This window comes from Schistocerca cancellata, chromosome 7, assembly GCF_023864275.1.
Source record: "Schistocerca cancellata isolate TAMUIC-IGC-003103 chromosome 7, iqSchCanc2.1, whole genome shotgun sequence".
NCBI lineage: Eukaryota > Metazoa > Arthropoda > Insecta > Orthoptera > Acrididae > Schistocerca > Schistocerca cancellata.
Window position 1 is genome coordinate 421805800 of NC_064632.1, and position 288358 is coordinate 422094157.

Consider the following 288358-nt stretch of genomic DNA (forward strand, 5'->3'; position numbering starts at 1 on the left):
TATGCAACATTATATATCATTGTCTTATCACCAGAAGTCCTTATCTTATCAGTGACCTTGAAACTGCGATCTTTCTCTCCTTCCCTCCTATTCCCATTCCTCTGAACTAATTAATTAAGTACCCTTTAAGTATGAATTAAAAAACGCCTTCAGTCATCATTAGTCTAGAAAACAATTAGGTAGTACAGCATAATGAAGCTAATGACAAGACTCCACATCTGTTAGAACAGCTGGTAATATACCTCTATAAAATAAAAAACCCAGAATTTACGTTAAATGAACAAATAGATTTCACCAGCCACAATTATTTCAGTAATTTTAAAGACTTATTGCAAAGTTATTCTGTATATGTACATTGTTTAATAATTAGATGTCTGTCACTGCGAATAAATTCACCTTTGATCACATAATGTATAACAACACCTGTGAGGTATTTACAAACGTGTATGCAAATCTGCCTCTTAAGTTAAGTGATATGCATGAACGGGATGGAGAAACGAATCTATGATGGTATTAAAAAGTTAAAAACGCTTTTCTTGGATTATGTGGTAAGTTACACTGTTCATTTTTCCGCTATTTCGCAAATATTTTCCGCATTTGACTTACGAAATTCATAGTCTAACATCGAACCTTTTCATGTCAGGAATATGCATTTTACCTTATCCAAGAGAAAAAATAAATCTTGTATTAAGACAAGTTCCACCTGATGATGGACCCACAGGGTCCTAAATGCATCGTGTGTTTAATAAAACACAAAATTTGTTACTGAAGGCGGTTTTAAATTCGTACTTCCAGTATACTGTATACAGTCACGTTTGAAGCTGCAAAATATTCATAAAATTAAATTACAGAGTAATTAAGTAATTATTATTATAGTTATCTACTTAGAGAAGCTAAATCTGTAAGCTTTAAAATATCCAGCATTGCACTTGCATAAAAAGTATTTTGTTTAACCATTGTTTCACGTTGTTTTGCACTCCATCATTTCCAACAATTTTAGGTGAAACTGTTGGTCACTGCCTCGCACAACTGTGACTGAGGTACCATGCCCGTGTAGTGTTTAATATGACAAATTGGTATGATTTACGTGAGTGTATATCAATACAGTAGGGGTATTCTAGTGTGATCCTGCGGGTGAATGTGTTCTTCCTCTTTCCATTCGCTGCTTGTGTAGTGATACTGTTTAGCTGCTATAATGTATCCTCTTTCCTAGTTGAATACCCATTGTTGCCCAGGTATGTACTTATTACAGAATTCTATTAGTCTATTTCCTCCTCCCCCTCTCCCTGTTCACCTCCTCCTCCTCCTCCTTCTCCCCTTCTCTGTCCTCCACCCCCTCCCTGTCCATATCCTTCTGCTCCTCTCTCTGTCCATCTCCAATGATCTCTTTCTCTCTGTCCAACAGCTTTTCCCCCCTATCTCTGTCCATCTGCTCTTCCCACCTCTATCCATCTGCTCCTTCCCCTCTGTCCATTTCCGCCCCCCCCCCTTTAATCACATATCCTCCACCAATTCTCTTTATCCATTGTAAGTAGGCTGTTTATGTTTTCTTATTGGCAAGGTTACGTAGCGCTCTGTATGAAAATCACTGGCTGTGCTGTGTGCAGTCTGTGGCTAGTTTGCATTGTTGTCTGCCATTGTAGTGTTGGGCAGCGGCAGCTGGATGTGAACAGCGCGTAGCGTTGCGCAGTTGGAGGTGAGCCGCCAGCAGTGGTGGATGTGGGGAGAGAGATGGCGGAGTTTTGAAATGTGTAAGACTGGATGTCAATTATGAATATTAAGGTAAATACATTGTTTGTTCTCTATTAAAGTCTTTCATTTGCTAACTATGCCTATCAGTAGTTAGTCCCTTCAGTAGTTTGAATCTTTTATTTAGCTGGCAGTAGTGGCGCTCGCTGTATTGCGGTAGTTCGAGTAATGAAGATTTTTGTGAGGTAAGTGATTTGTGAAAGGTATAGGTTAATGTTAGTCAGGGCCATTCTTTTGAAGGGATTTTTGAAAGTCAGATTGCGTTGCGCTAAAAATATTGTGTGTCAGTTTAAGCACAGTCTCGTAAACAGTTCTTCCATAGGGGACGTTTCATATGTCGACCCTTAGCCGAGGATACCTCACTGGAATCTTCTGATATTTTCTTGTAGTTTGTGTAATTAGTGTAGATTTTGTTTATTGCTAGTGCGTAATTGTAGAGAGAATCTCCTTTGTAGTTGCAGCCTTTCATTGTTGTACAGTAAAACAGTTGTGGCATGCATGTAGATTTGCATCAAGTATTTCGCAGCTGCGCTTGCAATTAACGAGATATTCTTTTCAGTGCTATGTTAATGTGTTCTCTTATTGTTGCTCTTCAAATTGTGTTTTTCTGTGTTATCGTGTGAAATATTGTGACAATAATGGCGTGTGAAAAACGTAATACTAGGCTCCAAAGTAAACTGAGAAATGACAGTGAAGACGAAAGCAGTGTGTTAGCGCCGCAGAGTAATGAATTAACTAATGTTCAAAGTAGTAATTTGGTAATTGCGCATAGGGAAATGGAGCGGGTTGCAAATAATGGTTTACACAGTGAAACAATTAGTGAACAGGGAAGTATTATCGATCGATCGGTCGGCAACAGCTCGCCTCAGGAATCGGGAATGACAGAACACAATATTGCAAATACTGTAGACTCAGGTTTTGGGTTCTCACCGTTTTCTCAAATGAGTCAAGACACATTTTCCGCTTGTCAAAATGTGAATGTTGCCGGTGCAAATTCACTGCCGAAAAGCACTGAGGAACATGTTTCAGACACCAGTGCATTGTTATTACAATTAATGCAACAAATGGGACAACAGCTTCAAAAGTTAGACACAATGGAACAACACCAGAGACAAACACAGCAACATTTAGACGCAATGGAACAAAATCTTCACACCACGCTTGAAAAAACACGTGAAGATTTGACCACTGAGTTACATAAAATCGAATCGAAATGTCAAAAAGTCTGTAACGACGTAAAAACACAAATTTGTGAGCATTTTCAACCTATTTTTTCGCGTCATCAAAATGCATTACAGAATCACGAAGCAGCCATAAAAGAACTGCAAACTATTGTTCATGAAAATCATGAGACCTTGCAAGCTAAAATGGACTCAGTTGCATCTACCGATTCGGTTACGCAACTTGCAAAAACTCAGAAAAACTTAAAGGACACAGTAGAAAGACACATGGAGGAAATTAGTTCATTATCAGAGAAAGTAGTAGAACTTTCGGATCAGCTAAATAATTTATCTACGAAGGTAGATGATAATCCGAATGACACAAAAATAGTAGTCTTTAATGACACAGAAGAGTGCGAACAAATTAGGAAATTCAAACAAAATCAGAATCAAATTAATACGCAACACCAAAGAGAAATCCGGGAAGTACAAGATCAGCTGACACAGGTAATACAAGAATTACGTATTTCAGAGGACACTCGCGCTCCAATACGGGAAGAGGGACATAGAAATACGGAACAGCCACAAAATAATAACACAGGGCACTTCGGAAATTATGAAAGAAATTGGCAAGGTACACCGAATTTTGAGATGGAACCGCCGACACGACGTAACAATGACCGATATGCTACTCGCCGACACGATGATTTTGACTATAAGCTGTTCATTACTACACGTAAATTCAAAACGTTTAAGAATTCTGCCAACGACATTCATCCACAAGCGTGGCTCCATCAATTCTCTCATTGTTTTCCTCGCAACTGGCCATTGGAGCACAGATTAGAATTTATGTGTGGCTACTTAGAGAATGAACCAGCTGTAAGAATGCGATCGGTCATTCACGATTGTCACAGTGAAGGAGAATTTTACCATGCCTTCCTCTCAGCATATTGGTCTCAAGTTACACAAGACCAAGTAAAACATGGCATCATGATGATGAAACACTTTGAACAATCTGAATTTTCCAGTCTTGTTAAATATTTTGAAGACATGTTGCACAAGAATCAGTACCTGTCAAACCCATACAGCCCCTCAGAACTCATCCGCATTTGCTTAATCAAATTACCTGAACATTTACGGCATATTATTTTGGCAGGACGTTGCAAAGACGACATTGAAGCTTTTCAGGGACTCTTACAAGAATTAGAAATTGACACAGACAGTCACGGGATGCGAAAACAGGAAAACAATCACTACAGGTCACATCCGTCATAATTCCGTGACGACAGAAACAATAAATGGCCACGACAAGCCTATTCTTACAACGTAAATCGTGACCAAAACAGACACCACCCGTATGACAACCACTGGCAGAGTAATAGTTACAGAGAAAGATCGCATTTCCGTAGTAATGAATGTGACAGAGATTACCTTAGAAACAGACAATATGGGAACGAAAACAATTATTATCAAGGGAGACAGTATAACTTCAGACGCAACAGTTCAGCACGCAGTTATGATTCAGGAAGAAATTCTCCACCACATGACCGACAAGAAAGAAATTATGAAATCTACCAACATGACGACAGACGAGATAATCATAACGACAGACCTGAATTTCATCAGAAATGGCGGGACTCAAACAGAGCAGGGCACTTTCGACAACGTGAATTTGTAGAAGCTAGGTCTCCTAATCCCAATAACGACGCGCGCCAACAAAGAAACAGACAATGACTCGCACCGCGGGCAGCCACTTGCGCCCGCTGGCTCAGGGAAAAATGACATTGACGCTAACCTTGAGCAAAATTCCAGTATTCTTTACCGACGTATACCACATGATAATTGCGTCGAAGTTGAAACTCTGAGTAGTATGAAGAGTAAAGGATCGCACCACGTTTCTCATGTAAAACCGTTTATTGACAGATAATCTGGCTTTTAACTTTGTCTTTGCCATTTAACTTTTCACTTTACATTACTAATATGCTTTGTCAGACTTAGAATCTGTTGACATGCAACAATGTTTGAAGTTAAATATCCAGTCAAGAACCAAGAGAACTTATTTAAACAGAAATTACGAATGCATTGTTATTGTGAACAGATGACACAGTGTTATTGTGTGTGTACATTCTTACTTGTTAGTTGCACGATCGCGTAACGACTATGAGGGTCACATACTTGGAACATATACCGGCACTGCTAATGAGATTTTCATGCAACATTTTGGTTTGCTTGAGAGTCGATTCTGGATTTGAGGTGCTTTCTGTGAAATGCCAGATGACACAGTGGTTGGTTTGTGTGACAGCTACACGATTTTATCACGATGCTGCTAATGAGTGACAATTTACAATGTTGCTTTTGCGGTGTATCTGTTTTATATCTGCACAGTTTTTTCTGAATTCTTCTGTAAAGTAAAACATGTTTTAGTAGTAACTTTTGTGCTATAGCTTTTCAGTAGCACAACAATACGTTACAGCACAGCACTTTCTTCATCATGGCAATAAGCGTAATAACTAAGATATCTATACGCAATGCATTTCACTTTTGTTTATCATGAGGCAAGTACATTGGCTTCTGCAGAACTTAGCTTTCGGAGGACGATAACTACGACACTTCCACAGAGATTATCTTACAACAAGACGCACAATTTAGCGCTACAGGACACGTATTTGAGTGATTAATTTTGTACTTAAAATATTTATTTTTAAAGATATTTGAAGTACAATGATACAAAGGTTTTCCATAATACATTTCATTCCATTGTTGTAATCTGTACCACCTGAGGGTATAATTACATTAATCCTCAGGGGGTACACGCTTACTTTGTGTATCATGTGTTTGGCAAGCACAAGGAGCCCTAGCTAGTATGGTATTTGCTTATACAACTTTACACATCGGTATCATATTCCTCTAACACATAAATTACATAGTTATCTGATCATTTAACTGAGAGAGACAAACTTTTTTACTACGGCAGTGACAGATGTTTACGCAATTACACTGTTGGTTAACTTCACACTTATGAAATTGTGTTTGTCTGCAGTGTGTGAACTCTTCATATTTTTCGGACCCATTGTGATATTATGAGAGCTTTGAATGATATATTTGGTATGGGATCACGATTTTTAAAGTACGTTTGAGGCAGATGACACTTTTGTCATGAGCAGAGAATTTTTTTTAATTATTGGAGGAAGCTACGACGATTTTGAGAATTGACTGTGATGTATGATCAGGACTGTCTTTATGGACTGTGAGAAAATTTTAGCTTTTGACTAACATTGTATTAATAAGTGTGTGCATTTGATATTTTTCTTACTGTAATTATGAAAAATTTTTTTAAATCTGTGTTGGCCAGTGCCCAAAACAATTTGTAAAATTTTTTGTGGGGAGCATGGGGGCTATGTAAGTAGGCTGTTTATGTTTTCTTATCGGCAACGTTACGTAGCGCTCTGTATGAAAATCACTGGCTGTGCTGTGTGCAGTCTGTGGCTAGTTTGCATTGTTGTCTGCCATTGTAGTGTTGGGCAGCGGCAGCTGGATGTGAACAGCGCGTAGCGTTGCGCAGTTGGAGGTGAGCCGCCAGCAGTGGTGGATGTGGGGAGAGAGATGGCGGAGTTTTGAAATGTGTAAGACTGGATGTCAATTATGAATATTAAGGTAAATACATTGTTTGTTCTCTATTAAAGTCTTTCATTTGCTAACTATGCCTATCAGTAGTTAGTCCCTTCAGTAGTTTGAATCTTTTATTTAGCTGGCAGTAGTGGCGCTCGCTGTATTGCGGTAGTTCGAGTAATGAAGATTTTTGTGAGGTAAGTGATTTGTGAAAGGTATAGGTTAATGTTAGTCAGGGCCATTCTTTTGTAGGGATTTTTGAAAGTCAGATAGCGTTGCGCTAAAAATATTGTGTGTCAGTTTAAGCACAGTCCTGTACAATTGTTCTAATGGGACTCTACCCATCTCCTGTGCTTCCCTTATCCTGTTCTTCTTCTCCTCTCCCCTCTCTCTGTCTATCTCCTCCTCTTTACTTCCTCCATCCATTTCTGCCTACCCCTTTCTTGTCATTCTTCTCCTACCCTTCTGTCGTCCCATCTCTTCCTCATGCCTGTCTCTGTCCATCACCTCCTCTTTTCTTACTATGTCCATCTCCTCCCCCTCCTCTTCCTTCTCTCTGTTCCCTTCCCCCTTCCCTGTTTCTGTCCAACTCCTCCTCCCCCATACTTGTGCACATCTTCTCCTTCCTCCTCCTTGTCTGTCCATCTCCTCTAACCCCCTTCTTTCCTCCCATTATCACCCCACCCCAATAGGAGGCTGCTGGCTCTTAACCCCTCAGTATTTCTTACCAGTTCGTGACCAAATTCGGTTGAAATCTTTCCAGAGATTTAGGATTAGCTTTTTACTTATGGCACTACCCGCATATTTACGTATCAAAAATATTTCACGAAAATTTAACATATTTCACACGTATTTGTACACATATTTCACCTGTATAGTTAGCGAATTTACAATTTCGTGCAGCTGAATGACTATGAGTCGTATATTCTGAAATGTGTGTCATACGATGACACAACCTTGGAAATACATTCAGTGGTATATATGGCTACTGTCGACGAAATGTATTGCGAATAGAGTTAGTAATATCGAAGAAATAAAGTAAAATGTAATGGACAATGTGGCAATTTTTCACTCGTCTGACTGTTTATGATGTCATGCCTCTTGGACTATGTAGCGTACAATGAAGCATTGTTCTATACACATTCAGTTGCGTTTGTGGATAATACATGTGAAGTGCGTTGCGAACAGAGTTAGTAGTACTGAAGTAATGAATTACAATGTCATGTATTATGCGGAGTTTCTCGCGAATCTCAGTATTTGACATCGTATCTCCTGAACTATGTGTCGTAGGGTTATATATTTCTGTAAGTGCATTCAGTAGCATATGTGGATACGGTCTAATAAATGTGTTGCGAATAGAGTGAGTAGCAAAGATTTAATACATATATGTGTCATGCTTGATGTGGCAGTTTATCACGCATCTCAGAGTTTGTAACGTCATATCTCCTGAGCTATGTGTCGTAGAATGATATAATTTTGCTGTTATATTCAGTGGCATATGTGAATACGGTCTGAAAAATGTGCTGAAATAGAGTTAATAGTATGGAAGTAATAAATTAAAACGTCATGATTAATGCGGCAGTTTTAGTGCTTGAACAGCGAAAATGTAGTAAGCGATAAACCTTTTTCCATCATTTTGTGGGAGCTGTCAGCGAGAAAAAATTCTTAAAGGTTTAAAATTATGTGTAAAGTTTACTGCAAGTCAGTAAGTGATTTCATTTTCAAGTACTGCGTGGATATGAGTTTTCGCCACTCATAGGCTACACTCCTTTCTCATCCCCACCATCACCCTTTTGATAGGCAAGTGGTTCTTACCCATATAGCGATGATTAGTAGACAGTAAGTGATATGTCTTCCAAGTTTGGTTGAAATCGCTCAAGTTGTTTTCGAGGAGATGTGGAACACACATACATACGTTTATTTGGATTTATTCTTGATAGTAAAGTAGTCTCGAGAGACAGGATACATCACACTGCCAATAAGAAAAGGATGATTACGAACCTCTTGGAGAAAATCTTGCAGAGACCTATTTCCTACACAGCAAGGAAATAAAGCTCAAGTGTTATTGAACTCTTTTTGAGTGTTACAAATGGAGGAACTCTTACTAATGAAAGGGAACAGTGTACCAGCACTAAAAATATGGAAGAGATATAGCTCATATTACAGCATTCTCAAGCACTTATCCACGTCGGATATGCAATGTATGCTCAACATTCGAAAAAGAATGTGCAACCCAACAGGTTATCGTTCTTAAACTGAATCTCTCCGGAATAATGTCCACTAATAAAGTGAATAACCCACATACTACGGAAGGTACGCTGGAAAATAATGCCTCCAAAATTTTAATGCGAAAACTCTTAAAGCTTTTTAACTGAAACAAACTTTATTAACATTCCCCAGTGTTATTCTTCACGTCTACATATTTGCAGCTCTCTGCTGCTAGAGAAATCCGAATTGTAGCGTGTGACATGTCGTTGTGTAACTTAATTATCTCGTGCTGTAAACGAATTTCGAATTCGAAGAATTCGTTGACACATGGAGTGTGCTCTCCTTCAGCATGACTGTGCCAGACCATACACGAGCACTACAAAATTTGCAGCGATCCAAAATCTTGGGTTCACTGCCATCGATCATCTTCCATGCATTCCCGACTTGGCCCCATTCTATTATCATCTATTTCCTAAACTTAAATACCACTTTCGAGGACTTCATTTGGTTAGTGATAAAGCTGGGCAACCGGCGGAGAGGTTGTCGTTCCGTCAAGAAAGTCAAACATTCTAAGTTGCAGTATCATCTAACTAGTAGAATAATAATGACATTTGTTTTATTTAAAAAGTTTTGCCCGCATCTCGTGGTCGTGCGGTAGCGTTCTCGCTTCCCACGCCCGGGTTCCCGGGTTCGATTCCCGGCGGGGTCAGGGATTTTCTCTGCCTCGTGATGGCTGGGTGTTGTGTGCTATCCTTAGGTTAGTTAGGTTTAAGTAGTTCTAAGTTCTAGGGGACTTATGACCACAGCAGTTGAGTCCCATAGTGCTCAGAGCCATTTGAACCATTTGAAAAAGCTTTAAGAGTCTGCACATTAAAAATTCGGAAGAATTATTTTCAGTATGCCATCTTAGAATAGTCATACCCTCCAACGTGCTACTCCCCTACTCACACATAATGCTGGAGTGATTGTTCTAACAGACTTCAGGTGGTAGATTGAACATATGGCTGCCATTGAACCAGTATGGCATCAGACGCGGGTTTCAGTTTCAAGTGAATACGCGAATTCAACTGTTTCATCAACAATATCTACGTAGTGTTCTGTATGAAAAAATCTAATGTCAATAATAGAATAATAATACCGATTTTATGCTCCCAGTCTCTTCTCTCACAATCTCCACTGCCTGTTATTGATTCGTATGACACATCCGTTTTCATAACTAGCGACTACCTGTGTTGGTTTACCCCAGAGCTCTGTACTGTCAATAGTACTGTTCAACATTTACATTAGTGAGATACATGTAACGACGCCGTGTGATTGGTGTTTCCATCCGTTTTCCAACTATTTATGTATCTACCGCACGATACAGAACCTCAATTATTGTATAACCCCGCTCGTCTAATCCATAACTAACCTGCAAACATTGATTACACAGAAAGGTTTCAAGATGTCGCCATTCGAACGAGTACGAGTTTATACACCCCATCATCGGTCTACTGCATTTAGTCACTTCAGGCTAGTACTACATGTGCTCCTAGCCCACAGGCAACGTTCTTTCACCACTGAGCCTCTACGTACGCATACAAACCTTGTGATGCATCCTAGCGGGCGTTTGTTGTTCGCACTTCACTAAACGCTGCAGTAAACGAGTTATTTTCCACGTTCCCAAGTGAAGACAGATGATAATGGTTAGTTTCTGCCAACTCGGTGCACTTGCACAGACTTGATTCAGCCTTTCTAAACGATGAAACTGCTGTTTAAACCTTATGTTATCAATGCATCACGGGAAAGTTACTGTTACTCACACCAGACAAATATGACAATCGTCATGGAATATTCGGTACTATTTCCTCTTATTGCCTGCCCTTATATGAAAGACGCAGTTAGTTATTCTATCTGGCTCTAATTTTGCAGCCGTAAATGCTGGAGCACATCTACGTACTTGTTCATCCCATTAGGGGTCGCCTCCTTCGCAAAGCGTGCCGACCACTCCATCCCCTCTAGGTGCGCGTCTACCCACTTTTACTCACATCTCTTTATCACAACGATTAAATTAGCCTTCTTGTTTCACTATTTGATTTACCAAGTCATTGTCAGTGTTGTTGACAATACTGAGATATTTAACTTTTTTTATGGATACTTCTTCTAAATTTTCCTGGCATGGTTCTCAACGTGACAGGCCTACAGCTCCACAACATCATTTTCACATGTAGACATTTCAGTCAATCAGCCTGCAGAACAGAAGTAGTCGCTGCGATTGGTGATTTCCTACTAGCGCTCAGAGAACATCTGTAAAGTACTGCTGTCTGTCGATTCTTTCAGTTTGTTTCGCAGAAGGCACCAGGAAACGACAGCCATTGTTGTTGTTATTGTGGTCTTAACTACTCGCCTTTGAAAACCATCCAGTCCGGCCAAGCTACTACCCTTTAGCCGGATTAGTGAAACCCAGCCCGTTACCTTCAGTCACGAGAATAGCCGCAGTCCCACGGACACGGGCAAACCGGCGTTGCCACTTGTCACTCATAACAGCGGTCAGCACTTGCTGACGGTCGTGCCCGTTAGAACTGCATTAGGCAACTGTCCTTGACTACGGCTTATCTTTATTGCCACTCGTACAGAAATCTGCAAGAAAAAAATAAATAATGAAACGCATTTTTTTCTCTGCTGATTTCGGTTGAAAAATGCAGAATTTGTTGTGGTTCATCATGGAATATTCCCGCTTCGGGCCCTATAGTTTCATAAAGATCAAATAGGTGGCGTTGCTATACGTAGCCTTCAAAATGGCGTCTGTAATGGGGGTGCGTTCCAAGCAGAGTGCTGAGACTGAATTTCTATTGGCTAAAAACCAGAGCTTCGAATTCGTTCATAGGCACTCGCAGAATGTCTACGGGCACCTTGTAGTGAACAAAATCACGGTGAGTCGTTGGGCGAGGCGTCTGTCACCAACTCAACATGGTCACACAACGCTGTACGATATTCGGCGTGCTGGTCGTTATTGTGAAACCCTCAGCGTGTTCGTCGCCGCAAAAATCCAAACGAACTTCTCGTCCTCCATGGCAACGCAAGATCTCACATAAGTCTGCGCAGCTGAGAGGAGCTAACAAAACTCCATTGGACTGCTCTTCCTCATCCACCCTTCAGCTCGGATCTCGCACCTTCAGACTTCCAAGTGTTGGGCCTAATGAAGGATGCACTCCGCGGGTAGCAGTATGTGGATGATGAGGAAATTATTGATGCGGCAAGACGTCGGTTCCAACGTCGACCAGTAGAGTGACACTATGCGGGCATACAAGCCCTCGCAGTATGGTAGCACAAGGCCGAGGAGATTATGTTGAAAAATAGAGTTTTGTAGCCATAAGAGCGACGAATAATGTGGTATATTGGAACCCTAAATATAACCAACCTGCTTCCAGAAATATGCTGTGTTGCATAACTAAAGAGCTCTATCATCATTTCTGGCAGCTAGAACAACGCTAAATATATGTGTGCATATTCACGCAAAATCGTGATGAGCTAACACGCTCCGTACAATGAAAAATTTATTTTGACCGAAAAATAACAATGAAAAAATAAGAAGAAACTAATAAAAATTACGAAAACGAATACTATAATGTTTTACACACACTATAGTATGTATCAGACTGTGAATTCAACAAATAGTAAGCCGTAGAATATTCGTATGCTAAAAGACATTATCGGTAGCCGTAAGGATATGAGAAGGAAGTGTGAGTAACTGCTAAGAAAAAATTACGATCGGAGTAAGCGAACAAGTGCAGTCGCTAAGCGGATAGTCATCATCGCATTAGTATCCGCCTCGGAGAGAGATGCTATTAGGAAACAGCGGATAACTGTAATAAAGAAACAAGCCAGACAAAAGATATTATTAACAAGGTAATCACGTCAGAAAAATGGACGGCAAATTGACAGTAATAACAGTATAAACGGCGGCGAAAGGAGAGGCAACAGAAGATAAATTAACAAAAGATTATTGCCTAGGGAAGCAAAAAGCGTCGTTGAAACCACTGACCGCACTGAGTTGAAAAGACAAGAGAAACAGCACAAATAGATACATTCCGAAATGTACCAAGGAGAGTTGCTATGCGCGATGGTGTTTAAGGAACCAGGTATGTAGCGAACTTAACTTTGGGATATTTTTTACTAACTAACAAACCATCGGAAAAACGAGGGGAACAGGCCATCTGGCCCCCAGATGTCTGAATGGTCCGTATGACATCTGTATGAAATTCATTCACAAAGGAAGATCTCCTAAACTTCGTATCATTTGAATGTTTGTTACGGAACGTTTGTATTTTTATGTATCACGGCTGCTAATGCCGAGACATAACAAGTAAGACTCCGTAGACAACATTTAAAAAAGGACTTCAGGACTTCACCCGCATGTCATACTCGATTTTTTTTTTATTTATTTTTTTTTTCCCACGGTGACCGAATTGGCTTAGGAGCCCGTAGTATCTTTGTCGCTGAGAACCTTGACTGTTGTTTGACGGCTGCGGTATGAGTTTGTGGTTTCGGACTCTATCCCGCGATGGTGAAGGAGCCTCATCTTGAATGAACAATGCTTCTTCTTCCTGACTGGATTCAATAGTCAGCACAGTTATGTCCGGCAATTCGCCGTCTGGTTGTGACGTTAACAGACGTCACAAACCATCGGACCTCTTCTCTTACTAGTTGACATGTCACAGAAGCGAGGTCCTGCTGGTCTTCCATGACTGGCATCGGCACTACGTTCGCAAGTCTGTTTAACGACTTTCTGCTTACATTTTTATGATGCTTTGCCTCGATGTGCTAGCACCACTTGATGAAGTTCGCTGCCATGGGGACATCCTTAACACAAAGTGTCTGATAGATACCCTCTGGTGTGCCCTTCATTAGATGCGTAATTTTGTCGGCTTTCGTCATATTCGCGTTCAGTTGTGTGACGCATCGTCAAACTACGGTGAATGCGATACCCGGTTCCATTCAAAGTCACAATAAATGAAACAATGAGATGCGGCAACGGAGCAGATGTTGCTAACATATTGCGTAAGAGATTTTTGAAATTTATAACTCTGTTCCAATAAAACTGTTGACTGGATGACTAATGATTTACTCATTTATATATTTTCTCCTCGAACGTAATCTGAATTGTTTTCCATTTTTCCAAACGTGGTTCTATGAATCTCAAATGAAACGACCAATTTAAAAGAACGAAAATTATCCTGTATCATTCGTTAAATGTGGAAATTATTTGAACTGGATGTGTAATAAATAAAGCTATAATGAAGCGTGAAAATGAGTTTGGCATATCTTTCCTTCATGTCAAAAAGAGCAGTCTACACGTAAAACAGCTCTCCATCCACAAGCTTTTTTTGTTCATTCCAGTTTTATAGGGTTTCTGAAGACATAAAATCAGTTAAAAGTTATGTAAAATGGATTTTCCAATATAATACTTGCTTAGGAAAATATTTATCTCCGTATAAGATTATTGCATTCTGTCATTTAATTGGCTATGGTCTTAATACATAATATGGTGCTATGGAGGACCCATCGTTTGCTAGTGCCACAAGGATATTGTTTACTAACTCTATGGATGTTACTGGTGCTGTAATGAGCATTTAGCTAAATTTTCATGTTGATGACAAATGGCTTACTTCGTTATGAATTTCACATTGCTGCGATCAAACGGTCATTTCAGTAACACCTTTCCTATAGCATTCATTTGGTTTTTGTGTTCCAGACGTTAGAGATACTATGAGAATTTTTTTCCTTCGTACATCGTTTCTGAGCATGCGCTATTTTTTGCTGTATGCTGATATGATGTTACGCGCGCTGTCGTGGTATGGTCAGAGTTTCATGTATGTAATACTCACATTATTTTGCTGATAAACTGTAGAAAACTGCTTTTACTTTCAGTTAATGTAAAATCAGCGCTGGTAATGTGAACATGTTCGTTCAGTTTTACGTCTCGTAAAAACCACATGGTTCACACAGCGGTGTGTTATAAAATTCATGAATCAGAGTTTGCATTGTTTACACAGAAGAGCCGAAAATTACTTTATCATTCTGCAACATTTCGCTTTGAAAATCTTTCCAAAAATTAGTTACTTTCATTGCCAGGTTCTTTTGACTTTTTAACCAGATGATGTTAAAGTAAGTCTGTCTTTTTTTACGAACGGAATGTGTAAGTGCAGTACTTTGCCATCTCATCTGATGTTGGCAATAAATATCAATGCAGTACAGTACCGTACTACGACCGTGGCTGCTAGGGCTAAAATCAGAAGCAATTAAATGTACGTTCTAACTACGCCGCCAATTATCACGAACACTAGATTTCATTACTGGAATTCACACCATATAAGATGGTAAAAAGTACGTGCTGTAATATTTATCTACCACAGAGTGATATAGTTTAAGTCTTTCACAAATATAGGAATGGAAATTGCTATTTTCCTTAAATAATCCATTAATTATCTTCAAATCCGAAGAAGGTTTGCGGTCTACTCGAATGAAAGCAGAAATTACTTAATAATTAATTTATTACAGAGATCAGATTACATCACACCTTTGATTACGAAGACCAGAACCAGAGTTAGTAAGTAAGCATTTAACCGTACAAAACATTATACCTTACGAGAGTCAACCAAACTGTTTTTAGCACAAAGAGTTAACACACGGTCACAGCTGTACGTTCCATGCCTGTTCGTCATATTGCGGCAAAGATCACAATTACTGCGGACAGCGCATCAGTTTAGAAAACGGACTGAATTTTCTTACCATGTTACAAGAGTCACTACAGTGTGTCAAGGTTTTCGGTAAATCGGTACTTCCAAACTCCGACATATAGTCAGCGTAGAAACGTTAATGCAACGTATTAATATCTCTGCTGTAAATCTTTTTACGTAAAAACAATTTTTAAGTACAATAAAATGTACTCTTCATTATTTCATTCTCCTCGATAGACGTCTAGTTAATTTAATTACCGAAAATGATGAAAAGTCACTCACTTTCGTAAAAAAAGAGTTATTTTGCAATAACACACTATTCATGTAATAACGATATTACAAAAAATCCTTTACACAAATCTGTACATAGGCGAACAGTAAAAATGTACCATGAAAATAAGCTCTAGGACAATTTAAAACCAACTGTTAACTTTATTTTAACTACAATGATATTTCTAATTTTTTAATGTCGTAATAATTTCCTTCGACGACACAGTCGACCGACACCCATCTTCTCGGAATTTGCCGACGCATGCCACCAAGGCATCCAACGACAAGTTCTCCGTTTTGGCTGCAGGTTGCTCTGGACAGACGTCGCTTCGCTGCAGTCTCGCACGGTGAATATGAAATTTAAAACAAACTACCAGAAACAAATTCTTATGTAAAACACAAAATAAAAATTTCGATAAATCATTTCCTTTATTTACCTTGTGTGTCTGAACTTTACCCTTTTGTATCCCGCCTGGAAGGCGGCGCGTGGGTCTGCTCCTGTAATTTGCAAAATATGCCGAAAGAAGGAAGCGAGTAGGAGCAGGAGAGGTAAAGCACTTCGATACTGCGTGTAAAGTAAAAGATGTTTACTATAGGAAAAAACACAAGTTAATACAGGGTTACTTAACCTTGGCTGAGATGAGCATGTAGGTGTACAGCCAAAGTCCAGGTCTACACAAATACAAAGTCTCAATAAGTTCGCCCACTCTGAAGTCAAAGCGATGTTTCCAGGCCGTCTGCTCTTGATGAAAATGGGCAGAAAGCAGAGCGGCGTTCGTTGAGCCCCACAGCGTCGGCTAGCTCTCGTAATGTCAACGTACGAGTGTGCACCTAAGCTGTGGCATCGGAACTGTCGATACCACATACCGGATGAACATTCATCGGGGAAAGTGATATCTATACGGAGAATTAAATCGTTGGTTTAAGTTTAACTGAAAAATTTAAAGCTAATGTGGAACCTGGTAGAATAATTCGCTAAAAACAATAAATATATTTTCAAAATTTTAAAATACAAACAAACTGACTAGATTACAGTATTTTCGAGAGGTGTGCATAAAGTGGCCCGTCACTACCCTCCCCCGGCCCCCATTTGTATTGCTAGAGTTAAGTAAGGTCCGATCGGTCACCACAGTGAAAGTCAAAAATGTTTTATTTGCAACAGTTAGCTAAACATTCCAGCTACTTTTGTACGTAGTCGTCGCTCCGCTTTACAAGGAACCCCTTGAGTTCGAGGTATCATGTTCAGTCTTCAGTAAAACTCATTTTAAAGTGTTGTGCTAACAATTTTGACAGGAAAAATATTCCCTGCTAATGACTCAACATGTGGATCAGGAGGACGACAGAAAATGAGTGTCTGTGAAGTGCAGAGACCAACTTTCTATCGGATGTATGTATTACACTTCACAAAATGGACTCCGTCGTCATTCAAGAAATGTTCAAAACAAACCGTTAATTTGCACTATGTAATGAAAGTTTAGGAAGTTAGACACCAAATCAGCTTGGACGCTGCTCTAGTTCATTTGGGTTAGGCAACGACTTCCACTCTCCATGGGTGGAGTTTGCCTACCTTCACGCGCTACAGCAGCGGCCAGGTTGAAGTGGTGTCAAAGTTTCTGACCGGTTCATTTTTAAAGGTCTCAACAAAGTTGTATGGGTGCCACCGAGTGTGTTGTCGAACTGGTGATGGGGTGGGGGGGGGGCAGGGGGTGGTGTCTTAGAGGGACCCTTTGTAGTTTTATTCACGCACATGTTAATGTTGCGCTTCCACGTGATCACACTACAGGAGAGCGTAAAACAGGAGGATTGAAAGGCATAAGTGTCCTTTGCTGCTTTAGATCACGTTCAAGTACCTTCCAATGGGACTGAACGGTCCGTAGTGGTTGCACCCTGTACACAAAAGCAAAAATAGTGGTCACGCTGCACTCCATAGGGGTGCGATCACGTTCAGTGGGAATGCAGGCTCACAATGACCTTAGAGAAGTAATAAAATGTCGAAGGATGTCATTACTGTCGAACATTGACAAGAACATCTTCCTGTTGCTCATCGCTCTGGTAACTGTCGTTTCCAACGGCGAAACATATATGAATCAACGCCCCAGGGAAAGGGCTGGTTTCATCGATGCCCTATATGCGTCCCTCTGAGGCTTTTCGTTTCAGTTGTGGCCGGTAGTGTGTCTGAAATGTTTTCCTCGGCGACAAATAAGAAAACTGTGGTTTCAGTGCTGGGTATCGTGGTTCTGACCTCCAGCAGGGAGGCGTCTTGTGACACGTCCATAGTGGCGATGGCCAGAAATTACGTGAAAATTGGTGCCAGTGTTACATCATTAACCCATGTTACAGCTCCCATGAACTTCCGAGTAATGGCCTCTTTTTTTTTTTTTTTTTTTTTTCTCTCATCTGTCGACATCTTGCTGTTTGAAGCGTCGCCGAGTACGAGGGTGAGGTCACAGGGCGTCACGCGTCTCAATGTTTATGACCTCACATGTCGGTAGATAACTGTACTTAAATTATATATTTTCCCAGATTCCATTCAGTGGTATATGCGAATATGTCAGCACAATCTGTTGCGAACAGAGTTAATACAGACGTAAGAAATTAAAACGCCATGCCTGATGCGGCAGTTTTACTGCTTGATCAGCGAAAATGTAATACGATGAAAACTTTTTTCGTTTCGCCATTCTGTTCGGGTTTCAGTGAGAAAAAAATTTCGTACAGGTTTATTTCTTAAGTTTGTTGCAAATAATTAAGCGCTCTCATTTTCAAACACTGGATTGATATAATATGAGTGTTTGAGCGCCGTGAGTTACGCTGCATCAAGACGTATACACAGTTCAATCTGTAATACTTGTTTTACTGTGTTACACCTATAGCATAAGATTATATGTCATAATTAGTAGATCACAACAGCGTTTTAAATTTTTAAGTTCGCTCAAGAGCTGCCCTGGAAGCCGTTGGCTAGACAACCTGCAGCTGTGTTTCTAAACCATGAACCGGCATAGCCGTTCAATAATGAGATCACAGACGTTGAACTCACGAATCTTTTCCATAACTGCGCGAAATAACTTTAGAAAAGACGTTCAGAACAATCTCACACGAATTCCTATCGCTGGAACATATTTTAATTGCGTCAGTCTTTCATTCTACATGCGACAAGCTGAAATTTCCTCTATTGCTATAACACGACCAGGAAAGTTACCCACAAAATGTTCCTAATTTTCTGACAGGCGTTCCGTCACAACAGTTCATGAAGCACGTGGGTTATAGAAACATCCTAATACCATTTTAGACCAACCTTCAATGTTTACTCTCACCTGTTTCGCATTCGTAATCTCATAACACCCTTCTTCTTCTCCGGGTGGTAGACTAATTGCTATTAGTTTGATATTAATTTGGAATAAGACATCGAATCCAAAGTGAAAATATTACCCGGAAGAAGTTAGGTGCTATCATAACTTGATAGTTACTGTGCGATTTACTTCGCGCAAATAACGATCGGTAGAAATAAAAAAATTACAAAATACTTCGGAAACTACCTATGAAGTTTTGGTCCTAAATGATGAATTAATTTTTACTCTGTTTGGAAATTAACGTAAATGAACGGTCGCCAGCTCACTTAGTATGAGCGAAATCAATTGAAACTCTTGACTTTGAAATTAAATCACGTTATTATCGTAGCTTGTTGGCAGGCGCGCACAGTCGCAAAGGCACTAACTCGGGCTCATCAAAACACAATGATCACACAGAAAAAATTCAGTCATGGACAGAAGCAAACTTGCAACTATTTCTTAAAATTAATTAGTAGTTCTTTACACTACCAGTTACGTAACAGCTGAACTGCGTTTCTCATCGTAATACTAACTGCTATTAAACTGTTTTGCAAAAGGTAAACTTTTCGAAAAGAATAATTTTAGCATTTCAACTGACTGCTTTACAATAATAACTGGTTTTTAAAATGATTTCCGAGTTCGCTATTTTGACTTATTGTTACGTAAATTACTTCTCACACAAAATTGAACATTTATTGTTAAATATACTACTTTCTCAAATTACTTGTCAGCACTTAATTAACAAGTCCAAAAAACTAACCTTTTGTTACATAAATTACTTCTCACACAAAATTGTCTGAACGTGAAATATTGTTAACTATACTGCTTTGTCAAATTATTTGTTCAAAATGGTTCAAATGGCTTTAAGCACTATAGCACTTAACATCTCAATCATCAGTCCCCTAGACTTAGAACTACTTAAACCGAACTAACCTAAGGACATCACACACATCCATGCCCGAGGCAGGATTCGAATCTGCGACCGTAGCAGCAGCGCGGTTCCGGAATGAAGCGCCCAGAACCGCTCGGCCACAACGGCCGGCGGAATTATTTGTCAATAAACAGGATTTAATTAGCAAGTTCAAAAAAACTAACTTTTCTGTTCATGTTCATTTAAACTATTAACCAATTCGATAATCTTCACCCTTCTTATTATTTACTTTCAGTTAATTAATGACACACCCGGTTAATTATGGATACGGAGAGGATCCTGTCATGAAGTTCTTTCTGAAAAGTACACACTTTAACACACGTAAGTTCCTGAAGTGTTTGCTATCGAACGATTGGCAACTAATACTGGCAAGCCTTTTACAATTCCAAATGATAAGCTGGCCGGGTCTTACTTCATAGGGGTGCGGTCGGAGCGGCGAGGTCCATGATACCAAGACAATGTACACCCATAGGCTCTTCGCGGCAATTAACTTTGAGCCCCAGCGCTCTTCTTAAACACTATTTAACCTTGATGCTTTGCGCTGTGCTCAATTACTTCTCCACATTATGCCTGGCCATACCGTGCGTGGATCTTGGAGTGAAACAAGTCTTGCGTCCTCTGACAGCAGAATTCCTCCTTTGCGTCGCTCGCTACTAACCGACTCTCGTTACCACCTGATAAGACACAGTCCGACTGCCGCGCTCCTGCTCAGCGACAGTACAACAATAACAATAATCTCTTTGGTTTACATAAAGATATTCCCTGACTTGGCCACTGCGTCTATTACAATTCTTTACATTCTCTTTCACTGGTTATTTTGCACACAGGAAATTATTAAAACATATATATCACAATAATATACACAACATATTTATACATTTCACTTAAATGTATATAGTTAACAAATCAGGAGAAAATTTGTATGTGGGCACAACCTCTTTCATTAATTGCATTCTTCTGTTATATACGGCCTCATGCCGGGATCTCTCATTGCTATTATCTGTCTGACATATAGGAAAAAGTTTGAGCTGATGTTTGGAAAAACCCCACACTCTTAGGCCAACTCTGGAATTATACCCTACAAGCGCTGGAAATCTTTACACAGAGCGAAAGTCTACCCATTTGTAAAAAACACAGTTGTCGCAAATGGTATTCCGGAAAAGGTGGTGCTCCTGCCAGCAAGCTAATCAGATCCATCTTTCGCAGGAACTGACTATAGAAATTCCTGCCGTAGTCTCAGTGACAATATATCACCTAATGCTACAGTGGTCTCTCGCGGAACACATGATGCACGTACCCAATATTAGGATAACCCCTTCTCTGCAGCCTCGAAAATTATTTGTTACTACGTTACTAACCTCAGAAAAGAAATACACTAACGTCAAACACAAAAACGTGCAGAAAAACAGTCTACACTAATCACAATCAAAACCTGAATTCCTTTTAGAATTACGTAATATTGTGGTGTGACATGTCTCAAATGATAAGTAACCGCAGAAACGTCGGTAAAATAGACGATGAGAAAAGACTTTTGAGATACAGACGACGAAAAGTCAGAGAACAAATGAAGAAAAAATACTAGTATAAAGAGGAGAGACACTCCATATCCCGAAACCGAATACAACAAATAATGCGAAAAAATAAAGCTTCGAAAAATGTTATAGGAGAAAAAAATAACAATATAAATAATATTAATTCTTATCCTAACACAGATAAAAAATGAAAACAAGATATTTTTAATCTAATAATAATCTTGAATTTTAATAAGTAATTTTCAGGGGAAGTTTCGTTTCTTAAATGCTATACGTCCTCAAAGTAATCGCGTGTTATTTCTGTAAGCAAATTTCGCAGTTTGGTCTACGAATAGAAATAGTTTTACCTTGTAAGTAATCTATTACGTTGAATCTCATCTTGGCTAAGGTTCATCAATTAATCTTTGTATGATGACGGAACATGGTGGTTTAGTAACGGTCGCTTGAGCAAGTAGATGGAAATATTTTTGTCTGCTGGGATAGAAAGTAAGATAATAGAGGGAATTTCTAGTCAAAAGTCTGTGCTTGAAGACAAAAGGTGGATGCAAAGTTCGCTACACGAAAGGGACCATGGGCAACCACGTTGCATAATGTGTGCGTGTAAACCGCCAGGTGTCGCGGCCGGTTACAACAGGTAGGAAGATGAAAGTTCTTGGAGAATTATTCCCCACAGCAAAGGGCTGCCGCCGAAGAGGGTGCGACGCTATTGATCATGTTGATGACAGTCAACATCTTTAAAAATAGTACAAATAGCTGCAACCAACGTGAGTAATGTGTTACTCCTCATTGATTATGTCCATTAGAACATAGTTTCTCTGCAATAACAAAGCTGCAACACAAATGATAACGATAATTTTCGATACAAACTTTCAAAACCCGCAAATCACAGTTCTACAAAAATCACATGTGGGACAATCTGGGAGAATGTCCTGAGAATCCGCTTTAATTGCTGCAAACTCTGAGGGAAATTATGCTGGGATTCTGGGAGAGGAGTTAATAAGTCCCTTAGTGAGTGATGGCGACAGCTGGTGAGAAAGTGGAGGACACTCCACGGCACAAAAGAGTTCCCTACCAACAACGACCGGTCCTGGTCTTTATGTCGTTGCACGACTGTATTTTCGTCCATTAATCGTCATCATCAGAACCATGATTTCATCCTGGAAATAAATATTCTAGGCGCGGGCCACTGAATCGCCAAAGCATGTAATGCTAGTCACGAGCCGGTAATTCTTGTTCATCGTCGCAGAAGCGGGCGGAGAGAACGCACCGTAACACGCAGACTGCGAGGGACAAAAACCCGGTAATCTGGCACAAAAACAGCGACTGAATAGCACTTATTCGGCGAGGATTGCAGCTGTCTCACAGCATTATCAAGTTAAAGTATTTAAAGGCCCGTGACGGATGAGCAGGGGCACTGCCGGAGTGTCGGCCGTGGTGATTACGGTTGCCTCTCGACCAATTGACATAATTTTTTTCTTTCCAATTCTCCCGCCTTCTTCCGACACAGACCGGTATAAAGCTCCATCCATTTCCATAATTGCGGGCGACGTGATCCCCGACATTACGTCTGGCAGGAATGTCTGAGGCCCACCGCAACAAGTGAAAAGTTTCATTTGTTAGCTACCCCTGATGACAGGTTGGCGTGGCCGCCGGCACTCACTAAATAGGCCATGGGCGCTCGACTATTACCTCGAGGTTAAGTCTTTGAAATATTTTGTCATTCCGCATGGTAACATGCAGGGAGGAGCAGGAAGATGAAATTGTTAGTGAAAGGCGCCAAAATTCCTTGCCAAAGACATTCCCAGTCATATTAACACATGTTTCCGACCTTATTTCTTCATTTAACAAGCTTTCTTATGATGGTGGCGTTGAGTTCTTAACTATGTCCCTAAACGTTAATACATGAACAAGGCTCGAGTCTGTTATTTTTCAATGATAATCGCGCTCATTTGTCCCCGTTGTCAAATCGCTGCAATGTTTAATCTGTCTTTATCGTTCGTTACACCCACATTTAATAAACACAACTTTTCCAGTTATTTGCTGGCACATTAAGTGGCACAGTTCAACACTTGGAAATTCTGAGAAAAGCTTTATGGGCATCCAGAGTGGATTAAATCACAGCCGGCCGGGGTGGCCGAGCGGTTCTAGGCGCTACAGTCTGGAACCGCGCGGCCGCTACGGTCGCAGGTTCGAATCCTGCCTCGGGCATGGATGTGTGTTATGTCCTTAGGTTAGCTAGGTTTAAGTAGTTCTAAGTTCTAGAGGGCTGATGACCTCAGAAGTTGAGTCCCATAGTGCTAAGAGCCATTTGAACCATTAAATCACAAACGAAGACACTCGGTGGGGTTTGAATGTATTTTCCAAAAATGATAAATTCTTGAGGTTCAGAGAGAATTAGGGCCACCACACTGACAGACTGGCGCATGTAAGACGCCTCAAGCAAACGCTGCTATACAAACGTTCTGGTAAGCGAAATCAGGGATGACTGTAGGAAAGGAAAGTGATCAGTAATCGGAATACCGGGTCGGCACAGGTATTTTGCTGATTCCCGCAAGGTAACAGAAGAAGAACGAGAAGACGGTTGAATATCCATAACTTGGACTCCTCCATCCGCTCTTAGTCTTCCTTCCTCTCGTCGAATCATATTTTGTGAACACCACGACGATTCTTAGGAACAGGATACAGCGGTTACCTTCCTCATTCTGTGCCCATTATTAATAACTTGAAACTAAAATTTCGTACTAATCTTATTTCTAATAACAATACAATAAGAGTAATTATACTCTCTTTCAAATTCTGTATGTGGCAGGTGTAAAATACAGGGAGCGAAAGGCTATTTACGATTTGTACAGAAACCAGAAGGTAGTTATACGAGTCGAGGGGCACCAAAGGAGAGCGGTGGTTGAGAAGGGAGTGAGACAGAGTTGTGGCCTATCCCCGATGTCATTCACTCTGTATATTGAGCAAGCAGTAAAGGAAACAAAAGAAAAATTTGGAGTAGGAATTAAATCCATGGAGAAGAAATAAAAACTTTGAGGTTTGCAGACGACATTGTAATTCTGTCAGAGACAGCAAAGGACCTGAAAGAGCAGTTGAACAGAATGGATAGAGTCTTGAAAGGAGGATATAAGATGAACATCAACAAAAGCTAGACGAGGATAATGGAATGTAGTCGAATTAAATCAGGTGGTGCTGAGGGAATTAGATTAGGAAATGAGACACGTAAAGTAGTAAATGAGTTTTGCTATTCGGGGAGCAAAATAACTGCTGATGGTCGAAGTAGAGAGAGTATAAAATGGAGACTGGCTATGGCAAGGAAAGCGTTTCTGAAGAAGAGAAATTTGTTAACGTCGAGTATAGACTTAAGTGTCAGGAAGCCGTTTCTGAAAGTTTGTATGGAGTGTAGCCATGTATGGAAGTAAAACATGGGCGATAACCAGTGTAGACAAGAAGAGAATAGAAGCATTCGAAATGTGGTGCTACAGAAGAATGCTGAAGATTAGATGGGTAGACCACGTAACCAAGGTACTGACTAGAATTGGAGAGAAGAGGAGTTTGTGGCACAACTTGAGTAGAAGAAGGGATCGGTTGATAGGCATCAAGGGATCACCAATTTAGTAATTGATGGAAGCGTGGAGCGTAAACATCGTAGAGGGAGACCAGAGATGAATACACCAAGCAAATTTGGAAGGATATAGGTTGCAGTAATTATTCTGAGACGAAGAGGTTTGCACAGGATAAAGTAGCATGGAGAGCGGCATTATACCAGTCCCTGGGCTGAAGACAACAACAACAAGAGTAATTATTATTGTTATTATTATTGATGCTTTGCATAATTATTTATTTAACACAGTTACATCTATCTACCTTCTGTGTTTTACCTGCCTTCTTCTTCTATCTATTTATCCATCTATCTATCTGCTTCTCTACATATACGAATTGAACTCCGCCACGATGATTCTGTCTGTATATTTGAGTTAATCTGAGAAGTTACAGTATGATACGGCTTTCGCGTGCAAATTATAAGAAGTGTGACGAGATAAATCCTCTCGCTATGTGAAAAATATGACATTGCCGTCTACCTGCGAAGGTAGAACTTCTTGGAACCGCAAAAGAAAACAAGGGCCTGGAACCGCGAAAGAAGACAAGCGAAATGAAATGTGCGTGTGGTATTATTGGCCGGGAGACCACATTCGGGATATTCTGCCATCATCTTATTTGATACCACTTCGACGACTCGTGGGTCAGTAATGAAGATGACAATACATACACTTAGTCCCAAGCAGACACAGACAGTAATCGAACGCAGGACCCTTTGATGAAGAGTCAGCTATGCTAACCACAAGAAAGCTAGCAATTTATCTTGAAATCACATTAGCTTGTGCTGCAATCCGCGCCAATGTTACACGGTGAAGGGTGCTTCGTATCAGTACTGTGTGACAAAGCATATTTCACACTATTGCTCCATAGCAATGTTGTGCGGCAGACGGTCCTTTTTATCACTTTTGCGTGGCAGAGAGGGTCTCTTAACAATAATGTGTAGCAAATATTGCTTCACCCCAGTTTTGCAGAGTGCACTTCCCACCGTGTTGTGAGGAGTACGGTGCTCCATACCAAAGTTGCATAGTAGACAGTTTCTTCGAACCGATGTTGTGTGATAGAATGTGCTTCACACCAATGTTTTGCCACAGAGGGCACATGCTACTGATATTGCTAGGTAGAGGATGCTTTGTAGCAATGTTTTGTTGAGAAATGCTGGAAAAGGGCACACGTAAAATGTAGCTTGCGCCAGACTACCACTTGAGTCAGGACCCAGCATGCTGAGGTTGTGCTGACTGTACCATACTCGCAATGCAGTTAGTCGTCTGGCAAGTGGCTCCACCTTAGCTCGCACCATAGACACGAGATTTCATTCTGAATGCCTACTAAGTATTCTAATATAACCGATATCCTGGCGAGAATTCGGGCACATTTAAATTCAAGATGATGAAGGTATGATTTAGCTAGGCTTAGACTTACCGGTGCGTACAGCGACAGAAACAGAGCCTACAATGACAGCCTCTCCCCTCGTCGTCAAAGTGACAGCCATCAGCAGGTACACACGGTTTTTTAAGGTAGAAGCTGGTAGACAGGGTGAGCTTCTGGCCAACAATGTGGAAGAGAAACATAGTATATGGATGTAATGGCAGTGGTAGCCACTTGTTGGAATATGAAGACACTTAAACATTCCTCATTCTGTAGTAATTCGATGGTTCGTCGTTGCACACATACAAACATCCTAACATAATCACGGTACTGAGATACAGCTATTGGAATACTAACATTGTATATTTCGTCGTTACAAGTCGATAGAAAATTAACATTATCTCACTAATTAATGAAAATTACTGCTGCTGAATGTCATATGATATCTTAATAAACAAAGTATGGGATAATAACGTAGCATTACAGCTATCATTCCTCGAGGGCTAACCATTATACCTATTTTATTTACTGGGCTATTACCATTTTTATATCTTTATTACTGAAATGGGTAAGATCATTGAATTTGCCAGTCACGCAGCAAATAAATGTAGCTGAATATTACATTACCATATTGAATTTTTCAAAACTGATAATTGATATCTAAATTATTTAACGAACAGTCAATTTGGCTGGCATTAATAACATGCTGCGTTTGTTCCACACTGGATTTGGACTACTAGAGCCCAAAATAAGTTTTTTTCGGGACACAGTGCTCCACTTGGCCCACTTATCAAGAACCAACGACCCCCACCGTGCAGCACTCATGCTATGCAATTATAACTATAGGCTCCATTGCCCAAACAGCACCATGTGGAGGTGGGGTCTCGTAGATATCTTTTGTACTTTTTCTTTGTATAAATGGTAGATATACTATGATTATAAAGCTATTATACATCATATTAGAAACACGAATTTATAAAAAAATAGTTAAGAAGGTCGATAGAAGAGGATAGGATAGATTGAGTAGCAGAGGTCCCTTCGCATGCGCTGCCCAGTGGGGTGGTCTCAGAATGTGACAACGAGCTAAACCTCCCAAGGTTACTACAAAGATATGGTAACATAGCTGTCTAACTAAATCTAGGTTAGTGTTTTACGAGTTTATTGTGACACTTGGTACAATAAATTACAAATAACTGTAATTTAAAAAGCAGCAAAGCATCCAGAAGCTGCGATGATATCAGTAGACTGAGCATGAGACGACGTTTCAATAGAGAAGACCAAGATCATTTATTTATATTTCCTACATGTGGTCTCATTTTAATACGTGTTAAGCATGAATGCGCTAGCTACTTGATGAATTATTTATGAACTTAAACTCTTATAAATAGTATATAGTGTCTGGAATCATTAGAACCTTAAGATGAGTTGTCACTTGAAACATACATCTACTTTGTATATTTGTTAACAATCAAATAGTGGTCTAGTTATTAGGATTTAAGCAAAACTGCGCAGTAATGGTGAGGAGCGCTTGGTTTCATTGGCATGAGTGGTTTGGAGCTCAAGCATTCTGACTGGTTCTGGGGAAGTAGGAAGAATTCACTTTTGAAAGGCAATCTGTGTGATGACTCCGAAGAGGAGACGTGGTGTAGAGATTTGGGTCACGAGACTTGGTGTGGGTGGACTTGTTTTAGGGCGCCGAGCTCTGGGAGGACGATTCGGATAGGGTAAAGAGTTCTGGTCGTCAAGTGGCTGCAAATATGAGGATTGTCCAGAAAATAAGTTCCAATCGGTCGCTAAATGGAAACCACAGTGAAAATGAGAAACATTTTATTTCCAAGAGTTAGCTACACTTTTCAGATACTAGTCGCCTCTGTACTTTAACTTTGGCTAATACTGAACATTTTCCGAATGATGTATGATTTAGTCTCAGAAAATCTGTTTTATGAACCAGTGATGTTCGGTTAGCCTATAGGATTCTCCTACCACTCACTTCACGCGTTAACGCAAGTTTTACTACACTTGAAAATCATTATCAATTTTGTTGTCTGTTTAAATGCAACTCTGTAGGACCACCATTTTAACACTTTCGATGTTTTATCTGATTGAATTAATCACTACATAAAACTCAAAATTTTTGTTGTTGCCTACATCAATTACTCAATGTAATTCAATCCATTTTGTTTATTATTATTATTTTTTAATACGTTTCAAATTGTGTTACTTACTAATGTGCATTACAAGCCAATGAATGGGTAATTCCACAGCAGGATCACAGTTAAACTACAATATTGTAGTGAAATCTACTGTTGAGCATGAAAGTAGATGTGAATCCTCGACCCTACAATTATATCCAGCCACATTTGTTAATAGAGCCACACGTCGTCCAAGTACTGATCCCCAAGTTAGTCGTTAATTGCTTCTAGCCGGGAATTTGGTTCAAAAGACAACCACAGGTACATCGGAATATGGAACAGGTAACATTTACACGTCCTGAGTACTTTCCTGATGTGTGCTGTTTAAATCGTACAAGTTATATTAAAATGATGATATTCAGTTACCTAACGTTGTTCCCCGAATTTTTATCATCACTCTACACAGCCACCCCATTAACAAAATTACCGCTATCCAGACAAGTCGTTCTGTCGCAGATACGTCGTGCTAGCCAGGTAAAATACGGGTAAGTCGCTGACAAATATGTAAATGAGAATCCACTGTGGTGGATCTGCCTGTATCTTTGGGCTAAACTCAGGAACTACAGTAGAGATTCTGAAACGGTTTCCACTCATAGATTGATAAACGAGAAAGATTTACGTGTATAAATTTATACATATTTCGTGCAAATTGGCTGGATTATGATGAATTAAAGCCTCCAGCCAGTGTGAAAACGATGTTATTGCCATCTAGCAGTTCTGACAACGACTGACACTTTGCAACATACTGAGGCAATTGTACAGGTGCTGTTAGTGATCAAGTACAACAGCACCTCTTACAGACTTGGCTAGTATCTGAATTTATGTTAAAGCACAAATTTCTCTAGATTTTTCTACATTTTTGTTCAACCCCTGTATATCACAGTAGTGTGGTAAAGTTTGTACTGGGGGAGTGTCCACTGTTACCAAATTTATTCAAGATGGTAGATCCTTCCCTCCAACCTTGACCACTGCTGTACATGTGGCAATGTCACACCAATGACATCACCAGATGACAGTATCGGTTTTTCCACCTCCCCACCTCCCTTCCCTCCCCCCCTCCCCCATCCTTCCTTCCCCTTGGAAATTGGTTGGAAAACTCGCTGAGATTGTCCTAAGCTGTTGGTGTGGAAGGATATAGGGTAGTTTATTTTCTTTATTTGGGGCGTTATCCCATTGGAAAATCTTCGTTATTTCATCATTTTGCACATAATATTACATCATATATAATAATAATAATAATAATAATAATATATTCACTATTTATAAAAATGCAATTTGCGTATGTAGGGTACTCTCTTTATTTCATCATCTTTGGAATACTGACACAGTTGATGTCAAAATCAAAGATGGCCAACCTAGAATATTGGCACTTTCCAACTCCTCTCATCCTGTTGGCAGGAAATTCAAAAATTGATATGAAATTCAAAACTCAGGGGGAAAATTCAAATTTTTCCCTCTGGCTATGAAGTGTAAAGCATGGGAGTTGGTGAGGTGTATTTGCCATTGATTGAGCGCTAGAAGCCGGCCGCTGTGGCCGAGCGGCTCTAGGCGCTTCAGTCTGGAACCGCGCTGCTGCTACGGTGGCTGGTTCGAATCCTGCCTTGAACATGGATGTGTGTGATGTCCTTAGGTTAGTTAGGTTTAAGTAGTTCTAAGTTCTAGGGAACTGATAACCTCAGATGTTAAGTCCCATTTGAACCATTTTTTTAGCGCTAGAGAGTAGCTCTAGCCAGTCTTGTTATAAGTGTTGGACGCAGAGAGGATGTTTTTGCTGTTAGTATAGCATTAGAGGGTTGATCCAGCCAGACTAGCCAATAGTCCTATGTGAGAAGGATGGGTAATAATAATGTTAACAGGATAATAAACTATCGCTGAAGTGCATGGGAATAGCCTCCTGCCGATTTACAAGTGAATAGCTGTTGGGCGGGACATAAGCTTGGGTAATAGTATTAGGGCAGCAACACACTGTCCCAGTGTGGCTGTATTCTTCTTTATCGTTATTTCATCTTCCCCAACCCCATATGAACAGGGGGTGGGCTGTCAATAAATACAATTTGCCGCTCTCCATCCACATAAGAGGAAAATTTTAAAAAAGTAATATAAAAGTTAGACATGGCACCTGACGAAAGAAACTTTAGGTACAATAAAGATTATGATGATGATTATTAGTGTTTTAGGGCGCACAACAGCGAGGATATCAGCGCCCGAGGTACAATAAAAAACAGATCGTCAGTTGCATCAGTTAAAATACAAAACGTTGATTCGTGATCAGTTAAAGTATAGACAGAGATGAATGGAAAATGAGATTAAAAACAGATAGACAGTTGTATAAAGTAAAACAGAAAGGTCAAAGTGTGACTGATTAACAAAGATAAAAAAAGATAGATAGATGACTGAAGAAATGAGTGGATGTAGACGGCCAGGGAGAAGGGTATCATGGGAACATAGAATTTAAAAGTAATGTTGTAGTGTATAGGAGAGGGTTTGTGTGGGTGAGTGTTTGGAGGTGGATTCGAGGAAGAGTGGAGAAGGATGTGGTTCTGAACCAAGACTCAGGAAGTGGGTGGAGAAGATTGCAGGGGAAGGGAGCCCTGACTTAGGACGTGGGTGGAGAGGATTAGAGGGTAAGGGAGCCCTCACAAGGGGTGGCTGATAAGGATCTCCCAGATCTGGTAGGACAGGTATATATCAGAGTGCATTTCATAAGTAGGCAAGGGAAAGTAATTAAAATTTTGTTGGGAGAGGATGTGGAGGATGTGGGGTTGTAGTGTTTGGGGATATGGTGGTAGAGGTACGGCAGAGTACCAGGATTAGTGAGCAGGGGGTAAACTAGGGATGGCAGCAGCCGAGTTTACAAGTAATGTAAGATATTTGGAGGTGTTCCAAGATGGAAGAGTAGGCTGGAGAATTTTATAAGTTCATAGAGGATTCATTTGAGGGAGTGTAAGTGGATCCGAAAGGGTAGGAGGAGTGCACAGCACTCAAGGATCTCTAGAGCATGATAAAAAGAGGGAGATTTGGAAGTGCATACCATGTTGACAGAGCACTGAATGGGTCATATTAGGACTTTTTAGATGTGGAGGATTGTAAAAGGGTGCAATCCTCATATTCAGTCAGTTAGTAGTTTTAGTAATTTTAGACTGTTGTGGGCTTTCTGTTGAATAGTTAACAGATGGGAGTTCCATGTTAGTTGGCCATGAAATTTTAGTTGAAGGCATTGTAGTGTGTTAGTTAACTGGATAGGATGGTCGAAAATGGTAAGGTAAAAGTCATAGGGACAGATGCAGTGAAGGGTTTGGCCTATAATTATTCCCTGCGTTTTGGTTGCGTTGATTCTGATGAGCCACTGACTGTAACAGGAGGTGAACTGATTGTGATGGAGCTGGAGGTGTCGCTGAGATTTCTAGCGGTTAGAGTAGAGGGCGAGGAAGGTGGTGTCATCAGCACACTGGAGCAGGTGAACACGAGGATAGGGCTTTCGCATATCAACTGTGCAGAGGACGTACAGGAGAGGCGAGAGAAGAGAACCTTGGGGTACATCTGCAGTGGGATTGAAGATACGGGTGTTGCTGTTGTTGATGGTGACACAAGACAGGTGGTTACAGAGAATGGAAGTGATGAGGCAGACTTAATTTACGGGAAGTGCATAGGTATGGAGCTTAAAGAGGAGCCCAGATTGCTGTACATGGTCATAAGCTTTCTTAAGATCTAGGGAGACAAAAACGGGGGATTTGCGGTTGTTAATTTGGTAGGATAGGAGATGAGTAAGGCACAGGATTTGGTCACTGGAGGAAAATTTTAGACAGAAGCTACACTGATGGACAGGAAAGGGTGGGTGTTGTTGTAGGTGTTTATAGATACATCAGGATACGATGGACTGAAAGACCTTGCTAAACACAGAAATGAGGCTGATTGGATGGTAAGAGGAGGTGTCAGTGGCAGGTTTACTACATTTGAGGAAGAAGAGGGTTTGAAAGTTTTTCCACAGCTCAGGACAGAGACCCATTTGTAGGATTACACTGTGATAGGTGGCTAGGATTGGAAGGAGAGGAGGCATTCTTTCAGATGTCTTTAGGTCATGCAGTTGTGTTGGGGACCTGTATTGTGTTTGTGATGGAGTATCTGTTGAATGTCTTGTGTTGTTATTAGAGTATTGAGTTCTGTGTGTGGAAAGTTATCAAGGTACTGGAAACTAGGAGCGAGGGGCGAAGGAAGTACCAGTACACCTGTCGCGAATAAGGAGTAGCTGAAGCAGGGCTCATCTGGGATGATGATGGTGTCAGAGAGGCAGAGCCCAAAATGACTGGCTTTGCTTAGATTGTCATTGGGAGAATGATTATTGTGCAGGAAGGAGTAGAAGGGAGCAAGGTTGTTGCCAGTAAGGCAGTGAAATGCCTTCCGGTACCTGTAAAGGTTTATGGACAGTGTGGCATTGAGAACTGTGCATCTTTGGCGTTTCTTTGCATTAGCAGATTTCGGATTTGTCATTGCAGTTGTTGGTGGCATGTAAGTTATCTCAGTCATGGGTCTGCAGCAAGGATTCATAAAGGTAACGGGATTCACAGAGGACAAGGAGAGCATAGGAAGAGACTGTGGGGTGGTGTGGATAGATAGGTTTCGTAGGAATGTAGTAAGTCATAGCGTGAAAAATCTGTTGTAGAAAGGTGGCAACATGGTGGATGTCATCGTGGTCTTGGAAGGATAAGCGATGGCTTCCAGGTTTGATACCAATGAATTATCTGTAGGCATCCCTGTTAGTATGGGGCTAGTCCTGGATTTTTTGGGAGAGGCAGAAGGAGTGTATGCACAGGTAGGGTGTGTGGTTTAAGGGATGGTGAGTAGGACAGGGAGATAGTTGCTTCTGATGGGGTCTAGGACTGCTGCAGTAATGCGCCCAAGGAGGTTAGAAGAAATGAGAATAACACTAGGAGTGGAACTGCTTTCATGGGAGGTATGCAGTGGGAGAGGAACTGTATCACGATGGAGGGAGTCAGTAAACCAGTGCCACCACTGGAGTTCAGCATGGGATTGGCTATGGACGTATGTAGAGTGTGTGGCCTCCAGAAAGAGTGAATGTTTTGAAGAACAATCGTCATTAAGCAGATCATATCTTCAGTTGTGCAATGTGGACAGAACGAGTTGTTGGAATGGAGGGGTTGCCAATCAGGTTGATGGGAACTGTCGGCTTAGGTTTGGAAGCTAGAGACTGAGACTTCCACTGGAAGAAGAGTTCCAGTGGGACAAGTTACAGTTATTACATGAGTGAGGGGAAGCAAGGTTAGGACATTGCTTGAGAAAGTGATGGGATCCACAATGGTGGCAGGTAGGACGTTTTATGCAGCTAGTGGTTAGATGGTCATTATTCATTAAGCATCTTTGTCAGTGGTAGCATTGGGGATGGGTTTTAGAAAGTGGTCGACTGTGGATACAGATTCAGTGAAGATGTGGACTTTGAAGGTGGGGCCAGAATTGTCAGATATAAGGAGTGCTCCCCCAAGTTTGAGGTCAGGATGGAAGTTGAGCTCAAGCTCTATCTTCTCCCTCATAGTCTCGGCGTTGATCCCTTTGATCACAGCAGTGAGCATGGGAGGACTGTGAGAACATACTGGTGCTTGGTCTGGGTGGTTGTGGGAAAGGATGCAAGGTCTGTATAAGGACTGAAAGTGACACAGGGGATATTCTGGAGGAGTTCAGAGTGGAATTCTTGATCAGGGGGCTTGATGAGAGTGGAGTCTTTTCTAGAGATAATCTCAGCGATGGATAAGAAAGGGATATATTTTCTGATTTCTCAGAGGAGGATTTGGATTTGAGGGAGTTGGAGTCAGGATGGAAGAAGAGGAAGGTATGAGGTTCTGTACACATAATGGCAGTTGGGATGGCCTGGCAGTTGTCTGTTTAGGTGTTCTTTAGGCATCACGGGAAGGTGCAGAATCAGTGCAGCAGCATTTAGCGATCTTCATGATGGGTGTAGGTAAGAAGGATGTGTTGGGCACAATTGAGTTAACATGTGACAGGAATGTTTGGAAGGGGGTTTGGATGAAGAAGGTACCCAGACCAGGAACATGCTGCAGAACATCTGGTTGAGTCATAGGTGATGCCAGCGGTGGATCCACGTATGGTTGTGGCAGTCTAGTGTTGGTACTGTACTTTATGATGCTGGTTCCCATGCTGGATGTGAAAAGGGTGCTACAGAGGATGGCGTGCCTGGAGAGGAGGGAACTGGGAGAGGGGGATAGGCCTGATCGAAAGTGGAAGCATTCCAAGTGATGGTAGTAGAGGATTGTGAGGAACAGGTGTAAACAAGGGTAGTCTTTGGAGAAGGCATGATGCCAGTGAAATTGCCAGCTGACAGATGGGTGACAAAGTCCATGGCGACTTCATAGGCGGTGGATCTGGCAGCGACAGTGTCAGCAGCGATGGTGACAGTAGTGGCAAGCAGCAGCGACGGCCACAGCGGTGGAACAGCGACGAGACACTGGTGAGGATGGAGACGCCAACAATGACGATGATCTACCAAACAGAGTGACGATGAACAGGCACACACACAGAAAAAGTCTCGAAGACAGAAATAAACTGACGATGAACACACACACACACACAAGGGAGAAGTCTCAAAACGACGTGGATGAACAGAAGCAATGCATAGGGACGTTGCTGGTACTGGTCTTTGGTATAAGGAGAATAGCAGCAGGCGAACTAGAAGTAGTATGTGCATTAGCCGATTGCTACTAGTCAAAGGATGCCAGTGTGGTTATAAATCTTTGCCCCTGCATACAGGACTCCTATGGCAACAGTACTGGGGAATGAAACGCACTTATACCTACTTACGAGTCATATACTAACCAACAGAAACATGGAAAATACATCGTATAATAGTGTTTATGAGTGTCATGCTCATTTTCTTAATTGAACATAGCATCTCAAGACGAAAAACAGACCAGTCACCTGCAGTCTAGTCCACGCTATCTACACAGTGTATCGTGTCCCAAAGAGCTGACAGGTTTTAGCATTTCTTTGTAGCCGCCAGTCACGACAGCCTTAGCTGTGGTTTCTGGCCAGAAATTCAAATCCTACCTCGGGCTTGGATGTGTGTGTTGTTCTTAGCATAAGTTAGTTTAAGTTAATTTCAGTAGTGTGTAAGTCTAGGGACCAATGATCTCAGCAGTTTGGTCCCTTAGGAATTCACACACATTTGAACACTTTTTGTGGCTGAATCATTTACATTGCTGCAACACCATGACACAGGCACGCATAATGTAGAACTACTTCTAGAGTAGGGAGAGATTTGGGACTTAATCCCAGTATTGCCCTTTTTTAACCTAACGGATCATGATATGGTATTCCGTGCAGACCAGAGTATATCCGCAAGGGTAGTACAGATATGCTTAGTGGAAATGATCTATTTAGAAGCAAACCCAATTCTTACACCCTTATCCAGCTATCGCTCATCGAGAGACAATTACCAAAAAGTACAAGCTGGAACAAATCAATGTCAACGTTTCCTGAAGCAATAGAAGTCACCTTACTACCTCTTACACTTTGATCCGAATTGTAGCACCACAGTCCCTAGATCACATACCGATGGGATTTGCGGTCACTCGCCTCCTGGACAGTCACTTCTTAGTGGGTGGATCACACCTTCTGTTAAAAATACAAGCAAATGAATTTTATCCTGGCATATTTTTCTGCTTTAGTTCACCAAATTGTCAGCTCCTAGTGTTTGAATGGTTTGTCTTAAGATTCCGGCAAATGAATTCGAATACGACATATGCAGTCTATTTCAGCCCCCTCCAGACGCTTATTGAAAGACATGTTACTGCAGCCAACGCTTCCAATGGCAGTGCATGGAATTTCTAGTCCTATTAATATGCTACAGATTTAGTTATGTTCAGGTCAAGTGCGAACTCCATCACAGGTCTTCCCACCTGGTGACAACTCCATCACCTATAAACATCCCACATATAGAATAAATACACTGCAAGCCGCTATACAGCGCATGGTGGAAGATACGTTGCAATAGTATTATCAAATACGCTTCTATCCCCATCTCGCATGCTGATCGAGTAGAAAATTTCCTATATACTTCAATACATACCCTAATCCCTTCCTATGTTTCCAGGATAAATACGTCACCTTTCCCAGAGATTTTTTTACCTTACATAATCAAATGTGGTATACCAACCTGTACAATCTGTCAACGGATGCAGTATTCTACGGGGTTAAAAAAAATCATAATTTCATCCATCAGAAGAGTACTATTGTTAAGATCTGTGCTATAGAGTTCCATATGATCCAGGCACATGTGCTTTGTGACATGCACACCCCATTAAGCTATTAGCGACTGGATTCTGTAATGGAGTGTATTTCAGGGAGGAAAAGAAAATCTTACTGCTGTCTATGGACATGCATCACATTAGTTTACTATAAAACAATACAAACTGGCAGTTGAACGTGCTTGGTTTCTTAATGTATGCGCTATAAGTGCACAGAAAGATTACATCAGATATCAGTACCTTAATAGGCTGATATCTATGCACTCTAGAGACACTGTACCATATTCCACAGTCACGAACATAGTGCATGTTAGAAGAAATAGGTATGGACGAAGTGAGAATACAAATATAAAAAAAAGATCTAAATCACAACTGGTTGATGTTGAAATGGACCATCAGCCTGTACTTTTGCAATGGATTTCTGTAGATGACTACTAGTGTGCTGTCATATGCCTTCACCAGCACAATGGTCGGAACTAGGAAACATTGTATAGCAGGCACTGAACTATGTGTGATTATGACAAGAGAAGACCAAGACGTCCCCACAGGCTAAGTGCAGTTAATACCTGCAGAGCAGCATGCATATAGGCTGCTGCATCCAGTAGTAGGACAAAGCTGACATCACCCCACTTTGCATTGTTGCCAAATGTATTCAAGGTGGTGGGTCCAAGATGGCGGCCATAGATGTGGCAATGTCACAATGACATCATGGTGGTAAGTTCAAATTTTGATGGGAAAATAGGTCAGTTGGGCTACCTCCACTAACCTATCCCTCACCCTCACCCCCTCCCCTCATCTCCCCACCCATCCCATCTCAGGACTCTGTGCTCAGCTGCTGGATAGGATGGACATAGCCTTTACTTTGTGTGCATTGCTCCCCTCCCAACGCCACCCACATCTGGAAATTGGCGGGAAAAGGGCTCAGTCTGTGTGTAGCTGCTGGAATTGGATGATGGACATAATTGTTTACTGCGTTCAATGGACGAGAAGTCTGTACTGGAAAAGGAGGAGTATATTAATATCTGAAAACTGTGTTGATAGCATTGATATACGGTGAAGATGAATACAGGCTAAGTTATGCTTCGCAACTCCTATTGATATGTAGATCAGTCGATAAAAGTCAAGCCAAATTTCTAGTGGCAGGACGTTCACCCACTCTGAACTGCAGCGTCTTCCAACGGTTACAGGGACTTCGTCAGTCAAAGTGCCAGGCTACCTGCTGCCAATCTCCGCACCAGCTTACGGCACGGTCAAGCTGTAATTACTAATCACTTCCTGTCACGTTGGAAATACCCATGGTCTGCCACATTCACATCATCGGCGCACGGATACCCTTAGTCATTAAAAACGAGTTATTACATTCTGTGCTGCGGAATATTGTCACATACGTAACTTGAAGATATCACAGGAACTCAACGTACCACTACACAAAGAGAGAGAGAGGGCTTTGCAGATGATGCAAGAATATTTAAACAATTACACATTTCATTCTGAGGAATACCTGCAGCGCTCACTTGAACACGGACGCCAAAAACAGATCGCAGCACATTTGTGAAACCGTCCCAGAGACACTTCGCGCGCATTTGTGTGAAAAACGCTTGCTTTTGAGCACGAACTACTTCAAGGATTACTAAATCCAACTGAATACTTCTGAAAATACACTTCCAAAAAGATTGTTGCACAGTAGCTTGCTTCAATTTTGCGATTTATACCACCACATTTGAACACAGGCTCTAAAAACAGATCATGTAACACTTGTGAAATCGTCCCAGAGACACATAGCGCGCTTTTGTGGGAAATACACTTGAGATGCTTCCGGAGTTATTAAATCCAATTGAATATGTCTCTAAACGCACTTTCAAGAAGATCGCCGCACAGTAGTCTGCGTCAATTTTGCAATGATACCGTCCCACTCAAAAAGTGGACGCTAAATACAGATCGCTGTACACTTGCGACACCTCCCTGAAACACTTCACATGCTTTTGTGGGAAACGGATCCCGAAACCGATATCAGATGCAATATCTGATTTTATACACCAAAACGATGATATTTGGAAGTCGAAATAAACATTTCCGTAACTCTAAATAAGACGCTACCACTTTTCGAGGTTTAGCTGCTTGTTTGAAGGCGCTGCCAGAGAGAGAGAAAACTTTGAAGTCCTATACCTGCTGTGGTGTTCATCACTTTTCTGAAACGGTGGGTGGTCTTAGTTTATATTTGCTGCTGTTGGAGACAGGAATGTTATTTTTTCCTCAATTCTCGAAGCACAGATTGGTTTCTAAGTACAAATGGGAAAATCAAAACAATTACAAAATCGAATTCGAAACACTGTCCTACAGAAGAGAAAAATGATTGGAATTTTCGGTGTCCAACAGCTGCTGGTCTGGAGATGCTTTCAAGACACAGTGGCGGATGAGGGACAGCATCTCGCCAGAGATGGATGGTCTGCTTGAACTTGTCTTTGAACACTTGAACAAAGAAGGCACCACATTACTCTCAGTACTTTCCGTAGATATCTTGCACTACCTTGTTCGAACCAGTCTGTAGAGGCTCTTATGTCCCAGCACAAAGGATGTCTTGTGAATGAATGGAGCGTTCTGATTGGCTCTTACTGAATTTACCAGCCAAACTGCTGCCAGTGTGGGAGCACTGTCCGCCACTTTTTTCTGCAGACAGAGAAATTACGAGACGTTCAATGGCAAAAGTATTTTGTATAGATCGGAAAACACTGTTGCTATGCATTTGCTTCTTTCTTTGTAAGAGGTATTCTCCGTTACTAACGATCATTTTATATATGACTGATGTGAGCTTAGTATAATTTCTAAACAGTGATTGGATGTGAACAGTGGACGCTGCACACCTCTAGAAAGCTATATTGTGCATGTATCATACAGAATCGATGTTTTAAAGAGGTAGTTTTCTCATTTTATAGTTTGTCACCATAGTTTATCGTAGAGAAACATGCAAGGAGAAAGTATGTCAGGCACTGGAAATATATTTCTTATATTAGAATATTAACATCATTGCATTCCACATGACTAATAGGTCGGAAACTCCACCACTCTAACATTATTATAGCCTGTTTTAAGAGCAGAACTGTGTAGCCTTAGGAGCGCATGTGTTTATTTTCTTTCTTTCAGTACCATCTTGGTAGTGACCCCAGACACTAGAACAATACTTTTGAGTTGATAGCGCAGTTGATTTGCATAAAATGTTCAAACTCTGTTCACCTGGAGCTCCGTCATGCATAGAAACCATCCATTTCTTCTTCTTAACTGTCTGCTATTACATCACAACGCTTTCACATATGCTACTACACACTGATAAGGGGTGCTAACCTCCTCGACATGCATGCATCTGGAGAAATCTTGTGCTCTTGATGGTTGCAGAATAGAAGTTACGGACTCGGCTCACTCTATTCCCTCACGAGCGTGCAATGTAGTGGTCTACTGCAGATTAAATTGGGGACAGTGCTGCAGGGAGGGTTAAGTCAAAGACATTGCGAGGAGATCTTTCAGTCTCTAACTTTCTCCCAAGAATGTGAGAATGCCCTATGACTCCCATTCGTACAGAGAAAGATCGTAAATTACGCACTATGATCTAAGTGCTAGAAATATGTAGACCCCTGTCTGGTATATTTTGGTGTATATGTTCGAGAATTAGCAACAACTGGGCATACTACACGGCCATCTATCTAAATTCGTAATGGTACTCCCAAAATATAGGAGGGGCGGTTTAGCATTGATACAGAAGTTGGGAAGCAAACTGTCGTGTCACTGGTCAACATTGTAAAAAATTGGTAAAATTGCTAAAACGGATCGCACTATCAAGTGTGATGATTATTACAGTACATAGACAGTGTCTTTACTATCCCATCCATTCACTGGTACACTATTGATTACCACATAATCATTAATTGAGGTCACTTGTTTGAGACGGAGAAAGAGTCTTGGTGGATGGGCAACACCTTTCCGGAATGGCTAGCACTGAAACAGTGATTGCGTACATGACTGCAAGACGAGGAATCAGGGAATGGGACACTGAGCCATCAGCTCAGCTATTCTTGCACTACGAAAGATGAGTTTAAATGTATAGGCTGTCAGTCACCTTCAGACAGCAGTTTGGAAATGCTACACTACGCTGCAAAACTCTTTCAGTTTTCATATATTGTGGCTGACTTTTAACTAAAATCATACAGTGTGCATGTGTGTGTGTGTGTGTGTGTGTGTGTGTGTGTGTGTGTGTGTGTTGTGGGAGCAGCAGCAACATGATTTACACTGAATGACGTCAAGGTTTCAGTGAGAGACATTGGATCAGTTTAGAACCTGATACAGAACTCGTAGTCGTGGCGAAAAAGCGTGTTACATCAGAAAAAAACAATGTATCATCCAAAAAAAAAACAGGGACCCTCTCTTGCAACTGATAGTCTGTGAGATATGTTACTCCTACAATGTAGGCGATGAAACTTTACACTGGTCTGTGTAAGGGACTTCGATCACTTGTCACCTGCTCCAATGGCTCATTACCTGTATATTTAATAGAATCACCACATATGCTCGATGCTGGCACACGGACGGTATTTGTTTTCGATATACACATCGAGTACTCTGTCGGATGAAGTTAGCAGACCTTTTATAGTTCATAATTCCTTGTGCTCTGTCGGATGGTACAGAATAATGGTGATAGAATGTTTGGGTGATAAAGGTGAATGGACCCTGAGGGATGCAAATCTGCTTCGGACTGCAGTATCTGTATGTAGTTCGGATACGCACTGCAATGCAGTAGCAAAATCCTGGTTCTTCTCCCAGTTTCCGTACTGTCTTTTTATACTACAGTCTCGTGTTGCAGGAGAAAGCTTCGTTTTGCACTGGACTTACACATCGTACACGGTCGGCGGAGCTATGACAACATGTTCCCATTTCCATGGAATGGTCAAAACATGGTCCTTCTGCAGAAGGTGGTAGATATAGGCACTCTCCTTCTTCTGTGCAGTTTCGATTTAAAGTGGAACGTTCACATGTATAAAGCTGCAGGGAAGGTGGGACAGAGTCTGAGGAAGAGTTATAAGATGCATAGGGACTGTCTAAAACCACGTTAGAATTTTAGTGTAGCAGATGGGTTCGAAAAGGGTGAATCGTTTCGAGATATGAGCGTGCAATGAACATAATTCAAAAATGTTCAAATGTGTGAATTCCTAAGCGACCAAACTGCTAAGGTCATCGGTCCCTAGACTTACACACTACTTTAAACTACCTTAAACAAACTTAAGCTAAGGGCAACACACACACACACACACACACACACACACACACACGCCCAAGGGAAGACTCGAACCTCCAGTGGGAGGGCCCGTGCAATTTGTGACATGGCGCCTCTAACCGCACGCCCACTCCATGTGGCGAATATAATTCACTAGTGGCTGTAATCATTAAAAGACTTCTCCATAGGATTCAATGCAGGTATGTGGTTGAATAGAAAGAGTTGATTCTAAATCACAGACAGCATTTCTACTGGAAAGCTTAACACTATACATCTGAAAAGCTGGTGTACGTTCCTTACAACCTCATTCAGCACGCCATCTATTGTTTTATATGACCATTCTCAATCAACCATCGCCTATAAGCCTTTGAGACATGGCATCAGGATTGAACTCGTTACAAATAGTGGAGAAATATTCAGCAGCGGCGTGAGGGAGTTGCAAATACTGGCTTCATACCATGTTCTTTAGCTGAATCACTTTCTAATTCGGTGATTTTATTATGAACTTACACCGCCGTGGATTGTACCTGTACTGTTCTCCATGGAAATTTGAGAAGATTCAGTTTGGAGATCCAACGTTAGTTGCGTTATGGGACTCCTTAGGGACGTGGCTGCCAAGAAGGGGAAGAAAGCCAATGTGCACTCCGTGTGCATACCGGATGGAGTCATTCCAGATGTGGAACGGGTCCTTCTGGATGCCATGAAGGGTACAGGGTGCAGCCAACTGCAGGTGGTGGTGGATGTCGGTACCATTGATGTGTGTCACTTTGGATCAGAAGATATTCTCTCTGGTTTCGAACGGCTAACAGAAGTGGTAAAGGCTGCCAGTTGTTTGCCAGATGAAAGCAGAGCTGACCATTTGCAGCATAGTCGACAGGACCAATTACGGACCTCTGGTATGGAGCCTAGTGAAGGGTCTGAATCAGAGGCTCAGAAGGTCCTGCGACCGTGTAGGCTGCAGATTCATCGACTTGCGCCATAGGGTGGTTGGATTTCGGGTTCCGCTGAATACGTCGGGAGTCAACTACATGCAAGAGGCAGCTACATGGATATCAGAGGCTGTGTGGCGTGGAATGGGTGGTTTTTTAGGTTAGAGGGTCTTAGGAAACCACAAGATGGCCTTCAGTCACAAAGGGTGCAGGCTGAACACATGAAGAACATAGATACAGGAACCATTGGTATAACAGTTGTAAATAGTCATAGCTGTGTTGGTAAAGTATCAGAGCTCCAAGCGCTAATAGAAAGCACTGATGCTCAAATCGTTATAGGCACTGAAAGCCAGCTAAAGCTGCACATAAGTTCAGCTGAAAGTTTTGCGAAGAACCTAACGGTGTTCTGAAAGGATAGGCTAAACACAGTTGGCGGTGGCGTGTTTGTTGCTGTTAGAAGTAGTTTATCTTGTAACGAAATTGATATAGATAATTTCTGTGAGTTAGTATTGTTATTGTTGTTGTGGTCTTCAGTCCTGAGACTGGTTTGATGCAGCTCTCCATGCTACTCTATCCTGTGCAAGCTGCTTCATCTCCCAGTATCTACTGCAACCTACATCCTTCTGAATCTGCTTAGTGTATTCATCTCTTGGTCTCCCTCTACGATTTTTACCCTCCACACTGCCCTCCAATGCTAAATTTGTGATCCCTTGATGCCTCAAAACATGTCCTACCAACCGATCCCTTCTTCTAGTCAAGTTGTGCCACAAACTTCTCTTCTCCCCAATCCTGTTCAATACCTCCTCATTAGTTACGTGATCTACCCACCTTATCTTCAGCATTCTTCTGTAGCACCACATTTCGAAAGCTTCTATTCTCTTCTTGTCCAAACTAGTTATCGTCCATGTTTCACTTCCATACATGGCTACACTCCATACAAATACTTTCAGAAACGACTTCCTGACACTTAAATCTATACTCGATGTTAACAAATTCCTCTTCTTGAGAAACGCTTTCCTTGCCATTGCCAGTCTACATTTTATATCCTCTCTACTTCGACCATCATCGGTTATTTTACTCTCTAAATAGCAAAACTCCTTTACTACTTTAAGTGTCTCATTTCCTAATCTAATTCCCTCAGCATCACCCGACTTAATTTGACTACATTCCATTATCCTCGTTTTGGTTTTGTTGATGTTCATCTTATATCCTCCTTTCAAGACACTGTCAATTCCGTTCAACTGCTCTTCCAAGTCCTTTGCTGTCTCTGACAGAATTACAATGTCATCGGCGAACCTCAAAGTTTTTACTTCTTCTCCGTGAACTTTAATACCTACTCCGAATTTTTCTTTTGTTTCCTTTACTGCTTGCTCAATATACAGATTGAATAACATCGGGGAGAGGCTACAACCCTGTCTTACTCCTTTCCCAACCACTGCTTCCCTTTCATGCCCCTCGACTCTTATAACTGCCATCTGGTTTCTGTACAAACTGTAAATAGCCTTTCGCTCCCTGTATTTTACCCCTACCACCTTCAGAATTTGAAAGAGAGTATTCCAGTTAACATTGTCAAAAGCTTTCTCTAAGTCTACAAATGCTAGAAATGTAGGTTTGCCTTTCCTTAATCTTTCTTCTAAGATAAGTCGTAAGGTCAGTATTGCCTCACGTGTTCCAACATTTCTACGGAATCCAAACTGATCTTCCCCGAGGTCGGCTTCTACCAGTTTTTCCATTCGTCTGTAAAGAATTCGCGTTAGTATTTTGCAGCTGTGACTTATTAAACTGATAGTTCGGTAATTTTCACATCTGTCAACACCTGCTTTCTTTGGGATTGGAATTATTATATTCTTCTTGAAGTCTGAGGGTATTTCGCCTGTCTCATACATCGTGCTCACCAGATGGTAGAGTTTTTTCATGACTGGCTCTCCCGAGGCCATCAGTAGTTCAAATGGAATGTTGTCTACTCCCGGGGCCTTGTTTCGACTCAGGTCTTTCAGTGCTCTGTCAAACTCTTCACGCAGTATCTTATCTCCCATTTCGTCTTCATCTACACCCTCTTCCATTTCCATGATATTGTCCTCAAGTACATCGCCCTTGTATAAACCCTCTATATACTCCTTCCACCTTTCTGCCTTCCCTTCTTTGCTTAGAACTGGGTTTCCATCTGAGCTCTTGATATTCATACAAGTGGTTCTCTTCTCTCCAAAGGTCTCTTTAATTTTCCTGTAGGCAGTATCTATCTTACCCCTAGTGAGATAAGCCTCTACATCCTTACATTTGTCCTCTAGCCATCCCTGCTTAGCCATTTTGCACTTCCTGTCGATTTCATTTTTGAGACGTTTGTATTCCTTTTTGCCTGCTTCATTTACTGCATTTTTATATTTTCTCCTTTCATCAATTAAATTCAATATTTCTTCTGTTACCCAAGGATTTCTATTAGCCCTCGTCTTTTTACCTACTTGATCCTCTGCTGCCTTCACTACTTCATCCCTCAGAGCTACCCATTCTTCTTCTACTGTATTTCTTTCCCCCATTCCTGTCAATTGTTCCCTTATGCTCTCCCTGAAACTCTCTACAACCTCTGGTTCTTTCAGTTTATCCAGGTCCCATCTACTTAAATTCCCACCTTTTTGCAGTTTCTTCAGTTTCAATCTGCAGTTCATAACCAATAGATTGTGGTCAGAATCCACATCTGCCGCAGGAAATGTCTTACAATTTAAAACCTGGTTCCTAAATCTCTGTCTTACCATTATATAATCTATCTGATACCTTTTAGTATCTCCAGGATTCTTCCAGGTATACAACCTTCTTTTATGATTCTTGAACCAAGTGTTGGCTATGATTAAGTTATGCTCTGTGCAAAATTCTACAAGGCGGCTTCCTCTTTCATTCCTTCCCCCCAATCCATATTCACCTACTATGTTTCCTTCTCTCCCTTTTCCTACGCTTGAATTCCAGTCACCCATGACTATTAAATTCTCATCTGCCTTCACTACCTGAATAATTTCTTTTATCTCGTCATACATTTCATCTATTTCTTCATCATCTGCAGAGGTAGTTGGCATATAAACTTGTACTACTGTAGTAGGTGTGGGCTTTGTGTCTATCTTGGCCACAATAATGCGTTCACTATGCTGTTTGTAGTAGCTAACCCGCACTCCTATTTTTTTATTCATTATTAAACCTACTCCTGCATTACCCCTATTTGATTTTGTATTTATAACCCTGTAATCACCTGACCAAAAGTCTTGTTCCTCCTGCCACCGAACTTCACTAATTCCCACTATATCTAACTTTAACCTATCCATTTCCCTTTTTAAATTTTCTAACCTACCTGCCCGATTAAGGGATCTGACATTCCACGCTCCGATCCGTAGAACACCAGTTTTCTTTCTCCTGATAACGACGTCCTCCTGAGTAGTCCCCGCCCGGAGATCCGAATGGGGGACTATTTTACCTCCGGAATATTTTACCCAAGAGGACGCCATCATCATTTAATCATACAGTAGAGCTGCATGTCCTCGGGAAAAATTACGGCCGTAGTTTCCCCTTGCTTTCAGCCGTTCGCAGTACCAGCACAGCAAGGCCGTTTTGGTTAATGTTACAAGGCCAGATCAGTCAATCGTCCAGACTGTTACCCCTGCAACTACTGAAAAGGCTGCTGCCCCTCTTCAGGAACCACATGTTTGTCTGGCCTCTCAACAGATACCCCTCCGTTGTGGTTGCACCTACGGTACGGCCATCTGTATCGCTGAGGCACGCAAGCCTCCCCACCAACGGCAAGGTCTATGGTTCATGGGGGGGGGGAGTTAGTATTGGCAGAGGTAATTGTTGGCAACCAGAATAAAATAATAATTGGATCATTTTACCGACCTCCCAATTCGGATGATACAATTGACGAAAGGGTCAAAGAAAACTGAATTTGATTTCAAGCACGTACCCAACTCATACAATTATAGTTGGTAGTGACTTTAACTTACCCTCGATATGTTGGCGAAAATATATGTTTAATTCCGGAGGTACGCATAAAACATCTGAAATTGTGCTAAACGCATTCTCTGAAATTTATTTCGATCAGTTAGTTCATGTGCCCATGTGAATGGTAAAAGATTGTGAAAACAAACTTGACCTCTTAGCAACAAATGATCATGAGTTAATAACCAGCATCAAAACGGATACAGAGATTAGTGGTTGTCGTAGAGAGACTGAATATTGTAACCCCCAAATCATCCAAAAATAAATGAAAAACATACCTATTCATAAAAGCAGACAAAAAATCACTTGACGCCTGCCTGAGAGACGATCTCCACTCCTTCCAAATTAACAATGTAAGTGGAGACCAGATGTGGATGTGATTTAAAGAAATATCATCGACAGCGATTAAGAGATTTATACCAAATAAATTAACAAACGACGGAGCCGATCCCCGTGGGACACTAAATGGATCAGAACACTGTTGCAGAAACAACGAAAAAGGCATGCCAAATTTAAACGAACACAAAATCTCCAAGACTGGCGATCTTTTACAGAAATTCGAAATTTAGCGACGAGATGTATATAACAGGTTCCACAACGAAACTTTGTCTCGAAACCTGGCAGAAAACCCGAAAAGATTCTGGTTGTATGTAAAGTGTGGACATACTATCGAAGACAGCGCTGCCAAAGCAGAGTTACTAAACACAGTCTTTAGAAATGCCTTCACAAAAGAAGACGAAGTAAATATTCCAGAATTCCAATCAAGAACAGCTGCCAACATGAGTAAAGTAGATGTAGGTATCCTCGGAGATGTGAAGCAATTTAAATCATTTAATAAAAGCAAGTCTTCTCGTCCAGACTGCATGCCAGGTAGGTTCCTTTCAGAGTATGCTGATGCAATAGCTCCATACTTAATAATGATTCACAACCGTTCGCTCGACGAAAGATCCGTACCCAAAACTGGAAAGTTGTACATGTCACACCAATATTCAAGAAAGGTAGTATGAGTAAACCTCTAAATTACAGGCCCATGCCATTAACGTCGATATGCAACAGGATTTCGAAACGTATATTGTGTTCGAACATTATGAATTACCTCGAAGAAAACGTTCTATTGACACACAGTCAACAAGGATTTAGAAAACATCTTTCTTATGAAACACAACTAGCTTTTTACTTGCACGAAGTGTTGAGTGCTATTGACAAGAGATTTCAAATTGACTCCATATTCCTGAGTTTACGGAAGGTTTTCGACACTGAACACGCAAGCGGCTTGTAGTGAAATTGCGTGCTTATTGACCATCGTCTCATTTATATGACTGTACTTGTGATTTCCTATCGAAGAGGTCACAGTTCGTAGTAATTGACGGAAAGTCATCGAGTAAAACAGAAGTGATTTATGGCGTCCCTAAGGTAGTGCTATAGGCCCTTTGCTGTTCCTTATCTATATAAACGATTTGGGGGACATTCTGAGCAGCCATCTTAGGTTGTATGCAGATGGCGCTGTCGTTTATCGACTAATAAAGTTATCAGAAGATCAAAACAAATTGCAAAACGATTTAGAAAACATATCCGTATGGTAAGAAAACTGGCAATTGTCTCTAAATAATGAAAAGTGTGAGGTCAATACATGAGTGATAAAGGAATCCGTTAAACTTCGTTTCCACGATAAACCAGTCAAATCTAAAGGCAGTAAATTCAACTAAATACCTAGGAATTACAACTACGAACGTCTTAAATTAGAAGGAACATACAGAAAATGTTATGGGGAAGGCTAACCAAGGACTGCGTTTTATTGGCAGGACACTTATAAAATGTAACAGATCTACTAAGAAGACTGCCTGCACTACGCTGCTGCACAATGTGGGATCAGATTGACGGAGTACATCGAAAAAGATCAAAGAAGGGCAGCACGTTTTGTATTAACGTAAAACAGTGGAGAGAGTATCACTGAAAGATATGAGATTTGGGTTGGACATCATTAAAACACATGCGTTTTCCGTTACGGAGAAATTTTCTCATGAAATTCCAATCACCAACCTTCTCCTTCGAATGGGAAAATATTTTATTGACGCCAACCTACATAGGAATTCAGAGGTCGTACGAAAGATATAGATGTTCGTTCTTTCCGCGCGCTATATGAGATTGGAATAATAGAGAATTGTGAAGCTGGTTCGATGAACCCTCTGCCACGCACTTAAATGTGATTTTCAGAGTGTCCATGTAGATGTAAATGTAGATGTAGATGTGTGTTTGCGCTGTATCATTATTCCCTCCCAAGTAAATTGACCGGTTGACTGCTTCTGCACATTACCCATCATTATTTGGTTGAGAGAACATCGATTGTAGCGTGTGTTGGGTGCATCTAGATGGTGAAAGACGGGTGGAAGACGCGTTTGCTGGTTCTCTAGACATGAGAAACACCTTAGCTGATTTTGTAAAGCAGAAGGGTGATTTAGAATTTGTTATATCATTGACATAGATATTCGCGAGTAGAAATCTCAGTTCCCTCAATTTTTTTCTAGTTTTCATGTAAAAATCTTTGCAGACGGGATACGTTTCTAGTTGCTCAGTGGTTTGCAGGACGTTCCATCACACTGCACCTCGCTAAAGTTTCGGGTTTCTATATAAATAATTTCCAGTCTTTTATCTTCGGAATTATACAGTGCAAGTGATCAGTAGTAGCCTGCTATGTGCTTGATATCGAGAAGTATCGCGTAAATGGTATGATATTCTGGCAAACCAAGTGAAAGTACATGTGTTTTTGTAACCCAGAGTCTTTATATGGGTGCAGAATGCAGGTATGTCGGGGCAAGAATCAGTAACGTCTTTGTGCTGAGGGGAAGCAGCCCAGCCTTTGTACAACAGTTCGAAGAGTGACCTCGGTCCGCTGAGGGCGGTCTGGTCACGCAATGTGGCAGCTTGTGTGCGGGGGCAGATGACTTGTGACTGCTGCAGTGGATGATCTACCAAGCATGCGGGAAATATCTAGTGTTGCGAGGAGTATATACATTGCACGTGCTTATGGTATCTTCGCGGTATATGTGCAAATGTCTGGTGGTCGATAGCTATATGCAGGTTGCGGAAATGATAATTTTGTGTGGTACAGGATTGTATGTTTACTGCATCAATACGGTATGTAGTGATATAGCCAGACTGGATATCGGTTTCACTCTGAAATATTCAAGGCTTCCTCGACAGTAGCAGAGCAGTGTCATTGAAGAATTGTCTTTTCGTATTTCCTGATCTATAGACCACTTTTGCAGGGCGATCTGTATAAAATAGTTTTGCCACTGAGTTTCGTCATTTGTCTGTCTGCAGAAAAAAGTGGCGGACAGTGCTCCCACACCAGCAGCAGCAGTTTGGATGGTAAATTGAGTAAAAGCCAATGGAAATGGAATTTCCATGTGGCTAGGGGCTCCCGTCAGGTAGGCAGTTCGCCTGGTAAAAGTCTTTCGAGTTGACGCCACTTCGGCGACTTGCATGTCGATGGGGATGAAATGATGATGATAAGGACAACACAACACCCAGAGAAAATCTCCGACCCAGCCGGGATTCGAACCCGGTCCGTTAGGTACGACAGTCCGTCACGCTGACCACTCAGTTAGCAAAGGCGGACAGTAAGAGCTAATCAGAACGCTCCATTCATTTACAAGACGTCCTTTATGCTGGGACATAGGAGCCTCTACAGACTGCTTCGAACCAGATGAGGCAAGGTATCTATGCTGTCCCTCATCCGCCATTGTGCCATTAGAGCATCTCCAGACCCGCAGCTGTTGGATACCCAAAATTCCAACCATTTTTCTCTTCTGCAGGACAGTGCTTCGAATTCTGTTTGTATGATTGTTCTGACTTTCCCACTTGTGCTTAGAAACCAATCTGTGCTTCGAGAATTGAGGAAAAATTAACGTTCCTGACTCCAACAGCAGCAAATATAAACTAAGACCACTCACTGATTCAGAAAAGTGATACTACTATACTACTTAAAAAGTATTTCCTCTCTCTAGAGGCCCCTTCAAACAAGCAGCTAAAACTTGAAAAGTGGTGAGCGTCTTATTTAGTTACAGAAATATTTATTTCGACTCCCAAATATCATCGTTTTGGTGCATAAAATCAGATATTGCAGCTGGTATCGGTTTCGCCATCCGTTTCTCACAATAGCATGTAAAGTGTCTCAGGGAATTCCACAAGCGTACAGCGATCTGTCTTTAGCGTCCATTCGAGTGTGACGGTATCATTGCACAATTGACGCAAACTACTGTGCAGCGATCTTCTTGGAAGTGCGTTTAGAGACATATTCAATTGTATTTAATAACTCCTTTCCCACAAAAACGCGCTAAGTGTCTCTGGGACGGTTTCACAAGTGTTACATGATCTGTTTTTAGAGCCTGTGTTCAAGTGTGGTGGTGGTATACATCGCAAAATTAAAGCAAACTACTGTGCAGCAATCTTTTTGGAAGTGTATTTGCAGACGTATTCAGTTGGATTTAGTAATCCCTGAAGTATTTCGTGCTCAAAAGCAAGTGTTTTTCACACAAATGCGCGTGAAGTGTCTATGGGACGGTTTCATAAATGTTCTGCGATCTGTTTTTGGAGTCCGTGTTCAAGTGTGGCGGTGCCGGTATTCCTCAGAATAAAATGTGTTATTGTTTAAACATTCTTGCATCATCTGCAAAGCCCTCTCTCTCTCTTTGTGTAGTGGTACGTTGTGTTCCTGTGATATCTTCAAGTTACATATGTGTCAATATTCTGCAACACAAGATGTAATAACTCGTGAAGCAGATCGTTTTTAATGACGAAGGGTATCTATGTGCCGATGATGGGAATGGGGGAGACATGGGTATTTCCAACGTCCAGGGAGTGATTAGCAGCTACAGATTGACTGTCCCATAAGCTGGTACGGAGATTGGCGGCAAGTAGCCTGGCAACCTGCCTACCCAAGTCCCTGGAACTGTTGGAAGACACCGCACTCCAGAGTGGGTGAACGTCTTGCCTGTAGCAATTTGGCTGGACTTTTATCGACTAATCTACATTTCAGCATTTATCTGTATGAGTTGTGAAGCGTAACTTAACCCATATTCATCTTTACCAAATATCAATGCTATCGACACAGTCGTCCGACGTTAATATACTCCTTCTCCAGCACAGAAATCTCGTCCATCGAACACAGAAAACAATTATGTCCATTCTCCCATTCCAGCAGCTAGACTCTACTGAGTCCTTTTTCCCACCATTTTTCCCCAGACCACAATCTTGAATTACGTCACAGGAGGGTATAGGGGGAGGGACGACAGCGCCCTCTGGTAGCGGTACTGTGAACTACGTCAGCTGGACTCCGGACCTGATGGTGAACACACTGGATGGAGCTACTGCCTATGGCAACTCAAATTGTCATAAACAATGCATGCAGAATAAGTACTTATGTCCATCTTATCTGGCAGTCCACCACAGACTAAGTCCTTTTCCTGCCAGTTTTCAGATGGGGCAGAGGAAGGGAGGAGAGGGGGCAAGAGGATGGGGTTTGGTTAGTGGAGGTAGCCAAACTGACCTTTTTTCCCGCCAAAATTTGCAGTTGCCACCATGACTTCATTGCAACGTTGCAACATCTATGGCCGCCATCTTGGATCGGCCATCTTGAATAAATTTGGCAATTATGCACAATGGGATGACGTCGGCTTGCTTCTACTACAGCCGCCGAACGAGCTGTCTCAATCTCTCAATCTCCGTACCTCAGAACATTGTATAGCATTGCACCTCAATATCTCCCACTGTGCTCTAGTCTTCCACAGTGATAGTCATTGCCTTGCACCTTAGCTAACTGTGAGGGAACGTTAGTCATTGTATACGGTTGTGATATGGACACGGACGAGATTCAAGAATTAGTACATGTTCTCTGACTGCTGTTAACCACAAAATTCAGTATCACTGAAGTACTCAATAATTTTCCTGTAATAAAGTGTATTTTATCCACGTGTACATTTTGTGTTGTAGTGAGAGGAAACCAACCACCCACCAATCAAACCAGCCTCTCCTCATCCAGTCAGGAACCACAAAACATTACAAGAGAGCACAGACACAACAACTAACTTACGGATTTGGATAATTAGAATGTATATGTGTGACTGCATAACATCTGGAAGAAACGTTTACATTTTTCTCCAAAAACAAGCTGGTTTTTAAGCTCTGATTTAAAACTATGAAAATTGAATGTTCGAGTTTGATACTGTCTAAACGCTAGCAATGCGGACATGCTTTTCAAAAATCACTGTGTGATGTATCTGGTGTGAAAGACCATAGTTTTAATGGATCGTTTGTTGATTACTGAAAGGAGTACGCTACACAGCATCGCTGAGAATAAATTGCCCTGACAATCGTTTCAGACCTCTGTTACACATATCTGATTCCAGTGCACTGTAAGATTACTAGGTATTTTTCCTTCATTGGTAAATTACATTTCGAAAATACAGTGATGTCTATACACATGTATTTGACATGGAAGACTCTAGTTTTGACGGAACATTTCCTAATGGTGGGAGGGAGTACCATACATTGCATCACTATACATAAGGATACAGGGTACTTTTTCGGCTCAATATTATGTAAAATTCAACACCAATTTCTTTCAGGCACTGTTTATAGCGTATATGTTTAACAGATTTTTTTGTTGGTATCAGGTAATGCAGCATGCTCTTAAATAAATTAGAAGTATTTTGAATATTTTTAAACCTGCTAAGGGTTATTAAAAAATTACAAAGGAATTAATGCAATTTTTTTCCAAAAAGCTTCCTCAAATTGAGGTACCATTTAATCCAATGTTATACATTTGAAGGAGACCAAATTTTTACCAGTTATGCATGAGAGGATGGCTGAGGTAATCGACCTATTTAATTCCACCTATTATGTATATTACAAGGATAAAAAATACCACATCTTACATTTTAATTTTTATAATTTTTTCCTTATAAAAATGTTGTTTTTTCTATAATTTAGTTGATTCTGCAATAAAGCTTAGGTCTGTATGGACTATTCCAAGTTACAGGAAAAAGTTGGAGCAATGCTTTATAAACTTTACGAAATATTTGTACCTGAACTCTGAAAAATGCAACTTGCGGGAAATTGCGAATGAAGATATGAGTCCAATTGAACTATGCCTCAAAACATTCCTGAGGCATAGTCTTCATCCTGCAGAATTTCTTCATCTTCAAGCTTCCTCTTGGCATTCCTTTTAGCACTTCCTGCTTCTTTGGTAACTTGAAGAGCGAATCTTTCAGATTCATGCACCCATTGTCTGTCACACGCAAGCAGTTGATCTTCCATATTAGAACCACATCTTATGCCTAAATTTCTCAGGACTTCCAATCTTCCTATCACTCTATCACTGAAACATATCACTGCATCTAGCACACCAACTGTTAATGTATTTAGTCCTACAAAAACATTCTTGTGTAATCTTTCCCATAAACAATGGTTGAAACTTTCATTTGTATTCTGAGTACTCCCATGAAGACATTTACTACGCAAAACAGGTTGACTCAGGTCTCTAAAAATTGGTTTTATTTAATTCATAACAGGATCAGGAAGATAATGAATATGATGGTATATTTGACCACTTTCTTCAACTTTTTGGTAACTACACCAAGAATCTGCTCCTTTAGAGCAAAGTCCGTGAACAGAATGGTCAACTTATGAACGTAGGTGGCCCACACAGCTTTTCTCAATGCTGTAACATCATTCAGAGGTTCAGTTCGTCTATTTTAGTTTCTGTCAATCTGTCTCGGTCAGACAGAGATTTTCGATCAGATAGCAACTTTCCTTTCATTTCTCTTCGTGGGTTCCTCAATCTAGCACCCATCCTCTTTTGCACATGTCCACAACACTCTAGATTTGTTACCAAGGTATCACCATAAACATTGAACTCATTAATTTTATTGAAAGCTTTAGAGTCCCCATCGCCAAGGTACTTAATATATCTAACGTTATAAACGGGCACCAACCTCTGAAATATTTTTACAGCTCCATCACACTCCATACCTCCACTGTAACCATCAAAATTCTTAGAACATTGATGTTCAATACATCCTTCAGTGTTACCATGACAGGTGTGGCAGTACTTACACAAGCACTCAACATCAACAACTTTTCCATTCTCCAGACAAGTAGCACTTACAATACCATTCAAGGAACGATGTCCTCGACATTGCCGTATCCCATCAAGTGCAACAGAAATGTCCCTGGTTCCACTAATATCTACAGTTTCTTCTACTGCACGTTTTGTAGGTGCTTTAGACACAACCGTCAAGGCATCGAAAAGTATTTTTATGTACTTGCTGAACCTATTGGAGGGGGAGGAAGGACCTTCAAACCACAAAACGTTTGAGCAGCCTTTTTTTCCATTTCCTACTGCATGCATTGCATACGCCAACTTCAAATTCACATCATATGAATTATACACAATATTCGAAGTCTTGTCGAGGTAGATTTATTGCAGGATCTACACAGAACAACTAGTTTTGACGCTAAACCCTTCCTGCTACTTTGTTGTTCAATTATTTTCAGACAGCATACACCATCACATTGTTTACATTTCGCCACTTCCTTTATCAAAGGAGATAAAACGCCCACATCAACAACAAGAAATCCACTACAAACAGAATCGTTGTTAACACAAGAATTTGAATCACCAGGAGGCGTGCCATGTGGGAGTTTCTTCCCTGAAGAAATGATACATAGGTTACTTTCAACAGTGTCTTCCTTTGTTTGTGAACTGGTTACCACGGAATTTCCTTTTATTGAATTTCTTGATGCGTGGAATAGTTCGTATTTACTGCACACTAAAGAATATGTACTTCCACAAATATATGTAGCACTTGGGCAACAAACATTCAGTAAAACCTGAACAAACTGCTTCAGCGAAACAAAAGTAAATACTAGCAAAGATAATCATTTACATACACTAGAAATCTGCACTGTTACCCAACATATAAAATATACATTCGTATAATCGCTGGAAACAGAAAGTTCACAGTTCTTTTCGAAATGATACTGGTTTCTGTAACAGGAAGAAAGGGAGCGTGGCGGTATACATGACTGTAACTTTAAAATTTGGTATATATAGGTCATTTTGCATTTGAAACCCTATAATGTATATATCAATGTAATCAGGAAAGACCATAAAATTTAATAAATTCATAAAAAAAATCGATTTCTCCAGCATTCATAAGTAACCTGTACCCTTAAATAGCCCTGACAGACATTTGGAGATTAAGTTATACACATCTCGTTCCATTGCGCCTCTGGATTACTATTTTCTTTTTTTTTATTTGTTTTTCTTCCTAAGCAAACTACATTTCGAAATCAGGAGCGAACGCACATATGTGGCATGGAAGACTGTAGTTTCAGTAGTATATTTCTTAATAGTGGGAGGGAGCACCAAACACAGCATCACTTTACCTAAATAGAGCTGACAGTTGTTTTGTAACTGATTCTGTTGCTTCGCTGCATGGGTTGTATCTTCGTCATAAGCAGATTATATTTCAAAATCAGGATGAAATCTGTATGCACGTACATGGCATGGAAGACCCTAATTTTAATGGAATATTTATTAACGATGGGAGGGAGTACAACACACAGCACCGCTGTCCTACAATAGTCCTGACTGACGCTTGGAAACTACGCAAAAGTATTCTGCAAATAGTGGTTCTTGTAGACTTTCAGTTCTACATTTACTTCAGACAAAGCCTGTTGTAGTAAGTATACCAATTTGCAACTAACATTCGTTGATCTTAGAACGATTCAGAAAGTCGGGAAACCCAGATCTCCATCTCAATGCTCCGTCTATCTTAAGCAAAACAATACCACAGCTCTACTCTCAGTCCACTGCAGCACATACCACTTCCTGCAGAACATGAGTGTCCATAGCACTTTGTTGACTTAGAAATACGTTCTGTGTCGATTCTCAAGCTGTTAATTTTCATTTAGCAACACCAAGCATCCTACTGCTGTCGAAGACAGAAATGCCGAGACAGAATGTGTTGTACTTAGCCGTCAACCGCCCCTTGATATTTATTTCAGCAGCACAGCTTCCGCTACTCTATGTGAATGAGCCTCCCGCCTCTCAATTTCCGCTACAACTCTGAGGTCACTGTTAGCTGCTATCCCGACATTAACACTCATATACCCATTTAGGAATAAATGATACGTACTAGTGAACAGTAGGATCGCTTCAACAGCTCCACACTACATAGTCGTTGTCTACCAATACTGTTATCCTACATCTGTTCGTGTTACGTGACTGAACTGCGAAGCAAAAGCATTTGTGCATGCGCTAGGATCATATAAGTTAGCATACGCCATTAGAATATGTGACGGAAAAAAAATCTCCGAGAAAGACAACGTCTTTTTTCCCGGAAACGTTGGGGTGGGTTACAAAATGTATGCAAGTATAAAGAAACTTTTTACTCGATTAGGGTGTAAGACTGGGATAGAAGGGAAACCGATAATACTGGTGCGATGTACCCTCCACCATGCACAGCACAGTGGCCTGCAGTGTATTTGTTTCAGATGTGGGATATTCGTAAGTGATGAAGTTGTCTGCAAGCAGGCGGGAAGACCTGTAGTAAAGTTGGTACTTGACCTGAACGTAACTAAATCTGTTGCGCATTAATAGGACCAGAAATCCCGTACATTTCATTGGAAGCGTTAACTACAGTAAGATGTCTAGCGGTAAGACTACAGTAAGATGCCTAGCGGTAAGCGCATGTAGCGAGGTGAAATAGGATGCATATGTCGGGTTCGAATTTATTTGCTGAAATCTTAAGGGAAGCAATCCAAACACTAAAAATTGACAAGTCGGTGAGTGAAAGCAGAAGAATGTGTCAGGGTCAAATTTATTTGCAAAAGGGACGGCGAGGGCGTGATCTGCCCACCGAGAAGTGTCCGTGGAGAACTAGACAGCCTTCTCACTAATGGAACAGTGCTGCCCGAAAGTGATTTCGAGAGAATTAGCAGGACTGTGTGACTTGCGGGGGACACCTCGTACTCGACGAAATCATGTGGATTTAAATGTTTTATAGCAAACATTGGAATGTTCGTGAGAATATGGCAGCTACGTGATACTCTGACGAAAGGGGAGTTGAGAGGTGAGCTCTTCCAAGCGTTGTGGTCAAATAAATCACAATGTCTCACATACTTCTCCCGAAGTGACTGCAATGAGAAAATGAGGGGCTAATACGAAGATTGTTACAGAGTGATAATCACCAGCATCAGTTCCGTCTTTTGTTTTCTCGATAAATAGGAGACAACATTCTTCCGCGAGTTTTGCGTGCCTGTAAATGGATGGCCTGACATCTTAATAGATAGACTAACTTTACATCTGTATGCATACTTCGCAAGCCATCGTATGGCGCATAGTGGAGGGTGCCCTGGACCACTAATAGTCATTTCTTCTCCTATTCGAATCGCAAACTGATACAGGGAAAAAGACTATCTCATGTCTGCTAACCAGCGCTAATTTCTCGTGTCTTATCTACGCAAAATGTATGTTGGTGGCAGTAGAATCCTTCTTCAGTCAGCTTCAAATGTCAGCTCTCTAAATTTCCTGAGTAGTGTTCCTCGAGAACATCGCCTTCCATCTAGGGATTCCCGTTTGACTTCTCGAAGCATGTGTCCATTATTTTGGCAACGCTCCTGCAGGGGTGTATCCTGAGGGAAACACTGGTCTGCATACTCATACACGTTTGAGTTGGGGTGCTCAGCACATAAATGTTTTGCTATTGTTCTCAGAACGTTTCGGTTTGCCATAGGGAGGAGGGGAAGCATATTTTTCAACTTTTCGTATTTACCCCAGCGACATTCAAGCGCCCAGTCCTTCTGAAAAGGATAAGACAACATTTGTGAGTCTGCAATCATTAACAGCTGTCCGGCATGTCGAACTGTGGCTTGTCGGCTGGGAACGGCACAGGGCCACCGTGTGGGCAGAGGTTCACAACCCCGTGGCAGCAGTGGCAGCTGTTCGCATGTGATCCAGTGGTAGCAGCGGGAACGGGACGGGGGCGACGCGTGGTGTGGAGAAGAGAGTGAAACTTTCTACTGCACCCATAGACCGACAGATCTCAGTAGGATGTGTTTTGGAGCAGTATACTGGAATTCACTTCCACTAGCATGAAAAAGCAACCGACAGACAGAACATAATTAGCATTGGATATCTTCAGCTATTTGACAACGATTACCACCCATTTTGGTCTCGTATGAAGTGATTACTTAGCATGTGGGAAGCTCCCAGTGACGTCAGAGAAGCGTATGTAAGAGTTACGTGGCGAGTGTAATCTGACTGCAGAGAACAAACTTATTCACTACGCAAAGATACCTCCATAATCAATTTAATTAATTAGTCAATCAGTTTGATATCAGTGGCGTGCTGGCAAGCGGTTAGAAGCGAGGGCGAGGGCAATAATTCGCGAGTTGGAGTTGGAATCAGGCATTTTAACGAAAATTCTGTCTTCCACCTACACAGGAAGAGATGGCCATCGGAATAAAATCAGCTATATCACCGAATTTATAAAGTGCTACAAAGTATTAGCCTGATATTTACAACTCCTCTGTGCTGTTAATTAGCTACCTACCTCCTCTGTAAAGAGGCATTTGGCTATCTTAAGAGAGTTCAAAAGTGAGGAGGCACCCTGTGGCAGAGGTAGAGCACGCTATTAACACGCCGTCATGTGCCAAAGATGAGTTTAATACTCTCGTCATGTGATGCAGGACTTAAAAAAGAGTATATTGATAAAGCTGTAAAGTTTTTTGTAGGTCATTTGAAGAGCTTATTTCAATAGTGGTAGAAGTCCACTACCTCCACTTTTCTGTCTATAATGCTTCTGACATTAATGATCCAAACAAACAGAAAGAAAGGTTCATCTATAGCAAGAAGCCATACGCTTGAATATTTCTGGTATCTCAACTGAAGATTTTTCACCGCTCATTTAACTTTAGGACTCTGTATCTCAGAATGAACACAAATGGACTTGTACCACTATTGAAATAAGCCCTTCACTTCATTGTTGAGGCTTCCGTAGAACCAACCGCAGATCTGAAAAAAGAGATTCAGTAAGTTCTGTCCAATACTGAGAGTTTATGCACCAATTTTCAGAAAAAGTGGCTTACAAAATATGAATCCGAAGCTACCTGTACTCAGAAGTCAGTTCAAGCATCATAAACAGGATCGCCCAATACTTCTGTGGTGAATGGAATAAGTAGCGCCCATCACACGTTGACTAGGCGTCTTCTTTATAAAATTAAATATTCGCTTTTCTGTAAAAAATAGTGAAGTTTTAATCGACACCATTCAAATGATACAATGCACAGCTGATAATAGGTTGGTCTCTTTTGATATTGTGATTCTGTATACAAATGTCCCTATCGATACAGCTATTCCTCTCGTTGACAAGAGCCTACTACAACAGAAGAAAATTAGTACCATACAGACTTTTGAACACATCAGTTTACTGACAGTTGCTTTAAAATATAATTGCATAACATTCGACGGAAAAATGTGTATTCAACCTTACTGCTTGGCATGGGGGAACCCACTCGCTAGTATCTTTCCTGATGTATTCATCAACGCGCTTGAAAACACATTCTTCAATTTCAATTCGGAACTACATCAAAAAATTCGTTTTCAAGTGAGGTATGTTGACGATATTATAACTGCTTTTGACGCTAACCATGGTGGGCTGGAGATGCTTTTGAATGCATTTAACAACTTCCATGAAAAAATTTGCTTCACGAAAGCCGGCCGCTGTGACCGAGCGGTTCTAAGCGCTTCAGTCCGGAACCGCGCTGCTGCTTTGGTCGCAGGTTCGAATCCTGCATCGGGCATGGATGTGTGTGATGTCCTTAGGTTAGTTAGGTTTAAGTAGTTCTAAGTCTAGGGGACTGATGACCTCAAATGTCAAATCCCATAGTGCTTAGAGCCATTTGAACCATTTTTTGCTTCACAAAAAAACTTCAAAATGAAAATGGGGAACTAAATTTTCTTGATTTAACAACTTCTGTAGAAGATATTTATTTCAGTTTCGACTTCTTCTGTAAGGACACTGATTCACACACTATAATAACCGCTGATTTGACGCATCCGAAAGTTCATAAACTAGCGTTTATCATTCCGCCTTACTCCGTCTTGTAATGACTTCCTTATAGCCTGCCAGTCAGCTAAATGAGTTACACGTCATTAAATCGATCGCAGTCAATAACGAGTATGGCCAGGGCATGGTATACTGCATCTTCAGATTGCAGACCTCTCAAAAATGTACGACGTTATGCAACGACCTTTCCTCTCACAATAAGAAATTCATATACATTATCTTCTTAGAAAATGTTTCTTATAGGATTAAACATCTTGTAGCGAATAAATATAACGGTAATGTCTCCTTCTCTACAGAAAACAGTTTCCAGAGAAGACTGCTGCATAGAGTGGAAAATACTGCCGACTCGTTTTCAGATTCAGGTGTCTATAAATTAAACTGCAGCTATTGCCCATGCTATTATATTAGTCAAACAGACAAAACTGTGAGGACAAGATAGATAGAGCATCTGTTAGGAAAGAAAGGAGCAAACATACGTAACTCTACGTATGCTGAGCATCTACTGATTGCCAACCACACACCTACAAGTTTGGAAGACACTGCTATTCTTCACAGAGAAGTCACTGGGCGTAGGATGGTTCTCTGGGAAGAATTAGAGATCTGCAAACATCTAGAGAGGAGAGATGGGTATTTACTAAATTACCAGCTGGAGCTCGCGTGTAAATTTTTCGATTGCTTCACACCCATACTGTTCGCAAAATAATTCTATTACACAATTTTTGTGCATACAGTTTCGATTGCCAGTTTTCTTGTTCTAGATATTGATGCCGACTATTCCTGTTACGTTTCTCATTGTACAGGGACCTATGAATTTTTGCTCTTTACTATCATTCTGTTTAAGAGCGTGTCATGCTCTGGCATTACTACTTTTCATACTATCGTACGATGATGTACTGGAGGTACTTGTAATAACATATTTATGTATGGACATAAATATTTTTGTTAGCTACGTAAGTAGGCTGTTTATGTTTTCTTTATGTAAGTAGGCTGTTTATGTTTTCTTATTGGCAACGTTACGTAGCGCTCTATATGAAAATCACTGGCTGTGCTGTGTGCAGTCTGTGGCTAGTTTGCATTGTTGTCTGCCATTGTAGTGTTGGGCAGCGGCAGCTGGATGTGAACAGCGCGTAGCGTTGCGCAGTTGGAGGTGAGCCGCCAGCAGTGGTGGATGTGGGGAGAGAAATGGCGGAGTTTTGATATTTGTAAGAATGGATGTTATGAACTGCTATATATATTATGGCTATTAAGGTAAATACAATGTTTGTTCTCTATTAAAATCTTTCATTTGCTAACTATGCTTACTAGTAGTTAGTGCCTTCCGTAGTTTGAATCTGTTATTTAGCTGGCAGTAGTGGCACTCGCTGTATTGCAGTAGTTCGAGTAACGGAGATTTTTGGTGAGGTAAGTGATTTGTGAAAGGTATAGATTAATGTTAGTCAGGGCCATTCTTTTGTAGGGATTTTTGAAAGTCAGATTGCGTTGCGCTAAAAAAAATATTGTGTGTCAGTTTAAGCACAGTCGTGTATAATTGTTCTAAGGGGACGTTTCAGCTAATGCACTGATGTTCCTATAAGGGTCTTACGCATACTGTATATTTTATTTTGTATTTGTCTTTTTCAACATACTTCTTCACTCGCATGGTGCATTTCTGTAACTCTTTTACGCTTATTGGCCGTTTATGCTGCCAAGCGTACAAGCACCTCAGGATTTGTTTTCCTGGTATCCATGCTCTCCAATCTCCATCAGTCGGCATGTAGCGTGGAGATGTTAGATGGCTTTACTAACTGATTATTTGCTAATGTGAAGTTTGTAAGTACTACTTTTCCTATGTTGGTATATATCATGATGTTTGTGACATGCCTACATTGTTGTACGTCGCAGTTTCTGTAATACTGGTCCATGATGTTCCACTGAAATTTATGTTGTCGCACTGTATGCAGGTTTCTTGTTCTTCTGTTGAAATCGTGATTAAGGTTAACTGAAAACTACCATTTATTGCAAATGGCTGGCTGTCTTATTCATCTGTTATTAAATAGTTATATTACATTACTGGCCATTGGAATTGCTACACCAAGAAGAAATGCAGATGATAAATGGATGTTCATTGGACAAATATATTAAACTAGAACTGACACAAGATTACATTTTCACGCAATTTGGGTGCATAGATCCTGAGAAATCAGTACCCAGAACAACCAGCTCTGGCCGTAATAACGGCCTTGATACGCCTGGGCATTGAGTCAAACAAAGCTTGGATAGCGTGTACAGGTACAGCTGCCCACGCAGTTTCAATACGATACCACAGTTCATCAAGAGTAGCGAGTGGCGTATAGTGACAAGCCAGTTGCTCGGCCACCATTGACCAGACGTTTTCAATTGGTGAGAGATTTGGAGAATGTGCTGGCCAGGGCAGCAGTCGAACATTTTCTGTATCCAGAAAGGCCCGTTCAGGACCTACAACATGCGGTCGTGCATAATCCTGCTGAAATGTAGGGTTTCACAGGGATCGAATGAAGGGTAGAGCCACGGGTCGTAACACATCTGAAATATAACGTTCACTGTTCAAAGTGCCGTCAATGCGAACAAGAGATGACCGAGACGTGTAACCAATGAACCAATGGCACTCCATACTATCACGCCGGGTGATAAGCCAGTATGGCGATGACGAATACACGCTTCCAATGTGCGTTCACCGCGATGTCGCCAAACACGGATGCGACCATCATGATGCTGTAAAGAGAACTTGGATTCATCCGAAAAAATGACGTTTTGCCATTCGTGCACCCAGGTTCGTCGTTGAGAACACCATCGTAGGCGCTCCTGTCTGTGATGCAGCGTCTAGGGTAACCGCAGCCATGGTCTCCGAGCTGACAGTGCATGTTGCTGCAAACGTCGTCGAACTGTTGGTGCAGATGGTGGTTGTCTTGCAAACGTCCCCATCTGTTGACTCAGGGATCGAGACGTGGCTGCACGACCCGTTACAGCCATGCGGATAAGATGCCTGTCATCTCGACTGCTAGTGATACGAGGCCATTGGGATCCAGCACGGCGTTCCTTATTACCCTCCTGAACCCACCGATACCATGTTCTGCTAACAGTCATTGGATCTCGACCAACGCGAGCAGCAAGGTCGCGATACGATAAACCGCTATCGCGATTGGCTACAATCCGACCTTTATCATAGTCGGAAACGTGATAGTATGTATTTCTCCTACTTACACGAGGCATCATAACAACAGTTCACAAGGCAACGCCGGTCAACTGCTGTTTATGTATGAGAAATCGGTCGGAAACTTTCCTCATGTCAGCACGTTGTAGGTGTCGCCACCGTCGCCAACCGTGTGTGAATGCTCTGAAAAGCTAATCCTATGCATATCACAGCATCTTCTTCCTGTCGGTTAAATTTCGCGTCTTCGTGGTGTAGCAATTTTAATGGCCAGTAGTGTAGTAGGGTAAAGCAGGCGTCGCTCCATATTGCAGGCTACCTACTTCAGGGGCAAGCATACATTCAGGGGCGAACCTATTGTTCTCTTTTGATCCCCAGGTCCTTAACCTATTATTCCGTATAGAGGATTATGACCCCCTGAGGATAATCTGTCTTTCCAAAAAAGGCCCACCCATCCCCCTCGTCCTCTCCTACAAGCACAACTTTGATACCAATCTCATTGACTAATGAATTAAATCGATCAATTAATTAACCACTCCCACTCTGAGAAACCCCTAGCCCTCTATCTCCCCTCCCCCACTTAAAAATTGGCGGGAAAAAGACTCAGTTGATTGGCCATTTGGTGGGAAACCAATTGTAGTGTATGCAGTATTGTGGAATATTTAAACAATTGCGGCACTTTTTCACTCTCGTAGCATAAGGAGACACATAATTACACTGACACATATCGCTCAAACATATCTGAAAAACTTTTCTCCCATCTCGCCTCCTGCGCAGGCTGCCCACACTTGGAGTGCGCCTGAGGGACATGGAGCCGCCAGTGTCAATGTCGGCCACTGCAAACAGCAGTGAGCTAATTCCAGGGAACAAATGCACACTTCCTGTCGGCGTCCTCTACTGTCTCAAATCGTCTATATCCATGAACCAACCTACTGGATAGCATTGCACTTGAGAGATGCCTTCTTTCCAAACCAAATACTTGACTGGGAATTGATCCAGAAATACTGTTGAAATTAATAAATAATTAATTTCTTGTCACATCACCACGATGTAGGAGACATATGGCGGATGCGGTAGCCATTTCACACACACACAGACTGACAATGTCACAAACTAGTAGCAGAGGGATACTGCAGCGTTCTTTCATTTCACCATGGACTGTAAACTGCGCCAGCCTTCCTGGCGCACTTTCTTGCGATGCACGTCACGAACTGTTTTAGGAGTTATTAAATCTGGTGCAGAATATCACATCTTGAAGATGTCATAAATGTTGCTTTAGAAGAAGTGTCACAGGAAATAATGTCGCAGAAGAAGCTGAGTAGCGCAGTTACCGTTGTGTAGTGGTTACTGTGCGAAACTCCTGCATGGCGGGTCGTGAGTTCAAAACTCACTTGAATTGCACAATTTTAATTTCTATATTCGGTTCGAGTACGGTCGAGAAGTAGCGACAAATGTCAAGAATCATTGTACTGGAATGTTCTGTAACTGTATATCCGTATATGTTCTGGCCAGAGGCAGTTCGCTCCGCACTCTTGTATGTTCAAGTGCTGAATAAACCTTCGTTAAGTGAAGTTAGTGTTCGTCATTCATCTAATTACAGCTTCTACGTGACAACAGTAATTAAATCGATAATATAGGCATTTAAACAATTTGCTTCAAACGCACTCGTACTCATAATTTAAAACTACTCAAAACAAAAAAAATATCGACACTTCACAGTACTTTGCCTGTATAAACAATAGTGTTTTGTTTTTGATGAGAAATTTCATTACATAATCCAAACCTACCATTATTTGACGTCAGGACTGGAAGCGGTAATGTATGAAATGACAGTTGGAATTTCAAATTTCGATGTGAGTTTATACCATCACGGTTATGGAGTTCCAGGTCACTGCAGTTCTGGTAAGTGTATTTTCGTTTTTAAAAGTACTGTAGAATTCCTAAGTTGACTGGTTCTCTCAGCAACAGAACGAAGAATGAGGGAGGAAAGGGTCTACCACGTGATAGGATAGTAAAAACAGCAAATACCGCTGCGATACGTCGAGGAACACGATCCATTCATCGCTAGATGCCTGAGATCGCTGAAAACATTCTTACATACCATGTACTCACCTTCTGGAAGTCCACACGCCGTGCACCACGCTGCAGCACAGCGCCAAAGCTCAGAGACTGGAGAAAACTACCGCTGTAAATAAAGTCCATGGCCACAGCTGCGGAAACACGTGTCAGCCAGAGAGAGGCCTGCCAGCGGTGGAGGGTCCTCCCCAGGAGGTTCTGAGTGGTAGGAACACTCGTCACACTGAATCTTCACAAATTTCCACGGAGTATACTTGCAACACACGTAGACCCCAAGACAGCTCAATGCAGATTGAATATTCACTATTAGCTAGTCCAGGGGCAGCAGTGAGCCAAATCATCATAAGCCGCGGCAGACTGGAAGCTTTCTCAGATTCTCCAAACTGTTGTAAAAGGGATGGGCCCGCCCCAGCCCAGAAAACAGGAGTCTGCTGAGATGCTGATTCTGGCCCCGACCTGCTTGCTTGCTGCTATGCCTTCTGCGCTCCAGACTCACAAGAATATTCGAAACCAGGCCCATGTTTATCTATGTAAAGGCAATTAAATATTACAATTGCTGCTGCAGTCTGACACTGAGAACTGTACCGGAAACGTCTCCTGTAGGCTCTGGATATGGACTGGATCTCACCTTGAAATATCAGTATCTATAGAGAATATAATTTTCCAACTAAAATCTCTCTCTTACCGTTACATCTATTGATGTGTTTAAATTTTCCACGTCATATCGATACCTCCCTTACGACCAAAGCTATTTGCTTTGCACATGACGGAAGATAAGCCACAGTAACATTACACTGCTACACATTTCAGACAAGGAGTGAAGTTATCATTTATACGTGTGTAGCACCCGAAAAAATTGTGGTATGCCCACGCTTACATCAGCTACTTGTCTCGAGTTTCTCAGTCCTTGGAAATTATTTGACGTTTAAGTCTTCCATTCAGCGCTTCCAGAAGGTGCTGCACCCTGCCAAGACTCTCTCAAACAAGTGTTGTAAAGTACAGGCATCCGGCGCTAATTGATAACCAACAGTGCAACCGCAGACGAAAGGCTGGAAAGACATCACTAATGCGGGTCAGTGCACTGTAATCAACATTCTAGTCGATAGTGCAACAAAGAAAACGTGAGGTTCTGCTTAGGACAGTCAGTGAGGGGACGTTCTGTGTATCAATTTTGTTACAGCAGTATCGCCCGTCCTGTTTGTACACTACAGCAGATCCAGTTGAACCCTCGCATTGTTATATTGTGCAGATGTTTATGAAATGAATCTGTCAACCATTATGTTTGGGCATATTCCTCAGTGCGTTGAAATCACAATTCACCACATCAAATCTATCCTCCCCTTACCATTAGACATATGTAATTTTTTTACATGAATTACTTCCCACAAACATCTGGTGATATGTGGGAACATACGGCACAGTACTTTCACGTTACAGCAGCATAACATCTATGACTATCATTTATAGATGTAAAAAAAAAATGATACATCCACACTCGCACCAGCCAAACCGCATGATTATCCCCGACATAATATTTGTAGCGGTTAATACTTGAATCATAGGACGGTACGATTTGGTACGCTACTGCATACGCGTATTTCTGTAAAGATGGAGCGAGGAGGCATTCACACTTGGCGTACAGTACAAAAGGGCACCGCTACTGATGATGAGCGTTTCTAACTTTATGAATTTGTCTTCCTCTGTAGGTATAACAACACGTGCCGTGTCCTTGGAACTGCACAATCTACTAGATGTGCTGCTCATAGCTTGTCGGAGGAAAAGGTACTGAGGCGCCTAAAGTAGATTTGCTCTTTACCCTTATCTTTACTCATGTGGGAGGCGAGAAGGCGGGACATGCACAGATACATGCACATACACAGACATACGGAAAACAGAGCAAACGCACTGCAGCTGTAGAATATGTGGAATGAGGTGACTGGATGCATTCGAATACAGCGCTATACTGTGCCAACCGACCAGAAAAATAGTGCATCTGCGCAGGCTGTTGGCAACTGTACTACATTTAGAAATAATTTCATAATACGGTACTAGAAGTGAGGTCATGGTCCCATGGGTAGAAGCGACAGGAAATCGGTAAAATTACAAAAAATGATGGAAAATACGTATAAACTGAGGGGAAATACGTCGAAATTCGGGGAAATTGAGGAAGTACTTGCACATCTTCTGCCTGGTGCGGAACAATTCTTGTACATGGGAACGAGTGTGAGACAGCAAGAGGAATTCGAGGAAATGTTGATATGGAAGCACCGGAAAACAGGGAAACAGTCATTTTTTCGTCAAGGCAACATTCTACTGTATGTCTATTGTTATAATGATGATATACGGGAATTGACTGCTGTCTTTGATGCTTTCCTGGAAAAAAGAGAGCCATCTGCCTCTAAACTTACTTCCATCTGCATTAAGCGATGAGAGAGAGTGGATGGAGTGATCGGTTGCGATCGAGTTGTAACGAGGTAAGATTTCATGGTAGACTGATGCATTCTAGAGAGAGAGGGAGGCGTTGCTGCAGGTCATTTGACCATTTTTCTTTTTTTTTTTCGTTGTTCTGTCGGAATGCATCAATTGAGTGACTAACCTGCGTTCGACTTCTATATAACTGCATCTTCTGCGTGTGACTAAGAGCACTTGTCTACTTCCGATCGTTAACAGCAAATCTCTCGGTCATCAGAGGACTTCCATCCCATGTGTGTTGAAACATGACCATCCTGTTTCGACACATTCCTCTAGATGAACGAAGATTTATGCGACGTACTCCATTCCCCTGCCGCATGGGCGTAAAGTAGAGTCTTCAGTTTCATATCTATGGTGATTCGAAGTCAGCGACAGTGTTTGAGAGGTTCTGCAGTCCCCGTGTATATTGACAGATATCCTGTTTACGGAGTTAGTGGCGGTATGACGTGTAACATCACGCGTCAAACACCGCTCCTATGCGCTGTCTCTTTCTTTGTAAGAGGCATTCTCCGTTACTAACGATCATTTTATATACAACTGTTGCGAGCATATTATAATTTCTGAACCGTGATCAGATGTCAACAGTAGGCGTTATACACCTCTGGAGAGCTATATTATGCATGTATCACGCACAACCGATGTTTTAAGGAAGTAGATTTTTCATTTTACAGTTTATCGAAGAGAAAAGCGCAAGGAGAATGTGTGTCATGCGCTGGAAATATATTTCTTACACTGGGATAGTAATAGTGTTGTATTCCACACGACTAATAGGTCACAAACTGAAACGATCTAACATTATAGCGTGTTTTAAGTGCAGAACCGTGTAGCCTCAGGAGTACATGTGCTTATATCCTCTCTTGCCAATAACTTCTTGGTACTGATCCCAGGCGCTAGAACAATAGTTTAGAATTGATAGCTCAAATGATTTACGTAAAATGCTTCAAACTCCGTCCGCCTAGAGCACCATCACACGTAAAAGCCATCCATCTCTTGTTCTTAACCGTCTATTATATCTTCACAACATTTTCTTGTCTATTGCACACTGATAATGGATGCTACCCTTCTCGACATGCGCGCATCTGGAGATTATCTTGTGCTCCTGGATGGGTGCGAGACAGCAGTTACGAACGCGGTTTATCCTGTTCATTCACGAAGCATGAAATGTAGCGGTCTACTTCTGGCCACCTGCAGATTAAGTCGGTGAAAGTGTTGCAGGGAGCGTTGGCCAATGACACTGCGAAGAGATCTTTCAATCTATAACTTAATTCTAAGAATTCGAGAATTCTCTGTGACTATCAGCCACATAGGTAAAGATGGGCAATCGTAATGGTAAATTACGCACTATGATCTAAGTGCTAGAAATATGTATATCGCTGTCTGGTACACTTTGCTGCATATATTCGAGAAGTAACAACAATTGGCCACACTGCACAGTCATCTATCTACATTCGCAATGGTACTCGCAAAATAGAGGAGGGACGATTTAACGATGATACAGATATTGGTAAGCACACTGCCGTGTCACTGGTCGGGGTTGCAAGAAACTGGTAAAATTGCTAAAATTGATCGCACTATCAACTGTGATATTTAATCCAGTATATCGCTGGCGTTCTTTCCATCCTACACTGGTACACTGTTGATTGCCTCATAATGATTGACTGACACCACGAGATGGAGAAAGAGTCTTCATGGAGGTGCAACACACCCTGGTGATGGCTAGCACCGAAACAGTGGTCGCGTACATGACTGCAATATGAGGAATCAATCGAAACGGAACACCAAGCCATCAGCTATCCTGTCACTGTGAAAGATGAGTTCAAATGTAGAGGTCGTCAGTCACCTTCGGACAGCAGTTTGGAAACGCTCCACAATGCCGCAAAACTCCCCCAGTTCCCTTATGCTGTGACTGTCTTTTATTTCAGTCATCCAGTGTGTGTGTTGTGTGTGTGTGTGTTGTGGGAGTAGCAGTGACATGATTTACCCCGTGTGATGTCCAGTTTTCTGTGAGAGCCAGTCAGTTTAGAACCTGGCACAGACCTCAAAGTTGTGGCGGAAAGAACAAAATGTATGGTGGTGGACAAAACGTGTTACAGGAGAAAAAACAATGTACCAGGCAAAAAAAAATGCTCGATGCCGGCACACAGACAGTATCTGTTTTCGATACATTGGAAGAGAGCGATGAGGTAAAAATCTTATCTAGTTCTTTGTAGGATGAAGTTAAGGAACTTTTGTAAGTAGGCTGTTTATGTTTTCTTTATGTAAGTAGGCTGTTTATGTTTTCTTATTGGCAACGTTACGTAGCGCTCTCTATATGAAAATCACTGGCTGTGCTGTGTGCAGTCTGTGGCTAGTTTGCATTGTTGTCTGCCATTGTAGTGTTGGGCAGCGGCAGCTGGATGTGAACAGCGCGTAGCGTTGCGCAGTTGGAGGTGAGCCGCCAGCAGTGGTGGATGTGGGGAGAGAGATGGCGGAGTTTTGTAATTTGTCATGAACTGCTATATATATTATGACTATTAAGGTAAATACATTGTTTGTTCTCTATTAATATCTTTCATTTGCTAACTATCCCTATCAGTAGTTAGTGCGTTCCGTAGTTTGAATCTTTTATTTAGCTGGCAGTAGTGGCGCTCGCTGTATTGCAGTAGTTCGAGTAATGAAGATTTTTGTGAGGTAAGTGATTTCTGAAAGGTATAGTTTAATGTTACTCAGGGCCATTCTTTTGCAGGGATCTTTGATAGTCAGATTGCGTTGCGCTAAAAATAATGTGTGTCAGTTTAAGCACAGTCTTGTATAAATCGTTCTAAGGGGACGTTTCACTTTTATAGATTGCAGCTTTTCTCTGTTAGATGGTACAGAATAATGATGACGGAATGTTTGGGTGACAGATGTGAATGTGCCCTGAGGGACGCAGATCTCCATTGGACTGTAGTACCTGTACGTAGTTTGGAAGTGCATCGCAATTCAGTAGCAAAATCCTTGTCCTTATTTCAGTTCCTGTATGATGCAGAGTCTTCCTAATTTTGACATAAGAAAGACAACTGTAACTGTTCATACTGTCTTTTATAGTATCTTGTGTTGCAGGAGAAAGGTTCGTTTTGGCGCTGACCTTACACTTCGTAGACCAGTAGTAGGGGGGCAACAAGGACATCAGTTCATTTTGTTAGTGCGGGTTGCCCACATCACAGACAGGTATGCACTCAGGGGCAAACCTATTGTTCTCCTTTGATTAACAGGTACTTAACTTATTGTTCTGCTAAGTGATTTTCCATGTCATCACACTTAAGCTGTTGTTCCACCACCCAATCCCACTGCCCTCCCCCCTCAGGAACGGGGTGCTGCGCCATTTAGTAAGTGTGTGTTGTGCACATCAGGGGCAGGTATGCACTCATGGATGAACGAATTGTTCTCCTTTGACTGACAGGTACTTAACCAATTGTTCTCATTTGATTGACATGTCCTTAGCCTGTTGTAAGGTTAAGTGGTTTTCCATGTCACTGCACTTATCTTACTGCCCCCCCCCCTCCCACTGCCCTCTTCCCTCAGGAAGGGGGTGCTGGGCCATTTTGTTAGTGTGGGTTGCCTACATCAGGTGCAGGTATGCACTCAGGGGCGAACCTATTGTTCTCCTTTGATTGATAGGTACTTAACCTATTATCCTGTTAAGTGGTTGTCCATGTCACTGCCCTTAACCTGTTGTTCTCCCCACCACCTCCCACTCCCCTCCTCCCTCACTGTTAGAGGCACACGTTCAGGTCTGAGTTATTGGAATACACCCCCTTCTCACTCTTATCCATTTGATTACTATTTAATTAAATTGATTCATTAGTTAACTCTCTGGTGCGAAAGTGCCACGCCCCCTGGTGGGAAGTTCAAATTCCATCACGAAAATGCAAGCTCTACTAACCTAAGAAAAAGGAGGGACTAAAGGGCACCAACACTAACCTAAGTCATCCGACTGCCACCTCTTCCTAGGAATTGGCAGCAAAAAGACTCAGTTGATTGGTCATTTGAAGGGAAATCGATTGCTCTGAATGGAATGCTGTTTAAACAATTTAGACAATGTATGGAATATATGGAAAGGGTATATTGTTTATTTATAAAAATTCAGTTTGTGGGGGTTTGATTTCTCTTGCTCATCATTCTCTGCTGTTTGGAAACCTCTAGGTCTTGCAAGAAGCAATTACATGGGGCAAACATGTTGCATAACCTAATGTTTGGCACTGTACTATAACTGTCTTAACCTAATGTTTTGCCCTTTATCAGCACTTAACTTATTGTTCTGTTAAGTGGTTTTCCGTGTCACCCCCATTTCCTTAAACGATTGTACCGCATTTGATGCCAAATTACGATGATGATGATGATGATGTTTAGTTTGTGGGGCGCTCAACTGCGTGGTTATCAGCGCCCGTACAATTTCCCAACCTTTGCTCAGTCCAATTTCGCCACTTTCCTGGATGATGAAATGATGAGGACAACACAAACACTCAGTCATCTCGAGGCAGGCGAAAATCCCTGACCCCGCCGGGAATCGAACCCGGGACCCCGTGCTCGGGAAGCGAGAACGCTACCGCGAGACCACGAGCGGCGGACGCCAAATTACGTAATCAATCTTCTCCTCCCACCATTTTCTGCTACACTTTTCGAATTTCACATGGTTTTCAACGTCATTTCTGGCGCATTCTTCTTTGTCATCCACCCCCATAAACTATTGTAATGCAGTTTACATAAAAATTATTCAAAATAACTTAGTATTCTGCACTTAACCTGCTGTTTCCCCCATGGTACCCACTCACACACACCCTCCCCTTATTGTATTTTATTGTATGTTAACCAGGGGCCTAGAAACGATGGAGAGGCTCCGTCCCCGCCGCAGCCGCAGTGGTCCACAACCTCACGACGACTACCGCAGTCCACTTCACCCCTCTGCCGCCCCACACTGAACCCAGGGTTATTGTGCGGTTTGGCCCCCAGTGGACCCCCAGGCAACGTCTCACACCAGACAAGTGTAGCCCCCATGTTTGCGTGGTAGAGTAATAGTGGTGTACACGTACGTGGAGAACTTGTGTGCGCCGACAGAGTGTAACTGAGGCGGAATAAGGGAAACCAGCCCGCATTCGCCAAGGCAGATGGAAAACCGCGTAAAAACCATCCACAAACTGGACGGTTCACCGGACCTCGACACAAAACAGCCGGGCAGATTCGTGCCGGGGACCGGCGCTCCTTCCCACCCGGAAAGCCGTGCGTTAGACCGCACGGCCAACCGGGTGGGCACCCTCCACTTAACTATTGTACCACTGGCACTACGTTTATATAAAAAATTTATTCAAATTAATTAAATCGATATTCCTCACATGTATGGGGTAGTTTTTTTTTTAATTCACGGTATCCTATTGTTCGTCTGTATAAGAAATTCCTGTCGAAATACGTGTTCACCTATGTACCATTGCTGGCGCGATGACGCATAGCTGCAGTTCCATCCACCAACTAGAGATGTTGCAGTACTTCCCAGGGCACATTCCTCATGGGAACAACCTGTCCATCAGTGAATTTACCCGTCAGCCGCAAAATTATTTTGCACAGATCGCTACATTGCACTGACAGTTAAAACCCGCAAAAAAGTTGTCTACAGATCGTCAAATACATACAAGACTCACGAGAATATTTACCATTCTAACTACAATTAAATATTACGATTGCTGCTGCAGTCTGACACTGGTCGATTTACAGGTAATGTTTCCTCTGGAACGAATCTCAGTATCTATAGTGCACATAATTTTCCACATAAAAAAATCTCTCGCAGTTATCGATGTCCTTAATCTTTACGTCCCTCATGATAGGACACACACTCATTTTCTCTGGTCATGCCACAACATAAGCCATAGTAACATTACACTGCAATATATACACATTTTACACAAACAGTGCAGTTATCTTTTATATCTGTACAGCGCCCGAAAAAATTATTGTATACCTACACTCACACATGCTATATGTCGCCATTCTCCTCAGTCCTAGGAAATTATCTGACAAACTCCTCAAATCAGCGCTCCTAGAAGTTGTTGCCAAGATTCTCTCAAACACGTGTTATGAAGGACAGATGTCTGGAACTGTGTGCGATAATGAATACCGCACCCGCGGACGTAATGCCTTGAAAGACATCACCGACGCCGGTTGGTGTACTGCAATCAAAATCACTACCAATAGAGCAAAAAGGAAAATGCTAGGGTCTACTTAGGGGTGCCAATAAGCGGGCGTATTGTTAAAGCCATATTCCTCATCCTGTTTGTACACTATAGCATGTCCAGTTGAACTCTTGCATTGCTATATTGTGCAGCTATTTACGAAATGAATCTATCACCACTTAAGTTCGAATGTACTTCTCAATGCGTTGAATCACAATTCACCATGTGCAATCTATCCTTCCATTACGAGTAGGCATAAGCAATCTTTTTTTTTTCACGCGAATAGTAGTTTGATTACTTCCGACAAACGTATGTCAGAACGTAAGCCACCGTCCCTTCACACTGAAGTAGCAGCATTATATATTCCTCACAGCACTAGATATTTTCCTGCAGCTGACGATCACAAGTCATTCTCCCCCAACGCTCGATCAGAGCACCCTCAGCGGACCGAAGTCGCTCTAAGAAATGTTTTACAAATTCGGGATCGGTTCCCCTTGGCACAGACACGTTAATGTTTCTGCTCCAAACTTGCTTCCTTGCTTGCTCGCTTTTCTACACACGTCTCCAGACTCGGGGATTACAAGAACACACGTATTTTTGCATGGTTCGCCATAACATTATACCATTTTCGCGGTACTTCTCAATATCAAGCACTAGGCAGCATCCTACCGATCGCTCACGCAACATAATTCTGAAGATATAGACTGGGAATTATTTCTATACAAGCCCGAAACTTTAGCTAGGTGGAGCGTGCTCTACACCACTGACTAACTAGAAACAAACAGACGAAAAATGATATTTCCACCCGCGAATACCGATCTTGGTGATGTAACAGATTCGGAATCATCCCTGTAATTTACAAGGTCAACTAAGGTGTTTCTCATGTCTAGAGAACCGGCAAACGTGTCTTTCACATGCTAGATGCACACCCCACAATCGATCTTCTCTCAACTAAATTAAGGTGTGAAATGTGCAGAAGCAATCACCCAAACAATTTACATGGGAGGAAATAACGGTCCAGCGCAAATGGACCTCCATACACAATCTTCTCAAATTTCCACTTGGTCACGAAAGCTATCCAACACATACTAAGTATTAGTTCGCTATTCGGTCGTCTAAAGGATAGTTCGCTATTCGGTCGTCTAGAGGACAACACGGGTAATTCATCTACATTCCTACACTCCAACAGACATCTCCAGTCTGACAGCTCCTACCGTTAACGGGAAACGTGAATCACCCCCACACAGATCACCAGCGGTGCAGGCCAAGCACGCACAGGTAGAATCAATCATCTTAAGAAATCGGTCACACATATATTTTATACCTGTACTTACAACTAAATGTCACGATTGCGGTCTCAATTGAAAGGCATTTGACAATGAGCGAAGTATCTGAAATACACCCTGCTGAAGGCTGCGGCTCTGGAAATGGAAATACCTGTACCTTCCTTACGACTGGCCATAATAATTTCCTTTACACATTTCGGAACACAAAGATGTACATCATAAGCCTGATGCTCAAATGCGAACATATTACGCACCCATCATTACTACTAAGTATAATACTTGACCAATAAATGATTCCACACGATGCAAAATAATACTGACCGAAATTCAATGATGGGTGGACATGTCTCTTAGGTTTTTCTTGCTGTGTCTTAGAAAGAGAGATGTAATCGGCCAGATGTTAAAAAAACCAGATCGCATCAACTACTGTATGTTACTGTCACAAGCGGTCTTGGGTTCTACAGGTGCACACAAGTATCCATGTTAAATGCTATACCTGCTTTACAAATTGAGGTACGACATTACCTCTGAATGAGGTGGTTTTTTCTGGACAAATACTGTGACTGTCATCGTAGGAATGTGTATTATCAGACCAACAGTAGTTAGTGCCTTCAGTAGTTTGAATCTTTTATTTAGCTGGCAGTAGTGGCGCTCGCCGTATTGCAGTAGTTCGAGTAACGGAGATTTTTGTGAGGTAAGCGATTTGTGAAAGGTACAGGTTAATGTTAGTCAGGGCCATTCTTTTGTAGGGATTTTTGAAAGTCAGATTGCGTTGCGCTAAAAAATATTGTGTGTCAGTTTAAGCACAGTCGTGTATAATTGTTCTAAGGGGACGTTTCATATGTCGACCCTTAGCCTAGGATACCTCACTGGAATCTTCAGATTTTTTTTCTTCTTGTAGTTTGTGTAATTAGTGTAGATTTTGTTTATTGCTAGCGCGTAATTGTAGAGAGAATCTCCTTTGTAGTTGCAGCCTTTCATTCTTGTACAGTAAAACAGTTGTGGCATGCATGTAGATTTGCAAAAGTATTTCGCAGCTGCGCTTGCAATTAACGAGATATTATTTTCAGTGCTATGTTAATGTGTTCCCCTATTTATGCTCTTCAAATTGTGGTTTTCTGTATTGTCGTGTGAAATATTGCGACAATACTGGCGTGTGAAAAACGTAATACTAAGCTCCAAAGTAAACTGAGAAATGACAGTGAAGACGAAAGCAGTGTGTTAGCGCCACCGTGTAATGAATTAACTAATGTTCAACATAGTAATTTGGTAATTGTGCATAGGGAAATGGAGCGGCCGGCAAACAATGGTGTAGGCAGTGAAACAATTAGTGAACAGGGAAGCATTATCGATCGATCGGTCGCCAACAGCTCGCCTCAGGAATCCGAAATGACAGAACACAACATTGCAAATACTGTAGACTTAGGTTTTGGGTCCTCACCGTTTTCTCAAACGAGTCAAGACACATTTTCTGCTTGTCAAAATGTGAATGTTGCCGGTGAAAATGCACTGCCAAAAAGCATAGAGAAACAGATTCCAGACACTAATACATTATTATTGCAATTAATGCAACAAATGGAACAAAATCAGAGACAAATGGGACAAAGGCTTCAAAAGTTAGACACAATGGAACAACACCAGAGACAAACACAGCAACAGTTAGACACAATGGAACAACACCAGAGACAAACACAGCAAAAGTCATAATATATACAGCAGCTCATGACATCCATTTTTACAAATTTCAAAACTCCGCCATCTCTCTCCCCACATCCACCACTGCTGGCGGCTCACCTCTAACTGCGCAACGCTACACGCTGTTCACGTCCAGCTGCCCAACACTACAATGGCAGACAACAATGCAAACTAGCACAGACTGCGCACAGCACAGCCAGTGATTTTCATACAGAGAGCGCTACGTGGCGTTACCAATAAGAAAACATAAACAGCCTACTTACAGGGTGCATGGCAGTTTCCCACCAGAGAGGTAAATTAATTGATCTATTTAAATAAGTAGTCAATGGGACCCATCTTCCCGCCATTTTCTAAGGTTAGTAGAGGTTGCATTGTCCTGATGGAATTCAAACTTCCCACCAGGGGGGGGGGGGGGGTGTTGCACTGCACTTTCCCACCAGAGAGGTAAACTATTTGATCAATTTAATTAAATAGTCAATCAAATTTATAAGAGTGAGAGGGGGGCCTATTCCAATAACTCAGACCTGAAAGTGAGCTTCTAGCAGTGACGGGGAAGGGCAGTGGGTGGGTAGTACAATAGGTTAAGGGTGGTGATGAAGAAAACCACTTAACAGGACAATAGGTTAAGTACCTGTCAATAAAAGGAGAGCAATAGGTTCACCCCTGAGCGAATACCTGCACCTGATGTAGGCAACTCACACTAACAAAATGGCCCATCAGCCCCTTCCTGATGGAGGTTGGGCAGTGGGAAGGGGGGGGGGGGCAATAGGTTAAGTGCAGTGTCATGGAAAACCACTAAACCAAACAATAGGCTAAGGACCTGTCAATCAAATGAGAACAATAGTTTAAGTACCTGTCAATCAGAGGAGAACAATTTGTTCATCCATGAGTGCATACCTGCCCCTGATGTACACGACACACACTTACTAAATGGCCCAGCACCCCCTTCCTGATGGGGGAGTGCAGCGGGATTGGGTGGTGGAACAACAGCTTAAGTGTGATGACATGGAAAATCACTTAGCAGAACAATAAGTTAAGTACCTGTTAATCAAAGGAGAACAATAGGTTTGCCCCTGAGTGCATACCTGTCTGTGATGTGGGCAACCCGCACTAACAAAATGGACTGATGTCCTTGTTGCCCCCCTACTACCATTGGCAGAGCTATGACAATGTGTTCTCATTTCCACTGAGAGGCCAAAGGACAGTCCTGTTGCATTAACTCAGCGCAGCCTGTTTCTACACTGGTTCCAGAAGGTGTTGGATATAGCACTCTCCAATTTCCGTTCAGTTTCGACTCTATCACGCACCTTCCTTCCTACTTCCGAATGTTGCAGAGAGAATCAATTTAGGAAGTCTACAGTACTTTAAAAAGCCCAATGCCGACGTCAAATTCCCGACTGATCAATTTATTGTTTCCGATAGTTTGTTGCGTGCATGCATACGTTCGAGTGTGAGTCTCTCTCCCGACCCGCGGTGACGGGGGCTACGCTGTAGACGGCGGACGGTGCGCACCTCGCGATCACGAGTTTGTGTGATCGTCAGATTTTTTTTCTTTTTTGATCAGGTATGTTTAGTGGAACCGTTGTGGTAGAGGACGGCGTGTACAAGATCTAGGATGTATTTAGCGCTACGATCTATTAGTTACAGAAATTTTCATTTCCTGATTTTCATAATGTTTGCGTGTTATACTCAAACGTTGAAATATGTTTTATTATGAAGAAGGATCGTCGAATGGTGGAAGTGAGTGTTTTAAGAGATCTATTTGACTCCTGTAAATTGTTAAACAGTTAATCTGACAGGGTAGTGCAAATGGATTATTTCACTCTATTTTTTATGTCGAAATTGCGCCAGGTTTCCCTTCGTCTCCAGCTTTAGCCAATAGGTATACAGTATACTGAGGAGAAATGAAAACCTCTTTCTTTGTGTTTGCAGATTTTGATTCACATCGACAAGCAGGGAGTGGTCTCTTGAGCGCTACTGAGACAGGAAGCGAGTCTGGAATTTCCCGATCAACAGTATGCCGCCACTTGATGCTTTGTTTGGGAGCGCGAGATCAAAGAAGGCCGATATCCGCTCCGTGGTCGGTGGTATGTAGTAACGTGATCTGTAATTAGGACATTGTGCTGTTTTGACCTTCGTGGCGGTGCCCTGACGATAGATACATAAGCGGAAGACCCCAAACGGTGGCTAATATATCGTACTTCATTCCGTTCCCTTTGATTACAGTTATGTGTCATGGGGAGCAATGGTGAGAGGTACAGTCACGATTTCTACCCAAATAGGGGAACCCCGTCTCCCACAAACTGATTAAATAAAGAATATGTGTGAATATATTACTGATTTTGATTTGAATTTTTTGTAGTGAGACGGTCTGAGGTCGCATGAAAAGTTGTGCTGGTCTGGCCGGCTACGGTTTTTGCACGCTCGTGGATCCACCCAGAAAAATCCTACGTCCCGTCTGGACAACACTCGAATGTAGTGAGCTGCGGCCACGGGCGTGCGAGTCCTCCAGTTACGACCCTGCCTCATATAGCAAACTACTGTGATAGTGTATTTAACAATATTTTGCATGATCGTCTTCAGAGTTTCGAAGTTGTGTACTTGCGCTCGTTAATTTTAGCGATATTTTCTTTTCTTTTTTTTTCTTCGAGTGTATTTTGCTGTAATGTATTTCCATTCCACATGGACCTGGGCAGATAGTGCTGTGTTTTGTGTGCGAATGTATTTCTTTGAAGCAACATTTGCTAATGTATTTAGGAGTTAAACACTTTACCTTATTTGTTTATGCACGCAAATGTTTCGGGGTAGTGGAGAAAGAAAGAGAGGTTTTACAAGTGTGCCACGAGTCAATGGCTGTATACATCGAAAAAAATGAAGCAAGTTACTATGCAGCGATCTTTTTGAAAGTGCGTTTAGAACCATATTCCACTGGATTTAGTAGCGCCTGAAGCAGCTCGTGCTCAAAGACAAGGGCATTTCTCGCAAAAGCGCGCGAAGTGTCTCAGGAAAGTTTTCACAAGTGTGTCGCGATCTTTCCTTTTAGAATGTGTGTTCAAGTGTTGCGGTGGAGGTATTCCTCGGAATTGTTTAAATATTCTCACGTCATCTGCAAAGCTCTCTCTCTCTCTCTCTCTCTCTCTCTCTCTCTCTTTGTGCAGCGGTACATTTAATTTCTGTGATATCTTCAAGTTATGTACACACATCAAAAAAAGTTTTGCATCACCGCGGTTCCGAGAGTTCCGGAACCTGTACAGAAAATTGGAATAGAGGTCAACATAAACATCATTTCCGCATTTTTTTATTGCTCATGAAAACTATACATTGCATGTAACACGATGCAGCGAGACCTTCAGAGGTGGTGGTTGAAATTGCTGAACACACCAGTACCTCTAATACCCAGCAGCACGTCCTCTTGCATTGATGCATGCCAGTATTCGTCGTGGCATACTCTCCACAAGTTCATCAAGGCATTGTTGGTCCAGATTGTCCCACGCCTTAACGGCGAATCGGCATAGATCCCTCAGAGTGGTTGGTGAGTCACGTCGTCCATAAACAACCGTTTTCAATCTATCCCAAGCATTTTCTATAGGGTTCATGACCGGAGAGCATGCTGGCCACTCTAGTCGAGCGATGTCGTTATTCTAAAGGAAGTCATTCACAAGATGTGCACGATGAGGGCGCGAATTGTCGTCCATGAAGACGAATGCCTCGCCAATATGCTGCCGATATGATTGCACTATCGTTCGGAGGTTGGCATTCACGTATCGTACAGCCGTTTTGGCGCCTTCCATGACCACCAGCGGCGTACGTCGGCCCCACATAATGCCACCCGAAAATAGTAGGGAACCTCAACCTTACTGCACTCGCTGGACAGTGTGTTTAAGGCGTTCAGCCGACGGGTTGCCTCCAAACACGTCTCCGACGATTGTCTGGTTGAAGGCATATGCGATACTCATCGGTGAAGAGAACGTGATGCCAATCTTGTGCAGTCCATTCGGCATGCTGTTGGGCCATCTGTACCGCGCTGCATGGTGGCTGCAAAGATATGACCTCGCCATGGGCCTCGGGTGTGAAGTTACGCATCATGCAGCCCATTGTGCACAATTTGAGTCGTAACACGACGTAGTGTGGCTGCACGAAAAGCATTATTCAACTTAATGGCGTTGCTGTCAGGGTTCCTCTGAACTATAATCCGTAGGTAGTGGTCATCCATTACAGTAATAGCCCTTGGGCGGCCTGGGCGAGGCATATCATCGACAATTCCTGTCTCTCTGTATCTCCTCCATGTCCGAACAACATCGATTTGATTCACTCTGAGACGCCTGGACACTCCCCTTGTTGAGAGCCCTTCTTGGCACAAAGAGGAAATTCCCTGACCCTGCTGGGAATCTAACTCGGGCCCAGAGGACTGACAATAAGTCAGCTGTCCATTCAGCTGCCAGGGGCAGACAGCAAACACTAGTGCAGAGGTGAAACACAACTCTGCCTCTTTGCTTTGAGAACAACGAAATCATTTTCAGGGCAAAGAAAGGTACACATCCTTATTTCAGTTATTTCTTTATTGATTACAATAAACATTCAGAAACAAATAACACCACCTCTACCAGTAATAACAACCTGGCACCAGCAACAACAGCTGCAGATCATGGAACTGATGTAGTCCTAGTATATGATAGTCCAGATGTTTTGTAAGGCCGTAGCAAATTGCCCAACTGATCCTGGTGGGGGATGCATGTGTCCTACCCTATGACAGATGTAGTCTCACACATTTTCAATTAGATTTATGACTGGGCTGTCGGCAGACCACCCCATCATCTTGATGTCCACTGCATTCAAACGATCCTTGGCGACATCGGCAGTGCTGCTGAACACTGATAAGAAGTGTGCTCCAAAGGCTGCAGCCTTCAGAATATTGTATGGCTCCACTATCTCATCCCGATAGCACTGTGCATTCAATGCCAGAGGTGTCAAGACGATGAGGGGTGTTTTCCTGTTAAGCCTGATGCCTCCCAAAACCACGAGAGATCTGACCCTTAATGCAGTCTGTCAGGAAACTATGTCTGCATGGCCGAACACTTCCTCGTAGTGACACTAAATATGGGTCCTGTAGTCATGAACCTCCATGGAGAAGCGCGACTCATCCATGATGAGCACCTCACGCCAATGCTCCATAACCCACTCAATGTGCCATCCCAACAACTTCAGCCTGACAAAACAAAGTCCACATGTCAATGTACTGACATTTGCAAACAAATGTGACATCCTCATAGCAGTCGCTAAACTGTTTGTGCTGACAGCACTCGATGAGTAGCAGCAGTAGTAGACCAAAGCCATTTGTGGCCCATTCTGTTAGTGTGGGTTGCCTACATCAGGGGCAGGTAGGCACTCAGGGGTAAACCTATTGTTCTCCTTTGATTGACAGGTATTTAACCTATTGTTCACCCCCTTTGATTGACAGGTACTTAACCTATTGCTCTGCTAAAAGCATGCTTCCTTTTGACTGACAGGCACTCAACCTATTGTTTCCCAGCCACTTCCCCTTCCCCCCCCCCCACCCTCAGGAAACCTCCCCCATCGCTGCTACATCTACACTTTCAGGTCTGAGTTATGGGAATAGCCCCTCTCACTCTTATTAATTTGATTAACTACATAATTAAACTGATGAATAAAGTAACCTAACCCGCTCTCCCCACCCCTCCTAAGCCCCACAAAATGGCGGGAAGTTAAAATTCCAGCAGGACAATGCAACACACCACGACTACGTCCACTAACCTAAGAAAATGGTGGGAAAATAGGTCACTTGGACTACCTCCACTAACCTAAGTCATTGGACCACCACCTCCTCCTAGGAATAGGCAGGAAGAGGACTCAGCCAGTACTGGATAGGATGGATGTAAATCTTTATTTTCAGTCTTTATTTAAACCATTTCAAGCAAAACTGCCATCAAGTGTGTTCACCATGATGTCTGGAGTCCAGATGACCTAGTACACAGTACCACCACCAGAGGGCGCCATTGTCCCTCATGTGACGAAATCCAAGATGGCGGTCTGGAGAGAGAAAAATGGCGGGAAAAGGACTCAGCCTGTTTTGGTCTGCTGGAGGTAGGAAGGAGCATATTTTAATTATTAGGGAACAATTTATTTGGGAATTTATTTGACAGAGGATATTTATTACACCGACACAAAACACTCACTCTGATGTGCTTGAGGTCACAGTAAATAGTCTACAAACCTTCAAACTACTCGTAACTAATGCAGTACACTGATGTACAGAGATGCAAACAACTCCGGGGCAAACATGTTGCATAACCCAATGTTCAACACTGTACTCTGGGTGTCTTAACCTAATGTTTCGCCCTTTTGTCAACACAATCTATTGTTCTGTTAAGTAGTTTTGAATGTCATCCCCATTTCCTTACATTATTGCACCGCTTTTGATACCAGTTTAAGTAATTAGTTATGTCCTCTGGTGCACTTCTCGAATTTCAAAAGCTTTTGAACGCTATTTCTCGTGCATTCCTCTTTGTCGCCCACTCTCTTAAACTATTGTACTGTGTTTTACATAAAAATTATGCAAAGTAAACTAGTACTCTGCATTTAATGTGGTGTTCTGCTCCACGTCACCCACCCATGCACACCCTCCCCTCAACTATTGTGGTGCTAACACCACATCGATATAAAAAATTGATGCAAATTAATTAAATCGATATTTTTCACATGTATGGTGTAGTTTTCTTTTAATTTGCAGCATCCTATTGGTCGGTGAAATTGATGGAATATAGTTTAAACAAAAGATCGCTAGTAAAAAACACATCCCACCATCCCCTGTCCACTGGACCACACAGGATGCTACCGCACACACTCCCAGGAGTAAGGATGCACTGGCGACCCCCATGAAGTGACGTCGTGGCTGTCAGCTGCCGAAACAGGCGCAAGTGTCAGTTCAGGCCCCGCAAGGATGAGGTGGCGGCAGCCTTTTCATAATTGACACCCGAGAAATACCTGTCGAAATACATGTTCACCTAGGCATCACTGCTAGTGTGATGATGCAGAGCTGTGGGTCCATCACTACAGAAATCGATTCCAGTGCTTCCCAGAATAGCACAGGGTGCATTGTTCCCAGCGATCCTAACAGGACGTGTGAGCTGTGTCTAGCCTTACACGCATGCTCACCTGCTTAGCATTGCTGACACATTGCTGCAAGATGTTCATCCTGCTGTCAACATACTGGGTGATCAAAAAGTCAGTATAAATTTGAAAACTTAATAAACCACGGAATAATGTAGATAGAGAGGTAAAAATTGACACACATGCTTGGAATGACATGGAGTTTTATTAAAACAAAAAAAACCAAAGTTCACAAAATGTCCGATACATGGCGCTGGACAGCAAAACGTCAGTGACTGTGCATGAGAATCGTGTATAAAAGGAGCTGTAATGAGAGAGAGAATCAGATGTGCCAGCAGTTGCAGCATGTTGACGTTACCTGAAAAGACACTTTTAGTGAAGCTCTATTATCAGAATGGGGAATGTGCTAGATCAGCGTTACGATCCGATCGCTATAGGAAGGGGATTCGAATGGGTAAAGATCCGTTGACAAATGCAGCTGTTGCGAAAAAGATTTCGAAGTTTGAAGAAACGGGTTGTTTAGATGATAGACCCCGTAGTGGCCGACCAAGCACAAGGCTTTAAGCTGCTGAGATAGTTCAGGAAGAAATGGAGACTGTAGCGGGTTTGTCTATGCATGGGGAAGTCAGTGCTCGTGCAGTCGCATGTCGCACTGGCATTCCATACACTACTGTTTGGTTGGCACTGAGGTGTACCCTCCGATGCTATCCATACAAAATCCATCGGCATCATGAACCGTTCGTTACCTGGCGATTTAGTGAAGTGGAGGGTATTTGCGGTGTGGGCGTTTCAAAAGATGGTGGAAGATGACGATTGGTTGAGTAACATGTTGTGGACCAATGAAGCTCATTTCACACTCCGAGGGTCTGTCAGCGCCCACAACTGCAGAATTTGGGCTACCGAAAATCTTAGAACTGTCGTGGAAACTCTATTGCATGACGAGAAAGATACAGTATGGGTTGGATTTACCACATCTACCATTATCGGGCCTTTTTTCTTTGAAGAAATGCGTGATTCTGGATTTGTAATTGCTATTGCGATAGGTGAGATGTACGCCAATATGTTACAGAATCGCATCATCCCCAGCCTGGCTGATAAACACCTGTTGGAATGTACGATGTTTATGCAGGTTGGTGCTCCACCCCATTTTGCTAGATGCGTGAAAAATCTCTTGCGCGCATCGTTTGGTGGTGATCATGTGCTCAGCCACCACTTTCGTCATGCTTCGCCTCCCAGACCTCAGTCCGTGCGATTATTGGCTTTGGGGTTACCTGAAGTCGCAAGTGTATCGTGATCGACAGACATCTCTAGGGATGCTGAAAGACAACATCCGATGCCAATGCCTCACCATAACTCCCAACATGCTTTACAGTGCTGTTCACAACATTATTCCTCGACTACAGCTATTGTTGAGGAATGATGGTGGACATATTGAGCATTTCCTGTAAAGAACATCATCTTTGCTTTGTCTTACTTTGTTATGGTAATTATTGCTATTCTGATCAGATAAAGCGCCATCTGTTGGACATTTTTGAACTTTTGTATTTTTTTGGTTCTAATAAAACCCCATGTCATTCCAAGCATGTGTGTCAATATGTACCTCTCTATCTACATTATTCTGTGATTTATTAAGTTTTCAAATTTATACTGACTTTTTGATCACCCGGTACATCTCGGAAATGTTAAATGTTCTCACCACTAAACGCCTTCATCAAGTCTGTGCACACAACCAAAAACATCGTTAATCATATAAGCATTCTTGTTGTTTTGAAAGAGAGCACTATCTAAGCACAGATGGGGGGAAATCATAACAATTACACAAACACAATTCGAAGCACTGTGTTACAGAAGAGAAAAATGGTGGGATTTTTCGGTATCCTACAGTTGATGGAAATGTCTTAAGGCCATAGTGGCGTATGAGTGATGGCATTCCTGCCAGAGATGGATAGTCTTCTTCAACTTGTCTTTGAACACTCGCTTTCTCAGAACTTTCTGTAGATACCTTGCCTCCATCTTGTTCGAATCGGTTTGTAGACCCTCCTATGTCCCAGCGCATAGGATATCTTGTGCATGAATGGAGCATTATGATTGGCTCTTATTGAATTTACCCACCGAATTACTGATACTGTCGGTGTGGAAGCATTGTCCACCTTCTTTTTCTTTCTGCAGAAGATACTTTCAGCTGCAAAAACTGTTTTGTACAGATTACCATATTACACTGACAAATTAAACCCCATAAAGTGGCCTAGAGATCGTCAAATACGGAAAAACTCTTACTCAATTACACTGATGAGAATGGGAGCTTGAATATTAGAGCATGAAACCGATCTACAACCCAGTGCTATATCACCACGTACCATGTCGATGTAGTAAACATACAATTCGTATCCTGCGTCGTACAAAATCGCCACTTTTACATCATTCACATAGTTATCAGCCACCAGACACTTGCACACACACCACGAAGACAGACAGCATAAGCACATGCACTGTAGGTATACTGTTCGCTGCACTAGATATTTCCCACGAGGTCGGGTGCTCATCCAATCCTGATGTGTGACCGTAGTGCCCTCAGTGGACCAAAGTCACTCTCAGAACTGTTCTACAAATTTGGAGTCGGCTCCCCTGTGCACTAAAGTGTTACTGCTTCCAGCCCCGACTTGCTTCCATGCTTGCTTTCCTACACCAATCTCCAGACTCTGGGATTGCAAGAACATATGTATTTTTAACATGGTTTGCCAGAATATTATACGATTTACGCAATACTTCTCGATACCAAGCACATAGCAATATTCCTCGTGCAACATAATTCTGAGGATGTAGACTGGAAATTATTTCTATACAAACCAGAAACTTTTGTGAAATGGAGCGTGCTGTGAGCCATTGAGTAACTAGAAACTTACCCTGTCTGCAAAGACCTTTATATCAAAACTCGAAAAGAAATAGAGGATGCTAATATTTCCACTCACGAATACCGATTTCGGTAATGTAACAGATTCCAAAACATCCCTATAATTTACAAAGTCATCTAAGGTGTTTCTCATGTCTAGATAACCAGCGAAGACGTCTTCCACCCATCTTTCACCTGCAAGATTCACACACCACAATCGATGTTCCCTCAGCTAACTAGAAGTGCAAAATGTGCAGAAGCACTCAACTGGACAATTTACGTGGGAGGGAACAATGGTCCAAACATATGTCCACACTGAATCTTCTCAACTTTCTACACGATCACGAAAGCTGTCCAACATATGCTAAGTATCACTTCGCTATTCGGACGTCTAGAGGACAACATGACTAAGTCAGCTACATTTCTGCACCCCAACTGGCCTCTCCATTCTGACACATCCTACCATTAGCCGGAAACGTGAATCATATCCACCACAGGTCACAGGCATAGGCGGAACTATCCTAGAAAACCGGCCACATGTATGTTTTATCACTACACGTACAATTAAATATTATGATCGCGGTTTCAATTGGACAACATTCGACAATGAGCGAAGCATCGGAAATACACCCTGCTGACAGCTGTGGCTCTGGAAGTAGAAATATCTCTACCATTCTTATGACTTGACATACTCTTCCCTTTGCTGTCACAATATTCTACATCAAATCCAGGCCCTCCTTACGACGACATAGTCAATTCCTTTGCATATGTCGGAACAGAAACACATAATTTATAAGCCTGATGCGCAAGGCGAACCTATCACACATCCCCTACTACTAAGTATAATATTTCGTCAATAACTGATTGCTGGCGATACGAAATAATACTGACCGAAAATCAACGATGGGTGGACATGTCTCATAAGTTTTCTTGCGAGTGGTACCACTGTGTCTTAGAAAGTGAATAGTAACCGTCTTACAAACCTCCAGATGTTAAAAAACACTACCATATTACTATCACAAGCGGTCTTGGTTCTACAGGTGCATACAAGTATCCATGTTAAAAGCTATACTGGCCTTATAAATCTATATATGACATTATTCTGACTGAAGTGGCTTTTTCCAGACAAAAACTGTGACACTGAATATAGGCAGTGATCACTGGAATGTATAGTATCAGACCAACAGTATAGTTACACGTCACCGACAGTGCAACCTCGTAATAAAATTACCGAGTTTTGAAAGTGATTCGGCTAAGGAGCGTGGTATGAATCTGGTATTTGCAACTCCCTCACGCCCCCACCATTAGATATTTCGCCAGCATTTGTAACGCATCCTATCTCGAACCCATGTCAGAAGTTCGATGAGGTAACAGTGATAAAAGCGAGTTGACCACTGTATTTGATGCTTTTAAGAAAAACAGAGAACCATATGCCTCTAAACTTACATGCATTGCATTAAAGGATAATGGAGAGTGGACAGTGTGATCGATTGAGATGGAGTTGTAACGAGGTACGATTTAATGGCAGATTGATAATGCATTCTACAGAGGTAGGGAGATGTTGGCGAAGGTCATCTGACTAATTTTTCCGCTGTTCTGTCAGGATGCATCACTTGCGTGACATAGCCTGCACTCAACTCGTATACAACCACGTTTTCTGTTTTTGACTTACAGCACTATCTACTCGCGATCGTTAACAGCAAACCTCTCCATCAGCAGAGGACTTCCATCTGATGTGTGATGAAACATGACCATCATGTATCGATGCATTCCCCAAAACGGACGATTTATGCGATGTACTCCATTCGCTTGTCGCATCTTGGGTATAAAATCGAGATTTCAGTTTCACAACTAAGATGATTCTAAGTTAGCGATAAGTGTTTGTGAGACACTGCAATCCCCATGTATACATCTGCTTGACACGTGTCCTGTTGACAGAGTTAGTGGCGGCACAACGTGTAATTTCACATGTCGGACGCCACCGTTATACGTTTATCTGTTTCCTTGTAGAGGTATTCTCCGTTACTAATGACCATTTTATATAGGACTGATGCAAGCATAGTATAATTTCTAAACCGTGATTGGATGTGAACAATGGGCGCTATACATCTCTGGAGAGCTACATTGTGCACATATCACACCAATTCACTGTTTTAAGGAAGCAGTTTTTTCGTTTTACAGATTGTTACCACAGTTTATCGTAAATAAACCTGCAAGAAGTATGTACGTCATGCGCTGTAGATATATTTCTTACATTGGAATATTAACAGCGCTGCATTCTACATGACTGATAGGTCGGGAACTCAAGCGAGCTACAAGGTGTACAACTTTGCTTCCGCCGTTGTTTCCCCAACATTTGAGGCTTGAATGAAACAAATTGGTTACACACGTGTCATTCAAAGTATTTCCATCGCTGGCCACTACTTTCTCCCATCTTTCGGAAACTGTACGAATCCAGAGTCGAGAAAATTGTAAATCTTTTGAAGCGATCCACAAATCGATCCAATTTGTGATTTCTTCATGAGATCGGAAGTGTTGTTCAACCAGGCCATGTGCCACTGATCTAAACAGGTGTCAGTCATGGTTTAACTGTCGGTGCAATATGGCAATCTGTACAAAATAGTTTTTTGCCACTGTAAGTTACATCTGCCCTCAGACATTGCTTCCATACTGGCGGTTTCAGTAATTCAGCAGGTAAATTCAACAAGATCCAGTCATAATGCTCCATTCATTAACAAGACATCCTTTGTGCTGGGATTAGGGGGGTCTACAAACTGATTTGAACAAGATGGGGGAGAGGTATCAACAAAAAGTTCTGAGAAAGCGAGTGTTCAAAGACAAGTTGAAGAAGACTATCCATCTCTGGCGGGAATGCCATCACTCATCCGCCACTGTGGCATTAGAACATCTCCAGACCAGCAGCTGTAGGATACCGAAAATTCCCGCCATTTTTCTCTTCTGTAAGACAGTGCTTCGAATTGTATTTGCGTAATTATTCTGATTCCCCCCGTCTGTGCTTAGACAGTGCTCTCTTTCCAAACAACAAGAATGCTTTTATGGTTAATGGTGTTTTCACGAGTGGGTACAGACATGATAAGGCTTTTAGGGGTGAGAACATTTAATGTTCCCGAGATGTATGTTCACAGCAGGACAAACATTTCGCAGTGCTGCATCAGCAACGCTCAGCAGGTAAGCACGCATGCAAGGCTAGATACATCTCACATGTCCCATTAGAATCCCTAGGAACAATGCACCCAGTGCTGTTCTGAAAAGCATTGGAATAGATTTCTATACTACTGAACACGCAACTCTGCATCATCGCGCCAGCAACAGTGACTTGGTGAACACATATTTCGACAGGAATTTCTCGGGTGTCAAGTATGAAAGGCAGTCTGCTGCCTCATCCTACAGCGCTTGAACTGACACGGCCCCCTGGTATGGCAGCTGACGACCATGTCGTCACTTCATGGGGGCCACCAGTGCATGCTGACTCCTAGGAGCATATGCAGTAGCGTCCTGTGTGACCCAATGGAAAGGAAATGGTAGAATGTGTTTTTTTTACCGATCTTTTGTGTAAACTATATTCCATCGATTTCACTGACCAATAGGATGCTGCGGATTTTTAAAAAAACTACCCCATACTTGTGAAGAATATCGATTTAATTATTTTGCATTTTTTTTTTTTTTTTTTGTATCAACGTTCAGTAGTTAAGGGGAGAGTGTGCATGAGTGGGTGACATGGATCACAACACCAGGTTAAATGCAGAACACTAGGTTACTTTGCATAATTTTATGTAAAACGCAGTACAATAGTTAAAGGGGGTGGGTGACAAAGAAGAATGCACCAGAAATAGCGTTCAAAAGCTTGTGAAATTCGAAAAGTGCACCAGAAAATGGTAGGAGAACATAACTAATTACTTAAACTGGTATCAAAGGCGGTGCAATAATTCAAGGAAATGGGGATGACGATCAAAACTACTTAACAGACCAATAGGTTGTGTCAACAAGGGGCCAAACATTAGGTTAAGACACCCACAGTACAGTGCTGAACATTGGGCTATGCAACATGTTTGCCCCAGAGTTCAAATGTTTCAAATGGCTCTGAGCACTATTAGACTTAACTTCTGAGGTCAACAGTCCCCTAGAACTCAGAACTACTTAAACTTAACTAACCTAAGGACATCACACACATCCATTCCTGAGGCAGGATTCGAACCTGCAACCGTAGTGGTCGTGCGGTTCCAGACTAAAGCACCTAGAACCGTTCAGCCACTCCAGCTGGCCTTGCCCCAGAGTTGTTTTCATCTCTGTACATCAGCGTTCTGCATTATTTACGAGTAGTTTGAAGGTCTGTAGACTATTTACTGTGACCTCAAGCACGTCAGAGTGAGTGTTTTGTGTCAGCGTAATAAATATACTCAAATCCATTCCTAAATAAATTGTTCCAAAATAAATAAAATACACTCCTTCCTATCCCCACAGCCCAGAACAGGTTGAGTCCTTTTCCCGCCATTTTTCTCTCTCCAGACCGCCATCTTGGATTTCATTATGTGAGGGATGATGATAACATCTGGTGGCAGTACTGTGTACTAGGTCAGTTGGACTCGAAACCTCTTGGTGAACACAGTTGATGGCGGTACTGCCTGAAATTGTTTAAATACAGGCTGAAAATAAAGACTTACATCCAGGGTGAGTCCTTTTCCCGCCAATTCCTAGGAGCAGGTGGCAGTCGGATGACTTAGGTTAGTGGAGATAGCCCAAGTGACCTGTTTCCCACCATTTTCTTAGGTTAGTGGACGTAGTTATGATGTGTCGCATTGTCCTTCTAGAATTTGAATTTCCCTCCATTTTCTGAGGGAGGGGTGGGGACGGGAGAGGGAGTTAGGTTAATTAATTGATCAATTTAATTAAGTAGTATATCAAATTAATAAGAGTGAGAGGGGCTATTACAATAAGTTAAACCTGAAAGTGTACCTGTAGCAGCAAGGGTGGAGGTTTCCTGACAGGTGGAGGAGGGGGGTAGGGGGAGAGGGCTGGGGAACAACAGGTTAAGTATGACTCTTATTCCTGGCCTGGCGTAGCTCCATCTACGTTTTTCTTATTGTTTTTGGTGTTGACAGATGTAATGGTATGATTATGTGTCTTTATTCTGTCACATGGCCAACGTTTGGCTCTCAAAATAATTTAATTTTTAGAAGTATCACGATTTTCCTTATTATGAAGTCATTACATTGATGATGTACTTCAATGTTTAACATAATATGTCCATATGGGTTAATTTATACTTTCTGAAGAAGATACCATTATTGCCACCGAAACCTAGGTAAACTAAAAAGCATTTTTACCTTACAATTGAATGCTGAATTTCTTATTGCCTCATTTTTCATTGTTTTAAACACTGTGAAGGTTTTACAGTGCGACTCCGGTGACAGTTCAGAGAATGCTAAGAAATTAGGTCAGGTAACCTACAAACTCTTATACTAATCATCTTAAAAACATTTCAGACAAACTGACTGAATGTTTTGAAAAGGTGTAATATTTATATAACAAGCTGATGAACAGAAAAGTATTCCAAATGCAACAGATGTAGTAAGAGAGTGTGGCGCGGCTCTGTAGGATTGCTGCATGCTTGCAGCGCTCCGGTGGCAATGAATGTCAGCGCACTTGTATTCACACTTTTTTTCGGAGCAAGAAGTGGGGGAGCAGGACTCTGTAGAAACGTCACAGAAATATAACAATGAAAGCATGTGATGCAACTACTTTATTGTATTTGCTAATTAAAAATGAGACCTGTAGGCAGGCATTCGGACTCATCTAATTTAAACACCATACCAAGAAGCGCATATAACTCAATCCCAAGCAAGCATAAAGATTCGACGGGACACGCTTAATATACAAGTGAGCAGTGACAGAGCAGTATTTCAGAATACAGTACGGTAGTTAGCCAAATTAGGCGACTTGTGGATCGTGAGAGAGCAGCAACCTTAAACTACTATTTAACTTATGAGAGGTAATTGTAAAGTATGACACATCTACGCGAAAGAGTGAATATTTCGCTTCAAACTACGTATCAATTGGAACTTGATGTAACGACTCTGAAATGCACGAACATGGTGCTTACTACTTCGACAGACACAATAATGCGCTGATAAACACCAAAGATCATAAATGCTCAATAATCCGCAGTTTCTCTCATAGCGTTTCTTGACTGAATCTAGACATCAAAATTGTAAATTTTCCAATTCTTATGTTACACTTCATGCACCGTGAAAGTTAACAGTGATGAACACAACAGTGAAACAAAGCAGGTCCTTCTTTGCAATAACGTTTTCAGGCTTACTACACAAAAATTTATCAGCGATACGCAGTAGTTACATTACCACCATTTTAACCAGTTGTAATCTCGGGTGTATTCCGTGTTGTTTTTTTTTTAAAAAAGTGCGCTTTCTGTTCACGAGAAACACAAAACTTTACAAGAAATGTATGCCACTGAATGTAGATAGGATTAAGTTGGAAATTGGTTATGGATAGAGAAATTATCCATCTGACGAAATTGTGACTGAATCTAGAGTTCTATCAATACGAAATTTGTCAATAGTGTCATTCCAAAAATATAAAAACGAAATTTTTACAGATTCCTGAAGTTGCTCATAGGTCTTTTAGATAAATTATTGCTTCGCACATAATATACAGGGTGTATCATAATTAATGGCGTAAACGCATAGAGTTGAAAGTACACGACACGAGAAGCAAAAACAGTAAACATAGGGTCAAAATGCTTACCTTAATAGCCACGAGCAATTTTTCATCTTCGATACTGTGACATAAATCTCTTCTACTGCAAGTTCTTTGATTTCCATATTTTGGGAAGTGGTAGTGTGGACCAAAATAAGAGAAAAATGTCCAGCAAACATGTGCTCTAAAACGCATACCTTAGAAGTTACGAGCACTTGATCATTAGAAGAGTTGTGTTTCAAAGTAGCAAAGATGAAGAAGTGCTCATAGCTCTTAAGGAATGCAATTTAGAGCACATTTTTACTGGAATTTTTTTCCTGTTTTGGTTCATACTACCAGTTCCCAAAATGTGGAAAGCAAAGAACTTGCAGTAGAAGAGATTTGTTTCACAGTATCGAAGATGAAAAATTGCTCGCAGATTTTAAGGTATGCATTTTCTACCCTACGTTTACTGAGACTTTTTGCTTCTAGTATCGTGTACTTCCAACTGTATGCGTTTGCCATTAATTATGATACACCCTGCATATCTTCGTGAGGCACATGCACAAACAAAGCAATGTTCTTTTTCAGCCACACCTTTATTCCACTCACGCCGAGTTTACCCCTTTTCACTCTGTAATGCGCCACAGAGAACTGCATGAGTCTTTTTATGGAATCAGTGAGGCAACTGACAACAATTAAATTATACATTAAAACAAAAGGCACGCTTTCATTCAAACGTGTTTACACAAGCATTACAATACAAATCCTTTCACTGCGTGTTTTCTTGAAACATTCAAATTGTTTACAAATGAATCATAGTCATCATCCAAATCATCGTAATTCTCGTTTGCACTTAGAGATTCCTATAAAAGCTTTACAATCTCTTCCTCACAAGTGATTGTATGCGAAAAACTAGTAATTCTGCGCCTACTAATTGAACATGATAATTACAACGTTTCCCTCAACACAACCGCTACAGTTCGACAACAGTTAACACAGGTTTCCCGCAGATAGCTGTCCTTTGTGGCATTGATGCCTAGTACTGTTAAATTTGGGAACTGTGCACATGGAGCTATGAAAAATCGTGTCGAATGAGGTTCGATATCGGAGAGGAAAAGAAAATTCGCAATATCGAGCGTCACTCGTCGTTGGAGTGGAGTGAAAATGCTGGAATGCTAACGCCAATATCATCAGACGGACTACTCCAGGTTTTCTGTTTCGAATTGCGTTAGCTACATCGACATGCGACATTTCACTTCGCATGTACTCACTGACATGCAGTTTGAAATGTAGAGCATGAAGTAACCCTTCCGTTGGCGATAACATAACTATAGAAATACGTAACAGTAACTGCAGTTACTGTGGGACTGACGAATAATATTGTTTTATTTATGCATTGCGAATAGCTATGCCCTTTTCCATTTTGTCCAACATTTTGTAGTTGATAGGTGCAGATACAAGTATCACAATACTCTGTGTTTGAGGAAACCGACGAAAGAGAGCGGGTATGAATCACGCCTTGATCAGCGGGGAGAAACTGCAACTTTCGGCTTTCTTTGAGTTGTCTTAGTAGAGGGAGTGGAGGGGCGCCGCAAGCGAAAGCAGGCCACCGGGCGGAGCGCTAGCCGGGTGGTCCGCATACCTGGCGAGCTGGCAACCCCATCGGCAACACGCCACCCCACGCCAAACTCCTGACAGCTCACCCCGCAGCGTGCACCCTCGCTCTTCAGCAGACACCGATCACTCGCTAGGTTCACAGCCGCTCTGTGCCCTCATTGCACTTTTCTCTTTCCATGATAAAGGCTGACGACTATGTTCATTTGTGTCCTAAAGGTCCCAAAGTTGAATAGTTTTGCTACAAGTGAATGTGATGTTCTCTGTATGGAAAGCGTTGACGCACTGTCGTTCGTATGGACGTTAAAGCTTTAGTTTCCTCTACAATATGTTGTAAGAGTGATTTATAGTCCGAAGAATAGCGCGATAGTAGGTCAACGTCAATAATACGCTAGCACAAAAGGTAATTTGTTGTTCAAAGTAACCTTCGGTGTTTTGATATCCACCGCAGTGGGTCGATTCATGGGAATGGTGCAGTGCGTTAAGTCCTTCTATCTAATATCAAGTAACTGAGTCAAATGTTCGGATTAACTTGCAGGAAGCAGAAATTTGGTGACAGCTGAAGGTAGTCAATGATCTGACTTTAGCTAGCAGGTACGCACTTAATCAAATTCGTCAATGTAAGCCAAAACTATTCGTGCCTCCTTTGTATTTGTGCACTCATGTGGGTGCAAAAGACGACACCGCTAACAGCTGGGAGAAGAAGAAATAATTATGTCTTCATAAGGACCAAGGGAGACAACCTGGGAAGATCGCACTGGATAATAGAGACGTTTATGTGATGAAGCTGTTAATACCCCTACGGTAACAATCGCGAATAATCGGTTTCTAGAGAACAAATATGGATGGGCTGGTCACTAACCCACATTGCACACAGAGTGACAAGTCAAAAGACTGTTACCCTCTCAAAGTAATGCATTACAGTAAACACGAAGAATAATTGATTATCTAATTACAAAATTGACTTGAGATACTTGCTATCACCTGATGAGCACGCGAAACTGTCGCGTTGAGTTCAGGCTCTGATCTTTAGAAACAGTCAGACATGGACGACGACCCCTGTGAGCATGGCTCTGACGAAAATTAGTACTGTTCATGAATCTTGGCAACTCGTTCGATCGTTGCGGGCTAATGTACCGTTGTTTATTTTATAGGAGGTCTTACTGCAACATAATAATTTCTCAGACGTCAGTACTGCGGCCCAGGTGAATGGATATTGACAGTAATGAACCGTTGGTCAGGCAGTGGCTTCATACCATGCACAAAGCCGGTTTACTTCCGCACCCAAACTTGTTTCACAAAATTTGGCTAAATGGTCAATACGCCGAACCTTAGAAACCCAACTCGCCCTCCTATATTTTTTGAATTAGAAACAATAAATAGCAGGAAACCGTATCCTAAGAAAATTTATTGGAATTGGAAGAGGAGTCAAGTAAGGGCCAGTAAAGGCCAACAGGAGGTAGTGTGGTGGTGAAAAAACAATGAACAAAGATATTTTTAATTAGGTCACACAAAGACATTGAGTAAAACGAGGACGTCGTGATGTAGGCTTTGTTGTAAATAAATACATTAAAAATAATATTGAAAGATTCTCAGACAGAATAGCTAGTCCTGTTTTAAAAACCGACAAAATGAAATCCATAGAAAGCACTGAAGTCTACTAATGAACGTTCTCACATTCTAGTTATGAAGTAAATGATCTCTAAAAGCTTACAGACACTTGCTTTCCCACCATAAAATAATATTGGGGCTTTAATCCGAAAATAGGAAATAATCTAAAGAATTAACGTACGAGCAGGGTTCTACTAGGTACAGACCTTGGGATCTTGCTGTTCACGGGAGTACCCCAACGTCAGACTGAGAGAGGTGGCTCAATGTTTAGCATACTGGACTCGCTTTCGGGAGGTGGACAGTTCAGCACATTCAGGTTTCCCGTGATTTCCCCAAATTGCCCCAGCAAAATGCCGAGGTGCTTCATTTTAAAAGTGCACGGCCGATTTCCTTCCCCATCCTTTAGTAATCCGTGCTTGTGCTCTGTCTCTGATGACCGTACTATCGACAAGAAAAAAAATTGTGGCAAGGTCTTATGGGACCAAACTGCTGAGGTCATCGATCCCTAAGCCTACACACTACTTAATCTAACTTAAACTAACTTACGCTACGGACAACACACCCACGCCCGAGGGAGGACGCGAACCTCCGACGATGGGAGCCGCACGCACCGTGACAAGTCGCCACGTGACAAGACGTTAAATTCAAATCTTCCTTCCTTCTTCCTCAACGTCATGCAGACAGTTTATAGAGACACGTGCCACTTGTGGCCAAGAATTGTCCTGCAAAAAATGGCATTGCGCTGCTCTCACGTGAGGGGTTATACAAGAGAATGCAGTATGTCCGTGACGTACCGTCGCGCCGTCAGAGTTCCCTCAGTCACTGCCAGATGTGACTTCAGATTATACCCTATGCCTCCTCACATCACGAAGCCTTTTAGTAATACCGCTGTACGTCTGCAAAATATTGGAAAAATGGGATCTCTCCCCAGGTCGCCGTCACACTCGCCGGTGATATAGCCAATCAGTCTGTAACGACCTAATATTAAGTTTTCAAGAATTATTATCTGCAAACAAAAAAATACGAACGGATAAGAAATTAAATTTTAAAAAGATTTTCTTTTTCATGAAACCTGATACATGATGGCGAACGTCGAGAAAATTTCGCAAAGTTGTGAAAAAACTGTTCTTTTAAATAAGTAGAAAACTATAGCTTCGATCGAAAAATCTAATAAGAGAGTCGTGGGGCTTAGGAATATCTATCGAATACTTTTTTTATAACTATAGATTTTTTACGCTTCGATATGAATAGAAAAAAAACGTAAAAATCCGATTCTCTATAAATTCGTTAATATTCACGATCCCATTCTTGCTATTTACTGTAAGTACAGCCAGCGGTAAGTCAAAAAAGTAACTGCTTGAAAAATTAAAAAGATTTAATTGTTTTTAGAGAATTATCGATTTTCTGAAGAAAAGGCGTCCTCGACACTTAGCTAGATCTTCTCAGTGGATGGCCGTTCACTAACGATTTCAGGTTTACTTTCTTCGCAGAATTTTGCTACTATCCTCGTAAACAATTTTTACGTTTTTAGTAATTGCAAGGATAAAAATATGACTGAAGAATGTTCTGCTTTCCTTGGATGTTATTTTTTGACTCACAATTTCAATTTTTATTCTGTGAAAATAACTTTTAAAGAAAAATATCACGAACTAAAAAGACTTCTGTCACCTTCTGGAGCCGAGACAATTTATTTTTAAACTTTTCCATAATGCTTGGACTAATAGGATAGTGCTGATACGTAAGTTATCGCTGAACACAATGTAACAGCAACATCAGCAGTCCAAGCTTCCCGGTGCGAAATCGTTCGTGTGTGTGAGTGAAGTTCTCTGCATCAAAACAAATCGTGATGCAGACACACCCTTAAGACCCAATGTTGGAATAAATATACGCAACGAAATGATTAAAGCTATGAACGATCGCGACCCTAGTAGTGAATCTTAAGGTGCCGAACACACATTTTAGCATTGAAAAATATTAAATATGAGCAAGGAGAGACCATCTAATCGACTCAAAGACATGGTTTAACTGAACTCTTTAGTTTATTACAGAAAGGCATGAGAGTGAACAAGCATCTAAGCATCTAAATAAGTCATGAAATCACGAAAATTACAAACATAGAATATTAAATGTGAGAAGCAGATAAGTGAACTATCGATTGGCCAAGTGTAGTCGTAATGAGCTCATGATTACATACCTGCGTTTGTGAAGTTAAGCTCGACCTGCCTACATATCACTTACAGTGTTTGTTTGTTTGTCTGACTGGAGAAACCAAGATGCCCATGGAGCTGAAAATCTGTTGACAAATGTGTGAAAGTGAATTCGAACACGATTCTGAATTTCTAGTCCATGATGGTCCTAACATGCCAGAGCTGCGAGTTATGCTCACCACTAACATCAGTGCAATAGGAGCAGATTTATGACACCGTGTCTGGCTCCATCAAGCACAGCGTTAGAACTGCTCTCCTGATGACTAAAACACTGGACCCCACTCTGCTAATGGAGTCTGCTGTTCCAATTGAGAGCAAATCTGCCTAGTACTGATGTGTTCACCGTCAAGTCGAAAGACAAAGTCCCTTATTTCTAATCAGTAAAGAACTGATTGTTCACTTACTCTCACCAAGAACCTCGGCAACCGATCCTCTTCATGTTATACCAGTACTCGAAATGACGTAATTGTTTTCTTGTAACAAAATCTCCAACCAGAAGAAGCGAAACGTTTAACACCAATAATCTAGATTTCCTCCTCAGTGTTGCTAAAAGCACTGCACAACGTGTTACGTCCTCCTAATGTCACATCAGTTTCCCCAATCGGCGACCTCTCAAGCCCCAGCTCGCGTCACAGACTATCGGATAAGCTAAAAAGCTGTGCTCGAGATTCTCCGTCAACTCTGCCGTATCTTCTCAACCTGTAATATGGCTGAGCTACTTTGCCATGTGTTTTTGACAGCTAGTAAATGTTTATCAGTTGAATGTACTTTTCTTAGCACGAGCCAGACGCCCATCTGCCATGCAGAATTCCATTGTCTAGAAGGAATGCTTTCATCTCGGCCGTCCAAAGCGGATACGTGCAATAAACTGCACAATAGGCTGTGTGCCGGTACGACACTAGCCAAGGCGACTTCCGTCAAGACCACGCGAAGATTGTTTCTACCTGTCGACCATCCCGCTTCCTCGGCCCTCAGAGGGTCGGTTTAAGCGCGCCGCTCTTGCGACTCTCCTGTCCCCTATTCTCAGCACATCTCACTGCTAAAGCTCCCCCAAAAAACAGTTGAAATAGCGAGCACCAGGATAAAATAAAGAATATTAAAAAGAGGAGATGAAACTAAAGCATACAACCACCGTAATTGCATTAACCAATATCAAAATTTATATCATCAGACCCTGTCTAACTCAACTCGCGTACTGTCGAATTATTCATCGAATGAAACTTCCTGGCAGACTAAAACTGTGTGCCGGATCGAGACTCGAACTCGGGACCTTTGCCTTTCGCAGGCAAGTGCTCTACCAACTGAGCTACCCAAGCACGACTCACGCCCCGTCCTCACAGCTTTACTTCTGCCAGTATCTCGTCTCCTACCTTCCAAACTTTCTCCTGCGAACCTTGCAGAACTAGCACTCCTGAAAGAAAGGATATTGCGGAGACATGGCTTAGCCACAGACTGGGGGATGTTTCCAGAATGAGATTTTCACTCTGCAGCGAAGTGTGCGCTGATATGAAACTTCCTGGCAGATTAAAACTGTGTGCCGCACCGAGACTCGAACTCGGGACCTTTGCCTCTCGCGGGCAAGTGCTCTACCAACTGAGCTACCCAAGCACGACTCACGCCCCGTCCTCACAGCTTTACTTCTGCCAGTATCTCGTCTCCTACCTTCCAAACTTTACAGAAGTTCTCCTGCGAACCTTGCAGAACTAGCACTCCTGAAAGAAAGGATATTGCGGAGACATGGCTTAGCCACAGACTGGGGGATGTTTCCAGAATGAGATTTTCACTCTGCAGCGAAGTGTGCGCTGATATGAAACTTCCTGGCAGATTAAAACTGTGTGCCGCACCGAGACTCGAACTCGGGACCTTTGCCTCTCGCGGGCAAGTGCTCTACCAACTGAGCTACCCTAGCACGACTCACGCTCCGTCCTCACAGCTTTACTTCTGCCAGTATCTCGTCTCCTACCTTCCAAACTTTACAGAAGTTCTCCTGCGAACCTTGCAGAACTAGCACTCCTGAAAGAAAGGATATTGCGGAGACATGGCCTAGCCACAACCAGGGGGATGTTTCCAGAATGAGAATGTTAATGAAAAGAGATGAGCCGAACGGCTTGCCTAATTTCACCAGTCATGGTAACAGTTCAAACGTATCCGTTTCTGCCGCGGCATTAAGAGCAGCTTATGCATGGGATAATAATTCCCCACTCCAGCTACCGCTGGTCTCTCGCCAACTATGTCGAATGACACAGAACGTTGGGGGGAATCCATTACTTATTGTTGTGTTGGCAGAAGAGCCAACACCGTGTTACTAGAGAAGACCGAAATGCACGCGTTTTAGCTCACGCAGGATGGCGTGAGGAGGGAAGAACCATACTGACGTGAGGTGTGGAACATGACAAGGAATTACACTCCTGGAAATGGAAAAAAGAACACATTGACACCGGTGTGTCAGACCCACCATACTTGCTCCGGACACTTCGAGAGGGCTGTACAAGCAATGATCACACGCACGGCACAGCGGACACACCAGGAACCGCGGTGTTGGCCGTCGAATGGCGCTAGCTGCACAGCATTTGTGCACCGCCGCCGTCAGTGTCAGCCAGTTTGCCGTGGCATACGGAGCTCCATCGCAGTCTTTAACACTGGTAGCATGCCGCGACAGCGTGGACGTGAACCGTATGTGCAGTTGACGGACTTTGAGCGAGGGCGTATAGTGGGCATGCGGGAGGCCGGGTGGACGTACCGCCCAATTGCTCAACACGTGGGGCGTGAGGTCTCCACAGTACATCGATGTTGTCGCCAGTGGTCGGCGGAAGGTGCACGTGCCCGTCGACCTGGGACCGGACCGCAGCGACACACGGATGCACGCCAAGACCGTAGGATCCTACGCAGTGCCGTAGGGGACCGCACCGCCACTTCCCAGCAAATTAGGGACACTGTTTCTCCTGGGGTATCGGCGAGGACCATTCGCAACCGTCTCCATGAAGCTGGGCTACGGTCCCGCACACCGTTAGGCCGTCTTCCGCTCACGCCCCAACTACGTGCAGCCCGCCTCCAGTGGTGTCGCGACAGGCGTGAATGGAGGGACGAATGGAGACGTGTCGTCTTCAGCGATGAGAGTCGCTTCTGCCTTGGTGCCAATGATGGTCGTATGCGTGTTTGGCGCCGTGCAGGTGAGCGCCACAATCAGGACTGCATACGACCGAGGCACACAGGGCCAACACCCGGCATCATGGTGTGGGGAGCGATCTCCTACACTGGCCGTACACCACTGGTGATCGTCGAGGGGACACTGAATAGTGCACGGTACATCCAAACCGTCATCGAACCCATCGTTCTACCATTCCTAGACCGGCAAGGGAACTTGCTGTTCCAACAGGACAATGCACGTCCGCATGTATCTCGTGCCACCCAACGTGCTCTAGAAGGTGTAAGTCAACTACCCTGGCCAGCAAGATCTCCGGATCTGTCCCCCATTGAGCACGTTTGGGACTGGATGAAGCGTCGTCTCACGCGGTCTGCACGTCCAGCACGAACGCTGGTCCAACTGAGGCGCCAGGTGGAAATGGCATGGCAAGCCGTTCCACAGGACTACATCCAGCATCTCTACGATCGTCTCCATGGGAGAATAGCAGCCTGCATTGCTGCGAAAGGTGGATATACATTGTACTAGTGCCGACATTGTGCATGCTCTGTTGCCTGTGTCTATGTGCCTGTGGTTCTGTCAGTGTGATCATGTGATATATCTGACCCCAGGAATGTGTCAATAAAGTTTCCCCTTCCTGGGACAATGAATTCACGGTGTTCTTATTTCAATTTCCAGGAGTGTAGAATTCAGAAAGCGGACGTAATTAGTTTTATACTTAACTTTAATCCATTAATGATGAACGTCGCTCTTGACGGTACATGATTCACAATATTATCTGTTCAGGATACATAGTAACTGAATATGACGCCTTGCTAGGTCGCAGCAAATGACGTAGCTGAAGGCTATGCTAAACTGTCGTCTCTGCAAATGAGAGCGTATGTAGACAGTGAACCATCGCTACCAAAGTCGGCTGTACAACTGTGCGAGTGCTAGGGAGTCTCTCTAGACTGGCCTGCCGTGTGGCGGCGCTCGGTCTGCAATCACTGGTAGTGGCGACACGCTGGTCCGACGTATACTAACGGACCGCGGCCGATTTAAAGTCTACCACCTAGCAAGTGTGGTGTCTGGCGGTGACGCCACACTTATTGTCAGATGGCAGGCACAAAAGTGAATGGGTTACAATGTTCTTGGTGCACAATACCGTGACCCTCGCATCTGGTGGTGTGACGTGGACGACCAGAATCTTAACGATGAGTAACAAGTATTCTTGCCTTCACGTTCCAATGTAGGCCAACATCAGGCCGCTGTCACATCCGAAAGCCTCACAAATCTGGATATTGTGTAATTCCACGAGCAACTAGAATGGAGCCTCACAATGACGCCTCTCTCAAACACTGTCAGCTACCGATAACGCTCTCTCCTAGAGTACACAGCATCTCCATGTCCTTCACAGTGATCACATAACCAACACAAATATGGTTTTATGTAAATACTACACAGTTTGCTTTGTTTTGCTCACGATGTGCTGAAATGTTTATGTCCACGTAATCTGTTGTTACTATGGTTACCAGCTGTTGAAAGTTGTCTGGAATATCCTAATAGCTTACGAAGTGAAGGAACTTGACGTCCGCTAAGGAATCTGAACTAAAAATTGCGTTGTAAAATATTTCTGTTGAAGTAATTGCTGTCAGACTTTGACGTGAGCCATTGTTTACCTAGAATAGTTATTAAGATTTCTCAAATTACAGTTATTAAGTTATTCTGTTTAATTCTATTCGTTGATAGGCTGTTTTCTTTATACTATTGTTACAAAAAGGAATCGACAGTGGACTCTTGCAAATAATTCTGACCCTTTAGCTTCAGATGATGAGTGTGCTGTAAGACCAGTGGTTCTCAAACATTTTTGCCAGTGGAACCCTTTCGAAACACTAAATATTTTACGGAGCCCTAAAATAATCAAAATTTGGCTTTATGTTCACTCTTAGTGAAAATCGACAAAAGTAGATCATTTATCTACCACTCCCTTCTACCACAATAAGCAAAGCAATACACAATAATACTGATGCAACCGTAAATTGATGAAATTGTTTCCGTTTAAAAGTAGGTATGAAGTTGTTTGTTTAATTTTTGACCAACTGTCCAATATCAGGTTTGATAAAAGAGAGTTGAAGAAACATGTCAGGTTCAGCATTCAGTCTGTTGCTGTATTCTGTCTTTTTAGCTGCATATGGTGGAAATCCCGTTTCACACAAGTTTGTTGTTGGGACTGGGACAAGAAAAGTCACATCTTGTGCTGCAAGTTGTGGATATTCGTCACGAATGCTGCACCAGAAATCATCAAGTGACATTCAAAAATGGTTCAAATGCCTCTGACAAGGGAACCTCCCCATCGCACCCCTCTCAGACTTAGTTTTAAGTTGGCACAGTGGATAGGCCTTGAAAAACTGAACACAGATCAATCGAGAAAACCGGAAGAAGTTGTGTGGAACTATGAAAAAATAAGCAAAATATACAAACTGAGTAGTCCATGTGCAAGATAGGCAACATCAAGGATAATGTGAGCGAAGGAGCGCCGTGGTCCCGTGGTTAGCGTGAGCAGCTGCGGAACAAGAGGTCCTTGGATCAAGTCTTCCCTCGAGTGAAAAGTTTAATTGTTGATTTTCACTTTATGTGACAAACTCTTATGTTTTCATCACTTTTTGGGAGTGATTATCACATCCACAAGAAAACCTAAATCGGGCAAGGTAGAAGAATCTTTTTACCCATTCGCCAAGCGTACATGTTAGGTGGGACGACAACATATTCCTGTCATGTGACGCACATGCCGTCACCAGTGTCGCATAGAATGTATCAGACGTGCTTTCCTGTGGAGGAATCGGTTGACATATGACCTTGCGATCAAATGTTTTCGATTCCCATTGGAGAGGCCCGTCCTTTCGTCTACTAATCGCACGGTCGCACGCTTTTGCGGTGCGGTCGCAAAGCACAGACACTAAACTTATTACAGTGAATAGAGACGTCAATGAACGAACGGACAGATCATAACTTTGCGAAAATAAATAAAGTAAAACTTTCGCTCGAGGGAAGACTTGAACCGAGGCCCTTCCGTTCTGCGACTTCTCACGCTAACCACGGGACCACGGCGCTACTGAGCTGATATTCTCCTTGATGTTGCTTATCTTGCACATGGACTACTCAGTTTGTATATTTTGTTTATTTTTTCATAGTTCCACACAACTTCTTCCTGTTTTCTCGATTGATCTGTGTTTAGTTTTTCAAGGCCTATCCACTGTGCCAACTTATAACTAAATCTGAAGGAGGTGCGATGGGGAGGTTCCCTTGTGAGCGGTCGCGCGGTTCCAGATTGTAGCGCCTAGAGCCGCTCGGCCACTCCGGCCGGCTCAAGTGACATTGTTTTGAACAATGATACCATAATTGATTCAGATGTCATTTCAAAAAAGGAGTCATAGGTTTGAAGTACTCACTGGCTTCTTCAGACTCAGTACAAAAGGACTCACAACCCATGAATTCATTTTCAATTTTGTATCCGCCCCTTTAGAAAAATACACATCAAAAGATGCGCGCATATCATGGAGGCATTGGACCAGTTCTTCAGTTATTTCATTCGGTAATTCTGCTGCCTCACTAAGGAGCACATTAAATGTTAAAAAGCGTTCGTTCTCTCTTCCTAACACAATCTTTGAAAGTAGTTATTTTGTCATTAGTATTGAAAACTGTTGTCTGTTTTCCTTGTAAAAATAGATTTAATTCATTAATTTTTCCAAATATATCAGTCAAAAAATGTTAGCTTGAACAACGTTCAAACATCGTTCAAACGGCCTTTCAGTCATGAAATTTTGTACTTCAGTTTTTAGTTCGAATAATCTTGTTAAAATCTTATCCCAAGACAACCATCTAATCTCGGTGTAGAGCAGTAGTGCTTTAGGTCTGCTCCCATAATCTTCACACAGTATAAAATACAGTGAAAAGAGCGCGATTTAACATAATTGACGATGTTTATGGGTTCATCAAGAACCAGTTTCAGGTTTGTCGGCTTCTTCTTTATCGTCAGTACAGGATACCACTCCTGATGTTTTACCAGTCATTATCTTGGCCCTATCTGTATAAATATCTATACAATCATTCCACTCGAGATTGGTTATTTCAAAAACATTTTTAATCGTGTTTAAAATTTCTTTACCAGTAGTGATACTTGACAGTGATGTGCACATAAACAAGTCTTCTTCGAGTGAATATTTATATGGATGTCGTATAATTTTCAGTAAGATGGCCAGTCCAGCAACATCAGTCGTCTCATCCATTTACAAGACGAATTTGTTGTGTTGAAGGTAACCAACTAATGTGAAACATTGTCGTTGGAAAATGCCACTGTAGGAAGATGCTTTGCAGAGACTTCATGGAGCACGCATTGTGTTATGTTAGGCACACACGGTTGTATTAAATTCTCAGCGAAGTATGTGCTTCGCCCGCTTGTGCAATACGATAGCCGACCAAATACGATGCCTACGTGGCTTTCTCATTCACAGTTTGGGCCGTATACTTTACAGTTATTGGACTTATTAATAACTGTTCTTTCTTATGTACAAAAAGTTCTTCGAGTTCTTCACTCTTGCCTTCTAAATGGGGTGTATAGTTCTAAATCTCGGAGCACCTCATCATGTACCACGGAATTATTCGGAAGTAGCTTGCTATACAGGGTGATTCAAAAAGAATACCACAACTTTAAAAATGTGTATTTAATGAAAGAAACATAATATAACCTTCTGTTATACATCATTACAAAGAGTATTTAAAAAGGTTTTTTTTTCACTCAAAAACAAGTTCAGAGATGTTCAATATGGCCCCCTCCAGACACTCGAGCAATATCAACCCGATACTCCAACTCGTTCCACACTCTCTGTAGCATATCAGGCGTAACAGTTTGGATAGCTGCTGTTATTTCTCGTTTCAAATCATCAATGGTGGCTGGGAGAGGTGGTCGAAACACCATATCCTTAACATACCCCCATAAGAAAAAATCGCAGGGGGTAAGATCAGGGCTTCTTGGAAGCCAGTGATGAAGTGCTCTGTCACGGGCTGCCTGGCGGCCGATCCATCGCCTCGGGTAGTTGACGTTCAGGTAGTTACGGACAGATAAGTGCCAATGTGGTGGCGCTCCATCCTGCTGAAATATGAATTGTTGTGCTTCTTGTTCGAGCTGAGGGAACAGCCAATTCTCTAACATCTCCAGATACTGTAGTCCAGTTACAGTAGCACCTTCGAAGAAAAAGGGACCAAAAACTTTATTGGCTGAAATGGCACAGAAAACGTTCACCTTAGGCGAGTCACGTTCATACTGAGTTGTTTCCCGCGGATTCTCAGTGCCCCATATACAGACATTGTGACGGTTGACTTTCCCGTTAGTGTGGAAAGTTGCTTCATCACTAAACACAATCTTTGAAACGAAAGATTCATCTGTTTCCATTTGAGCAAGGATAAAATCACAGAAATCGATTCTTTTAATCTTATCAGCTGCAGACAGTGCTTGAACCAATTTCAGACGATAAGGTTTCATAACTAACCTTTTTCGTAGGACTCTCCATACAGTTGATGGTGGAATTTGATTGTGGAGAGATGAGCCGTTAGGATCACAAAATCTGAGACTGATGTGAGGTTTGTCCTACTTCCTTTCTTTCGCCTTCAGTGAGTCGTTAGATATTTTATTGCTTGTAACCATGGAACTTGAGGTCATTACATTACCTTCTTGAATACCATAGTCTTGATCGGAAATCTTTGAGGCTGATGCCACTTCTTTCGGGCGAACCATCTTTAAGCTTTCGATGCAAGATTTTGTTGCAACATCTTTAAACCAATTCTCAATTCTGCCTTTTAAAATCAAACATGTGCCAGTGGTTGCATAGAAAATGTATTATAAATGAAACAAGCGCGAGGTCCTACAAAGATACAGAATTATCGCAACACACCGACCAAGCTCCGAAGTCCTGGCACACATAGGTTATGGCGGTTTGTGGTGTTTTGTAGTGACACATGATATTACTTTAGCGAGAGACACAGTAGATCTTCCTCATATTCGACTAATATCTCTCTAACACAGAATCTCATGTAGATGCCAACAAGGTGGTGAAATAGTTTCCTATTCTCATCTGTTTCTTTCACACTGTAGTAAATTCTAGTAATGTATTACCTTCCTCTGTCACAATTTAGCGCCAGTAAAACAAAGATGGCGCCTTATTCTATCTGGGGATCACAAACCAGATGTAGGTTGTGCCAACGTAGTTATTTTAACATTCATTTTCAAACCCGTTGCTTATCAACAAAATGTGTAGTTGCCACTGTGGCCAACTAGCATAGACCCAAAACGTCAGGCCTCAAAACACACAACCCACCCACCCATCCATCCACCCACCCACCCACCCACACACACACACACACACACACACACACACCAAGCAGATCAGAAACCGTCCCGCACACTACAGTAGTTGAGCCCCGAGCGACAGTATAACTGTGCTTTATGGGTGGCAGCTGGCCTTTTCCACGAACATAAGCCATCTTTCCATCTCTGACTAGTTTCTGGACGTTTCTACACCGTATCATTTGTTACCTCTAGGCTGCGACGTCATGAGTGTGTATTTACAAAAGAATACAGTTACAATCAAAAGCAAGTATACATCATAACGAAACTTGTTCTACGTTCTATTTCTAACTAGATTAGATATCACGCCTTGCTTATGAGACGTCAGACGTTTTCAAAATGAATGTCAATCACCAGTATGGGAATACAGAAGGAGATGTGAAACATGGATATCAGCTCAGAGAACATGGCTCCAGAAAGCCACTGAAGTTTCGTACTTAGGCTACCCCAACGGTAGCGCAACAGTCCTACCCCCAAATATTCTCATAGTACAATATCGTCTGCAAAAACTACAACATCCACGAAAAATTATCCGAACGAATTCAAACGTATGGGATCTGTAGAGTAGCATATGACGTTAAGATGGCATCACACCTACGGTTGACCGTGACTTTTGCAACCATAACTGCATGCATACATCTAGATCAGTTACTGAAAAGCCGCCAAGTGAAAAGAAATGCCTTGTCGACGTGAAAGGGTACGATGTAAGCATGAGCGTGAGTTCGAAAGCTGTTGAATAATCTGTCTCCGGGACATGACATTGTCATATCGTGAGATTTCGGGTCGTAAGGAGTATCATTTGATGACAGCTATAAGTATGTGTAACTAGTTGACTGAAGTAAAGCGTACACAGAGATGAATTGACACAGTACAATGTAATACAATCGCAGCAAGAAAGGATGCCTATTCTTGACTGAATGACTGTAATGGACAGAACAACTTCGATCACTGTGTTTGTTCAAGGCTGGAGCACTGTAGAGGGTACTGTCGTGAATGAGGTTAGTGGGCAGCGATTTGTCGTCTAACACAACACTTTTACTAGTCTCAGAACATATATAACAAAACCGTTTACAGCAAGTTCTCTTGGTAACCAGCGTTATTAAATCAAAGATGTAAATGTCTGAGTATATCAATTTCCATCACCCTCTGCACACTAGTCTCCCCACTGGCGGTTCACTGGTGTGGGGAGGATGTTGAAAATTGATATTGTCCTACATTTACACTGATCATCCAGAATATTATGACACCGGTCAGCTATCGGTATAAGCCCGTCCAGGTGATAGCAACGTCACCGGGGGAGGAATGCATGCTAGTCAGATACACGCACGGTGCGTGTAGTATCAGAGAGCGTGCTGTCCATGTGTGGAATGAGAAGTGCGATCCATCTGAGTTTGAGCAAGGGCAGATTGTGATGGCCCGGAGGCTCGGCCCGAGCATTTCGGAAATTGCGCAACTTGTCGGGTATTCGAGGAGTGCTGTGGTGATCGTCTTCAACACGTAGCGAAACCAAGGTGAAATACGTCCATACGTCGTGGTGTTGGGCGGCCACACCTCATTACAAATGTGGGACGTCGTAGGCTGGGAAGACTGGTAAAACAGGACAGGTGGCGAACTGTGGCACAACTAACATCAGACTTTAAAGCTGGGCAGAATGCAAGTGTGTCTGAAAACACAGTGCACCAAAAACTACTAACGATAGGCCACCGCGGCCGACGACCCATGCATGTGCCAACGTTAATACCACGTCATCGGCAACTACGGCTGAAAAGAGAACGTGACCATTGGCAGTGGGCGTCTGACCATTGGCAGTGGGCGTCTGATGAATCCTGATACCTTCTTCATCATGCGGATGAGCGGGCGCGAATATGTCGTCCTCCAGGGGAACAGCTCCTTGACACCTGCACGGCGGAACGGAGAGAAGCTGGCGGCGGCTCCATTATGTTCTGGGGAACATCCACATGGGCATCCATGGGTCAAGTGGAACTCGTGCAAGGCACCACTAAGGCCAAACACTGGCTGTAGACCACCTACACCCCTTAATGACGATCACGTTTCCGGACAGCAGTGGCATTTTACAACCAGATAAGGCGCCAAGTCACAAGGCCAGGAGCGTGGTGGAGTAGTTTGAGGAACACAGTGGCGAGTTCCAGTTGATGTGCTGGCCCCCAGCTCGACAGACCAGAACCCGATGAAAAACATCTGAAAAGTGATTGAATGTGGCATCGGTGCTCATGGCCCTCCTCTCCGGAATTTACGGGAATTAGGTGACTAGTGTAAGCAGATATGGTGCGAACTCCTTCCAGTGATCTACGAAGGCCTCACTGCTTACATGCCACGACGGGTCGCCGACCTTATCCCTGTCTAAGGGGGACATATCGCCTATTAGGTAGGTGGTCATACTGTTCTGTTTGATCAGTGTATGTCTCTGATTCAGTAATACTGATTTCTAAGATGACTTGTTGTAAACATTTATGTATACGTTCTGTTAATGTAAGCAATTGTTACTGTAATGGATCTTTGGAATTAATCATTATCTTCAGTGGGAGTTGTTTTATTAAAGTTTGGTACTTCGTTCAAACTGCTTGTAAAATTAGCTCTTGCTCTCGCCCATACTCTTTTCAAGCGTTGTAACCTATTGTTTCTATCAGCGTTTTCTGTGTCAAATATCGTGAGGTGGTTGCAGTTGTCTCAACGGGCCAATGTTGCACGTAATTTTATAAACAACTGACAGATGGTATCAACAGTCATAAACTATACACAGGCGTACTATAGGAATCAAATGGATTTGCAAATGGCACTATGAAATGGGCGGCGTAATAATTCAGTTAAATTTAGCTGTGTACGCTGGCGGTAGTTGTCGGAAGATTTTGTTGCCTGGCTTGACAAATCATTGCAGAAAGCCCTCGTGATATTGCCACGTGAAGTATGTTCAGAATCCTCCCGGATTTCGGCACCAATTTTTATGTGGTGAATGACTTCAGTAGGCAGCGATCTGCAGTGTAAAACAACGCTTTATTTACCAGTCACAGAACATATATACCATCCAGTCACATTAATGTGACCATGTGTCAAAATCCTGAAAACCGTCTTCTGCAGCGGAGGTCACAGCGATACATGCAGGATTGGAGTCAACGAGGCTATAGAAGGCATCGACAGGGATGTGCAGCCATATCGACTCCAGTGCCGTGACCAGCTGCGTTAGGTTTCTTGGTTGAAGGAACATGGTGGTCGTATAGATTCTCGATTGGGCTTAAAAAGGGGGCGTTTGGTGGCCAGGGGATTACGGTAAAATCTCCCTGGTGCTCTTTGATCCATGCACATACACTGCGAGCTGTGTGACACTTGCATTGTCCTCCTGGTAGATGCCATCGTGCCGAGGAAAAAACAAACTTCATGTAGGGGTGAACAGAGTCCCCAAGGACAGCTGCATACTTGAGTTGATCCACTGTGACTTGTAGAATGACGAGATCACCAAGGGAATTCCGCGAAAACATTCCCTAGACCATAACGATCCCTCCTCCAACCTGGACCCTTCTGACGATTCGTGAAGGGTGTTTGCTTTCAGACGTTTTGCGCCGTACGCGCCAACGGCTATCTGCCTCGTGGAGAATAAAATGTGATTCCTTCGAAAAGGCCACCTGTCGCCACCTAGTGAACGTCCAGTTGCGGTACTGGCGTGTAAATTCCAGCCTCCGTCGCTGCTGAATAGCAGTCAGCATTGGGGGCATGAACCGGGCGCCTCTGTGGGGGCTCAAACGCAGCAACGTTCGCTGAACGGTCTTTGAGGAGACACTGTTGGTAGCCGTTTGGTTCATCTGGGCGGTCTGTTGCTCAACACTTGCGCACATATTCTCCCGTACACATCTTTGCAACCGTCATTCTCCTCTGTCACGCATAGCCCGTGGTGCACCACAGTTGCCTCGACGTCGGGTTTGAATAGCGCCATTTTGTCATTCATGGTATACTTCAACCATAGCGGCATGCGAACAGTTTAGAAACTCAGCCGTTTCGGAAATACTTCGACCATTGGCCTGAAAGCCAATGACTATGCTCTTTTGATTCAAAAAATGGTTCTAAGCACTATGGGACTTAATATCTGAGGTCATCAGTCCCCTAGACTTAGAAATACTTAAACCTAAGTGATCTAAGCACATCACACACATCCATGCCCGAGGCAGGATTCGAACCTGCGACTGTAGCAGCAGCGCGGTTCCGGACTGAAGCGCCTAGAACCGCTCTTTTGGTTGTCAGATAAATACCTTAGTTTCGGCATTGCGACAACGATCTCACCGTTTCCGCGTCGCCTCGACAGGCTTCATGTACTGCTAATGCTCTCACCTGCCGCCTGTGAGTGGTTATTGCACGTTGACATCGAATATACGCTGTTGTCATATTGATATGAGTGGATCGTGTATAGCAATATAGTTTGCGACAAGTCATCTTAGAAATCAGCATTACTAAATCAGAGATATAAATGTCGACTATATCAATTTCCAATTGATATGTACCTGTCTTGCATCGACTATTCAGCCTCATCTACTGAAGTCAGGCATACCGATGCGTCATCGGCTTTCACTCTGGAAAAACTAGTCACCTCACACTGCAGTGGACATTACATGGTGTCACTGTCGTGCCGTGCGGGAAAGATAATGTAATTTAATCCACGAATCCAGCTTCAGTCAGTCCTGTAGTGATGGGCATGCAGGTGGACTTCATGGCGTGTTTGAAATCTGGCAGCCTGCACTGGTGAGCACCGGCAAGGAGGAGGATTTATGGAGAAATACACTAATTGAGGGGAATATGAGTAGTAACTACTACACGACGAAGTACACCGGGTACTTTCCCTACTTCGAGCAACTCTAGTCGTTGTTCTTCGTATGAAACAGGAAAGATAGGAAGTAACAGTACTATACGAAACACCCTCCGCCACATATCCTGTCGGAAGGTTGATTCAAGTTTAACATCCTCTCGAGATGGACAATCTTGAATTGGGGAAGTATGGGGAATGAAATGGACCGCGTCTTTATCAAAGTAGTCGCCCTGGTATTCGCCTTAATCGGTTGATCGGAAAGCCTAAAATTATGTACATTGAAGCGTCTCTATGTAAGTCGCTTCATTGACTTTCAGAGTTGATAGCCACTTTTACATTTACGAACAGCATCGCTTCTGTTGTAGGTGCTCCTATAAATTCAATCTGAGGGAAAGATGATCAGCTGAGTGATATATCTGGCATACTGTTTCAATACTACATTACCACATCTGAATTGTATTTCATATCAAAATCATCTTACACATTAGCTAGGTGCATATTAAGAATCATATTTGATACAGAAAAGGAAATCATCATATATTTACGTTGTCACCCTATGTTTCCCTTATTCCACCTGTCTGGTTGTCTGCTTGGGAAGCGTGTTTGTCGTCTTTGGACTTGGGGTAAGTTACCCTGAATGTAGGGACAGCTTAGCCGACTTTTGTGTGTAGCAAAAGAGAACTCTTCTGGGTCAGAGAGACACCTGCAAGTGATGATCCATCGCTTTTGTTAAGATGGCACAGGTAGAATATGCACGCGCCGGCTTCCGGTCTGCGATAGGGACTGTGCGTGAGTAGCGAGCAGCGTCACTGCTCTGGGAATCGTCGACCAGGTAAAATCTGGTTTTAGTCTTTAATGTTGTACTTTTGTGAATGTGTGAGTTTCAGCTTAACTGAGTTCTTAATTCATTTCTTAGTAGCTTTCAGCTATTATAGAATAACTCGAGATACCTTGCGTAGGCAGGAATTGAAATTAAATTCGAGATTTTTGGAATTTATAACAGTGTTTTCTTTGTGCTCTTTAACTTTGTGATTGAGGGGCATGAGGCCACGTAGATCTATAAGTGAGACTAGATTCCTGAATAATTTTGTGTAACTGATTTGAGCACTGCTTATATATAATATTTGGTAGTCATATTAAAAAAAAGCCACTGTGTTTTGTGCAGACTGGAGTGAGTTTTTCTTGTGCATGGCTGGTAACCGTTACCACGTGTTTTGTTCGTGAGATTGCGCTTTATTATCCTTTGCTTGCAACCAGTTTCCTTGCTTAAGTAAAGTCTCGAGTTTTATTGTTTTATTTCGTTATTTTTCTTGTCGTGAATTTTGTTACATTTCATTGGCTTCTCTTTGTAAAGGGTAGCCAAGTGGTTATTGGTGATTTTCGGTGGCTCCCACCTTTTGGAAGAATTACTCGCAAGACATAATTCCTATTCATTGTTCTTAATTACAATCTCAAATCTTTTTCTTTCTTATATAAATTTGGAAATAATTTTCTGTTAAAGTGTTCGACCATCGACGTTAGTCTCTCTCTAATCGAATTTGAATATTGTTTCTCCTTATTAAATTATTTTACGATTTCTTTCTCTGTGATGAATGGTTAGTCTGAATGTCGGAATGCGTAATCCATCTTGCCCACAGGACCCCCGATTTCAGATAATCGTATTATTCATGGATGCATTTCGGACCTATTTAACATCGATATTCAGTACCACCGCTCCATTGTACGTTAACGTTTTTCTGCTATATATACATTTGTTCATGTGCTTCCCTTTTACAGATCCAGTCATGAAGTATTGTATAGCAAAAGCCATTCCTGATGTTCAATAACTCACCTGCTATTTACCCAATTCCCTACCGAGGCTCTTCCAGGACAGCTTAGCTCACATTTGTATGATTTTTTAGTATATTTAAGAACATTTCCCAAGCTGATTCTCCAACAGAATTAATCACGAATTATCAAAGTAATCAAAATTTCATTAATTTTTTCCTGAATTGAGGCCTGTCCATTAACTGTTTTTTTCCTTCCAAGTAAACATTCAGGGTAGTTAAGTGATAGGTCAATACAGGTAGCGAATCGAGGTACATTCTGCAATAAAATCCCAATTTAAATTCACATAATAATGTACCAGGCTACGTAACGGAATAATTCTTGATCAGTCAACCCAACTATGCAAGTAAACAGGTATGTTACACCATGGACAGGATCTGAGCGACAGTCCTTCCGAATGCAAGTCCGATGTTTTACCACCGTGCTAAATCTTTCGGTCCGTTAGTTCGTTAGATGCTACTGACACTTGCGTTCCTGACACAGCACCATTGCTGAAACGTTTCGGAAGACAGGAGCGAGCACCTGCGCCCGCTGCGGCTACGTCGGCGTCGGCGACCTTATCAGAGCGGCGTCCCACTGACCCCGGCAGCTGCATGGAAACAGCGGCCGGCCACCGCGTTACGTAACGCCCGCACTTTCTGGATGCTGGTCTGGGGCAATCGCCGCCGTTCTGATGTTGATGCCGAGCAAGCAACGAATTTTCGTGACCCTCAAAAGCATAAGTTCACCTTCTGTTTCAATTTGTCATGCACGTCTCTGTCGGAACAGAGAGTGGGAAGAGAAGTGTATTCACACTTTAGGTGGCACGATAGTTCTACAACACAAATACAAACTGTTTGGTGCACCACGAGTGTTTAAAAACACCCGAACTGGTGATCATCATAAGTCCAGATTGAACCTCGGTATCACAATGTATACAGGGTGTAGAAAAACAAACTGACCAAAAGTTTAGGGCAGAAAGACAGCATTAAACGAAGGAATCTCCATATAGGAACTGGAGGTCACAGTTTCAGATTTTCGGCGATACATGAACGAAAAAAAATGGTTCAAATGGCTCTGAGCACTATGGGACTCAACATCTTAGGTCATAAGTCCCCTAGAACTTAGAACTACGTAAACCTAACTAACCTAAGGACATCACACACCCATGCCCGAGGCAGGATTCGAACCTGCGACCGTAGCAGTCCCGCGGTTCCGGACTGCAGCGCCAGAACCGCTAGACCACCGCGGCCGGCGATACATGAACGTAATTGAAATCTGACATATGGACATCTTTACACGAAATGAAAAGTAATTCACAGAAAATGTACACATAAACATAATGTTTGGACTAACTGTCACGATGAGAACAAGAAGAACTTAAAAACACCACATACGCTTGCTTCCTCCTAGGTTGGTACACCATACAGCGCTTTTTTACAATCGAAAAGAGTCATGTTTCATGTTGCAACATGACCTAAAAAGGTCAAAGTATTGCCAGCAGCCGGCCTGGATGGCCCAGCGGTTCTAGGCGCTACAGTCTGGAACCGCGCGACCTCTACGGTCGCACGTTCGAATCCTGCCTCGGGCATGGATGTGTGTGATGTCCTTAGGTTACTTAGGTTTAAGTAGTTCTAAGTCCCATAGTGTTCAGAGCCTTTTCTTTTCCAGCACTTAACTACCGTGAGTATGTCGTAGCAAATGTTGAATCTGAGATCGTTTTCACGCCGGCATAGAACATAGCAGCGATGCAGCGATTGGCCTGTTCTCTGAAACACACCAGGAATAGTGTGAATCACTTCTGCTGCTGCCATAATGCGAGCCAAGAAAGTGCTGTTCATCTGTAACTGGTGTTTCATACACGCTGCCTTTCAGATACCCCACAGGAAAAAATCCAGCAGTTTCAAGTCTGGCGAATACGGATGGCTCCCCGTTGATCCATCGCATTCGGTCCATTCTTCAGCTGCTGTCCTGTCGAGGTGATCTCATTCAGATGCGCAAAATTTCGAGTGGCGCCCATGTTGGAACCGAAGGGTTTGTAACACCATAGCTCTAATGCTCTACTGATTTATTTTGCTTTTGTTTCATTTAATATTACATCGTTAAGCTTCTGTAAATATTGTTTGATTGAACAATAACATAAAACTGTATACTCCTTTCTTTGTAAAAACTTTGAGTCATGGTTTGATTCTATGCAATGTAGTATATCTGTCTTTTAAATTCTTTGTCTCATTTGGAGGGAACAAAACTTACTATACATAAATGTAATTCCTGTATGAATAATTTTTTTGTAGAAATGTCAATATGTGAAAATGTTCTGTTTTATTTAATGTGTTTGGTTGCTGCTATGTAAACTGCTGATCCTCACTTAGGGTTCTTAGTTATTCTGTATGTAAAATTTGTTGTGGTTCCCCTCGGGAACGGAACTGTGTAGCGCGCGCAAATTGTGGTTGGCCTAGGTATAAAATGTGGAACAAGAGTCAGTCGGGGACGAGCTACGAGTCGGGGACAAGCTACGAGTCGGGGACGAGCTACCAAACTGTGCATTGCCATGTAAAAGATGCATATTGTGCTGGTTCCGAGAGAGGCTTTTTCTGCTACTTTCCAATGCCTCGGATGGATGGATAAATAGCTGGAACTATTCTGGAATTTGTATCTATCATCGCCACCAAGAACTGACAGAGTCCAGCAATTCTGCCTGCAATTCCACCTACCAACATGCAGTTGCCACCACATTGCGAAATCATTGGATCGGAAAGCTACAATGATGTACAGTGAAAGATCAGCTTAATGGATGTGAGTGTGCTCAAATATAAGGTAATTTATATCTGAATTTAAGTACCTACCTTGATTTTTTCCTTATTATTATACCTCTTAGGTTCCTCTCCGTTCGATCTAAAGTGATTACCGAGTGTCCCTACTGAAAGAACATTAAAAACCAGTTTTTTTTAATTAATGCCTCTTGAACATAGTGAAGAGAAAGTTAAAGTTAATGTGGCAAGAGAGTGAGTTAAAGTTAATGATGCTTGCTGAAAATAATTTTCCTAGTAAAACTGCTTATTAATGTGTTGTTGCCAACTTCAAATTAAAAGTTCTTAAGACTGAGGCTTATAAAGTTTTGCTTAGTAAATGATCACATTACTGATTGTTGTAAATCGCAGAAGGTGAGTCAGTATCTTACATATATGTTAATTTTGTGTCTCACTGTAGTAAAAGTAGAAAGCTGCAGTTGTGAAACGTTATATACTCATGTTTGCTAAGTGTTTGTCTCTCTTGTGTATTAGAAGTGCATATTAATAGTATAAAAGGATCCACAGTTTGTCTATTGTGTTAATGCTCGGTAACAAGTAAAGGAAAGACCGTTCAGTTTGAACAAGCCATGAAAGTAATAGTGTGCTTCGGTATCTGTTATATTTTTGCAAATAGTTAGTGCTGCTCCAGTTGTTAGCTTCAATCTTAAAACATATTTATGTGTCAGAGTTCATTGCACTCGCATGTGGCCAAGTCTAGGTTGTGTTTGTCCGTTATAGTTACTTATACCTACTTTCTTAAACGAGAACGTTAATCTTTCTCTTGCCTAATTAGGCTGGCGACCGTTTTCCTTATTCTTTAAACAGTATAGCTAAGCAAAAATATTGTTTGTTACTGTTCAAATATTTACGAAATTCTGACTGTCACTTCCGATAAGCCACCTCCGTTAGGTACAACACGGTCAACATAACAAAATTCCTCTCAGAGGGTAACACGGCTCTGTTGCGTTGTACCATAATTGCTTTAATAAAATAGTTTGATTACATAACCTACTTCCAGCTTTAAGGTTATGGTACAGCAGTAGCAGACAGGAGTGTTATAGGTTCTGCCGAACTCTAAGCGATACGTTGTCCACGAGTTCAGGCAATACCTGTTGCACAAACGCAAGGTACGTATGAGCATCCAACCTTTGATGTAACATATTGGGGCCAATGAACGTGTCATTCACAATCTTGATGACCATGAACGTATGTTGCATGAGGAGTCTGTTGTGCCCAAAAGTGGATGTTGTGTGAACTGAAAATGCCTTCAGGGATAGAGTCCGTGCAGGATACGGTGGTCGATGCGCAGTGACCAGTTTTCATCCAAAGCGCTGGAAGAGTTCATTCGTTTGATCGGAAGGGGAGGCCGACAATTGTTTGCCACCTTTCGGTCGGTCGGCGAAGACAGAATCAAGTTCATGCACTGCAGTCTTTCTCAAACGATTTTACAAAAATTATTCGGTAAAAAAATTTCATTTTTGCTTTACTTATAGCTTTATATGTCAGGTCATAATGATGTGCCCATCATTTCCTTAATGGTCTTAGTTACTGTGATATGTGGAAGTAAAACATTGCGCAAAATTCGGAAAAGTTTGCAATGAAAAATACAGGTCGCTTTGATTTTGCGTTTGGTGCATATTACATAGCATGTTCCTCTGTATGAAAGTTACCTAACATATTGAATTTTTCTTGAGACTTGGTCTCTATCGTCACTAAACACAAGAAAATTGATCTGACGTAGCATACGTCTATCAACTGACACATTTTTCTGAGACAGCCCGGAATGTGGATAACGTTCCTGGTACATCTTGCAAGCCGCGGTTGCATTCCCATGAGCAGCGTCATAGGCCAAATTCACGTAACTAAGCTCATTATATTTGAAACCACATTACACGTTACTACTTCACAACCTTCAGTCACTCATTGGTCCCTACTCTAGGCGGATCATCGTATGAAAGGGCAGTTAACACCAACGTTCAGCATTGCACTTCTGTCCCAACCAGCGACAGTGAGTAGAGTGCAGCTTGTTTACATCTGGCAAACACAACCAAGTTTCAAACTTGAAGGCCGCCACACAGCCAGAGTTGATGTTGATGCATGTAGCCCCTTAAATACACAATTGTGACCCCTAGTTCCTATACTCAGATTCTTTCGTTTGATATTGTCTTTCTGCCCTACATCCTTGGTCAAATAGTTTTGCCGCACCCCCACATTCCCAGTAGATATTTTCTGGGCATTTTCACTGTTCCAACTGCATTGTGATCAGCAGTACTATTCAAACTAATACCATCAAGTCAGTTTTGATGGATATGTGTATAGAGATGCCATTACTGGCAGGATGCTATTCACACTGACACTACAATTCTGTTGTATCGCGGAATATGGACTGCACCTGAGCACTCAGCTGATAGGCTTTCCAACAATTGGGATGCCGCCGAATTTCCTTGCGCTCTTATCTTGGAAAGACTTAGTCAGCTCAAAGGCACCATCTTTGTCTGCATCTGCATCTACATCCATATTCTCCAAACTACTGTGAAGTACATAGCAAGGGTTAATTCCTACTGTACCAGTTATTACTGGTTCTTCCCGTTCCACTTGTGTATGAAGAGCGGGAAGGATGTTTCCTTAAACGTCTCTGTGCGTTCTGTAATTATACTAATCATGTATGCGATAGTCAAGGGAAGTGGGAGGAGGAGTAGTATATTCTCAGGTTCACCACTTAAAGTTGTTTCTTCATACTTTGATAGTAGGCTTTCTCGGAATAGTTTGCGACTACTTTCAGGCGTTTGACAGTTCAGATTTTTCAAATTCACTGCGACACTCTCCCCTGGGTCATACAAACCTGTGACCGTTCTTACCGCCCTTCTTTGTGTATGCTCAGTATCCCCTGTTACTCTTATTTGGTGTAGGGGTCCCACACATCTGTCTAATATTCTAGAATGGGTCGCACGAGTGATTTGTAAGCAACCTCCTTTGCAGACTGATTGCATTTCCCCATTATTTTACCAATGAACTGAAGTCTGTCACATGCATTATCGACGGCTGAGCTATGTGATCGTTTTATTTTATTTTCCTACACTTGCATGCACTAAGCGAATCCAGCGGTGAGTCACTGTTACTGTCGTCATAGGATATCAAGCTTTCGTTTTTCGAAGAGTAAAAATTTACATTTCTGAACATCAAAAAAAGCTACCAGCCTTGCACCATTTTGAAATGTTCTCACGATCTGTCTCATTACAAGTGCAGCTTCTTTTGTCTGCATTTCTTTACAGATAAATGCATCATCTGCAAAACATCCGAGATTGCTATTCTTATTGCCTGGAAGGTAATTAATATACAACATGAACAGCAATGGTCCCAACACACTTCCCTAATATTGTTGTGTCGTTCAGTCATCAAGGGTACATGAGTAGGCCTTCGGCTCCCAAAGGCCATATCGATGATATGTCGTTGAATGGTTTGCACGCTGACAGTTGTTGATGGCCCAGCATTGAAATCTGCAGCAAATTGCGGAAGGGTTGCACTTCTGTCACGCTTCAGTCGTCATTGTTCCTGTTCATGCAGAATCTTTTTCCGGCCGCAGAGATGGAGATTTTATGGTTTATCGGAGTCCTGATATTCACTGTACACTCGTGAAATAGTCGTACGGGAAAATCTCCACTTCATCGCTACCTCGGAGATTCTATGTCCCATCGCTCGCGCTCAGACTACAACACCATGTTGTCCGCAGCTCGTGGTCTTGCGGTAGCGTTCTCGCTTCCCGCGCACGGGGTCCCGGGTTCGATTCCCGGCGGGGTCAGGGATTTTCTCTGCCTCGTGATGATTGGGTGTTGTGTGTTCATCATCATTTCATCCTCATTGACTCGCAAATCGCCGAAGTGGCCTCCCGGCCAACAATGCCATACGATCATTTCATTTCACAACACCATGTTCAAATTCACTTAAATCTTGATATCCTACCATTGTAGCAGCAGTAACCGATAAACAACTGCACCACACACTGATTGCCTTGCATAGGCTTTGCCGATCGCAGCGCCGTATTCTGCCTGTTTACATATCTCCGTATTTGAATACGCATGCGTATATCAGTTTCTTTAGTTGGTTCAAATGGCTCTGAGCACTATGGGACTTAACACTTGAGGTCATCAGTCCCCTAAAACTTAGAACTACTTAAACCTAACTAACTTAAAGACATCACACACATCCATGCCTGAGGCAGGATTCGAACCTGCGACCGTAGCAGTCGCGCGGTTCCAGACTGCAGCGCCTAGAACCGCTCAGCCACTCCGGCCGGCAGTTTCTCTAGTGCTTCAGTGTCTATGGTATTAGATTAAATCAGATTGCCTAGTGACAGCCTTATTGACCTTTATAGCGAGGGAAAGGCCTGCCCAGTTCAAATAAAAGCTGAAAACTTTACTAGTCCTCTTATATTCTTAACACCACTTCTTCCTATCCATCAGAATTTTCAATGAGTTGGTATGGTAGCCCTGTGCTACAGTGGTCACCGACTTACAAAGAATTCCGTACGTTCTTTTCCAATTATTTTAATTATTTCAATGATGCAATTCCATTACCATTAAATAAAAACAGATTAATACATTCCAGGCCTTTCCTCGTATCTCTCCCATGACATTTTGGTGAGATGTTACATCCGCTAAACAACGAAGTACGAATTCATGCATCTACGCACTGTCCGCGTCACCTTCAATCTACCCTATTAAATCCATTAAAGTTGAATTTACAGATGGAATACCAAATTTGTTACTATCCTCACAGATTTGGATGAGATACAAGCTGAATTTAAGAAGAACAAAAAACAAGTATTTGAAAAGTACTGCACAGCTGCTGGTGTAGTAAGAAAAAGAATCAGTGAATTATTTTAAAGATGATGACTTCTTGCAGCCTTTGTGTGCCCGATGACACATCACAATAGATAATAATAAATATTTCCTTACAATTTTTCCCCAACTCTCTCCTCCTATTCAAATGTGAGTTAAGACTTTATAAGAACGTACCTCGATAAGTAAGGTGTTCGTTTCTTAAACAGAATTTTATACAGAAATATCATTACCACTCTCCTGCCAACTTGCTAAGGTACAGTGACTGTACATTTTTAGCATATCTATTCTTTCACAGCGAAATCAAAGATAATACATAATCAGAAACAGTTTTTTGTTTCAAAGTTTCACACAGTGGTGCTCATGTTACATGCATTTACTCATTCACTCATTTATACATTCACGCAGAACTGCCAAGGGGTGTCCATGTTGAAACACTTAGTGCCACTCCCCATTGTAGAACAGCCATCATGTACGTATTAGTGATGTGTATGAATGAAGATGTAGACAAAAAATGTATAACTGATTGTTTTTCTGTTTTAGGGAAGTGAAGTTGTCACACCTGTCTAACATGAAAATTACGGTATTTAATTCTGCAGACAGTTTAAACAGTAGCAGCAGTAAAATCATCAGTGGATGAATGATGTGGGATTATGAGTTCTATCTAATACTCACTTGCGAAAACCCTTGACTCAGTGCTAAGGAAGTTATATTATCCATGGGAGAGTGGACTCGCCTATGCAGTATCTCAATGCAAATTGCTACCCTGTTCAGGGGAGGCGACGTATAAAAAATATTAAGGTGGCCCATACTAGTGGTCCTGCCCCAGGAAATTTTCTAAATTTTAGATGAAAAATAGTGAGTTTTAAGGTTTTTTAAAGCATTTTAGAGTCATCTGATCAACATTAGAACCCAGAATTTATATGTGTGACTGTGTAATGTTTCGTGTAAAGATTTATTCACGTGTTACGAAATGTACGTTAGTGCATTTGTGTATATATTGTTGGAAGAATTGAGTGCTGGAGTAGATCAGCCATCACTTACTTTGCACTTTTTGTGCATCTTCAATGCTGTAAGAATGTGTTGTTTCATTGAAATGTTTGTAGACGACAGTATCGGCCTGTTGTTGAACCAGGTACACTATGTGATCAAAAGTATCCGGACACCTGGCTGAAAATGACTTACAAGTTCGTGGCGCTCTCCATTGGTAATGCTGGAATTCAATATGGTACTGACCCACCCTTAGCCTATGACAGCTTCCACTCTCGCAGGCATATGTTGAATCAGGTGTTGGAAGGTTTCTTGGGGAATGGCAGCCCATTCTTCACGGAATGATGCACTGAGCGCAGGTATCGATGTCGGTCGGTGAGGCCTGGCACGAAGTCGGCATTCCAGAACATCCCAAAAGTGTTCCATAGGATTCAGGTTAGGACCCTGTGCAGGCCAGTCCATTACAGAGATGTTATTGTCGTGTAACCACTCCGCCACAAACCTGGCATTATGAGCAGGTGCTCGATCGTGTTGAAAGATGCAATCGCCATCCCTGAATTGCTCTTCAACAGTGGGAGCAAGAAGGTGCTTAAAACATCAGTGTAGGCCTGTCCTGTGATAGTGTCACGCAAAACAACAAAGGGTGCAAGCCCCCTCCATGAAAAACCACGACCGCACCATAACACCAATGCCTCCGAATTTTACTGTTCGCACTACACACGCTGGCAGATTATGTTCACCGAGCAACGCCATACCCACACCCTGCCATCGGATCGCCACATTGTATACCGTGATTCGTCACTCCACACAACGTTTTTCCACTGTTCAATCGTCCAATGTTTACGCTCCTTATACCAAGCGAGGCGTCGTTTGGCATTTACCAGCGTGATGAACAGCCGCTCGACAATGAAATCCAAGATTTCTCACCTACCGCCTAACTATCATAGTACTTGCAGTGGATCCTGGTGCAGTTTGGAATTCCTGTGTGATGGTCTGGGTAGATGTCTGCCTATTACATATTACGACCCTTTTCAATTGTCGGGTCTCTGTCAATCAATAGACGATGTCGGACTGCACGCTTCTGTGCTGTACGTGTCCCTTCACGCTTCCACTTCACTATCACATCGGAAACAGTGGACCTAGAGCTGTTTAGGAGTGTGTAAATCTCGCGTACAGACATATGACACAAGTGACACTCAACCACCTGACCACGTTCGAAGTCCGTGAGTTCCGCGGAGCGCGCCATTCTGTTCTTTCACGATATCTAATGACTACTCAGGTCGCTGATACGTAGTACCTGGCAGTAGGCAGCAGCTCAATGCACCCAATATGAAAAACGTATGTTTTTGGGGGTGTCCGGATACTTTTGATCACTATGGTAATGCATGATTGTGGTTGTGTTGGTGCCTTTTTTGTGACTGTATGTAAAGTAAAATTTGCACCAACTGATGAATGTTTAAGGGTGATGGCATGACCCACATGCCTAAGTCATGACAGAACAGGCAAAGAACCGTTTTCCCTTTCCCTTCTTTCTCTTCTCTGGTAACGAACTATAGTAACATGCAGGCTCAAATATATATTTGAGTTTGCCATACTAGGACCAATCTAACTACGACAACGTCATTACAAATTTTAATCGGGCCAGAAAGTCATGAAACAGGTCAAGCAGTAGTCAACCTGTGCATCATTCTAATTACGCACTTTTATAGAATCAGTTACGTGATAGGCAGATTCTATTTTCCAGAATGTAATGTATACATAATTTAGGGCTTAAGTTTAAGGGGCAGGTGTGATGATTGCTGAGATTACCCATTACTAATTTTAATACATCTTACTGTACTGCATGTCTGTGGAATTAGAGGGCAGAACAGGAGAGCAGTGACCAGGGGAGACAGTTTAGGACAGGGCTGGAAACCAGGTCCGCATCTGGGGAACCGGTCGCCCGCAAGCCATTGTATAGGTGAGGGCCGCGGGTAGTTTCACCATGGTCCTTCAGGTGGCTGGCAGTTTCTCTGTTTCAGGACGTTAATGTTACCTCGAATTGGTGGCGTGGTCTACCAGCCGCTCTCTGCACTTTATGAGACCATGATATTTTCTGTAGAGTGTCTCCAAAATTGCTATAGACCACCTGAATAGTGGACGAGGGCGTCTAGGGATCAAAACAAAACAAATCGCCATATACTGGAACTTGTGTAACTGAACACAACTAATTTGCATCATATGTAAATAAACACAAGCATTTTAGCGTATTTTTATTGATGAAACAAGCAGTTATAGCACTAAAATAAAATATTTTAAAAAGTATTGGTACTTTGGATCTACAGCTCGTGTCTTTCTTTCCAAGTCTGCAGTTAAATTATATGTTATAGGTTCCGTCTTTATGCAGGACACCTCAGAGCCCTAAAAAGTAACAGCACCCATAGTGCATTTGTTGACCACCTAATAGCCCGTACCAGCCATCAAAATACAATAGCAACAGACTTAAAAATACTGAAATACAGCCACAGCCTACACCACAAACTGACAGCATAAGTGAACTTCCACAACAGAAGGCAACAGCAGAAAGCAAAAAGTTTTAAATGAAAACACTACTCTCTGTAAAGGCATATTATTTAACACATTAATGGAACTTTACAGAAAAGGCAACACAAGCAGCTAAAGGAGCTTACCCACCCACCCACCCACACACACACACACACACACACACACACACAAACTGAAAGAGAGAGAAAAAATAAAAAAAAAATTAAGATCGGCGCCAAACTGTCTCGGGAACAAATGAACGCCGACGGGGCTAGGAAACACAACATAGCGCTCACCGTGTTTTATGGAGTGAAAAAGCGTTTATAACAAATTCAATTACACAAAGTACATTAATATGTGTGTGCAGTGCCCTCAGAATGCAAAAGAAGAAGGATCAGTCACAACAAAATGTGGATTTTTTAAATTCATCGGATGGGGTAACTAGCCGATGAAATTCACATTTACATCGTTTGGTTTGCAGATAACAAGCTACCAGTGCAGGACACCATACAGATGGTCCTGCGAACCACATAATGTAAAATCACGGTAAGAAGAAAAACGAACAAAAAACTTCTTTAGGCCGCACTTTTTTAGATCAGTTACAACCTAGAATATGTTGACTTTTTACAGTTTTCAATAAACTAAACCTATTGATGATAGCACAGAGGTGCCGAAACATGTCTGAATAAAAAGAAAAATCAGTGTTTTTGCATAAAGGCAGAACCTATAATCTCTCATTTAAAAAGTATTTGTGGCTGGTTCCGTCATTCACCAAATACTGAAATGTTCTCATTTTCGCTTGTAACTTTCGACTCAGTCGTATCAAGACCAGGATTCCATATCTCAAACAACACATTTGCCCTTCATCATCATTCCTGAAAGTTTTTATCACCATCGTAGTAACATACTGAACAGCCGCTGCCGCTGGCGTCGTTGCTGTTAACCGATTCCCGCTTTGGAATGCCCTTATGCAGCGTTTGCCTTCATTTCTAACCTCGTCCCTTGCTTTATTTTTCGTGCGTCCCAATTTCTTATTTGTGGTTTTATCTGAATCCACACTTGTTTCCACGTCATCTGGTCTATCCATTACAGCAGATAGCGGGACAGTAATTGTGCTTGCTTCCCATACTTTGAATTATTCTACCGGTATAAAAGTTGTCTTCTCAAGTTTTGGATAAAAGTACCTTAGATCACATACATTTATACATACCTACAAAAATTACTAGAAAACATAAATGCAGCAATGCTTGCCTCTCCCACCCTCCCTCCATCCCCCCCCCCCCCGCCCCACTCCATCCCCGCATGGATAAAGTATCATTCATGTCATACAGTGTGTTTCAAAATGAATATACGGGATTTAAGGTCTTGTAGCATTTGTTATATTCAACTTCCAATTATAAATAACACATAAAATGAAAGAGCAACTCAAACAGTTACGTCTGTATACGAGTGTGCAAACGGAACGACCAAGAGTGACTGCAGACTGTCTAGAACGAATGAGAGTCTTTCACGCTTAGCCCCAAGTAATCAGTTTGGAAGGCTAGTCGTGAATTAGCAGTTCCAGTGACGTCTGTGTGGAGAATTGCAGATACTTACAACTACGTCCTTATCGTTTGCAAGCGCTAAAGCCTGCAGATCTACGGTTTACGTGCTAACTTTGCCAGCGAAATGTTGTTGGTTGAAGATGAAGATTTTCTGGATCGTGTCGTCTTCAATGATGAATCGACATTTCACCAAAGTGGATATGTGAACACACATAGTGCGCGCATCTGGGGTCAGTAAATCCCCGCAAGATGGTACAGTTGCAAAGAAACTCCCCTAAACTGTTTTTTTTTTTGTTTGGTGCCATATTCCGACGGAAAGTGTATTGGCCTTTCTTTTTCGGTGAAGCAACTGTAGCTGGTGTGTGTTGTCTTGGTGCGCTAGAGCTATGGCTCTTTCCTCAGTATGAAGAAGCTGAACCACAGAATTTTATTTGGCAGCAAGACGGTGCGCCGCCTCACTTGCATAACTCAGTATGCAACTGATTAAACGACACTATACCCGAGTGCTGTATTGCCGCACGAAGCTGAACAACAGAGCTTGTTTCACATTACCTCCAAATTCACACATGATCTGACGCCAGGCGACTTTTATCTTTGGGCATTCATAAATAATCAAGTGTAGGGGCCACTGCTACCAGCAGATCTACCCAACTTTAGAAACAGCATTGTTGCAACAATTACTCCCGACACACTGATCAACGTTTGGCAAGAACTTGCCAAACGACTCGATGTGTGACGAATGGTGTTCATATCCAACACTTCAAAGGAAAACTGTCTTAGTTGCTCGTCCGCCGCTCGTGGTCTCGCGGTAGCGTTCTCGCTTCCCGAGCACGGGGTCCCGGGTTCGATTCCCGGCGGGGTCAGGGATTTTCACCTGCCTCGAGATGACTGGGTGTTTGTGTTGTCCTCATCATTTCATCATCATCCAGGAAAGTGGCGCAATTGGACTGAGCAAAGACTGGGTAATTGTACGGGCGCTGATAACCACGCAGTTGAGCGCCCCACAAACCAAACATCATCTTCATCATCATCATCATCTTAGTTGCTCAATCATTTCATGAATATAAATAAAAATCAATTGCCGCACATATGAAAGATCATCATCTGAGAATGAATTGACCGATTTCGTTGATTTTTTTGTTCCGTTCATTATTGTCAGGAATAGCTTTGTATGAAATGAAATTTTTGGAAAAAGTCGGAAATTAACATCAGTTGTCCCATATATGAAATATTATCAGTTAAGAACGGATCGACAGATTTAGTTAATTTTTGTCTTTGTTGTGTTTGTAATTGCCAGGAAAAGTTTTTTATGAGAGAAAATTTTTGGAAGATCTACCGGAAAAATCAGAAATTAAAACCAGTTGTGAAATGTCATCACTTGAAAATCGCTCGACCAATTTGGTTGTTTTTTTTTTCCTTAATTGGGTAAGGTAATGGTATTTTTGGTATGGCAAATAAAAGTAAGAAAATTTTGCGTTCAGTTTGTTAGTTCTGCTGTCAAATATTTTCATAACAAACAAAACTGTTTGACACTTATATGCATTATCTATAACTACAAATGTAATACATAAAGGGAAAATGCTGTTACCAAAAACCTCGAAAAGATCTTGACGGATTTTTTCGAATTTTTACACGATACTCTATTGAGAATTCAGACGGAATTAATATAGAGAAGGCGGACGAAGAGATGGACAGAGAGAGGAGGGGGGAGGAGGATACGCACAGAGAGATGGGGGGTGCAGGAGATGTACGGAGAAGCAAGGGGGGGGGGGGAATAAAGAGATGGGCCGAGAGGAGGCGCTAGGAGCTTAGTATATATGCGCAATTCTCGTACATATTTAGCAACTGCGAAGCATTATCGCGTTCGCTGGTTATTTATAATTGTTAGTTGAATATAATAAATGCTATAAAACCTTAAAACCCCTGTTGTCATTTTGAAAGGCACTGTATAAACATATACAGGTTTTATGCCATGGACGGATCTTTCTCATGCAACAATTTCGATATTTTGTATCTCCAACCCTAGCTACCGCGTAAGCCTGAAATCAAGAAAATAAAGGTGATCATAGGGACTACGAAGATTGTATTAGGTCAGGGCTTAACAACTGGCCGGTTTTGAGCGCGAGTACTCGCGTCTGCTCAGGCACGTGCTCGCGAGCAGGTGCAAGGTCGCGGAGTAGGGAGGGAGGGGAAATGCGCGCGCACGTTTGAATAGGGGCGCAGCGTGCCTATTGAATTCGCGCCGACTGTGTAACGTTTAAAGTACTACGATCAGCTCTAACAGTCATTTCGCTGGTTAAGAATCATGTCAAGTCGCCGTTGTGTAACCCCAACCATGCCTTCGCAGTTCAACCCCCGTTGGGAGGAGTTGCATCTGTTTAAAGAAAAAGGTGGTGTTGCAAAATGTTTAGTATGTCACAAAACGCTGCATTCCTTTAGGAAATTTAATTTGCAGTGACATTATATGTCGTACCACGCGAAAGACTACGGAAGTGGAAAATGTGATGGACCAGATCGTGCAGAGGAAGTTATTAAACTTAAAAGGAAGCTATCCGAAGAAGATCTGGACGACGAAGAAAAATCAACTCAGGCAGCTCTCAGAGTGAGTTACAAAATTGCTTTGCTTTTAGCAAAATCCCTGCGCCCCTTCACTGATGGTGATTTAATAAAAGAATGTTTGGTAGTTGCAGCGGAACATTTGTGTCCATCTCAAGTTGAACAGTTTCGGATTGTGCCATTATCTGACATGACCATTATGCGTCGCTTACAGGACATGGCAGACGACGTCCAAAGCCAGCTTGCAAATATCTGTAAAGATTTTATGGCGTATTCTCTAGCTCTGGACGAAAGTGTTGATATCACTGGAACAGCGCAGCTTCCCATATTTATTAAAGGTGTTAACAGAGATCTTCAGGTGAGGTAGGAGCTCCTCGATGTAGTAGCCATGAAGAACACTACAACCGGAGGTGATATTTTAAGTAGTGTTGAAGAAAGTGTTGAAAATATAGGATTGTAGTGGAAATCTTTAGTTTCAGTGTCTACAGACGGTGCACCAGCAATGACAGGGAAAATATCAGGTTTCGTTGCGCTGTTGAAGGAGAATATGCAAAAACTGACCGTGCCGAATGAAATAAGGGGCGTTCACTGTGTGATCCACCAGGAAAACTTATGTGCAAAGAGTATCTCTCTAAAAAATGTGATGAGTGTTGTTGTTCGTACAACCAATAATATTCGGAAGCATGGGCTACAACACAGGCAATTTAAAAGCTTTCTTGAGGATGTAGAAAGCCACTATGGTAGCCTGCCTTATTACAGCGAGGTCCGCTGGCTTAGTCGAGGCGAATTATTAAATCGATTTTTTTGCTTATAAGATGAGATAAATATGTTCATGGAAATAAATAACATGTGTGTTCCTGAATTGAAAGAGCCTTCATGGAAATGTGATCTCGCGTTCTTAGCAGATTTAACTAGCCATCTGAATGCTTTGACATTTCACTACAAGGTAAAGATCTGCTAATTACTCATTTCATAGATCGAATACGAGCTTTTAAAATGAAATTGGCACTTTGGGTGAGTCAGTTGGAAACAGGAAATCTAGCTCATTTTCCTAAATTATCATCCATGCAAGACGATCACAGAGACTGTGAACGTTATTCACATAGTTTAGTTGCGCTTAAGGAAGAATTTGACCAACGCTTTCAAGATCTGACAGCACTAGACAGTGATTTTGATCTGTTCTCCTCTCCATATTCAGCGAATATTGAAGAGATTAGTCCTGAGCTGCAACTAGAAATTATTGACCTGCAGTGTGACAGAGAGTACAGAGACAAATTTCAGAACAAGAAAAACATTTTGGAATTCTACAGACACTTCTCTCAGGATAGATTTCCTCGTTTGCACAAACTGGCGGCCACAACAATATCAATGTTCGGTTCCAGGTATGTTTGTGAACAACTGTTCTCTGCAATGAAATGTAACAAGACGCACCTGAGAAACGCATTGTCTGATCGAAATTTAAACTGCACGCTGCGCCTACAATGCACAAGAACAATTACTCCGAACATAGACGCAATTGTAAAGGGCAAGAAGTACAAGATAACCGAGAATCCTACACTTCAGTGACACCTTTTATTGTGTAACAGTTCACAAATTAATACGAATGTAGAGGCATACACTAAGCAAAAAAATGGTTCAAATGGCTCTGAGCACTATGGGACTTAACATCTGAGGTCATCAGTCCACTAGAACTTAGAACTACTTAAACCCAACTAACCTAAGGACATCACACACATCTATGCCCGAGGCAGGATTCGAACCTGCGACCGTAGCAGCAGCGCGGTTCCGGACTGTAGCGCCTAGAACCGCGTGGCCACCAAGGTCGGCCATACACTAAGCTAATAAAATTATGTGGCACTTGTACATTCTCCTTTATTTGTTTCATTTGTCGCAGTAATAATTCGTGAGTGATAGCCCTGCAGGTGGCTGCGGATTTACGTTGACTGGCGGCAGCTGTTGTGTGCTCCACGTGACTCTCCCCACTCTCCGCTCTGGTCCGGTAGTGGGGGGAGCGTGCTAGCGCTGCTCCGTGCTCGCGTCTTGCTGCTCACAGCCTGCTCCGCGAGCACGTATGTTGTGAAGCCCTGTCTTAGGTGATAATGTTCCACACTACTTCCGTCTCAGGTCGGTAATCAGTCAGGGGATATTGTCAGTAAAACAGACCGCACCAGTTACCATGAATGAGGTTGCGTCAATGCTCATAAAGGGAGAGGACTGACAATCCTGTTGGGCAGAATAGATGCTGAACTTCTGAACGAGCGCACAGAATAACGACAAGTGCGACACGAACGTCTCCCTGGAGTTGTATGAGCAGAAATTTAATGGGCTGGGCAGTGTCCTGAATGGGATGTGTAGTATTCAGTGCTACCGCAGGTGCATAGCAGCTGTGCCTGTAGGAGCTACAGATAACCACATCATGGTGCCCGAATTGCTACTATTTGTCGTGGATAGTACACTGTGATAGTTGCCATTCTTTTGACTAAACAGTAAACTACCATCTGCCACTAGAAGGAAGAATTTGATCTTATTTCTAAATGTGAGCCCTGCCCCATCCATTCTTACAGACGCATATTTTGCTACATTCTTGGAGTCTATTCGTACATTCGTTAGGGGTGAGTGGAAGCTAGCAGGCGGAACCCTTGTTCGTAACCCGATTTCAAGCAAAAACTTCCAGTTTCATATATATCAGGCGGAACCCTTGTTCGTAACCCGATTTCAAGCAAAAACTTCCAGTTTCATATATATATATATATATATATATATATATATATATATATATATATATATATATATATATATAGTTTGTGCTGCTCTCGCCTTCCGTTAAACAATCGCTATTCACATTATTCACATGATGCGACGGTCTACGTTTAAATCAGACGCTTCTATCGCCCAAAACCACGAATATGAACACAGTTTGACGCCTTACGTCCAACATGTTGGGGAATTCATCGGAGGGGGTATCTAACATTCTGTCGTATCGCAATGCGATCTCATTGTTCATAGTTGCGAGATCAGCATTGCCATCTTCAGTACATGGATCACACTTCATCCACAGCAGAATACTTTGCACAATTCCTCTACTGTCATCTGTCTGTGACCGATGTAATTATGGCATTTTCACCACTTCTTTATAGGACTTATTTTCATATTTCATTAGTGTAGTGCACTGTCTAGGTTAATGTGGCCTCCTAGGTATCGCATTACAGTAAACATACTGTAAACCCGCCCCGGCCGGATAACTTGTGTCACATACCGGTAATTTTGTTTACCGGCCACTGCATAGAGTTATTATAAAAATTCAGCGAACAACGTTAAGTAACTGAATATGAAATGTAAATCTATAAATGTGTAAATTAAAGTCCCCCGCTATTTTTTTTCTGTCTGTATATGAAAGCTAATCTCAGCAGATAGTATAAAGATTTCGATATGGTTGTCACTACAAGATAGACTTATCACGAAAATGATTTGTATATGAAATATGCTACTGTCACTCCAGACAAGTATTTCGGCCACAGATACACAATTATAACAGCCAGAAGCCGGGGCAGGTATGGCCAAAAGTCATCATAGTTCAGCCAACTTGCACGAAATATTTATAAATTACAAGCTGACAAACCCGGCATTTCCCGTGCACACAACGCGATTTTGTACACGTCTCTGTGGCAATGCCTCTTCATTACTGTATAGACAGCTATGGTTTCGCCTACAACCGTTTGAGTTATGCAGTCGGAAGCTGCCAAAACAGCTGCCAGGTGTCATGCTTTTCCTTAAGTCGACTCAATTATAAGAGCATCTTAGTAGTAAATAATAACTGTATTGAAATTCATGTATGATGCAACATTTTTTTCATGGATCGCAGTGTTTATGACGTCATATCTCTTGAACTATTTGTCGTACAATGACGTATTTGTGTAGGTACATTCAGTGGCAAATGTGAATACTGCCTACAAAATGTGTTGCGCATAGAGTTAGTAGCAAAGATGTAACAAACTTAAACCTCATGCATGATGCAGCAGTTTTTCACGCATCTGATTGTTTATAATGTCATATCTCCTGTACTATGATAGATAGATAGTTCTTATCACCACAGCGATTGTGCCTGACAGAATGGTATATTTATACCAAATTTGTTGAAATCGGTGCAGAGGTTTGGGTGCCTATGTAGAACATACATACATACACATACACCTGCAGTACATACAGCCATTTTTATAATGTGTATGGATATTCATAAGTAAGGACTCCAACGTCGATTGAAGGTTCACGTCTGTGAAGAATCGTTCTGTTTTCCAGCAACAATCTAGGTCTAGTAATCAAGAGCTATAATCTGACAGCTTATCAATTACACGAACTTCTTATTAACGACGTCATGAAAAATTTCCCAAGTGCTTTCCTCGACTTTTATGGTCTACAGGTGCAGATATTCGTGATTTTTTGTCTTTCCACCAATTAATCTACCTGTACGTTCATTTATGGAAAGGTTTCTGTTTTGTGTCAAGAGTATATTGAACTCTGTTACCAAACAGCCTGCCTGCAATAAGGAGTTAATCTGTGTCGTATCATCAGGGTAAATGCAGAATACCAGTTGAATTACGTTTGCTGAAATGAAATGAAAAGATTGTCCGAATGGAACCTACGAAGATGCAACGACATGAAAAGATATAAACAAAAATCGAACTTAAATGCTTAACTCACAGCGTAATGAGTATGTTATGACTAATGAAAATTTATTCACAAATTCAGCAATTATTACAGATTTTCGCTGCCATCAATTCATTTCATGGCATCTTCGTTGACTTCATACACATCACTAATTTCTTTCATTTCAGCGAATCTAATTCCAATAAACATGTCCCTTGTGGAAGGGCAAGTCGCAGTCCTCCACTGACTCTATTTCTTCAGTAGAGCTACTATCACCCACTCCGTGAGCCTACTTCAACAGTAATGTTAGGAAATCATAGGTGTAAACATCAATGAATTCGTTTATCTAATCTCAGTTAAACCTAACTTGTCATATAAACACACTATGCCTTGTAACAGTTCCAGTAATGACTAAACTAAGTCATTAATAAACGCAATCTACCTACGGTATGTGAAAAGAAAGTGAAATGAGCAGCACACGCTTATATTAATCAAGCAGCTAAAAAGTATCGGGCGCAGTGTTATAAATTGAACTGCAGTGAATATGAACGTCACTCACAATATCGGAACAATATTTAAAGAGTTGCAGTGAGCGACTTAATGGTTGAGTATTGTGCAGTGTGGATTTAGAAAATGGCTCTGAGCACTATGCGACTTAACTACTGAGGTTATCAGTCGCCTAGAACTTAGAATTAATTAAACCTAACTAACCTAAGGACATCACACACATCCATGCCCGAGGCAGGATTCGAACCTGCGACCATAGCGGCCGCTCGGCTCCAGACTGTAGCGCGTATAACCGCACGGCCACTCCGGCCGGCGTGGATTTAGACACTGTACTGTAATCATTATGGTCAAATATGAAACACTGAATATCTGCTTTAAGTCGTCTTACTGACTTAAAGTCGGTTGAATGATGCTACAATCTTAAAGACTTAAATATGCATGGTTTGGCAAAACATGCTACACACCTTGAGCTTACATGTTGTTGTTGTTGTTGTCTTCAGTCCTGAGACTGGTTTGATGCAGCTCTCCATGCTACTCTATCCTGTGCAAGCTTCTTCATCTCCCAGTACCTACTGCAACCTACATCCTTCTGAATCTGCTTAGTGTATTCATCTCTTGGTCTCCCCCTGCGATTTTTACCCTCCACGCTGCCTTCCAATACTAAATTGGTGATCCCTTGATGCCTCAGAACATGTCCTACCAACCGATCCCTTCTTCTGGTCAAGTTGTGCCACAAACTTCTCTTCTCCCCAATCCTATTCAATACTTCCTCATTAGTTATGTGATCTACCCATCTAATCTTCAGCATTCTTCTGTAGCACCACATTTCAAAAGCTTCTATTCTCTTCTTGTCCAAACTGTTTACCGTCCATGTTTCACTTCCATACACGGCTACACTCCATACAAATACTTTCAGAAATGACTTCCTGACACTTAAATCTATACTCGATGTTAACAAATTCCTCTTCTTGAGAAACGCTTTCCTTGCCATTGCCAGTCTACATTTTATATCCTCTCTACTTCGACCATCATCAGTTATTTTGCTCCCCAAATAACAAAACTCCTTTACTACTTTAAGTGTCTCATTTCCTAATCTAATACCCTCAACATCACCCGACTTAATTCGGCTACATTCCATTATCCTCGTTTTGCTTTTGTTGATGTTCATCTTATATCCTCCCTTCAAGACACCATCCATTACGTTCAACTGATCTTCCAAGTCCTTTGCTGTCTCTGACAGAATTACAATGTCATCGGCGAACCTCAAAGTTTTTATTTCTTCTCCATGGATTTTAATACCTACTCCGAATTTTTCTTTTGTTTCCTTTACTGCTTGCTCAATATACAGATTGAATAACATTGGGGAGAGGCTACAACCCTGTCTCACTCCCTTCCCAACCGCTGCTTCCCTCTCATGCCCCTCGACTCTTATAACTGCCATCTGGTTTCTGTACAAATTGTAAATAGCCTTTCGCTCCCTGTATTTTACCCCTGCCACCTTTAGAATTTGAAAGAGAGTATTCCAGTCAACATTGTCAAAAGCTTTCTCTAAGTCTACAAATGCTAGAAACGTAGGTTTGCCTTTCCTTAATCTTTCTTCTAAGATAAGTCGTAAGGTCAGTATTGCCTCACGTGTTCCAACATTTCTACGGAATCCAAACTGATCTTCCCCGAGGTCGGCTTCTACTAGTTTTTCCATTCGTCTGTAAAGAATTCGTGTTAGTATTTTGCAGCTGTGGCTTATTAAACTGATTGTTCGGTAATTTTCACATCTGTCAACACCTGCTTTCTTTGGGATTGGAATTATTACATTCTTCTTGAAGTCTGAGGGTATTACGCCTGTTTCATACATCTTGCTCACCAGATGGTAGAGTTTTGTCAGGACTGGCTCTCCCAAGGCCGTCAGTAGTTCTACTGGAATGTTGTCTACTCCGGGGGCCTTGTTTCGACTCAGGTCTTTCAGTGCTCTGTCAAACTCTTCACGTAGTATTGTATCTCCCATTTCATCTTCATCTACATCCTCTTCCATTTCCATAATATTGTCCTCAAGTACATCGCCCTTGTATAGACCCTCTATATACTCCTTCCACCTTTCTGCTTTCCCTTCTTTGCTCAGAACTGGGTTTCCATCTGAGCTCTTGATGTTCATACAAGTGGTTCTCTTATCTCCAAAGGTCTCTTTAATTTTCCTGTAGGCAGTATCTATCTTACCCCTAGTGAGATAAGCCTCTACATCCTTACATTTGTCCTCTAGCCATCCCTGCTTAGCCATTCTGCACTTCCTGTCGATCTCGTTTTTGAGGCGTTTGTATTCCTTTTTGCCTGCTTCATTTACTGCATTTTTATATTTTCTCCTTTCATCAATTAAATTCAATATTTCTTCTGTTACCCAAGGATTTCTACTAGCCCTCGTCTTTTTACCTACTTGATCCTCTGCTGCCTTCACTACTTCATCCCTCAAAGCTACCCATTCTTCTTCTACTGTATTTCTTTCCCCCATTCCTGTCAATTGTTCCCTTATGCTCTCCCTGAAACTCTGTACAACCTCTGGTTCTTTCAGTTTATCCAGGTCCCATCTCCTTAAATTCCCACCTTTTTGCAGTTTCTTCAGTTTTAATCTACAGGTCATAACCAATAGATTGTGGTCAGAGTCCACATCTGCCCCTGGAAATGTCTTACAATTTAAAACCTGGTTCCTAAATCTCTGTCTTACCATTATATAATCTATCTGATACCTTTTAGTATCTCCAGGGTTCTTCCATGTATACAACCTTCTATCATGATTCTTAAACCAAGTGTTAGCTATGATTGAGTTGTGCTCTGTGCAAAATTCTACCAGGCGGCTTCCTCTCTCATTTCTTAGCCCCAATCCATATTCACCTACTACGTTTCCTTCTCTCCCTTTTCCTACACTCGAATTCCAGTCACCCATGACTATTAAATTTTCGTCTCCCTTCACTACCTGAATAATTTCTTTTATTTCATCATACATTTCTTCAATTTCTTCGTCATCTGCAGAGCTAGTTGGCATATAAACTTGTACTACTGTAGTAGGTGTGGGCTTCGTATCTATCTTGGCCACAATAATGCGTTCACTATGCTGTTTGTAGTAGCTTACCCGCATTCCTATTTTCCTATTCATTATTAAACCAACTCCTGCATTACCCCTATTTGACTTTGTGTTTATAACCCTGTAGTCACCTGACCAGAAGTCTTGTTCCTCCTGCCACCGAACTTCACTAATTCCCACTATATCTAACTTTAACCTATCCATTTCCCTTTTTAAATTTTCTAACCTACCTGCCCGATTAAGGGATCTGACATTCCACGCTCCGATCCGTAGAACGCCAGTTTTCTTTCTCCTGATAACGACATCCTCTTGAGTAGTCCCCGCCCGGAGATCCGTATGGGGGACTATTTTACCTCCGGAATATTTTACCCAAGAAGATGCCATCATCATTTAATCATACAGTAAAGCTGCATGCCCTCGGGAAAAATTACGGCCGTAGTTTCCCCTTGCTTTCAGCCGTTCGCAGTACCAGCACAGCAAGGCCGTTTTGGTTATTGTTACAAGGCCAGATCAGTCAATCATCCAGACTGTTGCCCCTGCAACTACTGAAAAGGCTGCTGCCCCTCTTCAGGAACCACACGTTTGTCTGGCCTCTCAACAGATACCCCTCCGTTGTGGTTGTACCTACGGTACGGCTATCTGTATCGCTGAGGCACGCAAGCCTCCCCACCAACGGCAAGGTCCATGGTTCATGGGGGGGTGAGCTTACATAATTGGTGCAAAACCAAGTGAATATAATAAACACATGACCCGTCGCCATCCCAAAGATATGTGAAATACAAGCCGGTTATATCAGCTACACATGAAATCGGTTCCATATACGACACAAAGAAAATCGTTGAATGAACTAAACTGAAGGCAAGACTGAGTGAATTGACTGCTTAATGTTTCGGATCAAGTGACAAACATTTAATTATTAACCATGCTCGTGCCTATTGTCTTCACAAAGGAGCGAATCATTTGTAACACCACGCGAATGAATATATGTAGCAAATTTAACAACACAAATCAGTGAAAAAGTTAGCTTTGGAATGAAAGCAGCTCATGAATGATTTAATAGAATGATCTTGCATATAAACTGCCTGTCGGGTTGGCTGATGTATCCGCCGTCCTACCGTCTATGTTGCACGTGTCTAGGTCTAGCCTGGTTGGCATAAGAAACGCAAACTCTTGTACAAAAAATGAACAAACACTTTAGAGCTGGTGCAGGAAGCGAAATTTAGAGCTGGTGCAGGAAACGAAATTTATTATGGCTCAATAGCTTCGTAAAAGTTTACGTACATTCATGCACAATCTTCGCTCGAGAATGCCAGAATATTTAGCCCGTAATCAAGGAAGTAAAAATAATCTCTCTGAAAAAAAAAATAGGCAACCAGTCAAAGAATAAGCATTTTCCTAAAAAGAATAAAACAGCGCCTCTCGCGGATAGCGCGAAAAATGTTTTGACAGCCGCGATGTAAATAAACACACAAGCGCACACGCACATACAATCGCGCGACTCATCACGACACGACACTTCACAAGGAGGACCGTAATCTCAGTCGCTACGTCACTCTCCTCAGGGGAAGTGAGCGCCACCTAGAAAGTGTGCTGGGAAATGTACAGGTCATCCTGGTCGCATCGTGCGTTCTGGAAGTGTGTCTGAAGGAGGTTGGAGCCGCGGTACATCAGTAGGAAGTGTGTCTGAAGGAGGTTGGAGCCGCGGTACATCAGTAGGTAGTACTTCCTTGATAACAAATGCAGGTTTGACATGGTCAATAGAGATGGTAGAGGGCTGACCATTAACCAATATGTCCACAGTGCGTGCTCCTCGATGTAGTAGAGTAACACCTCGGACTTACGCGGTAGATGGGACCGAGTGATAAACGTGTAAGACGAATACGCAAAAGTCGGACCCCAACTTTTCAGATAAGTACATACAAATGGCATTCAGTTGAGACCAGAGCCTGAAAATAAACAATGTAATTTAGAAGAACAAAGTTCAATATAACGTTCAACAATACAACAAATTATATTACAGTACAGTATTATGCATTGCAGCTTTGTAAATCGAAGTTATAGAAGGCTTCATAAAATCTAACAACGTCATCTGACGAGCCACTTTCTTTTTACTCCCAAGCAAAATTTTGTCGTTGCACACCAATACATTTTTTATTCACCATTTTGTAACAGAAATGCGGATTTCATTGGGTTCTATTTTGCTAAAATTTGTAACCTTTTTTCAATTGAACTGAGGCCTTCTGCCGAGTTTGCAACCACCATTTGATCTTCTGATTGGGTCTACAGAATCAGGTTGTTCAATGTTTCGCTCCTGCTCACGCATTTCTACAACCTCATCAGTTGTCAGCTCCTAACTGTATGAAACCAACAGTTCTTGAACGTCATCATCATACATCTCTAAATTTAATTGCCTCGCAAGCTCGACCACTTCTTCAGTTACACTATCAATTTGATCAGGGTCTGGCGCTAATTCCCCTGGGTTTCAGTGGTGCAAAAGAAAACGCACAGTTCTTTCCTGACGCCATTTCAAGATTTTTTGGGAAATTTCATTGATCGTCCAATAATTATCATAGCACCTAAAACACTTAATTATTTCCAAAAGTCTGTAACGAAGAGTTCGTTACTTTGTCTACTAGCTTCATGTGAAAGCGCAAACGATCGTCTCGTGTAGTGAGATTCAATGACTCCACAAACTGGTTGTATAAAATATTCTCGGATTCCTGACGCGTCAGTTCAGGGTAAAACCTCGAGCTTTCGACTATTACCTCCATCGTCTTCGTCAAGAGCAACTGACTGTCGAAGTTACTGCTCTGGTGGCCTTATATAGGCCAAAAATGGCTTCCGATTCGTGTATAATTACGTCATGCTGTCGCAGACGGTGTCAACGTCTGCGCTGGTGGCGCCACCACTCCCGCCACAGCATAAACATTGAGACGAATATCTTTGGCTCTCCTCTACACCGAGACCTCGCTTCCATGCACCGCTAAGACTATATCCAGTTAAAGATTTTATCATACATTCTTATTTCTACAACCTATTTGATTACAGAGTCCCAGTACACGCGAGCCACGGACAAAACTTTGGTTTAGTCAAACAGTATTTTATGTTTACCGGTGGCTCGTGTTGAACATTCACGTGACGAGCCACCGACTGCATTTCTTCTCTTCTGCGGCACTACATCCAGCAAAATAGGCAGAGTCCTGGGAAGACGAGGAATCCAATCAGATCTATTTTCCGACCTAAGAAGATAAAGGAGATGCTACGCACTGTTGAGGACAGTGTCGGCCTCATGATTCCTGGGATTTACAAAAACCTTTGTGAGTTGAGAAGAAATTACATCAGTCAATCCGCACCGTTTCCGACTGATATGCAGAACATCAAAGATGTATTAAAAATCGACAACTGGAGAGATCTGCAGATGCTGACCACAACCTCACAAACAAACGTAAATACTATTTGACGACACGAAAGTTTTGTTCCAAGCTCCCACATACTGCACTTCGTAGTTAAAGAGGATGTACATATAAGAATGTGTGAGAAAATCTTCAACCGTGACAGCGGATATAATCTTAGCAGTGTACGGAAGCGATCTCTCGAGGCAAAGATATTCGTCGCAATGTTTACGCTACAGCGGGAGCGGTGGCGCCACCAACGCAGACGTTGACACCATATACGATAGCATGACTTAATTACCGATTAATGAGAAGCCGTCTTTGTGCTATGTATAATACCATCAAAGTAACAGTTTCGACGCGCCCTTCCTTCAGAAGGCCATTACTGAAGCCGGGTTCCTACCAAAACCACCCATCCCCACTGTCCCTGTCTCCCTCCACGGGCTGTCCTCCTCCTCCGCGAATCCCGCCGCCTCTATCGCTCCTTTTTGCGCACTCCTGACAGGGATACGCTCCACTGCCACCGGCAACTCCAGCGACACGTTCAGAAACTGATTACAGCAAAGAAACGTCGGGATTGTCGCAGACGTATAAGCGACTAAACACCACCCTCCCTATAAACTCCTCCAAGTACTTGGTCGGCCTCCCACCGCCTTACTGGTTCCTATTCCGCACCCCATTACCCCAATCTCCCTAACGACCGCCCCCTTCCTGACAACCTCAGTACGGCAAACCACTTTGTTTCCCACCTTTCCGATGTCTTCTCCATTCCTGATAATCCTCACTGTGATTATTCCCTTTTCATCACCGTCATGGAACGCGCTAATACCTCGGTCGCTCCACTTGCTACCAATCTCCAGTACTTCAGGCAGTTACCCTCCTCAGACATCGACACTCCAATCATAGCACATAATATTAAACTTATCCTCTGGTCAAAACGCACCACGGCCCTTGGTCACAACTGCGACACCCATTGCCACCTCAAACACTGTCCCTTTTGCTTCCTGACTATCTTGCCGCTTTATACAATGTCATCCTCTCCACCGGCTTTTACCCCGACCTGTGGAAGACTTCCAGCGTCCTCCTGTTCCTCAGAACCAATAAACCCCCTCCTACCACCTCTTCTTATCATCCCATTTGCCTCACTTCATCTTCAGTATGGTCTTCCAATCCATCTTCTTCCGTTGTATCCATCACCACCTTAACTAAAACCACCTTCTCCCCCATACCCAGTGTGGCTTCCGACCTTCCTTCTCTGCCGAAGACCAACTCCTTAACCTCGTCCGCCTTCTCTCCCTCCATTTTTGTTTCTCTCAACCTCCTGAATGCTTCCGATTGCTTATAGCATCCAAGTCTCCTCCAAACCTACGCCTATCAATTTTATCCATCTGGTCACTTCCTTCTTCTCACGCTGTACTTCCTATGTCACCCTACACGATACCAACTCTCATATCTAACATCCCACTGCCAGCGTCCCCCAAGGCTCTGTCCTCTCCCCTCTCCTCTATCTCTTGTGCACCACCAACATGCCCAAGCCACCCCCACATGTACACATTCTCAAATATGCTGATGACATCGCTTAACTGGCTCTCTACCCTACACTTAAATGCTCCCAATGTAAACACCAAACCCTCCTTGACCAGTTCACCACTTGGTGGAACCAGTGGTTCCTTCGTATCAACCCCTCCAAGACCCAGGCAATCATCTAAGGCTGCACCACCTGCTCCTTCTGTCTCCATGCTTTTAACCTCACCATTTATGGTCGTCCCATCCAACTTACCCCACCCTGAGATAGCTTGGCCTCACCCTCGACCGCCATCTCACCTTGAGCTCTCACCTATTGACCATCCAGCAGAAAGCCCATACCTGCCTCCGCCTCATGAAACTCCTGTCCGACTAGACATGGGCATTGCATCATTCCACCATCCTCCACACCTACAAATCCCTCATCTGTCCTAACCTTGTTCCGCCAGCATTCACCCCCCTCCCGCTTTTATAAGGCCATCCAAATCCTTGAATGCCACACACTCCGCCTTGCCTTCCGTACCCACCTTCTGCCCCCCACATGGCTCCTGTACAACCTCATTCCCTGTCTGCAGGCTTGATCCCTCCACCCCCTGGTGTCCTCCATCCTCTCCACCTCCCGCCCACTGCCAAGCCTCTATCGCTGTATCCCCCCTCTCTCCACCCCATACCCTCCATATCCTTCATCAGGGCAGTTTCTAGCACTTCCCCCTCCTGGATGATGAACTTCACTATGACATCTACCCTTCCTATCAACTGTAGCCTGGCTTTATCTCCCCCCCCCTTCTCAGGGCCCCTTTCTCCTCCTCTCCTTCCCCCAGAGTGGGTTCTTCTCCTTCCTCTCCCGTCCTTCCCTCCTTGGCCCCCTTTGGCCCCCTCAGAGAATATTGGCATACCGTTATTCGCTGTATGGTAGCGTGTGGTCTTTCGGTGAACAGTGCTGCAGCTGGGCAAACCGGTTAGATTGGAATTGGCGGCCGCGGTCCATTGTGAAGTGTAGCGGACAACAGCCTGAAACGAATGCAGAGGCTCTGGTTTCTGCCGATGTTATCAACTAGCACTGCTTCTGGCCAGCGAGTAAAACGATCAGTCATAGTGAGAATATGATGTCTATTCGACGGAGGTAAAGGGCCTACGACGTCTACATCCACGTGCCCAAATCACGTAGTTGTGTCAGAAAAGTCCTCCACTGCCCCATGCACGTGACGAGAAGCTTCGTTGACACTTGACACGTATGAGTCCATTCTCGGCAGTCTCTTTGGATTTCAGCCCAAATAAATTACTGCCAGACTATGCAGAATGCTGATATAGTAGCAGGATGCAAGTTAAGCAGGCTGTCAAAGGCGGAATGTAATAACCAAGATAAGGGGTGGTTTTCTATTCGAAAGGTCACAATGCGGTTCTACATCTGCACCACGTACATCGACTAATCGCAATTCCAAAGTTGTTGATGTATCCTTGACGAGATTCTGGAGTTCCTCGTCTATTTCTTTGCGAGTCGAGCGAAATCGATGGCGCTTGAGATGCTGTTGAAGTGAGAAATACAATCAGCCACTAAACTGTCGATTCCTGAAATGTGTCTGATGTCCTTGCTGGACTGAACGATAATACCAGGTGGTTATGTTGGCGAGGCAGGCAATTGTTATTGTTTTGCTAAACGAATAAGTGAGCAGTTTATGATCTGTGAAAACAGTAAACTCTCTAGATTCCAATTGTGGGTGAAAGTGTTTCATAGCTTCATAGATAGCGAGAAGTTCTCTGTTATATGCTCTCCACTTTTGCTGTGATCATGACTGCTAATGTGAGTAAAAGGTCAGTGGCGCGATGCAGCTCGTGGAAGTGCTGTAACTACAGCTAGTGCGAAGGATGCAGTCCTTCGAAGGTGTCCGAGAATAGCTGCATCCGTTATGCTCTTTTCTGCCGGAGGTCGAGCTCATAGCCTCCGTCCACTGAATCGGTAACTTTCCCTTCATTTCCGGACCAGTGAGTGCCACGTTGAACGTTTCTTGGAGCTGGGCCGAAGTCGACGGTACAAGCTGAGCACACCTAAGAAGCAGTATTTGATCGAGTAATTTGTAAAACGGCGTCCACTTTTTCAGGTGAAGATAGCGAGCCTGTAAATGAAATCTGATGTCCTAGGAAGTTAACTTACGACTGACCAAATACGCACTTTGAGATGTTCGGAACCGTATCATACTGTTCTAATCGCTTGAAGACTTCATTAACTGCTGTTTGTGCTGCTCCGCAGTGGACGAAAAGACGAGAATGGCATCTAGACAGGTAAAAGAGAAAGGAAGACCTTGCCATACCGAATCGATTAATCTGTGTCCTGCCTGTGCAGCATTCCATGGGGCAAATGCTATAAAAAGGCTCTCTAGTAACCAAGATGGGCAGATGATGGCTGTCTTTGGGATATCTTCTTCTGCCACTGGGATTTGAGTATATGCGTTACCACAATCGAGTACACTGAATAAGGTTGCACCATATAAAACGTAATCCCGTAACAAATGCACTGGGCAGCGGTCGGGCACTATTCAGGCGTTGAGTGCACGATAGTCTCTATGGACACCACAGCCACACGTCTTCCGCACAAGGTGGGAAGGAGGTGACCACGGGCTAGTGGACGGACGAATAATACCTTCATTCAGAATGGCGTCAAATTCTGCCTACGCAATGGCTATATCTCTTTAGGCACTCCAGGCAGTCGCATCAAGGTTGGAAATTGCTGCAGTAGGCCCGCATATCAGTTACTGGTTCCTTGCACAATCTTGACGGGGTCCACGGGTGCGCTATGTAAGAAACACAAAGCTGTCGAGCCAGTAATGCTGTCGACGACTGGAGCGTCCGCCACGTCTGGTAGCAGATGGCAGTACGCTAGGAAATTGGCTTCAATAATGATGTTAAATCAGCAATTGTGAAGTCTCACGTGAAGACAAAGCGCAGTCCCAGATCTAAATCCATTTGCTGTGCCCTATTGGCCGGTAGAGAAGAGTTGTTCGCTGCAGCCATGCAGAACAAGGTTGGTGGTCGATTGCCGTATAATAGGGTTCTAGGAAATATACCTAAATCCGACCCAGTATCCACTAAATATTACCGGCCTGACTTTGGATCACTTATAAACAGGCGCTGTCATTGTGATCGGAAATCAGATGATATGATTGTCCAATTGCCCTTGGCATTTGGGTACGAGCAAGGCCGGATGGTGGATATGTGCGCGATCCCAGTTGCAGCAGAGCGACTTCATTACCTCTTGTAGAAGCGGCTCCTGTCGCAGCTGTGATCACCCCGAGACAAGAAAACACTGATTTGTTTAGAGAGCACATCAACCTTGGCTGCATAGACTGCGTCTGTTATCATTGTCGGCGATATCCTGCTACACGACGCTATCACGGCACTTATTGGAGCGGTGTCATCGCGTCCGTTATTTCGTCAGCTATGTCGACCGCTGCATCCCAGGGCATCTCGGTTTGCGACATTATAATTGCTTTTATATGTGGTAGCAGGTGACTACTCCATGCCGCACGAAGCAAGTTGTCGGGTACGGTCCCGGTATCAACCTTGCTCCTCATGCGTCTCAGATACTGTGATGGCTTCCGGTAGCTGATACCTTTCTGAGTCAAAACATGCCTGATGCACTATTCTTGAGACGCAGAGACTACACGAATCAATTCTGTCTTCAGTTTGTCGTAGGAGTTTGTTGTAGGTGGTGCGTTATCACACGTTCAATCTCTGCAGCATACCGATGATCTACTCAACTCACCATTATTGCAAAATCTGTAGAATCACTGTGGTGTCTAGGAATCCTGCGTACTCGGTTCGCTAGACAGACATTCAAACACGTCGTATTAATGAATTTTATTACAATAAGAAAAGAGACAATACTTAACTTTTACAATTACACAGTTGTGTCGCAAGCAAAGGGCGACACACAAAACAGTTTAAACAATTCCAAGTCCGTGCTACATAGAAATAACAAGCGAAATGAATAGAGTTGACGCTGCTATACACGTGCCTAATCTTGAAACTGCTATTGAACTGGGCGTCACCAGTCGGTCGCGGCGGTTATGTCCTCTTCACATAGGGGCCGCTGCTGTCGCATTGTCGTCCAGGAGGGAGGTCCTGTCAGCATGTGATTGGCTGCCCACTTCTCATAGCCTTCCCTTCTCTGTCGTTCTCGACTGGCGTGCCGGCGCTTGACTTTACGCCGTAACAATCCCTGAATAATGGAAACAGGCCTCCACTTGTGCAAACCACAGAGCTGGGTTCTGCAGTCAGACAGTGGCAGATGCACGGTAAGTCTGACAGGCGACGGTTCTGTCGCATCCGGTATATCGGTAATGATACAAAGTTTGGTTTAAGGGTAGTCTGAGTTCTTCCTGTGTTGTAGTGCAGGCTAAATCACAGCTAGCTGCTGTATTTGCCACCTGACTGTCTAAGTTACACGTGTCTAGGTCTACCACAGCTGTCGTATGGAAAACAAATTCTCGTACAAGGAACGAACAGACACATTATTGCTTGTCACCGGTAGGGAAATTTGCTGTGAGTCAATAGCTTCGGAGAAGTTTTACGTACGTACATAGTCTTTCCTCGAGTATACAAGAATATTTAGTCCGTAACCAAGGGGATAAAAATAATCTCTCTTAAATAAAAATAATTTCTCTGAAATAAATACTCTAAGAATTATTATTCCTTTTCATCTCAGAAGGACAGTTGCAACATACATCCTCAATTACTTGCTGGGGGCATTGCAACCTCAGTCATCATCTCCACAACAGCTCCCTCTAGTACCATGAATGTTACTCCCTGATGTCTTAAAAGATGTCGTATCATCCAGTTCCTTCTTCTTGTTAGTCTTTTCCATATGTCTCTTTCCTCGCCGGTTCAGCAAAGAAGCTCCTCGTTCTTTACCTTATCAGTCCACCTAATTTTTAACATTCGTCTGTAACACCACATCTCAAATGTTTCACTACCATACAATGTATCGCTGTTGATAAAATATCCATACATCGATATTTTTTCCAAAAAATATTGATATTTATTGGCGATATTTTTTCCTCCATTATATCGATCCCAAAACGGTTCGACACTTTTATTTTATATTATATTTTCTCAGTATTTTCGGAAAATATTTGAAGTTATTCTATTGAAATTGTAGTAGGACATAACTTGACTTTCACTGTGTGAAGGGGTCTTACTAATTTTTGAGCTTTCATCACGTCCAATCTTTCTCTCTCACTGTTTGAAGCAAGTGTATATGGCACAAAAGAAGGAAACCGACTGCACTGGGAGGGGGGGAATGGAATAACAAGATTTCCAATGTGCAGAAACAGCACACTAGTTGCGTTAAAAAACTATTTTTAACACAACTAGTGTACTGTTTCTTCACATCGGCATTCTTGAAAAACAGCTGCTGAAAATTATGAACAAAAATCTGAATGACGGTGGGCGGAGACGTGTGAGGGGAAATGGTGACGTATTCGGCTCTCGGCGCTACCAACAGAAACGACCACGTTTAGTTTCACCACGCAATATTTACGCTCCAACTGGTAGGTCGCTGGCGTTTACAGAAATGAAATGGGAAAAAAAGAGAGAAGTCGACATGAAGCAGTCCGGAAAAATCCTATGTGACGATACCGAACGATGGACTCATCAGACATTTTTTATTGTGCCACTTAGATGTAGTTGGCCTGTCCGGTTAGCCGTGCGGTTTAACGCACTGCTTTCCGGGCGGGAAGGCGTGCCGGTCCCCAGCACGAATCCATCCGGCGGATTAGTGTCGAGGTCCGGTGTGCCGGCCAGCCTGTGGATGTTTTTTAAGGCGGTTTTCCATCTGCCTCGGCGAACGCGGGCTGGTTCCCCTTATTCCGCCTCAGTTACACTATGTCGACGATTGCTGCGCAAACACTTCCTCCAAGCACGCGTAGACTATAATTACTCTGCCACGCCGAACCGCACAATAACCCTGTTCTCGGTGTGGGGTGGCGGTGGGGTAAGTAGACTGCTGTAGCCTGTTGTGGGGTTGCGAACCACTGAGGGCTACAACGGGAACGAAACCTCTCCGTCATATAAAGTTCCCCAGCTCCATACAAAACAATACAATACATGTAGTTACAATTCTTAGCAAAATGGTCATCGTCAAGCGTGAATGTACATCGTTTTCCTTTCAATTCTTGCTCTATGGGGGACAGGCAGGCTGCTAGCTTGTTCATTTACAGAACATCTAATAATAAATCAATACTTAAATATACACTTTTAAAACCAGCAGTATATTTACAATGCGCAGCCGATATTTTTTAGGCTGGTATGTCGATACTTTTCACGTCGTTATATCGATATTTTTCCGATGTATCGAGACCAATAAAGTTATTCTTTAAAATATCGATATATCGGATTCCCGATATTGTTAAAAATATCAACAGTCCTAATATAATGCTGTGCTCCACACGTTCATTCTGAGAAATTTCTTTCTTAAGTTAATGCCTACGTTTGATGATAGTACACTGCTATTGGCAAGGAATGCCGTTTTTGGCAATGTTAGTCTGCTCTTTATGACCTTCTTGCTCTGTCCATCATGGGTTAATTTGCTGCCTAGCTAGTAGAATTCCTTAACTTCGTCTACTTTGTGATCCTCTGTTCACATTTTTCGTTTCTCGTTGTTCTCATATCTGCTACTTCTCATTATTTTCGTCTTTCTTCGATTTACCCTCAATCCGTATTCTGTACTTATCAGACTATTATTCCATTCAACAGATCCTGTAATTCTTCACTTTCGCTAAAAATAGCTATGTCATCAGCAAATATTAACATCAATATCTTTTCACCTTGAATTTTAATCCCACTCTTGAAACTTCCTTTTATTTTCGTCATTGTTTCTTTGACGTATAGATCGAACAGGGGCAAAAGACTGCATCCCTGTCACACACCCATTTTAATCTCAGCACTTCGCTCTTGGTCTTCCAGTGTTATTGTTCCCTCTTGGTTCTTGCACATAATGTTTTCCCCTACAGCTTACTCCTATTTTTCTCAGAACTTCGAACATCTTGCACCATTTTACACTGCTGAACGCTTTTTTCAGGTCGACAAATTCTATGAAAGTATCTCGATTTTTCTTCACTCTTGCTTCTCTTATCAACCCCAAGATCAGGACTGCCGCTCTGGTGCCAGTATATTTCGTAAAGCCAAAATTATCGTCATCAATTTTCTTTTCCATTCTTCGTATATTAATCTTGACAGCAATTTGGATGCATGACCTGTTAAGCTGATTATGCGATAAATCTCGCACTATTCGACTCTTGCTATCTTTGGAATTATGTGCATGATGTTTCTCCGAAAGTCGGTATATCGCCAGTCTCATACGTTCTCGACACCAGCGGGAATAATTGTTTTCCTGCTCAATAATTTTAGAAATTCTATGGGACGTTATCTATTTCTTCTGCCTTGTTTGATCCTAAATCTCAAAAGCTCTTTTACTGATACTGAGTCCCCTATCTCTTCCCTGTTGACTCCTGTTTCTTCTTCCACCAGGTCATCAGACAAGCCCTCCCACTCGTAGTGGCCTTCAGAGTACTGTTTCCTCAATATCCGCTCTCTCCTCTGCATTTGACAGTAGAATTATCGTTTCAATCTTAATGTTACTGCCCTTGCTTTTCATTTCACCAACGGTTGGTTTGAGTATTTTGTATGCTGTGTCAGTCGGTCCGACAATCAGTTCTTTTTCGTATTTACTAATTTCTAGGATTCTGGACGAAATGACGTCAACAACTGTGTGGTTTACCAAATTGTGCGATAAACTGTAGATAACTGACGAAGTTGCAATGCTGATTTTCTTTATTACTTAATGACTAGTTACGAACCAAATCTCGTTATCAAATCATCCCCTAAGCTATGCAGTAACATCCGTTACGACAGCCACATGACTGTTCGTAACAGTCAAACGCATCTTGCAAATTAGTGCAGGGCTGAACTTCATCAGTTAGATGAAACTTCTGACATTCCGCGCCCCGACTCATAGAACGTTACCCTTTCATTCGTCATTCAGTCTGTTTCTCATCGTCATCTCCCTCTTGACAACCCCTTTCGGAGATCCGAATAGGGGACTAATCCGGAATCTTTTGCCAATGAAGAGATTATCATGACACTTTTTCAATTGCAGGCCACATGCCTTGTGGATACATATTGTGTTGCTTTAATGCAGTGGTTTCCATTGTATTCTGCATTCTCATGTCGCTGATCATTGCTAATTCTTCCGCCTTTTAAGGGCGGTTTCCCACCCCAAGTACAAGAGAGTGGCCTGAATCTCTCTTCGCTCCTCCGCCCTCTGTGACAAGGCCGTCGGCAGAAGGAGTGTGACTTCCTGTGACGAAAGTCTTCGTCTGCAGTTGCTGAAGATTTTTATCCAAAATTTAAGCAGTGGCGAAGTTCTAACCCGGGGTCTACAACGTTTTGATTACTTTTCACAGACGCTACCCCTAAACAGGGCGAGTGTAGTAAGAATGAAACAGTGCCTCTGGCGGATAGAGCGAAAAATGTTTTGACAGCCGCTATGAAAATACACACACACAAACACACACACACACACACACACACACACACACACGACACGGGACGCGATGGAACTGCACCAGGAGAACCTTAATCTCATTCACTACAGATCCCTTAGCGTAACCACAATAACATGTACTGTCTCACCAAGAGTGAAAACCCATGACAGTTGTACCTAACACCAGTCAGCCGACTTGTACTACGAAGTACTATATATAGAGAGTCATTTGAAAACCTGCTAGCGCACATGCTCGCATAACGCCTAAGCGCCGATCAGCCAATATGCTCGGAAACGTGGGACCAATGCTTCCGTCAAATACCACAGAGAGAAAATTTCGAAGATTATCATTGTCTGTACTCCATACATAAACAGCTTTGCAAAGTATCTGCAATGACTAATTCGCGAGATACTGTAAGAATATATCTGAATCATTGAAAGTGGCTATTTAACAGGGAACTTTCAAGGATTCACAGGAACGCGAAAATCTGCAAATATACTACATTGCGAGTTACGTGAAACAGGCTCCTATAAACCTAAATGACCCAGGTGATATAATAACTAAGCATTTATTTCGATATTGTAAATCATAAGATACCGAAGTGAGATTATTGACAGCCCGCAAACCCAGTTCCTAGAGAAGAACAGACCAAAGGAGTCTGTGCAACTCACCATCTTAAGATTACATGGACTCAAATATGGATAAACCCCAGTAACCAACTTTTATTAAGGATGTTCGATCAATTTGGTTCTGTGCGGTTTTGGAAACAGATCGCGCTCTGCACCATCTGCAACTTGAAAGGCAGTCCGGCTTATTTACTTCAATGTAAAGAACCTATAAAAATATGAAACTGGATAAGGTGTAAGTTAACAGTGATTAACAGAACAGAACCACAACGAATAGAAATCAGCTGCGTATTATACCTCGACTGGAAACTCTTTCTGGCAACAAAACACAACAATTAGACTAGACTTATTGCATATGTTTGCTACACGATAAATATTTACAATATCACACAAGAGCGATCAAGAGCTCCCAAAACAACGGCATTGGCCATTATAACAGCAACTGAAAAACTAATAAGAAAGCACCTTTCTAAAACTACTAGGGACTATAGTTAAAAATTTATAATGAGACAAAATTTCATGAAGGACGATCACAAGTCTGCAACATCACAAGGCCCAAAGAAGAAGAAGTAGAATGAGTGCTTTCCAGAAGTATTAGTCCATAAAAAATATTTCATCAGAATATTTTAGCTTAAATGAACAGATTAAGCAAACAGAAAACGTTCTTTATTAAAAACTATCTACTAAACCAGCCACTGTCCGGGTATTAATTTTGCCCTTTTTCTATTAGAAACGAAGACAACCAAGGTTTGTAGTTAATATCGAAAAATTTTCATTTCCATATATTCGTAAAAACACCTTCGAAATCATGAAACAGTCGTCCAAAAACTTTGCATAATGTTTGTGGTGTCACCGCCAGACACCACACTTGCTAGGTGGTAGCCTTTAAATCGGCCGCGGTCCGCTAGTGTACGACGGACCCGCGTGTCGCCACTGTCAGTGATTGCAGACCGAGCGCCGCCACACGGCAGGTCTAGAGAGACGTCCTAGCACTCGCCCCAGTTGTACAGCCGACTTAGCGAGCAATGGTTCACTGACAAATACGCTCTCATTTGCCGAGACGATAGTTAGCATAGCCTTCAGCTACGTCATTTGCTACGACCTAGCAAGGCGCCATTTATCCTTTGCTATGTATCTAATGAAGCATGAACCATCAGACCGATGTACACCAATTATGGATTAAAGTTAAGTATTACATCAATTACGTACTTTATTTATTAGACTCAACTCCTTTAATTGTTCCAGACCTCACGCCAGTCTGCGTGAGCTTAAACGCGTGCTATTCGGCTACAAGTCATAGTGGATTGGATGTCGGGTCAGTCAATGTTCATATGTGTAAATACAGTACACAAATTAAGAAACACAGTATGCAAAATATACATTATCTGTGACGTTTTTTTTTATTTACTCGATTTTGGGACGTACTCACATAGTCTACACAACATCCATTCCTTCAGCGGTTCTGCAATTTTTATTTAATTCAGAACTTGATTATAAACAGTATTTCTAGTTACACGTCACGGCAACTGCAGACAGCTGCTTCGCGTGTCTGCAACGCAATTCTGTAAACGCCTCTTCATGCCTATATAGGTGGATACTGTTTTCTCCTACAGCCGTTTGCCCTTCGCAGTTGAAATCTGCACGAGTGTCAGGCATTTCCTGAAGTTGACTCGGCTATAGGAGTGTCTTAGTAATAAAGAATAAATCTACTACAACTTCGTTCATGATGCGGCGTTTATTCACACTTCTCAGTCTTTATGATACCATACCTCCTATGTATCTGTCATACAATGACACGATTTTGTAGGTACATTCTGCGGCATATGTGGATACTGTACAAAATGTGTTGCGAATAGAGTTGGTAACAAAGAAGTAATAAATTTAAACTTCATGAATAATCCGGGAGTTTTTCCCTCATCTCAGTGTTTATGACCTCGTATATCCTGAACTCAGTATGGCACCACGATATAATTATGTAGGTGCGTTCAGCAGCATATGTGGATACTGTCTGCGAAATTTCTTGAGAACATAATTGTTGTTGTTGTGGTGGTCTTCAGTCCTGAGACTGGTTTGATGCAGTTCTTCATGCTACTCTATCCTGTGCAAGCTTCTTCATCTCCCAGTACCTACTGGAACCTACATCCTTCTGAATCTGCTTGGTGTATTCATCTCTTGGTCTCCCTCTACGATCTTTACCCTCCACACTGCCCTCCAATACTAAATTGGTGATCCCTTGACACCTCAGAACATGTCCTACCAACCGATTCCTTCTTCTAGACAAGTTGTGCCACAATTTCCTCTTCTCCCCAATTCTATTCAGTCCTCCCTCATTAGTTACATAATGTATCCATCTAATCTTCAACATTCTTCTGTAGCATCACATTTCGAACGCTTCTATTCTCTTCTTGTCTAAACTATTTATCGTCCACGTTTCACAACCACAACACTCCACGCAAATACTTTGAGAAAAGATTTCCTGACACTTAAATCTATACTCTATGTCAACAAATTTCTCTTTTTCAGAAACCCTTTTCTTGCTATTGCCAGTCTACATCTTATATCCTCCCTACTTCGATCATCATCAGTTATTTTGCTCCCCAAATAGCAGAACTCATCTACTATTTTAAGTGTCTCATTTTCTAATATAATTTCCTCAGCATCACCTAATTTAGTTAGATTACATTCCATTAGAATTAGCAGCACAGAAGTAATAAATTTAAACGTCATACATGGTGCGGCAGTTTTTCATGCGACTCATTGTTTATGACGTCACGTATCGTTAAATATGATACATTATATATCCTTAAATAAGATAGATAGGTGTAATTGTTGTCTGACAGTAAAGGATATTTGTATCAAGTCTGGTTGAAATCGACCCAGCAGTTTAGGAAGAGACGTGGAACATATACACGTACGTACGCCCATTTTTATAATACGTATGTATCTAGTTTTCATCACAAGATCACAATTTACCGTAAAGTTTTAGGTTGCAGTCACAGAAAATTTCTCCTGACTAAAAAATAGTAACTTGTTATTAGGATCGCAAACTTCAAGATTTGCAAAGAAAGTTTGGAGCAGAAAGAAGTTAAGAATTAATTTACGAAGTTTTAGAAAATGATCACCATGTCGATACAAAAATGTACATTATCGTTTCTTAGGTTCCTTTGTCTAGTCAACATAAATAATTTGAAGGATGTGTTGACAACGATCAAATTTTCTATCAATATTTTCACAACAGTATGTTGTTGTTGTGGTCTTCAGTCCTGAGACTGGTTTGATGCAGCTCTCCATGCTACTCTATCCTGTGCAAGCTTCTTCATCTCCCAGTATCTACTGCAACCTACATCCTTCTGAATTTGCTTAGTGTATTCATCTCTTGGTCTCCCTCTACGATTTTTACCCTCCACACTGCCCTCCAATGCTAAATTTGTGATCCCTTGATGCCTCAAAACATGTCCTACCAACCGATCCCTTCTTCTAGTCAAGTTGTGCCACAAACTTCTCTTCTCCCCAATCCTATTCAATACCTCCTCATTAGTTACGTGATCTACCCACCTTATCTTCAGCATTCTTCTGTAGCACCACATTTCAAAAGCTTCTATTCTCTTCTTGTCCAAACTAGTTATCGTCCATGTTTCACTTCCATACATGGCTACACTCCATACAAATACTTTCAGAAACGACTTCCTGACACTTAATCTATACTCGATGTTAACAAATTCCTCTTCTTGAGAAACGCTTTCCTTGCCATTGCCAGTCTACATTTTATATCCTCTCTACTTCGACCATCATCGGTTATTTTACTCCCTAAATAGCAAAACTCCTTTACTACTTTAAGTGTGTCATTTCCTAATCTAATTCCCTCAGCATCACCCGACTTAATTTGACTACATTCCATTATCCTCGTTTTGCTTTTGTTGATGTTCATCTGATATCCTCCTTTCAAGACACTGTCCATTCCGTTCAACTGCTCTTCCAAGTCCTTTGCTGTCTCTGACAGAATTACAATGTCATCGGCGAACCTCAAAGTTTTTACTTCTTCTCCATGAATTTTAATACCTACTCCGAATTTTTCTTTTGTTTCCTTTACTGCTTGCTCAATATACAGATTGAATAACATCGGGGAGAGGCTACAACCCTGTCTTACTCCTTTCCCAACCACTGCTTCCCTTTCATGCCCCTCGACTCTTATAACTGCCATCTGGTTTCTGTACAAACTGTAAATAGCCTTTCGCTCCCTGTATTTTACCCCTGCCACCTTCAGAATTTGAAAGAGAGTATTCCAGTTAACATTGTCAAAAGCTTTCTCTAAGTCTACAAATGCTAGAAACGTATAGCACACTATATTATTGTATTTTAACACAGAAAACACTTACTTATAAATACGACAGCCTAATGGCGACTGATCTCGAAAAGTAGGAAATACTGGTTAGAATTCCGATCTGGTACAAATTTACGCAACTGAGGCCACATTCGAAACAGAATATATTGTGTGGCTGTTTCTCCTACATTTCTTCCAAAGAACTAATTTCTTTTCTCAAATAAGATTTCCAGCACATGCCTATTCTTTTTCACTTTTTTACTGTTATTGGAGCAAGCATTTTATTCTAAAACGTACGTTTTATAAATCAATGTTAAGATTTATTTTTGTGCATTTTCCGCATTTATTTTCCACTAATAGCGATAAATATTCTCCTCATTCTCTCTTCTTCTACAAATTTGTGCGTTTCGTACATTCATAATATTTCTCAGCATCAAGACTTCTACTAATACGTATTTCACTTGTATTAATTGGTGCTCTGTCTTCACTTTCTGTGCCTTATAGCAATCTGTTCACCAAAGAATTTGTCGTTGTTAGAAACGGTTGGTAGGGGGTCTTATAAACTTTGATTATAACAAAAATTACGAGCTAAAATCTGTGTAGGTCCTCTCTTGCTGCCACAAAATCTTGCGTAAATACTTCATAAACAACTTAGCGCAGTATCCGGCTACTTTTTTCAGTGGCTACAAGAAATACTTGAGAAACGGGAGAGGTTCTTTACGTTTCACTGAAGTGTTCTTACGTCAATCTAGTGATAAGAAATTCTATTTTCATTCCAAGTCAGTTAACGCAGACACTGTTTCAAGAAATTATCTCTCTCAAAACATAGCCGTTCCACTAATCAAAATAGGAAGTTTTTCCTTCCGTTTATTCGAGCAAAACAGGAAGTTTTGCTCACAACCCACGCTATCGCAACGCAAAAAACGGGTTTGCACACTACGTTGGTGTTATTGTTTGTAAGAAACTGCATGCCGTAGTCACAAAGTTATCTAACACTTAGAACAAGCGACACGTAGTACCACAGCGGCATCCACAGCGATACGTGGAAGCCAACGCTTACACTCGAAGCGTGAGAAACGATTCCGGGAAATTAGACGCCTTCATTCTTCTAACATAAACACAGAATGAGATGTGTCAGCTTATGGTCAACTCTGCTGAGCGGATTCGCGACGCTGTGCGTAGACGAAAACTAATATTCAAAGAACCACGATAAACTATACAATTCCGTGCGAGAATATTATCGTTATCGTACTAAATGACGAAGCATTTCTTTTTGTCATATATTTCAACTGGTTTCATGTGTACAGAACATATCAATAAATCTGTGGTTACACATCTCGAGTTTCCTCTTTGATTCATATCTCCGCCGATCCCTCGAATGCTACGTTAGATAGTCCTGGGCGCATTGCGGCAAGTTCCAATTCTCACATCAGCAATACACTCTTCATCTGTACACTTAATATTCTACTGTAACTGCACGTTTTAAATTATTCCCCGAGATACTTTTTTTAACTTTCGTCAGTGCTTGTTTTACGTCCATTCAGTGTTATGCTCCAAACATACAGTTTCTGTCACTCCTTCTATAATTTTAAGCAAAAGATTAACGCTAAAAATGGGTGTCTTCCTCTCCGAGGCAATTTGAAAGTTCTGTCTCCAATCAACTTATGTAACTATGCTTTCAAGACAACAGAGTTCCTCCTTTTCTTCCTATTCGCCTCCCTAGACGAGGTTGGTAACACACGCCATTGGCGCGCACTTTTTTATACATAAATATCCTGTGTTGAATGCTAGATCTACACAATTGCACGCGACACGTCCTTGGGATGAGAACGATAAGCTCGGAGCCCTCTGGGTTCTTTCCACAGGAGTCAGTTTTGTACTGATTTAATCCGCTCACTGTTATCAGAAGAGGTCGCCGACAAGGAGAAGGGAATGAAGAGTAGGGCTTAAAGACCTGACGAGGACGAGGTCGTTCGGAATGGTTCATAATTTCGGAAAGGGGAAAGCGTGAGAAAGGAAATAGGCGGTGTTCGTTTGAAAGAGATATCCACAAACTTATGTAAATCGGTTTATGGAAACCATGGTAAAATCAAATCCAGATGACCCTACAAGGTTCAGTGTGCTAACTACAGCGCCACCTCGCTAGGCACGTACGAAAAATTATTACACTCTCCCATAGAAAACATATTTCGAAATGAATCATATAGGTGTGCATAACGGAAAACATTTAGGCGGTTGAATCATGCGGTAATATTCTAGCCAACAGTGGCATACACTTCAGAGGCACTCAGATATACCTTGCATGATATCAATGACACTCTGATAATAACAGGTTCGTTGAGGACTCTCGGAATAGTAGAACATCAATTCTGGAACTTGAAGACGAATCGTTATCTCTTTGATGTGCAGAAAATATTTTATCAATGTAACGAATAACACAAAAGAATGCATATTCTCTGGGTCAAAAGACCATTACAGGCAACGAAATAGTCGATCAATTAATAACGAGTGGTGCCACTGGCGGCATACCCTTCTTTGTACGTCCACATAACAGACTTTGTTGTCATAATAACGAAAGTGGCATTTGATGAATGGTTCCGTTGTCGGAGGAGTCCCGCTGACGAGAGGACGAAACTATGCAAGGATTCAACCATTCATTCCTAAAAGAATATGGGATTTGGAGTTCAAACTCAAACTCAAAACGATGTCATCAAGAATGCTAAATGGACTCGGGTGTTACCTTACACATCCCCACAGGTGTACAATTTTAACGTCTCCATATTGCGAAGATTATCCTTCTGAAGTGGACATTCTAAATCACCTACTGCTTGGCCCTTTCCAATATGCTAGTCCGCAGACCAAACTTTATGGAAGCGTTAAACTGGAAATTCTATTATCAACAAATATCACTAACCTTGCCCGACGCCCAAAAGTCGATGTTCACATCGTAAGAAACTATCGCCCATTTTTTAATTCCAAGGTTTGAAGACATCGAGCCACAGCATTGCTTGATTCACTGCGCAGCATGCACACCAGTCAGTTGTTGGCAGAAGAAGAAATCGTCTGCACTCACCTGCATTAACTGAATATTTGTTCACAGTGTTAATACCTAGCCCTATTAGTTCTTTATATTCAGTATGTATCCAATAAAATTTACCAAGAGTTAAATACGATTGTCAATTATTATAATTCTCAGCACAAAACTGTCGCATCACTTGATAAAGAAAGACATAATGAGAAAAAGTTCATGACTTTGTAGAGGGATTGGTGGTCTGTTGGGCTGATGATAGGTTCATACGCTCCTGGAAATGGAAAAAAGAACACATTGACACCGGTGTGTCAGACCCACCATACTTGCTCCGGACACTGCGAGAGGGCTGTACAAGCAATGATCACACGCACGGCACAGCGGACACACCAGGAACCGCGGTGTTGGCCGTCGAATGGCGCTAGCTGCGCAGCATTTGTGCACCGCCGCCGTCAGTGTCAGCCAGTTTGCCGTGGCATACGGAGCTCCATCGCAGTCTTTAACACTGGTAGCATGCCGCGACAGCGTGGACGTGAACCGTATGTGCAGTTGACGGACTTTGAGCGAGGGCGTATAGTGGGCATGCGGGAGGCCGGGTGGACGTACCGCCCAATTGCTCAACACGTGGGGCGTGAGGTCTCCACAGTACATCGATGTTGTCGCCAGTGGTCGGCGGAAGGTGCACGTGCCCGTTGACCTGGGACCGGACCGCAGCGACGCACGGATGCACGCCAAGACCGTAGGATCCTACGCAGTGCCGTAGGGGACCGCACCGCCACTTCCCAGCAAATTAGGGACACTGTTGCTCCTGGGGTATCGGCGAGGACCATTCGCAACTGTCTCCATGAAGCTGGGCTACAGTCCCGCACACCGTTAGGCCGTCTTCCGCTCACGCCCCAACATCGTGCAGCCCGCCTCCAGTGGTGTCGTGACAGGCGTGAATGGAGGGACGAATGGAGACGTGTCGTCTTCAGCGATGAGAGTCGCTTCTGCCTTGGTGCCACTGATGGTCGTATGCGTGTTTGGCGCCGTGCAGGTGAGCGCCACAATCAGGACTGCATACGACCGAGGCACACAGGGCCAACACCCGGCATCATGGTGTGGGGAGCGATCTCCTACACTGGCCGTACACCACTGGTGATCGTCGAGGGGACACTGAATAGTGCACGGTACATCCAAACCGTCATCGAACCCATCGTTCTACCATTCCTAGATCGGCAAGGGAACTTGCTGTTCCAACAGGACAATGCACATCCGCATGTATCCTGTGCCACCCAACGTGCTCTAGAAGGTGTAAGTCAACTACCCTGGCCAGCAAGATCTCCGGATCTGTCCCCCATTGAGCATGTTTGGGACTGGATGAAGCGTCGTCTCACGCGGTCTGCACGTCCAGCACGAACGCTGGTCCAACTGAGGCGCCAGGTGGAAATGGCATGGCAAGCCGTTCCACAGGACTACATCCAGCATCTCTACGATCGTCTCCATGGGAGAATAGCAGCCTGCATTGCTGCGAAAGGTGGATATACACTGTACTAGTGCCGACATTGTGCATGCTCTGTTGCCTGTGTCTATGTGCCTGTGGTTCTGTCAGTGTGATCATGTGATGTATCTGACCCCAGGAATGTGTCAATAAAGTTTCCCCTTCCTGGGACAATGAATTCACGGTGTTCTTATTTCAATTTCCAGGAATGTATATCTATGGTGTGGGTTCGATTCCATCTTCGGTCGATGATTTTGTCCGCAGCTCGTGGTCGTGCGGTAGCGTTCTCGCTTCCCACGCCCAGGTTCCCGGGTTCGATTCCCGGCGGGGTCAGGGATTTTCTCTGCCTCGTGATGACTGGGTGTTGTGTGCTGTTCTTAGGTTAGTTAGGTTTAAGTAGTTCTAAGTTCTAAGGGACTGATGACCATAGCTGTTAAGTCCCATTGTGCTCAGAGCCATTTGAACCATTTTTTTTTATGACTTTGTGTTGTTGGGACAGGAAAGAAAACCCCTGTATCCAAACTTCACTGTAAACAAATGAAGTTAGTTTGTAATTTTTAAACATTTTCAACAACAAGTAGCTGACTTTATAACGCACTGGTTACTCAGCATCTTGCGAAATCAGTTAGTGCTGTCGCCGTCTGGAAAGACACCAGAGCTCATTTTTGTTTTGTTGTTTTCAGTCTGGTATACTTTTACTTTCGTAGCTTTGTTCTGCCCTCTGTGATGTCATAGTCTAATTTTTTCTGTTATTGTTGCAGTTCACTCTAGTCCCAGATAAACTCCGATTTTTTTTTGGTCAGTACCTTTTTACGTTATGTTATTTAGGTGTACGTAATGAAAAAAGATCATTATAAGCCAGTGAACTCCATCAGGGGTAGTTCGGCCGCCTGATACAAACATTACTAATTGACTCCACTTAGGCGGCTTAGCACCACCAGTGGAGAGTATACAAGGAGCATCGGGGGATACGAAATACAGGGCAGTCATTGTGTTAATCCGAAAACGGATCGATTTATCTGACGTCCAGAAAGGCACGATCATTTGCTTTCTGGTTACGGATGGAAGCATTTTCGAAACGGAAAAGTTTGTAAACAGCGCGTGCGGCCGTGGTTAAAGCATACCGTGTATGGCAAAAATGCTCCACTGGCCATAGATGACAGGGGTGAACGATGGCTACGGAGACGTGTGTGGACGAACAGACGTGCAGCTATTGATCAACCGACCCCCTAGATGATGCAAGGGGCTACCAACAGTGTCTCCTCAATGACTGTTCAGCGAGCATGCTGCGTATGGGCCTTCATGTACCCGTGCTGCCTTCTGTTCATCGGCGACAAGGGCTGGAATTTGCACGACAGGACCGCAGCTGGACGTCCACGTTTTATACTCCATCAGACAGATGGCTGTTGGCGTGTAGGGCGTGATACATCGGAAAACAAACAAGGAGATTACGTTGCGGTCTGGGGAATATTTTCGTGGCATTCCCTGAGTTATTTCGTAATTTTGGAAGGCACAATGGATAAACACAAGTATGTATCTATCCTTGGACACCATATCGACCATTAAGTGCAGTTTGTTTTTCCTTGGCACGATGCTATGTACCAGCAGGACAATGAAATGTGTCAGACAGCTCGTAGAGTACGTGCGTGGATCGAAGAGCACCAAGATGAGTTTACCCTAACCCCTGGCCACAAAACCCGCAGATTTAAACCCAGTCGAGAATCTGTGAGACCAACTCGATCGGGCTGTACGTGCCACGGATCCTCGGTCGAGAAACCCAGCGTAGCTGGCCACGGCACTGGAGTCCGCATGGCTCCACATCGCTGTCGGTACCTTCCAGAACGTCAATGCCTTTACCTGCACGTCTCACTGTGGTCCGCGCTGAACAAGGTGATTATTCAGGCTTTTGAGTCGTGGTCACAGTAATGTGACTGGACATTGTAATAGGAATGAATACAAAGTATTGTGCCACATGATTTCAGGTGATTATTCAGGCTTTTGACTCGTGGTCACATTAATGTGACTGGACAGTGTAACAGGAATTATTACAAAGTATCGTGCCACATGATTTCAGTTTTAACATTGGCGCTCAATTACAGTTTAAATCATGTGACACGAACTTATGTTTTGTGATTAAAACTGTCCAAATCGTTTGACGAGGGACATTCAATAATGAAAAAGACAAATTGATCTAGAGACAAACTGTGTACTGTTACAAATTAACTACTTCTCAACATAATCGCCACCACCAATTACATACTTGTCCCAACGATGAACCAGTTTTTAAACTTGCAGCAAAGAAATCTTTGTCTTGTTAGTTGAGCAACTTTCCCACAAATTGGTGTACCATACTTTGTCTTTTCAGGCTGGGGAATCCAAGTCTCATCTCAAGTTAAAACGTTGTTTAGAAGAGGTCACAGTCCCTTCATAGCGTTATTTGAAGTCTGTACATTTTTAATGTTTATTCCTTGAGTTGTTGCGTTAACTCTTTCGGGACTCACCTTACACTTGCTTTGCTGTACTTGAGCTTGTTACTAACAGCGTTATGAACTATGTCAGCACCTACAGTAGCTGGTTTTGCTGTATGTTCAACTGTAATACTTTGGTACTCATGAATAATGTCGTCAATGATGGTTTCAAGCAAAGGAGGTCACACTTCAATTGGCCGGTCAGAACGTTGCTCGTCAGTCACTGTCATTGGACCGTTTTTTAACTGTTCTACAAAAATTTTCACGGTTCAAGCAACCTTCACCACAATGTAAAACCATTCAAGAAATGATTTTTGTCAGTTTTCACCACCAGAGAGCAAACAAACGGATCATTGGACGTTTTTCTAATGTGGGAACTTTAAGCAGTCAGGCCACTGTTCAATGCAATACTGTGTTGAGTCTATTAACAAAACAATTTTTATCCATCAGCTACTCTCAGCTCATCCCAGTGATGCCAACGGAAAGTCATGAAAGTACAAAACGCCTCCCACAAACTGCTTCATTTCTACATCAATTTGTCTCTTTAATTACTGAAGGTTCCTGGGATATATCATTTCTCATTATCTCTTTTCTGCTAATGGGGTCATCAAATCAAAACTACGTATGAAGTCTTTTTATACAATGTGATCATGGGCTACATCCAAAACACATAAACAATTACCTAACAATAAATAGATCGTTATTGTTAGCTACTGAATAAATCAGTGACAAAAGACATGCTCAGTATTAACTACCATAAGATGGGACTGTGGTGTGTTGATGCCAGTAGTAGGGCAAAGCTACCATCAGTGCATTTTGTTAGTGCGGGTTGCCTACATCAGAGGCAGGTACGCACTCAGGGGCAACCTATGGTTCTAGTTTGACTGACAGGTACTCAACCTATTGTTCTCCTTTGACTGACAGATACTTATCCTATTGTTCTCCTTTGACTGACAATTACTTAACCTATTGTTCTGCTAAAAGGATCCTTCTATTGATTGACAGGTCGTTAACCTATTGTTCCTCCATCCCCTCCCTCTCCCGATCACCCAACCACCCCTCCCACCCCTCAGGAAACCTCCCACCTCGCTGCTACAGATACACTTTCAGGTTTGAGTTATTGGAATAGCCCCTCTCACTTTTATCAATTTGATAGACTACTTAATTAAATCGATCAATTAATTAACCTCTCCTACTCTGGTAAACCCCCTCCCCTCCCATCCTCCCTCCCAAGAATTGGCTGCTATGTGGTGGAGAGGAAGGATCTCATGAGAAGAAATTCAAGGGCATATTTTTATTTATAAAAATTCTGTTTGGAGAGGTTGGATTTCTGTTCCTCATCATTCTCTGCTGTTCCAAGAGATGCAGGTCTTGTTAGAAGTAACTTCACTGATCGCTTTTCTTTTTTTTTTTTTATTCCGATCGCACAAGGATTACTGTCATGAAACACCTATCACACGTAATTACACTGGCAAATCTTTCGATCGTGAAGCACGCATGGCCCGCTGGCCCCCTGTCTACTGGACCACACAAAACACCACCACACATGCACCCAGGGGTAAGGACGCATCGGTGGCCCCGCAAAGTGACCAAGCAGCCATCAGGTACCAAACCAAGTGCAGGTTTACAGTTCAGGTCCCGCAAGCATGAGGTGCCAGCATCCCTTTCATACTTGACACTCAAGAAATACCTGTTAAAATACGTGTTCACCTAGGCACCATTGCTGGTCCAATGACACATAGCTTTTGTATCTGTGCGTCCACCGAGATGTCTGCATAATGGCTCACCCATTCAGGTGCAGCTACTCAATGTTATACTGCTGTCATATTTCTATGTAAATAAGAGCCTAGTCTACTTCTCAGAAATAATTAACAGTCGCTTTTGTAGGAGCTTTCGTGATGTCTCAGCATTTTTGCATTAGGACCTGTTCACGTAAACAGCCCAGAATAACACCGATTGCATTTTTCCTTGCAGTCCTAATGGGACAGCCCATCCGTCACTGAATTTACCTGTCAAACTGCTGCTGCCACTGCGTGGGAGCACCGTCCGCCATTGCTTTCTGCAGATGAGACTTTCAGCAGCAAAACTATTTTGTACAGATCACCATATTGCACTGAGAGTTAAACCCAGCAAAAGTCATCAAATACACCCCACATACTCACCATGCCTCAGTGCAGCGCTATGGGAGGAAATTGCCCTCGTAAACATGGCCGATGACCACGGCCACAGAAGCACATGTCAGCCAGAGAGAACCAGCCAGCCATGAATGAGTGCCCACCCCAGGAGGACCTAAATGGAATTACACCTATCATGCAGCACGAATTGGATTATGTGTCCGTGTCTGCTTCCAAAGATATATAGCAGACATATTTAAAATTATATCTCCCATGCTTGAAGAAAACCACAGACATAGCACCCGAGGTTAAAACTGTACACTGTGAAAGTGGGAATAGGGTTGAAAACAAGAACACAGGGGTTGTGAAGTAAAAATTCATTTATTTATCATCAAACTTAAAAGTAATTTTACATTTTCATAAGCCAACACAGCAACACTATTTTCACACATCTTCTTCTTCTTCTTTTTCTTTTTAAGTCAATGGATTGTAGGACACCCATAGAATTCCAGGTCTTGAATAGCAGCAAATTGAAAGATTCGATGTCTCCATGAGATCTTCTCCTTCGCCTTCACGTAGATGATGGTATCCGTTTGGTCAAATAATTGAAGCGACGTCACCATCTCTTTATAGGGTATGCCAGGATCATCCCAGTGAATTCCATGGTAGAAATGTGTAATCACTTTGCATTCTTCTGTGTCTTACCACACTTCACGTACTTGAAAGACCTAGATGATGCAATGTTTGCTGAGAATGTCTCTATTATTTTTGCACTTTCTGTGTACGCTACAAATGCAACATCTTTAAAATATGAGCTGTCTTTGCTCATCATCATAAAAACTCTGAGCATCCACAATGATGTACGGAAGTTGTGACGCCATTGTGAAGTCCTCTAGGTATGATGCAGCACCTGTTCATTTATACATCTTGTTGCACAAGACTGGTGAATAGGCAGTAGTTGATCACACGATCATGTAGAACTGGGGCATATGCTGCAGTGTGTTCTGGGAAACTCGTCAAAGATTCAAATTCAATTCGCACGTCTATAGGTCCAGACTTAATTATCTCGTTCTGTTTCGAGCAGTGCATTACGATGATCGGTGATGCTCTTTGAAGTTACGTGGACTGAGTAGACACCCTGCTCCTTCTTCTTCAGCACCTTCATAGTAAGAAGTACGAAACCTTGCATACATGTCACAGGCTAGACTGTATACATTTTCATCCCACTGCAGGTGTAAATTGTAATATGGGTAGAATTCTGAGTTCAGGTAGACTTTGGCATTAGTTAACTTGCAGCTGTCGAACACAGTGGAATCATTGGCTATATTACCTTCTCTATCAGTCTGAAACGCAAGTATGATGAATATATGTGTCTCTAGCCGCGAAGAGGTTTTAATAGCCCATGTTTGTCTGCTCGCACTTGATCACACTGGGTACTCGAAAACCTCCCACAAGCGAAATGTACCAGAGTTTAGGACTTTTAAAAACTTCAAACGCTCCTCATCTGAAACAATGATGAGCCGGCCGAAGTGGTCGAGCGGTTCTAGGCGCTACAGTCTGGAGCCGCGCGACCGCTATGGTCACAGGTTCGAATCCTGCCTCGGGCATGGATGTGTGTGATGTCTTTAGGTTAGTTAGGTTTAAGTAGTTCTAAGTTCTAGGGGACTAATGACCTCAGAAGTTAAGTCCCATAGTGCTCACAGCCATCTGAACCACTTTTTTTGAAACACTGATGTGAGGAATTTCCGCCGGCCGGGGTGGCGGAGCGGTTCTATGCGCTACAGAAGTATTAATGACATATAATTCTCTCATCATACTCTACTGGACTGGTTATATTGAGTGAGGAGATCATTTCGAGGTTTCAAGCCACGGTCGCAGGTTCGAATCCTGCCTCGGGCATGGATGTGTGTGATGTCCTTAGGTTAGTTAGGTTTAAGTAGTTCTAAGTTCTAGGGGACTGATGACCACAGCTGTTAAGTCCCATAGTGCTCAGAGCCATTTGAGCCATTTGTTTCAAGCCAACTGATTTATGAAACTCGTAGTTCGCACGTGTTATCACTTTGTGGTTCGGCAGCAAAGTGGCACGCTGTGGATTGCGTACATTGGTTTTATACTGTACGCTCATCTTGCCTTACATGCAATTGTAGAACGATTTTCTCACCATGAAAGTCAACAAGTTCATTATTCTGGTCCACAATACGCAGCTCGAAATAATCCAATGTCTGAGCTGTCACTAGAAGGCATATTGCATTGGTAGGAGTCTCAACAATCTTATACCCCATTGCAACTGAGGGGAAGAATCCGTAAATACACACATCAAAAAAATTTTTGCATCATCTCGGTTCCAAGAGATCCGCAACCTGTAAAGAAAATTGGAATAGAAATCAACACAAACATCATTTCCGCCCTTTTTATTGCTCATGACAACCGCATATTGCATTTTGTACCAGCATACAGCGAGACCTTCAGAGGTGGGGGTCGAGACTGCTGTACACACCGGTACCTCTAATACCCAGTAGCACATCCTCTTGCATTGATGCATGACTGTATTCACCGTGGCATACTATTCGCACGTTCATCAGGGCACTGTTGGTCAAGATTGTCCCACTCTTCAATGGCGATTCGATGTACATTCCTTAGAGTGGTTGGTGGGTCACGTCGTCCATAAACAGCCCTTTTCAATCTATCATAAGCATGTTCGATAGGGTTCATGCCCGGAGAACATGCTGGCCACTCTAGCCGAGCGATATCGTTATCCTAAAGGAAGTTATTCACAAGGTGTGCACGATGGGGACGCGAATTGTCCTCCATGAAGACGTATGCCTGCACGAAAAGAATTATTCAACATGGTGGCGTTGCTCTCATGTTTCCTCCGAGCCGTAAGACGTACGTAGCGGTCATCCACTGCAGTAGTATCCCTTGCGCAGCCTGAGCGAGGCATGTCAACGACAGTTCCTGTCTCTCTATATCTCCTCTATGTTCGAACAGCATTGCTTTGGTTCACTCCGAGGCGCCTGGAGACTTCCCTTGTTGAAAGCACTTCCTGGCACGAAGTAATAACGCGGACGCGATCGAGCCGCGGTATTGACCGTCTAGACATGGCTCAACTACAAACAACACGAGGCCTGTACCTTCCTCCTGGTGGAATGACTGGAACTGATCAGCTGTCAGACCCCTTCTGTCTAATAGGCACTGTTCATGCATGGTTGTTTACATCTTTGGGTGGGTTTAGCGACATCTCTGAACAGTCAAAGGGACTGTGTCTGTGATACAATAACCACAGTCAACGTCTATCTTCAGGAGTTCTGGGAATTGCGGTAATGCAAAACTTTTTTTGATGTGTGTGTTATCAATCACACTGTCGTTGAGATAAGAGATCATTGCAATTTTACAGTCGATTTGGATTCTGCTGGCAGGTGGTATGTCCACAGTCTGATCTGACTTGTAAAACTTACTCGGCTCCTTCTTCAAAACTTGCTCTTTCGTGAAACCCAGTAGTCGCCCTATTGTACCTTTCTGGTTAAAGTCAATCGTTGCATTTACAATCCTTATTTCAGATTTAAGTGTATTGATGATTGCACGTAGCTCAATACCTTTTCCCAACTGTTTTAAGACTTCCTTTAAATCGTTGATATCGTATGCACCCGGTTCTATTTCAACAATATCTTTTTCACCATTAACATCCAGGTGCACTTTGTTTTTAGACTTGGTGATATTTGGGATGCTGTTGTACGTCTCCAGTCCAATCAATGCAATACTCCATTCACCAATGCTCAAATCAATTGGCGGGAAGTAATGTGCATGCAATACAGATGATCGTTCTTTCAACATCAATGTGTACAACACTGCATCTGAACCTTAACTGATGAAGTAATGTTTCAAGCTCCTCCTTATTAGGCTGCCTCTTCTTTTTGTAAACGTCAAGAGAAACATGATGCGCAGATGTCCACAGAGGTGTGTATTAAAGTCCTGATAGCGCCGAAAATTGTAGAACACACATCTTCTGTGAGTGAAGTATCGTTGTAATTCTCCTGGCGATTGCAGGTCACCAAATGAGTCGTAATAGGAGATGGTATCCGCATTTTTCATAACATATGACAATCAGTGGCTGTCGAGGCCCCCAGGAACATCTAAATTCACAATACCACATTCACCAGTTTTCCACATAGTCCTCGGTAATGTAACCCGCATAAACACACCACAGAATCTTGAATTTTTTTCTAATGAACTTAAGAAGATCAATATTTGTCAGTGGTCGATCTGGTAGGATGGCTAATAGGCTATTTTTTAAATTTATTTCCGATGGCTGAGGCTTCCACCACACGGTTACGTCTTGTTGCCTCTTCTAACTGTGCTTGCAGTTTTGTGCGTTCTTGACGGTTCGAGCAAAAGCTGCAGCATCAGCAGCGAGGAAACCTACCGCCGAGAGCCTCCAGGAACATCTAAGTTCACAATATCACATTCACCAGTTTTCCACATAGTCTTCGGTAATGTAACCCGCATAAACACACCACAGAATCTTGATTTTTTTTCTAATGAACTTAAGAAGATCAATATTTGTCAGTGGTCGATCTGGTAGGATGGCTAATAGGATTTTTTATTTATTTATGAATAGGCCAAGCCCTTTGCTGTATGATTTCAAGTATAGTCCTTTTCCGATGGCTGAGGCTTCCACCATACGGTTACGTCTTCTTACCTCTTCTAACTGTGCTTGGAGTTTTGTGCGTTCTTGACGGTTCGAGCAAAAGCTGCAGCATCAGCAGCGAGGAACCCTACCGCGGATAGCGCGGAAAGGCCTGCGGTGAGGAATAGAAGAAAACCACCCGAAGTCGTGCGTATTGGTAGAGCTCGGGGCGCTTTAATCGATCCTCTTCTTCTTCTTCCGGCACCTTTCTTCGTCAGAGCATTTTTAGCTGCATACATCGCTGTCAAGATACAATTCTTCAAACGGCGCTGCTTCCCAGCCTTCTCTTTTTCCTTGTTTAATGCACTATGTGCAGCATACAAAACTTGCTTGAAATTCGTAACTCCATACCCAACTTAACTTTCCGATATATTGTTTTATCAACTGCAAATGCTGCACTGAATTGACCTAGACCAATATCATTTCTTCTGCATTTTACCTTAGCCTTATCAGCTAAAAAATCCCATTCAGGTTCGAATCCTGCCTCGGGCATGGATGTGTGTGATGTCCTTAGGTTAGTTAGGTTCAATTAGTTCTAAGTTCTAGGCGACTGATGACCTCCGAAGTTAAGTCGCATAGTGCTAAGAGCCATTTGAACCTTTTTTTTTTTGGAGGGGGTGGGGGGGGGGGGGGAGATCTTTATTTGCAGCGTGTGTAATGTCGTGTTCTATACACGCTTCGTCGAACAGATTAATTCCTTTATCATCTTGTGCCAAGCGCTTCTGAATCTTTCTCCATACCCACAGTAGTTATATCGTGGAATGTGTAATTCCACTGGCAGTTGGTCTAGAATACAATCACCTCCTCTAAGATGTCTCCTAGTACGCATTTTATGCTACTGCGGTGGTTGTTGACTGTGCGCCCCATTATATAGCAAATCGTTAGCATCAATCCAACTGTTTTGTGCTGCAGGAAAAACAAGCCATTCTATTTCCCAGACGTCTTATGACTCTCTCCATATAAGTTCTAGGACTCGTTCTATGCATCTTAGAAACTGTAAATATGTCAGTTGACCAGTTCGGTAGGTATGATTTCTCAAATGCCGTCTTGTGTTTTGAGATACGCACCACATCACCTATATCAAATTTCTGTTTGCGTGGATCCATCATCTTAATGCGATAGTACACCATTTCCATGAGCCCATTATCACAAGCGTCGATTGGTCTCATTTTTATTGTATTATGTTTGGTTCGATTATACTGAGCAATTATTTCTGGGAGGATATCTGTCCATTTGTATGAACCGCGAAGGTTAAAACGCATCCACATTCGACCTTTTATTGTTCTGCTCAGACGCTCAACGATACTTGCCTTCAGGTGAGTGAATGTTGAGTAGCGATGTATTCCATACTGCTGCATCAAGGTCTTGAAATACTTATTGTAAAACTCTCCACCGTGATCGGTTTGAGGTTGTATGGGCATCGATTCGCCCTGTCTGTTGCAAACACCCAAACACATCCGCGAAATTCATACCCATTTTTGTTTTAACAGGTAATGACCAGGAAAATTTCGAGAATGTATCAGTAACCATTAAAATATATTTGAATCCTTTGTTCTCATGTGACTATTCGCTCAGATTTACAAGATCAGCTTGCCATAAGTCGTCCAAACCCTTAGTCATAACATGCCTATGAGGGAATTTTTTGCACGCTGGTTTTTGCAGTTCTCGAACTACTGTCTCCATACTTATTTGATGATACCTCTCTCTCTAAGCTCAGAGATTATTGAAACAACCTCATTCGAATGAGCTGTATTACCTGCAGCAGCTGAAGCCATGAGCAGCCATAGTCGATCTTTAGTTCGTTGGGGTCGTCATAATAAACATACTACGGGATCGACTGTTCAATCCTTTATGCTCAGTGTCAATACCATCAATGCTGTTGTTGTTGTTGTTGTTTTCGCCATCAAGTATTGGTCTTATAATGGTTTTATATTTCTTGTTACTCAGGCTTCTTGAGATCTTATGTACATCAGTCAAATGCAGTATTTGACGACACATTTCCCTATCATTAATTGAATAATTTATACGTTTTTCGGTAGGTCGTAGGAAAATAAGATTCATTAAGCCAGGTGTTCTCTCAAACCGCCTATCACCAATCTGTATTGTGTCATTAGTTACAGTTATAGGAGGCATCCCAACATGTATGGTCTACCTCTGCTAACGCCGAATGTTTTATCTATCTCATGAGGGGTGTGATGGTTAATGAATTCGTCAGTGGCAACATCATCGTTATCCTGTGGTTTTGTTTTTGCTGAGAGGTGCCTGAGAGATTCAGTAACCGGCTTAAAGGTCTCTCTTAGTGTTTGTTGTGGCTCTATTTGCCCTAACCTTTTCAGCTGTAATTTCTCTCGAACCGCTTTCCACGCTTAAATCACTTTCTGCTTCATTGCCATCTCGGTGTATACTAATCAGACGTCTCCACAGCGTGAGGTTTTATATACCCACTTTCATTCTTTCCCTTACTATGTGCCTGCTCCCCCTTCTCAATAACAAGGAACTCCACATCTATTTTCCACTGAATAGCCTCGACCTTTTCCGTTAAGTCTTCTTACCGATTTCGTTAACTAACTCATTTAACACATTGATCATTCTCAGAAGGGTCTGGTAATACGTCTCTAGTTCCTTGTGCATACCCCCAACATCATGCACAATAGCCTGAATTTTCGCATCCATGTACAGGCAATGTTCTGTCTGTGTACACCCATTCTCTTGGGTTGAGAGCTAGACATGCACTCAAATCTGACCATGGTGTAGCGTATACTGATGTACTAACCTCTCTAACAAGGCTATATATACAGAAACTCTTTAAAATTTCGCCTGTACCTACCATCACTCAGCTTTCTTGTTTTATCAATAACGAGAAACCCATACTGTGAATGACTCCAGAAATCAGTACACACCTTTACAAAATCATTGAACGACATGTCAGTTCCTACATGTGCCTGGTAAATACGTTTTAAATTCATATTGTCTTGTTTGAAGGCTATAATGGGGTTTCCATTATCCCTCACTAAATCTTTTGGGATTCTGGAATATGTGTGGCTTAGGCAAAATACATCAGCACCCATATGACAACTGAAGCAGAAATACTTTCGAATTTGTCTTAGATGGGGGATATCACCACTTTCACTGAATGTCATGTATGTTACACCATCTACATTGCACGGTATCTCCTGTAATAGTTGATACTTCGGCTGAAACAGTGTTTTTGAGAATACACAAACATGTTCAAATTGGACTCCATCTACATGTGTTAGCAGCTTCATGAGGACATTAGTCTTGCCACAACTGGATGGACCTACAATAATTCCTCATATATTATCAGGAAGGACAATTCCATTCTTCTTCTTCTTCAGGTCTTCTTTTGCATCCTCACAGGACCAGTCACTGACAACAGAGTCCTTGTGATGAGATTGTTTCACCCACCCTACCATGATACTAACTATGCCAGGTACTGACAAGTAATTGAAATATATAGAAAGATACACTTTAAGGAATGGTAATAGTATGCGTAACCACTATAGCTCCATCACGTAACCGACTGACCTATAGTGAAGAATTGGCTGGAAATACTAACTATTATAGTGAAAAAGTTGGAATAATGAACATATTAACTAATTAATTTATTGATTTTATAATTAACAACCCAAAACGAATTCCATATGTTACCAGCATTTTGAATAATTTACCACCTTCATTTTGGTAAAGTGAATACAGAAAAGGCTTAGTTAATGATGCAATTAATAATTTACCATTTGAAATGCATTTAACTGGTTCTAACTCGTATGGCCCTGGGACCAAAGTAAACGAACGATTAGCACATGGTGATTCACGAGTAAATAAATTTTATTAAACACGCAAAAAACACGACTTTACCTATCATGATCACAAAGATTTAGAATCTAGACATCGAGCTGATAAAGGACTTCAGCTAGCTGTAAAAGAAAGAAGGTATGCTACAGATGTATCAGCTGGTGAAAAATTAGCTGCAACTACAGTTAGAGGAATAATGTATGGAAAACGAAAATTAGGACTTGGATTAAATGTTGATGAAAATGAATAGGGATTATAAAAAATTCTTTATTAATTTTTAATCTATATAAATTAGTAACTTTAGTATTGATTATACTAAACTTTCAAGTAGCAAAAAAAGCCAAATCAATTAAAATTAAATCGAATAATGAAGAACTAAATAGTATGGATCATTTTGTAAATCATGCAAAAAAGTAAAAGGGACCTAAAAAATTTTGGAAATTTAATTATTACATAAGGTACTCCCATTATGAAAAATATTGTTGAATATTTAATGAACAAAAAAGAAACAAAATATGAAGGAGGATTTTTAGCATTATTATTACCTGCATTACCATACCTACCAACTATTGGTTAACTTGATGATGGGTCTGCAGCAACTGCAAATGCAGTTATAAACCAGAAAGGAGCTGATAAAGAACAATAAGAACAAAAATGACATAATTTAGCTATGGAAAAGAAAGGAAATTGATGTAGAAAAAATCTGAAACTAACAATTAAAAAATTTAATAATCCATTATCTAATTTTGCCACTGAAAAATTAGTTAAATAATTAAAAATTAAACATTTTTGTTGGTTTTTAGGATTCATGAATTACCCAATAAACCAAATTTGGTGGTAATATACCAGAAGGCTAATAATTTATCTAGGAAAAATGATTTATATTATAACACCAAAAGAATACAATATTTTCATGAACTAATATGTGGTCATTTGTGTTTATTTGTTTCATATCTATTATGTATTAATTGTATGTTTCATTATATTTCAAATTTAATAAATGCACGTTTTTTAAAATAACTTATGTGCTAAACTGAATAATGATTTATAAAAAATATAAGATTGTTGATCTTTACACCCAAAAATTAATAATGAATCAATTTCGAAATTGGAAGGTTCTGTATCAAAAATTTAAGATTTTCCATCAAAAATTAAAAATATTGGAACAAAACTACATCCAGAACTTCATGAAGAATTGGAGTATGAATTAAAAAAATAAAAGCCATTATTACAGTCATTAGAAACAAAATTTAAGGACAGTTAATCATAAATAAACTTGTTGTAGCTGGGATTCACAGTCATAAAAAAATTTTTGAAGTACACCATCTTTACGCCAGTGCTTGTTATGAGTTTTTATTATGCTATTGCAATTTCAGCCATTATCAAGTGCTCCTGAAAAATACAGAATGTTTAAAAAATTATTTTACAAATTCATCATGTATCTCGATGTTGTGCCGATTATACAAGACATTTTAAGTATGTATCCATGTTACACATTATGGCTTTAAGTCATGTCAACATAATGTAAGCTGATATATTTGTAATGAATCTTCCTGGCACATTAAAACTGTGTGCCAGACCGAGACTCGAACTTGGGACCTTTGCCTTTCACGGGCAAGTGCCTTACCATCTGAGCTACCCAAGCATAACTCACGCTCCGTCCTCACAGCTTTATTTCTGCCAGTAACTCGTCTCCTACCTTCCAAACTTTACAGAAGTCCTCCTGCAAACCTTGCAGAACTAGCACTCCTGAAATAAAGGATATTGCGGAGACATGGCTTAGCCACAGCCTGGGGGATGTTTCCAGAATGAGATTTTCACTCTGCAGCGGAGTGTACACTGATATGAAACTTCCTGGCAGATTAAAACTGTGTGCCCGACCGGGACTCCAACTCGGGACTTTTGCCTTTCGCAGGCAAGTGCTCTACCAACTGAGCTACCCAAGCACGACTCACGCCCCTTCCTCACAGCTTTACTTCTGCCAGTACCTTGTCTCCTACCTTCCAAACTTTACAGAATCTCTCCTGCGAACCTTGCAGAACTAGCACTCCTTAAAGAAAGGATATTGCGCAGACGTGGCTTAGCCACAGCCTGGGGAATGTTTCCAGAATGAGATTTTTCACTCTGCAGCGGAGTGTGCACTGATATGAAACTTCCTGGCACATTAAAACTGTGTGCCGGATCGAGACTCGAACTCGGGACCTTTCCCTTTTGCAGGCAAGTGCTCTACCAACTGAGCTACCCAAGTGCGACTCACGCCCCTTCCTCACAGCTTTACTTCTGCCAGTACCTTGTCTCCTACCTTCCAAACTTTACAGCGCACGCTCTGCTGCAGAGTGAAAATCTCATTCTAATACATTTTTATATCGTTGTTAATACTGTTAAATACACTCGTGATGTTGTTACACAGTGCAAGCACACGTATTCACTCATCGTAATACAACATAATCTGTATGTGCACATGTTCGTTAAACTGTCACTAGTCACAAATGCATTACACCATTCCTGCAGACTACAGTTTGCAGGCTACTAATAACAGTTTTGGCGCATAAACGGATTACAGATATTGTTTTGTTATGTATGGAGCACCATTGCAGTCCAACGACTATACTAGGAAGCAAAGAGTATGCCCTGATTGCACAATTATGAAGTCTGCTATAAAATCTTACGTGACTTATTCTTAATCCATCATATATAAATGTGAGAATTATACATCGAATTTCATAAACAAGGGTTGTACATCATTATACATAAAATCTTATGTGACTTATTTTTAAAACATCATGAATAAATGTGAGGGTTATACATCGAATTACATACATAAGTGTTCCAAATCGTTATACATGACTGTAGGTTAAAGATGCTTTTCCAAAATTTGCATGGGCTATTCCATTTACAGATAAAAAAGGTTGATTCTTTTGAAAAAACATTATAGCTAAGAAAACCAAAAAGTTTTTAAACAGGTAATGGTACAGAGTTTTATGACAGACAATGTCAAGCATTAATGAAAAAATTTAATACTAATCACTGCTGAACTTTTAACAAATTAAAACAATCTGTTGTTGATGGATTTAATAGAACTTTAAAAGATAAAATGTGTAAAAAATTCACTTACACAGAAATTATAAATGGTTTGAACTTGTTTAGAAATTAGTTATTGAATATAATAACACAAAACATTTAACAATACAAATGAAACAAAAAGAGGTAAGCAATGATAATGGAAAAAATCCTATTGAAAACTTTCGATGTAAGAATTTTGTTAAATACTAATGCTGAACATAAAATAGGTGATAATGTAAGAATAAATAAATTAAAGGACTTTTTGAAAAGGATACACAGCAAATTGGTCAACAAAAATTTTTGAAATTGAAAATGATATCCATTCTAATTCAATGATATAAACTGAAATATTTAAATAGTGATATAACAAAAGGAAATTTTTATGAACAAGAACTACTGAAAACGAACAAAATATATGTTAAATGGTTAGATTTTTTTAATTCACACAATAGTTCTCTAAATAAAAGTATCATAAATTTTTAAAATTTTTAAAATACTTAAATATATAAGTGGAGATAGTTATTGAAAATTTAAACATGTTTCGTATTCAATATAATATTCATTATGCTTATTGTGTTATTAAAGAAGACAGGGTATGTTTTTGTTTTCAAATAATGATTATTGAACTTGATTTAAAGTCAGAATTATTTGAAACTTTTAAATTTGAATTAATGGAATTAACTGGTTTTAATGAATTTTGTTCACTAGATGTATATAAAAATTGTTATGAATGTTATTTCAAATTTAACTTTGAAAAAGTGATTGGAATTTTAGTTTTACTAAGGCAAGTTACTAAGATCCATTACATCGACATACATCGCACATCCATTACATCGCACAATATTGAAATAATCTTGATGTCAATAAATATTCAATCTACCTTTAAATCTTTGGGATAAATTTACTGAATTTGGTACAGAATTAATTCCTATAAATCTTCACACTTTGGATGTTTGCTTCTATTATTATTTATTTGGTTTCCAAAATTTTAAATTGTATTTGAATAACATAAAAACCTTAATTAAAATTGTTATGACATAATCTTAAAATGACAAAAGTATATCTTAAATTTGTCACCAGCTGTTCATGAAAGAACATGTGGTGATAAACTACTGCTTGTTCATTTCTATCAAGTTATACTACAGTAGTTCCATAAATTATTTCATCTGATTTTTATATAATTTTATACAATAATCTTTATTTTATATTCATTATGTTTTTCAATTGCTGGTGAAACTCCTTCATAAACTCGATCTTCAAAAGTTTCTGCAAATAGCATTTGTGAATTCATTATTAATGAATATAAAACAGATACATTAATAAATTTTGTATGAAGATGAATATTTTTACTTAGCAATGTTTCATCACTGTTGTAATTTTCATATGTTTTACGGAATATGGAATACCATATCTCGAAGAGGAGTTTTGGCGACTGGTTAGTGATTTCTACAAGAAGTATAGGATATCACAGAACCTACACACCTGAACCTGGTCACCAGAGTGCAGGACCACAACGCAAGGTGGCCTCTCCTCTTGGCTGTATAACATGTTCTTGTAACATAGTAATGCAACTTTACTTCGTGCGTTTGAGATCGACACCATACAGGACAGTCAGGTAAGAAACGAACTTGACAACAGACTGAGGAAACAGCCCGCAGGACTACGTGTTCAGCGAAGATCGGGATAAGAAGATTTCCCGTCGTGAAGATCGAGTGTGTTATTGCGCGCCTGTAGTAATTTAGTTCCTTCGAAAACTTCCGTCACAGCCGTTCCATGCGCAGCCGTGACTTTAATAGCTCTGCCGGGCAGCTTGTAATTCGCGGCTGGAACGTATCAGGACTGGACTGCCGACTGCAGAGTCATGTCACTGCGCAAGTAAAATTTACATTCAGTTTTTTTGTAGTTGCGCATCGTTGTCAACAATAAATAAAACATAGAAGTAAAACAATAAACTGGTCGCCAAGATCGCAGGAATTCATTTTATTCCATGATGATGGAATAAAAAGAATTGCTGCCATCTTGGATACCAGTTTATTGTTTTACATGCATCTAGATCGCTCCCACATGAGCACAATGTGCTCCCTACAAAACACAGAAGTGTAGCTATTTGGGAGGTTAACAGTTCCATGATTAATGGGGAGGCAAAGATGACGAGTGTAGTTTATGATACAGGAGAATGAGGATTAACTCTGGTACCCTTGTTGAACAGCAATGGGGAAAACGAATCGTTCAGTTCTCCATCGGACTAATGTGCCGAGCTGTTTGGTCGTTTGACAATTTTATAAACTTTTCTTTGACTCAGTAACTGCCAAAACCCCTCTTCGAGATATGGTGTTCCGGCGTCGGGAAATTCCCAGGGATGTGTAAAACGAGTTTGAGAGTTTTATTTTGCACCCTCTGTAGGCGATTGCATGTATATTAGCCACATTTCCCCAGACGACAGCAGCTTAGTCCTTAACTGGGCGCAGTGGCACCTTGGGAATAACACCAAGGTCATGTGAGAGCGAGTTGAGCTGGTGCAGCCTTCCCACAGATCTATCCCCTCAGTTCTTCGATCTGTTGGCGCCATGTTAGATCGCCCTTAAGGAACAAGTGCACTGCAATGCGGGGATAACACTTTGCTCTCTTGGAGATGTCTATATGTAATACACTGCCTGACAAGGAAAGTGAAACACCCAGAAGCGAAAGCGGAAATGAAATGAAATTTAGCTGGTTGAGAAGGTATGTGAAATAATTTCAGTGATTACAGAATCGACTCAAATTCGCACACAGAGCATTATTGTTATTTTCTAACAGTTATTTCTACAAGGTAGTGTAAATGTTGGAACTCTTTATACATTACAGTACCCTATATAAACCACTGATATCTGTAGTTTTCTGATCATGCTAAGATACTGTATTAAACACTTCGGACCCAAGCCTCAGTGTAGTTGTCAGATCACGGCCGATCTTAGGAGCCAGCGTGATACAACAACAGTTTCAAGCTTCAGAAATTTATGTAAAATGGAGTCGTCTTCATCGCTCTACCAATGAAAGCAGCTCGTATCATTTTCCGCTGTAGGCATGCAGTCGAGCAATAAAGGCGACAACACAAAGTAGTTAATGGTACAACATCCCAGCGTCAGTAATTCCCCACAAAAAACGGCATATACAGGGTGAGTCACCTAACATTACCGCTGGATATATTTCGTAAACCACATCAAATACTGACGAACCGATTCCACAGACCGAACGTGAGGAGAGGGGCTAGTGCAATTGTTTAATACAAACCATACAAAAATGCACGGAAGTATGTTTTTTAACACAAACCTACGTTTTTTAAAATCGAACCACGTTAGTTTAGTTAGCACATCTGAACATATAAACAAATACGTAATCAGTGCCGTTTGTTGCATTGTAAAATGTTAATTACATCCGGAGATATTGTAACCTAAAGTTGACGCTTGAAACATTGTCCTCACTTCATTGCAGGGGCCCAAACAGCTGCAACATACATCGCGTTTCTACAGAATGATCTGCCAACGTTGCTCGAAAACGTCCCACTGGAAACGCGTCGACGTATGTGGTATCAGCATGATGGTGCACCTGCATATTCCGCAATTAACACTAAGCTGACCCTTGACAGGATGTTCGACGGGCGTTTCATAGGACGTGGAGGACGCATAAATTGGCCAGCCCGTTCTCCTGATCTTACACCTCTGGACTTCTTTCTGTGGGGTACGTTAAAGGAGAATGTGTACCGTGATGTGCCTACAACCCTAGAGGATATGAAACAACGTATTGTGGCAGCCTGCGGAGACATTACACCAGATGTGTTGCGGCGTGTACGACATTCATTACGCCAGAGATTGCAATTGTGTGCAGCAAATGATGGCCACCACATTGAACATCTATTGGCCTGACATTTCGGGACACACTCTAATCCATTCCGTAATTGGAAACGGAAACCACGTGTGTACGTGTACCTCACCCCTCATGGTAATGTACATGTGCGTCAGTGAAAAAGACCAATAAAAAGGTGTTAGCATGTGGATGTAATGTGCTGTTCCAGTCACTTCTGTACCTAAGGTCCGTCACCGTTCCCTTTGGATCCCCTGCTCTCCGATACACACGATCGAACAGTGGAGGAGTGGTACTCAAGCGTCAACTTTAGGTTACAATATCTCCGGATGTAATTAACATTTTACAATGCAACAAACGGCACTGATTACGTATTTGTTTATATGTTCAGATGTGCTAACAAAACTAACGGGGTTCCATTTAAAAAACGTAGGTTTGTGTTAAAAAACATACTTCCGTGCATTTTTTATGGTTTTTAGTAACCAATTACACTAGCCCCTCTCCTCACGTTCGGTCTGTGGAATCGATTCGTCAATATTTGATGTGGTTTACGAAATATATCCAGAGGTAATGTTAGGTGAGTCACCCGGTATACGGTTCAGTCACGTTAATGTCACTACTGTCTATGTTCGCTGTCAATGTGCAATAACCACTCACAGATCACAGGTGGCAGGACTAGCAGTGGAGGGCATATAAAACGCGTCGGAGGACACGCAAATAATGCTTTTTTATTGAAGTTTAATTATACGTAAGAAAAATTGCAATGTTTTGGTAAAATGTGTAGGATTCAGCAATGATGATTTTTTGTTGACAAATGCTAGGGATCCATTTTACAGTACTGTAAGCACCCTTTCCTTGAACAAGGTCAAAAAAAATGTTTCAAATGGCTCTGAGCACTATGGGACTTATCATCTTCGGTCATCAGTCCCCTAGAACTTAGAACTACTTAAACCTAACTAAGCTACGGACATCACACACATCCGTGTCCGAGGCAGGATTCGAACCTGCGACCGTGACGGATGAGAATCTGTCTCGTTTAGACACAGTACACTATAGAAGTTACGGCCACAAAATACTCATAAATTTCGAAGCACACTTGCCGTGTTCTCATATCTGGATAACTGTCCACACACATCACTTGTTCATGTGTGGCAAGTGGTCAGATACGAGCAGGCATTATTGAACCTGTTTCAAACATGCCACTGTATTGTGTTTCAAACATTCTTTCCGATGGTTAATGTCTGTTGCGAAAATGCGCCTGATATAGACGTGCTACTTCATAGTCACTGGTATTTCCACAATAGTAAAAGAACAGAATGTCGTCTTATTAGTGATCAATATTTCACAAGGCACCATCTACTGGCCCTGTACCAACTATTCGCTTCCACTGCCGAACTGTGCTTGTGCACCGCACGTTTTTAACGTGAATGGCGACAAGAGTCATCTGAGTACTTCACGCCGTGAAACTTTGGTTGCGTTCTGCATGTGAGCTGCTATAGCTGGCTATCTCCACAACAAATGTGTAGTCGTCTCCCGTGGCCGTTATCGGAAACATGCGGTGACGTTGCAGTAAACAAGTACAGTGGCGACTAAGAAAAGCACATCGCACTGTGAATGATCTCAAGACAGTTGCGCATGTACTGTCAAGTGGTTCAGCCTGTCCCTATGAAATATCACGATAAAAACTCACGATTAGCCGACCCAAGCGCCCTTACTCCCAGGTTCATTGACATTGTGGTCGACTAAAACGTTGCGATATGGATACAATGTACCACATTTTCTGTCAGCAGTTGTTCCTTGCTACCAGCTCATTGTAGGACGTAACTTAAAACAGATTTTCACGTTTGGTCCTAAGAATCACCCTCTAACCAGTGTTGCATCTGTTTGGAAGCATCCTGTATTTTTTTAAGAAACAACAACTGCCAAAGCGAGAAAGTACTGAAAAGGTTCTATTTTATTTGAAGGAAGAAAGTTCACGGTTTAGTGACGAGGTCACTGGCATTCAATCACTTTAGGAAAAGTTGGAGGATCGGACAGGGATTTGAAAACCTGATCTTTCAAACCGTACGTCAGCTTGTTCGGTTATTTTGTGTTAAATTCTTACAGTTTTTCATTGTACGTGTGAAGTAAATAAGTACATTCTTTGGACGATCGGTGTGTTCTTTCTAATTACCGCTGGCAATATTTGGTCTCTGCAGGAAATATCCATTGGCAGTTTCAGAATCAAATTTCCCCGTTACTGTGCGCGTTGAGAATAAATTTTCCCAGGAGCTGTTGTAATAACAAATGCGCCATTTCTGAGCAAGTATCGAGACATCACATTCCAAAACTTCTTTCCCACAGGATAACAACTAATCAAGGACCGCTCTTGAAGTGTTTATCTCTTCTTCGGAAGTCCCAGTTGCATTATCTATAAAGCCAGCTGGGCGAGTGGAGAGCTGTAACGAGTTCAGTTGCCTCCGGACAAGCCCAATCTATCAAATCCCGACGACAGGCAACTCCAAGAGGTCAGCGGCAACCGCCGCAGCTCTCCGGCAGGCCAGTCTCCGGGATCATATTCGTGACACTCGCTCATTCTCCTGCACTACCTAGCTCTCTATATTAATAAGTAAGCTCGAATACCTTTACGAAGAATTAATATAACTCTTTTGATTATTCATGGAGGAATTTTCTGTCTATGCAGCTAAAAGTCTTTGATCTTTGCCATACGTGTTTCGCTTCTTTTATTCATGAAGCATCTTCAGTAGCCCTTAATATGTGTTTCTTTCTGTACATATAATAAATGTATTGTGTAGTGGTTATAGCATGTTACTATGTTACTTTTGTCATGTTTTTCTCTTGTTTTTCAGATCAGAAACAACTTTAGTTGCACAAATTTCGTGACGTTAAACTATCGTTTGGTATTACTTACGATCTCCAGTGTTGTTAGTCCACATATGTGGCCCTTTGATTATTTTTTAATTTCATTTTGATGTATAATCTGAATATGAAGCCGTAATTTCTTTGCCATAAAACTGATGTATTTTTGAAATCTCATAGTAGAAAGAAGTTCTTCTGTTAGCTTTTTCATCCACAAACCTACAGCAGACCAGTGGTGCAGAAAGCTATGTTCTGGACGTAGACTCAAACGTTGTAACTTCCATCAATCAACGATAACCGTCATGATACAGCGCCCCCTTAGTTCAACTCTTCCCCTGGCAAAACTCCACGACATCATGGCTCCACGAAGTCATGACAGTATGTCAGATACACTTACCGAAAAATTCAAGATGTCGAAAATATAGCATTCGTCCTATAAAAGAAAGAGGAATCACGTCTATTCCAGCAAGCTAAAATAGCGAATATTTTAATGCCTTCGCTTGCCCTAAGTCGAGGGGCAAAACCTCTATGGTCATGCCTTCCCGTTCTCTCTTGACCACTTAGAGTATCCACTTAACAAAGCAGGTTCCAATACTAGTGAAATCATATCTTCATAATTTTTCACAAAATTCGCAATTTTACACAATTTTTGCCGTTTGAAAAGTATTATGTTAATGTTCTTTTAGATGGTAATTTTGGGCGAAATTATTTTATACTGCTGTATCGCATACCATTTGCATATCACATTAATCATACTTCAAATGTTCAAGTTTCGGAAACGACAGTTGTTACAGACACATCGTAATTTCGTCGTTTCGCACTCTGCTAGTAATGTACAAATATTTCATTACTCCCAATCCGATGTGATCGACCCACAAAAACGGTAATTCTTTTATCTTTTTAGATAATTCACCAGTTATTTATACACTCACGCTAATTCATCCCTGTTTGGTACATGGTGCAATATGCCATAACTTTAATTACCTCCATCTTTGGAAAATATTAAACGTATTCACTGAGATTTGCAATGCAAAAAACTACAAACGTTCGGATGTGTACTTATTGCGATATATACCCGCATTTCGTTTGGTATATGGTGAGTTGACTAGCCCCAGTTACTGCTGTTGATCATATGTGTTTTGTTCTCTTGAACACATGCATAACACATATTACACATTAATCTCTTTCACACACACACACACACACACACACACACACACACACACACATATATATATATATATATATATATATATATATATATATATATATGATACATACGAAGCAAAAAGTTGATTTCAAGTAATTATTGAGATACCTCGTCTATAAGTAATTTCAGTAGTTCATTGGACAGACTGAACGGCCTTGCCGATGTGGTAACGCCGGTTCCCGTCAGATCACCGAAGTTAAGTGCTATCGCGCTGGGCTAGCACTTGGATGGGTGACCGTCCGGTCTGCCGAGCGCTGTTGGCAAGCGGGGTGCACTCAGTCCTTGTGAGGCAAACTGAGGAGCTACTTGATTGAGAAATAGCGGTTCCGGTCTCGGAAACTGACATACGGTCGGAAGAGCCGTATGCTGTCCATATGCCCCTCCATAGCACATCCAGTGACGCCAATGGGCTGATGATGACACGGCGGCCGGTCGGTACCGTTAGGCCTTCATGGCGTGTTCGGGAGGAGTTTAGTTTAGTTTAATTGGACAAACTGATTTTAGAGCGATGATAGCCACTGTGGAATTTCGCGATATGTTAATCATATTCTTAAAATCGCCGCGGACTCGAAACGAGTTTTGTAGCGAAATGGGCCATGTGCTCTATGTGACTAGTTCCATCAGTTCTTGAGGTTGCTATGTCTCCAGTCCGTTACTAAATGTGCACTTTAAAGTGAAAGCAATTAAGCGAGTAAAGCATAAAAGCAGAATCATGCTTTCTATTCGTGTGGTATGTGCTTGAAAATTGTTTTTCTCCGCATTCTCTCCCGGCTGCGAGTATCAGGCTTAAATGCCCATTTTCCCTAAGTTGACTATCAATGGCTTCAAACCTTTTCCTGTCGGAGCACCTTCGTCCTAGAAATCTCTCCCGGTACAAACGTTGAGCGTAAGCGTCATTGCCGTCGGCTGTTCCATACTCAAATGGACGTCTGCCATCTCGGAATTTCTGTGCACTTCCATTGCACGAGCCAAGTATGTGATTGACTCTACTTAGTAACCCGTGCACTTGCAACGGTCGTATTGATCGCTAGAACAGTTGGTGTTGCCTATAAACACGCAATGACGTCGTATGGCAACAGGGACAAGTAAAACAAAACACTGGCTGTGCACAACGTTAACAGGCGTCATCAAGAGTGCACGTTCCCCATGATTCTAAAGTTCTGTTCTTGTGTGTTTCCCACGACTAATGAGTTGGAGAAAATGAGTTGTAACATGGAAAAAAGACGTTTCCAGAGCCATGTTCATATAACATGGTTTTTTTTCCTCTACGTGTGCGGAATGTGTTCTGCAATTCGTGCCGTACATTTTTGTTACACCCTGCATATGGTGCATCAGCCGCCATACCGTTAGCCGAAGGATCGAGCTGCGTTGGGACCCAGTGAGAGTCGGTGACACGGCAGGAGGCGGCCGCCAGAACGGGTCGGCCAGACAGCTGGTCGCCAGTCGCCACGCCGCCGTTGGCTTCCACTTGTCTGGAAACGAATCTTAACTCGCGCCACCTACGAATCTAATTACGCCGAGTTACTCCGGTACAGCTTCGCCTAAAGCCGCGCCACACACACTCCTGTCCCATTTTCCCCAGACTTTTATCCTCGAGCAAAGGCTGACCGTCTCACACTTCGCATACTTTGCTTAACTGTTTAGCATGATTTTACAATCAACATAAAATGCTAATCAATAAGCACAACCACTACCTTCGTACTCCGACGTCCACACCGATGTTTGCTGGAGGAAGGAGGTTTATATAGGTCAAAAGAAGGGTATTTAGCATTGTTGGCTGGGAAATCCAGAGGTGAAGATCTAGCCACCTGTTCCGAAAGGGTTTCCTTCCTCTGCACATACTGGCCTTTCCCTCGCAAGTGCCATAAAGTTTTCAGTTGAGTGTAGGTGACTGTATAGTATAGTATGATAAGACGGTAGTGTTGTACATCATAGAAGAAAAAAGCACAACCTGCATGAAATTTTCACTCTGCAGTGGAGTATGTGCTGATATGTAACTTCCTGGCAGGTTAAAACTGTGAGCCTGACCGGCGCTCGAAATCGGGAACATTGCCTTTGGCGGGCAAGCGCTCTAATGACTAGGCCACCCAAGCACGACTCACGACCCGTCCCTCACAGCTATACTTGCACCACGACTTCATCTCCCACCTTCTACCAAGAAGTTTCGTATCAGCAGGCATGCCGTTGCCGTTGAAAATTTCACTTTCGAAATATCCCACAATCTAAGACTAAGCCATATCTTTGCAGTATCCTCCCTTCCAGGAGTGCTAGACCAACATGTCTTCTGTGAAATTTGCAAGGTAGGAGGTACCAACGGAAGTAAAGCTGAGAGGATGTGTCGTGAGTCGTGCTTGGGTAGCTCAGTCGGTAGAGCTCTTACCCGCGAAAGGTAAATTTCGCAACTTCGAGTCTCGGTCCGGCACACGCTTTTAATCTGCCAAGAAGTTTCAAACTACAAATTCTTTCAACGAATGATTTACTTCACCTTATCTCGTTTCGAGCATAGCCCAGTCGTTAGACAGCAGTGAGGAATTATCGTATGAAACTCCTAAATCTTTCTTAGCTTAAGTTTTATAAGGGGCGATCAAAAAGTTTCCGTTAGAAGTCCAGAATCGGTGTGTCAATTACGCAAAATCGCCGTGAGCATTGAGGCATCATCCCATTGACGCAACAGGTTGAAGATACCCACGAATCCCGTGTTCGAAAAAGAGTAGCATGCATCAGTCAATAATTCAACGTTGAGACGTCTCCTTTTCAACATTGCGTCCCAAGAATACCCCGGTGCGGCGTAATAGAATACAGAATTTAGGGCTTATGAGGTCATGCAAATACTCTGTGATTTCTCGAAAACATCCGCTAGTAGTCATACACCATTGTCCAAAAATAGCTTTGCATACTCTTCTAAATAAGACATGTTGAACTCCTGCCAAACATTCACCACATATTCGTTAAGGCATTGCCTGTAAGATTAATGGTGACTGCAGTTATGTCGGTAATTTGTTTTCATTGAATCTCTTCATCGAATCCACGTATTTGTAGGGAGAGACCCCCTTCTTCGTCATCAATTGAAACTTTGCATCACTGGGAAATGCAGCTCTAGTGAGGTGCATGCCCTTCCGATACACTGTCTCAGCAAGGTTTTGAAGCAGCACTTGCTTAAATCGAAGTACAGGAACCATAAGGTAATGTTCAGCATCATCCGCTTGGAGGACAAAATGTACCTCTCAACACTCTCAGGTAGAACACTAACCTGATCTTCGAACGAATCGAAATCATATAAGAGTTCAGTGATAAAATCGTCATCATACCCACTCAAATTGTGGAAAACACGTGTATGTGTTATGCCACTTCGCAGTTTAAGGTTCAAATGGCTCTGAGCACTATGGGACTCAACATCTTAGGTCATAAGTCCCCTAGAACTTAGAACTACTTAAACCTAACTAACCTAAGGACATCACACAAACCCATGCCCGAGGCAGGATTCGAACCTGCGACCGTAGCAGTCCAACGGTTCCGGACAGCAGCGCCAGAACCGCTAGACCACCGCGGCCGGCCTCGCAGTTTAAGATGCATTCATTGCGTGCTGCACCGAGGAACTTCTCCATTAGATAACAGTGTACTCTACTTGGAGTTTGTACTTTTCTGTCTAATACCAGCTTAAAAATAGGACATTTACGGCTTTCTCATACAAAGCATCATTCTCTTGCGAGCTGGCAGCGAGAATGTTGGTCTCATAAATGCGATCAACACGCCGTGCCAAGTTTTTTGAGCTTAGTGAGCAACTATCTCGCAGCATTTCCTAATGTATGATCTGAAACGATTTTTACTTGAGTCACATGAGCATCCAACTTAAAATGCCACCGCATATGGTATGTGCCACTCTGTGAGGGCAGTGTGTGAGGCAATGGGTTCTCTCTCTCAGTGTGCTAACAGGAGTGAGTAGGCATTAGGCATTCAGAAAAGCCGGCCGTGGTGGCCAAGCGGTTAAAGGCGCTCCAGTCTGGAACCGCGCGACCGCTACGGTCGCAGGTTCGAATCCTGCCTCGGGCATGGATGTGTGTGATGTCCTTAGGTTAGTTAGGTTTAAGTAGTTCTAAGTTCTAGGGGACTGATGACCTTAGAAGTTAAGTCCCATAGTGCTCAGAGCCATTTGAACCATTTGAACCATTCAGAAATTTGTTTTCCTCAGTATAACATGAGAGCATCACTTATGTATCTTTGCCGCAATTTCAGTCATCTGTTTTTTCTTAAAAAAAAAAAAGCAGAATGGAGTCCTTCGGACTTGGCTTTCTTTCTTCTGCAATCTTAAAAGTAAGATGTCCCTGTTGTCACTGTTGCATTAATTATCCTAATAATTACCAGAATTTCGACAGATTATAAGTACCTGTCCTGTATCCCTGATTATTTGTATGATCGCATTTCATGTTTCAGCTCTACCTTTCCGCTGTGAAGCATAATTTTGGTGATGTCATGACAAAGCGCCATTCGTTTATGTGCTTAATCACTTCATTTATTTTAGAGTCTGCAGTCAGATTTGCCTTTAATTCGAAGTACTTGACATACTTCATCCTATTGTACTGTCATTTCCCACAGTCACACATCACCCAACTTATTGCTGTCTCGCAGCAAATTCTGCATCTGGTTTCATCTCGTAACTTAAAACAGAACACTAGTATGAGGCAACAAGGCCATCAGCGAATTTCGTTAGTGCGGGTTGCCCACATCAGGGGCTGGTAGGTAATCAGGGGCGAACCTATTGTTCTCCTTCGATTGACAAGTCATTAACATACTGTTCCCCTTTGATCGAGAGGTCCTTAACCTACATTTAAAAGCGATTCTAGAACATTGAACGAGAAGTGATGTCATAATCGTAATGTCATGATCGTATGGTTAGAAGTGACATAAAATCGATAAAATTACGAAGAATTACGGACAATACGTACAAATTCGGGGAAAACACACCAGAATGCGGATAAATTGAGGAAGTACTTGCGTGTCTTCTGGTTGGCGCAGAAGATTCTTGTACATGGGGACGAGTATGCAACAGCAAGAGGAAAACGAGAACACGTTGACATGGAAGCAACAGGAACCAGGGAAACAGTCATTTTTTTCGTAGAGGCAGCATTCTACTGTATGCCTATTGTAATAGCGATGTACATGACTTGACTGCTGTCTTTGATGCCTTCTTGGAAAAACAGAGAACTGTCAGCCTCTAAACTTACTTGCATCTGCCTTAAAGGTGACTGACAGTGGATAAAGTGATCGGTTGGGATGGAGCTGCAACGAGGTACGACTTAATGGTAGACTGATGATGCATTCTAGAGAGAGTGTTGCTTCAGGTCATCTGACCATTTTTTTCCGATGTTCTGCCAGGATGCATCAGTTGTGTACACTGCCTGCGTTCGACTTCTATACAACCGCATGTTCTGTGTGTGACAGAACACTGTCTACTTGCGATCGTTAACAGCAAACCTCTCGATCATCAGAGGACTTCCATCTCATGTGTGATGAAACGTGACCATCCTTTCCGACACATTCCTCTAAAAGAACGAAGATTTATGCGATGTACTACATTCCCTTGTCGCATCTTGGACATAAAATCAAGGCTTTAGTTTCATAACTAAGATGATTCTAAGTTAGCGACAGGTGTTTGTAAGGCACTGCAATCCCCACGTATACATCTGCTTGACAGATGTCCTGTTCACAGAGTTAGTGACGGCATGACGTGTAATTTCGCATGTGAAACGCCGCTGCTATCTATTTCCTTGTGAGAGGTATTCTCCGTTACTGACGATCATTTTATATAGGACTGATGTGGGCATAGTACAATTTCTGAACCGTGATTGGATTGGATGTGAACAGTGGAAGCTACACATGTCTGGAAAACTATATTGTGCATGTATCACACAGAATCGATGTTTTAAGAAAGTAGTTTTTTTTATTTTACAGTTTGTTTCCATAGTTTATCGAAGAGAAACCTGCGAGAAGGGTGTGTGTCTGCGCTGGAAATCTGTTTCTTACATTGGAATATTAACAACGCTGCATTCCACACGACTAATGGGTCGGAAACTGCAGCGATCTAGCATTATAGCCCGTTTTAAGCGCACAACTGTGTAGCCTTAGAAGTGTGTGTGTTTATGTTCTCTCTTACCAATACCTTATTGGTACTGATCCCAGACACTGTAACAATACTTTAGAAATGATAGCGTACTTGATTTACGTAAAATTCTTCATGCTCTGTGCGTCTGGAGCTCCATCATGCATAAAAACCACCCGTTTCTTGTTCTTCTTAACCGACTGCTTTTACCTCGCAATACTTTCATATCTACTACTATACACCGACAAGAGGTGCTAACCTCCTCAACATACGCGCATCTGGAGAAATCTTGTGCATTTTTATGGGTGCGGAACAGCAGTTACGGACTCGGTACACTCCATTCATTCACTAGATGCGGAATGTAGTGGTCTGCTCCTGGTTAGCTGCAGACTACATCGGTAACGGTGCTGCAGGGCGGGTTGGGCAAAGACAGTGCGAGGGTATCTTTCAACCACTAACTTTATCCTAAGAATGCGAGAATGCTCAGTGGGCGGCTGGTCTCGGCGGCGGTTCGAATCCTCCATCGGGCATGGGTGTGTGTGTTTCTCCTTAGGATAATTTAGGTTAAGTAGTGTGTAAGCTTAGGGACTGATGACCTTAGCAGTTATGTCCCATAAGATTTCACACACATTTGAACATTTGAATGGCCAGTGGCTCCCATCTGCATAGAGAAGGATCGTAAATTACGCTCTATGCTCGAGGTCTAGAAATACCTAGATCGCTGTCTGGTATACTTTGATGATGTAAATGTTCGGAAATTAACAATCAATGGACGTACTGCACAGTCATCCATCTACATTCGCAATGGTACTCGCAGAGTAGAGAAGGGGCGGTTTAGCTATGATACTGAAATTGGGAAACATGCTGTCACATCATTGGTCGGTGTTGAAATTAGTGTTAAATTGCTAAAATTGTTCGCACTATCAGCTGTGATGCTTATTATAACAGTACATCGACGGTGTCTTTTCCATTCCATCCGTCCGTTGGTATGCTGCTGATTACCACGTAATGACTGACTGACATCACTTGTTTGAGATGGAAAAGAGTCTTGATGGAGGGGCAACCCGTTCTGGGGATAGCTAGCACCGAAACAGTGATCGTGTACATGACTGCAATATGAGGGATCAATCTAAATGGAACACAGAACATCAGCTATCCCGTCATAGTCACACATGAGTTTACATGTAGAGACTGTCAAACACCTTCGGACAGCAGTTTGGAAACGCACCACAACACTGCAAAACTCTTCCAGTTTCCTGATGTTGTGACTGTCTTTTATTTAAAATCATCCAGTGTGTGTGTTATGGTAGCAGTAGCAACAACATTATTTACACCGGGCGACATCTAGTTTTCTGTGAGAGGGAATGGATCAGAAGCGATTAATGTCAGTTTAGAACCTGACACAGAGCTCAAAGATGTGGCGGAAAAAAACAAATGTACGGAAGTGTACAAAGCGTATTATAGCAGAAAAAAAAAACAATGTTTCAAGCAACGACAGAGGCGGCCTCTCTTGCGATACGGTCATCCTCCTCCTACAGTACGGGCGTTGACACTTTACACTGGTCTGTACAAGCGACTTCGGTCACTGGCCATCTCCTCGAGTGGATATTTAATAGGATCGCCGCATGTGCTCGATGCCCATAGACAGTATTTGTTTTCGATACATCGTAAGAGAGATAGAGATGCAGTAAACTCATATCGAGTTCTCTACTAGATGAAGTTAGTGGAGCTTTTATAATTCATAATTTTTCTCTGTTGGATGGAACAGAATAACGATGATAGAATCTTGGGGTGATGGACGTGAATGGATCCTGAGGCATACAGATCTGCTTCGGAATGCAGTACCTGTAAGATGTTGAGTCTTCCTAATTTTTTCGATAACAAACACCACCGTATCTGTTCGTACCGTCTTTATACTATCTCGTGTTGCAGGAGCGGGCTTCATTTGAGGCTGATCTTACACATCGTACACGGCTGGCGGAGTCACAATAAAATGTTTCCATTTCCATCGAATAGTCAAAACACGATTTTGTTGCACTAACTCAGCTTAGCATGCAGAATGTGGTAGATATAGCTCTCTCCGACTTCTGCTCACTTCCAACTTAAATTGGAATAGTCAAATGCGGAAAGCTGCAGGGATGGCAGGACAGTGTCTGAGGAGCAGTTGCAAGATGTGGAGGGACCATCTAAAACCACATTGGAATTTTACTGTAGTAGATAGATTCGAAAAAGGTGACTCGTTTCGAAATATGAGAGTGCGATAAAAATGATTCATTAGGGGCTGTAATCATTAAAAGATTTCTCCATAGGATTCAATTCAGGTATGTGCTTGAATGGAAAGACTTGATTCCAAATGGCAGACAGCATTTTTACTGGAAAGCGTAGCACTAGAGATCTGAAAGCCTGTGTATATTTCTTAGGACCTCAATCAGAATGTCATCTACTGTATGTGATCATTCTCAATCAACCATCGTCTGTAACCCAGTGGATATATCGCAGAACCTCTGACGTGGCATCGAGACAGAATGCGTTACAAGTACTGGAGAAATATCTAGCAGTGGCATGAGGGAGTTGCAGATACCAACTTCATACCACGTTCCTTAGCTGAAGCACTTTCTATATTCAGTGAATTTATTACGAGCTTACACCGTTGGCGACGTGTAACTGCACTGTTGGTCCGATAATATACACTCTGACGATCACCGTCTATATTCAGTGTCACGGTATTTGTCTGGAAGAACCACTTTATTTGGAGGTAATGCCATACCTCGATTTATAAGGCTTGTATAGTTTTTATTATGGATATAGTTAGCGGTACTTGTGAGCACCTGTAGGACCAAGACCGATTGTGATAGTAACGTGGAAGTTTTGATCGTGTTTTTAACATCTGGCAGCTTGTAAGACGATTACGTCCCTCTCTCTAAGACACAGAGGTACCACTCGCAGCAAAAACTTATGAGACATGTCCACCCATCGCGATTTTCGCTCAGTATTGATTTGTATCTCCAGCGAACTATTATACTTAGGAGCAGGAGATGCATGTTAGGTTCGCCTTAAGCATCAGGTTTATAAAGTATGTGTGTGTGTTCGGGCACGTGCAAAGAAAATGACTACATTCAGTCATAAGGAAGGTATGGATTTGATGTAGAATACTGCGATAGCCGCAAAGGGAATGAAATATTTTTTTTTACTTGGAAAAGTGTGCCAGATCATAAGAATGGTACAGATATTTCTATTTCCAGAGCTGCAGCCGTCACCAGAAGGTATTTCCCATACTTCGCTTATTATCGAATGTCATTTGGGTTGGAGGTTTCATGAGGATTTAGGGGGAGGGAGAACAATAGCTTAAGAACCTGTCAGTCAAAGGAGAACAATAGGATAATGACTTGTCAATCAAAGGAGAACAGTAGGTTTGCCCCTGAGTGCATACCTGCCCCTGATGTAGGCAACTCGCACTAACAAATTGCCCTGACGTCCTTGTTGCCCTCTTGCTAACAGTAAAACGCCCAGTATCAGCTACAGTTGGACTTTTAGCATATAAAATCCCACACTATCTGCTTCGCACTCTAGCTGATTCTGCCTGTATTACCGTTCCATTTAATGTTGCGAAATGAAAGCAGATGCAGAATTTGCTGTTAAATTGCAACAAAGCAACAAGTTGCGCGATGTTTGAATGTGTGAAATAACAGTACAGTGTGACGAAATATATGACAGTGCCTAGTAAGACAAAAATCGTACTTCAGATTAAAGGCAATCAAACTGCAGACTCTAAAACAAATGAACCAATTAAGCATGTACACATATGCAAAAAATCATTCGACTCATTTCTTCTCCCACTGCAGTTCTTGTAATATATCCCATCAGTAAGCAAATAACACTCTGCCATGCCAAAATAATTTATTCCTCTTACGGGATATGTTACATCAGTTACCACCACACGTACTCGTTCCTGGTTAGAGCAATCAATCAGAAACTTCTACAGATCGTTACTAGTAGTAAAAGAGTAGAGGTGCCTAGAGCAATAATAGTGTGCACCAAGATGTTTACTCTTTTGCAAGTAAAGTAAGCTGGAATGGTCTTGACCCATACGTAGTACTACTGTTTGTCACTCTTGGAAAATAACAGCAAATCAACATGTTTCACACACTGACCAGATGCTTTGGAAAGGTAAGGGGCCCGACAACTTTATGCTTCACTTCTTACTTTTCTTTCATATCGTACTTTTGGCATCGCTTTTCGCTTTCCTCAGGCTATAAACATGAACTGAATAATGTAGGTTCTGCCTCTCTAATTCAGTAATTTTGGTATATCCTGACTTTTAATTTGGTATGACATGCCGCCGAAGCGCACAAAAATAAACCGTTTCGTATGTGATCAAACATTCACCATATTTCATATAATTTCTTTCATAACCAATACTGACCAAGCAAAGCAGAATTCCTCTTTAGGATTTTGAACGTTAATACATGAGCTCATGTACGTCGCTTGGCTAAAACATGGGTGTGGTCATCCAAGTAACGTATACTGCTGAGTGCCTTACCACAGCCACTTTCCTGCATTTCAGGAAACTAGCCAGTATGACATTCAAGATGAAATCATCAAACAACTCAACGACTAAGTCGCCCCATGATATCACACCAATTCCCCCCCCCCCCCCAAATACAGATGGTAGTTTTCTCCTCCACACCACCTTCTTGTCTGTGTGGATATGTTAGTTCGCAGCGTAGTACAGCACAGCATTTAATGAGGAGTTACCGTGGTTCTCTTACGATTTTAAGGAGCTCCCTTAACAAAACAAGTACATGCACATTAAGCAAAAGGCCAGGGTCTATATGACCTGCACTAAAATTATCTGTGCAGGCACATGAGATCCTCTCCCTAAATACGCCTGCAATCACTGAGTAGCATAACGTTGCTGTGCGACTAACCTGGTCCAGTTCCAATTCTATAGGAAATGTGAGTGTGTTGCTGCTAGCCAGACGGTGATTATAACCAGACGGTGACATAGACAGGGAACGAATTTTTTTCGTGAAAATTTTAACCTCCCTGTAAAAATAAATATCACATTTAGGTTGGTGAATTTTGCATCACATATACTGTACTATTTAATGATACTCGTATGATGAAGGATTTGGTATGATTCGAGCCTGCACCACCACAATGTCAGGCCTGATCCTTCGCCACTTGTACTACACTCACTAGACGGAAACATGACAAACGTTACAGATATGGGAAGTATGTATTAAGCTTCAACAATGATTTTCTCGAAAACTAGAGGCTATCGCAGGAAAAGCTTTTATCCAGGTACACAGGACAGGTCCCTCTATAATGTAATTGAGACTTACCAACATCCATGATTAACAGACCTAATAGTCTTGTTGTCAGTTTATGAGAGGTCACTTCATGCTGGAAGAAGTGGAGAATTTAGGGCACTAAGTTAATTGCGAGGAAATCCAGACATATCCCAGAATAATAAATATGGTACATAATTTTGTAGCACAATATACACAAAAATAATTGCAGTCTTTCTTAGATCTAGCTAATTATTATTGGAAGTATTGAAGAAAGGCCTGATATACTACTGGTCAGTGGAGTGGGAAGATGCATTCTGTTAGTTAAAAGAATTGGTCATAGCAATGTTGGTTTTCCCAAATTATGAAATGGAATTTGTGTTGTGGTTGGCAGGAGAGCCAACACCGTGTTACTAGAGGAGGCCGAAAGGCACGCGTTTTAGCTCACGCAGGCTGGCGTGAGGTCTGGAACAGGACAAGGAAATTAAAATTTAGAAAAAACGGACGTAGCTGGTGGAATACTTAACTTTAATCCATTAATGATGAACGTCGGTTTTGACGGTACATGATTCACAATATCAATAGTAACTGATAATGGCGCCTTGCTAGGTCGTAGCAAATGACGTAGCTGAAGGCTATGCTAAACTATCGTCTCGGCAAATGAGAACGTAAGTAGGCAGTGAACCATCGCTAGCAAAGTCGGCTGTACAACTGGGGCGAGTGCTAGGAAGTCTCTCTAGACCTGCCGTGTGGCGGCGCTCGGTCTGCAATCAGTGGCGACACGCGGGTCCGACGTATACTACCGGACCGTGGCCGATTTAAAGGCTACCACCTAGCAAGTGTGGTGTCTGGCGGTGACACCACATTCCTCCCCCGCAAATCGGCGTACGGTTGAGGCATAAGGCTTCCGCCCGCCGTGGGGTGGACCCCATATTGAAGTATGCGACGAGGTGGGGAGCCTAACAACAGGCGAGGCTGTGCCACCCGCACCCTGCTATTCGGACCGCGGGGAGATAGGAAACGCCTGAAAACCTGCTCCAGGGTGCACGCCAACATGCGGTGTATGCGCCCGTAGAGAGACAGGAGGGGCCGAAGGGTCGACCTCCATCGGGTCGGGGCACCCGACGGGCGAAGACGACATATGGTCCGAAGCGGGCAAGAGTTCCATGTCGGAGGACAACTGGTCACGGGAAGCGATAGGCGGCGCGTGATCCAGGGAGGCGCCCGGCGGTTGCAGCGACGCGTCCACTGCGGGCGTCGCCGGCGGGAGAACAGGCGGCGGCGGCGGTGGCGGCGGCGCGTCGCCATGGGGCAAAATGGAAGGCAGCGTCGGTAACACCTGGGGCTGAGGCGAGCCAATAGATGGGTCCTCAGGGCGCTGACCGGACGGCACCGTCGCTGAAAGCAGACGGCGAGCGGCAGATCCCGTGCGACGACAGAGGCGCAGCTGGTTGAGATGCCGGCGCACCTCACCAGAGGCCCCCAAAACCAGATACATAGCGCGTCCGAGGCAGCGAAGAATACGCCCTTCGAGCCAACGCCGTCAACCTCGGTAGTGGCAAGTGATTTTGTACCAGTGTCAGTTCACGCTGCACGAGACAGTCGCTCTTGTCGTCAGCAGGACAATAAACTTTTTGTGGACTTGGACATTAACGGCAAAGTGATACCATTCCAGCTCGATACCGGGGCTGCAGTTTCACTGATCACTCAGGACACTTACAAACTGCTGGGCACACCTCCATTGCGTGCCGCAAATGTTAAGTTAACTACCTGTTCAGGTCAAGAGATCCCTGTGTTAGGACAGTGCAGCCTTCTTGCAATATACAAAGGACAATCAAAACTTGTGTCATTTTACGTCCTTCGTTCTTCTTCTGCAGTGAGCTTGTTTGGTTTCGATTTATTTCAGTTGTTTAACTTTTCTATAGTAAATCAGGTCCTATCAGTGAACCAGACTGTGCCTTCCGACAGTGTTTCTCGCCTATATGAAGAATTTGCAGACATTTTTGCACCGGGCCTTGGTTACGCTAAGAACTATGAAGCACATTTGGAACTGAAAGTAAATGCGCAACCGAAATTTTTCAGAGCGCGCAATGTTCCCCACGCATTGCGTGATGAGGTCGCCAAAAAACATTACACGATTTGGAATCACAAGGTGTAATTGAACGTGTGCAGACTTCTCTCTGGGCATCACCCTTAGTAATTTTGCCAAAACCTTCGGGAAAATTGAGACTTTGTGTGGACTTCAAGGCAACAGTGAATCCACAACTAGTGATTGCAACTTTTCCTTTACCCCGCCCGGAAGATCTTTTTGACAAACTGTGCCCGGGTAAATATTTTTCGAAGTTGGACCTCGCAGATGCGTACTTGCAAATACCGGTGGACAAAGAATCCCAGCGCTTTTTGGTGGTTAACACGCATCTTGCTTTGTATCAATTCAAACGACTGCCATTCGGGTGTGCATCCGCCCCTGCATTGATTCAGCAATATCTACAAACTGTTTGTGCGTCGGTTCCTACTGCAGCAAACTATCTGGACGATATTATGATCTCCGGAAAGACGGAAGAAGAATATTTAGCCAATCTCAGAACATTATTTCAGGTCTTGCGACAAAATGGTCTTCGCTTGCGGAAGGACAAATCTGTGTTTTTTGCTCGTGACTTGCCATACCTCGGACATATACTCAGTGCCCAAGGCATACATCCCATCCTCGTCGCCAATGTTGTGGTTGGCAGGAGAGCCAACACCGTGTTACTAGAGGAGGCCGAAAGGCACGCGTTTTAGCTCACGCAGGCTGGCGTGAGGTCTGGAACAGGACAAGGAAATTAAAATTTAGAAAAAAACGGACGTGGCTGGTGGAATACTTAACTTTAATCCATTAATGATGAACGTCGGTTTTGACGGTACATGATTCACAATATCAAAGTAACTGATAATGGCGCCTTGCTAGGTCGTAGCAAATGACGTAGCTGAAAGCTATGCTAAACTATCGTCTCGGCAAATGAGAACGTAAGTAGGCAGTGAACCATCGCTAGCAAAGTCGGCTGTACAACTGGGGCGAGTGCTAGGAAGTCCCTCTAGACCTGCCGTGTGGCGGCGCTAGGTCTGCAATCACTGATAGTGGCGACACGCGGGTCCGACGTATACTACCGGACCGCGGCCAATTTAAAGGCTACCACCTAGCAAGTGTGGTGTCTGGCGGTGACACCACAATTTGTGTTCTCATGAGACCCTAGCAGTCAAGTGCTCGGATGCATATTAAATCAGGAAGTGGCTGCAGCAAAGCTTTCATTACCTATACCTCACAGCAATTGAGTACAGTGTAAAAGGACTACTCTGTGCCGGAGATGCTAAATTTCATAGCCAGCATAACAGATGCAGAGCAACAAACTGATCTGTAGCTACACAATATTGCTGGCTAACATGTAGGTACGATGTAGAGCAGTGTGTAAAGACCTGTGTACCAAATGCACAACAAGCTGAAAATGGCACCAGTGTATTCCGCTACAGAGGGAGGCCAGAAAACCGTCTGAAATGATCAATCTGGACATCTTAGCTCTTTTTAGGTAGACACTGGAATGTAATCGTTATGTTTTAATGATAAGAGTTCACTTTTCACGCTACGTAGAAATAATAGTTTTTCCAAATCAACAAACCAACACTGCACTGCAAGCTGCGATTAATAATTCGTTATAAAATTTGATACTCCAGTGTCGTTGATACAGACCTAGATGATAACTTCATGTCAGAATGGATAAAGCAACCTTTTCGCTTATTACGAGTTGCGTTGTACCTGCAAGCACATGGCAAAATCGAATAGGTTCATTGGACGACAGGGAAGACATTGAGTCATTATGTCAACTGTCATTGTACTGCCTAGGATACTTTGTTACCTTACATTGTTGCAGCTTACAATCCGAAAATTCACGGGTGCATGTGCATATCACTGCACAAGGTAATGTACGAGAGGAAGATGTCGTAACCACTGGAGAAAGTAACAAACAGATTGGAGGAAAATTAACGCACAGTGAGGAATTCTGTGAAGACCTTATGAACAGGACTGTATTGCTACGAGCCTCCAATAGACCAGCTATAGTATGCACGCAATAAATTTGCTCCCATTCCCTAAATACTGAGCGTTAACAGTTGGTTCCATTCAGAATGCTTCGTGTCGACTTTTCGCCATTTGAGATTATTGCAAGCCTCAGTGACCTGAAAGCTGTCACACCGTCAATGCCAGTTGCCTTCTTGTTGCTGTTGTTGTTGTTCTGTTGTCTCCATGAGTAGATGTTTAATTGGATAGTAACAATAACTGTACTTATATTCAAATGCATTATACAATGTGAGATCCAGTCACAAATGTTTAACATATTTTGAACGTTATTTTTCTTCTACTTTTTGCCCTGTATTACAACAGCCTTAATTTCATATTCTTCGCTACAAGTATCTACCACATTTGAAGATGATTGTCTCTAAAAACTGCATTCATAAATCTGTGTTACTTCCATTTGAAATTTATACCATAACAGCCTATCACTACAAGTACATATTCCCGTGAGTTGTCAGTATGTACACAATTCAACATTCCCACTCTCACGCCCTGTAACCCAGAAGAGGCCGTGCTACTTACCCCTCTGTCTCTAAGGTAAGTGGTCAACATTACTTACTGTTAGTTCACAGCCAAATTCACCAATATCAATTATAATTAAGCACATCTTAATAATTGCTGTTGCTGTAAGTATTCTTGTTTGTTACTGAGCAGGAAAACTACAATATGAAGTAGGTCTTAACAGTAATTGACATTTTTGGATTCGGCTATTGGGTGCTAGATGCATATCATTATAAAATACGGCTGATAACTGCGGGCTGCACGAACATCTGATTCGACTGTATGCGGCCTGTGGGCCGCATCTAAAGAACACTTACGTAATGCAATGGATGACTTTGACGAGTCATTAAACCTCGAAGGGGAAAACTAAAAAATTATATGCTCATTATCACAGTCTATATCAAGTGGCTAAGATAATTTCACTAGTAAATGTAAAGTGACAGATACCTACTCAGACGAGAGTCATCCAATTTGGGCGTATTCAGCACTTTCTGTGTGCACCGAATGCTTTAACATCATTACTGGCGTCGACCCGAGAAAAGGGGGAGGGGGAGGGCGGGGGTAAAAAAAGAAAAGTGGCACAACAAAGTCGGCAAACCATTCACGCACAGTATGTGAGTACCTTGCTACATGCGCTAAGATCAAAAGTCAGGCTAACACAGAGAAGAGGGTAGAGTAATTTGAGTAGCGGGCACTAATGGCAGATACGAAAACTATGTGTGCATCCGTATTCAGTGAAATCGGGGACTTCTAGAAAATTTATCGGTTGAATACATAAAGTCCGTAAATGAGTCCACAATCATGTTGTGGTACTTTATGTGTAAAGGTCCATCTTCATCACATAATTTGTACAATTCACAATTACTTTGCTTTGGCTACGCCCACCTTCACATCTCTTACAAACAGAAAAACAATGGTGTGATAAACTAAGTTCAATTAGCCAAAGCTGTATTTACGAAAGGCCTAGGAATACATAACAAATGATTATAAAAAATTGTATCATGACTATAATAACCAAGCATACCAGCCGTAAATGTTATAAAAAATTCTGATACAAGTATCAACGCCAGTATCTATACACCTAGGTACTTGGTAAGTTCTAGTAATGGCTGTGGAGGTGTCCTGTATTAATAGAAATAACTGTAGCCAGTAGAGGGCGCTAACGTTAGGATATGCGACGATACCTGACAGTTACTGCTGTTCCAAACAGTATCCCATATGAGCAAACCAGTTGCTTCTTCACCTGTGGTAACTAGTACTTTAGGTGCTTCGGCTATGCACGGCTCTTTTTTAAAAACAACAGCTCGATGTAATCACAGAGTCGAGTCGCGCATGTTTGCATTCATGACCCACAGCTAATTCACTGCGAATAATAACCTGTAGCTGTTACCCTGCAGTCAAATAGTCAATGCACTGGCTAGAATTGCGAGTTAATAAAATATACAGAAATATAAAATTAAAGTTCAATGAATAATTTAATAACAGGGGTTCTATTCTAACATCTATAATTGATGTAAGCATCCGACAATTATGTTGAATAAGACTATTCAAGAAAGGACATCTCAGACAGGAATGGACCTATGATATTCATCTAAAATACAAACAAAAAATATCCTTATCAAATGCGGTAAAGTTACTTAGAGAGCGTTACAGGAATGGTAGCAAAATCTCCAAAATAAACAGTTACCAAAGGTACACAAAAGATAAGTCCATTTCGTGATCACAATATCCGAAATATTAGTCAGCTCAAAAATTCAACATGAAACACAAGTTTTGATCAGCCATCCCTTCTGTATCAAACGTAATTTTTCCCACCTCAGATTTTACACTTCTTTTTACCCTTGTCTCTACATTTTCAGTTTTCGAACCTAGCTGTGTTTTCACACAACTTAGTTCCCGTAATGCAAGTGGAGAAATTTAAAGTCCTACTCTAGACCATATTCAGATCTCTCGTGAGTTATAGTCGCTTCAAAAGTTAGAGTGTAGTAGCGGCCGTTCTCCGCCCAGAACCAGTAGCGGCCGTTCACCGCCCAGAACAAATCACCTAAATAACTAAATCATACACGTTACCATGGGTAGGACTGCCTTCTTCCAGCACTCTACACAAAGTCCACAATCGCTCCATTCAGGTGTTCACTCGAAAGTCCCAGTCTTCACTTGACACCTGTAGTGTTCCACTATTATCTGCTTCTTCATTGGCTGAAGGCCATCCCCGCCAAAAATGTATCGTTCTTACGCTGTACAGACATGATTTGACTCAATATGATCACTTCCCGGACAAAGCTAATGTATTACAAGAATATTTAAATAAGGAAATGTTATAAGCATTTGGTCACATTCAGAACATTCACAATAAATATAAAAAAGGGCTGTCCATAAATAAGAAACGTAGTGTTCTCGCGGAAGTGCGGTCACAGTAAATGACCACAGATTGTAGTTAAATATCTTTTAAACACTTATTTAGGCCTACTTTCGAAAAGCAGGATTAGGTTCTCTTTTTAATTGTGGTGTCCACCAACCCATGCGATTGATCACTTTTAAATGAACACCTTTTATTAGTAGTACACCCAATCAACATTTAAATAAAGTTACTGCCAAAATAGTACAGTGTACACTAAATAAAAACATAAGTATGACCAAATATGAGGTATTCATGATGTTATTATTTGTTGACTAACTTTGGAGAATACGATTTTCTGACAAGTATTTGCGTAATAAAAATTTTATTCAAGACATCATACGTCAACACATAAAAAACATACAGATACGCAACTTTCAGAGATGATAGCTATAGTGCAATGCTCTCGGCTGAGATACAGTATGCCAAAATCTTATGAAGTGTTTAACAGTTGTTAAGTCAGAGGCTCATTGTGAAAATGTTTATGTTCTGTGAAATATTAACTTCTGTTACTTTAAAGATACTGAAATATTATTGAGTCATTGGATGCACCTCATTTTTCTGTGACAGTAGTTTACTCAGATTTGCTTTAATATTCGATTGTAAATTATTATATACTCTCAACGAGCTGTAAGAAGCAATCTTTCAACTTGTCTGACACCCGTCTACTTTTTGAACATTGTCTCATGGACAAAAACCATGCTGGCAACAGCCATCTAAATTCCCAGCTTTGGGATTTACCCATTTCCGGCGACGCTGCCCGTCTTTGTACCAGGTCTCGCCCATACCGGTCACCTAGCGGGAACTGCTGCAATGCCACCTAAGCCCTAGGTCCACTAGGATTCAGCCATACAATAATTTCAGTTTACCTCATACCAATACTGGGTAGCTGATTACCTCATCTGTATGTGCATAATGTTACAGGTACATCAGAAACGTACATCCAATAGTTAAAATTCAATATGCATCTCATTGTGAATTAAATTTATTTCATGTAGAAATAGTGCGTATGACAATAAAACATAAATCGGCAAACTATTTGTTGAAATGAAATCCATACCTAAAATCCACATGAAATGCGCAGAGGATAATGACAGAAAACTCCTTGCCCGACAAAATAAACATTTGTAACAGATGTGAAGATGGCTGTAGACCAAATTGGTGATCGTGAATTCTACAACTTACGTGGTTAGAGAAATTTATACATATCACAACACAGGAGATTCCGTTAGTTACACCGGATAAGAAGATTGCATTGATGGCAGCAAGAAAGCTGTGTCGATGCCAGAAGGAGTAGGTTATAGTATGCCTCTCCATGATGCAAACAGTTGCTCGGACATGCAAAATACTGTAGAACTATTTCTTAGAGAACAGACGTGAGAGGATGCCCACAGGACATCCTCGCAACACACCCACATTTTCAGAAAGTATGACGTCACACAGAGCCCAACTCAAAGTTATCACCACCTATTACAAGCAGGGACGATTGAGGGAAACAGAACAATTGACATTAGGGAACAGAGGGATGCTGATAACGGAGGCTCAATGTGACATCTTGGGACCGACTTTTCAACTTCCAGCGACAGTAACAGGGACCATTTGTGGGGTCTTGTCGACTCATCTCGTGTAGGGTGCCTAAAGGATGCTGCGTTCTCGAAATTCTATACAATAATTCAAGCAAATAACATTAGTAGTTTTATTTCAGCAAAGCAGATTGACAATACTTTATTTTGAAATAACAATGATGTCGCAAGTGATTGGCGACATGTAACATAAATCCGAGTCCTTTGCTATATATAATGTCCGTGCAAGTTTGTCACACTGTTTGTGGATCACTAATAACTGTTATCGTAGCGTTCTCTGCTAGGCCTGTCTGTATACTGTCCCGATATTGAGCCGATACTGAGCGGCCGAAGTTGGCAGGAGCGGCGCTTATATTCTCCTCTTGTAGAGGCCGCTCCTGTCGTGATGCAGTCCTAATCAGCGCACCATTGGCCGACATCGTTTCACCGTCTTCTCTTCATCTTCGTTCCGGCGCTTGTGGTTACGCCAGAACATTATCCTCTGCTGGATCTACCTGATAATCCTTTCAAAATACTGTCGGCAAAGAACCTTACTTTCTTAAATACTGTCCTTTATTCCAACATACTACATTTCTTCGAAAAGCTGTTAGCAGAATAGAATGGCTGCATTAGTTCAGAACAGTTGTCCCAACATTTTCAAGAATGCCACAGTGAGTACCACAGCTAAGTCATGGAATGAGAATTTTGCCTTAGGAACTTACTTAGTCTCAGTTGTCGCTCATGTGGCCTATCTGCACAAAACTACCATCCACCCACTCAATCATCGAATCCATGACCTACCAACCCAATGGATGAACCACATTGTTTAACCAAAGTGACAGAACGTTGTAGGTGTATCAGTTGCCATACACCACGCGATGGAGTGTGTGGGGAAAAGAACAGGCAACACGTAAAGTGTAAAGAGTGGTGTGAAAGAGAATGCACAGTAGGTGCACGAGCAAAACTGTAGTCACAGACGTACCTTGTTGTTTCAGCAGTTCCCAGGTTCAGCAGCAGCGTAGAATTTGGAGGACCAAAGCCTTCCACAGGGGGAGATAATATTTTGTTGTTTCAGTAGCTCACAGGTTCAGCAGAAGCATAGAATTTGGAGGGCTGAAGTCTTTCAAAGGGGGTGATAATGTTGCAGTGTTAGTCTCAGCACACAGCTGATGAGTATGGAGATCAGCTAGCCCCTTCCCTCCTCCACCTCTCCACTCTCCGCTGGACCAATGAGGATCAGCATCCTGTCCTCCCCCAACCCACCAGCAACTTTTCTAACCGGATACTAGGATGGGTGGAGTTCTCTCAGGAACTGTTCAGCATATGGAGAGATTTAGGCTATGACTATTTTTAACAACAAATTACGTCACTCACGACATATTTGTTAATAAGAATTTACTACATCATCATTCGCGGAACCAGCCGAGACCACACCCAATCAGATATGTAAATACTCTCATTTTTCCATATTTTCCTCAATTTTACGCATTTTACCCAATTACGTGAGTTCCGTCTCAATGTCACCTCAACTAACATCATGTCACAGAGTCACATTGCATCATGATGTCGCATCAATGTCAAAACATGTCGCTTCGATGTCATGATGCTCTCAGCCAATCCCATTGCTGCCTGATCTAGATTTAGATATCATTGCTAAGCCACCACTCTATTACTATTGTGAGTGTGATGTCGTGGTGTTAGAAACGAACAAATTGGTAGAAATAATTACATCACATCATATAAATGATACAGTAAATTCTAAAAGCACTTCCTATTTATAACCAAAGATACTGCATGTATAGGAAATACCACACCACATTAGACAAATCCATACGTTACTAGATTTCGTGATGGCACAGTAAAATTCTGATGCTTCCAGCAAGAGTACCGTATGTGAATGTCAGTGCTAGAAAATATGCTTCTAGATGGGGAGAAATATCTGCAGCAACCCCAGCAAGAAGCATGTCCCACCCAGGGTAGCCCACCCCTGGGATTCCGATGAATAGGGAGTAGCCACAAACTCTGCCTCCATTGCGGTATCATGCATTATTTTGCAGCAAAAACAAACCCTGCTTGTACTAGTTACAATACTATCATCAAGTGCATACTGTTGGACGGTAAGATATTACCACAAATCCATCCGTCCCACGGTTCCCATGCATCATTAGAGCTCTGACGACAACCTGTACACGACATTCGAATCGCAGATCAGACAATAATGGAGTCATGTTCAGTATCTGATGCTTCTGTGAGAGCAAAAACCTGTAAAAATAATATTGCTAAATCTTTTTATCGTCGTCTTCTAAGATGTCTCATCTGGAAAAAAAAATGCTCGTAATCCCTACATTTGATGTATTAGTCTTATAAGACTCTGCTGAATGATTTGTTTAGGGATCATACGTAAAAGACAGGGTGTGCGGTAATTATATTGGACCTATTAAGCCAACCTGGTATGGGTCTCAGATTGCTGAGCAAATCCCGTAATGTCGTTTTATAAGCTTGCTGTTCACGCTTCATAGCAGTGAATCTTTTGTTGCTGTAACACAAAACTTACTAACTAGAAGCCTTTTCCCAAAAAGCCATGGATTTGGCACCAGTAGCACGGAGCAACATAATATTATGAGAACTCAAACTGGACTACTCTCTTTTCGTGAAAAACACTACTGAGAAGCGGCTTTGTAGCCAGCGTACATTTCATGTAAGGCAAGAAAAATTACGGATCGACAGACGTGATCCTCTCTAGCAACGTTTTTCGTGAGTGGCACAAGGTACTGTACAGAGTGTGTGTGGCTTGGGAAGAGAGATGTTACGTCAGCGTAAACTTCTTATAAACAATAAGCGGCCTTAGATCGTATAAGCATTTAAAAAATGCAGTGAACCTTTTCTAATATTTGTTTGGAATTACATGTATGTAATTACTGGACTGTAAGTAAAACATGGTACTATGAAAGTATTTCTTGCGGTAATTATAGTCCATATCTATTAAACCAATATGTTAAGCATCTCAGACTGTTGAACAAATCCCGTAGATTGTCATAGCAGAACATGCAATCCTAAAAACTTTATGTATGTGATAAATAGTTACAGATACCAAATAACAGTAGGAAAGACTATGTTTCTGCTAGCCATAGTTGTGAGAGAATAAGATAGCTAGTTACCCAGTCTCGGTTCTATAGCAAGTAACGTGGGCAGACCAGATGATTTGAGACATCCAGTCGAATAACTCGGAATACCACCATCAGACTGGCCTCAAAACATCTTTTTTTCGTATAATCGATTTCCACACTAAAATTACATGCATATCGCATATACTTTTATAAACTATTATTGATCCTGGTTGTCTTTTCTTGAGTACAGTATTGAGACATTACATCCCGCCAGTACCGAATAAGCCTTTAAAACTACAGTCTTCCACAACATGTACAGTCATGCTCAAAAGTATCCGAACGATCTGAATTGCATTTCGCCTGATTCGCATGCAACCCACATAACGCAGCTGTCTAGCAGGTCCTCTAATCGCTCCTTGGCACAGTCGTTTGACTACTGAAAATGTTTCCAACAAGTCACCACTAGAAAACACTGCTCTGTATCGCAAAAACTCAAGATGTGAAGTAATACTACGATACTACAAATATAAGGGAACACCTTATCACAGGTAAGACTGTCCTTAAGACTTGTAAGCTCACATTTATTACAATAAATGACATATCTGAAATGTTACCACTCTCATTGTTACGTCAGATGGGCAATGCACGTAGGAAGTTAGTCGTATTCATGATTTCCTCTTCAAATAACATACCGTACTTATTACTTAACACAAAATGACATTAAAAATTTAAGTTATTCACGGGCATCTAGTTGAGAATATGTATGAACTTCAAATGACACGACAAACCGTCTCGTTCTGCATATGGATTCAAACCCAGGTCATGCAGACTAAGCGAAGATTTCGTGACTGACGGAAACTAACAGTCATTCCTGATTAGGCATACAGAGATTGATATACCTCGATTTTAGACTGTATCAATTAGGAAATACCAACTTTAAATTACACAACGCAAACATTTTTAACGGACGCGAATTCCTACCCAGCACCTATAGTCCCTGTTAACAAACTACGAGAGATGTTACATATTGCTTCTTGACAGGTAACTTATTTGAAATGCCGTGAAGTAAAGGTTTGTGTTGGACAGGGATTCGAACCCAGAGCCTAATAATATAGATATCGAAGCACAATCTACAGTGACATATCGGATTTTCTCGGCAGTAGCTAGATGTTTTAACTGAAATGACGAGACGAAACATTAATTTTTTCCTTCCCAGGACTCCAACCCGGCACCTATAGCTGTTATATTCTAGAGAAAACGAACGTTAAATATGGGTTTGTTGCACCAGCAGCGACATGTGAATATGTTTGAACTAGAAATAATATGACGAAGAGTTCAGTGCTGACTGGGAATAGAGCTCCACACATATCGTTGTTGACTACACACAAAGAGACGTGACCTACCGAATTTTTCTCCAACAGCAGCTCGGAATAACATCTTGAACTTACAGTGATCTCGCAAATTGTCCTGGAGTCAAAAACGTCAAATATCGTTAGTGTTGACAACGAATGAAAATACATTAAAAATCGAAATTATTATCCACTAGCAGATAGGTGTTCTCATGCTAGAGCTTAATAATACATAATGAAATCATTAGTGCGGGGCCAGGATTCGAACCCATTCACGCGCAGTATGTGGAGATGTTGAGGAATCTGCAGTTTTGAACAAACAACAAATTGTAGCCGAGCTGTATTGTCACGAAGGGATCAAATTCCGTGTTAAGGGTGGTCTGAGTTGCAGTCACAGTTCAGAACCAATTTTATCGACATACAGAGGCTCCGATAAAAGATGGAATAAGTGTCCTGTGAGCCTACATAGCGTTTGTTCCGTCACTAGAAATAAATAACTAGTATAAGATAGGTTACTGGTGATAGAGTTTCTACATGTCGCCACTCCAGACTTTATTGTGGCTCAACCTAACGTCTACTTGGTAGAGAAGGAATATCATTTTTAATGTGAATTTCAGACCACAACGCCATTATATCTTCTTCACTTGGTGTAGCCAGAAGAGAATGGAATCTGTCTCTCCCTATCTAAAATCATTGACCGAAGATGGAATCGAACCCACACCATAGATATATGAACCTAGCCTCAGCCCAACAGACCACCAATCCCTCGTCTGAGTGGCTCATATTTCTGTCATAACGCCGTTGTACCACATTGGCTGAGAATTCTGACACACAGGCTCCCTGTATCAATTTGCAGCATTTTCAGTAAATTCATTTACTTGGTTGACCGAATCACCACGAACTAGCTGCCTCGGCTACCCAGTGCATGCATTCAACTTTATTTTGTAATCACCAAAATAAAATCACGTAATTGCCACCAACACAGAACTGCCAACAGTGTAGGATGCAGAAATTTAAATAGGAAGTGTTCCTTTCCACTTGAGCTACTCTATTGCGCTATCTGTTTGTTAAAAACGTCGTGCAGTGTAAAAGAAAAGGTATAACTGTTGTGCAGCATTGTAAGTTTTTCACCATTGCACTATGAGCCGAAAGTATTTTCTTGCGATTTCCTAATCGATGTTTGATCTGACTGCTTGTAGCTCTTTCACCGAAGGGATAAAAATGCTACACCCAGTGAGACTGGAACTGCGTACCGTGCCACACGGCCGGCCGGAGTGGCCGAGCGGTTACAGGCGCTACAGTCTGGAACTCCACGGCCGCTACAGTCGCAGGTTCGAATCCTGCCTCGGGCATGGATGTGTGTGATGTCCTTAGGTTAGTTAGGTTTAATTAGTTCTAAGTTCTAGGGGACTTATGACCACAGCAGTTGAGTCCCATAGTGCTCAGAGCCATTTTTTTGCCACACGTTTCTTCGCAGGTCAGCATGTTACCACAGAGCTGGCGAAAAAGTATGTGCGTTAGCTTCCTCTTACGAGACCAATAGTGGATAGAACTCGTAAACCGCTATTTGAAGGACGAGATTAGTTGCAGTTTCCACGTGCAACGGCTTTCCTGGGCTGAAAACCGTAAATTTACAATCTTTTGTTACACCTCAAGCGATAATAACTCAGATTATTCAATGGAAATGACAGGTAAAATCAAGTGAACTTTGAGGCTTAATTCCGTGCACGCCAGGAAGTAGCTCGTCGAGCACAGAGTTGCCAAACATACATTGCCTTGTTGCCAAATCTCTGTTACAATACCAGCAGGAAGAAGACGAACCGATGTGATCTTACAGCGGGCTGGGAGGTGACCATAGCTGGTGTCTCCAAGTCGCGGCTGCTACGGCCTGGAATACGTAATGCGTCTGATTCGCATTTCTGTAACTAGGTTTAGGGACTGGAGCGTAGTTACTAATAATACTCAGAACTGACTGCAAACTAAGCATCATAAATCAGTAACTCGCATAAATGTTTTTATATTTCTTTCGTAAGTGTACTCAAAACTAAGAAACTCATTCACAGAAGTTTTCGTGCCTCGCTGATAGTCGAGCACAACAAACAAATAAAAGTAAAAAATGAATGTCTGTGTGTGTGTGTGTGTGTGTGTGTGTGTGTGTGTGTGTGTGTGTGTTGCCAAAAGGCAAGAGATCTTACTGCCTTAAGATATACGTCGCTGTCAGTTCTTCCATATGATTTGGTGGACACGACCTGTTTCAAGTAGAGTATGACAGACAATGTTTTAGAAAATCAATTGTTTTCCTTTGCAATAAACAGTAAGATTTTAAGCTATTCAAGTACAAAATTTTCGCAGTATTAGTTCAAATTTAATATTCGCTTCTATAATGTAGGAAAGTATTTCATAGTTGCAAAACTCGCATCCGACTCATTGACCTTACACTTAGTAGCTGACCATAAATACTAGCTCAGAGTGACACCAGTTTAAGTAACCTAATGCAGCGAAGACTGTTTGCCACTGCTCTTTCTCACCGGAAAAAACGCAATTCACTCATTGGGCTCCATAAGTACACTGTAACAGTAATTTCTGTGTGTATGCAATGCATAGGGATTAGAATTTAGTGGTGCTCTCTCTTCCACTTCTGTATACAATATGCCTGACCTAAACGGGCTCTTTATCATTCCAGGACCTGGGCAGTGCAACATCATACTGACAACAGTAAGCTGCTTATAATGACAACCTGACTGTTCGTTTTACCTGACTTTTTAATCATTTAAATAAAACAACATGACCTTCCAGTGGGAGACATTTTGTCCCTCTTTTCCTTCTGTGAAATTTGTCAGTAAGCTTTATGCCTTCCAGCCAGCGAAATGCTGCAGAGTCGGGCGGTAAATGATTCACAAACCACGATTTAGTTCCGTTAAGACGATTTCTTTAAACATTGTCGTAGCTGAAGAAATTTAGTCTCGTCTTAAATTGTCTCAAACAGCAACATTCACAGATATCTCAAATAGGAAGAAGCTCATTATCCAGGTACGAAGGTTGTAAAACAAACTTCCCACAGTTTGTGTCAGGTTGATCTTTTCGTCTGACAGCACTGCGTAAGTATTTTGTCTATGAGGTATCACAAGTAGTGTTCCTGTAGCTGTGGGAATCATTGGTTGAAAACGAGTTTAACACCAATGGGTACAGTACTGCTAAATATTCAAAATGATTATCAACCTAACTTTGAGCTCATCCGCAAACTGAGGCGAATTTATAATATTGAACCTAGACTGTGTATCCTTGTCTTCCTTGAGTGGGCATTGGAAGGCATTTACACACACGTATACAAGACTATGAATACTTCGAACGCTATAGTTAACGTTGCTCTCATAAACTACTTTTGTTTTTTAATTATTATGGGTCTTCAGCGTGCAATATGTGTTGTAGATACAGTCTAGAGCAAAAAATTGACCGCCGAGTCGTTCACGTAAGGTGGGCAATACAGTCGTGCTCCTCTCAGAATCCTATATCCGGCAATATGCTCGATCTGGCAACATTATAGACTGCGGCACTTCCCAGAGGAAGTCTTGACTTCAGTCTTAGTACTTTATTCTTGACTACGACCGTAGTCTTGAGGTAAAACGCGAGACTAGCTAATACGACGTATGGTAACTAAAAGCACACGTCGACAAAGTTTTTATCGCCCCTTTCCGCTTGGTGCTGAAGCTATGAGTATAATTTAGCGAATCTACAATAGATTTCGCTTTCTGTCACACTGTTAATAATAGTTTGGTCCAACAATGTTTTAGCGAAAGATTTCTTTGCCGACCATCTGCCTCTGAGCACCGCATGCGTCTGAGTTCTCTGGGACCCGTTTACTGCCTACCGGCGGCGGCTGAGGCACTGCATTGTCTCGCCTTCTGCCGACAACGTCTGCTCCACTCCGCACTCTCGACCATGTAAAATGCTTTAATGGTGTTGAGTGGTGACCCATAAAATCTGTCTACGAGTTGTGTTTCACTCTTGATAGCAAAGGACGCACAAAACTGTTTTTGTGCATCTTCAGGTTTTGGCGGCGCAAAGACTGTTCCATTAAGTTTCGGGTGTGCAGCCGCAAGAAATCTCCTTCTTCTTCTAATATTTCGGCTGTATAACGTTCAGCCATCTTCAGAGTGAGCCGCAAGACTGCCGCTCCAGTTTTTTTTTCCTTTATTGATTTTCAATTCCCCCCAAAGGGGGCGGGCTGGCAGCAGCTTAGTACGCTGCTCTACAGCCTACAGACTTTTATTTTAAAAACGGAAGAAGAAAAGAAACAAGAAAAACAGGCGATAAAACGGTGACGTAAAGAGTAAAATGGCGGAAAAATGCGGAAAGTTAAAACAGATAGCAAAAGGGGTTGGCAAAGTTAATAAAAAGACACAGGAATCAGACGAGTAACATAGTACATACACAATTAAAAAACACGGCGACAGTCTGGTTTCTGTTCGCAAGAGATAAAAAGCACACCCAGCGACAGTATGATGGCCGTTCGCAACACTTCCCAAGAAACACAACACGGAACACTCACTGTAAAACACTGGACGAAAAGGTCAGCACAAAGATGACACTCCCGAGCCAAAGGCAGATGGGGGGGGGGGGACCTGGAGAAGGAACCAAGGGGGGGGGGGAACCAAGGAGGGAGAGGAATAATAAAGGGGGAGAGGGGCAGGGCAGACGCGAGAGGGACTGAGAGGAGGCAGAGGATGGAAATGCAAAGGGACTCGGGGGAAAGAAGGGGACAGAGAGAGGGGAGGTGGAGAAAAAAAGAGGATGGAAGGGGGGGAGAGGGAGCCCAGGAAAAGGACAGAGGAAAGGAGGGGGAGTGAGGATCAGAGTTGATAGGAGGGATAAATGGAGGGAGAGAGGGCATCATCCGGGAGGAGGAGTTGATGGAACCCACCTTGGGAAAGGAGATGTAGGGTGTAGAGATGGAGGGCAGGGGGGACACAACAGTGAAGACGTGGCAGGGGGCGGGGATGGGAGAGGAGAGGAGCAACCGGGGGGTGAGGGGGTTCAAGATGGCGGGAGGTGCAGAGGATGCGGATATGTTCGAGGAATAGGAGCAGATGGGGAAAGGAATGAGATCATAGAGGATCCGCGTGGGGGACGGGAGGCGTATACGGAAGGCGAGGCGGAGTGCATGACACTCAAGGATCTGGAGGGACTTATAGAATTTAGGGGGGGGGGGGGCAGATACCCAGGCAGGACTGGCATAACAGAGGATGAGACGGATTAAGGATTTGTAGGTGTGGAGGATGGTAGAGGGGTGCAACCCCCATGTCCGGCCAGAGAGGAGTTTGAGGAGTCGGAGGCAGTTGTGGGCTTTGGATTGGATGGAGCAGAGATGAGGGATCCAGGTGAGATGACGGTCAATGGTGAGGCCAAGGTAGGTGAGGACGGGGGTGAGGCGGACAGGACGGGCGCAGACAGTAAGGTAGAAATCCAGGAGCCGGAAGAAGCGAGTGGTACGACCTACGATGATGGCCTGGGTCTTGGAAGGGTTGAGTTTCAGGAGCCACTGGTTACACCATGCAGCAAAAAGGTCAAGGTGATTCTGGAGAAGGCGTTGGGACCGGTGAAGGGTAGGAGCGAGGGTGAGGAATGTGGTGTCATCAGCATATTGCAAGAAGTGTACTGGAGGGGGGGGGGGGGGGGTTGGGGCATATCTGCCGTGTAACGGAGGTAGAGGAGAGGGGAGAGGACAGAGCCCTGGGGCACACCCGCAGACCCGCAGAGGGGTAGAAGGTGTGGGAATTGGTATTATGGACGGTAAAATGGGAGGGGCGGTGGGAGAGGAAGGAGGCCACCAGACGGATGTAGTTGATAGGAAGGGCATAGGTTTGGAGTTTAAACAGGAGACCGGGATGCCAGACACGGTCGTAGGCCTTTTCGAGGTCAAGGGAGACAAAAATGGTGGAGCGACGGGAGTTAAGCTGGAGGGAGAGGAGATAAGTGAGGCGGAGGAGTTGGTCATCAGCAGAGAAGGAAGGTCGAAAGCCACATTGGGTGTTTGGGAGGAGGTGGTTTTGGTGGAGGTGGTGATGGTGATGGATGCGCCGGGAAAGGATGGATTCCAAGAGGTTGCTGAACACCGATGTGAGACAGATAGGATGATAGGAAGAGGCATCAGATGGAGGCTTGTTGGGTTTGGAGCACATCAGAATACGGGAGGTTTTCCACAGGTCGGGATAGAAGCCAGTGGCAAGGATGACATTGTAGAGGGTGGCAAGGATTGAAAGGAAGGAGGGAGGGCAGTGTTTGAGGTGGCGGTAGGTAACGCAGTCGTGGCCAGGAGCAGTGTTGCGTTTAGTGCGGAGTGTGAGGCTGATGTCCTGTGTAGTGATGGGAGTGTTAAGTTCAGATGGTGGGGTGTGGCCCATGTACTGGAAGCTAGGAGCAAGGGGAGGAACAGAGGTATTCGTACGGTCCATGACATCAGGGAAGAGGGAATAATCAAAGTGGTGATCATCTGGGATGGGAAAAACATCAGAGAGGTGGGAGGCAAAGTGGTTGGCCTTAATGAGGTTGTCAGGAAAGGGACGGTCATGAAGGAGGAGAGGTTACTGGGGGGTGGGGCGGTTCCCAGTAAGGCGGTGGAAAGCAGACCAATACTTGGAAGAGTTTATGGGGAGCGTGGTGTTGAGTTGTGTACATGTCTGGCGCCAGGCACGGCGTTTCTTCGCAGTAAGCAGGTTGCGGATGTGTCGTCGTAATTGCCGATGGCGGGTAAGTGTATCCCGGTCACGAGTGCGGAGAAAAGAGCGGTAGAGGCGGCGGGACTCTCGAAGGAGAAGGATGGCCTGTGGAGGCAGGGCGGGGCGGTGAGGGTGGATGGCTTTGGTGGGGATATGGGTGGCGACAGCGTCAGACAAGGTCTGGTGCAGGAAGGCAGCAGTGCGACAGATGTCATCAGGAGATTGGAGGGTAAGGTCGTGGCCGTCAACCTGGGTGTGAATGGAGTCCCGGTAGGTATCCCAGTTGGCACGGGAGTAATCATGGACAAGTTTAGGAGGGACGTCAGGGTGAGGAGCGTTGTGGGGATGGCGACCATTAGACATAGTGAGGAGAACGGGAGCATGGTCAGTGCCAATAAGGTCAAGGACATCTGCGGTGATGCGCCCAAGGAGGTTGGGAGAGGCAAGAACCACATCAGGAGTGGTGTTGGATTCGGGTCGGGTGTGCTGAGGCAGGGGAACCAGGTCTCCCTGGAGAGTGGTGAGAAACTGATGCCACCGTTGGAGGTCGGCAGGATCACGGCTGTGGATATTGAGGTCGGGGGCAATCACGTAGGTGGAGAAGGTGCGGTCAATGTGGGTCAGGAAATAGTACGGGATGGGGGTGCGAGGGCGGACATAAATGGTGGCACAGGTGATGGTAAGGGTGGGGAAGAAGAGGCTGAGGGTGAGATGCTCGGCAGGATTGTTAAGGAGAGGTTGGGGCCGGACAGGGAGGTGCGTGAGGTGGCCTATAGCAACTCCGCCACGGGCCAGAGGGTACGGGTTATCGGTGCGGTATAGGGTGTAAGGAGCCGTGGAGACGGAGATACGAGGTTGAAGGAAGGTTTCATTTAGGACGAAGGCATCCATGCGGTGCTGGCGGAGGGTGTAGAGGAAGATAAGTTTGTGGGTGGGCAGGGAGCGAATATTGTGGTACAGGATACGGTAGGGTTGTTGTACCATGGGAGGGAAGAGTTAGACGAGGGTGGTGAGGGGGGTGAAGGTGAAGTGGGCCTGGTTGTGGGAGTATGTGGCATAGGTGGTAAGATGGAAGATGGAACGGGCAGCGAGGGTGATTTGGGAAAGAGTGTGTGAGCACTGGAAGGGGTGGATGTTTTGGAGCACAATGGTGGTGAAACGGATGATATCCTCGGCAGTAGGGAGAGGGTGGAGCGAGTTGTTAGGGTGGATGGGGTCATCAACAGGACGGACAGGGATGGTGAGCTCAGGGGTTACTGATGGAGGTTTCGCTTTACACTTCGAGGAGCAGGTAGGATGTGGTTCATTGCAAGTGTTGCAGGAGGGGGGAGAGGTGAGGTTGGGGCAATTCTTGAGGAAGTGTGAAGCTTTGCAGTGGCGACAAGTAGGGGGGTTCTTGCAGGCAGAGGTAACGTGGTCGTTGTAGGTGAGACAGCGTTGGCAGCGGTAGGATTGGACTGGGGAACGGGAGGGGTCCACCTTATGATGGCGAATGTAGATGAGGGCTCCCTCGGTGAGGAGGTGGTCAATGGAGGAGGAGGATTCGGTGAATATCCGCATGAGAAAAGTCGGCCCGGCATCATTGAAGATGTGACCGGCCGAGCGGATTTCAATGTCGGGTCGGGAGTTGAGTTCCGCCTACACCTCAGCCTCTGTGATCACGGGGCTAAGCTTCGTGATCACAGCGGTGAAGGTTGGCGGACGTCGGGGAGGTTGAGGCTGACGGGGAGAGGACGGGGTGTGGTAGGGGGTGAGGGTTGCATGTTGGCCAAATTGGATACGGGGGATGTGGGAGAGGAGATCGGTGTGGAAGGAAGCATTGGGGGATTTAATGAGGACTGAGTCCTTGCGAGGAATCAGAAGGGAGATGGGGGCATTGGGGTAGTATTTCCAGATGGCGAGGGTGAGGGAGCGGGCATCAAGGAATTGAGGGTCAGGATTGGAGAGGACAAAGGTGTGGGTGGCAGGCGTGGCGGGGGCGGGGGTCGGGGCCGCGTCCATGGGGGTGGGTGGGTCACGGGGATTGGGGGTTTTTTTGGAGGAGACTTCGGGGGAATGGTCAACATTTGGGCGCTTTGAAGGTTTCATGGTTACGACCGGGTGAAGAGGGGGCAGGGGGACGGGTTGCAGGGGGAGATGGCGGGGGGCAGGACCACCCTGAGCAGCGGATGACGCAGACGGAGGGGGCGTGGGTGTCACAGAGACTGTGGAACGTCGAGCTGAGATCCGTGCTGGCTTCGAGCCCGTCGGAGGCGGTGCAAGGAGCGGCGGAAAGTCAGTAGCTGTCGATGGGGCGACAGTGATAGGGGAGGAGGAGTTGGGGGTGGTTACAGCCGAAAGTGGCGCAGGGGTGGGGTGGACAGGGAGAGAAGGAAGGACGGGAAGTGGGGTGGAGGATGAGCTCCATGTGATGGTGGTGGAGCAGAGGTGGGAGAGGTGAAAATGATAGTGGTGGTGGGTTGGGACATGGTGGCGGCGAGCGAGAAGGGGGCGGCGGCGACCAGATGGCGGCGGCGGCGGGCACCGGCAGGCGGCGACGGCGGCGGTGGCGGCGGCGGCGAGTACAGGCAGGCGGCGGCAGCGAGTACCGGCAGGCGGCGGCGGTGGCGGAGGACCAGACGGCGAGCAGTAGTGACGGCGAGCAGACAACACGGCAAGGAAAACGGTGGGGCTCTTCGACGTCGAAGATACACCCTGAGAGTAGCCCAGGCAGTGCGAGTCCTCGATGAAGAAGCGAGGGAATCCGACCCTCGAATGCTGGCCGCTCCAGTGTTTTTTTTTTCTTTTCTTTATTGTTATTTTGAAACCTGTATTACAGGCAGGCCATGCACCAGCATACGACGCCGCTCTTTAGCCGCAGAGAACACAAATATACAAATGAAGACATTGAAAGAAAAAACATGGTAGACATATAGACGGAGACAAACACTGTTTAAAATACTAGGTGCCGTTCACGGGCAGAGAGTGCAGGATAAAAATTGTTCAGATACATCGACACAGACAGAGACGAAAATTGTCACACGTGAACGTAGGGGCACAAAACGAATAACACTGAATCACTGAAGCACAAAACGATGGCACACACAGAACACGAGGCGTTGATCTCCGGCACGCGAATGTTCACTATCCGTGTACGAGTCCGGGGACCTGCCAAGAGAGGAGGAGGGGGGGTGGCAGAAGGAGAGGGGAGAGCAGATGCCATGAGCAGGGGAGATAGGGGGGAGGGAAGAAGGGGGAGGGGAAGCGCAGGGGAAGAGGGAAGGAGGGAGGGGATGGGGAAAAAGGAAAGAGAAGGGAGGGAGGGTGCCTAATGGAAAGGACACAAGATGTTGGGTGGGGGAGGATCAAAGTTGATAGGAGGGGTAGATGGAGGGGAGGAGGACATCATCAGGGAGAGGGAGCTGGCGGAAGACACCTTGGGAGAGGGTAAGGAGGGTGGAGAGATGGAGACCGGGCGGGACGTGGGAATACAGGCGCGGCAGCGGGCGGGGATGGGAGAGGATTGGGGAGACGAGCGGGTGAGGAGGATCGAGTTTACGGGAGGTGTACAGGGTCCGTATCCTTTCAAGGAAAAGGAGGAGGTGGGGGAAGGGTATGAGATCGTACAGGATCCGCGTGGGGGAGGGCAGACGGATGCGATAGGCGAGGCGGAGAGCATGACGTTCAAGGATTTTGAGGGATTTGTAAAAGGTAGGGGGGGCGGAGATCCAAGCCGGATGGGCATAACAAAGGATAGGACGGATGAGGGATTTATAGGTGTGGAGGATGGTGGAGGGGTCCAGGCCCCATGTACGGCCGGAGAGGAGCTTGAGGAGACTGAGGCGGGAGCGTGCCTTGGCTTGGATTGTCCGGAGGTGGGGAGTCCAGGAGAGGCGACGGTCGAGGGTGACGCCAAGGTACTTAAGGGTGGGGGTGAGGGCGATAGGACGGCCATAGATGGTGAGATAGAAATCAAGGAGGCGGAAGGAAGGGGTGGTTTTGCCTACAATGATCGCCTGGGTTTTGGAGGGATTGACCTTGAGCAAGCGGTGAACCGGTCAAGATGGGACTGGAGAAGGTGTTGGGAGCGCTGCAGGGTGGGGGCAAGGGCAAGGAAGGCGGTGTCATCAGCAAACTGGAGAAGGTGGACGGGGGGCGACGGCGGCGGCATTTCCGCCGTGTACAAAAGGTACAGAAGGGGGGAGAGGACGGAGCCTTGGGGCACACCGGTGGGGGGAAAAAGGTGTAGGAATCTGTGTTATGGATGGTGACATAGGAAGGATGGCGGGAGAGAAAGGAGCCGATCAGGCGGATGTAGTTAATGGGAAGGGCGAAGGTTTGGAGCTTGAAGAGGAGACCGGAATGTCAGACGCGGTCATAAGCACGTTCGAGGTCCAGGGAGAGGAAGATGGCGGAGCAACGGGAGTTAAGCTGGTCGGAAAGGAGATGAGTGAGGTGAAGGAGAAGGTCGTCAGAAGAGAAGGACGGCTGAAAGCCACACTGGGTAACGGGAAGGAGGCGGTGCTGGCGGAGATGCTGGTGGATGCGGCGGGTGAGGATAGATTCCAGGACCTTGCTGAAGACCGAGGTAAGACTGATGGGACGGTAGGAGGAGACGGCGGACGGCAGTTTGCCAGGTTTAAGGAACATGAGGATACGGGAGGTTTTCCACAGGTCGGGGTAGTAACCGGTGGACAGGACTACATTGTAGAGCCTGGCCAGGGTGGAGAGGAAAGAGACAGGAGCTTCACGAAGGTGACGGTAGGTGACACGATCATGACCAGGAGCGGTGTTGCGTTTTGTGCGGAGTGTAGCAAGGAGATCCTGTGTAGTGATAGGAGCATTGAGTTCCGTGTGTGCAATGTTGTCCAAGTACTGGAAACCAGGAGCAAGGGGAGGGACAGAGGTGTCAATTTGATCGCGGATATCCGGGAAGAGGGAGTAATCGAACTGGGGATCATCAGGGATGGAAAATACATCGGAGAGGTAGGAGGCAAAGTGATTGGCCTTACTAAGGGCGTCAGGGAAGGGGTGATCATCATGGAGAAGAGGATAGTAGGGGGAGGGTTTAGTTCCGGTAAGGCGACGGAAGGCTGACCAGAACTTGGACGAGTTGATAGGGAGGGTAGCATTTAAACGGGTGCATGTCTGTCGCCAGTCCCGGCGTTTCTCAGCCGCGAGCAAATTTCGAATGTGTCACTGTAGTTGCCGGTGGCGTCATAGTGTGTCCAGGTCACGCGTGCGGAGGAAGGCATGGTAGAGACGGCGGGATTCACAGAGGAGGAGGACGGCCTGCGGGGGTAAGGTAGGACGGTGGGGGTGGATGGCGACAGTAGGGACGTGGGCCTCCACGGCCTCAGACAAGGTCTGCTGGAGAAAGGAAGCGGCATGTGCGACATCGTCGGGGTGGTAGTAGGTGAAAGGGTGGCTATCGACCTGGGTGGAGAGGGTATCCCAGTAGACATTCCAGTTGGCATGGGAATAGTCATGGACGTACTTAGGGGGAGGGTCATTAGGAGGGTCAGGGCGGGGGCGACGACCGTCTGAAATGGTGAGGAGGACAGGGAGATGGTCGCTACCAATAGGCTCCAGGACATCCACCGTTATGTGGCCAAGGAGGTTGGGGGAGGAGAGGATAACATCAGGCGTGGAGTTGGATTCAGGACGGGTGTGCTGGGGGATGGGGATGAGGTCGCCTTGAAGGGAGGAGAGGAACCGATGCCACCGCCTCAACTGGGCAGCGGAACGACTATGGATGTTGAGGTCGGCGGCGATCACGTAGGAGGAGAAGGTACGGTTGATGTGGGAGAGGAAATCGAAGGGAATAGAGGCGTTGGGGCGGACATAGATGGTGGCGCAGGTAACGGTAAGGACGGGGAAGAAGAGACTAAGGATCAGGTGTTCGGTGGGGTCGTGAAGGAGAGGTTCGAGCCGAACGGGGATCTGGCGGTGGTGACCAATGGCAACTCCGCCACGCGCAATTGGCAGGGGATTATCGGAGCGGTGGAGGAGATAGGGCGAAGTGTGGATGGTGTGGTGGGGTTGGAGGAATGTTTCATTAAGGAGGAAGGCATCCACGCGGTGGGTGGCAAGGGTGTGCAGGAAGAGGTTCTTGTTGGCGGGAAGGGAGCGGATATTGTTGAAAAGGATACGTTGCTGTCACGCCATGACAGGGATTTAGACGAGGGTGTCAAGGAGGGAGAAGGTGAAATGGGCATGGTTGTTGGAGTAGGTGGCGTACATTTTGAGTTTGAAAATGGAACGGGCGGCGAGGGATACCTGTTGGAGGGTGTGGGGGCGCTGAAAGGGATGGACATTCTGGAGGACGATGGTGAGGAACCTGATGATGTCCTCAGCGATGGGGGGGGGGGGGATGGAGAGAATTTCCAGGAGGGGTGGGGGCGTCCAGAGGACGGACAGGGACGGTGAGTTCAGGAGTGGTCGGAGGGGGTCGGGCTTTACACTTTTGGGAGTAGGTGGGATGGGGGAGATTGCAGGTATTGCAGGAAGGTGGGGATTGGAGGTTAGGGCACTGTCTGAGGAAGTGCGCTTGCCTACAATGCGGGCAGGTGGGGGCTTCGTGGCACTCAGCTGTGGGGTGCGCGTTATAGCGCAGACACCTCTGGCAGCGTAGGGATTGAGGAAGGGAACGGGAGGGGTCGACCTTGTAGCGCTGGTTGAAGAGGAGGGCACCCTCCATCAGGAGACAGTCAGTGGAGGGGGCGTCCTCGGAGAAAACCCGCATAAGGCGGGTGGGGCCAGCCGAGTTGAAAATGCGGCGGACCGCCCGCACCTCCAGCGTGGGATGCGCCTTGAGCTCCGCCAACACCTCCTCCTCTGTGATCGACGGACTGAGCCGAGTGATCACGGCGGTGAGGGTCAGTGGGCGACGCGGGGGTTGGGGTTGGCGGGTAGGAGATGGGGAAGGAGCAGGGGTGAGGGAGGCATTGGGGCCAAAACGGGTGATGGGGAGGCGGGAGAGGATGTCAGCATGGAGGGTGGGGCTGGGGGAGGAGATGAGAACGGAATCCCATCTGGGAGTGAGGAGAGAGATGGGTGCACCAGGGAAGTGTTGGCGGAGGAGGAGGGAGAGATTCCGAGCCTCAAGAAGGGAAGGATCGGGACGGGAGAGGAGGTATTTGTAGAAAGAGGGGGGGGAGGAGGAGGAGGAGGAAGAGGCGGAGGGAGCAGGGCCAGGTGGGGAGACATCCATGGCACCCTGGGGGGGGGGGAAGGAGGACGGGGTGGGGCCTTTTTGGGAGCGGAGGAGGTGGTGGTGCCACTAGGGCGTTTAACGGCGGCAGAAGGGCGGGTGGTGATATGAGGGACGGGAGCAATAGGGAGGTGGTGGGAAGGGACAGGTCCTGGCGTGGACACAGCAGTCGGCGCCGGAGACGGTGACGGTGACGGTGAAGGCGACGACGACGGCGACGATGACGGTGGCGGCGGTGACGGCGAAGGCGACGGGGAGAGCTGGGCATGGACAGTGGCCCGACGGGCCACCACCCTAGCCAGAGCTGCAGTGACAGGCTGGGGGAGTGGGGGGAAAGGATCAGATCGAGAGGAGCGGGAGGAAGAAGCTGGAGAGGGGGCGACAAAGAGCGAGGGCGAAGGGAGAGTGAGAAGAGGTGGGATGGAAGGAGGGGGGTGGGACTGGGCACACCATGTTATAGCGGTGGAGGCGGCGGAAGGGGAAGTATAAACTATGGCAGTGGTGGTAGTGGTGGCGGTGGTGGTGGGGGCGGGGGCGGACATGACGACAGGGAGAAACAATAACGCACAGAACGAAAAGGAAAGGACACAAACTGGGGACAGACGAAGACAAAGACGGAGGAAGACGAAGACGGCCGAAGACCAGGGTCGGACGGTGACGGCGACGGCGACGGCGGGGGGCAGGAACGCCGCGGCTGCTGCTGCTGCTGCTGTTGCCGCGGACGGGGCCGGGGCTGCTGCTGCTGCTGCTGCTGCCGCTGCTGTTGGCTGGACCGCTGCTGTTGCTGCTCCTGCTGCTGCCGGCGGGACCGCTGCTGCTGGCCGGGACCGGGACCGGGACCGCTGCTGCTGCTGCTGCTGCTGGACCGCTGCGGTTCTGCTCGGCTGGGCTGGCTGGCTGGCTGGCTGGCTGGCTGGCTAGCTGGCACCTGGAACACCTAGCACTTCGTTTACTGCTGGAATGGCACAATCGAAGGGCGGTAACCTTGCGGTGTACCGCCGGAGATGCCGCTCCCCGCTCCAGTGCTCGCTTCGTCCCTTTATACTCGTGTACCGCGTGACTGCGCCTGCGGCCACAGATGCAAATGCGCCATAGACGTTGGTCGCCGGCAGAGACGTGCATAATGCGCGAGTTGTATCTATGACTCCGCAATTGATCTGTGTTGGCATATCGATATATCATTGTGAACTGCACTGTGACGACGTCTTTGTGAGTTTATTACAGCAAGTGCCGGATTCCATGATTTATCAAGATTGAAACCACTATCTCTATTAATTAAATTCGTCGTCACGCGAATTTCAGTCGCCTCCTTCACTATCCAGTCCCAAAAGGATGATGTAGTTGCCAAAATTTCGACGTTGTCATACAACATACTGTGACCATTATCAATACAGTGGAAGAGAGAGCACCACTAAATTCTAATCCCTATGCATTGCATACACACAGAAATTACTGTTACAGTGTACTTATGGAGCCCAATGAGTGAATTGCGTTTTTTCCGGTGAGAAAGAGCAGTGGCAAACAGTCTTCGCTGCATTAGGTTACTTAAACTGGTGTCACTCTGAGCTAGTATTTATGGTCAGCTACTAAGTGTAAGGTCACTGAGTCGGATGCGAGTTTTGCAACTATGAAATACTTTCCTACATTATAGAAGCGAATATTAAATTTGAACTAATACTGCGAAAATTTTGTACTTGGATAGCTTAAAATCTTACTGTTTATTGCAAAGGAAAACAATTGATTTTCTAAAACATTGTCTGTCATACTCTACTTGAAACAGGTCATGTCCACCAAATCATATGGAAGAACTGACAGCGACGTATATCTTAAGGCAGGAAGATCTCTTGCCTTTTGGCAACACACACACACACACACACACACACACACACACACAGACATTCATTTTTTACTTTTATTTGTTTGTTGTGCTCGACTATCAGCGAGGCACGAAAACTTCTGTGAATGAGTTTCTTAGTTTTGAGTACACTTACGAAAGAAATATAAAAACATTTATGCGAGTTACTGATTTATGATGCTTAGTTTGCAGTCAGTTCTGAGTATTATTAGTAACTACGCTCCAGTCCCTAAACCTAGTTACAGAAATGCGAATCAGACGCATTACGTATTCCAGGCCGTAGTAGCCGCGACTTGGAGACACCAGCTATGGTCACCTCCCAGCCCGCTGTAAGATCACATCGGTTCGTCTTCTTCCTGCTGGTATTGTAACAGAGATTTGGCAACAAGGCAATGTATGTTTGGCAACTCTGTGCTCGACGAGCTACTTCCTGGCGTGCACGGAATTAAGCCTCAAAGTTCACTTGATTTTACCTGTCATTTCCATTGAATAATCTGAGTTATTATCACTTGAGGTGTAACAAAAGATTGTAAATTTACGGTTTTCAGCCCAGGAAAGCCGTTGCACGTGGAAATTGCAACTAATCTTGTCCTTCAAATAGCGGTTTACGAGTTCTATCCACTATTGGTCTCGTAAGAGGAAGCTAACGCACATACTTTTTCGCCAGCTCTGTGGTAACATGCTGACCTGCGAAGAAACGTGTGGCAAAAAAATGGCTCTGAGCACTATGGGACTCAACTGCTGTGGTCATAAGTCCCCTAGAACTTAGAACTACTTAAACCTAACTAACCTAAGGACATCACACACATCCATGCCCGAGGCAGGTTTCGAACCTGCGACTGTAGCGGCCGTCAGGTTCCAGACTGTAGCGCCTTTAACCGCTTTTTTTTGTTTATTTTCTTTTTTTTCTTTTTTTTCTTTTATTTTTTTTCTAAAAAAAATAAAATAAAAATAAAAACGCGGTTCCTCCGCTTTATGGTCCAACAATGCGACCATTTCTCTCTCTCTTTTTTTTGCTTTTTTTTTTTTTGGGAACAGGAAGGCAGGGTAAATAAACAATCTTTATTCGTGCAATTGTGCTGAACGCAAAGGCCGCCCTCTTCTTTTTTTTTTTTTTTTTTTTTTTTTTTTTTTTTTTTTTTTTTTTTTGTAACAGGAATAAAGTAAATGACAATCCTAGTCACGGGCGGGAGTGAAAATGAAGTTATCATCTGCATCACAATCCCTGCAGCACGCGGTGTCGCATCATAAACCTGGCAGAAAGCCATATAATCTTGACCATTTCTGCCAGTGTGGGCGGTATTTATTTCTCCTGCATCGACCATTCGAAGGACCATTATCTGAGGCGGTTTCGGTGTTTACCATCGTTGTGTGTGGTTTTTTTTTCCGCGTTAACATAATGCAGTCATAACTGGCGCCAACAGGTAGGGGCCAGTTTTCTTCTCAGTGTGCTATATACCAATATAATTGAACCGCGCAGTACTGTCTCTAGTCGTTCTGCTGCAGGAGTCTTCCCAGTTCTGGGACACCCCAGCTGTCGGGTGGATTGTGAAAAACACTTCCTAAAAAATTGGAAAAGTAAGTCCTGTATTTCGTATGACGCCGTATGAGCTCGTGTTGTTCTTGTAAATACATCCAATAATCCATCACGGACTTAATATCGTACGAATACAAATATTTCGTCGCATGTCCAGCGATCCAATTGACCGCATACGTCTTTTGTTTGGGAAAAAAGGTCTTGTCCGGTAGAAAAAGTACATCCGAAGTGATTTCTGTGTAGGTAGTGCGCCGAAGGAAGGCCAGTATTCGACGCGTCAGCATCCAGACGTCCCTCGCTGCGCCACACACTAAACCATGTTCTTCCGTTGCTAACAGTCCACAGTTTGTGCAAAGAGGAGAATCGACCATATGAATTGTATGTAATCGACTCCTGGTCACAAGTTTACGGTTTATAAGAAGATACCACATCGATCTCGCTGCTGTTGACAGTAATGGAGTATGCACTGCACACCAAATGTGGTTCCACGTTCTCGACGGGTATTTGAATTCCATTATGTTGCGGCCATGGTGATCCATCAAGCATCTATAGATCTCCCGAGTCGTGGGTAGTCTCGTCGAAGGTACTTTCAGACGAACATAACTGTAATCAACAAGAAATGAGGCAATGTGTGCAAGAGAAGGCGAAATATTGCCCACCGCAATAGGGGGTTCGTACGAAGGCGGAACAAGTACTTCTATCAGAGCTGACGTTATGGTATGCTTTCTTTGTTGCCAATTTCGTATCATCGCTCGCATGTAAAGCGCCAGAGCTTTGTTTCGCACGTTTGTGAGGTTGAGGCCACCGTTCCGGAACTGTAGCGTTAACGTATCATATTTGATCTTAAATAACATCCCAGTACTAACATAGTAACCAAAGGCAGCCATGAGGCGGTCTGCGATACCCTTCGGTATTGGTAGGATCTGCGCTAAATGGGGCAGTCGTGACGCTATGTGAACGTTGGTGTATGCCACACGTTGGATCATGTCAAAGGCTCTCAGTGAGTTGTTCCGTATCGTCAGACGAACAATCTGCAGAAGCCGCAGCGCTCGGCCACTCCGGCCGGCCGTGTGGCATGGTACGCAGTTCCAGTCTCACTGAGTGTAGCATTTTTATCCCTTCGGTGAAAGAGCTACAAGCAGTCAGATCAAACATCGATTAGGAAATCGCAAGAAAATACTTTCGGCTCACAGTGCAATGGTGAAAAACTTACAATGCTGCACAACAGGTAACGCCTCTTTCCGCTGCTGACAAGCAAATTTTGGGTTTCTAGGAATACATAACTTTATTTATGAAATGCCACATTTGCATACCTCTTGAGTATGACACAGCATACCAATTAAACACAGACCCAATCAAAATCTAAGTGAGTAGTATTTTACCAATTTGTGACGATAGAGGCACGCTTGTGTACAGATACTCAGTTTTATTAAAACAGGATTTCGTCGTAAGGTTATCGCGGGTAGTTTTATTTCATTTTTTATAATACAATTCACAATTTTCGTAAGGTTTCCTTTAATGTTGTTACAACAATAGTAAACATGAGAGAGAAATTAATCATCAACGATATATGCGAATTCTCTGATGTTATCTATAACAGTCTGAAAATGCACATGCAGTTTATTGATTACATGCATGTAGAAAACTTGTTCTGAGTTAAAGCTGTCAAACAAGGTTTGAAGAAGAATAAAATGCCACTACCAGACGACAGAATGTAGAAAAAACTTTTCCGACGTATTTTGGAAAGATGCGCTCTACCCATACATATTACTAAAGTTTCGAGATGCATCTACTGTCTGGCTGCCTATTAAACCTGAAATGAACAAAATGTCGCAGAAGTTACCCCTTTTTCCACATAACGACTATTTTGGGTTGAGAAGTGAAGGAAATTATGTTACAAGTTCCAGTAGATTGATAATTTTAGCACACAGCAGAATTGCGTTTTAAAATAAAAAATATAGCAGTGAATGTACTCGAACTCGCAACATCTTATCTACCGTGCGCGATACTTACCATTACGGCACTAGCTGACACGTCGCTACAACAACTCCAGAAGTCCACAACAATTCCTCCAGAACTTTTGCATTTAACAGCGCTGTGGGATAATGCATTTCGCCAGGTCAATACTTATGAGAGACAAACAATTATATCTTTTCTTTTACACTGCACGACGTTTTCAACAAACAGATAGCGCAATAGAGTAGCTCAAGTGGAAAGGAACACTTCCTATTTAAATTTCTGCATCCTACACTGTTGGCAGTTCTGTGTTGGTGGCAATTACGTGATTTTATTTTGGTGATTACAAAATAAAGTTGAATGCATGCACTGGGTAGCCGAGGCAGCTAGTTCGTGGTGATTCGGTCAACCAAGTAAATGAATTTACTGAAAATGCTGCAAATTGATACAGGGAGCCTGTGTGTCAGAATTCTCAGCCAATGTGGTACAACGGCGTTATGACAGAAATATGAGCCACTCAGACGAGGGATTGGTGGTCTGTTGGGCTGAGGCTAGGTTCATATATCTATGGTGTGGGTTCGATTCCATCTTCGGTCAATGATTTTAGATAGGGAGAGACAGATTCCATTCTCTTCTGGCTACACCAAGTGAAGAAGATATAATGGCGTTGTGGTCTGAAATTCACATTAAAAATGATATTCCTTCTCTACCAAGTAGACGTTAGGTTGAGCCACAATAAAGTCTGGAGTGGCGACATGTAGAAACTCTATCACCAGTAACCTATCTTATACTAGTTATTTATTTCTAGTGACGGAACAAACGCTATGTAGGCTCACAGGACACTTATTCCATCTTTTATCGGAGCCTCTGTATGTCGATAAAATTGGTTCTGAACTGGGAATGCAACTCAGACAGCCCTTAACACGGAATTTGATCCCTTCGTGACAATACAGCTCGGCTACAATTTGTTGTTTGTTCAAAACTGCAGATTCCTCAACATCTCCACATACTGCGCGTGAATGGGTTCGAATCCTGGCCCCGCACTAATGATTTCATTATGTATTATTAAGCTCTAGCATGAGAACACCTATCTGCTAGTGGATAATAATTTCGATTTTTAATGTATTTTCATTCGTTGTCAACACTAACGATATTTGACGTTTTTGACTCCAGAACTATTTGCGAGATCACTGTAAGTTCAAGATGTTATTCCGAGCTGCTGTTGGAGAAAAATTCGGTAGGTCACGTCTCTTTGTGTGTAGTCAACAACGATATGTGTGGAGCTCTATTCCCAGTCAGCACTGAACTCTTCGTCATATTATTTCTAGTTCAAACATATTCACATGTCGCTGCTGGTGCAACAAACCCATATTTAACGTTCGTTTTCTCTAGAATATAACAGCTATAGGTGCCGGGTTGGAGTCCTGGGAAGGAAAAAATTAATGTTTCGTCTCGTCATTTCAGTTAAAACATCTAGCTACTGCCGAGAAAATCCGATATGTCACTGTAGATTGTGCTTCGATATCTATATTATTAGGCTCTGGGTTCGAATCCCTGTCCAACACAAACCTTTACTTCACGGCATTTCAAATAAGTTACCTGTCAAGAAGCAATATGTAACATCTCTCGTAGTTTGTTAACAGGGACTATAGGTGCTGGGTAGGAATTCGCGTCCGTTAAAAATGTTTGCGTTGTGTAATTTAAAGTTGGTATTTGCTAATTGATACAGTCTAAAATCGAGGTTCATCAATCTCTGTATGCCTAATCAGGAATGACTGTTAGTTTCCGTCAGTCACGAAATCTTTGCTTAGTCTGCATGTCCTGGGTTTGAATCCATATGCAGAACGAGACGGTTCGTCGTGTCATTTGAAGTTCATACATATTCTTAACTTGATGCTCGTGAATAACTCAAATTTTTAATGTCATTTTGTGTTAAATAATAAGTACGGTATGTTATTTGAAGAGGAAATCATGAATACGGCTAACTTCCTACGTGCATTGCCTATCTGACGTAATAATGAGAGCGGTAACTTTTCAGGTATGTCATTTATTGTAATAAATGTGAGCTTACAAGCCTTAAGGACAGTCTTACCTGTGATAAGGTGTTTCCTGATATTTGTAGTATCGTAGTATTACTTTACATCTTGAGTTTTTGCGATACAGAGCAGTGTTTTCTAGTGGTGACTTGTTGGAACCATTTTCAGTAGTCAAACGACAGTACCAAGGAGCGATTAGAGGACCTCTAGACAGTTGCGTTTGTGGGTTGCATGCGAATCAGGCGAAATGCAATCCAGATCGTTCGGATACTTTTGAGCACGACTGTACATACCCAGCTAAAAATATAGCACTTATGTATTCTAATTTTTGGAGCCCAAACATTACAAAGACGTCATGATCAACACTATCTAATCTAGCCTTACTTCCCCAGCAGACAAGTTGCAGAACCATCTTCATGGATACTTATATGAAAACATTCATAGGTAATGGTCTAGGTCTGCATAACTAAAAATTCCCGCTTTACGTATCAGGAAGGCATAATTTGTTATATATTCTTACCAGTAAGACAGCCAAGGCCTTTGCATTTTCGGAATTACTAAAAATTCCCGCTTTACGTATCAGGAAGGCATAATTTGTTATATATTGTTACCAGTAAGACAGCCAAGGCCTTTGCATTTTCGGAATTACTGTCAATAGATTTTTTCCTATATTCTTAACACACTAAGAAAGCCCTCTGGAGAGGATTGTGCGTTTGACAACTTTAGTAAACATAAATAACAAAAATGGTTCCGACTAACTTGGCTGACGAAACAATCCCTTAGGGGGCACCACGGTCGCACTAGGCTGTGCTTACACAGCGAGAACGCCACCATTTCGCCTCGTGAATATGGTTGCCAATACTGTTCCATGCAGTCGGTATATAGGTAGCCGCCTAGTGTACAGCCGGTCAGTTCAGTACCTGCAGTTGATACTTTTGGTTCTGTCTTCACTGTACTAGGACTGTTTGACAACTGCCTTGCTCTAGACAATCTAACGTGCTGACAGAAATATAGAGCAACCTTGACACATAAACAAGTCAACGAGCATTGAGCATACTCTCTCAGGTCGCATCTTTGATTTGTTTCTGTGCTACTCTTAGCTTTCTTATCACTGTCGTAGCGGTGACTTTGCACAGTGCATTGTTGTCGTATAGGTTGTTTGTCCTTGTTCTCGTCTGTTGTCATGTCTGCAATCTGTCAATTGCATTTCATTCGCCTACCATTAGTTTGGGTTACTCTTCTGTAAGTGGCTCTCTCACCTGGTGGTTTCCTTCATTCCTCTCTTCTTCTGGAACTCCAGTGTGTGCATCCATGTGAACCTATCCCCAGATATAGCAACTTATGTATTCGAATTTTAGAAACCATGATCAGGAAAGACGGCATGCTCAACACTGTCTGAGTTAGTATTATTTCCCTAGAAAACATATTGCAGAAAAATCTTAGGGTTATGGCTAAATGGTTCAAATGGCTCTGAGCACTATGGGACTCAACTGCTGTGGTCATAAGTCCCCTAGAACTTAGAACTACTTAAACCTAACTAACCTAAGGACATCACACACATCCATGCCCGAGGCAGGATTCGAACCTGCGACCGTAGCGGTCGTGCGGTTCCAGACTGTAGCGCCTTTAACCGCTCGGCCACTCCGGCCGGCCTCTTAGGGTTATATATACGATAATTTTAGTAGGTTTACTCAATGCTCATTGATTCCTTTATGTGTCAGGAAAGTATAGCTTGTTCTACATTTCTGCCAGTGAGAGAGTCAGATCGTCTATGGATGCATACTTGTTCTCTGCATTCTCATATTTACAGTCACTATAATTTTCCAAAAAGACTGGGAAGGTATTGTATCCTATACTGGTTCGCTTACGATGAATAGATGGTCATCCAACCTACACAGGGTCCACAGCAGAACTGTCAGCATGCTGTCTGGTAGCTCATGTAATCGATTTATATGTTAAATATTTAAAACTATAGACATACAGAGCATAGCATTACAACCAATTATTTACTCTGGTTTATAGAATGTATGCACAGCCATCCAAAGTCAACAGTATTTACCTTAATTTTCTGAAAGATGATGGTTTAGATCTCACGGCGATCAGCCTTAGTATTCGTAAAAGTGTAGGACAAACACCGAATTGCGTCATAGCATGGCAATATGACAACAGCAAATGCTTTTTTTTTTAATAATTATAATCATTCACTGTAGTAGCAAAAATCCAACATGTATCGACTATGACAGCGACACTCCCAGTCACCCAATCTCCTAAATGTGATGGAACTGCACATTGACCTCCCACGCCTGACATCCATGTGGAAGATTGTGATAATGCATCCCTGACATGTAGGGTCGTCACAATATATGAATGACTTTGACATCGTTTTAAGTAGCGTATATTGATAAAATAATACACATAATCTAACCTTAGATCTTCAGTCCAGCTCTTATGCACCCTCTGTAGCACTAGTAAACGGCTCAGAATACATTATTTTCTCGTTCAAGCACAGACCAACAGCAGAAGATAAAATCGATTTCCACAATCAATATTAAACTTACTGACAGATGCATAATATTCTGCACATCTCAAACACGGTTAGTCGATTTCTCATATTGATAACAAAAACATAAAGTATAGACTCCAGATGACAGCACTTTCGGTCATGACATTTAAAAAAATTCTGCACATCTCAAACACGGTTAGTCGATTTCTCATATTGATAACAAAAACATAAAGTATAGACTCCAGATGACAGCACTTTCGGTCATGACATTTAAGTATGGTTGCAATCACACTCTGTTACGTGACTATCACAAGATCATGATTTTAAATAAGTTACGATGGCAACATGTGTAACAACACACCGTTACAGACGCTTGCAGGCAGAGATAGTTATCTGGACAATACTGACAATTCAGTTGCGAGTTAGCTCAGACCTACCGTACAGCACCGTAGCGAGGAGTACACACGAAGCAGCAATCAGTCCCCCCCCCCCCCTCCCGCTCTCTCTCTCTCTCCTGTGTACATTAATTCTCCTCCAAAACAATCCATTGCGTTTTTATCAGAAGTAGTAAATCTTCCACAACTGAAACCACCAGAAATCAAACAGAAATGTTAAATGTACGATAAATTAGTTAAAAAATTAGACAAACACCAAGCAATTGTACTAGGAGCTAATCTAAGTCAAATAGAAATTATGCGATCCATGTTGTTCGCAGCGCCCCTTTTTATCCTCTATCAGCAAACGTCTCATGATTTCCTCTACAGTAATCTCAATGTGCTATAAATGTGTTTCTCTTCTTTCCCTTTACACTATATCTGTATATTTTTTTACTGCTATAGATGTTTTGACATAACCACACTCGCCGGAACGAAGACGAAGAACGCAAGACCAGAAAAGGCGGTGAAACAGTGTCGGCCAATGGTGCGCAGAATAGGACCGCTCCACCAGTGTCGGCCAATGGTGCGCAGAATAGGACGGCTCCACAACAGGAGCGCCCAGAGCAGAAATAAATATAAGCGCCGCTCCTGCCAGCCTCGGCCGCTCAGATCGGCTCAGTATACGGAAATACGTGGACGGCATTCGCAGAGCAGTATTAGTGATTTGTGTCAACTTGCAGGAACATTGTGTGTAGCCAGGACTTTGTCTATAGAGTCGAACATAACTCCAGAACGAGATTCTTACTCTCCAGCGGAGTGTGCGCTGATATGAAACTTCCGGTCTCCGCAATATCCTTTCTTTCAGGAGTGCTAGTTCTGCAAGGTTCGGAGGAGAAAAAGGTTCAAATGGCTCTGAGCACTATGGGACTTAACATCTGAGGTCATCAGTCCCCTAGAACTTAGAACTACTTAAACCTAACTAACCTAAGGACATCACACACATCCATGCCCGAGGCAGGATTCGAACCTGCGACCGTAGCGGTCGCGCGGTTCCAGACTGTAGCGCCTAGAACCGCTCAGCCACTTCGGCAGGCTTCGGAGGAGAGCTTCTGTTAAGTTTGAAAGGTAGGAGATGAGTTACTGGCAGATGTACAGCTGTGAGGACGGGGCGTCAGTTGTGCTTGGGTAGCTCAGTTGGTAGAGCACTTGCCCGCGAAAGGCAAAGGTCCCGAGTTCGAGTCTCGGTTCGGCACACAGTTTTAATTTGCCAGGAAGTTTCGAACATAACTGTTTGCATGTCGCCTGTCGTTTGCGACTACTACTTGTAAATCTCCAAATTAAGTACTGTCAATCTGCTTTATAGAACTAAAACTACTAATGTTATTTGCTTGAACTGTTGTATAGAATTCCGAGAACGCAGCATCCCTTATGCACTCCGTACGAGACGAGTGGGCAAGACCCAGCAAAAGATACACTTGCCTTGCAACTAAAATATATTGGGTTAAATTGCCACAGCTTTCTGAATAAAATAACACTATCTTTTGCTCACACACACACACATTGTAACACCCCTCTTATACATCTATTTGTTACAGTTCCTTCTCAACCGTTACCTCATCTGTATAATGAATTAGTTTTTTCTAAGAATTTCTGTGACGCCATGTCTACCCTTCTCGTATAAATAACAAAATAAGTATTTTTTCAAGGGATCTATCATGTGCTCTCTCTCTCTCTCTCAACCTGAAATTCTGATCCCCATCAATTTGGAACGATAATTGTAACAGATGACTCATCCTTTTCCATATTCTATGTGTAAATGTATATATATATATATATATATATATATATATATATATATATATATATATATATATATATATATATATATATGCTCTTATTGCTTACACGCCGGCCGGAGTGGCCGTGGGGTTCTAGGCGCCACAGTCTGCAGCCGAGCGACCGCTACGGTCGCAGGTTCGAATCCTGACTCGGGCATGGATGTGTGTGATGTCCTTGGGTTAGTTAGGTTTAATTGGTTCTAAGTTCTAGGCGACTGATGACCTAAGAAGTTAAGTCGCATAGTGCTCAGAGCCATTTGAACCATTTTGCTTACATATACAAATGTGTTTTGCTATTTTTTTCATACCATCCAACTTTGACACAGACTCCCAACCCAGCAAGGGTGATACTTATTTGTCAAAATGTCAACACCAAGTGCCAAATCGGGCGCTAAAATGCACACATACATATACAGGGTGGTCCATTGAGAGTGACCGGGCCAAATATCTCACGAAATAAGCATCAAACGAAAAAGCTACAAAGAATGAAACTCGTCTAGCTTGAAGGGGGAAACCAGATGGGGCTGTGGTTGGCCCGCTAGATGGCGCTGCCATAGGTCAAACGGATATCAACGGCGTTTTTTTTAAATAGGAACCACCATTTTTATTACATATTCGTGCAGTACGTAAAGAAATATGAATGTCTTAGCTGGACCACTTTTTTCGCTTTGTGATAGATGGCGCTGTAATAGTGTTATCACGTAACATTCCGCAAGTGCGGGCGGTATTTGCTTCGTGATACATTACCCGAGTTAAAATGGGCCGTTTACCAATTGCGGAAAAGGTCTATATCGTGTTGATGTATAGCTATTGTGATAAAAATGCTCAACGGGCGTGTGCTATGTACGCTACTCGGTATCCTGGACATCATCCAAGTGTCCGGACCGTTCGCCGGATGGTTAGTTACTTAAGGCAACAGGGAGTGTTCAGCCACATGTGAAACGTCAACCACGACTTGCAACAAATGATGATGCCCAAGTAGGTGTTTTAGCTGCTGTCGCGGCTAATCCGCACATCAGTAGCACACAAATTGCGCGAGAATCAGGAATCTCAAACCCGTACCATATTTCTATGCACCAGGAATTGCATGGCGACGGCTTTGAACGTCGTGTACATTTCTTCCACTGGGCACAAGAGAAATTATGGGACGATGACATATTTTTGCAAACGTTCTATTTAGCGACGAAGAGTCATTCACCAACAGCGGTAACGTAAACCTGCATAACGTGCACTACTGGGAAACAGAAAATCCACTATGGCTGCGACAAGCGGAACATCAGCGACCTTGTCGGGTTAATATATGGTGCGTCATTATGGGAGGAAGGTTAATTGGCCCCCATTTTATCGATGGCAATCCAAATGGTGCAATGTATGTTGATTTCCTACGCAATGTTCTACCGATGTTAATACAAGATGTTTCACTGCAAGACAGAATGGTGATGTACTTCTAACATGATGGATGTCCGCCACATAGCTCGCGTGCGGTTGAAGCGGTATTGAATAGCATATTTCATGACAGGTGGATTGGTAGTCGAAACACCATACCATGGCCCGGACGTTCACCGGATCTGACGTCCCCGGATTTCTTTCTGTGGGGAAAGTTGAAGAATATTTGCTATCGTGGTCCACTGACAACGCCTGACAACATGCGTCAGCGCATTGTCAATGCATGTGCGAACATTACGGAAGGCGAACTACTTGCTGTTGAGAGTAATGCCGTTACACGTATTGCCAAATGAATTGATGTTGACGGGCATCATTTTGAGCATTTATTGCATTAATGTGGTATTTACAGGCAATGACGCTGTAACAGCATGCGTTCTCAGAAATTACAAGTTCACAAAGGTACATGTATCACATTGGAACAAACGAAATAAAATGTTTAAACGTACCTACGTTCTGTATTTAATTTAAAAAACCTACCTGTTACCAACTGTTCGTCTAAAATTGCGAGCCATATGTTAGTGACTATTACAGCGCCATCTATCACAAAGCAAAAAAAGTGATCCAACTAAATCATTCATATTGCTTTACGTACTACACGAATATGTAATAAAAAATGGAGGTTCCTATTTGAAAAAAACGCAGTTGATATCCGTTTGACCTATGGCAGCGCCATCTAGCAGAGCCATTTGAACCATTTTGAACCAGCATGCAGCATGTCCAGGAATATCTATATAAATGATCTTTTGGATAGTGTGGATAGCAATGTGCGGCTGTTTGCTGATGATGCTGTGGTGTACGGAAAGCTGTCGTCGTTGAGTGACTGTAGGAGGATACAAGATGACTTGGACAGGATTTGTGATTGGTGTAAAGAATGGCAGCTAACACTAAATATAGATAAATGTAAATTAATGCAGATGAATAGGAAAAAGAATCCTGTCATGTTTGAATACTCCATTAGTAGTGTAGCGCTTGACACAGTCACGTCGATTACATATTTGGGCTTAACACTGCAGAGCGACATGAAGTGGGACAAGCATGTAATGGCAGTTGTGGGTAAGGCGGATAGTCGTCTTCGGTTCATTGGTAGAATTTTGGGAAGATGTGGTTCATCTGTGAAGGAGACCGCTTATAAAACACTAATACGACCTATTCTTGAGTACTGCTCGAGCGTTTGGGATCCCTATCAGGTCGGATTGAGGGAGGACATAGAAGCAATTAAGAGGCGGGCTGCTAGATTTGTTACTGGTGGGTTTGATCATCACGCGAATGTTACGGAAATGCTTCAGGAACTCGAGTGGGAGTCTCTAGAGGAAAGGAGGCGTTCTTTTCGTGAATCGCTACTGAGGAAATTTAGAGAATCAGCAACTGAGGCTGACTGCAGTACAGTTTTACTGCCGCCACCTTATATTTCGCGGAAAGACCACAAAGATAAGATAAGAGCGATTAGGGCTCGTACAGAGGCATATAGGCAGTCGTTTCTCCCTCGTTCTGTTTGGGAGTGGAACTGGGAGAGAAGATGCTAGTTGTGGTACGAGGTACCCTCCGCCACGTACCGTATGGTGGATTGCGGAGTATTTATGTAGATGTAGATTGTTAGAGCTGGATCCATTTGCAAACAGCTGCAGTAGTGCTTAGGGTGGCTCCATCAACACAAAAAGAATTCTGGGATACTTTTCGGTATGGAGCCAGTCACATATGATCTGGGGTAGCTTCCGGGAGATGGATCGTACCATGTTAGCTCCAACACTGCTGCCCCCATCGCCACCACCAATGCCACCACCCCTCGCTGCCATCTTCAATGATGCCTCTGGCAATGGTGAAAGGAATGGGGAACCTAGTAGTGAGGCACAAAATAGCGTTACTGTGCTATGTGTCTGAGTTTACAACAGAATAACATCATCTCTCTATTCCCACAGCAATCCACATACATGCATGTGTGTATTTGAGCGTTGGCTCGCCACTTAGTGTTGATATTTAGAAGAATCAGTATTTACCCTCGCTGGGTGGGGAGTCTGTATCAAAGTTGGATGGTATATGAAAAATAGCAACCCACACATGCTTACATATGCAATAAGAGCAGCATATATACACATGTGCATTTTCATAAGGTATATGGAAATGGATAAATATCGACAAACGTGAAAAACGTTAAATAATCAATACAGAATTCAAATGCAATATGGCTCCACAGGATATTTGCATTTATAATTATAGTGTAGTCGAAATGAGACACAAACTTTAGAGCACAGTGTTTGGAGAGATCTCATGGATACTTTCCAAGAAAGCTGAAAGGATGAGTGATCTATTGCAATGACAGCACCGTCTGCCTCCAAATTGATGCACATCTGTGCTAAAGGTTGAGAGAGAAAGATTGTCATAGACCTCTTGGAAGAAAATAGATTTTGTCATTTATGTAGAAAGGATTAGACATAATCATTATACAGATGAGATAATCGGGCGAGAAGAGCTGTAACAAGTAGACATACAAGGGAGAAATTGTCTTGCTACCCCTGGTGGTATATATGTATTTGGAATCGTAAAAAAAATAGATGTACTGTATGTGGTACGAATTCAAAAGTGAAAGAAGCGAAACAGATTCTTTGCAGATCGAGATTACTCTAGATGAAATCTTGAGAAGTTTGCTGATAGAGGGTAAAAAGGGGCTCCGTGAGCAACATGGGTAGCATAGTTTCTATCTACCTGACATAGATTACCTCGTAATACTATTGTTTGGCGATTGTATAATTTTTAAACTAATTTATCGCAAAATTAACCTTTTTGTTCGATTGTTCTCTCTGGTGGTATCAGTAGTGGGAGATTTATTGCTTCCAACACATATACAGTGGAATCTTCTGGAGTAGAATTAATGTACACTGGAAAGAGAGAGGGGTCTCCTGAGATGCTGTCAGCCTGATTGCTGTTTCGTGTCTACTCGTCGCTATGGTGTTGTACGATAGGTCCTGGCTATCTCGCAGCTGAATCGTCTGTGTTGTCGAGATAACTATATCTGCCTACATACATTTTAGCTTTTGAAACCGTCTCTTGTAATGAACAGCCCACGTGCATTATTATTAATTTAAAATTATAAGCAGTTACTGTCTTTTTATAAAGCGGAGCGGCCTTGGTCACTTTTCAGGAAATGCTAGTGATCATAAAAATGAGAATCCACAAAACAACCTGAAACCTCTAGGCGATCTCTCTTGCTGGCAGAAATATAGGACAATTTATATCGCCTTGATAATATAAAGGAGGCAATTTTCGCTGAGCAGACCGACGAAAATTATCGTATATATAACCCTAAGATCGTCCTGTAATTTGTCTACTGGGTAAGTAATACTACCTCAAACTGTGTTGGGCACGGCGCCTTTTCTGATTATGGTTCCTAAAACTGGTAAGTTGCTATATCTGTGGGTAGCTGCAAAGATTGGAGTTGTAGAAGGAGGGAGGAAGTCATCAGGTGGGAAAGCCACCGGCAGAAGAGTAACCCAAACTAATGGGACGCCAATGAAATGCAATAGACAGATTGCAGACACGAACAATTAAAATTAAAATACTTGATAATTAACGTCGGTCTCTTCCTGTTACAACATTGCCACATCGACTGCCAGCTACAGCTCGGTCATAGGTGACACATAAAACACGGCCCGTCACTTCACAAATGCTGTTAACATGTAACGTGCATTATTGGAAACGACCGCCGCGAGGTATGACGGAAATGTGAGACTCTCTGTGGACAGCTGCTTTGAAGTGACCAACGTCTGAACTGTGGCAGATGATTCGTTCTGTAGCCCTGAATTTAAACCTATATTCTTACCCAACCACACCTCGTAATGTGCAATGTATCCGAAAAAACGGCTATGGATAATTAGCGGCAGAACTGAAATTACAATTGCTTAGTTCATGACGATTAAGGCTACCCTTTATGAGCACACTCAAGACAGCAAATTTTCAGTTTCATCGCTAAAAAACAAACTGTATTTTCTCGCTATCATTCATTGGTTACCTGAAACTATCCTCGCATTAGCTACATGATCTTCCACTTTATCAACTGATGAGCAGCCTTGCTTGGTACTTCGTTGTAGATTATAGACAATACTAGCAGATTGCAAATGAAAATTAAATGATAGGAAGAAATATAAGGGCAAATATAAAAGTCAATAACACTTTGAAAATTACTTGGCAAAGTATGGGAAATTAAAAAAAAAAAGATACATTTAAATCAATTAACTGAATAAAAATAATAATGAAAGCTTTTTGATAAGATTTACAAAAATAAAAATTTCGCTGTGCTTCATGAGGACCTTCTATGCAACAGGCTATTGCACTAACCACTGCAATATAACGCTACGATGCATAAAGTTGTTACATTACTCTTATATTCCAGTAGCAAGACTGAATCTCAGCCTTAAAAAAATTGGTTTCATAACGCCGTGCAAAACTTTTCTAATGTAACACAATCTCTGTGATTATGATAACTGAATCGCACCTAGTGCGGAAGGATCCAGCAGTGTTCAGTTAATGCTGTGTATGAAATTCATGTATATCGTCAGCATCATCACTGTGTGTGTGTGTGTGTGTGTGTGTGTGTGTGTGTGTGTGTGTGTGTGTGTGTGTGTTGTTTTGTAGTTATCACGTGTGACGAAATTAACGGGCCAGATCCAGGATTCGGGATCCAGCCACAAAGAGAAAGAAAGCTGGACAAGGTGAACCGACCAACTGTTGTGGGAGTTTGGCAATTGGGAACGGTTCGGACGCGACGTTGAGCGCTCTGACTGGAAGAAACCAGCTCCAGCCCGTGAAGGGTCAACTACCAAGTAGGGGAAGAGGAGGAGGAGGTTAGTGTTTAACGTCCCGTCGACAACGAGGTCGTTAGAGACGGAGCACAAGCTCGGATTAGGGAAGGATGAGGACGGAAATCGGCCGTGCCCTTTCAAAGGAACCATCCCGGCATTTGTCTTAAGTGATCTTAGGAAATCACGGAATACCTATATCAGGATGGCAGGATGCGGGATTGAACCGGCGACCTCCCGAATGCGAGTCCAGTGAGCTAACCACTGCGCCACCTCGCTCGGTAAATATCAAGTAATTTTAATCGGACTAAAGTACAGCGAAGAAGCTCCAAAAGTATTAAGCGCAAACAATGAATTGACCAACTATGTACTGGGTGGCTGCCTGTATACCGCCACGAGGTACGGTTGGAACGGTTCTGGTCACACATGGGCGAGACTGTGGCGCTCTGCGCAGCGCGACTGTGGTGCCCTCTATTGGCAGGTCCGGCCATCTGGAGTGCATTCAGCTTCCTCAGTGACCGACATCCGACGTTCACAGGGTTTAAATATTTTAGCTGGATATGTACATGTTGTGGAAGACTGTAGTTTTAATGGATTATCCGATAACGGCAGGATGCAATACCTTGATTACTTTTAATACACGACAGTCATGGCCTACAATGATTCACTAATGGCGGAAGGATGTAGCTGTCTCTGTGGTGACGGTACTTACGACTCCAGAGAGAACCTCACCACAATCGCTAAGCCGCGCTCGAAACACTCGTAGCGCAGCAGCTGTATGGGTTGGCAGTACGAACTATACCGAGGTCCGCCAGGAGCCACACAGCTGCTAACCCATGGGCATCAAGTGTCTGGATTTCGATTGGTAGATGCCTCGAGGTCCCGGCTTCGATTCCCGGGCACTGGATGCTTGTGTTGTCCTGATCATTTAATCATCATCATCATCTTTCAACATAGTGACTAGATTGGACTGTGTAAGAACAATCGACTGTGTAAAAATTGGGACTTTGTATGGGTGCTGATGACAGCGCAGTTGAGCGCCCCACAAACCAGACATCATCGTCATCGATGCCTCGTTAAATACCGAAAGATTGAGGTACCGTGGACAGTTTTCTTCAGTGTGCCGAGTTGTTTACAATCTCCAGTTACTGTGGAGTTTACAAGCTATAGTCTTCATTGTCTCCGAGACATCGACTCCGTAGACATCATTGGCCAGCTCTGGACTCTACATAGGCATCACTCAGAGGCACGGTGACCGGAATTTAATATTTCAGCGGACTTGTGATAATTTCAACCGTATAATTGTGCTGGACATTTCACAAGAAGAACATTATTTTAGTTGAGCATTTCTCATATTTAATAAATATCATTTTATTACTTACTGTCGGGAATCTTTCTAATTGAAGATAACCTGCGCCGTCCTCCTGCATTCCCGACTAAATGACGCAGTCGCCAGTTTCTTCTTCTAATCGCTTTACCAGTCAAGTTACTGGTGTTGGAAACATGTTCGTTATTTGCGATTACTATGGTTGTCAAACGCACAACACTCTCGAGAGGTTTTTCTTACGGTGTTAAGAACATGGACAAAAATCTAGACACAGTAATTCTGATAATGCAAAGGTCAGTCCTAGTTGTCTTGCTGCTGACAATATAGAGCAAATTAAGTCTTCCTGATCCGTAAAGGTGGAATCCTAAGTTATGCAGACATGGACCATTACCTATTAAAGTTTTCGTAAATGTATACCTAAGATCGTTCTGCAGCTTGTCTATTGGGGAAGCGATATTACATTTGGTGGTGCTGATCATGACGACTTTTTACTGTTATAACTCCTAAAATTAGAATACATAAATGTTATATTTTTAGCTGGATGTGTACGTGTTGTGGAAGATTGTAGTTTTAATGGATTACTCGGTAATGACCGGTTCTAATACCTCGATACTCTATTTAAAAAAAGACAGTCAAGACTATAAAACTATATGCTGCATCCTGTAGTTTTAACACGAAAATCGATTACACAAGAAATAGCGACACTGGCACCTGTTTTGTACCCAGTCTGATGGTCGTACTCAGATTTACTCAACTGGGTGGCTGAAAACATCTCGTCTTACCATGATATTTCCTATAGAACCAAGAGAGGGCAACTAGTTTCCCATATCCTCACAGCTATGGTCGGAAGGAACAGTCTTTCCAGAAGTGTTACGCTTCCGCCACACAGTGCTAACATCAGTATGGTGTCCTAAATACACACCTACGATTATTACTATTACTATTAATTACATACATAACACTTTTAGTATTTTCGTGGTGTGTTACGACTAAACACAAGCAGCAATCTGAGATACTTACAAGGCTGGTTTAATGGATGTGGACTATAATTATCGCAAGAAATACTTCCATAGTATCCTATTTTACTAACAATCCCGTGCTTACAGACTTATCATTCTGAATACATATTATACACAGATCATTGCATTTTATAAATGCTTATTCGAACTCTATGTCGCTTACTGCTTATAACAGGATCACGTGAACGTGATGTCTCTCTTCCCAAGACATGCACATTCAATATGGTACCGTATACAACTCACTAGAAGCGGCGCACAGAAGATCGCGTCTGTCGATCCCTAATTTCCCCTATGTTATACAAAATGAACGCTAGCTTCGAAGCCATTTCTCAATAGCGTTTTTCGCGAAAAGAGTTTGGTCTAACTTGAGTTCACATAACACTAAAGCATTGATTGAAGCTACTGGTACCAAGCCCAGAATTACATCATTGGTTTGTTGGGAAAAGGTCTTCCAGTTAGTAAGTTGTATGATACAGGACAAAGGATTCACTGCTACAAAGTGTGATCAGCAAGCTTATAATACCACATTACGGGATTTGCTCGTCAGTTGAGACCCATATCAGGTTCGCTTAATAGGCTTCGAATATAATTATCGTACACACAATCTTTTACGTATGATCCCTAAACAAATTATCCAGCGGAGTCCTACAAGACGAATGCATCACATGTAAGAATTATGAGCATTTTTTCCCAAACTATATGTCTTGTAAGAGAGCGGTAAAAAGATTTAGTAATATACTTTATACAACCTTCTCCTCCCACAGAAGCGTCAGATACTGAACTTGACTCCGACATTATCTAATTTGCGATTCGTCATCGACGACAATGTCATAGGCGGAATGTTATCGGAGCTTTTGTAATACATGCGAACTGCACGATGGGTGGATTTGCGGTAAAATATTAACGTCGCACACCATACACCTGATGACATTATTGTAACCATTACAAGTAGGGAGTGTTTTGCTATTAATTACAGCATGTTTGTTTATAAGACTGCATGAGTAAATTTAACAGCTCACAGACGTATAACAAAAATAATACTAGAACGTTTTTATTCATGCAACTTCCTCTGGCTGCTTTGCGTTTGGACAGGTTACTCGATGATAGCCTCTGCAACATCTCCTGGCGATTAGAGATACCGTCGCTAGAGTGCGGGCTGCTCAGATATTGTTTCATAACGGCCGCAATGACACTGTCTTACGAGGTGGCACGAGTTATCAGGTGATGGTGTTCGTACATTTATTATCCATTGAAAGGGCCATTATCAGTTTGCACTGGCCGTTTTACCCGCGATTATTCGGAGCCAATGGAATGGCTCTCCCATGGGAGTAGAGAGAGAGGTATTGCACGGCCGCGGTCATCTCTTCAGAAATATGATGGTGATTCTACTGTTATCAAGTATTTACAGCCCTGTTTTGCAGCAGTCAATTTGCTTGTGTTGTTCGCAATTTGAATCACGTTGGTGGCCTGTGGAGAATACGCTCATCAATAAAAGGGGCTCCACCTCTAAGGTTCCACTTCTTATCGTTTAGCGGGATGGGTATCGTAACCTCAGTGAGTCTGCGACATTATATGTAGGGAAATCTTATTTTTTCTGCACTCTGGCCATTGCTCAATCTCGTTAGTGTGAAATGAGGACGTATATACGTAGGATTACTTCCGCATATACACTCCTGGAAATGGAAAAAAGAACACATTGACACCGATGTGTCAGACCCACAATACTTGCTCCGGACACTGCGAGAGGGCTGTACAAGCAATGATCACACGCACGGCACAGCGGACACACCAGGAACCGCGGTGTTGGCCGTCGAATGGCGCTAGCTGCGCAGCATTTGTGCACCGCCGCCGTCAGTGTCAGCCAGTTTGCCGTGGCATACGGAGCTCCATCGCAGTCTTTAACACTGGTAGCATGCCGCGACAGCGTGGACGTGAACCGTATGTGCAGTTGACGGACTTTGAGCGAGGGCGTATAGTGGGCATGCGGGAGGCCGGGTGGACGTACCGCCCAATTGCTCAACACGTGGGGCGTGAGGTCTCCACAGTACATCGATGTTGTCGCCAGTGGTCGGCGGAAGGTGCACGTTCCCGTCGACCTGGGACCGGACCGCAGCGACGCACGGATGCACGCCAAGACCGTAGGATCCTACGCAGTGCCGTAGGGGACCGCACCGTCACTTCCCAGCAAATTAGGGACGCTGTTGCTCCTGGGGTATCGGCGAGGACCATTCGCAACCGTCTCCATGAAGCTGGGCTACGGTCCCGCACACCGTTAGGCCGTCTTCCGCTCACGCCCCAACATCGTGCAGCCCGCCTCCAGTGGTGTCGCGACAGGCGTGAATGGAGGGACGAATGGAGACGTGTCGTCTTCAGCGATGAGAGTCGCTTCTGCCTTGGTGCCAATGATGGTCGTATGCGTGTTTGGCGCCGTGCAGGTGAGCGCCACAATCAGGACTGCATACGACCGAGGCACACAGGGCCAACACCCGGCATCATGGTGTGGGGAGCGATCTCCTACACTGGCCGTACACCACTGGTGATCGTCGAGGGGACACTGAATAGTGCACGGTACATCCAAACCGTCATCGAACCCATCGTTCTACCATTCCTAGACCGGCAAGGGAACTTGCTGTTCCAACAGGACAATGCACGTCCGCATGTATCCCGTGCCACCCAACGTGCTCTAGAAGCTGTAAGTCAACTACCCTGGCCAGCAAGATCTCCGGATCTGTCCCCCATTGAGCATGTTTGGGACTGGATGAAGCGTCGTCTCACGCGGTCTGCACGTCCAGCACGAACGCTGGTCTAACTGAGGCGCCAGGTGGAAATGGCATGGCAAGCCGTTCCACAGGACTACATCCAGCATCTCTACGAACGTCTCCACGGGGGAATAGCAGCCTGCATTGCTGCGAAAGGTGGATATACACTGTACTAGTGCCGACATTGTGCATGCTCTGTTGCCTGTGTCTATGTGCCTGTGGTTCTGTCAGTGTGATCATGTGATGTATCTGACCCCAGGAATGTGTCAATAAAGTTTCCCCTTCCTGGGACAATGAATTCACGGTGTTCTTATTTCAATTTCCAGGAGTGTAGCTATGGCCATACTCAGATTTTCATGCAGTTAATATAAGAGACTTATAGTAATGTTGCATATACTAATAACATTGCAGGGTTTATTTGGTTTAGTTATCGTAACTATAATTCCAACTGGGAATGTATTCTGGCTAAAAGTGGTGGTCCCCCCCGCTAGTTGTAAAAAGCATGTATCTGATGGTCCCGAGAGAAATGATGCAGGGAAGGAGATTACTTTCCGCTTAATCTGTAACATCGTTCATCCGCAAAGGCGTCCATACATTTACTTCTGTGAGTATGTAGGTGTCTGTGAGATATGATTGATTTGTCTAAGTGGTATGCCCTCGTCTTGAATGACGTGACTTCAGTGCCAGCCTCCAGACAAGAGCTGATTACACACACATTGTGCAAATTTCTGTACTATGCCTGGGGAGATGTCTGGCTATTGTTGAGCAGGCATGTAGAGCTCTCTCGTTCGTCTTAAGGGCAGGTTGCAATACCCCAATGGGGGTAGTCCTCGCACCTACACACTACATGTTGGAGACCGAGGGGTAGGTTACCCTGCAGGCGACATGCTTTTCGTTGGGGCTGTTGCAGATACTGGTCACCTCTCTAGTGACGCATTTTGTAGTACTGTGCTATGGAAGCATCAGAATTTTTCTATAATGTCACACATGGTAATGTATTGGAGATTCATCTACTGCGGTGTAGTATTTCTAATGCAAGTAATAACTATGATTGGAAATCGATAGTGGTTACACAATTTGCTAATATACCATTTATGTGATCGGATGCCATTATTTATGTAAACGTGTTCATTTCTAGCACTATGACGTCACACATACTTTAGTAATGGTGTGGTGACCTAGCAGTGATTCATAAATGGGGACCATGCTGCACTGTGATTTGTTGAGAGCATCATGGCAATGCTATGTCGACGTGACATTGAGACGGAACTCACGTAATTGGGTAAAATGCGTAAAATTGTGGAAAAAATGAAAAAAAGAGAGTACTTCCATTCCTGACTGGATGTAATGTCTGTTATTACGTCGAACGACAAAATATTAATTTGTTATTAACAAACAGGCCTCAAGTGACATAATTTGTTGTAACAAACAGAGACAACCTTCAACCTTTATGGTACCCACTCAGGTGTCCCCGTTATACAAGATGGAGTCGGTAAAATGTGCTTCAATAACAACGATAAGTAATTCGGGCATATGCTGCCTTCTGATTGTCTGAGAGCATCATGACGTCGACGTGACGTCGGAAACAGTGGAATGGATCTGCGTAATTGGATAAAATACCCAACAGTGTGGAAAACCCGGTAAAATTACGAAAATGGGTGAAAAACAGGTAAAAGTCGGGAAAATACGAAACATATGGAAAAATACGTAAAATATGGAATAATAAGACTGTTTACATATCTGCCAGCGTGTGGTTTCTTGAAACACAAAATGCTAATTTGTTATCGGCAAACAGACCTCGAGCGACTTGACTTAACATAATTTGTTACAAGCAAATAGACACAGCCTACAACTGCTCAGCATGTTGCCCAGCTTCTGAGCGACCTCCACCCACCCTAGCGTCCCAGTTAGGAAAGATGACGATTGGGAGGGGTAGAAGAGGGTGCCTTATCCTCATTGGTCCAGAGGGTACAGTCACTGCGCCAGTCGTCGGTCGAATGTGTCACCTAGTAGCTACAGCCTCATCAGGCATCATCATCAACACAATGAGGTAGCGAGTCTGCAAGCCATCAGCTAGCCCTGACGGTTCCGGGCTTCTAACTGGATCCGCTAAGGCAAGATCAGCCATTGAGTGCCATCACCTGTCACTACGGCCAGTCTCTAAGAGCCTTGGGTTAGATTCGGGACGTCTGCACGCTGCTGCTAGCCGCCTTGCGCCGCGAGTGCAGGATAGCCGTATGCTTGTTGCAATGCGGAGCTGACATCCATTGTTGCGACCAGCTGCTGTTATGCTATCACAGCATTCCGATGCCTCGGCGTACTCATTCGCTGCCCACAAGCTGTGGCCAGCTCCTGCGGCACAGTCATTGACCTCCAGTGGGGAAGATTCAAGTACTAAAGAATGTTGTTGTTGAGAAAGCATCCTTGACTCTGCGCTCGCCACAGTACTGGAGATCCCATCCTGCAGCTCCTCGCACATGCCACTTTCGAGATTGGAGTGGCGCTGACACTGGTGTCAGCGCAGCGGTCATAGCAGTACGCGGTCGCAATAGACACCTTAATCAGAAATTAAGCAAACACCAGACTAACACCAGCACTGTGCTTGGGAGAGAATGCATGAATAGATCCTGCCATACTAGAGAAAAAGTAATAAACTGATGAGATCGCGATTGAGGTGACAAAGGAGATGGCTGCGATGATTTCGTACCATATGGCTGGCGCTGTTGGTGTTCAGCTGAGACGCAAAGTAGTTGCACAAGTCGAGTAAAAATTGTAAAATTGACATTCTGCTCAGTGTAATGGACAGGCATACTGTGATTTAACTGCAATGCGGCACACAGCAAGAGTAAAGCGCATTCGCGGTGGCGTCGTCTCGCGGGTGCAAGCGGACGGAATAGGTGGCTGAGCTTCGTATTTTTATGGCCTTGAAGTTACTGCACTTCTATGAAAAAAATGGTTCAAATGGCTCTGAGCACTATGGGACTTAACATCTATGGTCATCAGTCCCCTAGAACTTAGAACTACTTAAACCTAACTAACCTAAGGACATCACACAACACCCAGCCATCACGAGGCAGAGAAAATCCCTGACCCCGCCGGGAATCGAACCCGGGAACCCGGCCGTGGGAAGCGAGAACGCTACCGCACGACCACGAGATGCGGGCTCTGCACTTCTATGAGCTTCTGACGTTACAAAACAGGGCCGTGCCAACATAGGAAGGAACAGAGGACATGGACTACCTGCTGTGCCACAGGAAACTGACCAAGCGTCGAAAAAGGTCACCAGTGTACCTCTGCGCCCCCACGAATAACAACAATAAGCCGTTCGGACTTAATAAATTTTTAACGTTTGCCGCCGTTTTGAGATGAATGACTGTATCCAAAATTCGATTCCGGATTTCAGTTTCTCAATACTTCAGGAATTCGTTTACTATGTCCCCCCTTCCCTTGGAAATTCTATTAAGGGCTTGATTTGCAACAGCTCTAAAACGGATTCGCTTATGGTTGGGTCATTAGCAAACGGTCCAGGTTTAATACGGAACAATTACAATCTGTTCGTCACAAAAAATGGCCGTCTTAGGACCTTGAAATTACATCTCTACTCGACAGAGGGCAAAGTAGAACAGATACGATATAACTGCATTCTTTTAGCACGAAGCTAAGAATACAACAGAGTGACACCGAGATTATCTTACGCACGGTGGCGCGTAACATCTTAACTACTTCTTAAATGTATTCTCTGATCCGCACACAGCGAACTACGATTAATAAGCATCAGTATACAGTCGAACATGGCGAATTATTGTCTAGGTTTGTTATAGCTTCTATTCTCGTAGCTCCTACTGCGGCAGTGACAATCGGGAAGATGACTGTGTAACAAACCTCGGCGTGCGTGACTGTTTGTTGCGGTCTCCTGTGGTGATCATGTATGTGGCAATAGTGATCTTCGAAGTTGAGTGCTACGATTTAACTGAAGTGAATTTTTTTTTCCTGTCTTGTGTTAATCAGGAGGGTGAAAGCAATATGATAAGGCTTTGGTGGAAAGATCTGACTTGGCAAAGTTCTGTATACCATAAATGAACCACGTTGTTTCCACAGTAACTACAGTGTTTTATTTTGCATGAGTGGTAGTCTCATATACGTCTGAATTATTTTTCTGAGACTAGTTTTTCTGGGGCTCCGATGACGTTGAATATAATTAGTACAGAGGGTGTTACTTCCCATATTATGTTCGAATTCTGGCGTTTTCTGAGTCAGAAGCTGCGACTGCAAAACTCATACCGATAGTCCAGAGGTTGTGCGTAAGCAAGCAAGATGACGCCCTTTATATTCACAATTGCAGGCGTATAACGGTATAGGAACACAATCCCGATTCGCCGATAAATATTTCCCTTTGAACCCACGAAACAGAAACTGTGAACATCACATGAGCCACGGTAGTGGAATTTCGTACGCGGCTTCGTAAGGAGAACAGAAGGAATGTGATGCCATTTGTAGTCTACAGGACCTGTTTTAGGAATAGGTTCATGGGATTACTAAGAAGATACGGAACCGAAATGAAAGAAAAAATTAAAGAAAAAAGTTAGTAGTTCCAAAGAGATGCGGAGTCTCCAATGCTGCAAAAGTCGCCTTCTCGGTAGAACTGCTTATGCGAGCGCGTCAGTAGTTAAGCCACTTGTCGCCACTGCACAAAGTTTCAAGGAAATGGAATACAGTTTCCCCGGCCCTCGCAGCGCCACCAGACAAGATGAGTCGTAAAGATAATAGCGGTTCAAGGCTGCGCGCGCGGCCGCCGCTATTTCCAGGGAATTTCACGAGGCGAGCCGCGTAAACACGGCTTTTAATTGGCGGCCGCCGGCGCAGCTGTCCGCCGCGCAGCGCCGCGCCGGCTGGGCCGCGCCCTGCCGTCATGCGCCATGCGGACGGAGTGCGAGATGCTGCAAGTCTCTTACGGTAGCCGCAGCTGATTCCGATACATAAGGTAGTTCGTGGAGGAAAGGTGCCACGACTGTTGCGCCTATCCACTAATACATTAACGTTTGTGACAACTCTAATTCACAGCAAAAATACGCTACGTGAATTCAAAACTGGAGGACGTGTAGAAACACGTACCATAAGAGATATGAAAACGGCAGAGAGATGACTTGTATATGGTTCCACCAGCGTCCTGTCTTTTGTGGTTATAAAAGTCAGTGTTATATAAACTGCTTGACTATTGCTAAGGAACAGAGACATTGTTGGACAGGAATAATCGCAGGCAATGATGGACGATATGAAACACTGTACATGCGAAATAAAGGTGGAGTGTTACAACGAAAAATGGTACAGATTTCACCACATGGGAAAGGAGGGGGACAGCAGACACAGGAGGAGGATGACAGACATAAATAATGTTCATGTCTGACATAATTTCAGATTCCAACATACAGGCCGATATCGGACTATCAGTAAGGACTATCCCCTCCTCGGACATTAATGCAGGTTTTGCACCTGTTATTCATGCTGACTGTCCCTCTCCTCTCTCAAGGTAGTTTTCAGTTCTCGTGTGGTTTGGGGAAGCGGTGTTCGTGGAGAAACACGTCTTCGGGATAGCAAAAAAGTTAGCTCAATTTCATTTATTAGCTCTTTTAACAGTTCCACGTCCTCTTCCATCGTGTGGGCCAACCTCCGACGGCTCTCTTGGGACCAAAATGCATTCCCCAATTTCCGGCCTGAGAGCAGCGGACGATGTCATAGTAGACCCTATTGCTATCTCCAACACCTTGGGCCGCCATTTTACGGATATTTCGAGCTCCTTCCACTATCACCCCGTCTTCCTCCATCAGAGACAAGTGGAGGAGGTTCAGATGATAACCTTCGCTTCTCACAATCGTGAGTGTTACAATGCTGCCTTTACTAAGAGAGAGATAGATCATGCTCCCACCACATCCCGCTCCTCCGCCTCAGGATCAAACGATGTTCACATTCAAATGTTGCAGCACCTTTCTCTTGCGGGCAAGCACTTTCTGCTTCATATGTACAACTGCGTCTAGGCTGGCGTGACGTCACTGTCATACCCATACCTAAACCTGGTAAGGACAAACACCTTCCTTCTAGCTCCGCCCCATTTCTCTCATCAGCTGTGTTTGTAAGGTGATAGAACGTATCATTCATGCCTGGCTGGTATGGTGGCTCAGTTCTCGCAATTTACTAACTACTGCATAGTGTCGATTTCGAACGCGCCGTTCTGTAGATGACCATCTCGTCACTTTATCCACCCACGTCATAAACGGTTTTCTGCGGAAATCTCAGCCTCTGGCCGTGTTTTTCGATTTGAAGAAACCCTATGACACCTTATGGAGGGCTGGCACCCTCTGTACCTTTACATGTGGGGCTTCCGTGGCCGCATACCACATTTCCTTCAGGAATTTTTAAAAGGCCAGGGTTTCTAGGTGCGTGTGGGTTCTAACTTGTCTGACACATTTACCTAGGAAAACGGTATGCCTCAGGGTTCCATACTGAGCGTCGTCTCTTTGCTGTCGCTATGAACCCTATAATGGCCCGTCTCCCGCCGGGGATCTCTGGCTCCCTCTTCGTTGAAAACTTTGCCTTCTATTGCACTTCTCCAAAGACTTGTCTCATTGAGCGATGGGTGTTTCATTTATGCATCCGCACGTCCGCCCTCTTACGCCGTCTCAATACTATCCACCATCGTGGCATCCGTTTGGCCACTGGCACCTTTTACACTAGCTCGCTTGAGAGTCTTTATACAGAAGCTGCCGAACTACTGCTGTCCTACCATCGTGACTTTCTCCTCAGCAGACTTGAATGCCATTTGTCTGCCATACGTGGCCATCCAGCCTATGCCTCCGTCTTCGATGACTCCTTTGATCGCCAGTATGGGGTGCATCCCACTTCTCTGTTACCTCCTGGAGTCCGCTTTCGGCTCTTGTTATGGCAGTTTAACTTCACGCTACCTGCCACTTTCATGATGGGTGTGAACCCTTCACCACCTTGCCTTCGTGCAGCGACCCATGTTCATCTTGGCCTTCATTCACTTCCTAAGGACCCTACTCCAGCGTCGCTCTATCGCCTTCAGTTTCTGACCACCGCACGGAACTTCGCGATAGTAACTTTGTGTACACTGATGGCTCTCGGTCTGACTGTCATTGGCACCAGCGGTTTTCGGTATGGCCTTCCGGAACACTGCTCAGTATTTACAGCAGAGCTCTTCGCAGGCCACGCAGTACATCCAGCAACACAGGCTTTTCAACTGCGTTATCTGCTCCGACTCTCTCAGTGCTCTTCAAAGTCTCTGTGTGCTGTACACCGTCCCTCCCTTGGTGCAACGGGCCCCGGAAAACCGTCACTTGCTCACTCTTGATGGAGCCACTGCGATGTTTATGTGGGTTCCTGGTCACGTCGGTCTGACAGGAAACGAGGCCACTGACGCTGCTGCCAAGGCAGCAGTCCTTGTACCTCAGCCTGCTCGTTTTTACATTCCCTCCGATGATCTCTGTGTTGCCGTCTGTCAGCAGGTGGTGTCACTTTGGTACCACGACTGACCCTCTCTTCATGGGAACAAGCTCCAGGTTATTAAGCCTCTCCCAGTGGCCTGGACGATCTCCTCTCGGCCCTCTCGCCATGAGATCATTTTAGCTAGGTTGTGTATTGGGCACTGTCTTTTTGCCATCGCCATCTGTAAAGTGGTGTTCCCCAGCACTTTGTGCTCATTGCTCTCAACCTTTGACGGTCCACCATTTCCTGACGGAATTCCCTTATTTTAACCACTTGCGTTCTCGTTTTTGTTTGCCACCTAAGTTATCGGCCGTTTTAGCGAACGATGTGCGCGCTGTCGACCGCATCTTACTTTTTATCCGATGTAGCAATTTGGCGAAGGACATTTAATTTTTAGTTCAGGATCTCCGTTTCTCTATTTTATAGACATTTCTCCACGGCCCTGTTTTATTCTTTTCCGTCGATTGGGATTAACGTGTAGACTTTTTAAACTTCTCTCTTTGTCTTAGAATTCTACAGTTCTGACATGGGCGCTATGACCCTAGTTGTTTTTGTACCCTAAAACAAAACGAACCTAACCTGTGTAAACCCAATGACGTTGCTGTTCTGACGAGCAAGTATCGAGCTTGCTGCCTCTTATAAGACGTGCCGCCGGCCGAAGTGGCCGAGCGGTTCTAGGCGCTACAGTCTGTAACCGCGCGACCGCTACGGTCGCAGGTTCGAATCCTGCCTCGGGCATAGATGTGTGTGATGTCCTTAGATTAGTTAGGTTTAAGTAGTTCTACGTTCTAGGGGACTGATGACCTCAGAAGTTGAGTCCCATAGTGCTCAGAGCCATTTTTTTTTAAGACGTGCCTTTTCCCGGCCACCTTCTACAGTGACACCTCACGACAGCGTCTCAGCGGTGGATGGAGTTACCAGTTAATTCTCTGAGATGAAATTTCTCTCCTGGGACAAATGTCCAGAGCGTCTGCAATTTGCACGGTTCTAGTGTTCCTATTTATCTCCGGTAACGTAAATGCTACCACTTTTGCCTGCTGTCTGCATTGTGTCTCTGACTTCCTACCTTTGAGTGCCACTGATGGCTCCAAATATCCTTAAGTGTAACAACGTACAAGTCATTATGTCGTCAATATATGACAAGTTTACTTATATGAAAATTAAATAAAGCAAACCTAATTTTACACCTCAAATCGGATTTTATGGGCACAAAAATTTTGTATTTGCTTCAGTACTATAATGTGGGATTCCCACGATCCTTCTTATGGTAACGGAAAAACTTTACAGCATATTTCTCCGTGCTACGATGTTTTATAGATTACGTTTGCGCCTCACACAGGATATTACATGCGTATTTTACGTGTACAAGTAGGATAACTTCGAACCTCCGATTCTCAGAAACGGATAAAGATAACAAGAAAATTTTCAAAGTTGTTGAACATCGTAACAATTACAGCCATTTTGCTGTGCATAGCCGTCTTGGAATCAGTGGCTTGGTTTTGGTACCCAAAAACCATGTGTTTCGGGTTTTCTCAGGAACCGACCCTGAACTAAACGGTGCCTCCATAAGCCCCTTAAGATGCACTTAGATAACATCTAATACAAAAATAACCAAATGATTTCCTCCATTTGCGTAAGATGGAGGAAGTGCGTAATATTCATACTTTGACCTTGCACTGTAGGACAGTTGCAGTAAAATGATCCTTCTGCTGGGCATACAAATTGTCTCCAGCCCAACGGCTATCCGAATCACTTGACCCTACCTTTCTTTTACCAACAGCACTCGAGGAATAAGCCCCGGAAAAATCCAATTTATGCGAGGCGTTTTGGAACATACACTACGTAATCAAAAGTATCTGGACAGCTCCACAAACATACGTTTTTCATATAAAGTGCATTGTGCTGCCACCTACTGCCAGGTAGTCAATATCTGCGACCTCCGTAATCATTAGACATCGTGAGAGCAGAATGGGTCGCTTCGCAAAACTCACGGACTTCGAACGTGGTCAGGTGATTGGTTGTCACTTGTGTCATACGTCTATACGCGAGATTTCCAAATTGCTAAACATTCCTAAGTGACTGTTTCCGGTGTGATAGTGAAGTGAAAACGTGAAGGGACACGTACAGCATAAAATCGTACAGGCCGACCTTGTCTATTGAGTGACAGAGACCGCCGACGGTTGAAGAGGGTCGTAACGTGTAATAGGCAGACATCTGCCCAGACCATCACACAGGAATTCCAAACTGCATCAGGATCCACTGGAAGTACTATGACAGTTAGGCGTGAGGTGAGAAAGCTTGGATTTTAATGATCGAGCGGCTGCTCATAAGCCACACATCACTCTGGTAAACGCCAAACGATGCCCTGCTTGGTGTAAGGAAACGTTGTGTGGAGTGACGAATCACGGTACACAATGTGGCGATCCGATGGCAGGGTGTTGGTATGACGAATGCCCGGTGAACATCAGCTGCCAGCTTGTGTAGTGCCAACTAAAATTCGAAGGCGGTGGTGTTATGGTGTGGTCATGTTTTTCATGGAGGAGGCTTGCACCCCTTGTTGTTTTGAGTGGCACCATCACACAATAGGCCAACATTGATGTTTTAAGCACCTTCTTCCTTCCCACTGTTGAAGAGCAATTCAGGGATGGCGATTGCACCTTTCAACACGATCGAGCACCTGTTCGTAATGCAAGGTCTGTGGCAGAGTGGTTACACGACAATAACATCTCTGTAATGGACTGGCCTGCACAGGGTACTAACCTGAATCCTATAGAACACCTTTGGAATGTTTTGGAACGCCGTGTTCGTGCCCGGCCTCACCGACGGCATCGATACCTCTCCTCAGCGCAGCACTGTGTGTATAATGGGCTGCCATTCCCCAAGAAACCTTGATTGAACATATGCCTGCGAGAGTGAAGCTGTCGTCAAAGCTAAGGGTGGACCGACACCATATTTAATTCCAGCATTACCGATGGAGGGCGCCACAAACTTGTAAGTCATTTCCAGGTAGGTGTCCGGATACTTTTGATCACATAGTGTATTAGGAAGTGCACGTATACGCTTGCGTACCGATGAAGTATGATTTTCTTATTTGAAACGCATTCTTCCTCTGCCTTTTTCGTTGTAATGAATGAAAATAGCCATACCCGGTGCATCTGTTCTATCGGTAACGGCGCATCATTTTCTTACTCGCCTCTGGAACTGAAGGTTAAGAAATACATTCCACCAGCATAAGGCCCTCTAGAGACGCTAATGAGCACACTGGCGCCGGCCGCGGTGTCCGAGCTGTTCTAGGCGCTTCAGTGCGGGACTGCGCGATTGCTACGGTCGCAGGTTCGAATCCTGCCTCGGGCATGGATGTGTGTGAGGTCCTTAGGCTTGTTAGGATTAAGTAGTTCTAAGTTCTAGGGGACTGATGACCTCAGATGTTAAGTCCCGTAGTACTCAGAGCCATTTGAACCAGCAAATTGGCGAGTAACCCTATAGGCACAACAACCACAATAATACTTTATATACTTTCTGAATAAATGCGACGTTCAGTGCAAATATTATATACGGGTCGTAATCCGTTGTTCACTGAAACTGTCATCCATTTGAGTGCCCGTTTACCAAAGTAAAAGTGCTCTCTTTTGAAACACCCTCACGGTTCCGCTACATTACACATAATTTAGCACTCTATATCCTTTTACCGGAGAAATTGTTTTTTCTGGAGTTAGTGGTGTCGAGAAAATGTTACCTCTGTCTGTTATTTAATACACTGTGAGCGGTGCAAATGTTGTAAAAATTGCCGGTCGCGGTGGCCGAGCGGTTCTAGGCGCTTCAGTCCGGAACCGCGCGACTGCTACGGTCGCAGGTTCGAATCCTGCCGCGGGCATGGATGTGTGTGATGTCCTTAGTTAGCTAGGTTTACGTAGTTCTAAGTTCTAGGGGACTGATGACCTCAGATGTTAAGTCCCATAGTGCTCAGAGCCATTTGAACCATTTTTTTTTTTTTTGTAAAAATTATGTTGACCGCTTGTAAATGTGAAATTGCTAGCGCAACAGCGTTGAAGGCTTCTACCAAAATAGCATTAGATCACACAGGCTTCCACTACCAACAGCAGAAAACGACAGGATACTATAAATAAGTACCACGTGTGTTCAAAGGGTTCAAATGGCTCTAAGCACTATGGGACTTAACATCTGAGGTCATCAGTCCCCTAGACGAAGAACTATTTAAACCTAACGAACCTAAGGACATCACACACATCCAAGCTCGAGGCAGGATTCGAACCTGCGACCGTAGCAGTAGCGCGGTTCCGCACTGAAGCGCCTAGAACCGCTCGGCCACAGCGGTCTGCTACCACGTGTGTACTAGTTCATTTTAACTTACGAAACTGTTTACATATGTGGACTATTCAATCTTATGGTTATTCATTACGTCTCGTCTAGTGGTCTACTTCAATGGCTTCCTCCTTGACAATTATTTTAAAGGCAAAAAATCGTGGGTGTAATAACCTGCTCTGTTGAAACTCTTCAATTAGTACATTTAAAGATAGCCGCGAAGATATTACAACATTATTTATGCCAATCCTGGTCAGTTCTCAGTACGCTGCTCCTGTCCAGTTAATCTGAACTGTTGGTGATATGAGCGTGTTTATGCTTCTCTGTATTGTATAATTGTTTGTGCGATGTCTGTGTATATTATTCTCAGAAGCGCCATTAAGCTGTGCTCTGTCAACACAATGAATGAGAGTGCCGTTTTACGCGGCTGTGTGCTGTGTCAATGTTTGTGTCGTACGTAGCTTCTGGTGTTCCATTCAGTGTAAGGGGAGAAAAAGTTTATTTTCCACAGTAAAGGTCGTGGGGCTCCGAGGTTGACGGGTTATGTACAACATTGATTGATGCCTCTAAGTATTAAGATTTCGTTTCCCTCCAATATTTTATTTTTTTATTTTTTGGGAGGCAGCTGTGAGGAATTAATAATGCATCGTCATAATTGATGCGTTTACTCATGAAACTAGCTCGGGCGTGAGATGTCTCCTCTGATATTCCGCTTTCTCTTTAGAGGCTACGACATTTTCTCGTCCCGCCAACACTGTACAATTTACTTTAAGATAAAAGTGACACCTATTACTTTGTAAAGTGGGATACATTCATACATAATGAAACAACTAAGGCCACCAAAAGATTGAATTACTAAAAAATATAGAAACGTTAATACGGCGACTTTAATGCTTCTGGTGTTCTACATAGTCTCTCCCCAGTTAAGCAAAATCCACGGAACCTCCATACAACCACGTGAAACTGCCAGAAAAGTCATTCTTTGGGATGCTGCTCAACTCGCATCACATTGGCTTAAATGTTGTTTATGTTGTCAAAGTGTTGACGCTTCATTTGAATTTTTGTATTTTTTCGTTTTGTGGTAGATTCGCACTGATAACACCAAGTCTCGTCACCTGTGATGATTTTTTCGAGATAAATAATTGTCCGTGTTTTGCAATTAGATCAAGTCGCGGCAGGCGTCCACGCGTCGTTGTTTTTATTCGGGGGTCCGTACACGGGACAAACATTGCACACATTTTTCTTTTCTTCAGAACGTTCTGGAGGATGTCTTGGACACTTGATTCAGAGATGTTGCAACACCACGTTAACACACTACGATCGCACGTCCACTACTTGACACTGGCTGCCACTGCGTACTGCGGCCGGAATAAAATAAGTCTTGGAACTTTTTGAAGGGCGGTGTATATTCAAACGAATAAATATATCGAAATTTGGGTTTCTCTGAGTTATAGGTGACAATGAGGTGAATTTTCTGACGTATGCATATTACTTTTAACGTTTGTAATTGCTGAATTACGACATTCATTTAACTATTTAGTTTTCTCCTGCAGCATTGTAAAAGCTTCAAAAAGAACAGCGTCGTAACATATGCGGAATTTCATCAAATAGTCACAAGATAACAGCGCCGCAAACCATGTCTCGCTGTCAGGAGAACAGGTCCCATACATGCCTGCCCTACAGTACCAAATAAAACGAACGCCTAATTCAGGCACGGTTCATGTGTTTATTATTATGACCGCATGTCAAGTGCTCAAAATATTGACCTTGAGAACTGACACCTGATACAAAACGATTCCAGACAGACGATTCAGTATGCTGAATTTCATATTGACATACCGCAGGACAGGCAAGTGTTATACGGCATTTCAGCGTCCAAGAGTCTTCAGTGTTTCCTTGTAGATGTCTGGTTTTAATTTCCCCACAGGTAAGTCTGTTGAGCGCGCGGGGCACTCTTTTGTGTTTCCCAGTGTCTCATACAAAAGCACACTCCTTTCAAAAGGAGATCGAAGCCTTACCAGTTATAATCGACGTAGCTTCCTTCTCGGCATATTCCAGCTGTCTTCCTTCTGGACCAGAACGAGCTATTTTATGTCAAATTGCCAACAGCTACTCGCCTTCGGTTACACCTACCTTGTTTCTTCCACTTAATCTGCTATTTTCACCCAATCATTTCTCTCTCTTCCCGGACCAGCTAACTTCTTCTCCATATATGTCTCCTTCTGTTCTGCTGCCATGCATACCTCTTAATAATATTCTTAGTCCTCATTTCTAATGGACAGGAATGTTATGTCATCAGATTTCACACAATATTCATATCCATATTCATAAGCGTAAATATTTTTTTTTTATTTAGCCTACAGCTGACGGATTCGCGGGGTCATCTGTTTGGATATAAGAGAGGTCCAGAAGGCACTATCTTGAAAGATAAAATACACTGTCCAGCCATATTAATGTTACGGCCTTCCAGATGCCATAAATACCTTTAAATACTTTTTTTTTCACCGCGAACTGCTGAGAGATGTGCAGGAAGAATCAGTGAGGTTCTGGAAGGTACCAACAGGGATGTGGAGCCATCCGACTCCAGTGCCGCCGCCAGCTGCGTTAGATTTCTCGGTTGAGAATCCATGGAGCGTACTGCCCTGTCAAAGTGGCCCAACGGATTCTCGATTGGGTTTAAACGTGACGATTTTAGTGGCCAGTGGAGTACGGTAAACATATCCCGGTACACTGCGAGTTGTGTGACACATTGCATTGTCCTGCTCGTAGATGTCATCGTGCCAAGGAAAAACAAACTGTATGTAGGAGAGGATGTGGTCGCAAAGTATAGATGTAAACTTGCGTTGATCCATTGTGCCTTCCAGAATTACTAGATCATCCAGGGAATGCCACATAACATCCCCAGACATAATTGTTGCAAAGTGATTGCTTTCAGACGTTCCACGCCGTACACGCCAACGATCATCTGTCCAATGGAGCGTAAAATGTGATTCATCTGAAAAGGTCAACTGGTACCACTCAGTTCAAGTCTTCGTCGCCGATGAGCAGCAGTCAGGACGGGTACATGAACCAGGCGCCTGCAGCGGAGGCCCATACGCAGCAACGTTCGCCGTACGGTAGTTGAGAGCACACTGTTGGTTAGTAACCCCTTGGTTCATTTGGGCGGTCAGTTGCTCAACAGTTGCACGTCTCTTCGCCCATGCACATCTCCACAGCCATTGTTCACCCCCTGTCATCTATGGTCCATGGTGCACTGCAGTTGCCTCCGCGCTGTTTTGGGAAGCGCCATTTTGCCATGCATGGAATACTTTGACCACGGCGGCACACGAACAGTTTACAGACGTAGCCGTTCCGGAAATACTTCCACCGTTCGCCCAGAAGGCAATGATCATTCCCTTTTGGATGTCATATAAATAGCTTCGCTTTCACTTTACGACAAAGGCTGCACTGTTTCCTGCGTCCCCCAGACACGCTTTATATACCCTCCCTGCCAATGCAGCAACCTGCCGTCTGCGAGTGGTTGTTGCATGTTGGCGTTGAACACAGGCAGTAGGCACTTTAACGTGACTGGACCGTGTAAATCCATGAACAAATACATAATAACCGAAAAAATTCGCGATTAATTGCAACTGTCACAGGCAACTATACACCAATGGCCTTTTATTTCTATTTGGGATGAGAAAAACTTCAAAGAAATCGACATATATTCTCGCAGGCGACCGATAGGAACAAAAACCAGTTAAAAGAGTCGTTCTAAAAATTAACTGAATGACGTTATGGAAGCAAAACAGATCGCTGTTAAACTGTTCGTCGCTCTGGACGACGTTAAAATTGTGCTCTTAACAGAGCACATGCAAAAATTTTAGCGAAATGATTCATAGATACGCGTAAATATTTCACTTCAAAACACAACGCATGATTCCAGTCCTGCTGAAGATCACATAAGCGCACAAGCCTGCAGTAGGAGTGTTCAGCAAGTTGGTGAGCAAGCAGCAATGAAATGTACCTTATATCAAGCAACGAATTATTGTTCAAAAATCACAGCAAAGGGTACAATACCTTTATGTTATAATTACGAAATGGCTGTATCAGTAACCGGAGTTTACATGATATACTTCAGAGGACTGTTCATAGCAACAAACTGAATCAACAAACATAAATTATAGGTGTCTATTCAAACCATATGATACTTGCGAAAAACTTAAAAGGGGTCTTTTAATAATCAAGCCAGGAAATTAGCTTTGTAAGACTATAATTTTCGTTATTCTACCGCTTAAAATAAAAATTTGTGTTTAACTCTGCGTCTGGGCTCAGATTTTCAGATGGTTTCTGTACGCTTGGTTTTGACATTAATCTCAGTTTAGAAAAAAAAGCTAGTTACACAACAACGTTACAGTTTTGCTTTAACGAATTTTAAATCCCGGACTAACGTCAGATGTGAGGATATACTTTTTTTACAAGAATACAAGTTCGTATAACTTTGACTTCCCCGTCGCCATTAAACATGTTACTAAATTTTGACAAGATCACCGATTACAGTTCAGTTTCTTCTATCCGTTCATCTACACCTACATCTGCATCTACATGGATACTCTGCAAATCACATTTAAGTGCCTGACAGAGGGTTCATCCGACCATCTTGACAATAATTCTCTATTATTCCACTCTTGAGCAGCGCACGGAAAAAAACGAACACCTACATCTTCCCCTGCGGGCTCTAATTTCCTTATTTTATTATGATCCTCTCTCCCTTAGTAGGTCGGCGTCAACAAAATATTCTCGTATTCGGAGTAGAAGGTTGACGACTGAAATTTCGTGAGAAGATCCCGCCGCAGAGTGAAACGCCTTTGTTTTAATGATATGAATCCCAAATCATGGCCGTGACACTCTCTCTCCTATTTCTCGGTAATACAAAACGTGGTGCCCTTCTTCGAATTTTCTCGATGTACTCCCCTTAATCCCATCAGGTAAGATTCCTCACTATGCAGCAGTTCTCCAACAGAGGACAGACAAGCGTAATGTAGGTAGTCTATTCTATAGACTTGTAGCGTGTTTTAAGTGTTCTGCCGATAAATCACAGTCTTTGGTTCGCTTTACCCAGAACATTTTTTGTAAGTTCTTTGCAATTTAAATTGTTCGAAATTACAATTCCTTGGTATTTAGTTGAATGTACGGCCTTTAGGTTTGATAGATTTATCGTGTAACCGAAGTTTAACGGATTTCTTTTAGCACTCATGTGGATGACCTTACATTTTTCATTATTTAGAGTCAACTGTCAATTTTCGCACCATACAGAGTATCTTTTTTAAATCGTTTTGCAGTTTGTTTTGATCTTCTGATGACTTTACTAGACGATAAACGACAGCATCATCTGCAAACAACCTAAGACGGCTACTCGGTGTGCAAATTTATATAAATAAAATATATAATTAAACAAATTAATTATACAGTTGACATTTTTTATTTTTATGAATTTTGCAGCGAATAAATTGTCTTTCACTTTTAATTCACAAATTTCGTAAATTGTGAGCCAGTGGTGTCGTGAACTTACGTCGAATCTGGTATCCTTGGTTATATTCGTCTTCTTCCGCCATAAGTATTTTTCATTCTTGACCGTGTGTACAATACTAAATCTTAATCGGACTTCCTCTTCTGATGCAGGCAGCTATGTTGACATGACATTGGTAATGCTCAGAAAACTTTCGTCGTTTTGCACAAAAACAAACTCTCCGACTTCATATTTGCATAGGATTATTATTCAGACAACACATTGTATCACAAGAAATACGTCTTCTCGCCAAGAGAAGTAAAGACAGAGTCTATGCAATAAATGACCAAAAAAATGAATGGAGCTTTTATCATTTGTCATTCGCCTTCCGGCGTAGCAAATTACCTCTTTTCCGGCGCTTACAGCGGCCACGCTAATGATTATTATCATTGGTTTTAAATTCTTGTCGTAGCTTGTTGGGGTTTTTCCTTATGTATCTATCCACTGGATTGTCTCATGTATCGTTTATATAGATAAGGAACAGCAGAGGGGGGGGGGGTCTCTTATACTACCTTGGGATATGCCAGAAATCACTTCTGTTTTACTCGATTACTTTCCGTCAATTACTACGAACTGTGACATCTCTGGCAGGAAATCACGAATTCAGTAGCATAACTGAGACGATATTCCATAAGAACGCAATTTGATTACAAGCCACTTTTGAGGTACGGTGTCAAAAGCCTTCTGGAAGTCTAGATATATGGAATCAATCTGAAATCCCTTGTCGATAGCACTCAACAATTCGCATGAATAAAGATCTAGTTGTGTTTCACAAGAACGATGTTTTCCAAATGCGAGTTGACTGTGTGTCAATAGACTGTCCTCTTCGACGTAATTCATAATGTTCGAACACAACGTAGGTTCCAGAATCTTGCTGGGTATCGAAGTTAATGACATGGGCCTGTAATTTAGTGGATTACTCCTACTGTCTTTCTTGAATACTGGTGTGACCTGTGCAACTTTGCGTACGGAATCTTTCAATGGTTCAAATGGCACTGAGCACTATGGGACTTAACATCTATGGTCATCAGTCCCCTAGAACTTAGAACTACTTAAACCTAACTAACCTAAGGACATCACACAACACCCAGTCATCACGAGGCAGAGAAAATCCCTGACCCCGCCGGGAATCGAACCCGGGAACCCGGGCGTGGGAAGCGAGAACGCTACCGCACGACCACGAGCTGCGGACGTACGGAATCTTTCGACGAGCGAGCGATTGTAATTGTTAAGTATGGAGCTACTGCATCAGCATACTTGCAAAGGAACCAACTTAGTATACAGTCTGGACCGAAAGTATTCATTTAATTAAGTGATTTAAGTTGCTTCACTACTCCGAGGATATCTACTTCTAACTTGCCCATGTTGGCAGCTGTTCTTGATTTGAATTCTGGAATTTATACTCGTCTTCTTTGGTGAAGAAATTTCGGAAGGCTGTGTTTAATAACTCTGCTTTAGCAGCACTGTCATCGACAGTATTTCCATCGCTGTCGCGCAGAGAAGCCATTGATTGTGTCTTGCTGCTAGCGTACTTTATATACGACCAGAATCTCTTTGTGAGCCGTGCGTGGGTCGTGTTCCCGCCATCATGTATTTTACACCCTGTTTTTAACGTACTTCCACCTCGCTACGTTGATCTTAATTATTACTGTCGCTCAGTTGCTGCTTTGCCTGACCGTGAGCGGCGTTAGCAGCGCGTATCGATACATCCCCTCTTGTAGTATCTTTGCTCGACTGCTATTAGGCCCTACTTCCCGGTCGCTGTCTGTGTGTAGTCATTTGGAAGGTGCCAGCAGGGCAGTTCGGGTCGCGACTTTGGGCTGTCAATCAGTTGGAACGCGTCTGGAGCGCAGTCCGGACCTGCCAGTCGCGGAGTTGCAATGCGGCACTAGTGCAGTCGGGTTGGAGCAGCAGTGAGGTCTGGGTTGACATGGCTCGCCCGACCATTGCCGCCACGCATCACTTGAGCCGGGCCACGCTCTTGGGCGATCGTCGGTCGGTCTTCCTCCAGGACGACGCGTTTTGGCTCGCTGATCGTTCAAAAGTCGGCTGTGTGTGTGTATGTGCATCGACTCCCGATTTGTCGTCGTGTGTGCTTAGTTTCTGTTGTGTATTATTTAGGTCTTCCTGCAAGTGTTTGTCAGGTTGTGTGTGTACTTGGCGTTATTTCCACTGACGACGATTTTAGATGTCCGCATTCTGAGGCCAGTCGGTCGGTTGGTGCGGACCAGGGAGGAAATATATTGGTTGACTCCAATTCGAGTGCACCAACGGAATTTTTCCCCTTGTGGCCGTTGGTGTTCTGGTTACCTGCCCTGGGGACTGACGTAAATTCAGGCAGTGCTCTTTTGGGTGGAGTTAACTATATTACCGTGTTTCAAATTCAAGTGTACCAGCGGAATTTTCTGTCTAGTGGCTGTTAGTGTTCTGGTCACCTGCCCTGGCCACTAACGTAATTTCAGGCAGCGTCCTTTCCTCGCGTGTTGTAGCTGTGCAACATGGTGTGTAATTTTGACAGCTAATACATACTCCATTGCGGATTATCACGTTGTAACCTTTTCTGTTTGAGTTCTCATTTACTGATTGATGGGACGCAAGTCGTTGTGTCGGTCGGTCGGTGGCTGTCCCCTGGTTTGATTCCGGCGGATCAAGTGTAGTTGGGCTCACCACCTGTCTGGCCTAAGTGAACGAGGACAGATGGACCTCCCTGGAGGCGTCAGAGTGCCGTTGTCTTTATTGTCTTTCCCAGCGGTGTTTAATTATCTGTTTTCAGTTACTTAAAATTTAAGGCTTATGGTTTTTTTTCTTAAAATTTTTGCATAATTAATTGTGGGCTTTCAGTCTTGTAAATTTATCCTTAAAATTATCTTTCAAGCTTAGACATCGCGGCCTTCTGCCTTTAAAAGATTATGGTAATATATTTTAAAATTTTGGAACTTAATTGTGGTCTTCAGCCATTTGTATTGCACCTTGCATATGTTTGTCTCTCTACTTTGCCTTGACGCTTTCCACATAGCCATGATATGTTGGTAAAATTATTTTATTTGCTATTTTAATTACATTTTTATCTTGTTGATTTTTAAGATTTCTTGTTTGGAGGCCTTCAGCCGTGAAAGAGTTGCATTTGGTAAAGGTTCGCCCACGTTCCGCTTTCATCGTAAATGTGTTATTAATTTGCAATAAATTACAATTAGAAGGTGAAACTGACCCCAACCTTATTTGGCCCTTTTCCACAAACCTAATTACCTGGTCTGCCCAGCGGGTTTCGCGGACGTATCACTTTGAATATACTTCCAGGTTTCGAGATAAAATTTCGTTGTGAAAACTATTATAAACATCTCGCACTGAAGTACGCGCTAAATTTCGAGCTTCTGTAAAAGATCGCCAAATTTAGGCATTTTGTGTTCGTTTAAATTTGGCATGCTTTTTTCGTTGTTTCTGCAACAGTGTTCTGACCCGTTTTGTATACCAAGGGGAGTTAATTTAATTGGTTTAAATCTCTCAACTGCTGTCGATACGATGTATTTGAATTCAAGCCACATCTGGTCTACACGTACATTGTTAATTTGGAAGGAGTGGAGCTTGTCTCTCAGGAAGGGGTCAAGCGAATTTTTATCTGCTTTTCTGAATAGGTACATTTTTAGATTATTTTTGGATGATTTGAGAGTTACTGTTTCTTTGAAACTTTTAGCAATTGTATCATCTGAGTTGCAAGGTCGGTAAAAGCATCCAATTATTATTTTAATTCGGTTGCTAAGAAAGTCCTTTATCCATACTAACTCAACAGGAACTATCAAACACAATTTCGCTACAAGAAAAACTACTTCTAACAGCAACAAACACGCCACCGCCAACTGTATTTAGCCTATCCTTCCTGAACACCGTTAATCCGCAAAAACGTCGGCTGAATTTATCTACAGCTTTAGCCAGCTTTCAGTGCCCATAACGATTTGAGCACCAGTGGTTTCTATCAGCGCTGGGAGCTCAAGTAATTTCCCAACAAAGCTACGACAGTTTACAACTGTTATACCGCAGTGGCACCTAGATCCACGTTCTTCCTATGTTTGACCTGCACTATTTGAGACTGAAGCCCTTATTGTGTTTTCCCGAGACCCTCTAACCTAAAAAACTGCCCATTCCATGCCACAGCCCCTGCTACCCGTGTAGCCGGCTCCTACGTATAGTTGACTCCTGACCTATTTAGCGAAGCCCGAAAACCCATCAACCTACGGCTCAAGTCGAGGAATCTGCAGCCTACACGGTCGCAGAATTGTCTGAGCCTCTGACTAAGACCCTCCACTCGATTCTGTATCAGAGATCCGAAATCAGTCCTGTTGACTTGCGAGGTGCTGGGGCAAGCAGTGTATTTAACACTAAATTCTTCTAGAATCTACATATGTAAATGATGCCCTAAGCCCTCCCTATTCTAACTCCGACTTTTGCTGTTGCACAAGGATTAAAAAAAATACGCGAACTGACTCTAATCAACCCTGCCAGTGGACTAGAAGAGAGTTTGGCACCTGCAATAATTTAATTTGATAAATAAGTTAAATAAACGAAGGTTTCATTAACATAGTGAGGAATGATAGGGTTGCTCTACCGATTAACAGAATGAAAGTTCTGTCCAAAATAACAATATGATTTATTAAGACTAAACACAAAATAATAAACAAAAACACATGAAACTTTTACAATACATCGAACTGGCTCAAATTGGATACTCAAACAAATGCTGTGAATGTGAAGTTGTCCCTAAACTAGATTGTGAGGATTATGATGAAGTGGTATGTGCAGCCAATTCCTTGCACCTCAAATCTTAGAGAAAACACATAGCCAACCCAACATTAATTGCTGCTACCCAAGACAGAACAAAGTTAGAAAAAGACGAACAGGTGCGCTTTGCTGAGCTCTGATTATCACCTAGGAAAATCCCTGTCTGCCGGTGCTGCAGACATACCTTACCAAACTGTCTTCTTAACTGCAAGAACACGATTTGGCGTACCGGAGGCGATGGCTGGTTGCTTCGACGTCCTCGACCGAAAGGCGAGAGCCGACTCCCCACAAGAGCACCCGTACAAAACCGAACACAGAACATTCCCGCCCCCACGACAGTGGCCGTGGTTAACCGTTCCAATCAGCAACTCGAAAACCGGCGGAAAATTCCACTCCATTGCCGGAACACTACCATTCCACCAATGGAGGTTCTTGGCGCCAATTTCTGCGCCGATTTTGCTACGTCACGGAGCATTGCCCTGAATAAGCCAATCACAGTTACGATTTTGCAGAAAGCGCGGGAATTTGCCCGCCACAACTGTCTGGGTACACAAGTCATTCCCATGCCTCACTGGTAGCCCACCAGAAAGTGTTTTCGCTAAGTTTCTGCGAAGTAACGGAACCTCTAGCCCAGCCGCTACTTCAGGCCCATGCGGGTGTGCCTCTTGACAATGTCAGCGTCTGGAAAGCATTCACTCGACTCTCTCACACCCGTCGGCTTACCCTTTCAAAGTCAGCAGAGCCCGCCTGTCACCGGACCACCTGGATGACGAGAGATGCTGCGTGGGAAGTCCGCGTGTGAAGGAATAGCAACTTTCCACTGCATGCAATTAGAGAGGAGAATCGTAAGATAGAAATATGAGAGGGGGCTCATGCCACCTCGCAGACTATGCTGCAAATGGTGAGTTCTGATTTCATCTTGCAAGCAAGACAGGCAGCCTTTACCACTTCTGATGGCCACTCGAAACCAGAGAAAAACTCTTACGATCCGAGTCGACATACATCGTTGGTACCAGCGTGAGCCGCCACATGCAGCTGGCTAGTCCCTGTGCTCTTCATGACATCTGGAAGGACCTGATCCAAGGCTGGAATGACTCCATCCAGTATGCACACAGAATGCACGGCGGCTTTCTTCCCCACCTTGGCAGCTATGTTCCTAAGGAACCCTATAACGTACCTAACATTGGAGTCCCAGCTACCAATAATCCCACTCTCTGTGACTGCCCACATCTTGCAAGCTAAGGGATTTCCTCTGAAACAGGACAAGCGACTGCATCTGGGTGAGGGACATTGTCAGCCACAGACAGCACTGGAACCTGTTTATCAGACTAATTGGGGAGGGCTTACATTCGGCCTCTGGGAAGCACTTCGCTGCCTGCCACGCCATGGGGCAAACTCCTACTCGACCACTGGTGAGGAGTTCACCTCGGTGCAAGCTATAACTGAGATGGCGACCGATGCAGACCGATCGACGCTCGGGCGTTATGCTGGATGTCTGTTGGATCCCCACGGATGGCCCACAACAGTGGTGCCCATCCACTGCAGCCTCAAGCTGTGTAACAGAAGCCATCACAGCCTGAGGCTGACAGAGAAGTGTCAACAACTCGTATCCACATGCATGTGGGGAAACTAAACTATGCAGATGAACAAAGGAGTATCGACACGTGCTATGGAACTCTGCTGTAGGTACTGACGGAATCGAAATAAATGTGTCTAATAAATTAGACTGACATGCAGATACTCAGAAACCAAAATACCAATGCACTGGGATGAGACTAAATAATTCTCTCCTGATTAGGAACTTGTAATATGTCACAAACTCGGCTTACTTTCCGACAAAAACGAAAACTCGAGAACTCTGTCTATCAAACATTAAATTAATTCGCAGGAATTGAAGAAACTAAACCACCAAAGCACAAAGATGAAACTATAAAATTCGCTCCCGGTTAGGAACTTGTAAAATGTCACAAAATGGATTACTTCCCTGTGAAGGTGGCTATAATTCCGCACCTTACAAGCACTCATCCACATACTTTGCTGTGAACTACAACCACAATCATATATCATTTGATAGGTTGTACATCGTTTATATGAATATTTAAAGGAGACTGACACTGTCACGTACGCTTTGTAAATAATTGTTAACGCTTATTGCATGAAATGTGACGGAGTTGCTTTATTATAAAAACCGCGTAATGAATGATTGCCTATACTAGTAGAGGTTGGAACACCAGTGGAGATGAAACGGCAGGCAGAGCTCAAGCTCGGGGTGGAATGCCCGCACAGGTGTTGGTTGTGCTTAAACACAGGAAGTAGCTAGACGAACGTCGTGGCACCTGAACTCTGGAGCACAATAGGGTGACGGCCGGCCGCTATTGTAGTAGGGCCGGAAGGATAACCGGATAATACTTCGGAACTTTGCAAAATTTGAATGCAGGTGAGAAGAACGAAGAAGCGGCACCTCGGAAACCACGCAGGGTGGGTTATTTCCAAGAATGTTTACTCAGAAGCTTACCATTGTACGAGTATAGGTTTTTTTCGCAAACTTTTCGCGCTTAGCGACAAAAGACTAAAATATGGTTGGTCGGCGTTCGGAAGAATTTGTAGAGAGGGAGAGTATTCCGTGGTTTCGGGAATATGATTCACTTTCGGAATTATGAGGGTGAGGAGCCGAGCCTACCAGGAAGGCCAGCAGTGGAGAGACATAGTCTTCCATTGTGATCGCCCGTGTGTGACAGTCGCTCAGCATCAGCTTTGTTGGTACAGGCAGACTGGCTGTTTTTGCTCTCAGGAGAGTTTATAGTTAGAACGGTTAGGCACTGTACTTTTGCGAACTTACACGATTCTGGACTTCGCCTCCGGGTTGGAAGTCGTCTTTGAGTAAGCAGCGTTCAATGATTGAGAGAACTTCTTCTGCCTATACTTACGTTGAGACGTTATTTGAACTCCGTCCTTGTGACTGGGAGTTCTCGTTTCTCGTCTGTAGAACACAGAGAGGAGAAGACAGTATTAGAGTATATTAGTCAGAGGACCGCCTTCTGCCGTTCTAATGTTTGAAAGAGTTTATTTGTGGCTGGAGTTCTTCCATCGTCGCAGGCGAGTACGAGAACCATCACTTCGATGCACCGGCGCAGTATATACGGTGATATCACAAGTTGATTCGGCTTATTAGGGCTATAAAAGCTAAACAGCTGTGATCACGTTAGTTTATTTCCACTGAGGTTCCACACCACCGTAGATCATCTTTGAAAGTAGTGTCTTCTAGTGTCTGGTACGTAGATGATGTCAGTCATTTCGCGTTATTGGTATTAGATCGCGCAGTCATAATAAGGGGCAGAGTTGGGCAACTGATCAGTAATTTTACTTAGGAAATGTAAATTTTGTAATATAAAGGTTTTTTTAAATCTAAAATAAATATATAAGCAGGAACAACGTTTATCATTTAGTAGGATTAGTTGCCTTAATCATTCATTTATGCTTAGATTGTAATTTATAGAATTAGGAGACCCTAAGATCTGCTTCAGGGGGTGGTCAGACAGGGACAAATCTTCATTTTAGCGTTTATTATTTTCCGTTGCGCACATTCATTTTACACCCACCTGGAGTAGCATCTTAGACCCGTTGCTGCTTGTGTCTCGGCCGACTGCGTGTCCTGCCCATCGCCATTTCGTTTTCATTGCAGACATAAATACGTATTCCTCTCCAGACTGTTCCCTGACTCGTTTTTTTTTCTGTCCCTTCTTGAAATTATCAACATTGCTCGAAGAGCAAACCTGAGTTTATGAATATTTTTTCCCATTAAAAGTCCATGTGCTACTGCCGCGACTCAAGACTAGTCTTACACACACTGGTTGTAAAATTTCCGTTTGAGACTTATAGAGACCATCGTTTTGAAATATCTCTACTTAGTTTACCAACAGCAGTATCAGTTCACGTCTTTTTTACTATCCTGTGTATTTCTTTTCTTGTCTATTCAACAGTTGTCTCTAACTGCCATTAAAACCAAAACTCATTGACTGGTTCTGTAAGTGCAACGTTAATTTCACAATTTTCTTTTCGATGCGTTGCTTACATATAATTTTATTTGCAATGTAATTGGTTTTGAACCCTACTTCCTAACTTGCTATATTACGTTCTTCCATTCGCTGAAGTGTATTTGTACGAAAGCCAAACAATAGTCCTACACTGCGATCGATAAAGCGAAAGTGGTTCAGAAGTGTCCCATTAATTTTAATTTATCTATTTTACGAATCTGAAAACTGTCTGCGGGACTCTTGAGACTAGTTCTGGTGATATGGAATCTCCTCGCCTTATGTTTCAATTCTGACTCACTATCGTGATAAACACTAATGGAATCTGTAGCATTGAGCGCATGTTCTCCATTATACTACCTAAGCTAAATCAACACCTTGATTCTTAATGAACTGTTACTACAGGTTTTGTTCAGCGTCACCTGGCGAGGAATGACTGCTAGTCAGACACATGCGCGGTGGATGTAGTATCAGTGGGCATGCTGTCCGTTTGTAGAACGGAGAAGGCGTGCAATCTATCTGAGTTTGTTCAACGGCAGATTGTGACGGAAACTGCACGACTTGTCAGATGTCTTCAACACGCGGCGAAACCAAGGTGAAACCACGTCCAGATGTCGTGGGGTTGGGCGGCCACGTCTCATTACAGATGTCGGACGTCGTAGGCTGGGCAGACTGGTAAAACAGGACAAGTGGCGAAATGTGGCGGAACTAGCGTCAGACTTTAATGCTGCGCAGAATTCAAGTGTGTCCGAACACAGTGCACCGAACACTCCTAACAATGGGCAATTTGCAGCCATGTGCCGATGCTATCACCACGACATCGGCACCTGCAACTGAAATGGACACGTGATCATCGGCACTGGACGTTGGCGCAATGGCAGAGCTTTGCATGGTCTGATGAATCTCAATACAGTCTCCATCATGCCGATGGGAGGGAGTGAATCCATCGTCTTCCAGGGGATCAGCTCCTTGAGACAGTTACGGCGGAGCGATGCTGGCGGCGACCCCATTATGCACTGGGAAACATTCACATGTGCATCCATGCGTCCAGTGGATCTCGCGCAAAGCACCATGACGCCCAAGGAGTATCGAACACTGGTTGCAGACCACGTAGACTCCTTCATGACGATCATGTTTCCAGACGACAGTGACATTTTTTCAGCAAGAGAATGCGCCATGTCATAAGGCCAGAGGTGGGTAGAGTGGTCCGAGGAACACAGTGAAGAGTTCTAGTTGACGTGCTGCCCTCCTGCCGCCCCCCCCCCCCCTCCCCCAACTCGCCAGATCTGAACCTGATCTAACACATCAGGGATGTGACTGGACGTGGCACCAGAGCTCATCGACCTCCTTCCCGGAATTTAAGGGAATTAGGTGACATGTGTGCAGATGTGGTGCCAAACCCCTCCAACGGCCTACCAACGCCGCACTGCTTCCATGCGATGACGCTTTGCCGCTGTCATCCGCGCCAAATGTGGGCATTTCGGCTATTAGATACGTGGTGATAATGCTCTGGCTGATCAGTGTATTATTCCGTGGGAGTGGACATTGTAAGTAGTTTAACCCGTCTCATCTTATTCTCATTGTCCCAACTTCATACTAAAGTTGGAGTCCAGCAGAATTCCCACGTTAGTTCACTTAACAATTCTGTTACACCAACTTATTAAGATCAAGCATGACCTCTAGCTATTAGACCTATTGGATTAAGAAGAAAATGGGCAACACCTATGAACTAGTCTGCGAGTACCAATACATAGATGTTGGCCACTGATGAATCGTGTATACGATTGGAGTTAATCCCCTAGGCGTAAGCTAAGGCCTAAAGATGGTGCACTGATGCACAGAAACTGGTAGCCATGTAATAAATAACATGGTAAGAACGACTGTAGGTGTACCATTTTATTACATCCTGTACAACAGGTCGCACTAACGTATTTCATGCAGTTCCCTCGACAATGCACAGTATTTCCCCAGAATCTACCTACAAATTAGTTATCGTCTCACTGGAACATACTCAAGGGATGCGACGCTGTGTTAAGGGCACTCCACTTTCATTCAGGAGGGGGTTCATACCTGCGTCCGGTCACGCAAGTTTATAATTAAGGCGAATACCAGGATACTTCGTTCAAACAAAATGCGGCTGATTTCCTTCCTCATCCTTGCCTTACTCGAGATAGTGCTACGTCTCTAACAATCCACCGTTGATTTCATTTCATGTCCTCCCTCTCACAGGAAGCCTGTGCCAGTCAGAGCGTCTGGTGAAGAAACGGCGGTAGATACGGCAGTGCACAGCGCGCGGGTTACCCCAGGCGTCAGCATTTACGACGAGCAGCCAGCAACTTGCGGAACCCGCCAGCTGCGCGTGCGCGCACGTGCTTAGGACACCCACGTGGCGACTGCTGCTGCGGCGCCGACCCGTCTGCCGCGTCGCTAGGGAGGGCGAGCCGACGGGCGCGCCAGGGAACGCCAGACATCCCACCGCGCGCCTCTCGGGGACGTGTGCCGAGGTCGCTGCTGCGAGGCATAGCTGCTCCGTTCTTGGTATCATTTCACTGTCTTGCAGAGATTCAGCGTAGTGAAATTCTCTAACCAGCTGGGAATAGCATTTCACTGGAACCGCTGACTGAAACCTTCTCGTGAGAGGTGAATGCCAAGCGCCTATCACAGAATTTAAAGCAGTAATTCTGGCTGTCACTACCGAAGCTCCGTCCACAGTGTAGTCATAATATGGCCGCATTCACTTTTTAAAATGAAAATATGACGGTGTTTCCATGAGAGGTCTCTTCTGCCGTATCCGCAACTAACGTTTTACATCACACATCTACATCACACTCCGCAAGCCACCTAACGCTGCTTGGCGAAGGGTACTTTTACTACCAGTAACAGATCCCGCCTTCACTATTCCACTTGTTAATGGTGCGTAGGAGGAATGATTGTCGGTAAACGTTTGTATTAGCTCTAATTTCTCGAATTTTCTCGTCGTGGTCATTTCGTAGGATGTGCTGGCAAGAAGTAATATGTTGTCCGTGTCTTCCCAGAAGATGCTATCTCGAAAGTTCAATAGTAAACCTCGCCGTGATGCATAACGCCTCTCTTGTAACATCTGCCACTGACGTTTGTTGAGCATCTCTGTAACGCTCTTGCACGACGAAACAAGACGGTGACGAAACGTGTCAACTCTTGGTTGGATCTTCTCTGTCTCGTCTTTTTGCCCCATCCAGTAAGGACCCCAGACTGATGAACAATACTAAAGGATGGGTCATACAAGCGCCTTGTACGCCACTTCGTGGATGAGTTACATTTGCTTAAGATTCTTCCTACGAATCGGTCTGGCATCCGCTTTGCCTACTATTGGCTTTATGTGATCATTTCAATTAAGGATAGTTACTCTTAGATATTTTATGGTAAACACTGTTTCCAGCAATTTGTCATCAATAGCGTAATTGTACAGTAGCGGATTTCTTTCCGTATGTATGCGCAATGTGCTACATATGTTCAGGGTCAACTGCCAGAGACTGCACCATTCATCAATCCTGTGCAGGTCATTCTGCAAATCGATAGTGTCTTCCAGTGTTGCTACATTCTTCTAGACAACAGCGTCATCTAAGAACAGGCTTAAGGAGCTTCCGACGCTTGGTACTAGATCATTTACATACACTATGAACAGTAAAGGTTCTGTCACATTTCATCTTGGTACTCCACAAATTATCTTTACATCTAGCGACGTGCTGAGTTCTGTCTGCAAGGAAGTCTTCAATACCGTCGCAAATCTGGTCCCATACTCGGTAAGCTCGTATTTTTTTCACTAAATGGCAGTGTGGGACGGTGTTAAATGCCTTCCTGAAGTCAAGAAACATGGCATCTATCTAAGTACCGTTGTCTACAGCGCTAGGATCTCACAGAGGACACAAGGTCTGTATTCAAAGTAATGCAGAAAATGCCTTGAGTTAAAGGTTTACTGATGTAGACTGTCCAAACTGCACTTGTAGTGAGGGCGACTAGTTCTCTGTACAAGTGTTTTAAGTGTCAAAAGCCCTCTGTTTTTAATTTTCTCGCAGGTGATCAATGGATTTCACGCAGATGCAGCATGTTGCCAATGACTGCTTCACCACACGGCGGTGCAAAGGAGACTACAGAATGTGCTCAGGGATGACGTCACCGATAAGAGCAATGCCCACAATTGGAAGAAGATTGTAAAAGGCGAGACCAGTAAGACAGTTAGTGCACAGAGAGTCCACCGACAAGAATCGTCCACTAACAAAGACACCTTTGTTTTCAAAATGGTGACTGGAGATGAAAAATGGGCATATTTCGTGATCTGGAATCAACGAATTAGTGTACGCAATTGCGTCACACGCCTACTCCAATGCTTAAGAAGTTTGATTATAGAAGACCACGACAGCTGTTCTCTGAGACAACTAACATGTCATTCTCCTCGATTTTCTGTAACAATGCCAAACCATTGACAACAAATTACGTCAACGCACTTTAGAGAAGGCATTTAAGAGGAAGAGAACACACGTGAATCTGAAAGAAACCCAAACCCTTTGTGACAATGCGCAACTGCACACCACTTTGTAATAAACTAAGTTTTCGAAAAGTACCCTGATATGTGATTTAATCATACGCACAGCGCATAGCTCGCGGCCAACGATCTCCGCCTGTTTGCTCACTCTTCGGGAACGACTTAATGACACCTACGAAAGCTTTTGTGAAGAAGTAAAAACCAAAGAAACAGTCTAACGTCTTCAAAGAGGTTTCGTCAATGCAGTGCGACAATGGTGCAAATGAATTGTTTTTATTGGAAACTACTGTAGCGAGGCACCAGGTTTTGACGATAGCAAATAGGTTCTTGACAAAGCTTGCATATGACAGACAACGTCAAGAGCTGTTTAGGACTGAAGACTTCTACAACAACTACAATAACACAGTCAACGTTATCTTTGACCAGGTAGGTACTTCAACTATAAGCGCAATTACGGCAATGAACAATTTATGACCACTTTTGTATTGCTTTCGATACATCCTTCGTATTTACCTCCCAGCTGTGTGAAAAACTGTGATGGCAGTAAACAATGAGCAATTTCTGTGTCACGAAGAACAAACGTCAGTTAGATGAACGTAGTAGATGCGAAACTGTTTCCTCAGCGGCATTGAAGGGCACCGCCTTGATGCTGTATATAGCCCCTCTAAATAACATTCTGCTCGAAATGAACAACACCAGCACTCAACTAGGTTCTTTCTCAGGTGGGAAAGAGCTCTGAAGTTCAGGGGATAAGGGTAATAATTTGTTGCAACTTCTCGGAATGCCAGTACCTCTCGAATTAGTCTATCAATAACGTGCTGTTAGCAGAATTCACTTCCAAGAATGCTACAGATTTTATTTTCGGGTACAGCCCATAAGAAACCCACCGAAAATTTAGAAATTACTCCTATCAGTTGTTTCTAAGTATCATGTACTACTTTCTTAACCTATGCTCACAAACAACTCAGTAGCTTTAGCTCTGAATTACGAGGACTTGTAACGTTATCTCGGCTCGCGCCAGTCTTTTCAGTACCCAAAAAAGTGCTTACCAGGCGGTCGTTAGTAATTAGAGAAAAATGCTAACTGCGCTGTCTTCATATTCAATGTTACTCTCTCTTCAGCCATAAGCAGTGTACTGCAATACGAAGTCTCCCAAGACCAATTCCGTCAACTTACCCGGAAAGGATATTTTCCAATAAGCGAGAATTTTATTCATACCTAAGTATCAATAAATAAGATTCAACAGATTTACTTAAGCAGATTAAAAAATACGTGATTTATACATGACTTAGTCAAAAAAATTAATTACTTTTGAATAAATTATGGGAGTGACAGTGATCAATATGTTACAAATGTTTACTATTAAAAACAGTCTTGATCACAATTTATTTAGTACGGTGACTGGTTTCGACCACTATTGTGGTCATCTTCAGACCTACAAGTCATATACAAAGCTTTAATTAGAGGGCTACATACATTATAGAAAATACATAAAGTTGTAAAGCTATAAAACTATGAATTACCAATGAGTAAGAACCTCCTTCTGCTAGAGAATCACTACTGGAGAAACCAGTGCACGTCTTACTATATATAATGGAGGCTCCGCCCACTTCTGAGGGTATGATGTCATTACTAACCAATGAGTTATAAGTCGAATAACAATGTAAAATATCTTAGTTAAAAGAACATTGTCAAGAAATAAAAATAAACACACACTAAAGTTAGCTTATTTAACAGCTATTGTGAATTAAGAAGCGTTAAAAATATTTAAACATGTAGGATAAATGAACTTCGTTTTGACAGAACATGAGTTTCCCTCTCAAGGCCTGTTAGTGAACCATTTGGAACTACTGGTTGCCATGGTGAAGCTGGACGCCGTTCCAAAGATGAAGCAGCAGGCTTCTTTCCACTGAAGTTGTTGTAAAGTCGATCTGTTTTAAACGAACATCTTCAATTCAAAGACAGACATTTCTTTGAGCTTTTAGATGATCTGCTTTAGAATTTTCACTCTTCTGTCCTTCGTTTTTAAAATTATTAAGACTTTTAGGAAATATTTCATCTTTACTTTGTAATTTTATTTCAACAAACATTATTTTATGACTGACTATCTGTTTTAGAAGGTATGCTTATATGCTTTTATACTGCATATTGCTAATTCACATCCTTTTATTTTTGACACTACGGCTCACAGTATTATAATTTTAAATTCCTTCCATTTTCATTATTTTTATTTGTTTATCAGACTGGCATGCAACTTAAATAATAGCAATGCCTTTGTAAAAATTGTTACATGTAATTAAAAAAATATGCAATCTACATACGAACTTCTCAGACAATATTTCATAAACATGCACAAGTACTTCGTATCGTATCTGTGCAGCAGATTATTGCAGCCTACTCATTGAAAATCGTTTCAATAAAGACATGTTGCTGCTCAATAGCACATCGTTTGGCGTGACAGACTTTGCCATTCCACTTCCGCAAGAACTTCGTTTGAAAGAAGCCTGCTGCCACATTTTTGCACTGGCGTTTATCTTCACCATGGCAACCACTAGTTCGCCTATCGACTTAACAACAACTTCAGTGGAAAGAAGCCTGCTGCTTCATCTTTGGAACGGCGTCCAACTTCACCATGGCAACCAGTGGTTCCAAATGGTTCACTAACAGGCCTCGAGAGGGAAACTCATGTTCTGTCAAAACGAAGTTCATTTATCCTACATGTTCAAATATTTTTAACGCTTCTTAATTTACAATAGCTGTTAAATAAGCTAACTTTAGTGTGTGTTTATTTTTATTTCTTGACAATGTTCTTTTAAGTAAGAAATTTTACATTGTTATTCGACTTATAACTCATTGGTTAGTAATGACATCATACCCTCAGAAGTGGGCGGAGCCTCCATTATATATAGTAAGAAGTGCACTGGTTTCTCCTGTAGTGATTCTCTAGCAGAAGGAGGTTCTTACTCATTGTTAATTCATCGTTTTATAGCTTTATAACTTTATGTATTTTCTATAATGTATGTAGCCCTCTAATTAAAGCTTTGTATACGACTTGTAGGTCTGAAGATAACCACAATAGTGGTCGAAACCAGTCACCGTACTAAATAAATTGTGATCAAGACTGTTTTAGTAGTAAAAAACATTAAGTTACAGTATTCGTACTGACGACGACGACCGACACACACTCAAAAGTTAAAAATCATGTGAGTAATCGATTTTGTGTAACAAGACATGTATGGTACTGTTAGAAAATACTAAGAAAGAAAATACAAGAAAATACTAAGAATGCATATCTTTGCTAACAATACAGGTAAGCCTTTACAGAAATCATACGTATAGAATTTATTTCAACGGAGTGCGAATAATGAATGTCCATGGGTTTTTCCGTTTCCATTTACCCCGCGCAAGAATACAGCACTCTTAGTAGACAATGACGAATTCGTTGCTTGGATTTTTTGGAATTTTAAAGCGATAAATAGATTACGGTATCTCTGGTACTGATAACTGTTTGAGTAACAGAAATGTTTGTAAATGAAATATCGCAGTCTTTTATAAATGATTGGTTCTATGTTTATGGAGACTAGCTGCTCAATTTTTGCAAGAAAGGTACACTTTGCCTATAGCTTGTCCTTCGCGGTCAGTACGCAAGTGACGTCCGCTTTCGTTCCACAACTTTTTACTAGTTAATTTATGTTAAGTTTCCTAAGACAGCTTGGAAAAAAGAAATCATTAGTATTATCCATTGGCAGAGAATGAGGTCTCAGTTTAAAAAGTGCTGTATTCGCAGAAGGTAGACCAAAATATCTTGCAAAAGGAGTTGGTATTTAATGGATTTGAAATCGCTTTGAGAGTTATAACATACTCAGTGTAGATCGCAACTAATATTTGTTTATTTTAGCAGCCGGCTTCAGTCAGTCACCTTCAGGCCACTAATTCTTTGGTATTGCGTGACGACGGGACACGGACCTGCTGGAGGTACCAGAAGGTGCCATTAAACAGTTGTTAGTGATCTGAAGATAGTCATGTTTGACTGACACCGATTAACAAAAAAAATAATTGTTATGATCTAGACTGAGTGTTTTTGTTATACAGGGCTATTACAAATGATTGTAGCGATTTCATAAATTCACTGTAGCTCCATTCATTGACATATGGTCACGACACACTACAGATACGTAGAAAAACTCATAAAGTTTTGTTCGGCTGAAGCCGCACTTCAGGTTTCTGCCGTCAGAGCGCTCGAGAGCGCAGTGAGACAAAATGGCGACAGGAGCCGAGAAAGCGTATGTCGTGCTTGAAATGCACTCACATCAGTCAGTCATAACAGTGTAACGACACTTCAGGACGAAGTTCAAAAAAGATCCACCAACTGCTAACTCCATTCGGCGATGGTATGCGTAGTTTAAAGCTTCTGAATGCCTCTGTAAGGGGAAATCAACGGGTCGGACTGCAGTGAGCGAAGAAACGGTTGAACGCGTGCGGGCAAGTTTCACGCGTAGCCCGCGGAAAATTGGCTCATGCCACAACTGGAGACCGACAGCGCCGACTTCATCTTTCAACAGGATGGTGCTCCACCGCACTTCCATCATGATGTTCGGCATTTCTTAAACAGGAGATTGGAAAACCGATGGATCGGTCGTGGTGGAGATCATGATCAGCAATTCATGTCATGGCCTCCACGCTCTCCCGACTTAACCCCATGCGATTTCTTTCTGTGGGGTTATGTGAAAGATTCAGTGTGTAAACCTCCTCTACCAAGAAACGTGCCAGAACTGCGAGCTCGCATCAACGATGCTTTCCAACTCATTGATGGGGACATGCTGCGCCGAGTGTGGGAGGAACTTGATTATCGGCTTGATGTCTGCCGAATCACTAAAGGGCCACATATCGAACATTTGTGAATGCCTAAAAAAAACTTTTTGAGTTTTTGTATGTGTGTGCAAAGCGTTTTGAAAATATCTCAAATAATAAAGTTATTGTAGAGCTGTGAAATCGCTTCAATCATTTGTAATAACCCTGTATTGCTTAAGAAGATAGCGTCGTTCTAGTATGATTTCAAAAGTTATTATTTCTGTGAGTTACCAGATGTTTTAATTGGAAAAAGGTTCCATTCTCACAGAGTACCGGACACAGCACTCATCCAGTGGAATTTCCCAGCTTGACGATTGCTACAGAAGAGAGACAGTGTTGGACAGGAATAATCACAGGCAATGATGGACACCTTGAAACGATGTATATGCGTAACAGAGGTGGAGTGGTAAATTTATGGAAAAATGGTACAGATTTAACCATCGGACTCTCAGTAAGTAATATACCCCTATCTGGTACTAATGTACATTTTGCACCCGTTATTCATGCCCTCTACCAAACTGTTGAAGAGTCCTTAAGGGATAGTATCCCACTCCTCTCTCAGGGCACTTTTCAGTTCTAGCATGGTTCGGGGAAGGGTTGTTCGTTGAGAAACAAATCTGTCAAGAGCATCACAGGAATGCTCTACAGACTTTATGCGAAGGGGTACGCAAGCCATTCCACATGTTCAACAACTTCACTTTCTACTGTGTCCGACGACTCATCGGTTCTATGTGGGCGAGCTTTGTCGTCCATCAACAGAAATTCGGAACTTACCGCACCCCTAAAGAGACGGACATGATCCAGAATAATCTCCCTGCAGTACTGTGCTGTCACGGTGCCTTCTGCAAAGATATGGAACTTTATTCGGCCATTGCGCATAATGCCTGTCTACACCGTGACGCTTAGAGCACACCGACGACGTTCATGAACATTTTGTGGTACGTAACGTGTTTACCTTTCTCTCTACACTAATTATTTCGAAGAATTACTCGACACAGCAAAGTGGGATTCGTCGGAGAACAACGCTCTGGACCACTGTTGCCACCCCAAACCAAAATGCTCCCCACATCAACAAACTCTTTTTCGAAGTTTGAAGTGGGATTCATCTAACGGGCTTCTGAGCATACAAACCATCCTGATTTAATCGCCGCAAAATGGTTCTGGCAAAAACACGTGTATCCGCAGTTCCAAGTTCTGCAGCGATCTGCCTAGGAGTGAGATGTCTGTTCTTTTCGTCACTAGGGTCACGTATCGATTTTCTTGCCGTGTGGTGATCCGTCTACGTCCACCGGGATGCTTTTGCATAGCATTTCCATCCTCTGGGGCATTTTTTAATTGTGAGGAGATACTTTTGGACATTCCCATTACTGTGGCCGTCCAACTGCTCGCCCACGATCGTCTTGTCGCCATGTTGCCGTACCATACGAAATGTCGTGCTAACCGGTTCCACAACAACAATCGTCATCCATTGTATTGCATGAACTGTCAAATGTAAACAGAGCGTTAACATGTTCCGCCCTCTACATCCTCTACATTTCCTTTTACTATCATTGGACAGGTTTTTCATAGCAACTGTTGGTTGTTCCTTAGCAATTAGCAGTTGTTATTTAACAAGTGTCACTTGTTCCTTACCAGTTGTCAAGCAGTGTCTTATTGGCTGAACCTGCAACTTCCTTTTGTATCCGAACATTCTTCGTCCTTCTACGTATGTTTTTTCTGCACAAGTGTTCTGCAAGACATCAACTCTAAGTTGTGAAGAGCAACAGATATCTCTTGCAATGTCTGTGCTTCACATTTTCCTAATATCTTTCTTTGTGCAAAATGCTGTTCCTGACGACGAACCGATATCCGGAAGGTGTAGACAAGAACGAATAGTGGCTAAGACGAAAGCCAATGACAGATATTTGCTTCTGTGAATGGAAACGATAGGGCCGCAACCCCATTACAATCACAGTCCGTCTTGGAAGCAGTCACTGGAAGAATGATATCGGGTTGTGTGCACAGAAGGTTTCATGAAGTCTTCGTGTTTGCGATGACAGTAAGTACACCGATGAGCTATAACACTACGACCATTGGCCGCCACGAAAATGAATGACGTCTGATGGCGGTGTGGCCACGTGACACCGTAAGAAACGTATAGAAATGGAACAGATACGAATGGAGAATCATTCCACCAATGATACGGGCCACAAATGGGGAAACCCTCTACCATAAACGACTCTGACAAAGGACAGATCGTTACGGCCCGGCATCTCACTGCACCTGCGAACGAGTATTTTGGAAACAGAGATGATGATCAGCTATTCACGAATTACTATCGTCAGCATTTATGTAAAGAGGCTGAAGGCTGGTGAAACTAAAAGCAGGTGATAATCTGTTGGACGTCTATGCCTCATCACAGAAAGTGGTGGTAGGAGACTTGTCCACCCTTTGAGCAGGACAAGCGGCGATTTGTGAGAAATTTGACGAAAGGGTACAATGCTGGGGCAGATAAAAGTTTTTCAGAGAACGCCATTCAGTGCAAATTGTTAAACATGGAGCTCCGTAACAGACGACCCATATGTGCTCCCGTGTTGACCCAAAAACTTCGTCAGTTACGACTGCAGTGGGTGCAGCGTCATGGAAATTGGACCGTGGATCACTGGAAATGTGTCGTCTTATCGCATGAATCACGTATCTTGTCACATCAGATCGACAGTCGTCTACGAACATGCTGTCATCCCGGCGAAATTTTAGTTGAAACGTGCACCGAGGCACGGACGCAGGCTCGTGGGGGTAGAATATCTATGGGGACCAGTCACCTGGGCTTCCATGGGCCCTTTGATATAAATGAAGACAGCATAATAGGGGACCATGTGAACATTATTGCGAACAATCTGCAACCCTTAAATCTTGGTGTCCTCCCCGTCCGGGATGACATTGACACACAGTGACTTTGTTAAGCATATAACGTGCGTGGCGAAACCACAGCGCCTGTCCAGACCAGCCCTCACCAAAAAAGAAGAGAGAGTAAAAAATTAATCCATTAACTCTGATCACAGATTCGAACTCTCAACAAAATTCGGAGTAAACTGATACTAAACAGAGACTGCTCGGTCAGTTAATTACCAAGTCGTCAATCCTAATTACTCAATTAATACTACTAAACTTATTTTCCCAGGTCCGCAGACACTACCGAGGTATTGTCTACAAAGGGGACCATCGGTTGAAGGTTCAGTATAATTTTGGCAACCCCGTTTGTTTAGAAAATGATCAAGCTTGGTTTCCTGGCCGTTATTTCGAATCATCATTGAAGCACGCGGTGGCGGAGGCATACGTACAAGTCTCCCGCGTTCAGAGAATCCACGGCAGTTCGGGCTACCCAACTTGAAGTCCCCTCCAGTTGGTTAGAACGCCAAAAACGGTTACATCTCTGACTTCTGTTAAATTTGCTACAGTGAGTTTCTCGTATACCGCGGAGGTGCACTACAGTTCGTCGACTCTGTTTTTAAATAGTCCGGAGAGTAGCTCTCCAGTAAAATCTGTTGCAGTTACTAAAGGTGTCGACATCACGAGGTTCATCGTGCAGCATTTACCGCCGTTTTGTGATAAGTGTTTTCTTCTATGACCTTGAGAGTAGCCTTGTGTTAACCATCCGTTAGTTGCTCGTAATGTATACAGTTACGGAGCACACTGCAACTCCGCTGGTGGCGTCCGTGCTGTCGGTAAATTTGCATCGCAAGGTACCAGCGCTGCAAATTGACGTGTAGCGTGATAAGCTCTCTTGTCCGACCCCTCCTCCTGTGACCGCATTCTTCATCCATGACTATCTTCTTTGTCAGAATGATGCATGTTAATCCCTTTTTTGTGCTCTTTCTAGAGTTTGTTCTTTATACTGAAGACATTATTGTTTGTTTGAAGATTTGTTCTTTTGACTTGTCCTAATGCACGTCCACTGCTCCTCTAGCGGCTGCTTTATTGTGAGTGATATGTTAGGAAACATGTGAAAGGGCTACCTCTCATTTATTTGTCCATTTCTGAATAGACGCATTGCCAGACGATACTGACTTTTATTGGTTTATAGCTTCCCTTCTTCCCTTTAATCAACTTTTGAGTGGCAACAAAACACTTGCTGTAAGAAATGAAGTCCGACGCCTGGGACAGAAAATCAGCAACTGAGTAAAAATGACAGTTGGTACAATTAATTCAGGCTCTTAACAGGAGAGATGGTTC